A 288,358-nucleotide genomic window follows, 5' to 3' on the forward strand; every position below is an offset into this window, starting at 1 on the left:
TCCTGTTGCAGCACCCAAGATCGCTTCAGCTTGAGTTGACGAACAGATGGCCGGACATTCTCCTTCAGGATTTTTTGGTAGAGAGTAGAATTCATGGTTCCATCTATCACAGCAAGCCTTCCAGGTCCTGAAGCAGCAAAACAACCCCAGACCATTACACTACCACCACCATACTTTACTGTTGGTATGATGTTCTTTTTCTGAAATGCTGTGTTCCTTTTACGCCAGATGTAACGGGACATTTGCCTTCCAAAAAGTTCAACTTTTGTCTCATCAGTCCACAAGGTATTTTCCCAAAAGTCTTGGCAATCATTGAGATGTTTCTTAGCAAAATTGAGATGATCCCTAATGTTCTTTTTGCTTAATAGTGGTTTGCGTCTTGGAAATCTGCCATGCAGGCCGTTTTTGCCCAGTCTCTTTCTTATGGTGGAGTCGTGAACACTGACCTTAATTGAGGCAAGTGATGCCTGCAGTTCTTTAGACGTTGTCCTGGGGTCTTTTGTGATCTCTCGGATGAGTCGTCTCTGCGCTCTTGGGGTAATTTTGGTCGGCTGGCCACTCCTGGGAAGGTTCACCACTGTTCCGTGTTTTTGCCATTTGTGGATAATGGCTCTCACTGTGGTTCGCTGGAGTCCCAAAGCTTTAGAAATGGCTTTACAACCTTTACCAGACTGATAGATCTCAATTACTTCTGTTCTCATTTGTTCCTGAATTTCTTTGGATCTTGGCATGATGTCTAGCTTTTGAGGTGCTTTTGGTCTACTTCTCTGTGTCAGGCAGCTCCTATTTAAGTGATTTCTTGATTGAAACAGGTGTGGCAGTAATCAGGCCTGGGGGTGGCTACGGAAATTGAACTCAGGTGTGATACACCACAGTTAGGTTATTTTTTAACAAGGGGGCAATTACTTTTTCACACAGGGCCATGTAGGTTTGGATTTTTTTTCTCCCTAAATAATAAAAACCATCATTTAAAAACTGCATTTTGTGTTTACTTGTGTTATATTTGACTAATGGTTAAATGTGTTTGATAATCAGAAACATTTTGTGTGACAAACATGCAAAAGAATAAGAAATCAGGAAGGGGGCAAATAGTTTTTCACACCACTGTATTCATAGCCCATATTCCGATAGATGGCATTAGCTTCTTAATCAAGTGTAGATGACAAATAGCTGAAACTCTCTTTTGCTCAGCTGAACTACTGGTGAAACATCTATAACATCAATAAGCTAAAACTGACTGCTTCATGACTGTCTATAACAGGAATGGGCAAACTTTTTGGCTCAAGGGCCACATTGGGTTTTAGAATTTGACAGGTGGGCCAGTTCAGTAGCGAAGGAAGCAAAATAAATTACATATGATACTTATTACCTAAAACGTAAAGATTACCTGCCTACATTATTCAATTTCAATGAGAATAGTGTTGTTGATCACCCTTTCTTGCCAGTGTATAGAAGCTTGGTGTCTGTTTAGTTGTAGCAATTCTCAGGACAGATCTTAGGTGTTCGTCAGTTAACTGGAGTCTGTAGCGTGCTATGTTGATGTTCATCACACTGAACGTCTGGTCACACACGTAGGTAGAGCCAAACAATGGCAGCATCTTCTGTGCCATCTTCCGGATGTTTGTAAACTTTGCTTTGTTTAGTGGCGCATAAAACGTATCCAGTTTTTAGTGAATTAAACTTCTCCTTTAAGATTTAGTGAGTTAAACTTCTCCTTTAAGATGGAGTAAAACTGAATATCTATCAGTTCCAATTGCAACTCCTGTGGCGCTGTTTCAGTGTCCACTGACAGGGGACATGACACCAGCTGAAGTGACATCTCAGTTTTTTCAAAATCAGAGAATCAACGGAAGAATTCTCCGTGCAGATCGTCCAGTGATTTGCTATACTTCTTTGCATGTTGAGGGGCCTCTTTCATGTAGTGGAAATAAGTGAATGTGTTGTTTGAAATTTGTCTTGAGAATATAGTCAATCTGGCTTTGAACGCTTTCACATTTGTATACATTTCGTGCACAAATTGATCTTTCCCTTGTAGCTTTGTGTTCAGCACATTCATGTGTGTCAGTATGTCCACAGCGAATGCAAAATCACAAAGCCAGTCTGTGTTGCTCAGTTCAGGAAAATCAATGTCTTTTCCAAGATAGGGGAGCCTATCTCCCCTTTGAGCTCCCACACTCACTGACATACTTTCCTCAAACTTAACCAGTGGGCATTAGAGTGGTAAAGTAAGTCATGGTGATCAGCATCAGTTTCTTCAAGGAATTTTAAAAAACTGATGGTGGTTAAGTCCCTTCGCTCGTATGAAGTTAACAAGCTTTATGACTAACTTTATTACTTGATCAAGCTGAAACGCAGACTTGCACAGGGCATCCTGGTGGATTATGCTGTGTAGGAAAATTACATTCAACTCAGGGTTTTCCTCTTTCACCATATCCAACGTTATTTCCTGTCAAGTTTGGCGATCCTTCTGTGGTAACATTCACGAGTTCACACTATGGTAGCTTAAGCCTCTCGATGACACCAGACAACCTGTCATACAAGTAACACTCATCGTGTTATCCCATTTATGGACCCTATGTCCAAAAACTCCTCCAAGATCTCAAAATTGTCATTAATCCCTCCAATACAAATTAAGAGCTGCGTGGTGTCTTTTATGTCATTACTTTCGTCCAGTGCTAAGGAATAGAAATTAAATGACTCTGCTTTTTTGTTTAACTGGCTTGCCCAGTCTTCATCAATTAGTTGTATACGGTGAGTCACTGTTCTGCATGATAAACTAATTTGTTTTTGCTCTCTGGGCACAAGAGACTTGCTGTCTCTACCATGCATTCTTTCAAAAACTCCCCTTCAGAGAAAGGCTTGGTGACTTTTGCTAATTTGAATGTCAGCAAATATCTTGCCGTCTTGTTGGAAAAAAATATAACAACAACAACAACATTTATTTATATAGCACATTTTCATACAAATAATGTAGCTCAAAGTGCTTTACATGATGAAGAAAGAGAAAAAAAAGACAAAATAAGAATTAAAATAACATAGAATAAAAGTAAGGTCCAATGGCCAGGGAGGACAGAAAAAACAAAAAAAAACTCCAGACGGGTGGAGAAAAAAATAAAATCTGCATGAGTTCCAGGCCATGAGACCACCCAGCCCCCTCTAGGCATTCTACCTAACATAAATGACCTCAATCAGTCCTCATTGTATTCAGGGTTCTCATGGAAGAACGTGATGATGACGGTCACGTGGATTTCTGGTCTTTAATCCATCAATGGAGGGACATCACGGTGCTTTGATTAGGTGGTGGTGGCGCAGTTCGCCACCACAGAAACCGGAAAAAGAACAGAAGAGTTAGTAGGGGTTAGTACAGGTTTTGGAGCCACCATGAATAATAATGATAATTATTTGAATATACAGAACATCAGGAATTAACTAAGATAAAGCTATGAGAAAGCCGTGTTAAAGTAATGTGTTTTCAGCAGTTCTTTAAAGTGCTCCACTTTATTAGCCCAGCGAATTCTTATTGGAAAGCTATTCCAGATTTTAGGTGCATAACAGCAGAAGTTTAGCTGTTCTTTTAAGTTTAGCTCTTGGAATTCTAAGAAGATACTCATTTGAAGATCTAAGGTTACAATTTGGAGTGTAAGGTGTCAGACATTCCGAAATATGAGACGGAGTGAGATTATTTAAGGCTTTGTAAACCATAAGCAGTATTTTAAAGTCAATTCTAAATGACACAGGTAACCAATGTAGTGACATCAAAACTGGAGAAATGTGCACGAATTTTCTTTTCCTAGTTAAGATTCTAGCAGCTGCATTCTGCACTAGTTGCAATCGATTTATGTCTTTTTTGGGTAGTCCTGAGAGGAGTGCATTACAGTAATGGTGTAATATATTGGTGTGACTGTAAATTGGCTGCTAACCTCTGAAGAGTAGCCGTCCTTTCCTGTATTGACTGATTGCTGGCATATTAGCATGCTTGGTGGAAAAGTGGCGGCTGATATTGTATTCTTTGAAAACCGCAACGGGGCGCAGTGGTAGCGCTGCTGCCTCGCAGTTAGGAGACCCGGGTTTGCTTCCCGGGTCCTCCCTGCGTGGAGTTTGCATGTTCTCCCCGTGTCTGTGTGGGTTTCCTCCCATAGTCCAAAGACATGCAGGTTAGGTGGATTGGTGATTCTAAATTTGCCCTAGTGTGTGGTTTGTGTGTGTCCTGCAGTGGGTTGGCACCCTGCCCGGGATTGGTTCCTGCCTTGTGCCCTATGTTGGCTGGGATTGGCTCCAGCAGAACCCCGTGACCCTGTGTTTGGATTCAGCGGGTTGGAAAATGGATGGATGGATGGAAAACCACAACATTTTTTTGGCAAATAAGACATATGGCCTCTGATCAGACTTCAGTAAAAAAAACTCGACTTTTCTTTTCTTTTGTTCATTCATTGTTAAAGTTCTGTGTGAAGAGAGGATAGACTCACCTTTGACAAAGCAGTAGTGAACCATCTAGTGGAATCTGCCAGGTATTGCAGGAAAATGGTGAAATGAATGTGGTCTTTAGGGCAATTTTGTAAATATTCGGCGGGCCAGATGTGGCCCACGGGCCATAGTTTGCCCATCCCTGGCGTATAACCAGGTCATATAACTAATTAACCTGTTCATCTACCTTTATTTTTTTTTCTTTTCTGTATTCTCATTTCTTTATACATCTTAAAGACATTTGTGTTAGGTGAATTGGTGAGTGTAGTGTGGACGCTGAAGTTGATAACAACGGGAAACGGACACCAATATAAAATAAAATCAAGTTCTTTATTCTTGGTGAGAGGAGGCTACAGACCGTCAGCCTGCCAGCAGCCTGCAGCCTAAAGTGGGGCCTCCCTCTATATACAGTACCTTCTTCATGTATTAAACATAAAAATATATACAGTACATGGCAGTTCATTTTGAGGTTATACATAAATTATAATAGCTTACTACTTCCTGAATTGGAATGTGAACATTGCTTCTTTCAGATAATGAGGTTATCAGAGCACTTACACAGTTTTAAGAAATAGGCTCAAATAAGTTTAAGCAGGAATTCAGAAACTATCACCTTGATTTATAATATCACAGGGTGTTCTGTTAGTATCAAGAGGTCAGCATTTTCTTATAAAAGAATGCAAGCCAGTCTTATATTCTGTGCATAAACTTAATTCCTTTTCTACCTAAATGAATATAAAATCATATAGAAGTAAAAAATCATATAGCTCTCTGCAGCATGATTAATATAAAATACAGTCATTGGTATTTGTGAGTTAAATACTTATAATCAACTGCGGTGGGCTGGCACCCTTTCCAGGATTTGTTTCCTGCCTTGCGCCCTGTGTTGGCTGGGATTGGCGCCAGCAGACCCCCGTGACCCTGTAGTTAGGATATAGCAGGTTGGATAATGGATGGACAGATGAATACTTATAATTATTACAGTTAATAATGTTTTCTCTTCCTCAGTAGATTAACATGATGTAGCTTAGCATGTGAGTACGTAAGTGTGGCATAAAAAGGACTGGTGTCCCATCCAGGTTTGGTTCTTGACTTGTGCCTAGTGCTGCTGAGACAGATCTGGCTATCAAATGACTTAAACTTAGACAATGCTGATTTAGATAATATATAAATGAACAAGCCAGCCCTTGTTGAAAAGAATAATCAGCCTAGAATGTTAGATTGTTATAATTAGGGGATTGGAAACACGTTTTCCCCAGTGACCTCTTCCAGGCTCCCACTTTACTGTTTTGTTACAGCAGTACCTTTGCAAGGACACTCTTTTTTAGGCATAGTATTAATAGTACTTTACATTACTAGAAAGAATGTGAAGAATATTTACATGGAAATTTAAAATTACTGTGCTTTTTTGGGAAGGCAGTGAAAGGAAGTGTAATTGCACTTTAAAAACTACATACTTTGGGAGGGCTGAAATGTCTGGGAATCAGCCAAAGAGAAGTAGAATCAGGCAATTTCTTTCAAAATGTTATCACCCTTCTTCTTTTCTGAAGCGAGCAGTGAAAAAGTGAACCATTGGGCTACTAGCTAAATCTGTGCACCTTATGCTTGTCTCTCTTTTACTGATGTTCAAACTGCTTGTTATTAACAGAGAATGGTCTCATTCATTTTTTGTTCCATGTTTATGATTTACAGATTTCCGCAGGTGTTTGCTTCTTCTGATCTACTGCCAGACATTTGCAGTTCAGATTTTGTGACCTCATGCGTATAACTTTTTAATAAAGCTCTGAAGATGAATTCATTTTTGGTTTTCATTTGGTTACTTTCATTAAATATGTGCTTCCTTTTAACATTCAGTATCATGTCCTTTATTGTACTGATCATATTTTTCTATGATATACTCATTTTTAAAGCTGTATTAGAAACTAAATCTATGTATCAGTTCTGGTTTCATTTTAAATTATATAGCTTGTACAATATATGTGCATGAACCAGCCACTTTATTAGGTACACCTTGCTAGTACGGGGTTAGACCCCCTTTTGCCTTCAGAACTGCTGTAATTCTTCATAGCATAAATTCAACAAAGTGTTGGAAACATTTCTAAGGGATTTTGATCCATATTGACTAAGCTGCTGCAGATTTGTCATGATGCAAATCTCCCATTCCACCACATCCCAAAGGTGCTCTGTTGGATTGAGATCTGGTGACTGTGGAAGCCATTGGAGTATAGTGAACTCATTGTCATGTTCAAGAAACCATTTTGAAATGATCTGAGCTTTGTAACATGGTGCGTTACCCTGCTGGAGGCAGCCATCAAAAGATAGGTCCACTACGGTCATAAAGGAATGAACATGGTCAGTAACAATACTCAGGTAGACTGTGGCATTTAAATGATGCTCATTTGGAACTAAGGGGCACAAAGTGTTCCAAGAAAATATCCCCTACACCATTACAACACTATCAAAAGCCTGAACCGCTGATACAAGACAAAATTAATCCATGCTTTCATGTCATTGACACCAAATTCTGACACTACCACCCAAATGTAGCAGCAACAATCGAGACTCATCAGACCAAGCAACATTTTTCCAATATTCTTTTGTCCAATTTTGGTGAACTGTAGTCTCAGTTGCCTGCTGTTAGCTGACAGTGGCTGACAACGGAGTGGCCCCCGGTGTGTTCTCCTGTTGCTGTAGACCATCTGCTTCAAGGTTTAACTTGTTGTACATTCAGAGATGCTCTTCTGCATACCATGGCTGTAATGAGTGGTTATTTGAGTTACTGTTGCCTTTCTATTAGCTTAAACCAGTCTGGCTGTTCTCCTCTGACCTGTGGTATCAACAAGGTATTGTTGCCCAGAGAACTGCTGCTCACTGGATATTTTTCCTTTTCTAGTGGATCAGAAATTTCTGAAATACTGTCTGGCACAACCACACCACATTCAAGGAGACTTAAATGTCCTTTCTTCCTCATTCTGATTCTCGGTTTGAACTTCAGCAGGTCGTCTTGACAATGTCTGCATGCCTAAATGCATTGAGTTGCTGCCATGTGATTGGCTGATTAGGTTATTTGCTTTAACAAGCTGTTGAACAGGTGTACCAAATAAAGTGTATATATACCTGTATACACACTGTGAACCTCATACCCAGGCACAAACAGATGCGGAGGCCAAAAGTCCAAAACACACACAGTTTATTACACGACCCCTTTTCCATAACACAACACACAGTGCCCAAATCACCACTAAAGTTCTCTCTCTCGCTGCTTCTTCTTCTTCCGCCTCCACTCCTCACTCACAAGCTCCGACCTCTTCCACCCGACTCCGGCTTCCCAAGTGGAGTGAGGCGGCCTCTTTTATAAAGCACCCAGAAGTGCTCCAGGTGCTCCCCAATTAACATCCAGCAGCACTTCCGGGTGTGGCGGAAGCACTGCATATCCCAGTTCCGGAGCTGCCCAGGCGTCCCCTGGCAGTGGCCATGTCGCTCCACAGGGTTGGGCTTCCCAGGTCCATGGCCCCAATACAATCCAGGACAGCTGCCCTCTTATGTTCCAGGGAAGATACTGCCCTTCTCCTGGTCCTTCCCTTCTCGCAGCGTCCCAGTGGGGCAAAGTCCCAGGACGTCTGTCACAACACATATATATACTGTATACACATACACACGCACAGATATTCAAATGTATTTCAGAATGTCTACTTATTGTTTTTACAAAAAAGCATGTGTGTACAGGATTAAATACAAAGCAGAAAGCAACCCTGAAAGGAATGCCAAGATATCATATGGCACAAATATACACACACAGACCTACACTCATTCCATAATGGCTTAATTTAGAGCCTGTAATTTAGATGTCACCATGACATGTAAGTGTTTGATTGAAAGTAAGAAAATAGAATACTCAATTAAATCCTATGCACATGTAAAAAGAATGGGAAAATTCTGTACACACATTGGCAGCAGCAAGAATCAAACTCAGTTTTAAAGCAATGATGAATGTGAGACACAAAAATAATGGACTGGGTTTGGGGAATTTCTGGAAAACCGTCTGGAGGTCGGCAGGACATGAATCATAGAACTATATCCCCTCTTACACACACTGAAACCGCAGACTGGCTAGGTATATCTTGTGAATAGCCCAGTCAGTATTTGCGCAACAATCGCTACATGAGTTACTCGATAATATCGGGTGAAAAAACCGAACAGCTATCAACATCAAATTTTTTGTGAATATTCTCTTTTTCTATAAAGCAGTTTATGACCAACAAAAACATTCCTATCCTTGATCATCCTCCCTATTCGCCGATTTAGCTCCCTGTGATTTTTACTTGTTCCCAAAAATCAAAAGTGACCTGAAGGGAACACATTTTTCTTTAATGGATGAAGTGAAGACAAAAGCAGCAAGCCTATTGAAGCACCTCAAGCAAGAAGACTTCCAGCACTGTTTCAATCAATGGAAGATACGCATGGAGTGGTGTAGAGATCGGGAAGGGTAGTATATAGAAGGTGACAATGTTTAGAATGCTGTAATTCATCAACAAATATATATTTTTTTCCAATCCGGTTATTTTTGTGTCACACCTCATATTGTTATATAAACATTAAAAATAGGATTAGTTTGTGTTTTGGTTAAATTTAAGTTTTGTAGACATTGTGAAGAGAACTGAGACAGGACAAAATGAAGAGTTGGGGTCTCACAGAAGTTCCAGTTTAATAGCAATGATGCTAATTGAAGTAAAACAGAAAAAAGGAAGGAACCAAAATAGTTTGTGCCTGCAGTCTATATGGTTACGTCTGTTGGCTAGTGTGGTTCCAGCAGATGCAGGTCCGATAATGAACACCGACTTCTGATCGGGGGGGTGGGGCTGCGGTTAGTGCTCTCTTCTGTGGGCTCTTCCTTCACTCTAGGGCTGGAAGAGGAAGAGAGATTAGTAACTGCATTTCACCTTCCCATAATGCATGTGAATAACAACATATTATATGGTTGAAGTTATAGATGTGCCCGGATGCAAGTAAACTAAGACAAACACATTTTTAAAGGTATAAATGCTCTTTGAAACAGCTTGGTTTCTTGTATGGCATTACCAGAGCCAAAGTAAAGTAATAATATGCACATCACTAATAACATCTGAATATTAAATACACTGTCTAGGTGTTTTGGAATAATAATACTGAAATATCAATATTTAACTAGCCATTATTTTCAATTATCTATATTATATTTTGCAATATTTCAAGGTAAAATGTTCAGTCAGGTAAAAATTTTACAAGTTACTTAATGGAACTGTCGATTTTGGTGTCTGATTAAAAAAATGGAATTGTCACTCCAGACTTTGACTGTTGATAAAAATTCACGACAGGGTAACTGATCCATGTAAATGCATTTGCAAAAAAATCTAGAAATAAAATACATTTTTATTTTTTGCTTTTTAAATAGAAACAGACCATGCTGACACATATACATTTTATTTTCGTAGTTTATATTTTAAGCCAATGCTATATGTATTATCCATAGTATGTGTATTGTACATATGTGGCAATGTAATTGACTGAAATCCAAATGACAATTGAATAAATGTTGTAATTTAAGGAAACAAATTTGGAAATGCAGTGTAGTCATGAATTCTGTAATAAAAAAAATCTGAATGGTACAGTGCATCCGGAAAGTATTCACAGCGCATCACTTTTTCCACATTTTGTTATGTTACAGCCTTATTCCAAAATGGATTAAATTCATTTTTTTCCTCAGAATTCTACAACAACAACCCATAATGACAATGTGAAAAAAATTGACTTGAGATTTTTCCAAATTTATTAAAAATAAAAAAATTGAGAAAGCACATGTACATAAGTATTCACAGCCTTTGCCATGAAGCTCAAAATTGAGCTCAGGTGCATCCTGTTTCCCCTGATCATCCTTGAGATGTTTCTGCAGCTTAATTGGAGTCCACCTGTGGTAAATTCAGTTGATTGGACATGATTTGGAAAGGCACACACCTGTCTATATAAGGTCCCACAGTTGACAGTTCATGTCAGAGCACATACCAAGCATGAAGTCAAAGGAATTGTCTGTAGACCTCTGAGACAGGATTGTCTTGAGGCACAAATCTGGGGAAGGTTACAGAAAAATTTCTACTGCTTTGAAGGTCCCAATGAGCACAGTGGCCTCCATCATCCGTAAGTGGAAGAAGTTTGAAACCACCAGGACTCCTCCTAGAGCTGGCCAGCCATCTAAACTGAGCGATCAGGGGAGAAGGGCCTTAATCAGGGAGGTGACCAAGAACCCGATGGTCACTCTGTCAGAGCTCCAGAGGTCCTCTGTGGAGAGAGGAGAACCTTCCAGAAGGACAACCATCTCTGCAGCAATCCACCAATCAGGCCTGTATGGCAGAGTGGCCAGACAGAAGCCACTCCTTAGTAAAAGGCACATGGCAGTCCGCCTGAAGTTTGCCAAAAGGCATCTGAAGGACTCTCAGACCATGAGAAAGAAAATTCTCTGGTCTGATGAGACAAAGATTGAACTCTTTGGTGTGAATGCCAGGTGTCATGTTTGGAGGAAACCAGGCACCGTTCATCACCAGGCCAATACCATCCCTACAGTGAAGCATGGTGGTGGCAGCATCATGCTGTGGGGATGTTTTTCAGCGGCAGGAACTGGGAGACTAGTCAGGATAAAGGGAAAGATGACTGCAGCAATGTACAGAGACATCCTGGATGAAAATCTGCTCCAGAGCGCTGCTGACCTCAGACTGGGGCGACAGTTCATCTTTCAGCAGGACAACGACCCTAAGCACACAGCCAAGATATCAAAGGAGTGGCTTCAGGACAACTCTGTGAATGTCCTTGAGTGGCCCAGCCAGAGCCCAGACTTGAATCCGATTGAACATCTCTGGAGAGATCTTAAAATGGCTGTGCACTGACGCTTCCCATCCAACCTGATAGAACTTGAGAGGTGCTGCAAAGAGGAATGGGCGAAACTGGCCAAGAATAGGTGTGCCAAGCTTGTGGCATCATATTCTAAAAGACTTGAGGCTGTAATTGCTGCCAAAGGTGCATCGACAAAGTATTGAGCAAAGGCTGTGAATACTTATGTACATGTGATTTCTCAGTTTTTCTATTTTTAATAAATTTGCAAAAACCTCAAGTAAATTTTTTTCACGTCATTATGGGGTGTTGTGTGTAGAATTCTGAGGAAAAAAATGAATTTAATCCATTTTGGAATAAGGCTGTAACATAACACAATGTGGAAAAAGTGATGCGCTGTGAATACTTTCCGGATGCACTGTATAACATTTAAGAATAACAAATGAACAAAAACTATTTTTCACTCCAGAACATACTGTAGATTTAAATTGAACAGTTTTCAAGAGCTAAAGTAAACATGCTTAATTATTTTCATATGCTTTTCAGAGAAAGAATTTTCATTTATTTAAGGATAAAACAACTGTGATTTTTTAAGACCGGTGAACGCATAATCTGTATTTCATTACGTGGATAACCATAGTGACAACAATTTTGCTGCACTTCAGCTTGATGTTATCTAACACTGAGACAGCCTTTTCCGGACCTCATATAGATCTTTTCTTCGGCCATCCACCAATGCACTTTGATAACTGGGAAAAAAAATATTTTCCTCCCAAAACGGCTCTATAGATTTTGGAAATATTTTATCAATATCAGTTAAAAGAAATAATGGAAAAACCATAGGAACACAAATTTCTAAAGCTTCTCACTTCTTAAAAAGACAACAGAGTTAGAGAGCTGAATTTATCAATTGTGTTCAGGGAGTATTTATATGTTTTAAATGGTCACCCTACTGGCAAGAGGTTGCAAAAGGTGTGAACGACATCAGAGAGATATGGGCAAATACAACAGCCTGTAAGTGTCCATGTAGAGTGAGAAACAGAAACAAAGCATTGGCTGTCAGATAATGCATGTGTATGCACAATTGGGCAGTGAAATCTGTAGATGCTGTAGATTTATGGAATTCAATTTTTCATAAGTTAAATATTTTGCGTGGCTCTGGTCAAACACATTCAAGTGTCCAGTTTTATTTGGTATTCACCCTTTGCTGTTTGTGATACTGCATCCTTAACAGAGCTTCTAGCGGACATGGAATTAGCCATCACAATGTTGAAAAATTGTACAAGAGGGCTTTTCAAACATTACTATGCTGCAGGACCAGAGTGAATCAGGACACTGGCGATGTTATTATTCCCAGTGATAAGAAGCCAACACATATTGGAGGCACTGTGCACCAATATTGGGTATAGAGTCCCAGATATGATTACTTTTGGGACAACAATATAAAATTAAATTGCTATGGGGCAGTGGGAAGTATAAATGGAGTCTCCCATAACCATTAGGTGTCAGCAGAGGAACTTATCTGCTATAAGTCTTACCACTCCCATTTACGATGGTCAGCTGTTTGGCAGACTACTTGGCCCTTTAATGAAGGTTGCATTTCAGGAATGCAGAAGCATTTTGAGCCATTCATACAGGATGAACGCAAAGATTGCCTTAGTCAGTTCCAAACGCTGGAATTAATGGGTAGGCTTTCCCTAGAAGAAGCTCTATGAAGAAGCCCCCTCAACTCAGCTTAGAGCTTGTAAGTGATTGGTAAGAGTTTGCCTGGTAAGAAGTTCAGGAAGACAAAGAGAAAAGGCTAGACAAAAGCAGAAAAAGGATGGAGTAGATGTAAGAAAAACAGAAGATACTTCAAGTTAGAGACATGGATACAATATTATTGGTGATGTTAGTTGATTGGAGGAGATAATAAAGTTCTGCATAGTAAGAGTCAGATGACATGATGTATTAGATGAAGTGATGTAATAAGAAAAAAGTTTAAAAGCAGATTAATTGTTTAATTGTTTGCTCACTCCATGGACTGAGACATTTCTGCACAACTCTGTGCAAAAAAAGAATTGTTCAGGATTCTCATCAGGGTTCCATGACTGCCTTCATTGAAGATTAAGTAAAGGTTTTTCCGCAACACCATCATAAGCTTTGCAAGCAACAATTTTACCATTGACTTCAACAGAGATTTAAAATTACATTGGGTATTTCTTTCAAAAATGTTACTCTTCACTTACAAGGACCTGACAGAGTTTACAATGTCAATTTTAATCATCTTGCCTTGGATTCAAGAAATACTTGGGGGATGCTGCTTTGAATATCCCAAACAAGGATGCAAGGAAACATTTAATGTGCAGTCAGCTATGATTAAGTTATACTACTCCAAACAGGTATAAATACATTTATGTAGGTAGAGAGGTGTCATGAGTTTCATTTTGGTACATGGACTCTGCTCCATGGGATGTATTCTGAGAACCCTCTGTTGGATTAGATTAGTATATGGAGTACAGTTATTTCCCTTAAAATTGTATTCCAATCAAAACAGTCATCAAAAAAAGTAATGATAATCCATTGTTTCTGGAAGAAATTATAAAGTTACAAACAGCTAAAGACAAAGCTTACAAAGTTGAACATAAAGCTGTTTATAGTGAAGCTAAATATCAGCTGGACAAGGCATTTAAGGATACCAAGAGAAGATACAAGATCAAATGGGAATATAATTTTTGCACCAATGATTGGTCTTCTGTCTGCAATGCTTTATAAGTGATTACTGGTTACAAGTGCGTCTCACCTGAAACAGATTAATCTCTCTCTACCTGATCAGCTGAAAAGTTTCTATTGCAGGTTTGAAAAGCTCCCCTCTACCATGCAGTGCACTGAACCATCTCACTTATATCTTTTGTAGTTCATGCATGAAGACAGTTTGCTCTTTCATTGACAAAAATGTTGTAAAGCTTCTGGGATCTGACAATATCTGTAACCACTACGCTAAGACACTGTGTCGATCACTTAGCACATGAGTTTATAGACATTTTCAAACAGTCTTTAGCTCAGTACAAAGTCCTTCCTTGTTTCAAAGAATCCACAATGACCCCTGTACCCAAGAAGCGAAATATCAAGAAACTAATTCAAAGGGCAAGCTCAGTTATAGGACACACTGTCAATCCCCTGGAGCTCATAGCAAAGGAGAGAGTTAAAACAAAACTGAGCACCATTATGAACAATGCTGCACATCCTCTCTCTGACACACTAGCACTAAGGACTTTCAGCCAACAAATTTTTCAGCAGAAGTATGTCAAGAAATGCCACTGGGGCTCCTTTATATCAACAGAAATGTGCCTGCATAATGCATCACTGGGACAGCCAAGTTAGAACTTTTCCTTCTTTTTATTTTTCTTGTTTTATAGTCATTCTGGTGTGTGTTCAGACCAAAGTGTGTATGTATATTTATTTATTTATCTACCTACATGCTTACTTATCTATCTATCTATCTATCTATCTATCTATCTATCTATCTATCTATCTATCTATCTATCTATCTATCTATCTATCTATCTATCTATCTATCTATCTATCTATCTATCTATCTATCTATCTATCTATCTATCTATCTATCTATCTATCTATCTATCTATCTATCTCCTCTTTAAATGATTACAGGCCAATGGCGCAGACCTCTGAAATAATGAAGACATTTAAACGTCCGATTCTTCAGCATATCTAGTCTGTAGTCGAATATCTCCTTGACCCACTCCAGCTTGCAGCATTTAGAGACTCCAGATACTTATTCCGGGATCTTGTATAAGTTCTTCAGTGCTGCATTTCACACAATCACTCCAGAGCTTCTTCAAGGCAAACTTTTCAGCATGAACCTGGACTATGCCACTTGTCTCTTGATCATAGACGTCAGACAGTGAAGTTGGGAAAATATCATTCAAGCCCCTGTCCCTGAGCTCAGGGTTGTATTCTGTCTTCTCTCCTTTTCACCGTCTACACCAATGACTGCACCACCAGGGACTCATCTGTTGAATCATTAAAGTTTGCTGATGACACTACACTGATTGGCTCAATTAAAGCTGGCTAGTTGGTGCACTCTCAAAAATCTTAATTTTTATACTCAAAAAACAGTGGAAATTGTGATGGATTTTAGGAGCCACTCCTCACCTCCTGCTCCCCTAGTTATAAATGGTATCACTGTTGGCACCACTGTGACTCGCAGCTTGAACTGGGATGAAAACATATCCTCTGCTATAACTTGTTCTTATTAGAGCTTGTTCAGTTTTATTGAGCTGTCAGTTGAAATCATCCCCACTTTCTCCATAACTGTTTGGTGAGGCAATTCATCTGCCACCCCTAAAACATAAATTGCACCGTGTTACTCAAACAGCAGAAAAGATTGTAGGGCTGAAACTGGACCCTATTGAGGACCGGTATACATCATGGGTGTTGGGATATACAGTACATAAAGGTGTGTGGCTTCCAAAACTGAGCAGCAAAGCTGACCAGAATCATAACCAGCATGCCCAGATAATATTCACACTAAGGCAGTCTGAGCACTGAGTCTAATGGCTGGCTTCACCCTATACCGGGCCAAATGGATCTTTGGCTTCAAAAGTTCAAAAGTATTATTATTTACCTCCTTCCCCTCTGCAATATCTTTCGTAATTATAACATTAATTTCCACTGTTACACTGATGACACTCAGCTCTGTCTCACTAGCAAACTTACTTTTTCCTTTCCACCTTCCTCACTTATTGATTGCACAGCAGAAATCAAATCCTGGTTTTCTTCAAAGTGTCTTAAATTGAAGTGACAAAACTGAGGTTCTTCTCGTTGGTACCACATCAACATTATCCAAAACTGATCATTTTTCATTTGTTATTGATAAGTCCTCTATCTCCCCTTCCCCACAGGTTAAGAGTCTGGGTGTCATCCTTGACAGTACTTTATCTTTTCAGTCCCACATCAATAACATCTACCGGTCTGCATATTTCCACCTGCATAACATTAATCATATTCGCCCCTCCCTCACTCCCCACACCATTGCTATGCTTGTTCATAGCCTGGAAATTCCCTTTTCTGTGGTCTTTCTCACAAATCTCTTTATAAGCTTCAACTGGTCCAGAATTCAGCTGCCCACATCATTACTAGAACTCTCTATTCACCGTATTACTCCAGTCTTGCAGCAGCTTCACTGGCTTCCAGTTAAGTTTCGCAATCAATTCAAAATTGTTCTGTTAACTTTTAAGGCAACCTTGCCCCTCCATATTTGTCTGACCTCCTCCATGTTGTCATTCCCTCCTGCACCCTTAAATCCTCTTCTTCCATCCACTTAACTGTCTCCTTCGTCCGTCTTACCACTATGGGGAGCAGAGCATTCAGTTGCTCTGCTCCCCAGCTCTGGAACTCACTACCATCTGAGCTTAGAAATGTTGAATCATTTTCACTTTTCAAATCTAAACTTAAAACTCATTTGTTTAAGACTGCTTTTTCTCTTTGACTACAATTGCTCTGCCCAATTTGAATTTTTGTATTTTTTTAGTTTTGTTTATAATCTGTGTTTTATCTATTGCTTGGTGTCCTTGAGTGTTTAGAAAGGCACCTACGAATAAATAAAATGTATTATTATTATTATTATTGCTTTTTGGAATAAACTTATTTTGAGCCTGGATCAGAAGATCTCTGAGTGACACCAACTGTCATTTATTGTTGCTGACTTTTTGCTTTGCCATTTAGTGTTTTGTAAATACTTCCTCATCCCCATAAAGTCCACTTTCCTCAAGTTATAAGTCTTCGTTTTGGTGTACATTTGTGTGTTTTCAAAAATTGTCTCAAATTTTACCATGTTGTGATCACTGTCGTTTAAAGTATCTCTAGGTTAAAGGAAGCTAAAAGTTACTTTCACAAAAATATACAGCAGCATCAGGAACCTTTTGTCCATTTCTTTGACTATGTGTTTGAATTTCTATTTTGATTTTGTTTACTCAGCTCCTCTATTTCATCTGCTACTCTGACCTTTTTTCCTCTCCCTGAGTTTGCCTCTGCTTGATCCCTTCAAGTAGCCCATCCATCCATCCATCCATCCATCCATCCATCCATCCATCCATCCATCCACATTTCAGCATTTCAGCAATCTAGCTCCTGCTGCCTGCAGTTTCATTTCATGATATAGTCAATCACCATAGATGCAAAACCAAGGAAATGCACTAAGATGTTAATGTACTTAATCTTTAGCTCAATTGATTTTTTGGGTAAATCACTTTATCAATCAGAAGCTCAAAGCACTTGCACATACTTATAACAATAATGCAGTATCAGTAAAATATTAAAGCATTCATTTGTATACCTAAAACACACACAGATTGAAATTCAGTGTTTAACATAAACAAGTTATACTGAAATCCATTAATATTATAACTAAGATCTTGTCAAACTGCAATAAATGGTATGTTCTGGTTGAACCCACAATTCGGTTCAGATTATTTTTGTATTCTGTTTTTCACAATGTAAATATATTTTACTCCAGTGTGAATATTGCATACACTATATATAAACCATAATGAAATAAAAATGTTACTTACTTTTCCGAATCCATTGTTTTGCTTTAATTCAAGGCCTACCTCAAAAATTTTTTGAGTCAGAGACATGCTTTTAGAAATGAGGAAATGATTGAGTTTATGTGAGGTTCAGAAGCAAAACATTTGCTTCAAACTAGAAAATGAAAACTTACATCAAATGATGTCTGTGACAAGACAACTGATATAAAAGTTGTCAAGTTCGATTGGAATGCTATAAGTGGACAAAAGAGACGAGTTTCATTATGCATGTGTGCATGAAAAATGAATTTAGGCTGCCACCTTTTGAAATTTAAATCAATATATAATTTTATAAAAAGCCCTGCATTTTCCAAAAATGACTTCATATGTGCATGCTCATTGTGTTCTATTTATCAATCTGTAATGAAAGTCAGTCGGAATTTTAGCCTCATATTCCTAATGTTTAAAAGACACCTTGTGCCTTCATAAACCTCTTGTCTATTAAAGTTCCTTTCATTGCCACTAGATGTCCCAGTTTAGGTTAGAAACTGTCTTTACTGAGCATATACAAGCATACTTACTATGTGCAGACCATAACGTGCACACTGTAAATGGATTTATTATTTTTTGTAATGTCTCCATTTTATATTGTATCATAGAGTGAAAGAACACCATTAATGATAAGTGGATATTTGGCCACTAGTTAGGACAGCTTGCAGCTATATTTGTATCTGTTATTATTGTGCATGACACATCAGGCAGATGTTTTATTAGCAAAATATCATACAGAAAAGTAATAACATTAATTTCAATTTACTTTACACTCAACTGCTACAGGGTAAAGATTCACAGTCAGATCATTTGGTAAAATTGCAGATGTTTGTGTTTTTTTAATTAAAGTTGCTGCTTAAATGTTAAGGTTTTGGTTTTCATCATAACACAGCTAGACCTTATATATAGATAATATTTGTGTTCTTTAAAAGATAAATAAATCCAGGAAAATGTACGCTATTTAATTTTCTACATAAAAATAATCTTTACCGCTTTTTAATTGAGTTTTGGATAATGTCATTTCTAGAGATTTAAGGATAGACTTTTCAAATTACATCTACAGTTTATATGGTAAAGGATTAAAAATACAATTAGAGTTTAAATGAATTAAATGGCCATATTTTTAATTACACTTTCAGTCTGATTGATCAGATTTTCTCTTATAGAATTATTATGAAGTTCAGTTTTGTAATAAGCTTTTTAGATTACATTTGCAGTTTTAAATTATTTAAATGTTTAATAACAGCAAGAGATTAAAACATTTGTTTGTATATATTCTAATATACCAGAAGTTTTAATGAAGAGAGATTTATTTAAATACAGCATAATCATAGATTTATATTTTAGATGTTTAGACTTTAATATCATACATATGACTATTAGGGTATTCATAAAAGATGATTTAGAAAGAAAGAAAGAAAGAAAGAAAGAAAGAAAGAAAGAAAGAAAGAAAGTTTATTTTTACTTAATCACAGAATGTATAAAATGCATTAATGTGCCCTTCAATCTATTTTCCAGTATTTAATTAAATGTTTAATAAACCTTTTTGTGTTTTCGTATGTTTTCTGAGTGCTCAGATTTCCTGTTGCTCACAAATTGGCCATTTTTTGAACTTGTGTCCTGTGCTGAGTTCAGTTCCTGCAATGCTTTTCAGGTTAGGTCAGGTCAGGTCAGGTTGGGGAGCATGCACTGGTACAGTGCGTTGCCGCACCCACCACACAACAAAAAAGCGTGGGATCCTGGTTGGCAACCCCACAGGCAGACACACAGTCCAGTCCTACCCTCCGGAAATGACCTTCTATCTGCCGCAGCCAGGTGTTACGTGGGCGTCCCCTTGGCCTGGTTCAGCCACTCGGGTCCCCAAAAACGAGGATTCTGCAAGCTGGATCACCCTCAGGGAATCATGGCAAATGGCCGTAGTACTGTAACCGACACTCCCTCACAATGCAGGTAATGTGCCTCATTTGGGACTCCATGAGCAACTGCTCATTTGACACAAAGTCAAACCAATGGTACCCAAGGATTCTCCGAAAAGACACAGTACCAAAGGAGTCCAGTCCTCGTCTCAGGTCACTGGATAGCATTCATATCTCGCAACCATATTGGAAGACATGAAGCACCAGGGGCCTCATGTATAACGCCGTGCGTAGAACTCACACTATAACATGGCATAAGCACAAAAGCGGGATTGTGCGTACGCACAGAAAAATCCAGATGCAGGAATCTGTGCGCACGCAAAATTTCACGTTCTTCCACTACATAAATCCTGATCAGCGTGAAAAGTAACGCACGTGCACGTGCCTTCTGTCCCGCCCCAACTCCTCCCAGAATTACGCCTCTTTGAATATGCAGATCAATATAAATAGCCTTCTGTGAAAAGACAATGGGAAAAGCACGGGGGAAAATATAAGAATTTCAGCGAATACCAAGTGGAGGCAAAGGAAAAACGTACTATTTGTTGGTTTAAACAGTGGTATAATCAACAAAAGAAAGTTGATCGAGTGACAGAGTGTCGGAGAAACTCGAAAGATCAAATTCACAAAGTCGCACAGTGCCAGAAATAAAAAAGAAATCACATATCAAAGTCGCCGTGAAAAGGCAAGTCGTAGCCCACCGTCTGAGTGTCATATGAAAGCGTATTAGGGTACAAACAAAAAACATAGGCACACAGTGGGAAAAAAGCACGAAATGTCAACTTTAATCTCGAAATTTCCACTTTAATCACGTAGTTTATTTTGCCATTAAAGTAGAACATCATAAACTTCATCTTAAAATCGTTTATTTTACTAGTTTCTCAAGTAGCACGTTAAATGCTTTGTTCTGTGTTTGATATTCTATGTGCTCTATGTGTGTGAATCACTACGTGCTTCCATTCTTTCTCTTTCTCCGACAGGATACAGAATCCATTACATTCGAGATATTACAGCTCTCTGAATAATTAAAATACTGAGATGTATACGTGATATCATTTTCATGATGATAGGAATGAAAGCATGTTATTAAACATGGGAGCACGGTGGCGCAGTGATTGTTCATATCTCACACAAGAGGCTTGCGGCGCCATGTGCGACCTTCGATGAAATAATTTATCACAGCAGTACTGTCTCTTTCAAACGTACTAACCTCCAATTCCTGTCCATACTTTTCTTTCTCCAATCGCCACACAATCAGCTCTGTAATAGACGTTAAGCCATCTGTAAGCTTAGAACGCCGATTCTTCAAACTTTTAAGGAACATTGAAATATCTTCGTAGTACATGTTTAATTATTCTATTCGTCTATCCTTCCAGTGTCGCGTCAGCACCAGCAAAAATACAGTGCAAGGCAGGAGCTATCCTTGAACTAGCTATACGTTGCGGCACACTGTCCTCACATGTTTAATTATTAACAATACAGATTATTTAAATGAAGTTAAAGTTTTATCTGTATACTATAAGCAACATATTTTGCTGCATTTCATCTTAAAAATGATATTGTCATCATATGCGCTTTATAAAGTAGCGCAGTTTGTGCAATATTATAACTGTAGTGTAAGTTTACAGTGAGGTAATTGTACTTATAAGTACAAACAGTTCTACAAGGAGCACTTGATGGACTGATTGAGTGCGTTTATAGTTCTTGGGATGAAACTGTTTCTGAAACGCGAGGTCCGTACAGGAAAGGCTCTGACGCTTTTTGCCGTGGTTGAGGTAGTGTGTACTTGAAACTGTATACCGATAATTCTCTTTCCGATCAGCTACTTCTGTGATTCACACTCAGATACAGTGATATAAATACTCCGAGTGGTGCAGTGAGAGTAATATGGAAAAAGATGATCCGCAGTGGCAACCCTTAACGGGAGCAGCTGAAAGAAGAAGAAGATGCAGTGAGCGTAACAACGCTAAAGCAGTTATGGTATTTGGAATACTATGGCTATTCCCTGGACCATTATATTGCTGCAGGTTAATTACAATCAGATGCATTACACTAATAAACAATATGCAGTTAGTTTCAGTGTATTTATAAAGCCGCGTCAGGAATGTGGAGCTAAGAAAGAAAGGAGGAGCACACAGGAACAGTAGTTTGACCATTCTGTGGACCATTATATTGTTACAGGTTAATTACAATCAGATGCATTAAATTTATGAATGATATGCAGTTAATTTCAGTGTATTTGATAAAGCCGCTGCCGTGGATGTGAATCTAAGAAAGGGTGATCACACAGTAGCACTGCGTTGACGCTGGGTGCCGCCAGTCTGCAAAACCAAGCGGAGAAATTGCGTACGCCAAGGTATGAGTTACCGTGGAAATGTGCGTGGCTTTACGCCAAGTTTAGGTTTTATACATCGCGATTTGAGCGTGGAAAGGTTCGTACGCAACATTTCTGTGCGTACGCACCGTTTATACATGAGGCCCCAGGTCTCTAAAGACTTGGACCTTTGTCCTTTTTCAAAGATATCGGGAGTGCCACATACCCCTTTCCAGCAACCTTGTGACCCCCCATGCTCTCCCATTCCGTCTACGGACTTCAAAGGAAGAGTCAATAGAGACATTAGTGTCACTGCCAAGGTAAGTAAACCTCTCGACAAGGTCCACACACTGACACACTGCTGATGGCAGTGCCCAAGAGGTCATTAAAGGCCTGGACCTTGGTTTTTATCCAGGACACTCGCAAGCCCAGACACTCAGACAACTCGTTTAGTTTGTCAAAAGCCCCGATCAGAGCCTCCATTGACTCCGTGAAGATCACAGCATCATCTGGAGTCTGTCCGCCTGGACTCGTCTCTTCCCACCAGAGATACAATTGAAGTAAATGTAACTTCATTAATGTCACTCATTATGGAGTTATAGTTCTTTGTCTCTTAGCAAATATTTAGGTCGTGCCTCACAGGGCCATCTCTGAGATGTTGCTGGGTTCTTGATCATAGAGGCTGCATTCCTGTCATGGAAACTATGCCTTTGTAGCTGATATCGAGAGGCTGGGGTTGAGCCAAAGACCTGTGCTCCAGGCAGATCAGAATGGATAATGCCACTCTATCTTACATGGGTCCCCTCTCCTCTAAGTCCACCACTGCATGTACGTGTACCTGCTTACAACCACATGATGCCATAAATTTGGTCAGAGGGGATAAGTGATCTCTATTTTTCTGTGGCTCCAGAAAAAGTGAAGAGATGAAGAAAAATATTTATTTTCTTCACGCTAATGTCAGGAGCCTTGAGGTCTGGATTTAATAGAGAATGAACTTTAGAATTGGAATTCTGTGTTTTAGGTTAGGTTGGCTGCTTCACACTGAGTGGCAGCCATATTGTTTGGTCCATTTATTGTGTATTCATATACAGAGTTTTCAAAACTCTAACTTGTGATTTTTCACTTTCCAACATTAATGCCATCCATCCATCCATTATCCAACCCACTATATCCCAACCACAGGGTCACAGGGGTCCACTAGAGCCAATCCCAGCCAACACAGGGTGCAAGGCAGGAAACAAACCCCAGGCAGGGCACCAGCCCACCGCAGGGCATACTCACACACACCTACACACCAAGCACACACTAGGGATCACCAATGCACCTAACCTGCACGCCTTTGGACTGTGGGAGGAAACCCATGCAGACACGGGGAGAACATGCAAACTCCACGCAGGAGGACCCAGGAAGCGAACTCGGGTCTCCTTACTGCGAGGCAGCAGTGCTGTGCTGCCCCAATATTAATGCACTCATATGAATTTTTGATTGAACTTTTCTGAGAAATATGATCATTGTTGATTTGTTACTTGGTCTACAAAAAAACAACAGAAGATAAACTATATATATTTCTGAAAATAAATGGCATACTAAATATACAGTACAGTATTAAACAAGTATCACTTTGTTACAAATGCATTTCAACCACAAACACTGCATTTTGGATGACCAGGTTATATTTTCTATTTTCTACAGTTGTCTAAGGAGTTTGACAAGTAGGGGTGTTGCAGAACCCCCACACCCCAGACACAACCACCACAAAACAAGTCCGAGGTTTAAAATAAAAGGTTTACTTGCACAAATACCTTACAAAAGGTTTTGAAAGTAAGAAAAACACTTCTGTTCTTCTTCTCTTTTTCCATCATTTTCTACTCCTCCAGCTGAGCTATGTCCACACTCAGAACCTGATTCTAAACTCCACCCCTAAAAGAGGTAGTGTGGCACCTTTTATGTTAGACCCAGGAGTATTTCCAGTACTAGGGTCTAGCCCATTGGACGTCAAATGGACGTTCCACAAAATAGGGAACACATATCCCTGCAGCACTCCCTGGCAGCACACACAGGAACTGACAAGGTTGTCCTGTGGAACTACAGTTCCCAGCATGCCTTGCAGGGGTATACACAGGTAGTATCGACCAGGGAGGCTGCCACCTAGTATGTCGGAGGACTTGAAGCACTGCCAGGTTATCTCCCCCTCTCCTTCCATCCCACTGGCCTTCCCAGCCAGGAAAGGATGTTTGATCCATCCCTGCTGGAAGCCAATGTGCCCAACTGCATATTCGCATCCTTTATTGGTCTTCTGTGCCCACTCACTGCCATGGCCTCCTGGCCAGGTAAGAGACCTGAACAAATCCTGACAGGGACACCAGTGAATACGTTCTGTCCATAACAAGGGAATGGTTAGAGCTGCATTATAACTTGTAGAATTTGGGTAGCCTTGTTTTTTCTGAATCACCCAACTTGTACCTAGTGTTCATAAGCCTTCATTTTGAATTTCTGACATGGTAACTCATATTTACCAACATTAGCCATAATTCTTTAAGTGATTGTTGTTTGACTCCTGTTAGGTGTTTTTTAGTCCATCTGGAGTGGCCTAATCAGATTTATAGTGATTCTAAGTTTTTTTTCTCTAGTTATTAGCTATTTAAAATGATGCTTACTTTGTGCTGTGTATTGTCGAAGGAGTCTGCTGGTTATCTTTATATCAGCACACAACTTCTCATCATTTACCTTCTGTATTTTTTCTGCCCACCATTCCCTACAGATAGCAGCTCTGGTGCATGTGTGAATATTGTTTGTATATATTTATCAACCTATTTTATGTATTTATTTATTTATTTATTTATATTATTTACATATATTATGTATATATTTATTAGAAGAGCTTCTGTAAAAAAGCCAAATTTCTCCCTAGGGATAAATAAAGTTATGGTGACATGGTGTTTGTAGTCATTTCCTTTTAACTAATTAAAACTTGTCTAGACCAAAAGAGCTTCCTGAAAAGTGTGCAATACTTAATATCTCTCTCTGTGTTTATAAGGTATTTACTTACTATTCTGCCTGCATGAGCCCTACATACTGTAAATACTATTATCAGCATCTTGTTGCTCAGAGTCTTCAAAGTCTAGTGAGTTTTAGAAAAGCTATTTTAGGATCGAAAGCTACGTGCTTCTGGTTATGAAAAACCAACACATTTTTATGCTGCAGTGGATATTTCTAGAGATAAACCAAATAGTTAAAGGTCTGGAAGAAAAAAAACCATTGTCAACATTGGTGAAAAAGAAAGAAAAATTAAAACAAGGCTCACAGTTCTGGTCAATTCAAATTAAGTCTCCTGAGACCTATTGTTCAGACTTTTTTAAATAGGTGGAGTAAATAGAAAGCTTATGGAAGATATTGTTGGAGTGAGTGGTGATGGCATTGCAGACTTTGAAAATTTCACAGACTAAATTATAACTAAAGTACAAGTGATTTCTGAAAATTCAGTTTTGGGAATCAAAGGAAACTATAAATCATTGTAGCTGTTGTTCTGAAAAGCTGCTCAGCTCAAATTTTAAATACACTAGTGACCCAAGATCACAGATTTCTCAAATTGGTGTTAATTTGGTGCAACACATTGGGGTATTGAATAAGAACAGATTATCTGTGCAGTGTTTCTTCACTTTTCGGTCTGCCTTGCTCCTAAGCTTATTTTTCCACCCCACTTTTACCCAGTAAGGAGTTTGCTTCCTGAGTCCTCCCTGCGTGGAGTTTGCATGTTCTCCCCGTGTCTGCATGGGTTTCGTCCGGGTGCTCTTGTTTCCTCCCACAGTCCAAAGATATGCAGGTTAGGTGCATTGGCAATCCTAAATTGTCCCTAGTGTGTGTGTGTGTGTGTGTGTGAGACCTGTGGTGGGCTGGCGCACTGCCTAGGGATTTGTTCCTGCCTTGCACCCTGTGCTGGCTGGGATTGGCTCCAGCAGACCCCCGTGACCCTGTGTTAGGATATAGTGGGTCGGAGAATGGCTGACTGACTGACTGACTGAGTTTTACCCAGTGGATATCAGCCAGTTTAATAGTCTTTAATTCAAATGTTCCTTAATTATTTTAATTAACCTTTGATCCTTCATTTCATTGACACAAACATGCATGGGCAAACATAAGCATTACTCCACATTTACACTAATATACATAGCCTACTTATGAAACATTATTGTTTGATATACTATATATACTGGATATTTATCTACACATACATTTTATATAATATGTAATATATGTAGTAATACCTTCTTATATAATACGCTACTGTGGCTGTTTGTTTGTCTGTCCAGGATTTTAAATCACCTGTAGCTCGCAAACCGTTTGACCTATTGACCTGAAATTTGGTACACATATACTACGTGACATCTACTATCCGCTTTCAGGGTAATGATTGACCTCCAAGGTTATTCCTCTTTTTATTTTTATTTTATTTTATCGTAGAATCAACTCTCGCCAGTAGCCAGCAGGGCGGCCATGCAGCACATGCGTACAGGCGCCGTTCTCATCAATACCACCTTCGCTGTCACTTCCCCTACCTCTTCATATCTTAAATCATTCTTGAGGCAGATTGAAGTCTTAAGTGCCACCTTAAGTGAAAAATTAAGGAAAACGTACTAAGTAATTGCAACACAAACACTGACTTAATCAGTTTTAACACAAAAAGATGCTGATGAAAGAAGAGAAGAAGCGGACCGCAAGGGTGGAGAAAAGAAAAGCTGCTCAGGAAGCAGCAAGCACATCAACCTCTGAGCAAACGAATGCTAAACGTACAGAGAAAGAGTATGACAACTAGGAAGGCTCAAGTCAAATGTATTCACTGCATGTTATCGTGCAGTGCGCCGTTACTGGTTGAAAATAATCAGTGTCAAGTTGCTGTATTGTAGGTAAAATACCAATGACTCCAGTGTGTGTTAGATGGCATCTATTGAGGTCAAGGTAGTGGTAGAACCTCACTCTGATTTTGTGGCATTGCTGGCTGCTTTCCTAACAAGCTTCTGCAACTTCAGCCTGCAGCACCAGGTTGAAGAGGCTCAAAGCCTTGAATTCATTCAAAGGTAATTCTCATTATATTGATATTTAGGTATAAGAATTAAAATTTCAAGAAAGAATGTATTTCACTAAATAAATACAAAATAGTATGCTTCTGTGGAAACATGTAATTTGGGGGAAGTACTGTTCAGCCACAGAATAATTTTATTATTTAGTACAAATATTAGATATTTAGCTTAGGTTTCAGAACATAGTCTTTGGAATCTCACCTGGAATGGATAGTCTCTGACATAATATTATTACCTGAGAGAGTCTGTGTGGTGATGATTTTTGTATTCAGAACTGATCAAAACACATCACAGCAGTTTAACGAGTTGCTGTCTATTTCAGTCACCTGTCCAATTTCTGCCATCACACCTGTGTTTTGGAGTCCACACAGCTTCTGCACAGCTCTCCGTCCATACTATACTGTACTTCTATATTTCTATACTGTTATTCAATACACCAAATACTGTACAGCAGGCTGTGGGTTGCATCAAAAATACAAAGTGTCACTTTATCCAATTAACATTGAGCTTATGTTTTTCAGGTAGATAGATAGATAGATAGATAGATAGATAGATAGATAGATAGATAGATAGATAGATAGATAGATAGATAGATAGATAGATAGATAGATAGATAGATAGATAGATAGATAGATAGATACTTTATTAATCCCAATGGGAAATTCACATTCTTCAGCAGCAGCATACTGATACAATAAATAATATTAAATTAAAGAATGATAATAATACAGGTGAAAAAACAGACAATAACTATGTATAATGTTAAATATTAACGTTTACCCCCCCCTGGTGGAATTAAAGAGTCGCATAGTTTGGGGGACTGTGGTGGGTTGGCACCCTGCCCAGGATTGTTTCCTGCCTTGTGCCCTGTGTTGGCTGGGATTGGCTCCAGCAGACCCCCGTGACCCTGTGTTCGGATTCAGCGGGTTGGAAAATGGATGGATGGATAGTTTGGGGGAGGAACGATCTCCTCAATCTGTCTGTGGAGCAGGACAGTGACAGCAGTCTGTCACTGAAGCTGCTCTTCTGTCTGGAGATGACATTATTTAGTGGATGCAGTGGATTCTCCATAATTGATAGGAGCCTGCTGAGCGCCCTTCGCTCTGCCACAGATGTTAAACTGTCCAGCTCCATGCCAACAATAGAGCCTGCCTTCCTCACCAGTTTGTCCAGGCGTGAGGCGTCTTTCCTCTTAATGCTGCCTCCCCAGCACACCACTGCGTAGAAGAGGGCGCTCGCCACAACTGTTTGATAGAACATCTGCAGCATCTTATTGCAGATGTTGAAGGAAGCCAGCCTTCTAAGGAAGTATAACCGGCTTTGTCCTTTCTTGCACAGCGCATCAGTATTGGCAGTCCAGTCTAATTTATCATCCAGCTGCACTCCCAGATATTTATAGGTCTGCACCATCTGCACACAGTCACCTTTGATGATCACTGGGTCTATGAGGGGTCTGGGCCTCCTTAAATCCACCACCAGCTCCTTGGTTTTGCTGGTGTTCAGGTGTAGGTGGTTTGAGTCGGACCATTTAACAAAGTCTAAAAAAAAAAAAATAAAAAGTCTAAAGGTATTTCATTGACATTGATCCAGACAGTGGCTCAAAGATTGCTCTAGAAAGGCACTGAACAAGAAAGCAGAGAAGATTGTAGGCAAGCACATGAGCTCTGTCTATCAACATGCATAGATCCTTCTGGCAAAATGAATGGGTCTTGAGTGGCTGGCAAAGCAAAGTGTGTGACCCGTGTGTCACATGTGCGGTAAAGCCACAAATATAATGTTTCAAGCTTTTTTCAATGGCTATTAGAAGTGAATTTTTTTAAAATCTCTATACTTTATTATTCTCTCTATGTGTATAATTTTCTAAAGTTGCGGTTTTGAAAGAATTTGTGAATATTTACTGTTATTTTTGATTTATTTCTTGGAGAAAGTCAAACAATACAGGTTTGAGGTTAAAATGTCATGAGAAATACTGGCAGACAGTACACATACGTTAAGGTGGAGAATTAAGAAGAGGCTGGCGGTTTCAACATCCAGACAAGCTAAGCATTATAATACCTGTCGCAAGTACGTAACTCATTTTACCTGTTATTACTTTGTATGTATTTTTGGTATTATTGAGCTGTATGTTTCATTGTTTTCTACAGAGGATAGCAAAAAATAAATGTACAACATCTATAACACAAGTTACTGCAGAATGTTTTGTAAACATTTTCAGTAAAATCTTGAGTAAGAAAATGTGCACAGTTTCATTCTTTATATACATTAAAAAGTAGTAATTTTACTGTAATCTATTGGCAACTCAAATTGTGAGTACAGTCCTGTAAAATGAGATCATTTACACATTATTACAGTAAAGATTATTGCAGTAAGATATGGTACATTTACAATCATTAAGGTATTGATAGTTGTGTAAACTAACTGTACAGTACTGCATTTTTACAGCATTTATTGTTTTTGTTAGCTTTTAAAATATTACAGCATTTTACTGTAAATGCAGTTTTGCAGGTGTATCTTCTACTTTATATATTAGCTTAATGGCAACTTAATTGGCAGGAATTTAATGTAAAATCTACAGAACTTTTTTTACAGTAACATGCCCTGAGTGTGATGCAATAGAGATGATAATTATTATCTCCAAATCTGAGATCATAGTACTTTCCTGAGGGTTGTTCCATCCAGGCAAGTGTGAGCAGCTGTCTCAAGTGGAAGAACTCAAGTACTTTGAGAAGAGTGGCGACCTTGAGATTGGCCAACAAATCATTGTAAGTCTAGCAGCTTTACAGACAAGGTTAAAGTTAGTTAATGTGGTGGAGCAAGAGCTAAATCCTTAGCTGAATATTTTGATGGGACGATCAGTCTATATCCCCATCCTCACCAGTAGGAACCACTTCTGGATGGTATCTGAAAGAATGTGACTGTGAGCATAAACTATGAAAAACAATGTTCATGAGCAGGGTTACTTAGCTTAGTGGTGTAATGCAGGGTGAGGAGCTCAGCAATGCAGAAGGACAGTGAAACATGAACATCTATTGAGGATGTCCCCAGGTGTCTCCTTCTAGAGGTATCCCATATACTTTCCACTAGGTGAAAATTGACAAGTAGAATCCTGGTTTGCATTAGAGGCATTATATCGCGATTGGCCAGGAGTATCTGAGAATTCCTTAGGAGGAGCTGGAGAAAGTTAAAGAGGGTAAAGTGGGTTAATCAGTCTGGCTTGGCATTATAATTGTTGTACTATTATTATTCACTCAACTGATCTTTCAGTTGAGGTGACATACAAGATCCAGATTCATTTAAATTGTTTTCACATACTTTTTACAGCAGGCTAAGTTACTTGATCAGGGTCAGATAGTGAGGTAGAAGTGGAAACTGAAGTTGTTATACTGCCTACCTATTTGTAAATCTGCCTGAGCTTGTCTTGAGAGAAGAACGCCATATCAGGGAAAAGTGAAGGGAATAGAATTGAAAAAAAAAACATCCCTTACAATGTTGCAACATAAATGAAATGCACCAATCGAAGTATAAATGTAACTTTGATGACACAACACGAAAATGATCCAGGAAAAAAAAGTAGAAAAGGACCAGAAAATAAAAGGTTACCCAAAAAAAAGAAAGTAGTGGTCAAAACCAGACCTATCTTTCATGAATGCCAAAAAATGTAACAATCATTCAAAAGTCAAAAATTACATTGCAAGATCTTTTTTATTTAGAAAATCTACACTGAAAACAGTGCTGGCTTTTATATAAATTGTGCTTGTGATGTCACATAACATAACTTTTGGGCAAGACACACCACCTAGAGAGGGGATATTGCATTATGACAGTTCATCGAAACAGTGGTCCCTGCAGCATACGAAATGGCACTGCAATATAAATCATTGTTAAAATAAAATTTAAGGCTAAAACAAAAAAAAAATCTGTAAAAACTTAGAAAACTTCACAACAGTATATGTATTTTTTTTTAAATCATGGCAGCTATATTAAGTAATGATGACAATATTTTTCAATGGAGAATCTTGAAGTAGGAGTGCCATAGTGTATGCTTCAAACATACACTTGAAAATGAAAAATGAAAAGGTGATATGTAACTAGGTGAGGTGTCATAAATCAGAAGGCATATATATATATATATATATATATATATATATATATATATATATATATATATATATATATTGTGAAGGATTGCCGGCTTTCTACTCCGGCCCTCACCCCCAGGCCGCCAGGAGGAGCTCTCCCGACAGCATGAACGTGCCCCGAATTCCAGCAGGGCATCATGGACTCTGTAGTTTATATGCACAGCCCTGCTGGATACCATGGGGGCCTCCAGGAGTCGCTGTAGGGAGGTTGTCGGACTCTTATGTGCCCTATAACCCGGAGGTGCGTCATGATCACATGACAGGAAGAAACGACGTGCCTCCGGGGTAAAGAAGAGTTTTTATATGACCCGGAAGTGTTCCTAGTCACGTGGACAGAGAGGGCGAAACACTTCCGGATCAGGACTATAAAAGGACTATGGGAAATCCCAGATGGCGAGCTGAGCTGGGAGGAAGGGTGGCAAAGTGTCTGGGAGTGTGGAGGATTGATTATTGATTATTGTGGTTTGTTATTGAGTATTGTGGAGAGGAGGGTGCTTTGTGCACTTATTTATAATAATAAATATTATATTTGGACTTTTACCTGGTGTCTGACATCTAGTCTGAGGGTTCAAGGGGTCACGGAGACCTTAATCTGTCACTATATATATATATATATATATATATATATATATATATATATATATATACACATACATATATATATATATATATATATATATATATATATATATATATATATATATATATATATATATATCCTTATACACACACACACAAACAATTTGAAACCCAAAGAAAATCCATTCCAAAGACAAAAAAAAAAAGCAAAAATATTTAACAAGCAAGAAAACATTGAGAATTCCTTAATTGCTTTAAGGAAACAATATTTTTAATATAACAAAAACAAGCAAATGCTGGTAATCCTAATGATTGGAATCATTTAACAAGAAACTCAAAGCCAAGTATTAAAAAAACAAAAAAATAAAACACACAATTACAGAATCTTTCAAGTTGAAACAGTTGGCGTTTAACAAGTTAAAGGGAAAAACAAAATATCCACACAAAATAAAAAATATTTTTTTACATAATCCCCAAGGATCTACGTTAAGAGAGAAGTTGAATTCAATGCTACAGCAAAGAACTGTTATTTCCTTCAGAGGGCTACAGCTGTATGCTCTGTAGTAACTGAGAGCTATAAATCCATTGGAGGTTCTGCCCCATTAGGCTTCAGAGCAATTACGAATAATTAACAATGGAGAAAATCAACTGGAACACAAGAGAAATAAAAGGTTAGGCATCAGGGGAGAAGCTACAAACATGAATATGGCAAAGCAAATTAGTGTTTACAAGATTAATATCTATAGGAAAAACAAGATTGAGATGATAAGATCTTTAACAGGCCCAAACAGCAGACTGAATGGAAACACAGAAAACAATCAATTTTATGGCTGAGCCTGCTAAGGTTTGATTCACTCACCTGGCTTTAAATACGCAGACATGAATTGTATAATGGCCACAGTCTTGAATCCATCCAATAAATATTAGTAAGTTTAACTAACACAAAAAAGCTAAAAATAACTTACCTTAGTGTTAACAATGAGACTTAAGAATGGACAAAAGTACAAGTTTATGTTGTAGTCATTGTTATCAGACATAATGCTAAATTTTGTGAATTAATTTTTCTTTTCACATTCTCAGTGCAGAACACTTGTTTGGAGATATTAGAAATCTGTATACAGCTAATACTTAATATAAAGTGAAAAGAATTAAAGAAAAACAACCCACAGATCACAACTATAGTGTTAGCAGTCTCTGAGGTAATAAAAAAGTCACGTCATTCCCTCTTGTATACTTCCAGTTTTCTCAGCATTGAAAGGTAAATTACTTTTGACTTAGCAAATTATTTCATTATTCCAGTTAATCAAACATACAATAGGGTGAGCATTATTGAATTTTAGAGATAAATGTACAGTATTTACTGTTGTGGGCCTCAAACATTTAGCCAAGTGTAAAGTAATCCTTCTGCTTGAACCTGTTGTCTCAATTCCCTTTTTAGTTTTTATTTTCATCAGAAATTATTAGTTTACTGTGCTGGATGGTGGGAAAGATAGTTTTACAATTGTCCCTGGACACTCCAAAATATTATGTGGTACATACTGAAGTCCATTATGGTACCTTAATGATAGTCTGGAACCAAACTTCCCAAACACCCTCATGTCTTGTTCAGTGGCTAGGAGAAAAAAAAATTATATTAAAAAATAGCAGCGGCATTAGATACAACAGCAGAACACCACGAATTAAAAAGAATGGAAATGGGCCAGTAACAGTAAGTAATGATTGCCATCCCCTTTTTAAACAATGTACACACCTTTGGGCTCAACTTTAATGTGGGCCCAAACATTAGTGCCAAATAGAAAACTATGCCACCTAGTGGTGATTCTATGAGCACTACGACTCAATTTCTCTTTTTTTATTTAAACCAGGTTACTTCAGGTTCCACACAATGAAACTATGGATGTCTCATTCACAATCTTGTTATTTAAAACACACACACACACACACACACACACACACACACACACACACACACACACACACACACACACGCACGCACACAACATCCTGGCAGAACCATCCAGTTATTCTAGTTGCTTCAAAATTGGCACAGCACTGTCTATACCAAAGGAACCCTATACCACTATCCATGGTCAGTTTTCTACATTCAGACAGCTTTCACTCCAGTTCCCTCCACAACCTTCCTCCTTGCCGCAGAGTCCAGACTCCAAGCCTCTTGAGTCACTGATTCACAAGAGTCTACCCCTTGCAGTTCACTGTCACAGCCAAAGTCCCTTTCTCAATTATCAAGAAAAAAAAGAAACTTCAATTTAGGCCTCCAAGATTGTGCAGTTTTCAGATTAAACAAAATGATAAAATTTTAATGAGTAAAACATTAAAATAAAAACTAATGACAGTATTACAAAAGAGCTCAAAACACCCCAGCAGCACTTCCCTTTCTGTGTGCTTCCTCACTCCTACAACCATGTCTTCTGTTTCCCCCTTCTCTCCTGTCCACCTTCTTATCATTCTAATTTAACTTCACCCCGGACAAATCAAGAACCAACCCATTATCAATTAGCCAATTAAAAGAAGAGAAAATGCAATACATCAAGTAACTCATTGTGTATAAAAAAAATTATTAAAATAAATGACACAAACATGAGTAATCATAACAAAGTGAACAATTCAAATTATACTTGACAAACATTAATAATTCTAAATTTATTTTATACAAATACCAGTAACGGCGCACTGCAATCATGCAGTGAATCCACTTGACTTGAGCACTCTGTGGCACGCGGCTGGGGGTGGTGCCCAGCCGGGACGCCCAGGAGGAGGGCTCATGCCTCCTCCAGACCACGAGAGGGCGACCGCCCTGTTTCCTTTAGGGGCCACGGGTGCAGGGCTTGGAAGCCCAACCCTGTAGGGGCGCCCCTATGCCTGAAGGACCCGGAACCCCAACACTTCCGCCACACCAGGAAGTGTTGGGGGGAAGAAGATTGGGAGCACCTGGAGGGCTTCTGGGAATACAGCCGGCACCTCCGCCACACAGGGGAGTGTCTTAGGAGTGTCGGGAAGCACCTGGAGCCCATCCAGGCACTTATAAAAGGGGCCGCCTCCCTGCAAAGAAGGACTGGAGTCGGGTGAGGAGTGGACAAGGTTTTGGAGGCAGGAGAGAGGAGGCGGCCTGAGAGCAGGCAGAGAGAGTGAGAGCCTGGACTTTGGGGGAGATTGGTGCTGGAGGCACTGGGTTTGTGCACTTTATTGGACTTATTATGTATAATAAACGTGTGGTGGACTTTAATATGGTGTCCGTCTCTCTGTGTCCGGGCAGCTTATCACAACTCCTAGTTTTCATACTCTTTCTCTGTACATTTAGCATTCATTTTCTCAGAGGTCGATGCGTTTGCTCCTGAGCAGCTCTTCTTTTCTCTACCCTAGCGGCCCGCTTCTTCTCTTCATTCATCAGCATCTTTTCACGTTAAAACTGATTAAGTCAGTGTTTGTGTTGCAATTACTTAGTACTTTTTCTTTAATTTTTCACTTAAGCTGGCACTTATGTCTTCAATCTGCCTCAAGAATGATTTAGGATATGAAGAGGTAGGGGAAGTGATGGCGAAGGTGGTAGGGATGAGAGTGTAGCCCGTATGCAATGGCCGCTGGCCTGCTGGCCTCTGCTGAGAGTTGATTCTACAATAAAATAAGAATAAAAAGAGGAATAACCTTGGAGGTCAATCATCACCCTGAAAGCGGACAGTAGACGTCACATAGTGTATGTGTACTAAATTTCAAGTCAATAGGTCAAACGGTTTGCGAGCTACAGGTGATTTAAAATCCTGGACAGACAAGCAAACAGCCGTGGTAGTGTATTATATATAAAGATCAGAACATATTCAAACAAATGTACTAACTAAAGGGCCATTTGAATGGGAAGATCTAGGAGTGAAAGAGGCTTCAAGAAGGAATAATTATTCAGGGCTATGTGGTCGGCCCAGGAGGGAGCACAAGAAGGAGGTACTCACTGGAAACCTCAAAGTAAAGTGGCAGAACTCCAACCCTAAGAATATTAGACAGGAGCTACTGTATGCTAAGGTGCAAATAAGCAAAATAGGCTCATGTTTAGGGGATCCAAAAACCTATTAGCAGCTATTAAAATGCTATCAATTTTATTTTAGGGCCTATTAACATAACATTAACCTTTACCTATTTATCACAAAGTTTATACTAAGCTACAATATGTTTCAGTGGTGACTACAAATGGAAACAGAAAGGACATTGTAAATGCAGTTTTAGAATAGCTTTTAGTGCAGATAGAAATGTCCCTGCTTTACCTCTAAAACACTACTATTAATAGGGCTTTCGAAATTCTGGGGAGAGCATTCATGTGACTTTATACTAAGCGGATGTCATGTCAGTTCTGCTTAACTTTCTTGAAAGTCATTCCGTCTGGTGAAACACACATACACTAGCCACTTTGTAAAGCACTGATGATGTATTTAATCTGTTTACTGTTATTACACATGCACAGAGAAAAAGGAAAGAAATTGATAAAAATAAAAATTACAAATATCCACATGCTGTGTACTGTCTACCCAGTGAGATGTGACTATTTGTAACTCTTCCTTTGGCAGGAAACCTCATAAATTGCTTTATTCATCATATAGTGTATTTCTAAATTCAAGTAGTTTCAGTCATTATGATATCCATGTTTTCCAACTACAAAATTTATTTTGAATTCAGTTCAATTAATCTTTCCAAAGCACTTTTTTCAAGGATCAGCTAAAGGCCATGTGGCACTAGAAGATGTTTTCAGAGTTTTTCAGTCATAACCTTCATTTAAATAATCTTAGCGAGTCAGCGGTGCACTCCTGTGAAGGTCGGTCATCTAATCTGTCATACCCAGTAGCTCAGCACAATGAGTGCACAACTTGCTTGTCTTTAGTAGTAAAGGCAGGTTTTGTGTGCATGAGAGCTGATGGCCAATGACCACTCACCCAGACGTTCAATACATTTAATGCTTCAACAAGGAATAAAGAACATGAGTGTTTTGGACCCCACGTCTAGCAAAATTCAGTCATTTAAACTGACATGGGGCGGTGACGAGATCAACAACTTCAATTGGCAACTCTAACATATGACTATAAGTCGTGTAATGTGTGGCTTAAGAGCACTGCATAGTGTGCCTAAGTGTAAACTAACACTGAAATTATTAATGAACATGAAACTATAATTTATTCAAAGGAATACCACATTATCTTGCAATGGCACCTCAGATAACAAAAAAGAAAAGGGAAAAAAATGCACATTTCAGAGAAAATAAACCTCCAAAGTTGACAGTCCCATTTTTTTTTTTTTTAGAAGATGGTGGCGCCCGTGCAGGCTGCGGCTTACAGAGCTCCGGAGTCTGCAGTGTTTAGTGTTAATCTTTGTTCATCTTTGTCAACTAGTATAAGTAAAAAAGTAGATTTAAGTGATAGTAGTACGCAGACATACATTTACGAGCGGCAAATCCTGCTCGATTTCCGAAGAAACTCCAGTGAGGTGACAGAGACGCTCCGTAGCCTCTCCTTACTTCGGCAGCCTGAGAAGCTGAGCTGGCGAAAACGCAAGCGCAGCGATCGGAAGCAGAAACGAGGCAAACGCGGAGGTGTTAGCACAAGGCTAAAAACTAACCCAAAAAGACCTGCGATACCTTCTATTCTGCTTGCGAATGTCCGATCGCTGGACAACAAGCTGGATTATACAAAGCTGCAGCGGGCCAAGCAGTGGGAAATTAGAGACTGTTGCATCTTTATTTTCACTGAGACATGGCTCCAAGAAAACATTGCAGACTCAGCCATCCAGCTAGACGGACTGACCATCTTCCGAGTGGACAGAGACGCCTCTTTGTCCGGTAAGACCCGCGGGGGTGGGGGACTGTATGTTTATGTGAACAGAGAGTGGTGTACGAACGCTGCCTCAGTTGCACGACACTGCTCCCCGCTGATAGAGGTTTTATCAGTAAGGTATCGGACTTTCTACCTGCCGAGGGAATACAGTTGTGTGCTGGTGGTTGCTGTCTACCTCCCGCCTAGCGCAAATGCTAACCAGGCGCTAGCGGAACTCTATGAGATCATCAGCAAACTGCAAACAACGCACCCTGAGGCATTTTTCATCATTGCTGGAGACTTCAATCATACCAACTTGAAGTCATTTCTCCTAAAATTCTACAAGAATGTGAAGTTTGCTACTAGAGGGGAAAACTGTCTGGACAATGTTTACATGAGCGCTCCTGACGCCTACAATGCCCTACCCCACCCCCACCTCAGTTGTTCAGATCATATCAGCATTTTTATGGTCCCTGCATACAAGACCCTGCTGAAGCACACTAAACCAGCCCACAAGAGCATCAGAGTGTGGCAGGATGGTGCAGTTTCAGCTCTCCAAGACTGCTTCAAAATGACAGACTGGGACATTTTCAGAGAGGCTGCTATGAATGGTGACTCCAACAATCTGGAGGAGTACACAGACTCTGTGACTGGTGTGATGGATTGCCGGCTTTTTCTTCCGGCCCTCACCCCCAGGCCGCCAGGAGGAGCTCTCCCAGCAGCGTGGACGTGCCCCGAGTTCCAGCAGGGCCTCATGGACTATGTAGTTTTTATACACAACCCTGCTGAATACCTTGGGGGCCACCGGGAGTCGCTGTAGGGAGGCTCGTGGACTCTTATGTGCCCTATAACCCGGGAGTATGTCACGGTCACGTGACAGGAAGAAACGACGTGCTCCCGGGTTGAAGAAAAGGACTGTTTACCCTGACCCAGAAGGGAAAAGGAACTGTGGACTGATTGGGCAGGAACACCTCCGGGTCAGGGACTATAAAAGGACGATGAGAAATCACAGACGTTGAGCTGAGCTGGGTGGAAGGGTGGCAACGTGTCTGGGAGTGGAGGATTGGTTATTGTTTATTATGATTTATTATTGAGTATTGTGGAGAGGAGGGTGCTTTGTGCACTAATTTGTCCAAATAAATTCATATTGGACTTTTATCTGGTGTCTGACGTCTAGTCTGAGGGTTCAAGGGGTCACGGAGACCTTAATCTGTCACACTGACTATATCTCCAAATGCATAGAGGATGTTACTGTTACCAAGGATGTTACCACAAGAGCCAACCAAAAGCCCTGGATGACAAGAGAAGTGCACAAGCTGCTCAAGATCAGAAATGCAGCCTTCAGATCTGGAAACAATGCCATCCTCAGGATGACCAGAGCCAACCTGTCTCACGCTATAAGGAGAGCTAAGTGGGCATACGCACAGAGGATTAACAAACAATTCAACAGCACCAGATGCACACATCACATGTGGCAGGGTGTTCAGACAATTACAAACTACAAGCCCAAGCCACACGGCAGCGATGATGATGCCTCCCTTCCGGATGAGCTGAACAACTTCTTCGCACGGTTTGAGGTGCAGAACAAAGAGCCTGCGAGAAAAGCAACACCTCCCTCCACTGACCAGGCACTCTGTCTCTCCATAAATGACGTGAAGAGGACTCTATCCAGAGTCAATCCACGGAAGGCTGCAGGACCTGACAACATACCTGGTCGCGTGCTCAAAGAATGTGCCAGTCAACTGGCTGGTGTCCTCACAGACATCTTAAACACATCTCTGAGCCAGTCGTCAGTCCCAGCATGCTTCAAGTCGACCACGATCATACTAGTGCCGAAGAAGTCATCAGTGACATGCTTGAATGACTACCAACCAGTTGCACTCACGCCAATCATAATGAAGTGCTTCTGAAAGGTTAGTCATGTCACACATAAAGACTAATCTCCCTGCCTCCCTTGACCCTCTTCAGTTTGCATACTGCTCAGACAGGTCAACTGAGGATGCCATATGCTCTGCCCTTCACCTCTCCCTGACACATCTGGATAAAAAAGACTCATATATCAGGATGCTATTCATAGACTTTAGCTCTGCCTTCAGCACAATCATCCCTCAAAAGCTGGTTGTTAAAACTGAGCAGTTTAGGCCTGAACACCACCCTCTGCAATTGGATCCTGGACTTCTTGACAGAGAGGCCCCAGTCAGTTCGGATGGGCTGCAACACTTCCAGCATCATCACACTGAGCACTGGAGCACCGCAGGGCTGCATGCTTAGTCCACTGCTGTTCACCCTGCTGACTCATGACTGCACAGCCACGCACAACACCAACCACATCATCAAGTTTGCGGATGATACAACGGTGCTGGGACTGATAAGCAGGGATGATGAAACAGCATACAGAGATGAGGTGGAACGGCTGTCTGCATGGTGTGAAGACAACAATCTATCTCTCAATGTTGACAAGACAAAAGAGATAATCGTGGACTTCAGATAATCACATCCTGCCCACATCCCACTCAGCATCAACGGTTTAGATGTGGAGACTGTTAGGAGTACAAGTTCCTCAGTGTGCACATAACTGAGGAACTTACGTGGACACATAACACCTCATCACTGATCAAGAAAGCCCAGCAGAGACTACACTTCATGAGGCGGCTGAAGCGAGCAAGTCTTCCCTCTTCCATCCTCACCATGTTCTACAGAGGCACCATTGAGAGTGTTCTGACCAGCTGTATCACTGTCTGGTATGGCAACTGCAACATATCCGACTGCAAGTGCCTGCAAAGGATAGTGAAGACAGCAGAGAACATTATTGGGGTGCTTCTCCCTTCACTACAGGACATATTTTACAAACACAGTGTCGGCAAGGCCTGCAGCATTGTGCAGGACCCCTTACACACCTCACATGGACTTTTCACACTTCTGACATCCAAGAGATCTGCTAGGCTGCAGGACAGTTTTTACCCCCAAGCTCTTAGACTCCTTAACACCAGGCTGCCCCCTGGGACCTTCCACACGGCCTCAACCACCTCTAAAAACAGAACTTTTAAACATGTGAGCCATTGTCCTGCAAAGACGAGTGTGCAGGTAGAAAAGAACTGAAAATCTCCTACTGACCTTTAAGCATTTTGACACTCTTGTTATCCTTCTGCTGTGAAACATTCTGACCTGTCATTGTTTAAGCGTCTTAAACAACTATTATCATACACTGATAATTTCTGTATTATCTATATCTATTATTTATTATTTATTTATTATATTACATATCTTACACATCAATATTGCTGCTACTTCTTTGTCTTTGTCATGTCTTTGCGCAATGTCTTGTTTGTGTTTTAATTTAATTTAAATTTTAATTCTATTTTTTAAATTATTATTTGCACGTCATGTTGTTACACTGTGGACCCTGAGCTTCGCAATTTCGTTTATCTGTATACTTGTATATGGTTGAGATAACAATAAAATTCAATAAAATTTGACTTTGAAGTGATGTATACAGATAATTTGTTTTCTTATTGTGTTCTCAGTGTGTCTCTCTTAACAACTACAAAAGTAGAGAAACTTTCAGAGCCACCATCCATTCTTGTTTCGCTTACGCAACATCCGTCAAGGCCTGCATTCTTCACAATGCTCACAAACTATTGATCTGGAGAATACAGGCCAACCAATACCTTCTGCATACACGGAAAATGCACACAGACATAACAAAGTCATTTCGACGTTAATTTGGATGGTTACACATGTCTGGAGATATGTCCATGTACCTCCAAATTTTTGCATTGGCACACTATGCTGGAAAACACACACCCACTTCATATACCCACCAACATCAGACTTAAATCTGCCTTGTGGGTACATTTAGCATGTGTATACATCAAATAAACAGGAGTATGTGGGAACCCTTAGTTTAGGACACTTTGTCTGTTCCCCTTAACTATATTGACTTTCATGATTGCTGCAGAATTATCTTCATGGATCCGACATTCCCTTAAAATCTGAGAAATCCAATCCTTGTTGTTTGCCTACACTTCCTAATCCATGCTGGTTTCACTACGAACTTTCTTTCTTATCTGTTAATTAATATTTAGTTAGTTATAATTGTTATGAAATGAAACTGCACCACTTGACGTCATCATTTTCACCAAACCTCTGCCCCTCACATCTCATTTGACAGCATTTCTCCTCATGTTTAGAACTTTTTTCATTTCTTGAGTCTGTTTTCCACAAGTAGTCATCACTTCCTTAACTCTTTCTGAATGAAACTTCAAATTTGATCAAAAAGACAAGATGAGACAAGTAGCCTTGCACCATATGATTTAGAGGGAGTCTTAGCGCTCCAAACCTTACTTGAATCTGTCAGTGGCAGTATTTAGAGGCGTTTAAATTAAGTGTTTCTCAATTGTTGGGCAGTTTTAGGTGCTGAGTTACTTTAAAAGTGGTCATAGGCCAACAGTGTTAAGCTCTAAACCACAACATTTTTGATTTCATGTCACAATTAACTTCATTTTGTTATGCTGAGCAAATTGCTTTACCTGCTAAAGCTGTTAGTTAAAAAAAACAGAAATGTTACAGGTTTAGTTGACATATTTACTTTTTTTAATCCTCTAAACAATTCCTCTACTAATTTAATGAATACTATCAAAATCAAACTGAAGAACACTTGCCTACACATTCTTTATATCTTAGCCTTTCTGATTTATTTTGAAGAGCAATGAAACTGTAATACAAAACTAATCCAGTTTACCGGTGGAAGGATAAAAAATAACATTGCAGCTTTGCCTCAGACAGAACTGCCCAAAAGTAGCTGCCAGAGATCAAGAGTCATTGTGAATCAGCAGTTCCTTCATAGATAATCATACTGCGAAACATGTTTGCTCAAGCCTATCATTACAGACCTTTTAGAGCTTCAAAAATTAAATTGATTCCTAATGAAAGGGATGATGATGATGATGATGGGCACAGCAAGATTTTTCCATTTGCTCTTAAATCCCACTTCTCTAAATATGTGTCAATTGTGCCCATGCAATTTCAGTTTTAATATAACACAGTATTTTGTGTTATTTTGAAGCCTTTTACAAATATACAGAGAAATGTCACTTTTCTGTTGGTAGAAAGCAATTCATCCTTTGTAGCAGATTATATAAATGAGCCAGTGGAGCTAAACTTCAGCTCCATATTTAATTGAAGCTAGCTTAACCTTTAAAGGACACCAGGGTGACTAACAAATGGGATGCAGGTCCTTCTCAAATCCAGGTAGCTTTCCCCCTCAGTCCACAAACATTCACTTAGAAGCACTACTAACTTTTAATTTGGCACAAAGAGTGCAAGAGTGTGCCTGATAAAAGCATTAGCACTGGGGATGTGAGATCAGTAAACAGATGGATGGACATTGTCACTCTCCATGCTTTTCTGACTGAAGTTTTATCACTCTTTAATTTAATATTGTTTTTTGTATCAGTATGCTGCTGCTGGAGTATGTGAATTTCCCCTTGGGATTAATAAAGTATCTATCTATCTATCTATCTATCTATCTATCTATCTATCTATCTATCTATCTATCTATCTATCTATCTATCTATCTATCTATCTATCTATCTATCTATCTATCTATCTATCTATCTATCTATCTATATTTCAAAGTATGTTCCAGAGCAGTCTCAGCAATGTTACTGATCCTCAACTATCAGTTTCTTTTCTCAGTATCCTGCTGAGGTGTCACTGCAAGATGACATTCCTGCCCAATGGGAGGTCACACCAGAATTACTGAGAGCCTTGAGATTCAATAGGAGTTGGCTAAGGTCACCAAAATTATGACTTTGTCTGACTTTTAAGCTTCGGTCACATTAGATGACTTTTCCAGAGATTTTCAGTCAGTGGTGGCACGCTCCCATGAAATCGATCGCCTAATGTGACATGTCCAATGACTGATACCAATTAGTCCATGACTCGCTCTGATAAATTTCTCTTAAGCATAGGGGCAGGTTGTGTGTGCATGAGAGATAACAACATATGAATGCTCATGCAGAACTACAATGCATAGAATTAGTGACAAGGACGAAGTAACATGTTTTGGACCTCACAAACAGAACACAGGCTCATCTGTCTGATGTGTCATCATTCATGAACCATGGCAGAATGGAAAAAAGCAAAAAGGGCTGTGATTGCTGCTAAACTCACCACTGCTATTAAACCCTTTGTACAACACTGACTTCGTCAGCCAGCATGCTATTCGCTGTCAGAAAAAGGGGGAAGCATGACTTCATTGAAAGTAAAGTAGACATAGGCATCAATTTTGAGTTGCATAATGTGACATTGGCTTTAACAGTTACAACTGACTGTGGACACCATAGAGATTTAATTATCTTCACAACTTCTGTTGACTGCAGTTGTTTCCTGTCCTGCATTGTGAATTGACCATTTCTCACTTTAATGTTAATGAAATCCATCCATCCATCCATTATCCAACTCGCTATATCCTAACTACAGGGTCACGGGGTCTGCTGGAGCCAATCCCAGCCAACACAGGGCGCAAAGCAAGAAACAAACCCCAGGCAGGGCGCCAGCCCACCACAGGGCGCACACACACACAAAGCACACACTAGGGACAATTTTGAATCACCAATGCACCTAACTTGCATGTCTTTGGACTGTGGGAGGAAACCGGAGTACCCGGAGGAAACCCACGCAGACACGGGAAGAACATGCAAACTCCACGCAGGGAGGACCCGGGAAGCGAACCCACTGTGCCACCGTACCGCCTACTTAATGAAATTTATATTGTTATTACTTGTTTTGTTAACAACCTAATCTATTTTGCTATATGTTTAATGTAATTTGTGCATTCACATATGTAGTTATTGTGTGGTTTAGCAATTTGCAGTTAATGCTTTGCAGTTGTGGATTGTTGTATGTGTTCTGAACCTGTACTCAGTGGAGGGAGATACGCAAAACATAAATTGAATTGGTTGGGCTTCCAACTCATTTCTTGTAACTTTATGGTAACAGGACTAAGTACTGCATTAGCATATGTACAAACTAATAAACCAAAATGGTCAGAGTGAACTTTATCTATCTATCTATCTAATATACAAAAAAATAGCTTTATATGAAACTCCTCCCTGCGGTGGGCTGGCACTCTGCCCGGGGTTTGTTTACTGCCTTGCTCCCTGTGTTGGCTGGGATTGGCTCCAGCAGACCCCCATGACCCTGTAGTTAGGATATAGCGGATTGGATAATGGATGGATGGATGGATGAAACTCAAGGTAAAATGTAGTAAACAAATTAGAGATAAAAAATTTAATAATAAAAGATGATGAGAGAAAATATTTAAGACTTTTTTCTGAAGAGCCTCTTATTGTAATTATTAAGTAATTGTTTGGCTGACGATAAGCAATTAGACATTGTTAACATGATTTTGCATTGTAACTCAAGCAATGGTATATAGGCAAGAACACAATCATGTATGGAATGACAAATGTGTACCTGTGTATTATGTTACTTAAGTACATGGAAATAATGATGAATTATTATGCAAAAGAGGATTGAAGCCACTAGAAAAACCCTGGCTAAATGAACAAACCTTTTAATTATTTAATAAAAACAAACTTAAAAATTGATAAAAAAAGCATGCGTCACAAAATCCCAAATACACAAAATTCAAACTTGAAAATCAGTGACTACCGAAGTAACACAATTTTTTAAATAACGAATATTTTCTGTGGGCCCGGACAAACGTTCATAGAACATCATGTTAAACAAATCTCATTTTAGCAAAATGTAAATGTCAGTATAAAGAACATTTCTTCAACCAAAAATAGCCACTGAAGAAAATATATTCAATGCTGCTCCTACACTTTCTTCGTTGAATCTTGGGAACCCTAGAACAGGTTGTATCAAAGACAGAGACAGTCTGTTGCAAAATTTCCAGTCTCGGGCAGTCTCAGCAAGGTGTAGGTGCAACATCATTAACATAGCCAAATTCTGAGTCAGTGCTTCACTGAGTGTCCGTGTGGGTAGTTGTGTTGTGTGCCGATATTATACTGTTCAAGTTTCATAGTGTTTCTCAAAGATTTCTTTAAGATGAACAAAAAAATGTGAGAAATGGTGTCAGTTTACACTGAAAGAAAAATTAATAATTCCGGAAAAAGTTGTTTCCGGAATGGGATAAATGACAAAAGCATTTTGGATTCACACCTTCAACTTCATCTAATGATTTGTTTTCATTCTGTATTTTTATGCTTATATTAAAAAAAAAAAGCTACATTTAACGTCTCATTTTCATTTTGTATTTACATACCTGTATTTCTATTGAAGGAGTTTTGAACCGTTTTGAGACCCTTCCCAATGTGGCAACATATCAAAATGGTCGACACGCCGAAACACAATTGATATGTCTATTGAAGGTTACTTGTCCATTGCTGAGGCAACCACAGGTTCACAGCGCCAGACAGATTCGCAGCATCACAGAGGCAACTGTAATTTCACCACCTCTGCGCGCAATGCGTCTGTTGCCCAATGAGTGATGTCTGCGTGTAGTAGACTATTAGCTCCCGATGCTATAAATAACCTTGCTGTTCCTGTTTCAAGTTGAATAAAGCTGGTATTCCTGAAGTTCTTTGACTCAGCCTCGTCTTCTGGGTTCAAGGCAGCGACTCATGTGTCGCATGGTACCAGACATGGGGTCTTGCAACAATGCAACCCATTTTTTTGTATTCTTGTAACAAATGACAAAATGTAGGCATAAACTATATAATGTATGAAGCCTGAAGTCCAAATATCAAAGAAACACTTTCACAAAAGGTACAAAAAAAAAAAGCTGCCGCCAAAAAAAGCCACCTTAGTGTGCGACATTGACACTCATTTACTATGACTGCCGCCGTGGCGCAACAGTATCAGTTGCTGACTAACAATCAGAAGGTTACGAGTTCGATCCTGCATGACTCCCTTTTGTGAAGTGTTCTTATTTTTACTGTTTTAGAATAAAAAGATACATTTGATTTCAGTCTGTAACAGCCGGTGTAATTTATGATATTTGCAAAGGTTAGCTTTGTTTTTTTTTTTTTAATTCACTTTTCATTCTCTGTCGCATTCAGGATCCTTCCCTACCACCACCCCACCCCCAACTGACACTGCTGTTTTCACATAAAGACGCGCTATAGCTCTGCAGTGTATCACAATACATAGGACCACATGTTTTTTTTCCCACAATCTTGCCAGTCCCCACATGTTGTTGTATGCTGTTTCTTTTGTACTCCAGGACATGCAGAGGAAAGCATAGTAAAGAGTAGTAACTTCAGCACTATATGCAATCATCAGACACTCCCCATCTGACACTGCTGTTTTCACATAAAGACGCGCTATAACTCTGCAGTGTACTTGTGACTGCATTGTCGTACCAATGCTTGCGAACTGAAGTATCTGCATGCACTTTTCGTGGCATTACACGTGTATTTTTTGAGCATGCCCATGTAGCTCAAACACAGGAACATATGTTGATGTAAAAGTATAACAAAACAAGTGCACTTTTATTCAAGACTATAACCGAAGAAAAAAGAAAGCAAGTTACAGTAGGCGGTTGATATGACAGCTTGCGTGGTGCAATGATAAGAACTGCTGATTTCCATTCCGTGCTATATAACTGTTAACATTTGAATCTGATGATTGCATATAGCGCTGTCTTATTCAGTGTGCGCAAGAACATGCAGGTGGCCAGTTGCTGCGTGCTACAATGCACATTTTAAAAAAAGAAAGAGACAAATATATGTGACGTTTTGAAGAAATCATTTTATGATGCGAATAGTATCAATCAGAAAACATCGTCAAAGTAATGCAATATTATTTGAAAAAGAACAGCGTCAGGTTGGGTGTGAAGTTATACTGGCGTTGTTTGAGTCAGATCAGAAGCTGAATAAGCTGAACAAGCTCCTGTTCTGACTCTAAGTAAAAAGCAGGAATTAAGCAACAGAAATAACCGCGATCGACATTTTAAACTTAACGATTTACAGTGCATACCAATTTATAAATTTTATGTCCGTTTGAGGAAAAAAAAAACACTTTCTCCAAAGCTGGGAATTGAACTCGCATCTCTATAGCACGGCAGGGTTGCTGTGTTCCAAGTCAGCAAATCTCAGCATTACGCCACGGACGGTGTTGTTACAGCCTTGAACCTTTTGTAAAAGTGTTTATTTGATGTTTGGCCGTCAGGCCTCACACATTCTATAGTTTATGCCTACATTTTGTAACATTTATTACTAAAATATGAAAAAGTTTCTGTTTTAACAATGTGTTTACACAGATTACTGTAGAAACGGAACACACATGAACTGCATGTGTTCCAAATAACAATCTATTATTTCCACTCTAAAACTCCAGTTCAGTCACTCCCAGATAATCAAACAAGGCATGAGCTGGGAAAACTTAGTAAACGTTTTGCGATGGTGGGGGATGGAATAGCCGGCTTTTTGCTGCCCGTCTTAATCGGCACATTTAGAAGACAAAAGAGAGGTGAGAACGGTTTTAAGGTGGGCCGGATTTCCAAGTTTTTTCGTAGACTCTGGTAATTCTAGTGTTAAAACATATGAGACTACCTTACTCCCTCTGAAATTTGAAGGGAAGAACTTTAAGGTTTGGACTGTTATTATCAGACACTTCACCCTGTCCTCTTTTAATAGGGAAGAGGAATGCCCTTTTCCCATGGGCCCTGGCCACCTGAAGAGTGCCTCCCTCTGTAATAGATAAAGAGGGGTTTGCTGCAAACAACGTAAAACAGCCAGATTCGAAATTGAACCTGAGTTGTCCAGTCAGGTGGGAGACGAATCCTCAAGTAAGGGCAGGACAGTTGGCAGACTTTGCCCCCCTTTGTTGCTTGCTCTGGCAACCTCCCTAGACCGGACACTCGCTATGGACCCCGATGAAGTAGCATAGGGGGGAGAGTGCGATGAGAGCAATGCTGCATCAGGGACAGAAGAAGCAGAGACTGCTGCTCAGACAGTTTTCCTGCCTACTGTACCTGGTGTTACTGTAAATGTACTCCCATATCACATGTCAGAGACAACAAGGAAGATGATACACGAGGAGGTGCAACAAATGCTGAAATTGGGGGTTACCTGTGAAACAGTGGCGTAGCTAGGGGGGGGCAAGGGGGGACATCTGTCCCCAGGAGCAGCATCCAGGGGGCGGCAAATTTCCCTTCCCCATTGCATTTTGGCAAACAGGAGGGGGTGCAAAATCTTCAGTTGTCCCCGGGCACTGAAAAGCCTTGCTACGCCTCTGCTGTGAAAACAAAAGTGAGTGGCAGAGCCCAATTGTTCTTGTCTCAAAACCAGATGGCTGGGTCTGGTTTTGTATAGATTACCAGTGCTTAAACAAGATTTCCAAGTTTGATGCATACCTGATGCCATATATAGATGATTTGTTGGAGAAACTTGAGCAAGCCCTGTATATCTCTGCCCCGGATCTTATTAAAGGGAACTGGCAGGTGCCCCTGGGAGAATCCAGTTGTGAGAAAACCGCATTCATCCAGGTTTTCAAAGAAAATTCAGGTACTTTATTACTTTATAGAGAAGGCAGGTACAGCCTCAAGACTTCATTTAAAATAGGAGCTGTTAGGAGCCACAGCACAGGCGATTGTCCTGCTTTAACTTCTATCTTCAGAGTAGAAGAACACCACCGGCTTCGGAATCACAACTGTGGCTGACACGGTCCGGAGAAGACAGATCAGGAGAGTGTGAGGAAGAGCAGATCAAAGGCTGGTGTTAAATGTTAAACATTGTGCGACAAGCACGATACATGGTAACCCTGATCCTGTAGAAGACAACCAATTGCTTTGCCTTTGGTTTACTGTTTACCAGACGCAGCATAGCAGCTACAAAGCTGTCCTTTCGCCGCTGCCGTTAAACGTGGCGAATTGCTGGCGGCCCCAGTCGCAATACAATACGTATTTTCCCTACATTTGTTTTTGTCAATGTTAAATTAATGTTATAACAAAATATTTTTATGGTCCTGTGAGTTTTATTCTAATGGGATTCCACTTGTAAAAAGAAAGAAAGCAAAGAAATGAAAAAAATACACTAAAGTGAAACTGAAAACCTGGCAAAAGAAGCCTAAAATGTAACATTCAAAAACCTGTAATAAAAAAACAAAAGATCAAAATCCAAGGTCCTGAATCCTAAAATGGATGAAAGACAGTACCAATCTTACAAAAGTACAAAAGGGAACAAAAGAACAATATTACTACTAGAGTCTCCTTAGTACAAGGCAGCAGCGCTATCACTGCAACACCATGCCATCCTCAATGTAAAGTGTTTCTGAAAAATATCTATTGACAAAATGTGGCAATGGAAATGATGTGAGGTGACACGTGCATGCTTGAAAAATGTTTGAAAAAAAAAGATGTACTCAATAATGTTTAAATAATTAAATTAAGGTAAACCTTCCTTGGTAATGATTTCTCCACCAAATATATAAGCAGACATATAAATATATTTTCAATTAAGTTATACAGTAATCCCTCGCTATATCGCGCTTTGACTTTCGCGGCTTCACTCTATCGCGGATTTTATATGTAAGCATATTTAAATATATATTGCAGATTTTTTGCTGGTTCGCGGATTTCTGCGGCCAATGAGTCTTTTAATTTCTGGTACATGCTTCCTCAGTTGGTTTGCCCAGTTGATTTCATACAAGGGACGCTATTGGCAGATGGCTGAGAAGCTACCCAACCAGAGCGCGTATTACGTATTAAATAAAACTCCTCAAATATATTGTGAGCACGGGGGCTGTTCACACCCCTAGAGGATACGGCCACTCCTCAAAAAACGCTGAAAGATTACCTTCACACTGCTCTCTTCCTTGCTGGGCTTACATGTGGCTGCTTTGTCAAGCGATATGCGTCCCGCACGGTGCTTCGCATACTTAAAAGATCAAACAGCACCTATTGATTTTTGATTGTTTGCTTTTCTCTCTCTCTCTCTCTCTCTCTCTCTTGCTCTGACATTCTCTGCTTCTGACGGAGGGGGTGTGAGGAGGGGGTCTGTTCGCACCCCTAGAGGATACGGACGCTCGTCTAAAAATGCTGAAAGATTATCTTCACTTTGCTTCCTTCTGTGCAGCTGCTTTGTCAAGCAACATGCTTCTTGAATGGTGCTTCGCATACTTAAAAGCGCGAACGGCACGTATTGATTTTTGATTCTTTGTTTTTCTCTGTCTCTCTCACTCTCTCTGACATTCTCTGCTCCTGACAGAGGAGGTGTGAGCAGAGGGGCTGTTCGCACACTGGCCTAGAGGATACGGACGCTCCTCTAAAAAATGCTGAAAGACTACCATCACATTGCTGCCTTCCTTGCAGCTGCTTTGTCCTGCGGTGCTTCGCATACTTAAAAGCCAAACAGCCCTATTGATTTTTGATTGTTTGCTTTTCTCTCTCTCTCTCTCTCTCTGACATTCTCTGCTCCTGACGCGCACTCCTTTGAAGAGGAAGATATGTTTGGATTCTTTTAATTGTGAGACGGAACTGTCATCTCTGTCTTGTCATGGAGCACAGTTTAAAATTTGAAAAAGAGACAAATGTTTGTTTGCAGTGTTTGAATAAACTTCCTGTCTCTCTACAACCTCCTGTGTTTCTGTGCAAATCTGTGACCCAAGCATGACAATATAAAAATAACCATATAAACATATGGTTTCTACTTCGCGGATTTTCACCTTTCGTGGGGGGTTCTGGAGTGCAACCCCCGCGATCGAGGAGGGATTACTGTAAAGACCACATAAAAGTTGTGTTTCATCAGCATACACAAATAAACAGAAACCACAAATCCATGTAACTAAAAGGATAATTATTCTGTGAAATTTAGAGCACTTATTCACAAATATCCTAAAACCAACTACATATGTTAACTGTTGCAAGTGGTATTTAAGCTTGGCATATCTTGATTTGAACACTTTTGAATTAGTTTCTTTCATCAAAATGCACACAAATCAATTAACAACATTTTAACATACAAAGAAACCCTTTCATTGGTTTTGGAATGTCTACTAAATTAAATCCCTGAAGTTTTCCCCTCAGCAATTGTCCAAGATGGAAAAAGCAACCCACCAGCAGTATGCTGGGAAGATAGTATTGCATTTTGGCAAACATTGCAAATACCTTGCAGGAAATGCCAGGTGATACCTTGAATGTCAGTCCATTTGTCTCAGTGCACATTTTCCTTGCGTGGGTTTGTCACTAATCGCTTTTGTCCCATGTTTTACTCATTCCAGTGCTCTCTATTATCCACTAAAAAGGTAAGGTAAGAGGATTACTTACCATTCTTAGCATTCAAATGAAACAGGTGAATTTATTCTTTTGAAATCAATCACTTGTAAGGACCAAACTAAAATTGCATTATAAGGTCATTATAATATCTGTAAAAACATGGATCTATCTCTTCTACAGATTCTTGTAAAAATGGGAACTTGGCTTAAAATTAGTTACTTCTTATGTCATGGTTTTTTGGTTTGCTTGTTTTACAGTAAGTTACTGGATACAAAATGGCAAAAATGGGTGCAGGCTTCAAAATAGCAAAAATCAGACCAGTATTCACCAACATAATCCAAAAGCAGGCTTCACTCCAGGTAGCCAGACTCCAAACTCAACATGCAGGTTTCAGGGCCTGCAAAGGCCCAAAATGGGGCACATGCTTTTCAAGTTCAAAAATGTATTTAAATGTTCAAAAATACATAAATAATGCAACAAAAGGGAGAGAAAAAACAAACTTAAGTAAAATCTTTATTGAGTAAGACTTTATTTATATTAGTAAAAAAAAAAGTACAGAAACACAAGGCAAGGAAGAAGGGGGAAAAAATGGGCAAGCCTAAAAGGCAATCCAAGGCAAACAAGTCCCAAAACAAAAACAAAATGCACAAAAAGCAGAGAATAAGTTCATTGTAACTAGAAAATCCACAAACGCACATACAACTAACCAACGCTCAGTGAACCTCTCAGGGACTCATTTCCTCCACCTGAATATAAAAGTGGAGGGCAGTATCCAATAAAATAAAAATTTGCATGAACCAGGGAAAAAAATTCTGGCAAAACAGTGATCTGTTTCAATCACACTGTCAGGGAAATTACTATCTTATATAAAGAATAGTCAAGCTCACAGTTACAAACATCTTCAAGATTGATGTACTTTATTAAAATAAGCTTAAGGGAGAATGCCATGTGTCAGTTCAGCATGACAAACCTGAGAAATATAACAAAGCAACTATCTTAAATAATTTAGGTTAATTTACATAAAACAGTCAAGAGACACATCACTTTGCATCAATCGGCACAGAGATAAATGGTATGCTCTTTAGCACTCTTATATCTTCTGCATATCTGAAGGTCCCATAATAGCAAGTCTTTGGAAATATTTATACCTAAATAGGACTCCTATATGGAATACCACAATTAAAAGTTAAAATGTTATATGATCTGATCTCAATAGCAATGTCCTGAGAACAACTGATACAAAATGTCTTAATTAAAAAAATAGAACTTTACAAATTCATGCAGAAAGGTTTTTCCTAACACTCACTGACTCTGATCTAGAAAAAGTGATTGAACTAAACTCTGATTTGCAGTTTAATTCCTACAGTATGTATATCCAAAATACTTCTTATTTACATACAATGTTATTTTATTGTTCAGTAATAATACGTTCTAAAAAAACCCTTCAAGATGTTTTGGAATATAATTTCTAGGAACCATTATGCTTATTGAACAGCAAGAAATATAGAAAACTGCTGCACATACAAAAGTTAATTTAATAAGAAATGCTGAATGAATGGATCATTACTTTTTAGAAAGAATATAAGAAATCAAATAGAAGCAGATCTTGTGCTCAAGCAGGATATCTGTAATGTGACACAGGGGATGTATAGTAGGCATTATGGTGATAAGAAAATGTTGCTAGCTGGACTTTTATTCTTGAAAACAATCATTTAAGTATGACAAATAGAAAATGATGGCGGTGAGCCACATTTCAAGGTTTATAAGTTCATTATTGTCACTTGTGCAGAGCCCAGTGAAATTCTGACTTGCATGTGTTAATCAAAATGCAACACGTTGCCACTTTTTGGCACCATAGTTATTTGACTATAACTAGCTTACCTTGAAACCTGCATGAAAAATTTCAGAACACATTTGTTAGACAGCTTCTAAGGTATTAAACTTAAACTAATTAATAATAATAATAATCTTTAGGCTGAAATTGCTATTGTGCAGCAGTGAATGCTATTATATAAGTTAAAGCTGTTCATCCATCCATTACTCTAATCTGCTCTTCCAGCCCACAGTCATGGTAGGCTCATGGAAGGCTGAGTGATGTGGTGTTGAATTTAATTGGTGTTAAGATACTGAGGAATGTTTACTCCAGGAATCAGATGTTCTCTGCGTGTTGAAGACTATTTTATAGTGGATAGACTTTTATTCCACTAAGCAATATTGGTAACTGAAAGGGTAATTGTTTTTTCATACTATTGAATAATATTTAATAGTACCTATATGTGAACTTTAGTTGCCTGGGGAAGTTGTTTGTGAAACAAGAAAATTGTAATTTGACTTTAATAAGAATACATGCCAATATAATTTTTAGAAAATTTAAATAATTTACCTGTATAAAATTAATCTGAATTTTTAATATAATTCATATAAAAATAATAACATAAATGTGATATCTTAAATATAACAGACTCCAACCACCCATTGGCCAACTAATAAAATGCATCACTAGAAAGTACATTTAGATAGAGAAATAAAACTGATCCCCTTTCAGTAGTGCCTAAACTGATACATCTTATAAATTTAAACCTGCCCCTAAATACGATTACAATATGAAATGTTATTTACTAAAATCCACTCATTTGAAAATAAAACTTTTTGCTTGATGATATTATACTCATTTCTAATTTGTTAAAGGCAATTGGTTTGGCATCACTGACACCTTGCTCTTGTCTTAAGCTGCACTAGATGGTTTCACCTTCTCTCATGAGTTAGAACTTTGAATCATTGTCAGTATCAAACTATATATTGCTTCCAAAACTGTAAGACATTTTACGTCATTTGAGGTCTTTACATTAGATACAAGCTGAAATAGCCACAGTTGCCTGGGAGGAAAATAAAGTATTTTTTTTTTTAATTGTTTGAGAAAAATATAATTAAAAAAACACAATTTTAAAAATAAAAATAAATTAACAAACAATGAAGACTCAATAATGTGCTTGTATTGCTTACTGGTCTGCTTTATAAATTATATATATATATATATATATATATATATATATATATATATATATATATGGCTGTTTGAGTCACAAAGACAGGCTAACTCTATTTAATTTCAAAAGCAACAGGTGCGCGGTGGTGCTCAAACATAAAGAATGCTGGCAGTCACGTTCTGTTCGCCCTCTGGTTGTGGTTCCTAGTGTCAACTGAATGATAACTTGCATACAAGACCACAAGATCACCCCCCACACTAATCAGAAGGGGGGTGGGCTAGGGTTGATTTCACCATATAGAATTTTTAGTCGACCAATGAGGAACATGTGTACCAAGTTTCATGAGAATCGCTCCAGCCGTTTGGAAGTGATGCTGCAACATACATACAGTACATACACACACACATACATTGACTTTTATATATGTAGATTAAAACAGAACCAAGTTTTAATTTAAACTCCTGGACCAAACGTCTTCTTAATGACCTACCTTATCAACACTTAAACTGACCTAGCCACAAATTTTAATCATATAATGTTGATGGGGGGCAGGGGGGATTTGAACTCTTACACAGAACTGAAATCATACTTTATAGCAAATCTTTGAGTGTTTATTGAACTCAGTATGGTTTTTTTGCTAAACTGCAAAAGCTTTGGCCTTCACCAGAAATTTGGCTTGTGATTGTGGATTGTCAGCGCTTGTTAAAAGATTGATTGAAGATTGTCTTCTTGTTAAAGGCTTCTACGTGTCTGAAGTCTTTCCTGTGTAATAATTTAAAACAGAAGTTACCCTGCTGAGAACAGTGACTAATTTGACACACAGGAAATCTAAACTGCCACATCACATCACTCATAATACAAGTACTATAAGATTGACATTATATTTCAGATTTCAAAATAATCTCAAAAATTTCCTATTGTGATGTCAGACTTCAAATTTTCTTTTAACTTCTTAAAATGACCATGTGTCATTTACACCCTGCCCCAACACATTTGTCTCTTGTTTCAACATCCATTGTTTCAACATCCATTCTTAACATTATCAGTAAATACACAGGCACAATTTCTAATAAACTGAAATGGCTGCTGGCAGACCTTTTGTGACCATTTGATCTTCACCGTGCTATTGAAATGATCTATGCAGTGCTATTTTCTTATGCAAGAGGCAAAAATTATCATAAGGGGGACAGTAGGGAACAGTCAACATAATACAGTATCTGAGTTCAACGTGTGGGGGAGAACAAGGATAGATGTTATAACAAAATAGACATAGCAAAACTGGAAGAAAATCACTAGACTAGTGTGGGTTCAAAACCTTAATTTGACTTTTATTTAATTGTGAAATTAGATTTCTTTTCATTTGTCTATGGCTTGCCCTTAAGCATACTCTTAAAAATAATGGTTCTTAATGGTATTTTATTGGCTTGTGTAGTTCCTTGTAGACCCATTGCTTGACAAAGCACAATTTCATTTTGGAAAGCGTTCTCTGCATATGAAGTTGGTTCTTTGAGTTTTGGAAAAAGTCCTAATATGTATAAAAAAAATCTGAAACCTCTTATGTATGATAGGTTATCTATTAGGACACTAACAGATTAAGAAAACAAGGACTTAGCCTGTGTTATTGGTATTTCACAGTTATGTTACCATTTATTCATGGTTATTCACTGCAGGGAGCAGGTTACAGATCTAAATAAATAAAGATCCTTTTTGGAACCTTCATGTGTATGGGTCATTTGGGAACGAAAAATGGTTCCCTATGGCATTGCTCTGAAAAAACACTCTGGCAGGTTAGTTTTTAAGAGTGTAAGGTAGCTTCCATGTCGTCTTGTGCACTGCAGAAGGAAGCTGGTTACACTTGGAAAAAGAATAGCAGTCTTGTAACCTTCTTCCAGAATTTGTTATTAGTACCTGCAACTGCAAAGTATGGTGCTCTGTCAGCCTTAACTGACTCAGGGGCTGTAGATAATTTTATCTGTAACGCTTTATTACAAAACCGGAATATGCCATGAATTCCTTGAAATTTAAGCCATTAATCTTTACAATTGATGGGGAATCTACTGTATAAGTTCTTGGGTTGCTGAGCATATAACTAACTCCTCCTGTTTAATTACATAATTAATAATTAAAAGGATTTAGACATTATTGGGTATACAGTCCTCCATTCCTTAATTTATTTGGGTATACCCTTGCCTACATTTTGATCCTGTTATTTTTTGAGTTTCTATGAATAATAAGTCATGGAGTTTGTGTTGTAAAGACACATATTTCCTGAAGGTTAAATCTGCACCAATCAATAGCCAAGGAGCATCTGAGACCAGTCCCCATCCAGAATGAGGATGTGAAGTGGTGCAGAGCTACAAGTACCTGGGGGTTCAAATGAACGACAAACTGAACTGGTCTGAAAACACAGTGGCACTCTAGCAGAAGGGTCAGAGCAGACTGTACTTTCTAAAGAGACTCAGATCCTTTGAAATGTGCAGCAAACTGCTAGAAATGTTCTACCAGTCCATAGTAGCCAGTGTGGTGTTCTACGCTGCGGTCTCCTGAGGAAGGAACCTGAGCACAAAAGAAGCACAATGCCTGAACAAGCTTATCAAGAAAGCCTGCTCCTTTACAGGACAAATCCTCGACACACTGGAAGCTGATGTGGAAAAGAGGATGGTGGCAAAATTGAATGCCATCATGGAAAATTCCCTCCATCCCCTCCAGAAGGCGCTGTCTCTGAGCACTTTTAGCCAGAGGCTTATTCGCCACACTGTGCTAAGAAGTGCCTCTGCTGCTATTAGGCAATTTAATGCTTCCTGCCAATGTACTCTAAGTTCATTTTGAAATTCCTACACAATATACATTCATTTTCCATCTCATATTTATGATTGCACTATAGATTTGATATCCTGAGCACCCTTACCCAAAGGGAAATTGTATGTGTTGTCTAAACGTGAGACAGAAGCCATGAATACACATTCAGTAAAATTTACGGAATGGGTTTACTGCCCCATCCAGTAGTCTGCAGCTGCAAACCTTTTCTTAGTTTCTAAGTTATAACTTAGCAAAACAAAATAACAGTACAAAAATAGTTATCCCCTACCACTGATCTCTGCTATTTACAAAATTAGATTTTGCAGAGCACATACAACCTTGTAAGACCTAAAGATGATGACAAATGGAAAACCACTTTCAGCATTACCACAGGGACATTATGAGCACAAAGTAATGGCTATGGGTTTGCCACTTCCCTGGTGGTACCTCAGCCTTTTGCCCGTGACATTTTTCAAGATATCTTGAGAATTTATGTGTTGGTATGTATTGATGATAAAATAATTTTCTCAGAAATTTAAAAACACTTATAATACATGTCTGAGAGTTGTAATAGCTTCTAAGAAATGATCATCTATTGTATATGCTAAACTTGAAAAAATGAAATTTTATAAAAATATGGTATTATTTCTTGGTTGTGAAATTTCTAAGAAGGGGTCATCTGTGGACCAGTCTAAGCTTACTGCTATTCTCAATTGGAAATCCTGGAAAGTTTGAAACAAATTAAGTTATTACCAATATTTCATTAAAAGATGTTTATTTGGACCCATAAGGCTAAAAAAGCATTTGAAAAATTAAAATTGTTGTTATATGTTAGCGTGCATGCTTAGGCATTCTGACATTAACATTCCGTTTTTGTAGAAGTAGACACACTTAGCATTGGTGTAGGTCCAATTTTGCCCCGGAAATTCATGGATACTGATATTATCCATCTGTGTGCTATTTTTCCTCAGAAACTAGCACCTTGTGATTTTAGGAAAAAGAGTTATTGGTGATAAAATTTTAGGGGAATGATATTGGTGGCCATAGTTCATTACACAAGTAGCTTTTGCTCTTGCTTCAGCATGCCTGCCTACCACACCTCTGCCAATGTCCATGGTCAGTTGTAGAGCTACCATTCACTGATGTTTTTCCCCCTTGCCCAGTACATTTCCTGGTTGGGGGGGGGGGGGGGGCAATAACTCAATGCAATTTCCTTTAATGGATGTGTTGACCCTCGTCTCTATCCTTCCCCTGTCACCAGTAGCTTGCTCCATACCAGACTTTCGTAATTTTGACCCACCCATTCCAGTTGTGCAAAGAAGTTGATTGATTGCTGTGCTGACAAAAACCTTGCATCCAACTTCCATGGGGTGGATGGTTGCATTCCAACCAGCCTCTTGGCACTCTGCTTCCAGATCCGAGTACTTCAGCCTTTTCCAGCCATGCAGCACTGACATTCCTTCCTCATTGCTTATGGTTAGTTTCATGATGAGGTTCGCTTCACAATGTCTGGCCTGAGAGTGGTTGATATGATCCTGGTTGGAAAAATAGCCTGACTACCAAGGACTAGGCATATTTCAAATGCTTTTTCCAGGGGTGAGGATGGATGTTGTTTTAATGTATAATCTCTTGTACACCTGGCTTGACAAATTGTATGTATTTGGGTTGTTAATTGTCCCTGTCCTGCAGCTGTCCAGAAACTAGACCTGGTTCCGCTCTCTCCTGAAATGTCTCTGTGTTTGCATCCTGAAAGAATGTTTTGTACGTTTGCATTCATTTTATTACAGATTGGGCTGTTGTCTTTGTTTTCAACCCACTGGTGGAGGTTCTGGGGGCATAGTAGTGTATAATAGGTTTTCCTTATCATGACATTAAGCCACACTTGTGGGGTTTTCCGGATGTCTGCCTAGCTTACCCCTTTGCTTATGGTAGTATCCCACAATGTATGAATCCCACAGTTTTAATTTTTGTGTCATTTCTGATTGTGTTCCTCATTTTGTGTCTAGGTTTTGGCCTTTTTGTTTTGTGAAGAACACCCAGAAAGGTAATGGAGAAAGTTAACCATGACTTGGTGCCTATATTGATTATCTGGTCCATTGCCAGGGTTATGGCATTGAGAAATGGTCAAGGGTCCATTATAAGTATATATGGTAAATAAAATCCATATTCATCATCCTGGCAAATCTGATGGACGTGTCTGGAGTCTGCATGTTAAGAAGACATTAGCAATTACCAATTTTAATTTAATTTACTTCATTTTCCCTAAATCTTCTTTCATGTTTAGTTTAAACTTGTATGTAAGTGTCTGGGTATAAAACGCAAAGAATTCTCTTTTATTGCTTGTTTTTTGTTTTAAGTTATTTTTAACAAAGTGATCAATAAATCTTTATATCACAATGCTACTTTGCTTTTCATGGATGCTGCCATTTTGTGGACTTGCTATCTAGGGATGATTGGAAGTGCGTAGTACGTGACATCACCATTGTGATGATATAAAAGTTAGCATTGTGCACTTTATGGTTCTCCATGATTGTGGATATCTGAAAAATCTTTGCCCCACCCATTATGTGCTCATGTGATCTCCTTGGCTTTTTGAGTCTTTATTTTCTGATTTTGTACATTTCTTTGGATTGGATTTAAAATCATACCTAATGCCTTAACAGCAATATTCAGAGTAATACCAAATGAAATTAAAGTGTTCTATGAAAAAAATCAGCTGTGATATCATATACCACACTGCTTGCAAGAAGACGTATTTTCGTCAATTGGAAGAATTCCAGTCCCCCTCTAAAACTCATTGGGAAGTTCTATATTGTCTCAAATTGGAAAAAATCTCTTGAAGAGGATCTGTTAAGAATATTTTACGAATTTGGCACAGAACTAATGAACATAATTCTAAAGTAAACATGCCAGGCTGAACCATTATATTTTATTTGCTGTTTCTTTTAAGTAAATAACCATTATAAATGAAAGTCTCTAGATGTATAGCACACTTGTGTTCAGTGCAGACTTTCATGGATTTTACTTGCCTAGGTTATTTTCATTTGTTTGCCTACACAACAAGTGCAGCAGTTAAGCGTGAAGACACCTGAGGGTCCACTGGTACCTTGCATTAGCATAAAGGTGAAATATTATGTGTCAGGTGTGTGAATCAACTTTGCTTTTTATAGGGAAGGATTTTAAGGGTGTATAGGGGAAGGATACATAGGCAACACGGTTACTTACACATTTTCTTTCTTCATCACCAAAACAGAAGACCATTCCCAAGAAGAACAAGCCTGCCTCCACCTCTTCTGCTTGATCAACTTTTAAAACTACTTGCAGGAAGTTCTAGTCAGATGATGACCATCCTTCTAAGAAGTGATACAAGTCTGAATTTCATTTTAACACACACACTTCTTACAGCTGCTCACCTGGCTCATGGAATACTTCAATAAAGAAATCAACTATGGCCACTTATAACATATCTCATTGTTTTAGTTCATTCTGCTGCAAAATTTTTGAAAACACTTTTAAGTGTTTATTAATTGTTTGGTGTTTGCTAGAAAGTGTATTTTTAACTGCAGCACTCTTTACTTTTTTATGAGGTGGAGCAACTATAGCTGTTTTTGTCCTCTTCTTGCTCATCAGTCCAGAATGCAATCTGCTCTTTTCAAAGGTAACCATTAATAGCTCATGTATAAAAGGTTATTTGCCAAATAATACTGTTAGGGTGTTACGTATGTCTATGTATTTTATTGTTGTTTCTGAGTTGCTATGTGTTATCTTTATGCATTGTACGTTTAACATTATATACTGTCACTTTAAATGTAATTATGTTTCATGTTCTTTGTGGATGGGGCCCCAAGATGCAGGGCCACTTTGACATCACCATCACCCTCAGGCTGTTTAGATGAAACCCAAAGGAGAGCTCAGAAAAGGTGCAATAGTCTGTTTTTCAAAGTTTTTTTTTTTTGATGGTGTATTTTGTCATGAACTGGAGTCAGAACCATACAGGGAAGGAGTGTGAAGCCTCCAAAAGGCCTCCTTTGCCTGCCTGGAAAAAGCCTTAACCCAACAGGCGTAATTCAGCTCCACTGCTTTCTGGGCTTTGCAGGCCCAAAATGCATTTAGGCTCAAAACTGATCTTAAATGTTCTAAAATATAACAATGCCTAGCAAGGGAAAATAAACCATAAAAACCTTTGTCTTGCTGAGATTAATCCATATTTAACCCTTAAAAATAAAAAAAATATTTATTCATAAATTGAAAAATGAAACAAAAATGTTCAAAGATCTAAAAACAAGGCAATCTAATGGCTAACAGGTCTCAATATGCAAATCCAATAAAAAAATCTAGAAAACTCAAAAGCAGGTTTGCACCCTTAAAAACTTCAAGACATATAAATCCCAAATGGGAGAGAGGAACCATATTAACTGAATTTGTGAATTTCCCCTTGGGATTAATAAAGTATCTATCTATCTATCTATCTATCTATCTATCTATCTATCTATCTATCTATCTATCTATCTATCTATCTATCTATCTATCTATCTATCTATCTATCTAAAGAACCATGGCAAAAATATAAATAGACTAGTCCGAAGAAGCAAAATACGATTTTGCCTCCAGATTTGATACCCAAAAATCAAACAAAGCCAAAAAAAGCCAGATAATCAAACAGAGAAAAATCTTCAGAAAGAGGAGCCAAACAATACGACCAGAAGCTCATACCTCAGCATTAGGCAGATGCCTTCTCAGGTCTTTAACTAGGGATCAGCTCGCCACCACGGCTGTAACATTAAAGGGTCCTGTCCCCATCGGTTCAACAAGACAATTAACTAATATAAACATACTTAGTTATTACAAAGTAATTCAAACAATGACAGTAGCACGAAAGCTTTAAAAAGTTAAATGAATATATGCCAAATAGTTAAATAGTAAAGCTGAATCCATAATTGTAAGAACCCACCTGTCATGTTTCAGTCAGGGTTTGTCCCCTGGATAGGGTCCAAAGTCTTGTTTCATGTCTTTTTTGCTTATTTTTGTACTATTTATTTATGTTAATATTGACCTATTATTATTTGATCTTGACTTTGTCTGTAAGCTGCCTGTATTATGTTCCAAGTGTTTTGTGGGTGGACCATCAAGAGGCAGGACCACCTGCCAATCACCGCTAGGACCTGCCCTCCACCCTGGGTCTTCCACAGTTCCCGTTGGTTCATTTCGAACCTGCCTGAGAGTGTTGAGTTTACTTGTGCCTTTTTGTGTGTTATTTTTTGTGAAATACTGGATTTTTGATTTGTTTGTTCTGTTTTTGACTTGGTCTTAGATTTTTCTTTTAGGACTTGTTCACTTTGGATTGCTCTTGCGGGCAATTCTGTTTTGCTTAGTGTGCTCAGTGGAGCTTCATGTACTTTTTGTTTTGTGAAATAATCCTTTTTATTTTATAAAGATTTGGTGCTTGTCCTTATTACTAGCCAGGGCTTGATGGTGATATCCATCTTTGGAAGTGCTTTTGGAACGTACTGGGGCTAATGAGCTTTGGGACTCCAAATTCACAACACCACCACAGCCTTGAATTAAGTCTGTAGGTTCAAAACCCTAAATAGAGTTGGCAAGTAAAGAAATTGTATGAAAAACAAATCTTTATAAAAAACATACTGTATATACAGTAACATATTTTGTAATGCTCCAGTTTAGGTTTATTCACAGTTCTTCAAGAACAGGATAGCTTAAATGAGAAATGAAAAAGGAAGCTATTTTCTGTGACCAAACATTATTAAGAGCTAATAGAGATATCAATTGTAAGGAAGCAAAACTAATAACAGATAAATTTGCATTTTCACAAGTTAGCTGAATAGCCAGGTATTAAGTTGGTAAATTATGAAGAGAGGATGTTTAAGACTGTGCTTGCTATAAATAGCTGCGGTCATGAGATTAAAATGGGTAAGTCTTGTTACTCATGAACCTTGCACTGAGAAGAAGAAAAAAAAAACACTGCAGGCATTTCTGTCTGTGAAAAATGATGAAGGAAGTCGACTAAGGAACAGCTAACACGTCACAGCTTAAACCACAAAAGAACTTTGTGCCTGTTGTGCATTTGACAAGTATCTCAGTGTGAAGAAAAGTGCAAGAGAGAAAGGACTGAAACACACTGAAAAAGAGAGGCTCTGTGCTAACATGGAGGGAGCCATCAAGAAGCAAGGCATGCTGTACCTTCAACAGCAGCGATTTGGGAAGGTAAGATGCAAACATCTGGAAGGTGGGTCATGGTAGGGGTAACGGACCTTTATTGCTTTCTGGGTTAGAATACTGTTTGAGGAGACATGTGAACTACAAAACCTTGAAAGAAGACTAAAGTGGAAGGAGAGACAGATTTGAGCACAGATCTGAGGTGAGAACTGGGTTGTGCTCACTAGGCAAATGCTACATTAGTTTGAGTTGACTGATGGGAACTGATGAATTTGCAAGCTTCCTAAATTTCAGTCTTTTTCTACCAAGGTGATAAGTTGCTTAGACATTTTATACTTTTATAAACAATACATACAATTAGACTAAGGTATCTGTGAGTTTTTTGTCAATTGTAACCTTTCAGTTAAGACTGAAGACCCTTGTTTTTTCTCTTGTTTTCTAGAAGTCTTCTTCCTGTATTAGTTCTCTGAAATGGACTCTGCCTTATCTAGTATCTCTACTTAGAGGCACTTGTGCAGTTCCCTGTTATAATTGCTACGTTTTGTCTCCATTCTTCTTGTTTCTTTTTATCACTGTCTCATCTAGAGTTCAGGAAATATATATTTTTAAACGGTATATTTAAATCAAATGAACAGTAGGCTTGAAAATGACTGATTTTAAAATCATAGTTATTCACCTCACTGGTTAAGCACACTACTGTGCTTTCTAGCAATTCCCCTAGCCATTCAGTACATTTCATTTGGACAATTAATTAACAGCTTATCTTTTTTGTTATTGGCTAATACTGTTTGTTTTCATTGTAGTCCTTTAAATGTTATAATTATAGCACATCTACCCATCCATTGTTGGAATTTGCTTTTTACATTACAGTATTAGATAAAAAGATTTAACTTTACTGTGGTGGGCTGGCGCCCTGCCCGGGGTTTGTTTCCTGCCTTGTGCCCTGTGTTGGCTGGGATTGGCTCCAGCAGACCCCCGTGACTCTGTAGTTAGGATATAGCGGGTTGGATAATGGATAGATGGATGGATTTAACTTTATTTGTCCCCAGAGGAAATTGTTTTATTGCCGATTGTCAGAAAACATGCTATTTATCTACTTTACTAGTTTAGATGAACATCACAAAGTTAATAAAAAAATAAACTGATAGATATCAAACATTGTTGCATTTGAATTCAGAATAATCACGTAGTTAAGCTCGTTGATCGCTCTAGATGAACGTAGTAGACTTCATCCCCCAGCCATTACTACACCACTGAACACCTAATTGTCTCTCTAAAAGATCAAATATTACCACTCACACTTACCTATAAAATTATAAACAATTAATGTGTTCACATCTTAACAGTATGCGGTTGGTGGCAAACCTGAAATGCCAGGATTTTTGATGAGAAGATGACAGAAGTTCTCCCACTGTGTGCAGTGAAGTTTTTCAACTTTTCCTGTCATTCTGCAGTAGAGAGGCCAACATGATGTTTGTCAACAACTAGTTGCTTTAGTAGATATGCATCTTATGCTACTCAAGAAATAACTTAAGGACTTTTGGAGATCTAACCAAAAGAAATGATGCATGGAAAAGAAATGCTGCTAAACTTAATATACATATTTTTGTAGAATGGCTCATATAGTCATAAGTGTGGGCTACCAACTTGCTAAAGCTATCACACTTTTTACATCTGACAACATAGCCTGTTTCGGTTATTAAAAAAACTAATTTATCTTGAATGTTTTGCTGAGTATGATAATTCAAGACATTTACATTTACTTGCATAAAAGATCATTTTATCCAAAGTGACTTACAAAAGAGGTCAACATAATCAAGTAAAGACTGAAAACAAGTTTAACAGGACAAGATTACAAAATTGAACACAACAAGTGAAAAGCTCGGACCATTGTGCATCTTAATATCACTTAGACAGAAACAAGGCTGTTTTCAAACACTTCTTATACACATTCTCGGAGTCAGAATTTTGAATGAAGGGTAGGCAGCTCATATATGCGCTTGGAGCTACGTAAGAAATTAGTCTAGATTGAGATTTGATGCAGTGAAGAGGTGGCATCACCAGACATAGTTCATCAGCAGACAAGAGTAGGCGAGAAGAAACAGAGGACCTCGCAAGTGTCTCTACATAAACAGCTGCTTACTCATTCACTACTCTGTAGGCAATCAAGTGTCTGAACTTAATATATGCTGCTAAAGGGAACCAATGTGGTTATCTGAAAAGAGAAGTGACATGTGCCTGCCTCAGCTGTTTGAACACCAGACATACCACTGCATTTTGAATCCTTTGCAGCAGCTTGGTGAACATACCAGTACTCCTACCAGCAGGGAGCTGCAGTAGTCTAGACATGACAAGACCAAAGCCTGGACCAAGAAAATGTAATGCTAACATTAGGCTATGGCATTACGATCCTGCCAAATAACCATAGCAAATTTTATTCTGCATCAGGGGTGGGTAATATCAGTCCTGGAGGGCTTCAGTGGCTGAAGTTTTCGTTCCAACCCGATTGCTTAATTAGAAACTAGTCTTTGCCTGTCTCAGATCTTATTTAATGGCTTGTTAGTTATATTAATTTTTTTTCCTTTCAAAGGATATTTGAAGCATAAACTGGATAATTTTCAGTCTGTCACATTTTTCTCTTATATGTTTTATTAACCCAAATAGTGCACAATGAATCCTTCACAGGTGTAAATGGAAACAATTTAAACAGAGACCTGATGGCTCCTTTGTCATTTGCACCTTATTGCTAGTAAGCAGCTATTAAAAACAGTGAATGCAGCTGTTTAAAACTGAAATAAGCAATTAAGGGTGGGAAACCTTAACAAGTGAGACCACTAAAATGAAGCATCAAAATGTCACTTGAGCAATAAGTGCTTCATCAGCAATAATTGATTTCTCATAAAGAAACTGGGTTGGTACAAAATCCTGCAGCCACTGTGGCCCTACAATGCTGCCCACCCCTGTACTACATGTACTGCCATGCCTATATAATTTTTGCTGCAGTGGTCATACCCATGGCGTAGCCTTCTTTATCATCATGTGAATGATCTATTAGTGTACTTAACTTGAATTGCTCTGCTACAGAAGTTAATGTGAAATCTAGGGTTTCTTTATTATAACCGCACTTTGCATTACATGCTTTACATATAATGATAGGGCCATGGACAAAAGATCCTAGCAATAACACGAGGAGAACTAAGCCATAAAGTTAAGGAAACAGACCTCCCTTAAAATCGTAGTAGAGGAGTCACTAGACTTGACAGACAGGTACTGGGATGACGAGACATCAGTAGAAAAATCTGCTTCTGCATCGTTAGGATCAATCCACTTAACTCTCCAAGCAGAAGTCCACCTTCCAGAGATCTGACTAGATGTGGCAGGGCTATCCTACTAGATTCAAACAAGTTTTTATGTGAATGATATTCAGTAAAGGCACTGCATTAGCTACTAATAGCAGAATATTATGAGAATACAGCTAAATCCATGATAAAAAACATGAGGACACAGTTGGAAACTTGGTAAGGGTAAATTCCACATAATCATTAGGATGTTTTTTTCTCACACAAAGTCACAGATACATGGAATAAACTACCAAGTAATGTGGTAGACAGTAGGACTTTAGGGACTTGATGCTAAAAAAGAAATGTTATTTTGGAAGAATTAAATGGATAGGATTGGTGAGCTTGATTGGGCCATTTTGCTTGTTCTCATCTAAATCTTTGTAATGTTCTCAGAAAAAAAAATATATGAATAGAGAAATGTTGAACAGATGTGGGTAACAAATAATTAAGTGATCCTTACCTGATATAAATCTCACTTACCTTTAGGCCACAATCATAGGAAATTCCTGTAAACGTACAGAATAAAGTTAATACTGTCTATCAACCACTTCTAAAGCTTAGGGAGGTTAGTGTTAATATCTCTCAATTTCAGGAGCCTGGTTTTATAGCCAAGCCCAGTCACTTGCTATGTAGACCTTTTGTGCTTCCTCTGTATTAATGTGTGTTTTTTCCCAACATACCCTGTTTTTCCACCCAGATTCTGAATATGTTCACAACAGAGTATTATTATAGAGTAGTAGTATTAGTAGAGTAGAGTAGAGTAGTAGTAGTATTATAGACAGTATTATCTCTCAAATGTTTTAACTCACCTTGGATCAAGGCATCAGTCAAGTAATAATAAGAAAGTGTGAGAACACTACTTGGCTTGGATATTAAGTCTCATTTCTAGTGAAAGAAAATTAGGTGTTTATTTTTTCTATTATTTTTGTTATTCCAGCACTTTTACATTTTCCTTCCAAAAGGATGAGTCTCTTTATTAATATATGTAGCTGATGATTGTCCTTAATACTGTATACCACAAAATTATGGAATTCAAAGCTGTGTGCAAAACACCCCACTATAAATCAGGGGATCCTGTTACTGCTTAGTGTGGCTGAACACTGAAATCCTCTGTAGAATATACAATAAATGAACTACGTACTAAGTGATACCACACTTAGAATATGCATGTCTTAAGTAGACAAATCACATCTTACACAGTTATGCACTCAGCAAACAAAAGCCATATAACTTGTACTTCGGACTAGCATCAAGCAGAGGTCTTACTTTTCTGAACTCATGCATACTTAGACACTGAGTACGAAAGATTGCAGCACTCTAATCCTTCTCCTTCTGCTGAACAGTGACTCCCTTTAAATGGCGCGCCAATCTTCCCATCGACCCAATGCAAACTCGCTGACAGCAGGGAATTGAAGTCCTCTTGGTAACTTTGCCATCGCTTCACTGCAATAATGCACTTGTCCTCATATAGAGAGAATGTTGTCAAATAAACTTTGCCAATGTTGCCCATTAGATGCTTTATGAGAATATCTGGTTTATCCTGCCCCAACTGTTTACCATTTAGCAACTTCTTCTTAAACGGATTTTTGCAATTTATGCCATTTTCTATGGCTAAACACACTCGATTGGACAAGGCCATTCTCTTCTTTGCCTTAACCTGATACTTTTCTGTGCTGCTAACCAGACAATGAAAAGGGCACTGAGCCAAATCATAAGACATGGAACTATCACCACATGGCGCTATGACTACACTCTGAGAGCCGACAGACAACCTAGTACAGTTGCATTAGTAATTTATATATTTAGCTTCTTTTTTTCAAAAACATTTTAATATCTGACTAACACATTATAAAACTTAATTTTAAACAATCAAAATGTATTTATCTGATACAAAAGAAGTATTGACATTTTTGTTTGTAAAAACAGGTGTGATTGTGCCCAAGTGTTCATTTTGGATTAAACACCACTGGTAGAAACCAGAGTTCCAGGAAACCCCCTTTGGTCTAAGAAGCCTGAGAAGATTCTACTCAGACAGTGATTGGTTGAAAATTTAACTCAGGTCACAAAGCTGCGAGGCAGAAACTCAAATTCTTGTACCACAATTCTGCACATTTAAAACCTTGGGAGAATATTACTTATACACTTCTAAAGTTACAATGGGTACCTGTCCCTTTCAGCATTCAATATAAACTTCTCCTTTTAGTTTTTTTTTAGTTCATAGTCTAGCCCCACCTTGCCTGTCTTCTTTATTATGTGTATCTATTCCATCATGTTCACTTTGCTCCTTGGACTCCTTGCTGTTAACTATTCCACTACATAGATTGCGCACCATGGATGATAGGCCTTTTAGTGTGTCAGAACTACAGTTATGGAATGCCTTGCCTTTTGAGCTGCATACAGTAACCTTACTTTCTGTTTATAAATCTAAATTTAAAACCTATCTTTTTAATGTTGCTTTTTGTTGTTGTTGTCAATTATGTTTGTATATGGGACTGTTTCATGTTATGTATATTGTTGTACAATGTCCTTGGGTACCTTGAAAGGAGCTCTTAAGTAAAATATCTTATTATTATTGGACAATAAATAAATACACATGTACTAATTAATCCTTTCTTAAATTAAACATGTTTGTTTTAATAATGTTGCCGGTGCAGGGTCATCTCTTATTGTGACAGCAAAGAATCCTGCATTCTTGCAAAATGTCATGAGACATGCTGCTATTCACTCCATTGTAAGTTTGTATCTAGCAGCCAGCGCTCTCGTAGTGGGCTTTAAACACCTATGAACACCTAGCAGTATTGGTAAAATGAATGAAGGAATGATAATGGTGACAATTTCTACCTTGACTGCACATCTTTGAAAGTCAGCTGTCAATGTTTTACCATTTTGGATGGAAGCAAGCATTCGCAACTCATCTCAAAGAAATGGTCACTTAAGAAGGTCAGTCGACTGAAGACTGTTCTATTTGTACTGTTCATGTCAATACACTCAAAGAATATCACTTGTTACAGCTGAGCTTCCACAAACACACATACTAGTATTTTGAACTATAGGGGATTCGTTCTTGTGTGTATTTTAGATCAGTTGTTCTTGTGTTTATTTTTATTGTAAATGACTCTTGTGCTCTTGTCATATAGATGCTGAATTTCCTAGTTTGTATTTCAATCAGTACTATTAGTTCATGTTTGCTTTTATAGATTCTCGGTAGTGTTTGTTTCCTTCTGCTTTATAGTAGATTGAATTATCTCATGCTGTATTTACAGTATATCTTGCTGCTTTGCATTGGAGTTTGCATGCTTTATAAAGAACACTGTGAATGTGTACTCCGTGAAAGGTGCTACATTTGATGAAACCTCACTGAAAATAAAATCATTTAGTATTCAGACAAATATCTCATGAAGGAAATGTTTTTTGTTGTAACTAAGTCAGTTGCATTTAAACATCAAATACAAATATATAGTCGGGGACAGCCTGGAAGCCTACTTGATATATAGGATTTACTATGGTTCTGCCCTTATCCCTTCCCATTATAAACTGTTTGCCCTGATTGTTCCTCTCTATGTCTGTTGCTATGCTATGCTAATTACAGAACCACAAGAGGGAGTGCAGAGGACATAAACCAGGAGAATTCTTCAAGATTATTGTTCATAATTACCTTTTCAATACCCCATCTAGAGTTGCTGTGTATTTCGTGTTTTGCTGTGGTTTTTCTAGTGTGTTGTGTTTTTGGCTTTGGGTTTATCATGTTTTGCTTTTTATTATGTATTTTCAAAAATTTCCCATTTTTTAACTTTTTTTTATTTCTTCCTTTTTTGGATTTACCTACTGTTTTCTCTTTGACCTATAACCTGTTTTTTGGATTTCCATGTTTGGACTTCTATAAATAGATAAGAGTTGTTTCATCTGGATCTACAAAACTACTTTGGTACACACAGCTAACTGTACTTTATAGAGCTGCACACTATTCTGCAGGCCTTTGAGTCAATGTTTCTACCGGGAAAGCCTATGCCGAGGCTTTATGCAACACTCTCTTCCAATGAGTGGGTTATTCTGATCAATGTTTGCTTGACAGATACACCATAAGGATAACAGCAACTGTCATGCCTCAGCAACTCACAATCAGTCACACACAAATACACGAAGACTTTTTGATTAACACACTGCACACAGATAACCTCTCACCTGTTTTTTGGATTTCCATTTTTGGATTTTGGACTTGTATAATAAATAAGAGTTGTTACAGTTGTTCGAGATCTGCAAAACTACTTTGGTACACACAGCTAACTGTACTTTATAGAGTGGCACACTGCACTGCAGGCTATAAGGATAGTAGTAATTGTCATTCCACAGTGACCCACAATCAGTCACACACAACTCCATGAAGACATATTGATTAATACACAGCACTTAAGGTCAAGATTTTAATGTTGATGCCTCTCACGGACTGTGCATAAGTAATTTTATGAAATCTCATAGCTGTAGTGTTGATTGACTTGAGACAGAAGACGGGTGAAAAGATCTTGGTGGCTTGATGGCACTCTGCAAACGTTAAACGAAACTACAGTAGGAAGTAATGAATCACTGATTTAGTAAGTGGTACATGCCACTCTCTTTAGCTGCTTCCTGCCCTCATCAGAGAGATTACCATACCAAATAGTGACAGAGAAGGTCAAAACATATTCAATAATGTACTCGTGATAAATGGTCATAGCATCCTGCAACACTCCAAACGAATTTATGAATGTATCATGAAAAGGACTTTTCTATCGTAATTTGCTTTACTTAAAACTACAGTATATAACACATACATATGCATTGATTGGTACTGTATATGCTTAGCAAATTTCAATTGATTTTCTTCATATTACAATATATGGCAGAGACTACAGAGCACAAGTTGATGTTCATTTTGCAGAAAGAAAAATTTAAATTAATTAACATTCATCACTGGTTTTCTTAAAAAGGAAAAAGTTTTGGAGATGGTATAATGGTAAATGCTGTTGAGCAATCTGAGTTTAAGTCCATGTGTCCATGTGAAATTTAAATATTTTCCCTTTGTTTCAATGATTTTTTCCACCTGGTATTCTGGGTTTTCCCCTTCAAATCCCCTAAAAGCATGAGCATTAAATCGTCCCTGTATGAGTGAGTGACTGAGTGTGTGTTTATGAGTGTACTCCATACTGGAGCCCAGTCCCTTCCAGCACCTCCATGCCTGCTGGAATAGTGTTCAGTTGCACAGGACTGCAATACTTGAAATAAGCAGGCTTGAAAAATAAATGAATGAGTGGGTAAGTGATTGGATCTATTGTGCACTTAGAAAATGAAATATTTTGCATGACATTTTAAGCTTGTATTTATTTGTCTGTTATTTTTTTCTTCACAGAAATGGAAAAAAACCTGGTGTGTTGTGTACGGAGAAAGCATCTGTTCCATTGCCAGGATTGAAATCCTAGAATTTAAAGATGGGGTGAACATTTCAGAGAAATCTGAGAAAATGCTGAAAAAACAGGACAATAAAAAAGTCATCAAATTAAATGACTGTATTCGTGTAACAGACATCGAGATGGATGGCTGTCCAAAGGAGTCAATACCATTCCTGGTGGAAACAACTGAGAAGCTCTACGTGTTTGCTGCTGAGAGCTCAGAAATGGAAGACTGGGTCCAGACCCTCTGCGAGTTGGCTTTTCCAGTGTGTTCATACGGTTTGCACTTCTACCGCTTATTTGTTTCTCTAACGTAACCTGAATAGACTTAACTTTTATAAAAAATACAGTTTGAATTAAGCTATTTAAAAGTCAACACAAAGTTTAAAGACCTCATTTAGTGCTAATCCATGCTTTTAGTTCTATGGCTGCTTTGTCAATTATGTGATAATGGAGAGCCAGATCCCAGCACTTTAAAGTTCAAGGCAAGAAGAAATCTTGGATGGAATGCCAGTCCATCTTGAAATTACACTCCCAAACACACCATTCCGCAAGGGCAATTTAGAGAAAATTTATGCAGACACTGAAAAATGCAAGCAGACACAGAGAGATCTCACCAAAGTGACAATGACATTTTCCAGATGAGGAATTAAACTCGAGCCCTAGGCAGCAGTACTACTATGACACTTTGATAGTAAAATAATAAATAAATAAGATAAACTAATGCACCAGCACAGAACCTTAGTAGCTGGGCTGCTGACTCACATTTCTAGGGCTCAGTTTTCAATCTGATCTTTGATAGATTTGAGAGACATCAGAGATGTACAGGGTAGACCTCTTGACAGTTCTAAACCAGTATTGGTGTATGTAGATGTATTAGTGAGTTGGTTCATGTCTTGGTCTCAGTACTGCTGGGATAGGCAGGTTCATAAAATTGATAGATGGAATATAAAGTGATGAAGTTAGGAAGTATTGAGATTTTAAAGATGGCATAGGACTCAAAATATAAAAAAGCAAAAAGGACCTCAATTCCATGACTATCCATTCATTTTTTCTAGCCAATATAATACTATGACAGGATCTGACAGAGTTTGGGCCTCTTCGGACATCTTTCATTAAAAACAGGAAGGGAAGTTCTTATAGTGCCATCCACACCCAGAATGACACTAAATAGGGAACACTACACACAATGAAAAAAAAGAAAAAAAAAACAAAAGAAGGTTAAAATAAATAAAGGAAAAACAAAACCCAGCTATCACTTTGGGTTTGACCTACACTAGATTTAAACCCTTTAAGTCGAGTAGGGTGGCTCAGCCACTTTCTCACTTCAAAGTATGATAAAGCTGCCTCTTCAACACCCACCACCATCACTCAGACACTCTCTTTCTCTAGTCTTGGGTTTCACCCTTGACTCCTCTTCTTATATACAGTTTAAAACTGGCCCCTCCTACTTTTCTCAGTTGTTAAGCAACATTAAATGCATTGCAATTACATGAACAGAAGGACTAGTGATATAAAGCAGGAGATCTCCATGAGTGTCCTTTCTGTAACATTGAGTTTATTGTATATGGAAACGGCCAGGGTGCCATCATGGGTGGAGTTTGACATTTCTGTTTTGAGTGTTTGGGGGGAGGGGTGGCAGACAATTTTTAGTGTCATCTCCCACTGCTTATTTACATCACACGCCATGCTAAACATGGTAAACTGTGTGTAATCTAAATTCACCATAAAAACTAAATCTCACTTACATTAACTCATTTAAAGCATCACATTTATGAAACCATACACAAACCATACCGTTAACAATTTTATAGTATTCATTCATCCAAACATCTTCTGCTATTTCAGGGCAGGGTTGTGGGGCAGCTGGAATCTATCTCACCAAATAACAGATGCAGGCAGGAAGCATCCCTGGCCAGTCACGGGGTAAACACACACTCACACACACCAGAGACAGATTAGCATTGCCAACTCATCTAACCTGAGTCCACATGTCTTTGGACTGTGGTAGGAAACCCATGTGGACACACATACACACTACATGCAGGGTGTGCCCAGGATGATACCTCCACACTCCTTACTACGACACAGCAGTGCTATCACTGTGTCACTGTGCAACATATTCTTAACATATTTACATTAACTGTGGCTTTAAAAAAACAGAGGAAAAATAATAATACTTTATTTGACATTTATTTAATATCATAATGCATCCAATGGGGATCTTTGGGGGAGTTTGTCATGTCTCTGTTGTTTTTGTTTCTAGACTTGCACTCTCATGATTGCATGCTTTGCAAGACTATCCCAATGGAGTGATGCTCCACTATCCTGTCTCCTGGCATAACTTTCTTTCACTTCAGGAGCCAACATTGGTCTCTTGAGATGGGGTGCCAACTACCTCTGAAAGTGCATTCAGTCCACACACCACTGACACTTGGCCTTACTTGATACTGCCCGTGAGTCTTTTCCCCATCGCACTTCCCATCTCAAGACTAAAAACATTCACTACTTTGAGCAGGGTTCCTCACTCAAGGTCCTGGTGCCTCATACATAACGCCGTGTGTAGAATTCACACTAAAACATGGCGTACAGACAAAAGCGGAAATGTGCGTATGCAAAAAAAAAAATCCATGCATAAATCTGTGCGTTCGCCAACTTCCATATTCTTCTGCTCCATAAATCCCGGTCAGCGTGAAAAGTAACACACCTGCTGTCCCGCCCCGTCTCCTCCCAGAATTATGCCTTTTTGAATATACAAATCAATATAAATAGCCCTTAAGCTCAGCATTCTTTGAAAAGACAATGGCAAAAGCACTGGGGAAAGCAGAAGAATTTCAGTGAATACCAAGTGGAGGCAAGGAAAAACATACTATTTGTTGGTTTAAACAGTGGTAAAAACAACAAAAGGAAGTTGATCAAGTGACAGAGAGTGTCGGAGAAACTCGAAAGCTCAAGTTCACAAAGTCGCACAGTGCCCGAAATAAAAAAGAAGTTGTCAGATATCAAAGTCGCCATGAAAAGGCGAGTCATAGCCCACCGTCTGAGTGTCATATGAAAGCTTATTAGGGTACAGAGAAAAGAAAAAAAAAATAGGGACACAGTGAGAAAAAAGTTTGAAATGTCAACTTTAATCTCAAAATTTCCACTTTAATCACATAGTTTATTTTGTCGTTAAAGTAGAACATCATAAACTTCATCTTTAAATCATTTAATTTACTAGTTTCTCAAATACCATCGTAACTAAAGTAGCACATAAAATGCTTTGTTTTATATGTGCTCTGTGTGTGTGAATCACTGCGTGCTTCTTAAACTGGCTTTGTCTTCCTCCGACAGGACATAGGATCCATTACATTCGTGATATTACAGCTCTCTGAATAATTAAAATACTGAGATGTATACTTGATATCATTTTCATGATGATAGGAGTTAAAGCATGTTATTAAACATGGGGACATGGTGCCGCAGTGATAGTGACGAGCTGGCGCCCTGTCAAGAGATTGTTCCTGCCTCCCGCAAGATGCTTGCTGTGCTGTGCGCAACCTTCGATGAAATAATTTACTGCAGCAGTACTGTTTCTTTCAAACGTACTAACCCCCAATTCCTGTCCTTTCTTTTCTTTCTCCAAATACCCAATCGCCACACAATCAGCTCTGTAATAGATGTTAAGCCATCTGTAAGCTTAGAACGCCAATTCTTCAAAACGTTTAAGGAACATTGAAATATCTTCGTAGTACATGTTTAATTATTCTATCCATCTATCCTTCCAGTGTCACGCCAGCCCAGCAAGAAGATAGCACAAGGCAGGAACAATCCCTGAATGGGTGCCAGCTCGTCACTAGCGCTGAGACACTGTGTCCTCACATGTTTAATTATTAACAATATAGATTACTTAAATAATATTAACATTTAATCTGTATAATGTAATAAACATATTTTGCTTCATTTCATCTTAAAATTATATCGTCATCATATGTAAATAAGCACTTTATAAAGTGGCTCAGGTTGTGCAATATTATATCTGTATTGCAAGTTTACAGTGAGGTAATTGTACTTATAAATACAAACAATTCTACAAGGAGCACTTGATGGACTGATTGAGTGCGTTTATAGTTCTTGGAATGAAACTGTTTCTGAACCACAATGTCCCTACAGGAAGAGCTCTGAAGTGTTTGTCATATAAGTGCAGTTCAAATAGACTCTGTGCATGGCTGAGGCAGCATGTGCTTGATGCTGTATACCAATAATTTTCTTTCCGATCAGCTGCTGTAGAGCTGTAATTCCACACTCAGATACAGTGGGACAAATACTTGAGAATAACAACGCTAAAGCAGCTCTGGTATTTGGAATAGTTTGGCCATTCCGTGAACCATTATATTGTTACAGGTTAATTACAATCAGATGCCTTAAACTAATAAACAATATGCGGTTAATTTCAGTGTATTTGATAAAGCTGTGTCAGGGATGTGGATCTAAAAAAGAAAGGGAAACCACACTGGAACAAAAGCACTGCTTTGATGCTGGGTGCCGCCAGTTTGCAAAACCGAGGGGAGAACTTGTTTACACCAAGCATTTAGCTGGCGTGAAAATGTGCACGGCTTTACGCCAAGTGTAGGTTTTATACATCGCAACGTGAGCGTGGAAATGGGCTATGCAACATTTCATTTGGTGCTAAACCAATATGTTCTTTGGGCTTATTTTAGTTATCTCACTTGCTGTGATTGAACCCTTAATTGTCTAGTTTAGTTTTAAGTAGCTGCATTAGTTTGTAATGTTTTTGTTTTCATATCCAGCCACAGTTAATAACGATATGCAAACAACAATGAAACCACCAGTTCTTCAGATAACTTGGTTCCATTTATAATGTTGAATGTGTATTGTGAAGTATATGTGGTAATAAAATGTTTAGAAATAAATGAGAAAGAAAGGGGGAGGATGGTGAAGTGCAAAACATACGGATAACATTCTCAGAACAGTAAACTGTATGATGTAATTAAAAGTTCTCTTGGATAAATGAAAGTACTAACAAGCAAAAGAGTTAAATACCAAGTTTCATTATCAGCAATGATTATCTTCTGGCCCTCCAGGACTGTGAGTTAAGATCCCTGGCTTTGATGACATTTTAAAATTTATCCAAGTGTCATTCCCAGCTACACCTGATTTTTTTTTTGGCATACTTCATCCCTATACGCTGCAAATATATATTTTTTTAGAATAAAGACTCAAGATAAGAAATTTTGAAAAGATTTTAAGAAAAAGAAATTTGGTTGAAATGTTGCTGTCCCTTTACAATTGCATTAATCAGAAAGCATTAAAGTGCTGCTTTAAAAGTTACTTTTTGGCTACATTTATGAATTATCAATTAAAATTAGGAGAAATATAGTGTATAAACTTGTTTTTTTGTTTCTGTGGCATAATCTAAATTAAAGGAATTTGAGATATGCTAAAAAAAGTTCAGGTTTTTCAATATATCAGTTTTCTTCAACAGTGTCATAGAAAACTTCCTGTTGATGTGTAGTTACTTTGACAAGAACAGGAAGTTCTTTATTTTTCAAGATGTCACAGAATTTATTTAAAAAGTTTGAAAATACATTTTAGGACACTTGAAAATGAGACTGAATTCATTTTATTATATCTGCAAATGAATTTCAGATGGTCTTGTAGTGTTACAGGAGCATGCCAGAACATTTCTGTCACTCTGAGGCCCTAGGTGGGAAGATTTTAGTTGTGTTAATATGTTATACATAATTTTAAAATCACACTTAATCCTTCAATTAAGCCATATTAAGGCAACCGGTGCATTTGTCCTAGTAAAAATCCCACCTACCTCTAATTGATTTTAGCCTGTGTTGTGCCTGAGTTTTGCCATGCATCTAGCTTAATGACTTGTTGGAAAAATGTTCAGTGAAGAAAGGAAAATGGCATGTGTGTCTGTGGCTTAAATGCATATAGTGACAATTTTGGCTGTGATGAGCACCTAAGAATTTTGCTGAACTGCATTAATTAGCTGTAGCAAAGCAGAGATGAAAGAACATTAAGAGATTTGTCATTCTGGCCACAGACAGCAAGACTTTCCAGTAAATAAGTCTTTGTAGTCTTGGTCGAAGTCTTGGTTTTTACAACATTATTAGATGCTCTGTGAAAGAAAAAAACAACCAAAAAAAGAAAAAAGAAAACTAAAAAGAGAAAAGGTCCAAGGGGCAGAAAATTACTTGCTGAAGGGAGAAAATGACCAGAGTAGCCGGCGGGATATGGTTTGGTTTGAGGAAAACAAACAATGGTGTCTTTGTTAAGGGGCCAACCAATTCAAACTCAATAGTTAGTCAGGTAACTAAACTATTGCTTGGAGTAAAATTAAATTGCTCAAGATGCCTGTTTTCTCTCACACATGAAAAATGTGGCATCATATACTGTACATTCATGTCTTCTATAAGTGTACACCCCTGCAGGCTAATCCAACAGATCTTTAAATTTACCTTCTTAAACCTCCATTTAGATACTCGCACAAATACAAACTCACCTTGGTGATAAATCCCATGACACTAAATTGGATTAAGTGAGTTTGAGAATATTATAAAATGTTACGACACTGGGTTTGCTGTTTGAATACATTAGGACAAGTGTTGTGCTGTTTTGACCATGTGATACTGCACGCTACTTGTATTGAGGGAAATCATGTATGAGGAATAATTTTTCAGAAGAGGGTGAGCCTGACGTTTAGTTTTTGATTAATTTCCGTATTGGTCAGAAGGCTTCCGCATTGCCAGACAGTTCACCAGTAGAGTTAATTGGCAACATTCGTCAAAGCATTTTTTGTAGCAAATATGCTGTGTTTGTTGGTGGCCTTATTCACTGAATATTTTCTTGGAAATGTGGCTGGCTTAGATATACTTTTTTCGCAATACCCCATAATGCTTTGCATGGCTAACATGATATCATAGCACTGTACCAGGTAATGTTGGATGGGACAAATACCCCCACCCCCCACAGTAGTAGTGTGCTGAAAATTAGTGGAAAATGTGAGAATGCATTTAAGCACAAAATGTGCATGTAGAAAGAAACTGGAAATCTGCCAGTGTATTTGTGTCATAGAATCATTTTGTATGGACATGTATGTGTGTAATACTGAGCCTACACTAAATTTATTTATTTAGCCGACACCTTTATCCAAAGTGACTTAAAACATTTGAGATACAATTGGTTACATTTCTTTTCTTTTTCCAATTGGACCACAGGCAGGTGAAGTGACTTGCTCAGGATCACACAGTGTATTACCCAGAGTGCTGTGCAGTTGATGCAAACAGGATAGGGTGAAGAATCTACATGCTTTAGTTTTACACTTATTTGTTCTTAGCGAAAGTGAACGAAAAAAAGCATCAGGGGAAAAGAACAAATTGTACTTTTCAGTCCGAGGGAGGTGAACAATCTGTTGGGGTACAAGTATTAATGAATTCATTCCTTTATGCCTGAAAGAAATTTTTCTCTTCTGATATTTAATTCTACTAATTTTACCTCATGGAAGCACAGTGGTGCAGTGATCAGCACTGTTTTTTCACAGCACAAGTCACATTTTGGCCAATATAATCAGTGTAGCATAGTTGGCAGATGTTTCCCTAGCCACCAAGAACACTTAAAATACCTTTGCACCATTATAAACCACTCAAAACTAGTTCAGTTTCTCCTTAACAACTGATTTCAAAGTATTGTACTACATCCGGAGAAGTTCCCAAACATTTACACAATTTTTGCCACACTTGAGGCAAAACAAATTCAGTGGGGTTCACTAATCACTAGTCCCCAGTCATTCGCTGGTCTTTAGTTGACTTCACCCCTAACAGTATTCTAAAAGTGAATGTAACAGAATTAGTTATGGCAGGTACTAGAGTGATTAAAGCTAAATTCTCATGTTTTGAGTTTGGAAAATTACTGGGGGCTCCAGTAAATACAAAAATGATATCAAACCACTGGGTTTAAATTTATTTTAGAAGGGCAACCAAGAACATCCTGGAACTTGGGGCCTATCCTTCTCCGACAGGCTAGGGGAATTAAACATAATGAAGAAGGCTATAGAAAAAGATGATCTGCTGTGGCAACCCCTAATGGGAGCAGCCGAAAGAAGAAGAAGAAGTCTTGAGTGAAGAAGGTTATATGGGGACTTAAGAAAGGCCATCAAAATTCCTAAAATAATTGATTAAATTTAATCCTGCAGCATTTTATACAGTTAAAGAGTGAATCAAACACTTGAGAACACCAATGGAAATTAAGAGGAAGTGAATTTAAGACGAAAGCCAGGAAGATCTTATTCATACAACTGGTTCTGGGAATCTGGAACAGACTACCAAGTCATGTAAAGTAGCTGAAGCAGAAACCTTTTAAAAACTTTCTGAATGAGACATTGGGAAAACATAACTATTAGCTGATAACCAAAGGAGCCTGATGGATGAAAAGGGCTCCTCTTGCTTGTGTAGCTTATGTTCCTGTGTAGCTATATTAAAGTGAATTTTAGGATATGTGTATCAATTTGAAGGTAATGTGACTGAGACAGCGGCGGCTGTTCATTCCTGCCATTTGTCTCCAGCAGCTGCACACAGAGACTCCGTTTAACAGAATTTCAATGAGAAACAAACATACTTCTAAGAAGCCCTGTGCAGGATCAGCCATACTATATAACATGCTTGTCGCACGATGCTTAAAACATTTAAAGCCGAGCCTTTCCTTGTGTTTTTGCTTCTCTCCTGTCCTCTCTTCTTCAGACTGCATCTGACCCAACTGATGCTTTCCAGCCACAGAACCTGCTTGATGAGGAAGGCTTTGTGTTCTTTTAACCTAAAGAAGCGAACTAAAGGAGGACAACTGCCACGATGCTTTGCGTGTGCAGTGCCCTTGTACGCTAAAGAAAAACTCGCATTTTTGAATAAAGTTTGGAGACTCTTTCTGCCTTTTCAACACTATTTTATTTGGCTCGCCTTCCTGTCTCTGGTGCAACTCTGTGACCCAAGCTTGACAATATATTAAAAGTAACTAGGTGGGCAATGTCATAAGCAAAGGCTGATATGTAATTTTTCATTGTCAGATGAAGTGGAATGAAAGCCAAGGACCTGTGAAGAAGAACAGCATCCATCGGCCTGTCAAAGGTACTTCCACTGTCGCAATGGAGGAGAACTCATTATACAGTTCAAGAGCAACTGGTAAGTAAAGATTTTTGGATATGTCCATGAATGTTTGGGGAAGAGCAAAGTTTGCACTCTGATGTTCAACAACTTGTACAAATACAATATGTTTTAATAATGTTGACTGCAGATGGGATTTTTCTTAGTGTATGGATGTTGAGAAAAGGGATTTTTGATGGAAAGCAGAGTACAGGAATCATTCTAACAATTACACTGTGATTCTGCTGAGATGCTGAACATGTTTTTACAGATCTGTTCTTTTTTTGTGCTGCTTATCCCGGTCATAGGAGTGGGCAGTCAGTCTTGTGTAAAGAACCCTCACGTACTCACACTCACATTTACGCCTTGAGAATCATTAGGCACTAAATCAGCATGACTTTGGAAATCAGAGCTCCCAGAGAAAAACAGGGAATTTGTAGATAATGCAGATGTGAACCAAATTATTGTTAATTTGTGGCTTCTGAAACTTTAGTATTGTTTAGTATTTTTTTAATTATGTAAATTAGTTCAATAGAGAGCAGCTCACAATTTTAAGTAATGTTCTTGCTGTGCTCTATAAGTGTGATAAGTAACCATAAGCTAAGTATGCACTAAAAACAGAAAGTTAGATGTTAGGTCTGCAAGTTCACTAAGGTTGAAGTGCTGACATTGTTAAGCCCGGGCAAAAAAATTATTTCTCTATATATTTAAAAATAATCATTGTTTCTGTTTAATAGAAGGCACAGTGGTTAGCACTAAAAGAGTGCCAGGCTGAAATTCTTTACTGGTCATAGCATGTGGTGGTTTGCCCTGAAACAGATTGGTGTCCTCTTCAGGGCTGAATCCTGCCTCGTGGTCGTTACTGACTTGATGGGCTCCAGCTCTTCACTAACTGGCTTAAGTCTATCCATTGTGGTGATCGGCCGGCAGCTTATCCCAGCCAGGACACCCCTGAATTGGAAAGATGGGGGAAGGCAGATTTTTCAGGACACTGCCTCCCCAAAAACACTAGATGGCAGCTCCCCTGGAGTGTAGCAGTGCCCTGGATTCCCACAGGGCATCCTGGGACTTGGAATCTGGTTTCTCAGCCCTGTTGGGTGCCGTGGGTGCCACCAGGGGGAGCTATGAAAGGACCTGGGGATTCATGCTTCCCTTACAGCCCAGAAGTGCTTGGAAGTGATGAGGACGGAAGCCCCACAGTACTTCCGGGCTGATTAAAAACTTGGGATTCTCCATCCGACCCGGAAGTGCTGGAAAGTCACGTGGCAGGAAGAGCAGGAGCACTTTCTGGATCAAGAACTATATAAAGGACTGGTGGAGACCCAGCAAGTAAGCCGGAGTTGGGAGGGAGTGTGACAGAGCTGGCTAGGAGGTGTGGAGGAGAAAATTGTATTGATTTGTTATTTATGTATGGTAGCTGTGGTGCTTAAAAGGCACTTTGGAGGAAGAAGGATAATTAAAATATCTTCTTATTGCTTTTACCCAGTGTCTATGTCTGTCTGTTAGGTTTCACGTGGCAACACCACCCTCAAGTGTTCTTACACCATCCATCCATTCATTCCATGAACTGGAGTAAGCAAGTCAGGAAAAGAATAAATCGGCATTTATTGTAATGATTTGTCCAATAAAGTTGTGCTTTAATTAGAATTCGCTGTGAAAGAACAATGTAGTTTGTACTATTGTGCTGCATTTCTGAGGTGGCAATGACAGATTACTCATCTAACTCTGTGAAGAGGTTTAATTGTGTTGTTTTGTGTATTTATTCCATTTTTTGACCCCCACTGCAGCCCAATTTACATGGAAAGTTGCCTTTCCTAAGATTTCTTCCAGCTTTTCCCTAAAAGGGGAGTTTTTTCTTGTCTTCTTAGGGAATGAAAGTTGGAGAGGGCCTGTTAAAGCCGATTGAGGCATTCCTTGTGTGATTTCTGGGCTATACAGAGAATATGAAAGAAAGAAAAGTAGAGGAAATACTTGTGGGTAGACTCAGGGTCCACCACTCCTGGGCAAAGTTGAAGTTGGATGTGTAGAAGAAGATTTTGCGTTGTTTATAGGCCACATAAGCCTTTAATTAGTAAGTGGGATTTTTCAAGCAGGGGTGAGCCACAAATGGTTTCATTTCCTGAGTGTGATAGCAGTCTAATGAACAAAAAAGACCATCGTGAACTCTCCCGCTACCTCTGAGCTATTTATGATGCTGGTGAGGAGGGCACTCTCTGTCAAAATATTTAGCTCAACATATGGTTTTATCATCACAAGGCTACTAAAGTGCATGTGGTAATCTGACTGGGTGACACACACTCATCAGAATAAAGTGTTTAATGTCTTGCAGTTAAGCAAAACTTTATGGAACAGTTTTTAAAATGATTTTCTCCAGTCAATTACATGTATTTGTTTATTAGTAGAATAAACACTTTGATAACATGTTAAATATTTAATATGTACTTAGTGATATTTTAACGTTTTGGGAATTTATGTTGTCTGACTGTTTATTGCCATGTAAAGTATATTCAAAACATAATGACAGACTCAAAAAAGCAGTTTCACTTTGTAGGCTAAAAAGCATTACATTTAAAAATTAATTTGTGGAAAATTAGTTTTTAGTAATGAAATGAGCAACTGTTGACCTGAGAACCTGAGGCTACAGGGTTTTATTTTAGTGGATCTGACAGTCTTGGTCAACCGCTTTGTAATCAAAAGCCATATAAGCTAGAGGCAATTCAGAATGATGCTAGCAGAATATCACCTCTCGGTCGTATTTCCATTCCAATGTGGCTCTTTAACAAGAGAGCGTTGGTAATCTGTTACGTAATGAGGTGCGCTTACCATATCATTTAAAGGGGCATCTTGAAGACACTGCTATACTATACTGTAAATTTCAATAAATTAACTTCTTTGACACCAAAGGGATATGATGAAAGGAAGATGTGCTATTTTCCTCTTCTGTCTGCTGTTCCTGTTAAATAGTTCAAGAGTAGGAGGTGAACTGCCAGGTATAAGACGGCTGCTATGATGAAGTGTTATATTCTGATGTTCGTCTCTCATATCCAGCCATTTATGGCCTGGAGCAGATCCCACCCTAAGGCCATATTGGTTTAAAGTGAGCACACTGAGCAGAAGGGTCTGTGAAATGGAAAGACTCTGTCTAATAAGGGAGGGGGTGATGGGTGGCTGGGAGTCACTTAAACTATAAAGGTTTATAGTGTATAGGGAAGAGTTTTGCAGCATTACTCACGGCTGAACTTAATGTAAAGGAAAAATCAGCTTTTCTTTACTAATTCCAGTGTGATTTTTGCCCTATTTGGGATACAATATTATTTTAATATACCATGAACTACATCTTTTCAATCATACATATATGATCGCTGTTAAAACAGCTGATCCTCATTTTTGGCAGGCTTCAAGAAGGCTAAGGCTGCAAGATTTAATCTTGAATTATTTAGAAAGAACATTATAGGTTTCCTTTCTGAACAAACATTTACATCATGTGATGAACCTCTATAGCTGTGGATCTAAAACTTTTTAGTATTGTAAACTAGTTTTACCCATTTTTGTTCAGCAATGACCCTTTATTAGCAGTTATGTTAATGTAAACTAGTGAACATTTTACCCTGAAAGACACACATTAACAATAACAGTAAAGTTTGGAATTTAAATACAGTGTACATAATAGATGAAATAAGGACAGTACCCATCCAAAAATAACTCAACACATCAGTGTTTAGTAATGAATCAAATTTAAATGGCCATTATCTTTTTAAAAGAGCTTGTCAAAATCAGGGGTAAGTGAAGAGAGTGCTGAGAGGAATATGATTTATTTTGCATAGTCCTGCTTGGTTTAGGTATTCAGTGCACTTATCTATTGTAAAAGGCAAGGCGAGCTGTCCTGTAATTGTGTGCACTTTCTTATATTTGGCAAATCAACGTGCAACAAAATGGTGCCCTGCGTGCCTGTTGGCTTGTTGTACAAATGTGCTACAATGTTTTTTTGTGAAGTCTGAAGTTTTTCCATTTAAAAAAGTCGAATGATTTACCTCTGTAAGTAGCATGTTTTGTTTTGTCTTTATCATCAATCACTTTATTGGTAATAAATAAAAATAGCAAGTAAAAACATGAAGACTAGTGAATTATTGGGTATATCAAATGGAAAATAGGGCGGAGTGGTGGCTCTGAGGCTAGGGATTTGCACTGGCAATCGGAAGGTTACCGGTTCGAATCCCTTAAATGCCAAAAATGACTGTACTTCGTTGGGCCCTTGAGCAAGGCCGTTAACCTGCAGTTGCTCCATCTGGGGTATGAAGTTAATCGGCATCCAGCCCTGCATGTAGGCCCTCCAACCTGTTGGGAAAAACCTGGGGAGTGGTGGCAGAATTTCTTTAATTTGTTAAAAGTTTTGGGTCTTTTTTTGCCCCAACTTTTGTTTGATTATTTTCTTCTGGTCCATTCCATCTGAGCTAGTGTGGTGCTGAGGTGTCACCTGTTGTATGGCTGCACTCGGGTCCTAATCTGGGATTCTGAGTTGGTTTGTCATGTGGGTGCAGTAATGCACTGTATCGGCATGTGCTCCAAATGAAAACACAGCATTTCACTGACATTTTCATAAATATACTGACATTGTAAACACAAGAACAACAAGGTGTGGTCATCTAAGTCCCTGTTTACTGAAAAAGATAAAAAAGCAACATGATTATGCTCACGTGATACCTGAGCTGGATCAGATAACAAAGCAAGAATTTATGACCAGGCTGTGGAGATCCTCTCCTTAGGTCACTTGAACCAGAATGATGCCTTCTTCCGGGCGGTCTTGCATTTATGGCCCAGGGACTGGGAGGGGTGGAGTCAGCTAACCTCAATGAGTGGTTTCTCTGCATTGTGGAGGAAAAATAAGCCAAGGAAGGTTGGCGGCTGCACCCCCTCTTGGCTCGGGGTGGTAGTACATACTTGGGAAGAAATCGAAGGGTGACCCTCTGACGCACATGTGCCACAAAGGGCATCACAAAACATTTTTTTCAGTGTTCAGAAATTTCTGACTATACTTCCTTTCAAACAATTATAGTTTTATTATATAATTTTATTATTTTAGATATTTAATTTCACTTATTTATTATTTTATTTACTTATTTATTATATTATTTCATTATTACTTTTAGTGTGCTTTTACTAAGTCCTGAACCAACTCTAGCTTTAACCACTTTTGAAAAGCTAGCTTATACTTAATAAAGATGTTTGTGCAAAGCATTGGGATTGGTTTGATTTTTGCAGAACTCCCTCAGTGATTCTTTCTTTCACGTTTCTATCAACTAATTGCTGTGATTTTTGTAAAGGTTAAATACTTAATTTTTGAATTACTAGATAATTTAATTATTAAAACATCTAATTATTTTGGTAAAGTATAGAATACACAGAAGAAAATAATCAAACAAAAGTTAGGGCAAAGAAAGACCCAAAACTTTTAACAAATTAAAGAAAGAAGTATCTTCCAAGAAAACTGAACCACACTTAAAGTGAAATATTTTTAAAAAGAAAACAAGTAAACACTCCGAGAAGAAAAAAAAATCTAAAGTTTTCAAACACCTTTAGACTAAACAAATTTCAAAAACAGAATTTTAAAGAATCAAAAACTCAAAAGCAATTCTCAAAATTCTTGCGAAAAGGAAAATGCAGCAGAGCTATGCTTAAGAGATCTAAGAAATAAGAATTATGTGTGAAATACTAAACAAAAAAAGAATTATTCATTTATTCAGAACTAGCCGACCTGCTGCGTAGTATACACCGCATAATTATTTATTGATGGGTGAACACTTCCTGAAAGACACAGTTGTCCAAATGGGGTGGGTTTGAGGATATGACTGTGAATGAATGAAAAGATGGAACTCTGGTGACAGCAAAATACAATTGTCTGTGACTGAAAACTGTTTTTGGCAGATACAGGCATATCTTTTTGAAAGTTTGGCCCTGTGCCTTATTAATTGTCATTGCAAAGGCCAATCTAACAGGAAATTGTCTGCGTGTAAAAGTAAAAGGCAAATTTGAATCTGATGGGGTCAGGGATATCCGGGGAATAAGGACAGTTTGTGAGGTAGCAGCTGCGATAGTCTTACACTCCAGTACATTGCGGTGAATGCTGGTAACAGAAAGTCTAGTGCCATTACAGAGACTTCTTGCTGGCATGAGGTTTCTGAGAGGCATGACGACTGAACCAATTTTAATTTTGAGTTTATGCGGAGGCATGCCAGTGGGAGTAAGACTGCTAAGAAATTCTTCGGGGAATGAAGGACGTTCTCGGAAGTGAATGGTGATAGTAGCTGGAAGTATTTGGGACATCGCCACAATTTCTGCCTCACCACCATAAACTCTGGAAGTATTCATGTAGTCAGCATATTGTTGAGCAGACTGTATGACTATGCTTCCGTGACTAAGAACAACAGACAGCATGTCGCCGAAGTTATCCCAATGTTGGCAAACAAAGGTTACAGCCATGTTGCAAAGTTCGAGAGCAACAGTTTCGTCGATGACATTTTTCCAGAAATATCCGACTGATAGAAAGGAACAGTTACCTGATGCAGGAAATTGTATAACATTGAAAGAAGAGTTGTTTCCATGAAATACATGTGAAGCGGTGGCCATGTTAGGAAAATGAACAGTCAACGTGGCTCAGAGGTGCATGTGGACTGTAGCTCGGAGCAAAGCGACTCAGAATGTGTTTGGTGAGGAGTTGGGGGCGGGCACATGAGCAGGCAGTGTGCATGCCTCGAGAGGAGGAGGGTTACAGTTGGTGGGCGGGGCTCTGTCGTGCGTATCCCATGACGTGGGAGGAGGGTTAGAGTTGGCAGGCGGGACTCTGTCGTGCGTACACCATGCACATTGCCTACTCATGCCTCGAGAGCGAGGGTGGACACAGGAGGAGGGTTAGAGTTGGCCGGCGGGGCTCTGTCGTGCGTACCCCATGGTCGGGCGACTTGGTCGATTATATATACAGATAACATGGAAAGAAAAAGAGGAGCCACAGGCAGAGAGAACAACTCAAGTCATTAGAGTGGGACTCAGCGATAGCCCATCCATCCATCCATTATCCAACCTGCTATATCCTAACTACAGGGGCACGGGGGTCTGCTGGAGCCAATCCCAGCCAACACAGGGCACAAGGCAAGAAACAAACCCCGGGCAGGGCACCATCCCACTGCAGGGCGCACACACACACACTCACACACACACCAAGCACACAATAGGGACAATTTAGGATCGCCATTGCACCTTACCTGCATGTCTTTGGACTGTGGGAGGAAACTGGAGCACCCAGAGGAAACCCACACAGACATGGGGAGAACATGCAAACTCCACGCAGGGAGGACCTGGGAAGCGAACCCGAGTCTCCTAACTGCGAGGCAGCAGCGCTACCCACTGTGCCACCGTGCCACCTTAGCGATAGCTTAAAGAGAAAATTCTCATGTGGCTGCTGTAATGGCAACACACCTGCAAAATTAGAAGGGCCAGAAACCCCTGGGAAAATAAAACAATTAGACCACAAGAGGATATAACTATTACCTAAATTAAGCTCCAGAATCTTAAACACAAATTAATAGGTAAGTAACACGGAGATAAAGTCAGTTTATCTTCAAACATAACCTCATTTTTGTAATTGTTACATATATTTTCTCTTAACACTATTTGTTAGAAATGGGCCACAGCTTGATAACCCAGCTTATTATGGCTTGTAAAATTGGAATATGTCATGATACAATATGTTCTTAGCTATATACAGATCAAGATGCAGTTCACAGCGCAGCAATTCCTAATACTCTGTTTTGCATAACTGAGAATTATTACAATTACACTCAGCTGTATTTTACTGTTAGATTAATACCTGACTAGTTTTTACTTAATAACAAACCTAACATGCTAAATTTGAGGTGTGTGAAGAAACCAGACCACCCAGACAAAGCCCATGTAGAGCAGTCTGTGTCCACTACACACTGGCCCTGATTCAAATTCTGGCCTTGGGAGCTCTAAGATACCATCAGCAACTACTCTGCCATTGTATTTCTCAAGCAATGCACGCCAAAACTGCAATGAATACAAATGGTACTCCCAAGTGTAACACACTGTGGCAAATACTGTATACCAATATAAGACACATCATAAACAAACAAGTTAAAAGTAATATCTACTTTAGCTCACAAGCCATGCATTTCATTGTGATTCATTTGGATTTTTTCAGCTGTTGAAAACCTCATAAAATTCATGCACTATATCCTAAATGAGAAGAGAAGGATTAAATTAAAGCCTATCAGCTTCCTACAATAGATTGCAGCATTTCTAATGTGAATGTTAGACTGTAATGAATGCTGAAAACATCTGGCTTGGATTTCCATGATAAGAGTACTATTCTGGAGAATTCAAATGAGTACAAATTAGGAGAGAATTCATTCTGATGAGTTTATACTGCAGGCCTCTTCAAAACATCAGACACAAACCGGCAATACATTGCTTATTCTCGCTGCTACAGGTGATAAAGCTAGTTTTTGTGCCTTCATTACAATTTTAAATGTTATTTTAACTGTTTAAACTTTTATAGAATACTGTGTTTAGGCTAAATTCAGGATATAGCTCATCATGAATAAATTCATTAAATACGGGAATAACATGGGAAACCAGAACAATGCTAATTAGCAAGGAATAATAAAACTGCAGCATTAATAACAGAGGCAGTGATAAAGGCAGCCGCACCATTTAACAACCTAATCAAAAAGGACAGAAGAGCGAAAACAGCAATATAATTAGAAGATCGTCAGCCATATCAGGAACTAATGTTATTAGGAATTACTTTGTATTAATTAATAGCATTAGTGTTACCAGAGAGCTTTCACTCTGCTCACAGTGACAACCTATGTAGCAACTTAATTATCAGGAAGGTTTATGTTATAGTACTTAACAAATCCTCATTTTATGGAGACACAGTTGGCAAATACACTGAAATTAACCACATATTGTTTATAAATTTAAGGCACCTGATTATAATCGTCCTGTAACAATATAATGGTGCACAGAATGGTCCAGCTATTCCAAATACTAAAGCAGCTTTAGCGTTGTTACTCTCACTGCACCAAGAGTATTTTAACCCACTGTATTGGAGTATGGAATCACAGCTCTAAAGCAGCTGATCGGGAAGATCTACGGTGGGTTGTGCCAAGAGTGCAGAGGATTATCGGGACACAGCTGCCAGCCCCTGGAAGACATTTATAGCACACGCTGCCTAAGGAAAGCCAGCAGTATCTGTATGGATTCCACTCAGCCATGTGCACAGACTATTTGAAATTCTCCTATCTGGCAAATGCTTTAGAGCCTTTTCTACATGGACCTCGAGGCTCAGAAATAGCTTCATCTCAAAAGCTTTAAACAAACTCAATCCGTCCATTAAGTGCCCCCAAGTAAAACTGTTTGTACTGATAATTACAATTACCTCACTGTAAACTTGCACTACAACTGTAACATTGAATAACATGAGCCACTTTATGAAACATTTGCACTATGTGCACTGTATGTACATGTATATTGTACTTATGCTTTCATACTGTATATTTTTAATTGTTTTTTATTGTATTATTATTATTATTATTTTGTCATTTCATAGGAAAATAAGTTTATTGAGGGTTTGCATATTGAATTGCATTATACCATACAATGACAATAAAGGAATTCAGTTCAATTCAGTAGAACAGAGCATGTATTTACAGATGATGATGACTGGTTTCCAAGTCGATTTAGATTTCCAAGAGCTATTGTCTTGTAGCTGTGTGCTGTTAGAATGCTAGGATGTATACTTGATATCATTTTTATGATGAAATCCATTAAAGTATGCATGTTACATTTTACAGATAAATCATTAACTTCATTTAAATAATGTATACTGTTAATAATTAAACATGTGGGGGCACAGTGGTACTGTGGTTGATGCCTGCTTAGACTGGCGCAATCCTGGATGGATAGATGGACAGAATAGTTAAACACATATTATGAAAATTTTTCAATGTTCCTTAAAAGTTTTGGAAAATCTGCATTCTAAGCTTATAGCTGGTCATAGAGTTTATACTGTGCTGATTGGTTACGTGGAGAAAGAAAATGGAAAGACAGGAATTGGGGATTGGTACATTTGACAGAGACAGTACTGCTGCAATAGATTATTTCATTGAAAGTCACGCATGTCCCAGTAAGCATCTCGTGGGAGGCAGGAACAAAAACTCATCGCTACCACTGCGCTACCGTGCCCCCATGTTTAATACATGTTTTAATACATTTCACCATGAAGAGTATTCTAAAATGTTCAGAAAGCTGTAATATCATGAATGTAATGTATTCTGTGTGGAGATCAGTGCCTGCACGCTCCTGTCTGTGAAAGAGAAAGCTTGTTTAAGAAGCACTTAGTGATTCACACACATAGAACAGATAGAATACGAAGCATTTAATGTGCTACTTTAGTTACGATGGGATATGAAGAACACTAGTAAATTAAATGTTGATTTTAAAATGAGGGGGACCACCCTCTTTAAGAAGGGGGATCGGAGGGTGTGTTCCAACTACAGAGGGATCACACTCCTCAGCCTCCCTGGAAAAGTCTATTCAGGGGTCCTGGAGAGGAGGGTCCGTCGGATAGTCAAGCCTCGGATTCAGGAGGAACAGTGTGGTTTTCGTCCTGGTCGCGGAACAGTGGACCAGCTCTATACCCTTAGCAGGGTCCTGGAGGGTGCATGGGAGTTTGCCCAACCAGTCTACATGTGTTTTGTGGACTTAGAAAAGGCATTCGACCGTGTCCCTCGGGGAATCCTGTGGGGGGTACTCCGAGAGTATGGGGTACCGGCCCCCCTGATAAGGGCTGTTCAGTCCCTGTACGATCAGTGCCAGAGCTTGGTCCGCATTGCCGGCAGTAAGTCGAACCCGTTTCCAGTGAGAGTTGGACTCCGCCAGGGCTGCCCTTTGTCACCGATTCTGTTCATAACTTTTATGGACAGAATTTCTAGGCGCAGCCAGGGTGTTGAGGGGGTCCAGTTTGGTGGGCTCAGGATTGGGTCACTGCTTTTTGCAGATGATGTTGTCCTGTTTGCTTCATCAGGCCGTGATCTTCAGCTCTCTCTGGATCGGTTTGCAGCCGAGTGTGAAGCGGCTGGGATGAGAATCAGCACCTCCAAATCCGAGACCATGGTCCTCAACCGGAAAAGGGTGGAGTGCCCTCTCAGGGTTGGTAGCGAGATCCTGCCCCAAGTGGAGGAGTTCAAGTATCTCGGGGTCTTGTTCACGAGTGAGGGAAGAATGGAGCGTGAGATCGACAGGCGGATCGGTGCGGCATCCGCAGTAATGCGGGCGTTGCATCGGTCTGTCGTGGTGAAAAAGGAGCTGAGCCGCAAGGCTCAGCTCTCAATTTACCAGTCGATCTATGTTCCTACCCTCACCTATGGTCATGAGCTATGGGTAGTGACCGAAAGAACGAGATCGCGAATACAAGCGGCTGAAATGAGTTTCCTCCGCTGGGTGTCTGGGCTTTCCCTTAAAGATAGGGTGAGAAGCTCAGTCATCCGGGAGGGGCTCAGAGTAGAGCCGCTGCTCCTCCGCATCGAGAGGAGTCAGATGAGGTGGCTCGGGCATCTGATCAGGATGCCTCCTGGACGCCTCCCTGGTGAGGTGTTCCAGGCACGTCCAACCGGGAGGAGGCCCCGGGGAAGACCCAGGACACGCTGGAGGGACTATGTCTCTCGACTGGCCTGGGAACGCCTTGGGATTCTCCCGGAAGAGCTAGAAGAAGTGGCCGGGGAGAGGGAAGTCTGGGCATCTCTGCTCAAGCTGCTGCCCCCGCGACCCGACCTCGGATAAGCGGGAGACAATGGATGGATGGATGGATGGATGGATTTTAAAATGAACTTTATGATGTTCTACTTTAATGACAAAATAAACTATGAGATTAAAGTGGAAATTTCGAGATTAAAGTCGACATTTTGACCTTTTTTTCTTCACTGTGTCCCTATTTTTTTTCTTTTCTCTGTACCCTAATACGCTTCCTTATGACACTCAGACGCTGGGCTACGACTTGCCTTCACAGTGACTTTGATATCTGACCACTTCTTTTTTATTTCAGGTACAGTGCGACTTTCTGAACTTGAACTTTTGAGTGTCTCCACCACTCTGTATAACTCAGTCAGCTCCCTTTTGTTGTTAATACCAGTACTTAAGCCAAGAAATAGTACATTTTTCCTTGACTCCACTTCACATTCGCTGAAATTATTGTTTTTCCCCCATGCTTTTGCCATTGTCTTTTCACAAAACGCTGAACTTAAGAGGCTATTTATTTTGATTTGCATATTCAAAGGGATGTAATTCTGGGAGGAGTATGGGTGGGGAGGCAGATGTGCGCACGTGCGTTACATTTCACGCTGACTGCGATTTATGGATCGGAAGTGCGTGGAAGTTGGCTTATCCACAGATTTATGCATCTGAATTTTTATGGGCTTACCCACATTTCCACTTTTGTCCATACACCATGTTTTATTGTGAATTCTATGCACACCGTTATACATGTTGCCCCTGGTGTTTCTGGTATCTCTTGGATGATTTTTTTTGCTTTCTCTGCATAATAATAGCATGTTCATCACTGTTATATTTGCTTGCTCGGGTCACGGGTTCAAAGAACTGGCTGTCATGAATGCATTATTACTTCATGTAAAACTTATTTATTTTAATTTTTTGCTTAGATTTTTTATCATTATTCATATATTTTGTTTATGTGTTTGCATGAGTACCACTATTTTGTGTGTTTGGTCTCTTTGACCATAGTTTCTATGCAGTGGATGTACATTCTGTGTGACCCATGACACTATGGTAGCCATGATATACTGTATAAGATGGCCATCCACATTAAGCAATGTTGCAACTTTAACTCATGACAAGAAGAGACCTTGCAAGAGACTAGTACTCAAGAAATCATCAAAACTTTTAGGGAAAGGTACTAGTTTACATTTTGTTTTTGTGTTTTTTTCCTTAAAAAGTTTAGTAAACGATTTAATGAATCCATGAAATCAATTTATGTGTGACTCAATGTGAAGGGGCTTCCTGTTTGTTGACTACTTTCATTTTCCGGAGTTATTTATTTAATAATATTTTAGCAACAAAAGTATTCATTTTGCATGCTGTGAGCTATGTGAGATTTTTTTCATAGATATTTTTGATATTGTTTGCTGTTGTCTAGCATCAGTTGCCATTGGGTCCCATTCTATCAGTAACTTTGCTATGTACTTTCTCCACCAAAACATGAGATTAATAAATCTTTCTCAAACATCACTACAAACTATACGAGGTAAGTAAATATAATTTTTGGGCAAAGTATTTCTTTAAAAAAAATAAATGAACAAATCTTCCTTTTTTGAAAAGTCACTGCATAATTGGTGTTAAATTATAAGGTAAACCTCCTAAGGTTTGGAACAAATTTATTGACTTCTGAAAGTAAAATTTTGCTGCACATTCCTGTACATTCTTAATTTACTGTCTTAATCTTCTTTTTTATTTATCTGGTTTGTACAGTGCAATATACTGTATACCCTGCCATTCTATCTTAAACTCTGTGAAGTGCCTTGAGCATGGGAAAGGCACTATATAAATAAATGTATTGGTGTAGTCTCTTGTCATATCACTTCATATGCCTTAATATCAGGACTTATAATCATTGTTATGTAGTGAATTATTTTGCATTTTATAATTTAATTGGTATTGTGCTCCCATTTACTTTACAACCTTCAATACCTGTGCTTAAAAATCAAAGTAATCATTGTAGACCTCAGCATTAACGATTGCATACAACACATATGTCTCTGTTATATGTAATTTAGTATGAGATTCGTAAAAGCAGTGTTAATGTTTGTGATGCGCCACCTGTTCAAATGATTGACATATACAGTAGCAACTGGACAGACACACAGGCACTTTTTTATTAAGTGGATTGTTGTGGTGAAAGGCACAATTTACAAGATGGATGTAACATTTTAATATTGTGTCTACCTACAGTGGGTGCATCTAATAATCAGTAATTACAACTTAACTAATTCTTTTCTTGACCTTTTTAGGATTTACAAAGCATCACAGGAAGACGTTAGAATGGGAGCTACATGTAGGATATTTATTGTCACATTATTATGCAAAATAACACATTAATAATTTGCTTTGTTTATGCTATATAGCAATAAGTGACTAATAGATGCACCATAGCTAGTCTCTAAAGCCCATATTTTAAGGTGTTACTAGTACTGGCCATGGTCCTACAATTAACTGATAGACAGATATTGCTGTTATTCATTTATGTTAATTAGCTTCTACTTTGTTTTTGATGTATTTGAATAATTCTGTATCCTTATATGTGATAGTTATGTATTTAGTGAGTGGTATAATCTAGTCTTGCATCTTGAGAGTTCTTGCATTGCTCTACGTCTACACTCACCAAGTAGTTTGTACAATCATATCATATTTCTGAGGTGGCAATGACAGATTGGCCATCTAGCTCTCTGAAGAGGATTACTGTACTTGTGTTCTGTTTTGTGTGTTGTGTTTGTCCCATTTTTTGACACCCATTGCACACCCAACCTACCTGAAAGGGGGTGTCTCTATGAGTTGCCTCTCTCAAGATTCTTTCCATTTTTTTGTCCTGTAAGTGTTTTTTGGGGAGCTTCCTCTTATCTTCTTAGGTAGTCAAGACTGAGGGGGGCTGTCAAAAACAGGGCTTGTTAAAGCCCATTGAGGCATTCCTTATGTGATTTTGGGCTGTACAAGAAATAAATTGTTATTGTCCTGATTGATAGAAGGGTGGCTAGTACCTCAAAGCACCTGAGACCCACATTTAATCGCTGGCCTGCCCTCTGTCTGTGTTGAATTTGCATGTTCAACTCTTATCCATGTGGACGTCTCAACATCTACAGTATGTGCGTTGCTTGTTAGGTTAACTGACAACTGTAAATTGGCCCAGCGAGGTTGCAAGAATGAGCGTGTGGTGTAACCCTGAATTACAGTAGGTCAGTTCAGAAAATGCATTCCTATGATGTGTTTATATACACCCTGGGTTTTTGTAGCCATACCATAAAAAAGCAACTCAAAATACTGTTTTGTTGTGCCTCAGGATGTTTGTTTAAGTAAGGATGAAAACAACACACAAACATATTCAGTTAAAAAAAAAAATCAGCCAAAAATATGCATTCATCTGCCCTCAAATATCAAATCAATGCAAGTAAAATATCGTTTTAACATTCATTTTCATTCTTTTATTTTATTTTTTTTTCTTTTGGGAAATTAACAAAAAAAGAAAACCTTTGCTGTCCATCACAAGAATTTAAAACAGAGCCGCTGGGCAAGTGTGTGTGTGTGAGAATTGCACGCCCCCTTCTCTACTGAGGCTATACATGATGTGATGGCAGATATGGCTCTTTATTGTATTTATAAATTAAAGTGAGCTCATTTCCTTTGCTCCTGGGCTATCCTCAGCTCTCATGGGTTATGTGGCTTGCTGCTGGCCCTATGGCAGTTCTCTTCTAATTAATCTTTTTCAGACGGAGCGCCAGGTGACAGGGTGTTGTCTTCCAGGTGGCCTTGTTCTTATTAAAGATTATGGACCCCCGCCCCCTCCTCCCACCCTGCACATTCTGCTTTTGCTCGCTTCTGTCTATCACTCTTAGAGAGGCAAGTGAAGCCTCCTTGGAAGAAAAATCAAATGAATGTTAATTTAAAAAGTGATGCACAGAGCTATTTGTAGCAGCTAGGGTTTTATTTTTCATGCTTTATATCTCCTTCTTCATCGGGACTAAATTACATTAAATATTTTATGAAGGAAGAAAGGTAATGTAAAAGCAGTTCATCTTATTAAATGATCCATTATGAACTGATAATCCTTTACCCAGAAAGGACCCCTTGTCATCATATTCCTTTTTTAATCTATTGATTAATCAGGCAGTGTTTGTTTCATGGAGCAGTGTTCATGTTGACCAGTATCACAAAATGAATTATGGAGCACAATAAAGAATGGGATGAAGCAATATGTGTCAGGAAAATTAATGTTATAACTAAAATTAGAGTTGGCAGACCAGTTGCTGGAAAAGGACACACTAAGTGTACCGTTTTTTATTGCTTTTCAGAAACAGAACTCATTTTGAAATCATTTCATTTGGGCAGCAGAGTGGTCAGCACTGCTGCTTCCCATGTGTGGAGCTCTCCCTGAGATTTTCACAGAGAAGTATGGGATAAAATGTTAGATCCAACCCTAAATAGGGTGCCAGACTATTTTTGGGCACACTGAGTCACTTATCAACTTCACTTGCAGGTATTCATGCTATAGTAGAAAACACAGTGAAACCAGTTAACTCAAGACTGTGGAGCACTGAGCCATCATGCCAGCACTACACTACATTTCATTGTCGAACTTGTTTAATCAAATTCACGGGGGCAGATGGCCAGAAAGAATATCCAGGAATCATTGCATGCAAGACAGAAAACACCATTGGAGTCCTTTGCCAGTTTCTAATTTGCCAATCAACCTAACATGCACATCTCTGGGGATGTGCACAGAAAACCTATGCTGACATGAGGAGGGCATTAAGACAGGTGGGGGCGCCATTCAAACCCAAGAAGCTGGATCTGTGATGGTGGGTGCTGCTCCTAAAATATACACATTCATATATAAAAATATGTGTGTATAAATAAATAATTCATTCATTCAATAAAAAATTAAAATATCAGAAAACAGAACTGGCCAGATTTTAAATTAACAATGTTTATTATGTGTAAATTTACATATATGTAATACATATATATATATATATGTAATATATATATATATATATATATACACATACACTTTTCTCCACAAACATCTACGTGGAACAATGCCTGATCAGGTTGCCTTTAAATCTGCCTTAATGCAAAGTTTAAGTTACAGCAAAACAAAGGCCACTCTGAAGCAGTTTTCTCTGCATTCCATAATGACTAAAATGGCGCAGAAGCAAAAGAGAGGGCCACTGACACACTTCAAGCATATTATGTCACATGCCATCATTTCCAGACACTACAGACCAAGCCAGTTTACTGTGCCCTCGCTGTGAACAAGGTTTCAGCAGGCAGACAGGACACAAATCTGGTTGCCCTCACATAAGCACACCAGACCAGGGCTGACACATTAGAATAGTCCATCTGAAAGATTGTTTCATTATCACAATGTCCAAACCACTAACAGAACAGTGATGAACAGGCTTCACACTGCTTGCCTTAGAACATGGTGACCTGTCAGGGACCCTCCACTTAGTCCTCATAGACATTTGACCCTAAAGTCACACAATGCCATTGCACAAACAACTGTTGTGGTTACAACTGTACTGAAAAATGAATGCTGCTGTACGGTTGCTACCCTGGCCTGCCTTCGCTCCAGAGCTTAACCACATAAGGCACAATGTCTGGAGATATCACTCTTTTCCTGCTAATGGCCAGGAATTTTATCAGGCCATTCTGCAGAAATGGGATAAAATGCAAAAACTGCACATTCACAGACCCAATGGATCTGAGAACCAGGGGCATAAAGCAGTGATGGCTACTGTTAACTGTGGTATCATGTTTCTGTTGTTTTGTTATTATACTGTTTTGTTTTCATTTTGTTCTCCTTTTTTATTCTTTTCAGTCCAACAGTCTCCCTTTCACAGTAGAAACTAAGTTGTGCTTTTTTCAACCACTGTTAAGCTGTTATTCAAGCTGTTGTGCTGTGAGGCACCGAGCGCTCAAGCTTGTGATCCTCAGAAACTTGTCTTCTGATTGGGTTGTGACTTTGGGCCTATCAGATCTCTTCCTTTCAGAGTCTCTTCCAGTTTTCAATTGCTTTTGGATTAAGTAGGACACTGTACTCATTGACACTTTGATTTTTTTTTGCAATTTCTCTAAATGAAAGGCCTACACTTCTAAGGTTAATAATGCCCTGTCTCATTTTATTTGTGAATTGCCATTTTCTTGCCATTAACACTGGAATTTACACCTTTCTACAGTGTAATATTGTTCAAGTAATACTTCAGAGGGTGTAGTAACACAGTCTGTTCCAACTCTGCTTTAAGACAGAGAGAGGATTTTGAAGTAATCAATAGAAGTTTGGACACCTTTGCAAATTGTTTGCTTCAAGTTTCAAGGCTTAATTTCCTATAATTGCTGCAGAAGATCTGTAGGTTGTAACCTATTAATTGTTCCCTGAAGAAGTTCCATTTGTAATATTCTGATATTTTCTTTTAAGTTAAACCTCTGGCAGTTTACTGCTTACCTTTTTACCATTTTAGATCATTCATTGCATCTGAACTGATTAAATATGAAGAAAAATTGGAACAACTTGGGTATTTTAAAACTTTCAATTGTTTTTACACACACACACACTCATATATATATATATATATATATAAATATATATATATATATATATATTTATATATTTATATAATGCACACAATAATACACAATTTAGGCAGAAGAAAGTCATGAAAACCAGATTGCTAATCAGTTGAATGCAAAGTTTAAACACTGATTAGTACCTAACAACTTTAGGGAATAAATAGAAAATAAATAAGAAGTTATAAGTCTCTGAGTATTCAGCTAAGAAAGCAGAACATGGAACATGACAAATGCTAAAAAGATTACTAATGATAAAAAAATGCTAAACTTTATCACTGTAAAACTGTATAAGTGGCTTTGTAGCTTTCATACTGAAGTTGTTCAATGTTATCTGAACCATCATGCCAGTTGGATTGTGTAATGTTTATTTATGCTACTGCAAACAATTTTTTTTATAGTGTATGGTGTACATCATTAGGAGAAACAGAATAGAGAATGGGTGGATGGATATATTGAAACAATAAATACTTAAAGAATATGCAGTGGCCCCAAAATACTGTTACATAAGTGTATGTTACACGAATATCACCAACTATGCCAGAAAACCTACAAAAGTGAATCAGGAGATCAAAGTTAGCCTCTGTGCCTTTTATCCATCCATTTTCCAACCCGCTGAATCCGAACACAGGGTCATGGGGGTCTGCTGGAGCCAATCCCAGCCAACACAGGGCACAAGGCAGGAACCAATCCCAGGCAGGGTGCCAACCCACCGCAGGACACACACACAAACACACCAAGCACACACTAGGGCCAATTTAGAATCGCCAATCCACCTAACCTGCATGTCTTTGGACTGTGGGAGGAAACCGGAGCGCCCGGAGGAAACCCACACAGACACGGGGAGAACATGCAAACTCCACGCAGGGAGGACCCGGGAAGTGAACCCAGGACCCCAGGTCTCCAAACTGCGAGGCAGCAGCGCTACCCACTGCGCCACCGTGCCGCCCTCTGTGCCTTTTATGCAAAAGTTATATATTGTAAAGAGTAGTGGCAAGTATAAGTGCCAATAATAATGATTACAATAATTATGATTACAAGGTGTAATTGGAAGCAAAAAGCCTTTACTTTACATAGCATTCTGTAATGAAAACTATCCCATGGTTACCATCACATTAATTAGATTATAATTATTTATATGTTTTCTTTGAAACTAGAGCAGAGACAGATTAGGTGAGTTGCTTAATGTCTCAAAGTCACTGATCACTGACCATGGGACCACAGTGTATTGTTAATTGTAGACGGAGTTAGAGCACAGTGCAATGACAGCTTTAAAGCCAGATTTGATCAGATCACATATCTAGTGGTGCGAGCAATTTGCAAGAACTTAGATGGTTGCATTATTCAGATGTCACAATATCAAAGCTTATTTTGACAGTTAATGCTGATCTTAGATAATTAGAAGTGTCTCTTGTTTTGGCTTTAAGCTTAACAGTGGGGCAAAAGCCAGTAGTGTGCCCTGCTGGTATCCTTGACCTATTCCTAGGATTGTTACAAAACAGACACAGGTGAGCCTGAAGAAATCAGAAATATATTTTTTAAATTACGAAGTGAGGCTGTTATTAAAGATCCTTTTGATTAACTTGAAATTACACTGCTTGACATATACAGGATGCAAAATATGGATAAATTTGTGAGTCTTTTTAAGATTTACGTCACTATCATATCTTAACATAGTGGGAAATCCACAAGACCAGTTAGATGCCCAGCAGAGTTTTTATTAAAAAAATCCAGTCAATTGATCATGGTTGATTTATTACATTCGTTTGGAAGATAAGAACCATAAAAAATCCTTCCAAACTCAGAAACAACACTTATAGGCAACAATGATACTCAACAATTTAAAATTAAGTAATAGAATAAGTGACTAAATTAAATACCAGAAAAAATACTTCCCAGAGAACTAAGATGCATGCAAAAATCATTTAAACACTATACATATCCCATTTCATAGAAGACTAAATACAGAAGACCAAGATCCAAAACTGATTTTCTACAAGTGAATAAAGACAATACCTAAAACCAAAGATCTTTAACATAACTCTGTTAAGAAACACCCTTAAAAAATATTACTAAATAAATCAAAAAGCATCAAAGACATTTAATGTTTTACCCAAAAAATGGCACAATCGACCGTAAGCAAGCTAATATCACAGCGATAGCAAGAAGTGGTTCTTACATAATTCTCTCAGGTGAATGCAATTCCATTTACCACAGCACCTAAGAGGAATTTACAATAAAAATGTGTACTTGAAAACAAAAGGCATGAATAAAGCGATCCGTGATAAATAAAAAACACAAAGTGAATAGTAAACCAAATGCAAGCAAAGGGGCACAATAAATAATAAAAACAAAGAAATGAAAATAACAAAAAGATAAAACTGAAGTTCTGATAGTTCATGCTGGCCTTGTTGGAAAAAGTGAGCTTCTGCCTGCAACATTATGGCAGGTGCCAAGTGCAGTCTTAAATTCAAAATAAACACCCATTAAAGTACATGCCCTACCAGCCAATGTCATTGCTGAACACTGAACAACAATGTTATGATTTTAGTGATAACAATAAGAACAGAAAAAAAAATTCTATCCATAACTTCACAAGATCAGATTGGATTTGTTTTAAGGAGACAAATGCTGTGAAGCCTTTGACAATTGTTCACTGTAATATATTCTTCTGAGCCCCCCATGGCTGTGCTGTCTAGTGTTGCAGAAAAAGCTTCTGATAGATCCAAACTGGGAATTTCTATTTACTGTGCTACATTAATTCAGGAAATATCAAAAATCTGGAAATAATGTGATCATTGTTTGGCTGCCTTCATTCCCCATAAATGATCACAAAATACCCCAATCTAGTTTTCTTGAACTGAGACTGTCCTCACTAAAGCTAAATGAATGCTATTGAGCTGAATTTTGCTGACAAGTAACTTACGCTACTGAAGAAGCAGACACAAAAAAGCTGTGCTCTATGCTTCCAGTTCTCTAATCGGATGTGAAGTGTACCTGACTGTTTCTGTCTACAAATAATAATGCTATAAGCATCAACATTTTCTCTGTTTAATACCCTAACTCATCCAGTCCATATAGGTCAACAGCTGCTATAAGGTTTGAAAACAGTAGAAAATGCATTTAGAGAGAAAACATGGAATAATAATTAATAAATCAGCTGTCCTAGTATCCAACAGACACTTCTAACGTTCTACTTGCAAATTTATTAATAATATTATCAAGTCCATATTATTAGACACCTCGCTCTCTATGGCTATTAGAGAGAGCGACATCAAACGTCTTTGTTATACTTGACCGCAGTCCATTTTTGACCCTTCAGAGGAGTCCAGCATCCTTATCACCACACAAAGGTTCAGTTACTGAGACTTAGGTGGTTTTATCTTATCGAGGGCCCCTAGGCCTGGGCCTAACACCCCTAGGCCTGGGCCTAACAGGCCCATTCAGAGATCCACATACAGACTGTTTTGCAAATAAAAAAGAGTTTGCCTAACTGTCAAACATTATTGGACTGCTATTACTATCAGTTCATTTAAAGCAGTGTGTTTCAGTATTAAATTGCATAATATTGTGTAGTAGAACATCTTTTGTGATATCTTACAGTCATCTTTATATTGAATCTGAAACAACACAGTATTTTAATGAGAAAGGAGCAGATTGTGAGCCATAGTCTTTGCATTAAAGTTTGTAAACGAGAGGTCAGTCCAATTTAACATAACAATCCAAAGCAAAGACCTAAAGTCAAAGCTTGTAGTTAAATTTCTTAAATCAGAGAATAAATATTCAAAGTCGCATGCAAAGTGTTTTGGTTCTATCTGAAATCTCAGACGAGGGAGTAATAGCTGTGTTGGTAATGTTACAATTGCACGTCTTTAACAGTCCCAGCATAGCAATGCTGTAGTTTCAAGGTGGCCACTCCCAAAACAAAACAACATGACATTACAGTAAAATAGAGAAATATTTTAACTACTTCAAATATTTTTTTATTGCCAAAATGAATGTGCAATTCTATATGTTTCAAAACCTATAGTTGAAAAGAAACTATTAAATAAAGCATTAACAGTCATCAGTCAGTCATTTTCCAACCCGCTATATCCCAATACAGGGTCACAGGGTCTGCCGGAGCCAATCCCAGCAAACACAGGGCACAAGGCATCAACAAACTCTGGGCAGGGTGCCAGCCCACCGCAGAACACACACACACACACACCAAGGACATTTTAGGATCACTAATGTACCTAACCTGCATGTCTTTGGAATGTGGGAGGAAACCCACGCAGAAACGGGGAGAACATGCAAACTCCACGCGGGGAGGAGCCGGGAAGCGAACCCAGGTCTCCTAACTGCGAGGCAGCAGCACTACCTCTGCGCCACCGTGCTGCCCCTAAAGCATTAACATCCATGAAAAAAATTAAAATGGTACGAGAGCATAAGAATCTTACTCAGTTGAAAAAAAAAACAGTTCACCTAGTACAACATGACCATAAAAATATATCCTATTCTATTTAAAATCAGGGTAAATAAATCTAATTTTCTTTTGGGACAACTGTACAAAGCTTTGAAAGTGGCAGGAAGTTATAGTATTTCATTTGCTTTTAAGTAACTATACTGGCCCACTGCTAATTATATGGATGTTTCATTTATTTGAGTGACAGTTCAATGGGTTATCTGCTTTCATTTCCTACCTCTCCTGATGGGTTGAGGATGGTGTTGGAATTTTAATTTAATATGAAATGTTGTATTACTTATCATATGCTTAATTGTTCTGTTCTATATATGTTGTGATTTATTTTTATGAAAATAAAAACAGGAAAAAAAGAAAGACTACAGACATGTTTTTTCTATATATTAAAAGAAAATTAACACCCCAAATCAGATCAAATTTTATTCACATACAAATGATTTATGCAGTACAATATTTAGTGAAATACTTAGTTGCTCAGCTCCAATGAGTTTGTCTTTAAGAAAAAATATTAAGGGACAATAATAATAATAATAATACATGATTTGGTAAATGTGAAAAAACATTATTATAATTTTAAACGTGATAAGTAATAAATAAAAACTAAATAAATAACTTATTAACTTAATGTAAGAGAATTAACAATAGGGCATCATGTAGCTCTAGACATTTTATATCTCCTCTGTCTCTCTGAATTGGACTTTGGACACCAGTAGCATCTACCTGTCCACAGCACAGAATAGAGGCTGCTGTTGGAATGGCTGCTATCATAGATCATTTTATTTGCCCTGGTCCAACATCACTTAGTGCAGATGTCCATAAAGTTGCAGAGTGCACACTCAGTGATGTGTCTGGTTAACCAGATCACTCTATGTACAGCCTTGCGGCCCTGCTGCATGCTGTTCCCAAAACAGGCAGTAATACTTCTTATCAAGCGCGCACTGATAGTAATTTATTAAAATCTGCAGAGAATTTTGAACTTTTAATTACTTTGCCAGAAGACTGCAAGTTTATTGAAATGCCAAACAATACAGTATACAGTGATCCCCCGCCTATCGCGGAGGTTACGTTCCAGACCCATCAGCGATAGATGAAAATCTGCGATATAGAAAGACCATATAAATAAACATTTTTTTTTATAGTTTCAGCCTTAAAATACCTCTCCCACACGCTTTAAACACATGGAAACTTATTAAAACACACTTTGTAAACACATGATATGTGGATGTCGGGCTAAGGATATGAGTAACATCTCTATTATAAACATCACGCAAGACAAGGCAGTGAGACAGTGAGACTGAACAGTGAGAACAGCTGCTGTGCAGGCTTTTAAATGATTCACAACGCGAGGTGGCAGGAGCGTAGCGCGCCTCAGCGAAGCAATCGAGACCAGATCATTTTGGACAGACACTTTGACGACACACCCTGTTTACAAACAATTTAAAACAAGTTCACTGACATCTAACCTAGTAGTTGTTGGAATGCTTTTGGCAGACAAACTTCAGGTGCTCCCAGCTCTTAAAACAACGACAAGCAGAACATGCAGCTTGCCAGCAGCAGCTGTGGAAGCCCAGCAGATGATCCGAGCACCTCTCCTTAGCGTGCATCTTGGCAGAAGCAGCACAAAGTCCACTTTTGCTTAGCGGGCGTTCAGTTCCCCCCCTTCACAAAGCGAGCGGCAGAGACTCAAAGTGGCAAAAGGACAGCTGCTGTACAGGCTTTTAAGTGATTGACGCAAAGTGCAACAAGCACAACACCTAGCTGGCCAGTGGCAGCAGCAAGACAGCAGCTGAACCGATCGCATCTCTTTAGCGTGCATTCAGACCCCCCCTTCACAACGCGAGCAGTGTTATAAATGCCGCAGGAAAGAGATTTAACCACGCCTGGGGCAGGAAATAAAGGACAAATATTGTTTTTACAAAAGTTTTAAAGTAAAAATGAAAATAATGCATATGTAACAATTCCCATGAAAATAACAATCTCTTTAAATTGTTTATATGGTAGACCAAACCCAGGGGTGGGCGAGAGAAGCGAGCTGGGGGCGGAGCCCCCTAGTAATAATAATAGTATTAATAAATCCACGATGTAGCGAGGCTGTGATAGCTGAACCGCGATATAGCGGGGTATCACTGTACTCCAAACTCCAGGACGGTCTAATTACAATAGCCAAGTAAATCAGTTTCAAAGAGTACCAGTCGCAGAAACTAAATAACTTCTAGATGCTGGGCCAAAACTAAAAACATGTCTGCATTTTTGTTCTAATTTTCTCTAGACCTGTTTTTCCAGAATCAGCTCTTTAAAATGGACTCTGCCATGTTTATCATGCTACATCTTCCCTAGGCTGATTCAGTTCTTCTGTTTACACTATGAATTATTCTTTATTCTTGATGATGGGTGCCTTTCCAAAGTCATTGCGGTGTCTGTCAATAATCTATTCTTGTTTTGATATATTAACTGAGACTTAACGTTTAATAATGCTTTAAGTGATATATGCCCTGTGAAGCACTTTTGATCCTTATATTTAATACGCTACCATGGCTGTTCGTTTGTCTGTCTAGGATATTAAATCACCGGTTACTTGCAAACCGTTTGACCTATTGACCTGAAATTTGGTACACATATACTACGTGACGTCTACTATCCACTTTCGGGGTAATGATTGACCTCCATGGTTATTCCTCTTTTTATTTTTATTTTATTTTATCATAGAATCAACTCTCGGCAGTGGCCAGCAGGTTGGCTATGCGCCGCATGCTTATGGGTGCCATTCTCATGCCTACCACTTTCGCCGTCACTTCCCCTACCTCTTCATATCTTAAATCATTCTTGGGCAGATTGAAGACTTAAGTGCCAGCTTAAGTGAAAAATGAAAGAAAACGTACTAAGCAATTGCAACACAAACACTGACTTAATCAGTTGTAACGCGAAAAGATGCCAACGAAAAGAAGAAAAGAAGCGGGCTGCTAGGTTGGAGAAAAGAAGAGCTGCTCAGGAAGCAACCTCTGAGCAAATGAATACTAAACGTGCAGAGAATGAGTATGAAAACTATGAATGCTCAAGTCAAGTGTATTCACTGCACATTATTGTGCAGTGCACTGTTACTGGCAATGTATATTCCGAATGGTGATATTCAGAATAAAGACAGACTGACTGATTCGTAGGTAGATAAAATTCTGAAATGTTGGTGGAAAAGAAATGCTTCCAAATGTCTGACTTTCTTTGACTTTATTAAACTATAATTTACACTAAACTAGCACAAGGATATTTTACTGATTAAATTTTAATTTTAGAGTGTCATGGTGGTGAAGTGGTTAGAAGTTCTACCTCACAACTCTCAAGTCCTGGGTTTGATATCTTGTTTAGGCAGAGTTTACTGGTCGGTGGAGTTTATACATTCTTTCTGTGTCTGCTTATGTTGCTTCCACATCATGAAGAAGTTTGTATTAAGTTAAATTATCACCTCCAAACCAGCTTGATATGAATGTGTGTATGTAAACATGCTCTATGATAGATTGAGACCTCACCCAGATTTGGTTAATACCTGGTGGCTAATGCTGCTGATTAGGCTCCATGATACTCTGTTAGATTAACAGGAATGATGTGAATTGGATGGATGTTATAGATTTACTTAGCAAAGTGACAGCAGCAATTTAGGCTAAACTGTTAATTTCAAGCATTAGTTCCTATTAAATTAACTAGGCCTAAAGAATTAATAACAAACAGAAAGAGAAGAGTTCCATTTCTAGGCTAAAGAAGACAGTATGTTTGATTGTTCTGCTGTACAGAATCAGGTGGAAATCAAGAGTTGGTTATTGAGGGCAATGTGAAGTGGTGGTGGCTAGTTTGGAAAACAGGACATGTTTTTAACAGGTGGTACAATGGCATAGTGAATAACTTTGTTATTGAACAGAGATTGGATTCTGAATGGGGCTGAATGGAATCAGTGGATGAAGTTGGCATGTTTTCTACCTATAAGTGTGAACTTTTTCAGTATGGCTTTTCTCCCACCATCCAAAAAAGACTAATAATATTGTTGGTCATTGGTAAATTGTCTCAGTGTGCATGGGTGTAGATGTTTTTGTGGAATTGTGGCTTTTTATAACTTGTCTTCATTTACAGATCAGTTCTTATTTCCATCTCTTTACTGGGCTAGCTTTTTGCTCGGTAAACCAGGTACCTAACATCAATGGATATCTATTTTTATTTTTATCAATAAATATAATTTGTGACATTTTCTGTTTATGTTGAAAGACCCCAAAACCCGGAACTGGATTAAGTCGGTGTGATAATGAATCGATGTACAAAGTTGAAGGAGCTCCACATTGGTGCAATAGTTTAGTTGTTACTAAGACACACAGCTCCAGAAAGCTGAGTTTAAATTCTGGCCTGCTCATTATCTTTGTCAGATTTCTACATATTTGATATTTGTAATCCTGTGAAGTTTGTACCTGTATCTGTATTACTTTTGGTTATCCCACTTTCCTTCAACATTACAAAGATGTGCCAAACCTAAATGGACCTGATAGGAGAGGGTGGATGAGTGAGTCAGTCTGCCCTGGAATAGACTGGCACCCAGCATAGGACTGATGTCTGCCATTCGACTTACATTGTCAGAATAGACACTGGTTCCCTGTCACTGTGTAATGGAGAAAGTTGGTTCAGACAATGAATGAATGATTTAAAAATGAAAGCCACTGTTATGAGATTCTTGCAGCAAGGCAAGTTGTCTTAATTACAGTATATGATTTAATTTTACAATTTCACAATTGCATTATGTTGGTTAAGTAATTGTATTCACTAATGAAACTAGTTTTGGACTAATTTGCAAAACAAATCCTCATTTTTCTAATAAAATGATACATTATTATATATTTTGTTCTCTGGTTTATTATAAAGAATGGAGCAAGGGGGCCTGTGTAACAAGAGCACATTGCTAGCACAACTGGTGGGATGGGAGCAACATACAGAAGTTAGATAGATGTCATGGATTTCTTTTAAATAAATGTTCTGAAGTCACTCTGAAAAAGGTTTGGCAAATAATTGTGTCTATCTATCTATCTATCTATCTATCTATCTATCTATCTATCTATCTATCTATCTATCTATCTATCTATCTATCTATCTATCTATCTATCTATCTATCTATCTATCTATCTATCTATCTATCTATCTATCTATCTATCTATCTATCTATCTATCTATCTCTCTGTATGTATGTACAGTAATCCCTCCTCCATCGCGGGGGTTGCGTTCCAGAGCCACCCGCGAAATAAGAAAATCCGCGAAGTAGAAACCATATGTTTATATGGTTATTTTTATATTGTCATGCTTGGGTCACAGATTTGCGCAGAAACACAGGAGGTTGTAGAGAGACAGGAACGTTAGTCAAACACTGCAAACAAACATTTGTGTCTTTTTCAAAAGTTTAAACTGTGCTCCATGACAAGACAGAGATGACAGTTCAGTCTCACAATTAAAAGAATGCAAACATATCTTCCTCTTCAAAGGAGCAAACGAATCAATAGGGCTGTTTGCTTTTAAGTATGCGAAGCACCGCGGCACAAAGCTGTTGAAGGCAGCAGCTCACACCCCCTCCGTCAGGAGCAGAGAGAGAGAGAGAGTTAGAGAGAGATAGAGAGAGAGACAGATAAAAAAATCAGTACGTGCCCTTTGAGCTTTTAAGTATGCGAAGCACCGTGCAGCATACTTAAAAGCTGCACACAGAAGGTAGCAACGTGAAGATAATCTTTCAGCATTTTTAGACGAGCGTCCGTATCGTCTAGGTGTGCGAACAGCCCCCCTGCTCACACCCCCTACGTAAGGATCGGACAGAGAGAGAGAGAGAAAGAAAAGTAAGCTGGGTAGCTTCTCAGCCATCTGCCAATAGCGTCCCTTGTATGAAATCAACTGGGCAAACCAACTGAGGAAGCATGTACCAGAAATTAAAAGACCCATTGTCCGCAGAAACCCGCGAAGCAGCGAAAAATCCGCGATATATATTTAAATATGCTTACATATAAAATCCGCGATGGAGTGAAGCCGCGAAAGGCGAAGCGCGATATAGCGAGGGATTACTGTATATATATATATATATATATATATATATATATATATATATATATATATATATATATATATTAATTTAGTAGATCGATTGGAAAGCAGCAAGTGAACTTTCTTTCTTTTCTTGAGCCACTAATTAGAGAAAGACATTCCTAAGCTTATGTAGACCTAGATAAGAAACAACAGCTAAAGAGTAATTACTCATTCGATAGACTATGAAAAAGTAAGAAATTTAAGGACATGATCAAATGGTCCACATGTTTTAGATGAGGCTTACAGTGTTCCTTTGTTCTGTCCTAGCTATATATATATATATATATATATATATATATATATATATAAAAATATATATATATATATATATATATATATATATATATATATATATGCTTGCCATTCCCCGTGGCTCCACTCGCATAGTAGTGAATCAGGACAAACTTAAAAAATCAATAAACAAAAACGTATCGCTAGCTAAGTGGAGGCAAGGTACACTCCAAAATGTAGAGGTAGACCGACTCCCTACTCCTGATGTCATGCATCCCCCTCCCATCGGCCCGCAGCCTCTTTCTCAGATTAGTATGAATATATCCCTCGTGCAAGCGAACTATAATTCTTAGCGCAATGAGAGAAGTCGCAAAATAAACCAGAATGTTCAAGGAAATTCTAGAAAAAAACCTGATCTAAATCCATTAAGTAGTTCTCTCGTTTGCTAGCTAAGCTGATGTAAGATACGCCCCGAGGCTGGAGCGTGAGTGAGGAAAGCCCCGCCCCCCTACCCTCGGCCCGCTACATCTCTCTCAGATTCAGCCAAATAAATTGGTACCGCAAGCTAACTATGATACTTAGTGAGATGAGAGAGGTCGCAAAATCAACTGGAATGTTCAAGCAAATTATAAAAAAAAAAACGATCTAAATCCGTTAAGTAGACAGACAGACAGATAGACAGACAGACATTGGATTTTATACACTCCTGCAAATGTCAGACTCATTAGGTTTAACTCTCACACCAACATAGTCAGTGACAAATTTAACAATATATTATCATATCAACATAATCAGTGTTGAATCTAACAACATATTTTTGAACTGTCATGTTAAAAGAGCAAAAATCCACTTGACTACTGCGACGAATGCACACACATACAATAGAAGGCACTTCAAGTGAGACTTAAACCCAAGTCTGAGCATTGAGAGGAAACTTCCTGTTGCACCACTTCTCTAAATATTACATGCTTGCAATTCTTGAAATGCATGCTATAAAAATGCACCAATTATATTTTCTAATTGGCTAAAACGTGATGTGCTACATACAATTTTGGATGTTATTGACATCCTTCATTACAGAATAGAGTTTGCATTTAATGTGATCTTTTCATTAATTCTGATCTTGTGCTAGCCAAGCAGTCAGAGAAGTGCTTAGAATAGGCTTTATTTACCCCTTCGACGCAATGGAAAATATAAACAGCTTTTTTTTTTTCCTTTGTGTTCCTCTTTTGACTTTGCAGTCTTTTTATTACTTACTATAGCTGACCAAAGGGGTAGTGCAAATTATCACTCCACCCAGTTGTTTTACATGCTTCCTGTGTGGCTTGTCACTTTATCAAGAAGTTTTCCTTTACGCTCATGCCTAACTCTGTTTATGCATCATAACAACAATCATTTGGCCCAATTCAGTTCCTTAAACTGGACCAATGGATTAAACAGGTGATCTGCTGCATTCAATTCACATTGTAATTACAAAGCTCCATTGCTGATGGTGGCACAATGAAAGTGTTTCATTTTACAAGCAGTGAATAAGTTATTTGCTCTCCAAAATGTTACAACATGCATTGAGTGAATAGAGTACTAAATACTTCATTGCTATAACAACATCAACTATATGAAATTTGAGTTACTGAAGCTCTTACAAACCTACAGTATAAGGACAAGAGGAGTCATCCCTCACCAGCAGACCCAAATCAAACAATTTAACTAAAAAACAGAGGCTTATTCATCAAATTATTGTATATGACTTTCATTGGCCAAGATTTGTTAAATTCATATCTCTCACAGTTTATGGTTGAGCACTTCTATGAAAACTGGTAGTCCCCATCTTGTCTGAGCTAAGCCAAATACTGTATGAAAGGACAGTGAATGAAGAGTAAGCAGGAAATAATGGGTCAGCAAAAATCTTACGCTGTACACTGTAGGAAGGCAGCTAGCAATGATTCTTGAAGTCAAACCCATCACTTTACTGCTTCTGCTTCCTGTTCTCGGCAGATATACACCCATACCAAACCGTGACAGACAAAGTCAAAAAAATACTTCAATAAGTGACTGGTAGAAAATGGCCACAGCTTCCTGTGACACTACAGACTTATTTAACAGCCCCTGCTAAGTTTTGTTGTTTTGAATGGTTGGGTTGACCTCCCAGGGCAGAGTGCTGGATTCTCCACTGCCTGGCATTTTATATGTAAAGCTGAGGGTGATCTTCTGCTACTGTAAAGTCCAAAACCAATTATTTAGTTTTCTTGATATCTATATTCAGATTAGCTACACTAACTAGCTAACTCGTGTGGGTACAGGAATTTACTACATGTTTATCAATTGTACCCTTCTGCACTTCACCTGTGGGCTTACATGGACAATTCTGTGCAGATTTTAGGTAGCAAAGCTAAATAGAGACAGATATAGGTCTGAATTTATTTGGAAATTTGTGGCCAAAGATGTTACTCTGATTAACTCTGGGCAATCGATCAAGTCTGAATCTGTAGTGCTAGCATTCATGTAATTTGTAACTCACCACTAGGTACAATTTATTTCTGTTTGATGCATTCACAAGCTACTCTGGGTTATTATTGTGAGTAATTACCAGAATGTAGGAGTATATGGTGAACAGCAAAAAAATGACTGTGGGACAAAGTAAAATGAACAATTCAAGCAAAGCCAATGGAAAGTTTGGAACAAAAAAGTTGGTAGTTGAATAATAGCTAAAACTAAAGTATCTTGAGAAATTCCACATGGACATACAGAGAAATTAACAGAGACAGTGACCCAGCTGTACCCAGGTCTTTGAAGCTGTTAGTGCAGCTTACGAACAAAAGTTTATGCTGTTTTATAGTATAGTGGCTACTGCTGGAGATACTGTACATAGATATAGAAACCAAAGAAGAAATAGTCCTGTGGAATTTGCAATTGGAATGATGAATTGGGTGTTTATCACACATATTAAATCTATTTGTTAAGTACTAAGCAAATGAAAAAACAGGAATGCAGAATTCTTTAAGCCCACTCATTTATCTAGCTTCTTTAATAAAATTTTATGAAAAACAATACCCAAGACTGTACTTGGGTCCGTGAGTGTAATAACAGGAGCATGCTGTGCATCACAAGAAAATTGCAGCCATATAGAATCACTGCTTTTTCAAAGGCAGCTTTTGTATCCTGACACAGCAAAATCCGTACTGATTATGATGACTGCAAGATAATTATATGAGTGAGTCCAAAAAGTGCTATGTGGTGGTAGTGGTGGTGAGATGGTGATACAAACAATGCCCCACTACTGCCCATTTTCTAGTCAACAAGGACACTTTCAAAGTAATAGTGTGGTATAGCAGGTCTGCTGTTCAGCAATAGGTGGCTAATTTTAAATAAATAATCGTGCCCCACGATCCCCATGTTTGCTGATGACATTGTGATCTGCAGCGATAGTAGGGATTAGGTTGAGGAGACCCTGGAGATGTGGAAATATGCTCTAGAGAGTAGAGGAATGAAGGTCAGTAGGAACAAGACAGAATACATGTGTGTAAATGAGAGGGAGGTCAGTGGAATGGTGAGGATGCAGGGAGTAGAGTTGGCGAAGGTGGATGAGTTTAAATATTTGGAACCAACAGTACAGAGTAATGGGGATTGTGGAAGAGAGGTAAAAAAGAGAGTGCAGGCAGGGTGGAATGGGTGGAAAAGAGTGTCAGGAGTAATTTGTGACTGACAGGTATCAGCAAGAGTGAAAGGGAAGGTCTACAGGATAGTAGTGAGACCAGCTGTTATATGGGTTAGAGGTGGTGGCACTGACCAGAAAGCAGGAGACAGAGTTGGAGGTGGCAGAGTTAAAGATGTTAAGATTTGCACTGGGTGTGACAAGGATGGATAGGATTAGAAATGAGTACATTAGAGGGTCAGCTCAGGTTGGACGGTTGGGAGACAAAGTCAGAGAGGCGAGATTGTGTTGGTTTGGACATGTGCAGAGGAGAGATGCTGAGTATATTGGGAGAAGGATGCTAAGGATAGGGCTGCCAGGGAAGAGGAAAAGAGGAAGGCCTAAGAGAAGGTTTATGGATGTGGTGAGAGAGGACATGCAGGTGATGGGTGTAACAGAGCAAGATGCAGAGGACAGAAAGATATGGAAGAAGATGATCCGCTGTGGCAACACTTAACAGAAGCAGCCAAAAGAAGAAGAAGAAGAATCATGTCCCATGAAAATGCAGGCATCAATCAGTCATGGATGTGAGGTGCCTCATTAATTCAGCTGAGGGAATGTCGCAGTCACACCTGTGCCCCATTAGGATTGTCACTATAAGAGAAGCCTGCACAGGAATGGAAGAACAGAGGGAGAAATTAAAGTAAAGGAAAAGATGGACAGAGGTAAAGAAAAGGATGGAGAGAAAGGCAGGAATGGGAGAGAGCTGGTGCATTAGTAAGAAAGAAAGAGAGAAAGCAGATAGCCGGGAGGAGAGCCCCTTTAGGGGAGCATGCAGATGATGCTCAGGGACCGGAGAAGGCTACTCCAGCTGAGCGATCATAGAGCTGGAGTAACCCGTTGATGCAACATACCACATGAGACTGGGGAAGGCAGTGGGAGTCGGCGAAGCTTGGATGGGGAACCCTACTGGAGCCACAGATGACTGCAGTGACCTGAGACTTTGTAGAAAGAGGTTTGGATTGAGAGCCCTGCTGGGAGTCATGGGATAACAGAGATCCCAACCTGTGTGTCTGTGACTGTCAGTTGAGAGTCTTCTCCTTTTGCAAGGTCTGTATAGGATAAGGGGAGGACATGCCCAGATCAATAGGTTTCATCAGGGTTTTAAAGGATAATTTCTTGCCTGGGAGTTTTAACCTCATTTTTTAAAGGAATACTTATTGACTTGTTTTTAACCTCCACAGAACATCTGATTTTATTGGATTATTTATTTATTGAACTTGTACCACTACACTATTTATTTTGGCACTGTTTGATTGTTGGATTTTAAATCGAGAAGCACTGTTTACCTTGCAAGATAGGCGCTATATTGCACCCAATCCGGCACAGACTTGACACGGGAGGTACGTATAAAATAAAAAACTTTTATTTTTCTTCAGCTGGAGGGCACGTCTTCCCCATAATCTCTCCAGCCACAACACAGTCCCAAGCACTGAAACTACACCACAAAAACACTCTCTTCTTCCACCACCACCGCTCCTCCACAGCTTTGTCCTCCTTGCACCCGACTCTAACCGATGAGTGGTGGTCGCTGGCTCCCTTTTATTAAGGAAGTGCTCCAGGCGCTTGATTGGCGACATCTGCCTGCACTTAAGGGTAAGGCGAAATCAATGCCCAAAAGGGGCCAGCAGCTCCTGCTGCAGCACCCTCTGGCGGAACCCCACAGAGCTGCACAGAACTCCAACCCCCATGAAGCCCTGGGGGAGTCCGAGGCACCGCTGCAACCCAAGGAGGCTGCCATCTAGCATCCAGGGGGAGATACTGGGCTTCTCAGCCTTGTCCCCCTGGCAGATGTGGTGAAGGGGCATCCCGGCCAGGCATGGGCCCCGGCCATCCGTCACAACCTTTTTGTACCTAACCCTTGCTATACATATGTGTCCATATTTGCCTGGTTCATCCCTTGGTTATGTTACAGGTGATGTGGATTTAAGTGGCTCCCAAAAAGTCACGTGGGAGCATGGAGTCGACCCGTAGCATCACAAATAGCATAACACTATTTCATTCTGCCCTCACTAACCCATCTTTCTCTGTCCATTTCTATCAGAGTTTGAACTTCTACAGTTCTTTGGGCCTCTCATTAACCCTCTCCTGTAAGCCTGAGTCCTTTAGGGAGGTGTCCTGCATCCTCACACAAATTCATTCATCGACATCTTATCCTGGGCACTAACAATGACATTTAGGATAGCTCACCCTGACCATTCTGAATGAAGTAAGATATGTCATTACAAAGAAAATAAAGCAGGCTGTGAAAGTGTAGAGCAGATCTAAAAAAAAGCAATTTCTTGAATAATGTTCTGTAATCTGAGATACTTTTTTTGTAAGAAATGTTCATTTAATTACCTTTGTAAGAGATATTCTTTTACAATTCTTATAGATTATTTTATTCTACAGCATTTTCTGCTCATGGCTATTTACATCTGTATTAATCCTCTCTACAGTTCAATACAGAAGACAGCGAAAGGCTCTTTATCTCGATTCTGAGAAACAGCAATGACTTACGCCTCTTCCTTTCTTTCCTCAGTACTGACCTGTAATAGGAGCCTGCAGATCAGTGCAGCCTGGAGGCACAGTTGAGCCTGATCTGCTGCTGAGCTAACACGATCGGCGGACTCATCTGACAGGTCAACAGCCCCTAAAGCATGGTCTGGACAGCAACAGCTAGTAGCATTCGATTATGAAATATTAACAGTGACAGACTGCTCCGTAGTAAACATAAAATGCTCAGTTTAGCTGTTTTTGCAAAACCAAAATCAGGAAGCAAGTCTCACTTTTCTGTTTTTGATATTGTTGTCCCCGCAAAGGACAGAAAGAGAAAAGACAATACTGATTATTATGAGTGACTTTGAGCTTTTTCTGCAGTCTGAAATCACTTAACCAGGACTGATTTGTACATTTGTTTACTTTCACATGAAAACCTTTAAAAAGCAAATCTGTACCATTTTGTGATAATGCCGTTGATGCATTTGTTTGATAGTCAATGCAGACCTCGCATAACTGAGCTGAAAATGATGCCTACAGAAAAAAATGACAAAATTAGACAGTTCTTAGCCTATTTCATTTTTTAATTTGTTTATAGAAAATAAAAATACCAAAAATCGAATATTTAAGTTATAAAAGAGCCCTAGAAATTTCCCTTCTTTGGTGGGCTCATACATTATTTGGAGGGCTGAGGTCCCCATGGCTCCATAGACCAGGGGTAGGCAACGTCGGTCCTGGAGTGCCACAGTATGTGCAGGTTTTTGTTCCAACCCAGTTCCTTAACGAGAACTCAATTATTGCTGATGAAGCACATATTGCTTAAGTGACATTTTAATGCTTCATTTTAGTGGTCTCGCTTGTTAAGGTTCTCCGACCTTAATTGCTTATTTCAATCTTAAACTGCTGCATTCAGTGTTTTAATTGCTCCTTATTAGCAATAAGATGTAAAACAGGGGTAGGCAATGTCGGTCCTGGTGAGCCGCAGTGGCTACAGGTTTTCATTCAACCCAATTGCTTAATTAGAAACCAATCATTGCCAATCTCAGACCTTATTTAATTTTATGGCTTGTTAGTCTGTTCAATGTAAGGCTTTTATATCGTAGATTTTTTTCCTTTCCAAGGATATCATCCAAATGATTTGAAGCCTAAAACAGACCATTTTCAGTCTGTCACATTTTTCTATTAAGTGTTTTATTAAATCAAACCGTGCATGATGAACACACACAGATGTAATTGGAAAAAAGCTAGCTGGAGAACTGCTGGCTGCTTTGTCTTTTACATCTGATTGCTAATAAGGAGCAATTAAAACACTGAATGCAGCAGTTTAAGATTGAAATAAGCAATTAAGGTTGGAGAACCTTAACAAGCGAGACCACTAAAATGAAGCATTAAAATGTCACTTAAGCAATATGTGCTTCATCAGCAATAATTGAGTTCTCGTTAAGGAACTGGGTTGGAACAAAAACCTGCACATACTGTGGCACTCCAGGACCGACGTTGCCTACCCCTGCCATAGACCATAGTCTTACCACTGTTTGACCTCCCTCTTACAAAAACTCTGATATGTTTTGTGCAACTATCGAGTAAGATTCAGTTTTAAGAGACGGAGTGCATTTTAATGCATCTAGCTCCAAATCGGAATGGATTTTCAAATTGAAATCCTAAATATAAGAACAACGCTAAAAAAAAAAACATGAGTAATTATTATAGAATATGATTGAACTTTATCATTTTTCGAAGAATGGGTTTTCTAAATAAAAGTATAATTTCCTGTTCAAAAAAGGATGTTTGATGTTTGGTCACGATAAAGCTGAAATGTCAGCTGCATGTGCAACCTATAGCATATTATTATATTTTAATAATGTGTTTAATCAGTGCCTCCCTTCATCCTGTAATTAATGTAACAGAATATCCTCCATTTATTTTCAGCAGAGCTCTGTATGTGTGTAAGATGATGATAGAGTACAGGATTATAACATTTAGAAAAAGAAGGATTATAGAGCACTATTTGAAACTGTGCTAAAGAAAGGAGTGCATATATATCTGTCACTTCATTTTAAACACAATTAGCGTAATAGACGGAATGACAAAACTAGAGTTTTCATTGACAGACCTACCTGTGGCTTTGCAATAAATGTCACACATATACCTGCTTTCATTTGGCATGCCAGTACTGCAAAATAATCCCATTTTTTGCAGACTTTATTTGGTCTACTTGAAAGTCTGCCTTCTGTCTAATTTAATTGAGTGTCTAATGTCGCTAAACATAACATTCTCAAAGCTGCCATTCAGCATTGTGTGGGCCTGAGAGACTATCCTGGCATCATTTGGCGCTGCACTCTTATAAATCCTGGTTCTTTAATGGCACTTTATGGTTTTTTACTGATTTGTGTGGTTCCTTATAGAACTACCGCTTGGGAAAGGTTCTTTGCAAATTAAGATGATTTTTTGTGCTTTGAAAAAATTTCTAATGTGTAGAAAAAAGGAAAATGAAATTTTTAATGTTTGCTAGGCTAACAGATTAAGACAACCTTAGCCTGTCTTATTGTATCAGCAACAGTCCTTTCAAAATCAGGAATCCATTCAAACTTCACAAATCTGTTGTAGGTTAGTGAGACCAAGGCAAATGGAGTCCCGGTATGCTTTCAGACTACTGCTAGACCCTTAAGAGGGATATTCCTGAGGTCACGTAGAGCAGAAAATTGTACTCTTCCACCTTTGAGGTGAGACACAAATACAGGTGCTGGTCATAAAATTAGAATATCATGACAAAGTTGATTTATTTCAGTAATTCCATTCAAAAAGTGAAACTTGTATATTAGATTCATTCATTACACACAGACTGATGTATTTCAAATGTTTATTTCTTTTAATGTTGATGATTATAACTGACAAATAATGAAAGTCCCAAATTCAGTATCTCGGAAAATTAGAATATCAATTAAGACCAATACATAAAAAGGATTTTTAGAAATGTTGCCAACTGAAGGGTATGAACATGAAAAGTATGAGCATGTACAGCATTCAATATTTAGTTGGGGTTCCTTTGGCCTGGATTACTGCAGCAATGCGGCGTGGCATGGAGTCGATCAGTCTGTGGCACTGCTCAGGTGTTATGAGAGCCCATGTTGCTCTGATAGTGGCCTTCAGCTCTTCTGAATTGTTGGGTCTGGCGTATTGCATCTTCCTCTTCACAATACCCCATAGATTTTCTATGGGGTTAAGGTCAGGCGAGTTTGCTGGCCAATCAAGAACAGGGATACCATGATCCTTAAACCAGGTACTGGTAGCTTTGGCACTGTGTGCAGGTGCCAGGTCCTGTTGGAAAATGAAATCTGTATGTCCATAAAGTTTGTCAGCAGCAGGAAGCATGAAGTGCTCTAAAACTTCCTGGTAGACGACTGCGTTGACCTTGGACCTCAGAAAACAAAATGGACCAACACCAGCAGATGACATGGCACCCCAAACCATCACTGACTGTGGAAACTTTACACTGGACATCACGCAACGTGGATTCTGTGCCTCTCCTCTTTTCCTCCAGACTCTGGGACCTTGATTTCCAAAGGAAATGCAAAATTTACTTTCATCAGAGAACATAACTTTGGACCACTCAGCAGCAGTCCAAAGGCGAGACGCTTCTGACGCTGTCTCTTGTTGAAGAGTGGCTTGACACAAGGAATGCGACAGCTGAAACCCATGTCTTGCATACGTCTGTGCGTGGTGGTTCTTGAAGCACTGACTCCAGCTGCAGTCCACTCTTTGTGAATCTCCCCCACATTTTTGAATGGGTTTTGTTTCACAATCCTCTCCAGGGTGCGGTTATCCCTATTGCTTGTACACTTTTTTCTATCTTGTCCTTCCCTTCGCCTCTCTATTAATGTGCTTGGACACAGAGCTCTGTGAACAGCCAGCCTCTTTAGCAATGACCTTTTGTGTCTTGCCCTCCTTGTGCAAGGTGTCAATGGTCATCTTTTGGAAAACTGTCAAGTCAGCAGTCTTCTCCATGATTGTGTAGCCTACAGAACTAGACTGAGAGACCATTTAAAGGCTTTTGCAGGTGTTTTGAGTTAATTAGCTGATTAGAGCGTGGCACCAGGTGTCTTCAATATTGAACCTTTTCACAATATTCTAATTTTCAGAGATACTGAATTTGGGACTTTCATTAGTTGTCAGTTATAATCATCAACATTAAAAGAAATAAACATTTGATTAAACATCAGTCTGTATGTAATGAATGAATCTAATATGCAAGTTTCACTTTTTGAATGGAATTACTGAAATAAATCAACTTTGTCATGATATTCTAATTTTATGACCAGCACCTGTATATATTTATTGCAAATTTTAATCAAGTGTTAATTAAAATCATGTCATGATAGAGAAAGGTCTGATTAGATATTTGAGCTCAACACAATAAGATTCACCTGTATTCATTTATATTACAAAGTAAAAGTAAAATTTCATCACCCGGTTAATAACGTTTTAAATAATTACAATAATAAACATCACATGTTGGAATGAAAGACATAAGATTTAATTTTAGATATTTAAGGAACAATTGTTAATATGATTTTTACTATTAGCTTTTACTCTTAGCACTCTCAGAAGTCATTTTAATTAAAGCCTTTTGATCTGTGACCCAGTCCTTCAGTTGTGCTGAGCTGCGCTAATATACATAAGGTTAAGTACAGAAAAGAGCTCTTCCAAGCAGATATAGGAGACAGTCTGATTCCAAGAGTCTGTTTATCAGTAACATGAAGGACATGAGAAATGCCCGTTAATCAAATACTCCTGTACTTAACTGTGTATTGAAGAAGTGTAATCAGCAGTTGGAAGTCAGTCACTGCCTTCGCTGTGCTGCAGGACTCCACCCGTGGAAATAAAGGTATTCTCCCCCATCCTCAAACTGGCTTTGGAACTTTATGTTTGATAGAGTACATTTTGAACAAATGTTAGATGTCATCAAGTAAAAAGAGTTCAAAGAGGCAGTATGAAACAAAACTGAACAGATATTTGAGAAGATTTGGGGTCACACCATGGAAATCCCTGTTTAGTGCTGATGCAGAAGAAAAAATGAAGAAAATAGAAGGAGCAATCCTTCTAGTAAGCTTTTGAAGTTTGATATGTGCTTTGAGGAAGGAAAAGCTGTGTTTCATTAAACATGAAAAGGAGAACTGATGCCAAACGTCCTGTTTGGGAACGGGAAGTACTGGAGTCTCGTTTGATCACTATACATTGGGTGGGACTTCCTCATATCTGGGAACAGGTGCTGAAATGCTAGAACACAGTTGGTTTAACCATCCTTGTGGAATTTTATGGCATTCACCATGCTCACATGTTTCTAGAGCATCATATTATTATTTGCTATTATTTATGTGAAGGCAAAACCAATTGGTTCATTGGTGTGCTTATATCAAAACTTTCTTTTATATTCTTATATTGTTATTTTTTATATTTTGAAAGATGTTTCAAATGCAAGTTGTGATTGAGTAAACTGTTATGTAAAAAGGACACCATTAGCTTTCTCTCAAGCTGGACATACCTTTCTCCTAGCATTATAATGAGCAGTCCAATGTTATTATCAGTGATGAAAACTGCAACTAACCTGAATAGAGAAGAATTGTGTCAATTGAAATGAAAATGAAACCTATAGCTGCGTGGAAAACAAAAACCAAACAGAAATCAAAAATTGCATACTTGAAAACTAAAGGAAATAAAGTTAAAATGGTGAAAATTAAAATCTGCTGTATCTATTTTAAATACAAAACCAATTGCTGGAATCCTACTATTGGCAAATGTTCCCTCTGAGGTCCATGAGTATTCAGATGTAATATTAAATATCAGTGTACAATGAAATGAGTCAGAGCTGACTGGATTGATTTCATCATTAATGGTTTTGGCTAAGGTTTTACAGCCAAATATCTTTCCTTACACTAGCCCTCTCTGTTTATCCAGGCTTGGGACCAACAACAAGTTGGGCTGGTTGTACATGAATATGTATGAGCGAGTGAGGGCCAGAGTTACAAGTAGTGTTGGGGTAACAGAAAAGATCCCAGTTAGCATAGGTCTATATCAGGGATCTTCTTTAAGTCCATTTCTCTTTGATCTGGTTTTGAATGTCTTGAGTCATGGGATAAAAGATCAATTCCCCTTGTGCTTTTTGCTGATGACATTATGTTGGTTACCTCCAGAAAAGAGGTAATGCAGAGAAAATTAGAAGGATGGAGAAGAGCTTTGGAAGACAGAGGATCAAAGATAAATAGTGAGAAGACAGAATATATGAGGTTTAATGATGATCAGGATTCAGAAGTTATCCTGCAGTTATCCTATTGAAAAGATTGCATACATTTAAATATCTAGGATCAGTGGTAGCCCAAAATGGAGAAGCAGATGCAGAAATAATCTGCAGTGTGTAGCGGAGATGGAACATTTGGAAGAAGGTAACAGGAATATTGTGCGATCAGAGATTAAGGCAAATTGTAAATTAGAGGGTCAGCTCAAGTTGGACGGTTGGGAGACAAAGTCAGAGAGGTGAGATTGCGTTGGTTTGGACATGTGCAGAGGAGAGATGCTGAGTATATTGGGAGAAGGATGCAAAGGATAGAGCTGCCAAGCAAGAAAAAAAGATGGAGGCCTAAGAAAAGGTTTATGGATGTGGTGAGAGAGGACATACAGGTGATGGGTGTAACAGAACAAGATACAGAGGTCAGAAAGTTATGGAAGAAGATGATCCGCTGTGGTGACCCCTAACGGGAGCAGCCAAAAGAAGAAGAAGAAGTAAAGGTAAGATTTTTAAGACATTGGTAAGACGCAGTGATATATGGAGCCAAAATATGGACAATAAAGGCAGCACAGGAGAAGAAGTTGGATATGGCAGTATGTTGAGATGGATGTGTGGAGTTACAACAAAGCACAGAATAAGAAATTAGGCATTCACACAACAACAGTAGATTATAGTATGGAGATTAATACAGCTGAATTGTGTGCTACTGTGTAGTTTATTCCCTTAGATTAAATAAAGTTAAAAAAGAAAAATATATACTCACTGGCCATTTTATTAGGTACACCTTGTTAGTACAGGGTTGGACCCCCTTTTTCCTTCCAAACTGCCATAATTCTTTATGCTATAGATTCAACAAGGTGCTGGAAACATTCCTCAGAGATTTTGGTTCATATTAACATGACAGCATCATACAGTTGCTGCAGATTTGTCAGATGCAAAACCATGATGCGAATCTCCCGTTCCACCACATCCCCAAGATGCAGTATTGTATTGAGATCTGGTGACTGTGGATGCCATTTGAGTACAGTGAACTCATTGTCTTGTTCAAGAAACATGTTTGAGATGATCTGAGCTTTGTGACATGGTGCGTTATCCTGCTGGAAGTAGCCATCATAAGATGGGTACAATGTGGTCATAAAGGGATGGATATGGTCAGCAACAATACTCAGTCTGTGTCATTTAAACAATGCTCAGTTGGTACTAAGGAGCCCAAAGTGTGCCAAGAAAATATCCCAAACACCATTACACCACCACCATAAATCATTGATTCAAGGCAGGACAGATCCTAGCGTTCGTATTGTAGATGACAAATTCTGACCCTACCATCTGAATGCCACAGGAGAAACCGAGACTTATCAACCAGGCAACATTCTTCCAATCTTCTACTGTCCTATTTTGGTGAGCCCATTCAAATTGTGGCCTCAATTGCCTCTTCTTAGCTGACAGGTGTGTTCTCCTGCTGCTGTAGCCCATCTACTTCAAGCTTTGATGTGTTGTGCATTCAGCGATGCTCTTCTGCATACCTCAGTTGTAACGAGTGGTTATTTGAGTTACTGTTGCCCTTCTATCAGCTCAAACAAGTCTGGTCATTCTCCTCTGACCTCTGGTATCAACAAGGCATTTTCCTCAAGAGAACTGCTACTCACTGGATATTTTCACTTTTTGGGATCATTCTCTGTAAACCCTACAGATATAGTTGTGTATTGAAAATCTCAGTAGATCTGCAGTTTCTGAAATACTCAGATCTGCCCATCTGCACTAACAACCATGCCACGTTCAAAGTCATTTAAATCACCAATCTTCCCCATCTTTGAACTTCAGCAGATCATCTTGACAATGTCTACATCAGTGGTGGCTCGTAGCTAAAATTAGTGGGGGTGCTGCTCCAGAAAATTTTTAGCCTTTGTTTTAAAATTGTGTAAAAGGAAACAAACATGTATAAAAAGAAAATTTATTCAGAAACTTGATAAAATCCTAAAAGAACAAAATCAAACATTTCTTACTTACTATATCCTAAATTGTTACAGTTCAAGCTTGATCTATTCATTTAAAAATGAAATCCATTGTTCTTGTTTTAATTTGTGCGAAAAGATCAATAATTTTCTCCTTGATCTCTGGATGACAACTGAGGAAATTTTTCTCCATTGAAAGCAGGGGTCGGCACTGCGGGAGCTCTCTCTCCCTCGCAGCCTCGCATACTGCTTCCTATGTGCGCATGCGCACAACAGCCAAACACCACGCCGCTGGTACTGTGAAGCGCACAGTTCCATACAAAGATTTTTATATCTTTTTCATAAACTGGGGGATGGCTGCTGACATTAAGCTTAAGGATTATATATTGTACAAGTATAAAGAAAGAATTAAAGAAAAAAAGGACTCATTATATTAAATGTTATCGATAATATCAAGTGGAAATAGGGTGTGCTACAGTTCCACAGTGCCTATACGCGAGCCGCCACTGGTCTACATGCCTAAATGCATTGAGTTGCTGCCATGTGATTGACTAATTAGATATTTACGTTAACAAGCAGTTGAACATGTCTACCTAATAAAGTGTACAATGAGTGTAAAAGACCTATGTTAAAAATAATTAGTTATACTTTATGTACCGTAAAACTGCTTTACCCTTATTTATAATATGCACATGCCAATGATTTTTAAGCACAACAGTGCCATACAGAAGCCAAGTTGATAACTCACTGAAAGTATGAGGATAAATAAAAAAATAAAGACAATTTGAAAATTATGCAATGGATGGAAGCTGACACAATTCAACATGTTTGCAATGGCTTGTGGGTATTTGAAACATGCACAGTGTAGCGCTCTGCCATTGGTCTGCCAATGGTGCTTCCATATTAGGAACTCGAAGAACAAAAAGTGGCATCAGGGGTCAGAAGCTAAATATAAATGATTGCTTTTGCTAAGTGCTAACAAGGGTCTAGATCACCTATTTGACATATTGCATTTATAGAGAGTGGTTCATTAGATGATCATTATAGTAAAAAAAATGAAAATTAATACACAATCTGCAGTTAAATAGAGAAATAAAATATAAGAAGGAAGCATGAAATAAAGTCAGATCACACACATTTATTAGTGCAGAGGGTTGTGGCTCTGTCCACAAAAATGAGGAAGGAGCACGATAAAAGTACAAGATTATACAAAATTCGCACAGAGACTCACCCAAAAGCAAAATGTGGCTTGTGAGACTGTGTAATATTTACAACTACAGCTGTGTATGAATTAAACTGTTATCAAAAAATACCTTTTTTGTGCATAATTAAATTGGACTAAGATGTGTTTTCTAGTTATTCATGGTGAAATCCGCAGGTTATGAAGCTTTACAAATTACTTTTAAATCAGATGTTGGGAAGATAAGAGTAGAAGGATTATGTTAAGATAGTGTTTGCAGTTTTTTAGTCTTTTTCAGTTTTTGTCTTTTCATAACTTTCTTCCACTTACCTCAATCTTCGTCTTAGCTTTCTGGGATTCTTATCATTTTTCTCCAGTTGCTGAGGCCTCAAGGATATGATATGAGTTCACTACTTAAAACACCTGTTTTTGTAGCTAAGCACTGTGGGATCAACTATCTTGTCAGGAAGGGTTCTTTGGTACCTCTTTTATGTAGTCCCTTATAAGTTTGTTGATCTTTGGACAATTTTCATTTTATTAGCCTAGTTTTTTGAGTTTGGTTTAATTTAATTTTGGGTTAATTTACTTATTTAAAAATGTTATTATTATGGCTAAAAAATAAATACACTTGGCCATTCTATATATGATATGGGCACTGCCATTTTTATGCATTCTCTTTGGTCTGGTTGGCAAGCAACCAAAAGTGTACTGCGCCTAACTTCATCAAGTCAATGTTCAATGTCATGCAGTTCCTGTTTTTCAGAGTCTGTGGATACAACAAAGACTAGCGTTCTCATCAGTGCTTCGAGCTAAATTTTGGCAATGAATTCTTTTGTTAACTGAATAAGACTTTTGCCTTTGGCTCTGGTCTGTGAAATTATTTTGGTTTCTGACTCCTCTGATACAATTTTTGTAGTACATTTTTGGATTCACATCACAGGCTTGGTGTATTTCCCAATATTAACTCTTGCTTGTTAATAAGGCCACAATCCATTGATTCCACTTCTATTTATATATTGCTGCAACCAAGCGGATTATTGTTGAGTTTATTGGAATTGGCTTTGTTTTCAAAATGGATTGCCTTTTTCTTTTGTATTTCTTTTATATACGTTTTTAGTGTTTCCTTTAGTATTTTGTATTTTTTCCTTTAGATTTTTGAGTTCTTTGGAGTTTAGGAAAAGCTTTATCTAATTATTAAATTAAAATTTATAATTAAATATTACTAGGGGGCTTCACCCCCTGCTGACTTTGCTCGTCAACCCCTCCCCCGCATCTGCACATCACTCCATTGTGAAGAGGGGGGCTGAACACACCACAAGGAGACGCGTCCGCTCCTCCAAAACCACGCATAGACGGTGAAACAATGGGAAACAAATATATTTTTCTTAACTCCTCTTTGCTCGATCAGCTGTTGGCTTGTTGCTGCTGTTTTGCCATGTGATCTGCACTTCGCTTGCCTACTCCTTCACTCCCCCCACCAGTGCTACGTGCCATTGTGAAGAGGGGGGCTGAACGCACTCCAAGGAGATGCAGCCACTCCTCCAAAACCCCCGTTAAATGCTGATACAATGGGAAACAAATACATTTATTTTAACTCCTCTTTGCTCGATCAGATGCTGGATTGCTGCTGCTGCCATGCCGTGTGATCTGAACTTCGCTTGCATACCCCTTCCCCCCCTCCCGCCAGCACAATGCGACGTTGTGAAGAGTGTGGCTGAGTGCACACCAAGGTGACACGCTCGCTCCTCTGAAACCCCTCCTAGGTGGTGATACATTGGGAAACAAGTAACAGTTGTTTTTTTGACCTCCTCTTTGCTCGATCAGCTGTTGGCATGCTGCTAGCTTGCTATGTGCCACGTGATTGGCATTGCGGGCGGCACTTTGAACATTTAAAAGCCTGTACAGCACCTGTCCTTTTGTCCTCAAACACTATGCAATCTCTTTTCGCTTTTCCATTGTTTCACCGAGTAATATTTTCCGTTTGTTTGTGCTAATGAGATCTTTTCACTCATTTTTATGAGACTTTCGAATTTTCCTACTTCCATTATCTCAAACCTGCTCTGCATATGTATCACGGGACATGGTTACAAAGGTTGTAAGTATGATGTGACGTGCCTGTCTTGAGATGTGAAAGTGTCTCTGTCTCTCGTTGCCGGAAAAAAGTCTCGTCTCGTCCCAAGATTTTTTTTATATAATACAGAGACAAGTAGTAATATAATAATGATTAAATTATAATTATTAAATTAAAAAATAATAGTTTTGTGTTTAGGTGTTTGAGTGATTTTGGGCTATAATCATAATACTGTATAAGAATAGTAGTAAATAAATGCTGGGCTCTAGTCAATGACAGTGACGTTAAGTCATGTCTTTTGCTAGGCTTCAGATCTTTCGAAGAGAAAAAAGAAACATTAGACAAACATTAAACAATATCAAGAAAAGTAATCTTTGAATTAAGAATAGTATAAGGAAGGCTATGGTTTATTTTAATGGTACTAATACAAGCTGGGTGAGATAAGCAAAAACTAAATCAACCAAAAAATTAATAAGTGTTTGGTTTCATTAAAATTACACTGGCATTCAAAGGCCTTTGAAAATGTCAATAAAAAAGTATCAAAACTGAGAGTGGAATGTGGAAAATGTACACATTTTCAATGTTGGTATACTGAAAGCAGGTTCAACGTTTTCTAATTTGTTAAATAAATACAACATGGAATTTTCAGCTAAAATGTTACTTAAGAGTAACATAACATTATATGAATAAAGCACTAGACAGTAGTTATAAACTGCTCTGCCCAGATAACTATGATATGTACTGTAGCTTATGACTGAGTATGATTTTATGGACAGCAGAGCAGATGATCATGAATGAGAGTTTTACTTTGTGCATAAAAAGCCATTACTAGATCAGTAGTTGTGTAGCAGTTCATTATATCAGTAGTTAACATACTCAGTAAGACTGTTACCTATTTGGCACCATCAATAGTTTGCATTTTTACATTTTGAGGGTCTCAGGCACATATAGTTATTGTAATTCTAAAACCCTCAGTTGAACAAAGCCTGGTCCTAGATTTTATTAGCAACAAACACCACAAAACTGTTAAGAATTTGGGGTTTAAAGGTAGATTTAGTAAGTTTGCCTGCAGTTTTTGGTGATGATCTAACCTAAGAAGGTCAGAACTGCCTGCCTAGCTTTGTTTTTTATTTCCAGAAATACAATTTCACAACTTTAGTACTAAGCTAATTCCATTATAGAACACTGAAAACACCAAAGGTTTGTACTAGTATTTACCAAAATGTAAAGAAAAAAAAATGAAAAGTTTAAAAACAGAACCTTCTCCTAAAAAATGGCTTATTTGCTTCAGCAGTAGACTCCCATGAGGGTGTTTCCTAAAGACAGCAAAGTTTGGACACCATGTGATGATGGAGGCCATTGTATACATTATGGCTGCCATTTTGTCACAGGTCATTTGGCAAGCATGCAATATCCCAGAAATGAATCTCACAAAATGGTAGCCTAAAGGGTCATAACCAGTATTCTGCAATTCTTAACTTTTAAACAAGGCCTATGCTTAGTGGGGGAACAGTCGTCACTGGCATGCTTGGAAGAACATTATTCAATTCCTCCAAGGCTGCAATTCTTTTGTGAGATTGTTGAATCCTGTCCCTATTTCATGCCAAAATGTCTTGGTTGGCAATCTATCAAAAAGTGACGATAAATAATACATAACTAATGTTATTTATGCAAGCATGTGTGTTCCTTTTTATCTAATCTGACTGCCATGATGTTATGTGGATTGTAATAGTGTTGTGTCAGCTGCATTAGTCTGTGTGCCTACAGCATACCTTTTGTACTCTACATTGTGTTATACTATCTACTTCTCCTTTACTATTTACTTAATGGGAATTTACAGAAATACATTTAGCAAACCATTAAATCTATTAACTGTAATTTAAATCTCTGTTGTTGTGATGCAAGTATTTGAAGCCAAAGAACTTGGCATACCAGTTTCCATAATCAAGCAGTGCACGATGTTTTTCGCTCCGCTGTCACCCCTCTTTGTAACATCGACCTTTGTGTTCATTCTCACATCAGACTGTGGCCCTATCCCCATCCTTTAGCCATCAGAACTTAATTCTGTTTTGTAATTTACTGCTAAGTGCTTTACTCTCTGTGCTTAAATTGCTTGCTTTTCTGCAATTATCTTAAACATTTAAATTTATTTTTAATGCATTTTCCAAAGAGGGCTTGATTCCAAGAGATGTTATTTTCACTTGTATTCATTTTCCTGCCAGTGTATAATTGTTCCACACATTACTACCAAGCTCCATCATTGTAGAGCACATTTCTAAAATACTTCTTAATTTTTTTTTATTTTTTTTACTGTTAATATTTCAAAATAAAGTAACTGCAGTATTGACACATATGCAGAGATGTGAGATCTGACAGATATCCAGAAGTGAAATTTAAAGACAGAAACTTTGAGGGTTTTATTGATGATTTCTTTAAACATTGAATGCTGTTTGAAGATAACATGCCAGGCACTTTTGTCAGAACTATTTTCATATTTAAGTTATCCACTCATATTTTTTTTTTATTAAAGAGGATTTTCCATTACAAATTTGCTGGTTGTGGATCTCCAATATTGTGTTATGAACAACTGAACAACCCATATTAGGGTGTAATTATTATCATTGCAATAGAAAACATTGTTCTTGTTTTGTTTTTTTTTAAATATAAAAGCTCAATGAAGTAAAAGTAACACTAAAATATGATTTTTTTCATTCAGTCATACCGTTGCTTTATTGACAACATACTGAACTACTGGTCAACAGGGATTTGAGCATTTATGCTGGTCAGCTGGGCCTCCCCTTGTGATAATAGGTATTGGCCTCTTGCTATGTTAGAAAACCAGCTCTGTGGATTCAGAGTGAAAGAAGCGACATTGACGTTGTCGTAACACATTTTATGGTTACATTGGAATGAATGATCTGCAAAGCAGAGTAGAAGAACCATGGGAGAAACAAAGTTAAGGGCTAGAACATTAGTTGAAATAAAATGAGAACTTAATTGTCATATATGGAACATCCTGAAATAAATAAATAAATGCAGAAAATAGTTATAAAGCAAAAAAAAAAACAAAACACGGAAAACACTCAAATAAGAAACAATTTCTAAAATCCATAAAAATTCAAAACAGTGCAAAAACAAGATAGATCAGAGCATAAAATGTTTTCACTTAGGCTGCATTCACACTGTAGCTGAAAGTGGCTCAATTACAATTTTTGGCTCATGTTCGATTTTTTTTTGTTTCATTGTTCAAAATATCCATACAGTATTGGAGTTTGTACAGAAATCCATCCTGAATTTGTCCAGCATATGCAAAATTAATGAAAAAAAGGCTCTACTATAAGGAATAACGGCATTCTGTTTGCTGTGATACTGAAAGTTGTTTTTGATGCAGGAAGTCTACAAGTTTATTGACTTAAGTAGGAAATGAAGAGAAATAAAAAATGAAAAATTGCATCTGTTGCTTTAAGTGAAATTATCACTGCTGTATCTGTATGCTGTAAAGAGGAGACAAGACTACGTGAAAAGGTTGGGGAACCACCCTAATGACTCTGTATAATTAGAGTAGATGAAAGCACAAAATAAACACAAGTTACGGATGTGTCTTTTCAGGTGAAATCTAAAATAATGGCCAGACTTCCGTTAATATGGGTTCCAGGCAGGAAGAGATAGGTCCAGCAGGGTGGACAACGCAAGTGAGGGAGGAAGGCGGAAGGGATTAGAACACAGCACCAACCCAGATATGGAATTGTTTAATACAAAACAGTGTTTTGACAATTTGGGAAAGTCAAGGGGGTATTTGTTTACTTCATGACACCATTTTTCAACTCTCTTGTTGAAAAAAATGTGCACATTGAGCTACACCATTTTTGTCAGAAAACACATACCATTTGGCCCGTACTGGTTTGAAACAGATGCCCCAATGGCTTATTAAGTCCACCTCCTTGCTTTCCTTCCATTGGCATGCTGAGTATCCATCTTGATTTTTAATATAGCGATGTGAAGAAAGTTGGGAAATGTAAGTTCACACAGAATTTTGATTTAGGCAGAATAAGATGGTGGTCTAAAGCTGCATTCACATCCTCTCAGACTATTCTGAGCTCTGAGTTGTGATATTTCACCCTCCCACTTCAGTACATTCATTTGGTTTTCCGGTCGAACTATTCGGAAGAATAAAAGATCATTACTGATTTGTTACTTGGCCTCCCAAAAACACAGGCAGCATTTTTTGTGGCAATAAAGAGCAAAATAAATATGAGCCACTTTGCTCCAAATGCATTTTGACCATAAAATGGCATTTTGGGCCCACAAGGTTATGTTTTGTTTTAAACAATTGGCTAAGGTGAAGGGACAGCATTATGTCAAAACACAGATAATGTGGGTAACTTTGTTTTGCCCAAATTTTACAAGTTGTAATCCCAAGTCTGTCAAGTGTTCACGTGGTATTTCCACTCAACAACTCGAATTTACCGTCTGTGCAACAGCATGTGAGCACAGCGTAATTCCAATCCAACAATGTGCTTTTTTGCTATTCACATCCCTCAAAAAGGCTGAATCTGGTTCATATAAGTAAAAAAAAAATAACAACTGAACTGCAGCCTGAACATATCCAAAAACCCCAGTCAGCTGTGACTGAGAGAAATATTTTTAATTTATAACCCTAATCCTCAGTCCCATGACTGCTGTGTAGATAGATAGATAGATAGATAGATAGATAGATAGATAGATAGATAGATAGATAGATAGATAGATAGATAGATAGATAGATAGATAGATAGATACTTTATTAATCCCGATGGGAAATTCACATTCTTCAGCAGCAGCATACTGATACAATAAATAATATTAAATTAAAGAATGATAATAATACAGGTGAAAAAAACAGACAATAACTATGTATAATGTTAAATATTAACGTTTACCCCCCCTGGTGGAATTAAAGAGTCGCATAGTTTGGGGGAGGAACGATCTCCTCAATCTGTCTGTGGAGCAGGACAGTGACAGCAGTCTGTCGCTGAAGCTGCTCTTCTGTCTGGAGATGACATTATTTAGTGGATGCAGTGGATTCTCCATAATTGATAGGAGCCTGCTGAGCGCCCTTCGCTCTGCCACAGATGTTAAACTGTCCAGCTCCATGCCAACAATAGAGCCTGCCTTCCTCACCAGTTTGTCCAGGCGTGAGGCGTCTTTCCTCTTAATGCTGCCTCCCCAGCACACCACTGTGTAGAAGAGGGCGCTCGCCACAACTGTTTGATAGAACATCTGCAGCATCTTATTGCAGATGTTGAAGGAAGCCAGCCTTCTAAGGAAGTATAACCGGCTTTGTCCTTTCTTGCACAGCGCATCAGTATTGGCAGTCCAGTCTAATTTATCATCCAGCTGCACTCCCAGATATTTATAGGTCTGCACCATCTGCACACAGTCACCTTTGATGATCACTGGGTCTATGAGGGGTCTGGGCCTCCTAAAATCCACCACCAGCTCCTTGGTTTTGCTGGTGTTCAGGTGTAGGTGGTTTGAGTCGGACCATTTAACAAAGTCATTGATTAGGTCCCTATACTCCTCCTCCAGCCCATTCCTGATACAGCCCACGATAGCAGTGTCATCAGCGAACTTTTGCACATGGCAGGACTCCGAGTTGTATTGGAAGTCCGATGTATATAGGCTGAACAGGACCGGAGAAAGTACAGTCCCTTGTGGCGCTCCTGTGTTGCTGACCACAATGTCAGACGTGCAGTTCCCAAGACGCACATACTGAGGTCTGTCTTTAAGATAGTCCACGATCCATGCCACTAGGTATGAATCTAATCCCATCTCTGTCAGCTTGTCCCTAAGGAGCAGAGGTTGGATTGTGTTGAAGGCGCTAGAGAAGTCTAGAAACATAATTCTTACAGCACCACTGCCTCTATCCAAGTGAGAGAGGGATCGGTGTAGCATATAGATGATGGCATCTTCCGCTCCCACCTTCTCCTGATATGCAAACTGCAGAGGGTCAAGGGCGTGTTGAACCTGTGGCCTAAGGTGGTGAAGCAGCAGCCTCTCCATGGTCTTCATCACATGTGATGTCAGAGCAACAGGCCGAAAGTCATTCAGCTCACTAGGACGTGATACCTTTGGGACTGGGGTGATACAAGATGTTTTCCAAAGCCTCGGGACTCTCCCCTGTTCCAGGCTCAGGTTGAAGATGCGCTGTAGAGGACCCCCCAGCTCCGATGCACAGACCTTCAGCAGTCGTGGCGATACTCCATCTGGACCCGCTGCTTTGCTGGCACGAAGTCTCCTCAGCTCTCTGCTCACTTGCGCTGTTGTTATTATGGGTGGGGATGTTTTTCCTATGCTGGTATCAGCAGAAGGATGTGTGGAGGGTGCAGTACTCCGAGGTGAGAGTGAGAGTGGGTTAGGGTGGTCAAACCTGTTAAAAAGTTGTTCATTTGGTTTGCTCTCTTCACGTCTCTCTCAATGGTGGTACCCCGCTTCGAGCTACAGCCAGTGATGATCTTCATCCCATCCCACACTTCCTTCATGCTGTTATTCTGCAACTTCTGCTCCAGCTTTCTCCTGTACTGCTCCTTCGCCGCCCTGAGTTGGACTCGGAGTTCCTTCTGCACACGCTTGAGCTCATGCTGATCACCGTCTTTAAAAGCCCTTTTCTTCTGATTCAAAAGGCCCTTGATGTCACTTGTAATCCATGGCTTGTTGTTAGCATAGCAGCGTACTGTTCTTACTGGAACTACAATGTCCATACAGAAGTTGATGTAGTCAGTAGTGCAGTCAACAACTTCCTCAATGTTCTCATTATGAGATCCCTGCAGGATATCCCAGTCTGTAGTTCCAAAAAGTTCTCTCAGAGTATTCTCAGCCTCCAGGGTCCACTTCCTGAATGATCGTGTGGTTGTAGGTAGGACTCTAACTTTTGGTTTATAGTGAGGCTGAAGCTGAACCAGGTTATGATCTCCTTTCCCAAGCGCAGGCAGCGGGGTGGCGCTGTATGCGTCTTTAACGTTTGCATACAGTAAATCAATAGTCTTATTTCCCCGGGTGTTACAGTCCACATACTGGGAGAATGCAGGCAATGTTTTGTCCAGCGTCACATGGTTAAAGTCTCCAGCGATTAGCACAAGCGCCTCAGGGTGCTGCGTTTGTAACTTAGCAACAGTGGAATGGATGATGTCACTCGCTGACTCCACGTCTGCCCGAGGAGGAATGTATACAATAACAACAATGACATGTCCAAACTCTCTGGGCAAATAGTAGGGACGTAAACTTACGGCCAACAGTTCGATATCCCTGCAGCAAGTGGAGATTTTGACGTTAACATGTCCAGAGTGACACCACCGTGTATTAACATAGAGAGCGAGTCCTCCTCCTTTGTGCTTACCACAGGTACTTGCATCTCTGTCCGCTCTAACTGTGCTAAACCCGTAATAATAACCTGTAATAACAGCTAGTAAGAAAAATCAGTTAGATGGGCAGACAAAAATCAACAGAGTGTGGTTAGGGGCAGGTGGCAAAAAGGAAGAGGACTGAGGTGGTGTTATGGTGTATAAAATCTGTACATTTTGGTTTCCATTATATTTTGTTCGAGACAAGACAACAGATGAACTAAGACAGATCAAAGCAGGTTTTCTTATACCTCACTTTTAAAACAGCTGTTTCCAACATTGAAAGGAAGACATTTCTGGTGGTTCAATTACTTTATAACCTGGGAAAGGATGCTGTGCTGACACCCCAGGCTATTGATTACTCTATGGATGGACATCTGGGTGAACATTTGGGGTTTATGGCCTGGAAAGGGAAATTGAGGCAATATCAAAGAACTTTATTATCTGGGAAAGAGTTTGTGCAAAATTCATCAATCACATTGACAGCCAGCCAATCAGGTGCATGTGTTGTGAAACCAATGTATGACATTTCATAATAAATATGCCTTGGTTTGAAAGAGGAAAGACAGAAGAGGAGGAGGAAGGAGAAGAAGCAAAGAGAAGGAGGAGAAGAAGAGGAACAGACGAAGATGGCATTGGTCGTCAGAAAGGCATCATGAACATCCATTGCTAAATCAAACGCCTCCCTGGGACATTCATCCTTGTCATTTCAACTTTTTCGTAAGCTTTTCCTAAAGACTATATATATTCAGACTTTTCTATCAGTACCTATTTTCTATTATTCTTTGTTCCAGTGGTATTATTATTATTCTTGTAATAAATACCATGCTGCTTTTAACTTTCTATGCTTTCTCTTAATGTCTAGAGTGATTGAATTAATAAGTTAGATTTCTTTGAGCACCTGGTGTAGCCAGATTTTTGCCATTATTTCTGTGCTGTGAGGTTTATAAGGCTGAGAGTGAGGGTGCCGCTCGAAAGAAGGGACAGTACGATAAAAAGAAGGCATTCTTGGCTGATAAATGGCCTATAGTCAAGAGTGCTGAGTCTTTTTATGTTTAAATGTATTCTTGTAGACCAAAAGTAATATTTAGGTCTGAGATATCACTAAAACATCGTATGTTGTTCGTGCCGATAATAAGTAAGTCTCTTGAAGTGCTGAGTGACAGGCTGATGTGTGGTTTAAAGTGCTAAGAGTTAATCAGTGTGTGTGTCATTCATGGGGCACTGTTGTGGTTAGGGTCTGTGTGTGTGTGTTTATCTATGTGTGTGTGTGTTCATTTTAAAGTGCAACAGTAGACCAACCCAATAACGAACCTGACGAGAACATTTACCCTTGAGAGAACAGGTAAAGGGTAAGTAGAGGGAAATACTACGATAATACAGGTGGAGTCTTTTTTTCTTATAATAAGGCAGGCAAAAATGAGCTGTAAGCTGGAATTTGCCACACCATTTTGGTTTATGTGAAAGACATTCACTAAAAAATGATGTGACAAATTCCTAGTCTGAAAAACTGAGCCATGTTATAACCTAATCATGACTGTAATCAAAAGTCATCATCAGACTATGGTGGTATTTGTTTTGTTTTTTTTTCTTTGCACTACTTCAGCCCAAAATTATCACGAGTCATACCCTTATTGATCCAAAGTGTGAAGCACCATATTTTATAGCTGTAGTGTGCTGACATCATGCTTCTCATCCCTGCCAGCTCTCCTGACTAGATAAGGCACCATTGATATCAATAGCATGGAGACACCAATGTAGAATAAAGGCAAAAATCAAAAACAAATAACACAGTTAAAATTCAAAGAATGAACTAAAATCAATGAGGACATTAAAAAAAAGCAGTAAAAATGTAAAAAACCTCAAATCAGAACACCCCACGCTGAAATGCCTAAAACTGTAATCTGCCTATGGCTCATGTGGTAAAAATATGTGCAACATATGCTGATCTCAAAGGGGTCTACTATATGCAGCAAATACCACTATATTCTTATTTAATAATAAAAAATGCATTACTTTTCTGAGAAGGTATGTATGGCCCCTAACAATCAGAACAACTTTATTGCTAATTTCGAGCATGGCGTTAGATCCAACATGAATTAGAAACTGCTTTTCTGTCCCATGGACCAGGAGAACTTGACATCGCGGAGGAAACTATGAATTTAGAGTTAACAAAAATGTCTTCAAGAGAACATCAGGCCCTCTGCCTTTGAATTGAGTTGAAAATGGTCCTCCAGCATCACAATAGCCTTAAACATTCCTAATTTAGTAGATCAAGTTGCATTTTAGAATTACCAACTCAATGCTTAGATCTCAACCTAACAGAAATTAAATTGACTGTTATTAATACTAGAAACTGATTCTGGAAAAGGTAAAGCAGTTTTGAACAGAAGAATGAACAAAAATGTATTTGTCAGAAATTCCATCCAGTTCAACTTATTTTTGTATGCGGCAGGCACAGAGTCCACTAACAAGTTCACTGATAAATGCACTTACAAACGTTAAAAAGAACTAATTACATAACAAGTATACATGAATACAGTTTTGCTTAAATAGACAGAAAACTAAAGTTGTTTAAAGCTGAATATCATAAATGGAACCTAACAGTACTTATCCATTAAATGACTGTTGAACTATGTGTTTCCAGGGAGACCTAAAATGAAACGTTTGATTTCTTTCATAACTGGTAAACGAGCGCAACCACATACTTTATTATCATCATTAAATATTGTAGTTCATATTAATGATTTTTCTAATAACACTGGTTTGCAAAAATAAATAAATTCACACCTGCCAAATTGTAGGCACATTTTTCTGGCAACAGATTTGCTCTACTACATCCAGTTATTGAGAAATGAAGGATTAAAATGAAATAACACTATTTTAGAGGAAAAAGGTAATATATTTTCAAATTAATTATATTAACTGAAAATATACATTACATATATAATTGTTCTAAATATAATTACTACTTCTAAAAAGTATTTTTTTTCTTATAATTCTCAGAAGGTAGAAGAATTCTGTTTTCATTCCATCTTCCATTATCAAAAATTTGTAAAAGAGGTAACTGTTGTTGTCTCAATAAAGGAAGGTGTGAATTCCTTAACTATTTGCTTACCTGTTACCTGGTCAAGACAACCTGACCATACATTGTTTCTGTTATCACCATTTACACAACAACTTCTTTTGTTTTGGACAATAAAAAGGCTTCTTTCCAACTTTCCAAATATAAATTCCTAGCTACGAGTATTTTAAAGAAAAAAGAAGAGAGAAAAAAAATACTGATTGAGAACAAAAAATGTGTAGTAAAAAATTGATTTTGGATTGCTTCCACCTTAACTAAAGTTAAAAAACACAGCTTTTTCAGTTCAGAATATACTTCAAATATTATTCTAAGCAAAGGTAATTTATTTTTCAAAAATCAACAATTTAAAAAAAGGCATTTTTCACTAAATTCAAAATTTTGTTTAAAACAGTTTTTGTACTGAAATTCCCATTTAAGGAATGGGTTCAAAACACCTCAGTCTATAAAGTACAATGATCTGTTTGCGCAGGAGGATTCTGGTACAGACCAGTTTGGAAAAAATGAACTTTTCATAAACGTAAGCAGTAACCTCTTATAGGTCTTAACCTGTTTCTGAAGGTTTCCAAAATTTCAGCTGTTAGTGCTTATTTACTTAAAAACTCATTATTGTTAGCTTTTCTCTGTCTTTCTTTCTTACTCTTTTTTCCATCTCTTTTCAAATTTTACTTACCCAGGATTGTAGTTTTTCAGTAGATTCTTCCCCTGTGGGCTGGATCTATTCAATAGATTAGTCAACCAGCACAGGGCACCAAGAAAAGCAATAAAAATACAAAAATATGAAAAAATATGGAATGTCCCATGTTAATGATTTTCTAAATTGTCAAAATGTCAGTATGAGGAAGCAGTCCAGCAGCTGAAACAAGAACTCTGTTCTCTTCAGCCTCAATTAAAGCACGCTGAGATAAGGTATCACCTACTGTATATTGGCAGGCAGAACATTTCAGATTGTAGACACTTACACAATGGGGCATGGAGAAATGTCAATATGGAAGGATTCTTGTGTAAAAGTGTGTCATTGACATATAAATCTGTGGGCTCCATCAAACTTTTCTGCATTGCTACTTTAGATCTTCTCCAGCTGGCCTTCTTTCTGTTCCAAAACCCACTTTCAATATTCCAGGCAAATGCTCATTCAGGTTTGTGGTGCCTACTCACTAGAACCTTTGTTTGAAGTCTGTTAGTAAAGGCTCCATCTCTCTCAGAGTTCAGATATACAGTGAAGAGCCATCTCTTCAGCTGACATTTTTAATTGCCATCTCCTCATCCCTTCACTGGTGTTGCTGGGTGCGGTGATGGGGGTGTGGTAGCCCCGAGTGTCAAATATCATAATACTTCTGCAAACTTTCCTCACAATTGCTATTAGTGTTGCTAGCTGTGAGACAAATTTCTCCAAACTGAAACTTGTAAAAAAGTATTCAAGCTCTTCAATGAGTATTTTGCGTTTAAGAAACTTTACTCCATAGAGCAACAACTGACAAACGAAATTGACTTTGATAATGTCAGCGACAATTTTGCCAACATAAAAGTAGGAAAAGTAGCATTGTAGATTTATTGTTTGAATAGCTGTAGATTATAGATTTTAGGTTGTAACTAAATTGTAATTGTAATTAATTATTAAAAATGTAGTTAAAATTTTCTTGCAGTGGGCTGGCGCCCTGCCTGGGGTTTGTTTCCTGCCTTGTGCCCTGTGTTGGCTGGGATTGGCTCCAGCAGACCCCCGTGACCCTGTATTTAGGATATAGCGGGTTGGATAATGGATGGATGGATGTGTAGTTAAAATTTTCATTTTCATTTTTTGTATGATATGTATTATGTTTTATTTTGTAACTGAGGGAGGGTGCAGGAAACTCAAAGATCACCCTGGGCGACAAAAACTCTACCTATGCCACTGTGCCCCTATAGTAAAGACAGCACCTTAGTGTACACTTATCTATAGTGTACACCAAATGCAAATAATAACTCTATCTACAATAGGCCACTTGTTGCCTTGGTTTTGTCGTGCACCCTTTTTTGTAGCTTTATAATATAACCATATTTAACTTCTAGTACCTATTTGGAGAGGACTGGCATACGTTTGTACTAATTTTTTATTGTATTGGTTAGTTGTTTATTTGATACCTTATCATAATCCTGCCTGCTCTCAAAATCACTTTGTGTTGGTTCTTGCTGTCAATATAATTGATTGATAAATATAAATATTACACTACTTTGAGTTGAGAGCATATCACACTTCACGACTGCAGTTGAGGATGTGAAATTGCCTGACTAGAAATTTGAGGGGATGACAGATTACATGACTTCCTTACGACTTCTCAGCACAGTGTCAGTTTTCTTGTTGTTATAAGGTTAATGCCTTTTGGCAGCCATTCAACATGGAGCATTTATTCTTTAATGAAAAGATGTGGCTCAAATAGACATCTTGGTTCAAAAAATTACCCAAGTCTCTACTACTGTTTTTGCATAGTCCACAACATCCATTTTCCTTCATTTCTTCATTCTGACATTGCTCTTCGCTGTTCTTCTACTCTTTTTTAGTGTAGATTTTATTGGGCTCTTCTGTGTTTGTAGGCATTGTATGCATTGTACTTTCAACTGAGTGCTCATTGGTTATAAACTTTTGTACACACAGAAGCCCATCCACACATCTTGGACCTGATCATATTGTGGCAAGTCACTATCTTAGAGTCACTGTTGATGTTGGACAACACGAGTGGTGGTCACAGGTATGCTGTGCTGTCCACAACTTGCCAAGAATACATAAATGAAGACTGCGACTGAAAATCGCTGTAAAAGTCATGCAGTGTAATAAGGCTTTACATAAATTAATTGCTCTGTTTTCCTAAGAATATCTTCATTAGTTTTTTTTTGTTAATCTTTCTTTGTCGCTTCTCTCCTTGTGATACAATTTTAGTATATTCTCAAATATATCTTATATTCCAGTGCAATTAAGAATTCAGTATTATATAGAGTCCTATCTTCAGTACAAAAGGGTGAGCCTGTGTGAAGGGGTTTCCTCTTTGTGGACTACTTTAATTATTCAAAGTTATTTATTTAATATTTAAGCAAAAAATACATTTGTTTTACACATTGTAAGCATATGACTGTATGACTTAAAGTGTGGATTATGTAGCGCAAGTAACATAACATTTTTTCAAGTACATTTTTTATACTGTTTGTTGTTGGCTGGCATCGGTCACCATTGTGTTCTGTCCTATCAAAAACATTTGTTCTCCAAGAAAACATGACATTAAATGTTTTTCAGCCATCACTACAAACTACATGGGATATGTAACACATTTAAAATATATATAATTTTTGTGTGGTGTATTCCTTTAAGTATTGTAAGCTAAAGGAGGTATTGAACATGTTTAATGAAGACAAACTTATGCCTAAAAGTTCAGAATGGCATATACTGTACATACTGAACAGGTAATGTTGCAACAGTTCTTAGATGATGCACTGTTTACTAAATATATTCTTCCACCACTTACTATCTAAAGCTTCCCTAGTGTGTGGGTGTGTAAGACTAAAATTATTTCAAGTGCATCTTTTTTCCTTTTCTAATCTAGCAAACATCTTCTCTGAGCATGTGTGTGACACTTCACATTCTCCCACGTCTTCTGCCGCATTGAATGAGAGGGATCCCCAAAGCACTCAGGTTTCATTTCACTGTGTCACACAAATTCGCATAATTATTCAAATCTTTAAAAATCAAGCAAATTTGTACTTTGAACATTAGAGAGCATTAAGTAGATTGTTTCTCACTCAACCTTCTCTAATTGTGTGTGCCTTTCGCAAGTACACCAAAAATCTAAAGGTTCACAATTCATTCAGTACAGACAGCATTTAAAACTAAATCATGCATTTCACTCTTCATTAAAGTATTCACCATTAAGTCTATGACTCAAACTTGGATCCATAATCCTTAGGGGTTTATATACAGAGAATACTTTCATGGCATTCGACCACCTATTTTGAAAAATTAAATACACCATAGCTCACCACAGGAAATAGTTTTCATTGCTTATAAGTTAGAAATCACCACAGTTTCTAACACTTCTTTCTTTTGTCTGCTTTAACTACTTTACTGTTATTCAATCTTACAGTTAAAGGAGAGCTTTATGAATTTTATTACTGCATACAAAATATCTCACTCTTAGAGCCCTTGTACCACAGTTGGGAATAAGGCCTTTCACTTACAGTCGCAGACGTCGAAAGCCATGGCCCAAAGAATATGTTCCTAGGTTATTGTAATCTAAATTATATATTTTGAACACTTTTCTAAATGACTTTCTAAAAATTCACTCAGGATTAGATTCAGCTTGTGAAAAATGCTACCATGCTCCCTTCTCTGCTGGCCACATTTTAAGTTTATTTTTAACTCAGGCTCTGCAGTATATCTGTTTTCCCAATACAGTGAGACGTCTTATACAATCTGATAGCCCGACAACCTCTCATTGATCTCCCGCATGTTAGAATCCTCCTGAATATTTATTCTTATGTAGTTACCGTTGTTGCATTAGTAACTTGCCTCCTAATCCCAATTATTTGGAACAACTTTACAGCTTCTTCCTTGCAATGACATAGGCTTGCTGAATTTGAATAAATATAGAGACCATCTCTAGCAACTTTATAAAATATGGCAGCCTGTCCTAGATATACTGTACATATTCTATTTTAACCACAAGAGCAATCTTAGATCTTTGTGTCTTATTGTGTTATATGTGGGAAACAGAGGTATGGAAATAATTGGAAATATGAAACCGGGGATAGATAAGCATAGTGTTGAATGCTATGTAAATTATGTAATGAATGTTATTACTTTTTAAAACAATAAAACAATTATAATAAAGAAAAGAGATGGAACTTTGCTTAGCATTGGAATGCTTTTTATTAATAGAAAACAATTAAACTGCCATTCAAATGAATCAAGAAAAGTATGCCCCTAAAAGAAAAGAGCTACAAGGAGTCTTTTACATTCTGTTCTATTTCTATTTTTGTCTCTTGAAATAAAAATGACAATTGAAAATCTGCGCATTGAATATATTCAGTGGTGAAGATATCTGTGCAGAGTAGTAGAATTGACTGTAAAATTACATGTTACAGTGGAAAAAACAGGTTTTACATTTTAATTCTGGTCCACGGTGGTAACAGCTTTAATTGTTTTGTATGATAGTATCAAGTGTATCAGCACAACTTTTGTTGCCTACAGTTTATTATGTGCCAAAACAGCAAAGTCTGTTCCCCCTGGGCGTATTTAATTTGCTGAATGTATAAAACTCAGCACAACCTTTTTCTTATTGAGTGTGGAAGCCGGCCCGGACACAGACAGGCGGACACGTTCATGTCACCCAACACACGTTTATTATATATATTATTTACAAAAGTGCACCTCAAAAATCCCCAAAATTCCCCAAAGTCCTGGCCAACTGAAATGCCTTTCTCTCCTTCAGGCCGCCTCTTCTCCTCTCCACCTGAGCTCTGTCCTTCTCCTCACCCGACTCTCACTCTCGAATGGAGGAAGGCGGCCCCTTTTATCACCACCCGGATGTGCTCCAGGTGCTTCCCAGCAATCTTCCACCGGCACTCCCCAGTGTGGCGGAAGTGCCGGCTGTGCACCCGGAAGCACTCCAGGTGTCCCCACTTCTCTTCCCCCCAGCACTTCTGGGTGCTGGGAAGTACTGAGGTCCAGGGCTCCAAAGGCATTGGGGCGCCCCCTGGCGGTGACCACGGGCCCCTACAGGGTTGAGCTTCAAAGCTCTGTACCCATGGTCCCCATAGCAACCAGAGCAGTCGCCCCCACGTGGTCTGGGGCAGGCGTAAGCCCTCTTCTGGTTTTCCAGGGCATCCTGGCCCGGTCATCCCCCAAGCCACCTGCAACATGAGTCATTTCATTGTGACATCAGCTTTTATCTTTGCTACTTTCAACACTCTTAAGTAAACACTAGGGTTTTGAACATTAGAATAATTTTGATGAGAACATGCCTTTCAGTTCAAGAAGCTAGACAATGTTATTCTTGTAACTTCTCCAAAATAACAGTGAGTCAAGATTTGAAGGTTCCCAAAGTCCTACGGTCTACCACACTACTGTGGAATTTATTCCATGTGACTATGGCTGTCTGTGTGAAGAAAAGCTTTCTAATGTTTGTGTGAAGTTTGCTCTTAACAAATTTTCATATGTGTTCCTGCGTTCTTTTTGAAGAATTCATTTTAAAGTAGCAGCTGATATCCACTGTAATAATTGCATATCACTGCTTCCACGTCTATTTGCTTTAAATAAAAAGGTTTGGCTCCTTCAGTCTTTTCTCATTAGCCTTGTTGCTCTCCTCTGTGTCTTTTACTTTGTCTTTTTTGCAACATAGACAACAAAACTTCACTTAGCACTCCAGGGGAGACCAAGCTAGTGTATTCTATACCTTAACTAGAACTTCCCTTCTCTTGTATTTTACATGTTAGGCTATATAATTTTATTATATAGTAATATCTTATTAGCCTTCTTGATCACTTCTGTATACCTTCTGGATGGAGATAATAACAAGTCCACCATGACTTCTAGATCCTTCTAATAAGTGGTACTTTCAAGTTTTAACTCTCCCATTGTGTATTCAAATATAACATTTTTACTTCCTGTTTCCCACCCAAATCCCTCTGTAGTGATTTTAAGTTATCTGCCATTTCAACTATTATACTGTATACTCAGAAAACTTAAATAGCTTGTTATTTGTATTGTACTCAAGACAGAGTATATATACACTGACTATGCTACTCGTCTAAGACCAGTTGAAATCTAAGTAATCAACGCAGACCTCAGCGTTAATGTTTGCAGTACTATACACCATGCAATGCATATGTCTCTGTTATACACTATTTGGTTTGGGATTCGTAAAAGCAGTGTTTCTGTTTGTAATATGCCATCTGTTGGAAAGACAAATGCAATACATTTTATTACTACAAATGTTTATGATGCACCATCTGTTGGAATGGCAGACATGGCAACCTGACAGAGACACAGACAGGCACTTATCCTTTTATTAAAGTGGATATGTAATGTTTAGAAATAATATTAGAAAGAGCAGCAGTCCCAGCATTGATCCCTAAGGGACACCATTTCCAACATTGTCTAATTCTGAACAAGTTCCTCTCATCATATAACTATTGACTGTTTAAGACAGTTTTATACCAATCAGCATGGTATGCCTTAAATTCAAACTTCTTTTAGTTTGATAAGTAGTCTCTCATGTGGGACCTAATCCTTAGATAAATAATCTCATCTGGATATTTGCTTTTGTTGCTTTCTCTTTGTCTTCCAGAATATTCATGAAACAGAATCTGCCTTATTCTAACTGTTCACCAATACAACTGTTCTTGACATGTGATGCTCAATTTTTTCATTAAAATTTTCTTTTATTAGTTTTTCTCTCTCATTCCAAGTTGCAAGTAAGTATATGAATGTCATAAATATTCCAACTGCCATTAATAGCTATGACTCTATAGTTATTATTTTTATTCTTTATTAGAAGAAATTGGATCTGAGGTACTTTAGAGCAACAGATCATTATAAAATATGAGAGACTGGAAATTCCAAAATTAACAAGAAATATAGAACAAAATTTAAAAGAGAAAGCTAAAATAGTAGTACTACAGTTTATCCCAATCTAGAGGAAAAGGTAGTACTCAGAGGAGACAAATTTGCATGACAGATGATTGGGTTAGAAGACCTGTAGATATCCAAGAAGAGAGCAGAAGGGTAGAAAACCTCAGGCATCCCAAGATACTGTGCACAGAGGTGCATCTTCAAGACGTGCCTGAACACCAGTAGAATGGGAACAGCCAGTAATCACACAAAATCCTCAGCTAGTATGCTGGACCTGTGCCCCATATTAGTATTTCTGGTGAGAGGAAGAGAAAGCAAATAGAACTGTGACAGCTTGTAGAGTTAGAGAGGTTGGACAGCGGTTGCTGGCATCCATTCTAGTTAGAATTATTATATTCAATAGCCACCTCAACCCTTGATCCAATTAAGTGAGTTCAAAATAGCTTGATGAATTGTTCATTATTCAGGGATTATATTAATTTTGCCATTTATCTATTGACTTCACTGTTGTTTTTTGATCCATTTTCAATGATCTATGTCCTTCAGGCATTTCATATCATGTTTTAGTTTGTATTAGTCCTTTTGGACCTGCTTCACACTTAATGTATGTTTTATTCTAAGTACAATTATTTATACATTTTTTGGCTTATTTTCCATGTTGCATGGAAAATCTTCTTGTGTTCATGTACTTTTGCTTAAAATATTAGCATACATTTTCAGTTTAAAAAAGGTTGTAAAGTTGGAGTGATGCTTGGCATAAAACGACTTCAGTATTTGATCACACAAAGTAAAATTACACATTTCAACTTGCTGCCTACATTAAATATAAAAGTAGAATGTAATATTTTTCTGTATGAATAATTTTTAAAAATCACAGTGATATATGTACAATATATAATATGTATACAAAAATGCATGTGGCATGATGGACTCAATACAAAAAGGTTCACATCACTAGTCTGCATTCATTTTTAGTGTCTGTTAGCAGATCCAACACCCCCAAATGGTCTCATTTCATTCACTTTTGTTTTGTTGTATGTACATCCTCTCACTTGACACTATTTTTGCACTTTATAGGTATCCACCTTCTTGACCATCTCTTATGTTGCCTTTCAAAGGGATGGTGGGTGGCAGCTCACAATCTCATTTTTTTACAGTACCATTATGGAGCAGTCTTGTGTTTTTTGCAAGTACCTTGCAGTATTTGCCATGGAAAGTGATGTGAAAATATTGTCAGCAGTGAAATTTCTCCAATTGCCTGTGAAAGGCTCAACAAATTGCATCACCAGAGTCATAGGCTGTCTTTCAATAGTAACTAAGTGCGATCTTAGTATACATTTGTAATTTACTTCAGCAACAAACCAAACTTTAATGCCAGACGTGTCAGTTTTACTTAACTTGCACTGAGTGGAAGGCAGTCAACATTTCATTGGGAATAACTGGTGATCAACAGATATATTCTGCCCTGGTAAGGATTTCAGTATGCTATGAGGTGCCTTTTAGGTAAAAAAAAACCATATGATTTGAATATGGATCTGCCATCAAACCACTGTGTGAATGTGGTTAATTTTGTGTGACAGCTTTTCAATATAGCCATACATACTGTAAATCATGATATTTTTTATTTTTGCTAAACAGCACCTCATTTACAGCTAAGTCCCATGTTCCATCAGCCCTTTAGGGTTAAGCTGAAGTGCAATCTCAAATCTTTGTCTGTGTTAACATGTAGTATAAGCAAAGAAAGCTTTATTTCTGCCATTTATTTCGCCATGTCTGTGAAAAAATTGCGAGTGAGCCATCTCCCAGTTCTGGGCTTTTCACTCCTGGTTTGCTTTGTCAACAATGTGCCAACTCACATGTTTTCCTTTCCTCAGGCAAATTGTGAATTAACTGTAATATAAAAACTCCTAGGAACGTTTTGAATTGAAGACAGGACTCCTGACCAATGAATGGGGAATGGGGAAAGGAGGGACTTCAGGTCAAAAGGTCAATGCAGTGAGGTTTAAGTTAGCTGTTTAGGATATAAATTGATTATTCTAGAAGTATATATTTAAATTATTTTAGTGAAAAAGCATGCATTTTGAATGAGTTGAGCATGGATAACTGACACGTGCATTATGCAAAATTAATAATTTGATAATGTCCAGCAACACAGTTGATAATGTTACATCTCAACTCCAGAGTCCTGATCTGGGCAGCACCAACACAATCACTTGGTGTCAGTGTGACTTGCTTTTTTTCTCTCAGAGTTTCCAAAGCATGTATGTTAGGTTAATCAGTAACTCTGCTGGTTGATTAAGATGTTTGTTCCCATTCTGCATCAGATACTGCAAGTATAGGTTACCACTCTTTATTGGAATTGGAATGTTTAAGGAGTTAATAAACAAAAACACATCAACTATTCTAAGACATCACATTGTATTACCTGCTCCATGTTACTCAGTGCCATTAAATGATTTCATGCTCCAAAAGGTGAAGAAGAAAACAAGAAACAATGGAGCTAAAGTCTCCTCTGGGTTAAGTACCCAAACTGCAAAAGTAACTTACAGAATTATATAAAAGCCAGTAAAGGAAATGAAGCAAATATCCTAGGTTATGGTTTCCTTCCTTTTCTTTCTTTTCAATTCACACCTGTTAACTCAAACTCACTAGCAGGAAGAAAAGCCACATGCAAAAGCCCAATGATCTATTTTTTGCATAGTAAACTTTTCAATTAGGGTCTTGATGCTGCTTGGTTTTGTTTGAGAGGAAGTGCATAAGGTTTTATTGATGTTAACAGATACTTTCTAAAGACAACTTAAACTAAGAAATATGATAAAGACCCACTTTTTGTGATATAGGTGTGTGGTTTCCTGTACTACAATTTAAAAAAAAAAGTTTTCCTCTTTGAGCTTCACACAGGTGCTGCACACACACATTTCAAGGGCTGGGGGTGCTACACCTTCTCGTTCAGCGATTGTGGAGTGGGTTTGGTGTTTGTTTTGTTCAAACTGAATTGAGTACAAACAAGAAGGAAACAAAATATGCCTGTCTGAAATATGAACCGCTGCAAAGGAGCAGTATTCGGCTCTATTCAGAACTTGGAATAAAATGTCAACAGACCACAAAATGCTAACAGGGGTTACCAATAAAGAGGGAAACCACACAAAACCACATTTAAAAAGAAATACAAACACCTACAGAATTTGGTAAGTTACTACTTAGTGCAAATCAGGAGTCTGACTTCAACTTTGGGACTGAGCTCTCTCTGTTGGAGTTTCTATAATATTTTTCTCAGTGTATTAAAGTTTCTGTTGTAAGAATTTGATAATTAGGATAAACCGTGACTCTAGATTTCACAAAAGTGGCAAATGTTCCCCTGTGATAGAATAACATCCCATCCACAGTAGCTTCCTTTCTCCCTCATCCTACCAACTGTATCTGAATAGACTCTGGCTTCCTGGGACCCTGTAAGCAGACCAAGAAAAAAAAAGTGTGGGGATGCAATTAACATCTACCTTCTCTAAAAAAAGCAGAATACCGTTTCAGTCGCTCTGCCTCATTCTCTTGTCAGTCACCTTAATCCCTCCAGCACACTTCATTCAGGTGATAGCTATTTACTTCATGTGGGGTGCCATATAATTACATACCCTCCCAGCTGCAGCTTAGAAGTGACAACAACAACTTTTATTTATAGAGCACATTTTCATACACACAATGTAGCTCAAAGTGCTTTACAAGAAATAGTTACAGGAAAAGAAAAAACAAGTTACATTAGGTAAGAATAATAATGAATAAGTAATAAAAAAATCAATATGAGTTTACATAACATCAATATATACTTAGTGGAAAAGTAAAGTCTGATTTATACTATCATTTTCTAAGTCTCAGAAGATGTAAGCTGACTTGTTTCATTTGGGGAGAAGGAAGTTCCTTTTAGTTGCAGTGGATGATTGCCACTTCTAACTTAGAGGTCCCTTTTCTCAGCCATGCTGTTTATGTAAAGACGTGAAATGGACAGGATTATAATCCTGAGTGATTCCTTGCAGGTGACATTTGCGATTCTCTGCTGGGATCACTTGTTGAAGGAGCAGCAAGGGAGGGCCTACAGCTCTGTAACACAATACACTTGCAGTTGTAGTTAGAAAGTTAGCGGCTGGCTTGCTCACTTGAGTGGAAGAAGTTCTGCTATTGCTCATCTAGATAAGCTGTGGCCTACTGACTCAGAAGCCCTGGGTATGCAGCTAGCCTGTCAGTATGAGGTATAGACTCTTCACTAGGGACACATTCAAGGAATAAAGGTTAACACAAAGTGCACTAGGGTCACAAGCGTACAAAGGCACATAATCATCTCTAGATTATCTCCACCCATGCTTAGTTAGTTTCCAGACTACGTGTCCTTCTGTAAAGCAAGTTCCTAGTGTTTCTATTCTGGACCTCTATGACGCTATTAAGCTGGAACAAACAGCTTACCCTTGCTAGTGAATTACCAGTTGTGCAGTGCAACTGATTATGTGACTCATATCTTTTTAGGAGTTGTCTAGATTAGAACTCTTACCTGCAAATATTGTCATGGAGAGAAAAGCGGTCTCTTGAAAGAAGGGATTTTCCAATGAAAGTGCAGAAAAATCTTTATTATACAGCAATGTAACAAAAACACTTGACCATTGTGCAAGTGCCTAAACCAGGATGGGTATCGGTTTATATTAAATCTCCTACCATCTATGCAAAACGCTCTCCATCTTCCAGTTCTTCCCACTATTACTTAATGTTCATCACTTGGTCGAAACTGGCCATCATTACTTCATAGCCTGTGCTGGTGCGCCCCCCATTTTTACTGAAACATAGGATGTTATTTGATGTAAGCACCTCTCAAAGTTGAAATCTTAAAGCAGCTGCCTGCTTGGTTTTTTCACTGTACATACCATCCTTGATTTATATTACATCATACTGGTGATTAAACATGTAAGTGAAAAAGGAGGGCCTGGTTGCTGTATGCAAAAGCAAGTTCAGATTTAAGCTGTCTATTTGTTATGCTTAATAATAGGAGCTGTATTTTTACTAATTACTGTGTAAAAGTCATTTTATATTATTTAAAAGTACCATGACATATGCTCCTCTCTGATGGATATTCTATTGGAACAGTTACTGTTTGTCATTGACTCTTACTTCCTTTTTTGTAAGCCTTTTTTCCTAAAGGATGAAGACATTCTTAATACTATAAAGCTTTACAGCTATATAGGGTCACTACTGTTACATGTATAGAGTACAATGAAATTATTACTTGCTTCTGGTAATTAACATTCAAATAATCCCACCCTCCAGTGCTATGGTTAGCAAACATAACATTTTTCTTTGAAATATCCATCTGCCTTGCCTGAAAGATCTCATATCATAATTATTATACCACTTTAAACGGAATTACAGCTTCAGGAGATTCAGATTGTATGCGTATACTCTGTATGGTCTCACATCGTCTTCAGTGTGTTTTCTGTGGGTGCTCCAGATATGCTTTTCACATATTAAAAAGACATAAGGAGATTGTGGGTTCACTATCTTGGGTCCTCCCTGTGTGGAAAGCGCTTTGAGTTGTGAGAAAAGCGCTATATAAATGTAAAGAATTATTATTATTATTATACATACTAGGGCTACTGGTGACCCCAAGCTGGCCTGAAGTCAATGCCCCTCAGTGTGATGTTTTCAGCTTTCTGTCCAATCCTCATGCTTCTTGAAGTCCTTTTGAGTATGTTATTACTTAATTTTGTCTTTAATCTTTCCTGTTGGATTTAGATTTACATATACATATGATGTCTTTTACTTTTGTAATGTGTTGCATGCTGGTCGGAAATGCAACTAAGAACTTCACTGTGCTCTGTACACGATTCTACATCTACTAGCACTACTACTATTATATTGTTAGCAGTTACCCACACTTTCTTTTATGTAGCTTTCAAGAATGATAACTTGATGAGGTGGTGAAACAAGGTAAATAAAGTAACGATTTCCTTTTTTTAGGCACAGAATTCAAGGTGGTGATCAGGAAAACAGATGCCTCTGAGAGGTGCAACACACGTGGAACATATTTGTTGGTAGCTGAAGAGGACAGCTTGATTCTCAAGGACCTTAAATCCAGAGAGAATGTCTTTTTGTGGCCCTACAAATTTCTAAGAAGGTTTGGACGCGATAAGGTAAACCTAACTTCTTCCCATAACCATCTCTTTGTGAGAACACAAAACATAAGTTTTTATTTATTTTCTTAGCATTTGCCATTGACTTCTGTACTACAGCTTTTTGTGTGTCCTTTGTAAACCTGAAGTCTTCTCTGTTTTCTAAAAATCCATATAAAGTTAACTGGTGACTATAAAGTATGTGCCTGCGTGAATGTACCATGTGATGGATACAGCCCTATTCAAGGCTGATTTCTGTTTTGTGTGTAATGATTAAATATTAGAATAATTAAAACTGCTAGATTTTTGTATGAGAACAAAGTCATTCATCTTTGATTCTATTCAAACACTTGGACATGCAACAATTGTAATTTATTAAAAAATCAATTATAATGAGTTTTTTATTTTAAATCTTGTCTTGCAAAGTAGTTCTCTAACAGTTTGCAACATTGTAAACCATAATCTAATGGTTTGGAACCCTGATTCTGTTTACGTTGTTATCAGTGTGTTAGGTAATAACCAGTTGTTAATATAGTTGCATATGTAGCAGTTTGTACCAATGAGGAACAAAGCAGTGATATGCAGTTTTTTAGCAGAGGGTGTCAAAGGAGTCAGTAATCACATTCACTTTTGTACTCATTGTGGGGAAAATGATTTACCTTACCAGAATGGGTTAAAGTATAGAGACATTCAAAAATAATGAGGCAAGTGTAACAGTCTTATGTCATTGTACAGGAGATACTTTTCAGGAGGCAGCTTTCCAATGATTGCCCTTTAGCTTGTAAGTCTTGTCAAACTGAATAGTTCAGTGTGTTCTGAGACAGCTGAAAGGCAAGCCAGGTTCATAGTAAATTGTTTAATTAAAAAGTGCAGTTTTTGTGATAATGACTCAGTAACATTTTGTGTGTTTTGAGAAAGTGTAAAATGTCGGTACTTTGCTAACGGAGATGTAAACAAGAAAGGCCGGTGTTTCCTGTGTGTGAGAAGGAAGGGGAGAGCAGCTGCATTTTAGTAAAACTTTTTGTAAAAAACCCCACTCTCTAAGTTGCTGTCTAAAAATGGAATTTTGAGTTCAGCTGTTGCTTTCCTGACACTTCTGTAAAGAGCTCAGCTCAATTGCGGTTATAGACATTTTCCTGGAGCTTTTCTTTATCACTGCAGCTATGTACACATTGTAAAGACTTCTCTCTCCAGCAAGAACTTTTCATTTTTTCGATTGAAGATATATAATTTGTAACTAGGTAACTGGACCATTTGGGAAAGTGGCATCTGCGTCCTTGCTGTTTGTAGCTGGATTGCATGAAGACTGCATGACCCCACCCAAGGCTATAGGATCAATTATATCACTTAAATTTACTACTGTTTGTTTTGCTGCAAATAAGCATAATTTTTAAGTGAAACCTTAAAAGGCAGTGTCTCTCAATCTGACTGCTACTTTTGTTGCTAAGAAGTTAGATTGCTCATTCCTTGTGTAACTGAAGTCCTTTAAGTACACAAGAGGATACCTTTGTGAAGTCCTCTGTCGATGGTAAACTGGTTTGAAGTAAAACAGTGAAAGTAAAGTTAGCAAACAGCCTGTCATAGAGGTTCCTAGGTTTTAATGTGCAGAGTATATAATGACAATGAGGTTACAGGTAATAGTTGTACAGCTGGTTTTGATATTTCTTCCTATTCCCCCACTTAGGAAAAGGACATGTGGTTAGTTGGTACCTTCTGTGTTAGGTGAATGTCACAAAAGATCACAAAATGGTATGAATACCTGCAATGTAGATGACTACTGCCCATCTGCTCTCCCAAATCAACTTCCAATCATCTTCTGCAAACTATTTATGAAGCTAGCCAGAAGATAAACATTTACTTCACAAAGAAAATGAAGGCTTAACTGCAATCATAGTAAGAATAGAATTGCAATAGAATGGTTCTCCAGGAAAATCCAATTAAATTGCCAGAGCCAAAAAACTAAGACAAAAACTGAGTTGTGACAAAAAAAGCGAGAGTCAAAATAAACATACTGAATACTAAGCTTTCTTTCAAACACTGTATCACTGGTTGAATCCAGATGACACTGGAATGTATCAGTTTGTATCAGCAGGCCAGTCCCTAGAAGCCAGGCAAGGTCCAATAGCAACTCACTTTAATCATTATCTGCTTGTGGCTTTCAGTGTGAGGATGTGGCACAGTTAAGTAAAACAAAAAAGAACTAAAAACTCTTTAAAAGATCAATGAAATTCAAAGTAATACATGGAGTTAAAGTTTCAAAAACAAAAATCATCCAAAATATAAAACTCCTGTAAACTAAAAAATTTACAAACGGGAAGAAAAAATGTAAACAGAGAAGACAGGTTTTGGAATTCTCAACTTTCGATCACAACTTGCCTATTGGAGCCTCCCTATCTTGATTGATGGTCTGAGAGATCATCAATTTGCAGATGATGACAAAGCAAAATAAGCAGTAAATAACTGACTTTGCTCTCAACCAGAAAAACTTTTTTTTTTCTGATGGCATTAAAAAGCTTATAGATTGTTTGTGTGCTGAGAAGTATGGATACAATATTGATCAGATATACCTGTAACATAGATAAGAAAGATCCAGGCCCTTTAAATGTCACAAGCTGTGTACTAGAGAAGATGGCTTGCTAGTAGTTTGCCACTGACCAGGACCGAAGGTGTAACAAGAGAGGCACAAGAGAGGCAGATGTACAAAAAAAAGTATATTTTCATTCCAAAAAAGGTTTTTTTAAAGAAACTCATATTTCTTGGTGTAAATATTTACAGGGAAACGTGTATTATATACGGAAACAACAAAAAAAGTAGTCCAAAATTGAAACAATTCTTATTGAGAGAATGAAAACAATAACAAAAGAGAAATAAAGAATGAAAAAAAAGGTCTCTTACCCTGATATTCATTCAGTCCATAAAAGGGTATTAGCAAACTTAAAAAAAACCAAGAACAACAAAAACTGGACTCTGCTTCAGCCCATTCCATAAATGCAACTCCTCAAAAAAAGAATATCTCAAGAGCTGCTCCTTAACAACAACCAACTGCTCAGCCACAAGCAACCTCTATGTCGGGTGCACCTTGCACACACTAATACTGTCTATCACGTCTCCATGCTTGATCAAAAAATGTACCCGTCTCGTGGCCACAACCGTATTTATAAAGATGACTCAGTTCTCCCGTACAACATGCCTACACACAGGGAGGCACCACTTCAATCCTTCAGGGTGAACTGCATACCTCCAGCAAAAATCAAAACATCAACAAATAAAATAAACACGATCAGTCACTAACTAACATAACAAAACATAATTCCATCTAATCTTCAGGTTACTAAGAAAAAAAAGAAAAACGCTATGGGGGTGCTAAACAAAATGGACTCCCATGTGGCCGTCTTTCTGAATGCCCAGACATCCGTCAACTTTAAAACACTGTCTGATAAACATTCAATACAATGCGCGAGGTCCGTAGCTGAAATGAATGGCAGAACATCCAAAAAATACAGAAACAACCTGCAGGTAAGTCTAAAACCTTGTTAATTTTTTTTTCCACTGTAAATCCTGAGACTGTTATTTATTGCTATTTGGACTAATGCTTATGGAGCGTCTTGTTGGTCTATGTGCAGTTGTACTGTGCTGCACTGGCAGCCTGGTGAGGTTGTAGCGTCACATTAAATACATCCATCCATCCATCCATTTTCTAACCCGCTGAATCAGGGTCACGGGGGTCTGCTGTAGCCAAACCCAGCCAATACAGGGCACAAGGCAGGAAACAATCCTGGGCAGGGTGCCAACCCACCGCAGCACATTAAATACAATCAAAAATAATTATGCCTTCTAAAAATCCTTCACTGACAGACCTCCATTGTCACACACAAGCAGGATAAATGGAGCTTAGTCCACGCTATCACATATTACATATATGAGATATGAAACATTTTTCCATCCACAATAGCATTTGTCATCCATTCTGAAACTATGCAAATGCATAAATCTTTCCTATTTGGCATGCATGGTTTACCTCTTGTTTGTTCACGTAGTAAACCCAAAGTAAATTGAAATATCTAAAGAAGAAACAACAAAAAACAAAATGGACTACTTTGTGTGGACAAATGATAAAGTACAACTGCTTTTAAATGTTATAAATGAATATAAGGTCACCAAAGCCTTAAAACATTAGAGCAATTGTGACGAAGAACAGGCCAATCAGTCCAATATGCTCGTCCAACCTATTCAACCTAGATTTTCTAAAAAAAATACCAAGTTGAGATTTAAATTTCCCTAAAGATCTGCTCTCAACCTCACTATATAGGAATTTATTTCATATGTCTGTGGTTCTAACATTTGTACAAAGTCTTTCCTAAACAAGTTTTCAACTGTGTCCCTGTGTTTTTGTTGAAGAATGTATTTAAAGTAATAGCTGTGATCCACGGCATTCACTCCTTTCATAATTTTAAACATGTCAACACATTGAACTTACCATGTGGTACCTTATCAAACGTCTGCTAAAAATCAAGATAAATTATATCATATACACCTTTCTTATCATATGCTTTTGTTGCTTCTTCATACATGACCTTCCCCATCTGAACACATGTTGACCATTTATTAATATACTGTACTTGCTCTAGACATGTAGTATCTGGTCTTTTCGTTAATAATCCCTTCCATGAATTTACCTGTGATGCACATTAAACTTACTGGTCTCGTTACTTGGATCAACCCGATTGCCCGTTTTATACAACAGGATAAAATTTTCTAACCTCCAGTCTTTAGGAATTTCCCCAGTTTGAAAGAATTTTTGAAAAATAGCAAATACACATACAGTAAGTTTCATAAGCACTTAAGGGAAACATTTATTTGGTCCTGTTGATTTGTCAGATTTCAGCCAGTTTAATCTGAACAGTACTTCTCCTTCTACAATTTCCAAATCACTTAGTACCTCCTTAGTAGTCCCTGTTACTGCTTGAGGTCTGCTTCTTCAGATACATAAATCTTAATGAAATTCAAGTTCAAAGCATTAACTAATTCATTGTCTGTATGTTCTGCCTCATCTTTACTGTTTCTAATACTTTTCACCCTTTTCTTGAGCATTCTTTTACTACTAAAATATTGGTTAATTGGTTAAATTACATTGACACTCCGACTAAAATAAGCATAACATAATATCTGTATACTTCAAGGCAAAACACCCATTGGTTGATGCACACTGATGAGATAACAGGGGACAACACTGAAGTCAGTGCCTGATCTCATATGATGACAATTTGACAGAATTAAAATAAAAAATACTCAGTTTACTCATCCATACTGCTGCAAGACACTTAGACTTCTCAAATTTATAAACTTTGGACAGCATTTCCAAAAAGTCATTTGTGTTGGTTAAAAATGTCATTTCATCTTGAATAGAAGGCTAAAATGAATACAAATATATATGCAAAGATTTTTAAGTGACACAATTTCATTCAAAGATGGACTAAAAAGTAAAAAATATTGTTTTTCTTGTACTAATATTTTGTTGGTCATATGTGACTAAAAATAAAAATGTGGGGCGCCCATAAAAGAATAAATTTAATTCGATTAAAAAGCACAGATTCGTTAAAGTGAAATTTCTAACTAGCTTAACTATGGAAACAAAATGAGACATCATATAAAATTTTATTAAAGTATGTAGGATAATGGTTATAATTGGAGACATTTTCAAATTGTAACAGTTATTTTTTTTAATCATTTAAGGAATAGCACGTAGAGGAGGTGCTTTCCATGGTGTTTGTTTTGTTGCTTACCTCTATGACGTGACTCCTAGTCTGTATTTTCATCCGCTTTGCTCACCTTATGCTTATCCATTACTCTCATCTGCAATTCCGCCCCATTGTCAGTCCAAACAAAACAATTTGTTTTTTTGTGTTTTCCATTGCTGTTCTTCTCATGTAAACACAAGCTGCACATAAATGTGTAGCGTAGAAGACACTACCTCTTCCTGCTTCTGGCGATGTGCGGACACACCCACTGTAGGTGGGTGCATACATCATATGCATTTTGTGGGCAGGGCTGCTTTCATAAATGATGTGGACTGAGCTCTTTTTTGTTTAAAAACACAGTTTTTAAATTAAAACACATTATTGTGGACGTGGCCAAAGAGAAAGTTAAGAGGAGAACGTTCTATATGGGACGAGGTTGTCATTTCCCTCCTTGAACCGTTACCTTTACTAATTTATATTAATGACACTGATTTTGTTATTGTTAATAAACTTGAGAAATATGTAGATGAATGCCCCCCAAAACTCGTGGGGCCATCCTCTTTACTTCTACCCACCTCAGGTTTTTTTTGTCAATCTTTTTTAACCTTAAAGGGCCATGCAACACCCAGGTAGTCTTTGCAGCGGAACATCATAACACATAACAGGGAACCGAACAGTACACAGGACTACATTGCTCCAACATATATAAACTGTCTTCCTACAATGCAGCCTTTCGTCCTAGCAACTAGTCTCCGACATGGTGGTGTCCATAGGAAAAGCAATGCAGTGCTTTGGAATAAATTAATTCATTTTTAACAATAAAGAGAAAGATGAATGCAACCACTAGACTCCTTGTCCCCAGAAACCCCAAAACCCATACTCAAGTGTAATGGGAGTGTTTTAAAGAAAATGACATTTCTGTGTGTTGCTTAGAGTAATGGGCTATAAATCAGTGTTTTAAAGAAAATGCAAATTTCCTGGGAAATTTCTGTTATAGGTTATTGTTGATTGCTATCTACAGGACATATATATGTGCTTGTCTTGCAAAAGAGTCACCTGCTTTGAATAATCAGACTGTTTTGATTGGTATCTCATTTACATACAATATGGTGATACAGAACTGCCTGCTTCCTTTGAAAATTAACCAGTTCTAGGGACATTGGTTTCTAGCTGACAACAATACTATTGTTGAACCAAAGTAAATGTGTTTACATTATTGTTCCGCAGAGAAAATTGTCATGTACCATTGTTTAACTGATCATCATGTTGATCTATAGAGAGATTGAAGCATTTATATATTTCTGTGTATATGAGATAAAGAAGAACAGAGAAGTATGGTCTGAGACTTGTGATTGCTGCATGCTTCTTTTATGCTTTTGACAGTGTATCATTGTGGCTGTACTTTGTAGCAGCAGTGGCTTGTACCTGGCACAGTTTCCTGTAGGCTTGAGGCCGGTAACACAAGGAACAGTTTGAAAACAAAAATAAATGATCTACTGTCCTCTGACTCTAGTGCTATTTTGTCACTTTTATTGGCACAAAATTGTGCACTATTCTTTTCAGGGTTCCTCTTTGTTGAAAGAACATTGTAAGGTCCATATTCTGATTCAGCCACAAGGCCACTGACAGCCTGCAATTTAGAGAAACAGTTGCTTACAATAATTCAAATTCAGCCTGAAGAGAGGGATATATTTGGTTAAATGCTTTGACTTTTTAATCTCTCTTGTAGCAACACATTACCATTTCTTTGTCTGACTAGCCAGAGAGGTGCAGTAAATATTGAATTACTCCAACTTCTAAACCTAGAGGTCTGCACACATTTAAAATAAACACAATTTATCTAAGTGTGAGGCTACTAAGAGCAAGAGGAAATGGAAACTGCTTTGATCAAACATGGAAAATAAAAACTGAAACAAAAATCCGGTAAGCATTGCAAACCACAGTGATGAAAGATGGGTCAAGCACAGCAAACAATCTATTTACAGACTATTTTTCATTCTGGGTTAATTTCTGCACCCAATCTGAATTTTTGCATAGCGTTTGTTTACAAAACTACATTGAATTAGACATTCAGGAGAAACAAGACATCCAACCAGTCAGCTAATCTGATTGTGCATTTATGATGTGATTCTTTTTACTGTACCTTCTGATACAATGCAATTCTGTCAAATTTCAAGAAAATTAAAATATGGTTATGATTGTCGGTCTTATTCTTTTGTCTTTTGTTTTGTCCTGTTTTGTGTTGTGGTTTTAAAACTACTGTTCAGTAAAGAAATGCGTATATTTTGCTTGGCACATTCTGATGCACTATCCTGTGATGCAGGCTGGTCCATTGGAAAGTGCAACTAAGTTGGCTGCCCTGGGCTCTGCCCTTGATGGGGTGCTCAGGGGGTGGCACCTTTTCTTGGTGTTCGAACATCCTTAGCATTCAATTGCAAAAGTTCTGTCTTTAACAATTCCCAAGGGATACGCTGTAGAGTTTCTCCTCCCAGAGTAACAGAACATCTCAGTGGGTAGGTTTGCATGTTAGTGTGCCGATTCCCCTGTGGTTTCCTCTCTGTAATTGTGCAGTTAGACTGGTGATTGAATCCTTAACCTTGTGGGAATTAAATCTATTTAAAGCAGACATGTTTGCTTTGCATTTCGTGCTACTAGGACTGTGGCTGTGTGGTCATTAAGAAAACATGGATCAGGTCAGTTAAATTTGGTAGAAATTCAAATCAAGCCAACAGTGGTACACATTTTTTGACAAAGAGAAACTTGTTTATGAAGTTTGTTGCACATGGACAGACTTTTAATCCCCAATACTGCATTGAACTGCACAGATGGCTATGAGAAACCATTAAAAAAAAAAACGCCCGGACAAGTGGCACACCCAAAATTGGATTCTTCACAATAACAACACTCCTGCACACACTACATTATTAGCCGAAGCATTTCTGACCATAAACAATGTGGTTGTTGGTTCTCACCTGTCGTATTTGCCATATTTCACTACCTGCTCTTTTTGTGTTCTTATAACTGAAGAGAAGAAGATTTGCTACTATGGAAGAAATCCAGCAAAAAAAAAAAAAAAAACACAGGAGGCTGCAGACATGGTAACACCAAATGAGTACAGAAAAAGTTTCCGGGAACAAGAGATGTACTGGGACAAGTGCACTGCATCCCAAGGAGAGTATTTTGAAGGGGGATGAAAGAGAATTGCTATAAATTTTATAATAAAATTATTTTAAATAATTCTGGGAATTTTTGGGTCCCTCCTCCTCAACATATATATACAGTGATCAGTATGGGGTGACCCAGAGCCCCAGCCTCCAGACACAAGTGCACAAACACAGTCACAGATTCAAAAAGGTGTGTTTTTATACACAATAATACATTTTTCAGGTTTATCTTCACAAGCAGAAATGATCTTATCCACAAATTCAATAATCTCCCTACATACTTCTCCAGGCAAGCGTTGTCCACTACCTCCCAATTTCAAATTTCTGATACAGGAGAAACTACTGCTTTTATGCAGGGCCCAGATGTACTTCCAGTGCCAGGGCATAGCTCGTAGGAAGCACTTCTGGGTCAGGCAAACTAGGGAGGACTTCTCTCGACAGCAGCCTCTGGCGGCTCCCATGGACCCAGAAAGGGTTGTCCTTCTATACTACAGGTCCCATGATATGCAAGACCCAGGAGTATTGCCAGTGTTGGGACATAGCCTTTAGGTTTAAGCTGAAGTTCCGCCAAAACAGGGAGGAATTTTCTCTGGCGGCCTCAGGGATCCTGATAAGACTGCCATTCGAGACTACAGGTCTTGATATCCTGCAGGTTTCAATAGGAGATCCAGTCCAGACTAGCATTGCCACCTTTAGAGGTAAACTGTCCCAGTCTATCCACTTTAGCTGGAATGCCATGACTGGGATAGGAAATGCTAACCATTCCGGCCAGATTACTTCTCCCACTGCATTTTACATTTATTATGACTTTCTGGCCGGGTAAGACATCACTCTCAGACATAGTAAGGACACTGGTCTTTTCGTGTCAGCATATATCAACTATTTATAATACATAATTTCTAGGGATGGCTCTGATATGATGCATATGGTGTGAGATCAGAAGCAGACACAAAAAAAGTTTGGGGCACATCTGTGACCCTGTATAATGAAAAAATAAAATCTGACACAAACATGACTGACCTTCTGGACATATGGGATCCAGGCAGGAAGGGGGTCCAATGAAGTCAGTGGTGGAATGACTTGTCAATCTTACATTCTGAAGAGGAAAGAAGAGAGAAAGCATTAGTACACAGCGCCAACCCCTGGTGCTACCTTATTACCATTACCAGAGCCCTTACTCTAGATATAGAGTAGAGGTAATGCCCACTGATTGAGACAAGGTGCTTTGTCTGTTATAAAAGAGGCAATAGTCATAGCCTGAGAAGAGATCCCAACTGTAAGGTCTCTCTTATTGGACTCTGCATCTGCTGGCAACAATGTGGCTATTTTTAAGGTTGTCAAAGATTGTACAAGATATGATCTATGATGTGATGTGGAAATACATACAGATTTCAATCTCTCACTTACTCCCTGGTTTAGGCTTTGGACTTCAAACCCTGAGGTTGTGGGTTCAAATACCACTCCTGACATTGTGTGACCATGAGCAAGTCACTTGACCTGACTGTGCTCCAATTGGAAAACCAAAAGAAATGTAACAAATTATTTCATGAATTTTGTAAGTTGCCTTGGATAATTGTGGCGGAGTGGTGGCTCTGAGGCTAGGGATCTGCACTGGCTATCAGAAGGTTGCCGGTTCGAATCCCGTAATATGCCAAAAGGGACTCTGCTCTGTTGGGCCCTTGAGCAAGGCCCTTAACCTGCAATTGCTAAGTGCTTTGAGTAGTGAGAAAAGCGCTATATAAATGCAAAGAATTATTATTATTATTAAGGTGTCTGCCAAATAAGTAAATGTTAAAAAGCTAATGGCAAGAGTTCTTAGATGATGGCAGTCTGACTGACTACTCTGCGCTGCTTAGAAGATGGAGATGTCTATTTAGACCTCTCACATTGACTCACATGAAGACAACTGCATACCACAGCTTAAGAGAATCACACTTCTGCTCATCTTTATTTATAGTCTTTTATTTACAATCCCCTCTACATTATGAAGTATCGTATACTGGATTTACATAATGTTCACTGTTGCCAGGTGAAACCAAACAACTTCTACAATTGGTACTACATGTAATTAATTAATCTGCAAATGATTTAAATAGAAGATAAAAAGGTTTGTGATAGAACGTGGCCCTTATGGCAGATCTTCAGATTAAAATTACAGAGGTCAAAAAGTGAGAAAAAGTGTTATCTTAAAAACCAAATAAACAGAAGTGGAAGTTAATATAAGGAGAAAGTAAACACAAAAAGCAGGGTAAGCCAACAACCCTTCCAATTTGGTGGTCCTGCCTTTAACTAGTAGTAGTAACATCACATCTTGCCTGAAGAAGGGGCCTGAGTTGCCTCAAAAGCTTGCATATTGCAATCTTTTTAGTTAGCCAACAGAAGGTGTCATTTTACTTGACTTTTCACTACATTCATAATGGCTAACATGGTACAACACCCTAGTACTACTAGTAGTAGTAATAATAACAATGGTATTGTTGTGTGTACAAAGTACAGGGAAATTCTTATTTGCATGTCTGACCAAGAAGCATGTTGCCATCCTCCAGTGCCTTAATATATCAAGCATAAAGTATAAGGCTGTTCTACTACATCTATGAAGTAGGACATCCTGTCCAGCTTCCTATTGCTCCAGCACCAAAAAGCAATATTCTTCTCAAGTTATAACACTTTCTTTCTTGCCGATTCTATCCCTTTGACTCCAGACACAGTATTGCACCTCGATTGAAGTGGCTTGTCACCCTCTCCCTAACTGACTTCTAGCAAATCTAGAATCAATTATAGGGTTTGGGTGGTCCTGCATTTCCTACAGGGGACTCAACCTACTGTAGATATCCCTTGGATGACTGAAAGTTTGTCTGAATTCCTAAACTTCCAATTACAATTACATACAATTACGGGTCTTCTGGTAGTTCTTCCAGGAATCACCCTAAATATGGGCGATGTGGCCTCAGCTACAATGTATGTGCTACCATCTGATGGCTAGTAGGACTTGCTAGCCCTTCCTTGGCTTCACTCTTGCTTTATAGTGAGGATCAGGCAGGTGAGTTATCTGCATTCTGTACTTTTCTCTTCTGTACTTGGGACCTCTGCTGGGTCTGTTGTGGCCCTGTGTTCTCAAACTGTCATGTACACTGTCTTCCAGGCATCACACAGGCGGCAGCCTTTTACGGAAGTACGCTCTCTTCTTTCTGGTTTTTGATCAACTTTTTGTAAACTGTTATTCATTTTAAGATAAGACGTTATCTGGTATGCGGTGGGCGCCCTGCCCATGATTGGTTCTTGCCTTGCGCCCTGTGTTGGCTGGGATTGACTCCAGCAGACCCTGTGACCCTGTGTTCGGATTCAGTGGGTTGGAAAAAGGATGGATGGATGGATGTTATCTGGTATCTTGCTTATCACTATAATTTTTAAATGAAATTTTAAATTGAAGACTTATTGCTTGCCTCAACCAACATTCAGACAAGCTGCAGATCTGCGAAATATCCCTCGGTGGGCATAGAGGAGATGAAGGCTACCTTACATTTTCAACATTTGAGAATGTGAGAGACTCTGAGGAAAATAAAATGAAATAAAAATTCCCATACTCAGCTGGTAGCACTGAAGTCAGTACCACTTAAGGAGCACTGTTACATATTATCAGAGGAGCAGCTTATCCAAGGATGGAAGGGATGAAGATGGAGAGTGAGGATAAAAGTAAGTTGAAAAGGATTCAGATATGGCCTGCCACCATATGATGAGAAATGTTTGATCAGTTTTTAAAACGTTAGATGAACTACCACATCTCATAGTGAGTCACAGCAAATTCAGGTATCATTCTGGGTACTGAGGAGAACTGGCTTAAACTTCTTATTCCAGATGCTATTTTAGTTCTGGAAGGGCTCATTTAAAAACAAGCACATTACAAGTAGAACTGAAATGTTTAATCCAGACTTTGAAATACTGAATGAATTGATCCACGTTACTGCCTAAGGAGACAACTTACATCATCTTTGTTAATGTTTATTAGCTTACCAATAGAAATGATTCACTCTGTTACCAAGACTGTAATGATGAATCATCCTGACCATAGATTGCTAGTAATTTCAACCAAGGGAATCTTGGAAGGATCAAACTTCTATCAGCATGTTACATTTGTACACACAACAAGCTGGTCCTGGTCTATTCAAATGCTAATGTTTTTAAAACCTGTGGCACAACTGGGCAGATCTGACTACATCTTAATCCTACCTACAAGCCTGTTATCAGTCAGCATCAGCCCTTATTATCAAACCCAGAAGTTCTTGTATATGTTTGGGGGGTTGTAGTTTGTTATAATATTTATATTTTTCTTGAGCTTCTGTAAAAGTTTAATTTCCCCTTGGGGACAAATAAAGTATCTATCTATCTATCTATCTATCTATCTATCTATCTATCTATCTATCTATCTATCTATCTATCTATCTATCTATCTATCTATCTATCTATCTATCTATCTATCATTAATTATTCATGTTATTAACTTGCACGTTCTAATATAACATCACTAATCCTAGCCCAGCAGCATCAGATGTAAGGTAGGTGCCTGTGCATCACACACACACTCACTCATACATTCACTAAATTTGAGTTAACAATCAGTGTAAACTACACACTTTTATACTGTGGCAGGAAACTGGAGTAGATGGAGAAAACATGCGAAATTCTCACAGACAGGTACGATTCAAACCCAGGACTGAAGAGCTATAAAGCAGCAGCACTGTCCAATATGTCAGTCTGCCTACAATGAAACATTTTGCGAGACTTGAGTTATTCATATTAGGGATATGAGTAAACAACGTTTAACTGATTAGAGGTAGAAAACCAGTTAGGAGAATAAAAAAACTGTTTGTATGTAAGCGCTTTTCTCTCATACCATTATCCCACAGCACTTTGTGAAGAAAACAAAGTTTCAACAAAGCCTACTTGTCAAACTTCAGGCTGATTCTATAAATCAGATTTGCACAACTGAATCAAATCAAGTGTAACAACAAAGCAAACTTTCACAGACCTTGGTAAAACGGGTTTTGAAACCCTCTTTATGTCTTGCACATGCCACTGTTCTATAGCTTCTTTCCGTTATATCTTACAAGAATGTTTTTCTAGGTTTTGTTTCAGAAGGAAGCTTCCATTTGATTTTCCTTTACCAGGAATGAAATGAAACTAAAATATTACCTGATCCCTGACACTGTCTTAGGTAGCTTCATTGACTTGTAACAAAGAAAACTAAAAGAAAATGTGATGCCAGCAGTGAAGGTCAGACTGAAAATCTCCTATGGTGAGAGAAAAAAGTGCATAATTCAATGACTTAATTCCATCCACGAGTTACAGTTGGAATTAGTATTAAAATTTCTGACTTCCAACAGCAGTTAGGTCATTATGAGCAACAGGAATAATGAGATGGAGATTGGCAGGAGAGCCTGAAGCGAAATCCTCTATTTTAAGGGATATTACTTAAATGAACTCTAAATCTCATGGTCAAGTTGTTTCCAGAATGCACTACAGCAGGAACATTTTGAGTAACATTGACCACTTCATTTTTATCATCTTTTATGTACTTATGTGCCAGAAAGTCCAGCAGTTTACAATTCAATTAGTCTATTTAAATTTGTATTTATCCATGCAGACATTTTTTGCAATGCCTACTGTATTTTGTCCTATTTAGCTTCATTGATAGCAATGCATTGCAGAGCAGTTTGGACTGTTTCCTAAATTTCTGCAGAAATTGACTATCCTCCAATTTTCTGTGTCTGCTTAACTGACTTGAGGTCTAGGAGCATGGCATTTTGATTCGGTTTAAAACTTTCAGTAATCAAATGTGCACACCTTTAGGAAGAATGCAACTCTCTGTGCTAGCATGCCATTCATGCTAGCTTTCATGAATCATGTAAAATGTACTAAATACTGACAGCTGGAAAACTCATATTTATTCTGTTGAGAAAGGGGGGTTACCACTACTGCCTCATGGTCCATAAGCTTGACTCCTGAACTTTGTTCACTATTCATATGAATGTAGATTGCACTTGCTTTAAGTGACTATCTGGGTCTGTATCTCAAATTTAGACCTGAATGAGTGTGGCTTATTGTACAAACAGGCATTATGATGATGGGTGGGCTCCTGGCTTGTGTCTGATGCTGCCAGGAAAGTATTTGCTTGGCCCATGAAGACGACTGAACATTTTTGAGAATGTTAGACTATGCTATGATGCTGAGTAAGAAATTACATTTAATCCCTAGTAAAAGCTCATATGAATTAGGGATGTTAAAATCCAAGAAATCTGGGAAAGGTTTTATCTAAAGAACTGGAAGCATGTAAATTTTGACACAGAATGCATAAACGTCAACTCAAAATAGGCAGATTTAATGATCACCTTATTCTAAGTACTGGAAGGTCATATGAACCACACCGTGCCTCTAGAATGGCTGCTAGCATGACACAAAGTCTCTGCATTGTATTCCATGGCTGGTGAATAAATGTTGGGAGCTGGGGTTTAAGACATGCAGCATCCATTCTCCTATTGGTATTACAGTCTGTTTTTTTTCGTTTTTTCCCACTTGCTGTGGCTGCCCTCCCTCTCTCGCTAGCCCTCTCAGTGCCAGGGTGGACACAAAGTAGCTGACAAAGTAGCTTGATTCGGCCTGATTCTGTTTGTTTGAAGCCATTTCAAATCACAGTATGAATTGAATAAAGTAAAAAGGAATTTGAACAGTAGGTGGGGTGAACTTTATTCAGCTAGAGAAAACCTATTTCCACATACTCTTTCTCGCTTACTCCATACTGGGCAGACACTGAAGTAGCTCATAAAGGAGATTGATTCTGCCTTCTTCTTTTTGTTTTTAAGCCATTTTAATTCAGCAAGGATTCAGCAAGCAAAAGGAATTTGAATGGTGGACAAGGTAAACTTTATTCAACTAGATATAACCTATTTGCCCATTTGTTATGCGACAGAGAGTAAGACAGTTCTTAGTTTACATGCGCAGCGTTTACCCCCAATACAGCAAATACCAAGAAGTAACTGATCGTCTTACGAATATTGATCACTCCTTTGCTGAGGGGTTCTACCTACGCTGAAATGGAGGTACTAAAACTACACAAAAAGATGCATCAACTGTCCAGTAGGGCCTAAGAAGAAAAAAAACTATTAGAGCACAAACTCTTTGGTTTCAAATACATCTTAAAAACTCACATCACTTTCTTTTTACGAAAATTAAATTGTTGAACAATATAACACTCTGGGTGCCACCCACCTACTGAGGTGCCTGTCAAAAGAATAAGCAGTTGCAAGTAACACCATCAATGCTTAAAATGGTTAAGGCAGCTTATGCTCACTGACAACTGTTATAAATGATGATAAATGATGTGTCCTGAGTCAGAGAAAGTTCTGACACTTTTTTCTTAGTCTGAACACCCATTTCTTATACACACCAGTGTCTCAGTCTCACTACGGCAGGCTTTCTCTCTGTTTTCCTAGCTTGCTGCCTGTCTATAACCTCATTGTTAGTTCCTTGCATTTGTTATAAAAGGTGCAACTGCCAGTGAGGGAGAATTTATTAGATTAATTAGCTCTGGTTGTGTGTGGCAGTAGAGTGCACAAAATGGGGAGGATGAGTGAAGACGGGTTTCAAAACCTGCTTTACCAGGGTCTGTGAGAAGTCGCTTTGTTGTTACACTTGATTTGATTCAATTGTGCAAATCTGACTTATAGAATCGGCCTGCAGTTTGACAAGTAGGCTTTGTTGAAACTTTGTTTTCTTCGCAAAGTGCACTGTGCTGTGGGGTAATGGTATGAGAGAAAAGCGCTCACATACAAACAGTTTATTTATTCTCCTAACTGGTTTTCTACTTTTTATCAGTTAAACTTTGTTTACTCACATCCCTAATATGAATAAATCAAGTCTCGCAAAATTTTTAATCGTAAGCAGACTGACATATTAGACACTGCTGCTTCTTTATAGCTCTTCAGTCCTGGGTTTGAATCATACCTGTCTGTGAAAATTTCACATGTTTTCTCCATCTACTCAAATTTCCTGCCACAGTACAAAAGTGTGTAGTTTACACTGATTGTTAACTCAAATTTAGTGAATGTGTGAGAGTGTGCGTGTGATGCACAGGCACCTACCTTACATCTGATGCTGCTGGGCTAGGATTAGTGATGTTATATGAGAAACACACAAGTTAATACATGAATAATTAACATTAGATAGATAGATAGATAGATAGATAGATAGATAGATAGATAGATAGATAGATAGATAGATAGATAGATAGATAGATAGATAGATAGATAGATAGATAGATAGATAGATAGATAGATAGAACTTTATTCACAGCTCAGTTATTCATTACTTTTTTTGGTTCTTATATTAGTAATTCAGTTATTTCCAACTCACAGTGACCGTGTGAGCATTATATTGGTAGGCTATCTGGTCAGTGATAATAGGCTGCCATTTAAACTTGTATCAGCATTTGATGGTGTTGGACCAGCACATTATGAGTTGTAGTGTGTTGTGTGTAGAAATGATATAGTTTCAGCTATTTTACCAATTTTCGCACATTTTGTGCTGCTTGCATAACTTACTGACAGTCATCTTGGTGACCATTTTCTATTTAAACAAAAGTGCAGGGTGAGTTTCTTTGTCTGATTTCTATTTACAAATTACTTTTGGTAAGTGATGTTCATACCATACATTTGCATTCTCCATGACAAGATGTCCTTTTCTGTGGTATGCCATTATATCTTCCCCAACAGAGACAAGATACAGCACTATAAGATATTGAGTAGGATTTTTACTCAGACAGGCGATATTCCAATTTATTATAATTTAAGAAAGCTCATAGCAAGTGGCTGGACAGTACTGGCTGCAATGGCTTTTGAATTTTATTGCCCTTGACTATTCATGGAAGTGGAAGGTCTTGTTACAGACACAGTAGATACAGGTCCATGTGCTCTAAGGCTATTGGTGGGTGCGCTCTGAAGGAATGGTCATTGTATTAATTAGTTTCAGCGTTTGATTATTTTGTTTGTTTGTTTATGTGTGCGTGAGTCTAATTGTCTGATTGCATCTCAGTGAAAAGGAGCAAATCTTACAATGCCTGGAGCAGGAATTATGACTGGAAAGGACCAATAGGAAATCCATCCATCCATCCATTTTCCAACCCGCTGAATCCGAACACAGGGTCACGGGGGTCTGCTGGAGCCAATCCCAGCCAACACAGGGCACAAGGCAGGAAACAATCCCGGGCAGGGTGCCAACCCACCGCAGGACACACACAAACACACCCACACACCAAGCACACACTAGGGACAATTTAGAATCGCCAATCCACCTAACCAGCATGTCTTTGGAATATGGGAGGAAACCGGAGTGCCCGGAGGAAACCCACGCAGACACAGCGAGAACATGCAAACTCCACGCAGGGAGGACCCGGGAATCGAACCCAGGTCCCCAGATCACCCAACTGCGAGGCAGCAGCGTTACCCACTGCGCCACCATGCTGCCACCAATAGGAAATACGCATCGAAAGTTAATGGGAGGAGTCTAGCAGGGTAGGAGCATAAGTGTTAAATATAGGGTCGAAAAGAAAGGAAAATTTGCATTTTATGGAAAAGCAGAGTTACAACAAAAAAAACATATTGCCCACCTTATTCCAGCTAAAATACAGTCCATCCATCTGCACTGACTTCTGTACTATTCACCACACGGTCACTTTTCTGTGAAGTTGTTGAACTTTTTGGCAATTATTTTTCTTCATTTCACTAAAGATTGCTTGTTTTTGATTGTGTATTGTACTTTTGTGTTCTTTCTATATGTGTTAAGTGAGCAGTGAGCAGTTGTTCACTGCACAGCACCACCTAGAATAACACTGGGAGAGCACTGCATTATGGTATTTGTTATGCTGTGTGTTATTAATTTTTTTATTGTATCAGCTTAAGTATACAGATTCAACTCTTTGGTTGCTTACAGTATGTGTGGTATGGTCTGTATTGGTGTGAGGTCAGAGGAAGCAATGTTGGTCATCCATTCTTATGACCATATCATTCAGGGAATTGGTACAACTTTAAGGCTGCAGAGAGTTTTACTTGCTAGGTATGAGTTAATCTGTTTTAAACAAAAGAAAAAAGATAAAGGGAGACTATCTGAATGAAAAGACCGTGAGCAGTTGTTGGATATACTCACCCCATTTAGAGTGCCTGTTCTTAAAGAGGAATGTATGTAGGGTAGCGTCAAATTGTTCTCTTCTTGTGTTTGTTGCTTTAGCAGGCGTTTCCTGAGGCCCATAATAACTAACTAAAATGTAACAGTAACTGTGTTATTTGTATTGCAATAAATATGTACAGTGAGGTGCTAACTTTATTTACAGTGTGTGTATTTCTCACTTCTAGCATCTTTGGGCTCATTACAATATAAACTGAATACTGGCACAGTCATTAAGTGCTGCTGCAGCTTTCACAGTTGGTTTCACCAAAATCAAAGTGGAAACTTCACTGCAGAGCACCACCCTGAACAACCCTGGTCAGCTCAGTACAAATTAATGAACACATCACAAAGAGGATGATAATCCAAAATGTATTTAAAGAAATTATACAGTATATGTTGTATTTTGAAACAGAGCTGTTTACATGTTTAGACTTCATTTGTGTTTTTAATATATTAAGAAATAAACTTCAGCCAGAAATAATAATTGAAATCTTACTTAGCAATGTAGCTAATCAATATTTGCTACTCACATATAACATTATTTCATTCTAACAGTTGTTTCCTTTCATGGTTCATTAATTAACCCACAATAGCTTGATCTTCTGTAAGTTTTGTGTCTGTCTTTTATCTTTAACTTTTTTCTTTTCAAGATTTCTTTTCTCATGGCATGAGCAAAATATTTTAACTTCCACAGGCTAAATTGAGAGTGTCATCTATAGTACATCAAAGCACCTCCTGTAAAAGTCAAGCCAGGGAGACAGAATTTCAAAATAATTTTTTAACATTTATTTTATGGTCCTATGTTCACTTTCTGATCCAAACTTTTGTTTTTTCCTTGATTGATTTTTTGATGTTCTTCATTGCAAACTAGTCTTGGTTAGAGAACAGACAACCTCAGGGAGCATCTGATACCATTTTAATTTTTTCTTCATACTCTAAAGGGCATAAAGGAAATGCTACAGTTGTTAACTTTAAATTATTGCTGCATTTCTTTAAACTGCGAAACCTGACAGCGCTTATGTATAAAAATATCAAAATGAGTAATTTGTGTCAAGCGTTTCTGAAAGCATTTGCTTCCCATCAATCAACATGAGGCTGGTTATATGCAATTATTTCATGAAATAATTGCAGTACAGAAGATGCCTAATAATTGTCTCAACCTCTAGGTCACCAGGAGGTCAATTTAGTGTTTTGTTCAACCCTGAAACTAATGTTGACTTAAAGAAAGAAGAAATGTCAGTATTTATAAAGGAAAAGCAAAGTTTTAAGGCATTAATGAAGCAAATTATCATTATGTGAAATTTAATTGGTATCACTTTCCAGTTAATTAAATGGTTTGATAGATAATGAGTTGTTAATATATGGACAATTGCAATGTATGCATGGACCTGTAATAATTTTTAATAATACATTACATTTTACATAATAGAATTCCAGATTGATTCTGTAACATTCATTTATTCATTCAGCCCCTGATTCTGCTTAATCCAGTTTAGGGTTGTGAGGTGAATCTATAATAAATAGGTATAATAATAGGCAAAGTCATATCATTAAAAAGTTTTTTTTTTCCTTTCCAGTTTAAACAGCTTGTGAGATTGTTTCCCATTACCAATTTAATGAGGAAAAGAGAATTAAATATTACAAATACACAAAACAGTATTCAAAATCCTTTCAGTCTATTAAAGAGCTTTTTGGAGTGAGAGCCTGCTCTGCCACAGACACCCACAGCCATACCAGACACGTTTAGGAGCAAGTGTGGGAGCACTCAGATTAACTTGTCAGACATCTCAACACTGCATCATACAATGAAATCCATCCATTTGCTGAACCTGCTCTCTTCAGGGGCAGTATAGCAGAATCTGTAACTTGATTTATAAAATACACAACACTAAAGTCATGGGCGGCATGGTGGTGCAGTGGTAGCACTGCTGCCTCGCAGTATGGAGACCTGGGTTTGCTTCCCGGGTCCTCCCTGTGTGGACTTTGCATGTTCTCCCCGTGCCTGCGTGGGTTTCCTCCCACAGTCCAAAGACATGCAGGTTAGTGGCATTGGCGATCCTAAATTATCCCTAGTGTGTGCGTGTGTGTGGGTGTGTGTGTGTGTGTGCGTGCCCTGTGGTGGGCTGGCGCCCTGCCCGGGGTTTGTTCCTGCCTTGTGCCCTGTGCTGGCTGGGATTGGCTCCAGCAGACCCTGTGACCCTGTAGTTAGGATATAGCGGGCTGGACAATGACTGGCTGACAACACTAAAGTCAGAAATAGGATCTGTAACTCCTCTCGGCTTGTTCAGTTATGACAACTACTGTCACGTAATGCACAAGGAATATAACAAATATCATTAGTAACCCTTATGAATTGAAATGTCATAAAATATTTGAATCACTGAGGATATGGACAGGCCTTTTCTGCTGCCCTACAGTATCCATAAGTGCAAGCAGAATGCCTAATTCACAGTTATGACACACTTTCCTTTAGGGCTGAAGAGTTGATTACTTTCTTTCATTTTTATTTTTAATCTTTTCTTTCTCACCCATCCATCTATCCATTGTCTGAATTTGTTTGTACCACTGCCCAATACAATTTTGTTTATCTTATATACTTTTGTCTTAGTTTAACATGTTCAGTTTTTAAACCAATCAACCTTTTGTTTTTGTAGCTTGTTTTCTGAAATGCTGGGGTCACAGCCTACAGAAGCATTGTGTTCCCTGGAGGAACCAGGCATGAACAGAGCACTCACATTCTCTTACACTGTACACTTTACATGTTCAGGATGTGAGTAAGCATTGAAAAATACCCGAAAATTTGGTGATAATGTACAAACTCCACATTAGCTATTACCTAGGCTCTAAATTTGAACCTAAAATATTGGATCCATAAAGCAGCAGGTAATGTGCCACCATAACACACAGAAGTCACTCTTCCATACGGAGCACACTTTATGCACAATCATCTATCAATCTAACCATTTCAAAGCCTACATAGTCCATTTCAGGGCTATTGTGAGCTGCAACCTGCCAAGTAGTGTCAGGTATAAGGTAGGATTTAACTCAGGGTGAGATTCCAGTCCATTGTTGGGTATTTTGTTCATTCATTTAAAACAGAACAGAACTGAGTGCATGTCCAACATACACAATGCCAACTCACATACACAATGGCAATTTAAAAATCGCCAGTCAACCCACTGTAATAAGTACATCGTTGTGAGGTAGGAGAGAAACAAGAATACCCAAGAAACACCTGGACAGATAATATTAAGAAATGGAGCCATTAGAATTTTTTTTTGCTTTAGATATTTTTTTTCTTGTTCATGAGTATTTTAATATTTGGGATGATGAATTTTCAAGCTTTATTTTCATGAGTGTGTTTGAACTTTATTTTCTTGCTTAAAAAAAAAAAAAATTTTTTTTCATTTAATTTTTAAGTATGTCCCACCACCATTTTAGGATCTCTGTGGATCGATAACGAAATTGTTAAAAGACCTTGCCTTGTTGCTAATGACTGCGTCCCATGAGGCACCATGATTCACATCCATAAAATCCAGCACAACACCAGCAACTATTTTATTCAAGATTACGGATTTGATCTGTGAACAAGTGTGGTTTAGTGATTTAGTTTTCTATCATTCTGGAATACAATTCATAGGTTTTTTTCTCTCAACTTGATTCTCTGTCTTAGCATTTTGGTGCCAGTTGAATTATAATGTTTTAGGCATATCTAACTATGATAACAGTTTAGCCCTCTGGTTTTCATAGCAAATAAAAGGCTCTTGAGAAACCAGTTTTGTTTTGGGATTCTTCATTGAAAGACACACACATGTTCTGGTCTCCATGGTCTGCTGCTAATGAAATCTTAGATAGATAGATCTTAGCACTTGCTCTTACTTTCTTTTTGTCAGCAGTCTACTGGAAGGGGTCGGCATGCAGTTATATACAATCTGGGCTTCAGCTTAGGTGAGCTGGTGTAGGTTTTCGCAACTGTCGTAACAGACTTGGGTCGCATGTGCAGACTACAAACAGACAACAACCAGGGTGTGAAATTTGAAACCTGGTAACTGATGTGCCACTGTGCTGCTCTTCACACAGTTTGCAGTATTGTTAATTATGGTGTGACCCTGTGTTGATCGACCCTGCATTAATTAAATATATCAAAACATTCCTCTATTGTTACTTTCCATTATTTTTTTTCAAGTCAAAAGGTAAATACATAAATTTAGTTTTTAGGAGTACAATAAGGTTAATTTTTTTATCTTTTTGGAGAAGTGTTACTGATCAGTTCCCTACAAATGCATCTTCCACATTCAGCTTGTGCAATAAGTTAAAAGCCTTCCAGGGTCTAGTCTGTCAGTGAAGCACATGCTGCACAAGTTTTCAACTTTGTGTTTTGTTCCTCATTATTTCAAAAAATGCTTCAGGTGATGTTGTCTCCAAGGGTGCAGTGAAAATTTCAGAAACTATCATGCAGGTGTTTACATCTTAAACTGTAAAAACAAGTTGTCAGATGACGCAGAGGTGAATATTTCACACTGAAGTCACATGAGTACAGAGATGTATTATACTGTATTATCTCTCTTTTATTTACTGATTTTATTTGAAGAAAATAACATTACATACAGTCATGTTAAACTTAACAACCAGAATTCAACCCCCACCCAAGAGAAAGAGAAGAAAGCCAAAAAAATTTTGAACAGAACCTCAAAGTGAGAATTTATTTCTTTCAATTTCAAATTATGTATAACTTCAGATACCCACTGACTTATGACAAGGGGGCTGGGGTTCTTCCAGCTAGTAGTGTGGTAAAGGAAATTACAATCAATTTGTCCTTCTCCACTTTAGAGAGAGAGAACACCAGGGAGCTCCAAACAGAGGTGTTAGGAGTGATTGTGGCACCAAGGCTCTATGAGAGGCATTCAAAGGTTTTTGTCCAGAATTATGTTGATCTGTTGCATACGAACATTTTCACGCTCAGATCGTGATGTATAAAACCTAAACTTGGCATAAAGCCACGCACATTTCCATGGTACCTCATACCCTGGCGTACGCAATTTCTCCGCTTGGTTTTGCAGACTGGCGGCACCCAGCGTCAAAGCAGTGCTACTGCTCCTGTGTGGTTACCCTTTCTTTCTTAAACCTACATTCCTGACGCAGCTTTATAGATACACTGAAACTAACTGCATATTGTTTATTAGTGCAATGCATCTGATTGTAATTAACCTGTAGCAATATAATGGTCCAGGGAATAGCCATAGTATTCCAAATACTGTAACTGCTTTAGCGTTGTTACTCTCACTGCATCTTCTTCTTCTTTCAGCTGCTCCCGTTAAGGGTTGCCACAGCGGATCATCTTTTTCCATATTACTCTCATTGCACCACTCGGAGTATTTATATCACTGTATCTGAGTGGGGAATCACAGCAGCAGCTGATCGGAAAGAGAATTATCGGTATACAGCATCAAGCACACGCTGCCTCAGCCACAGCAAAACGCTTCAAAGCCTTTCCTGTATGGACCTCGCGGTTCAGAAACAGTTTCATCCCAAGTACTATAAACTCACTCAATCAAGTGCTCCTTGTAGAACTGTTTGTACTTATAAGTACAATTACCTCACTGTAAACTTGCACTACAGTTATAATATTTCACAACCTGCGCCACTTTATAAAGCGCGTATGATGACAATATCATTTTTAAGATGAAATGCAGCAACATATGTTGATTATATTATACAGATAAAACTTTAACTTCATTTAAATAATCTGTATTGTTAATAATTAAACATGTGAGGACACGGTGCCACAGCGCTAGCTAGTTCACGGATTGCTTCTGCCTTGCACTGTATTCTTGTTTGTGCTGACTCGACACTGGAAGGATAGACGGATAGAATAATAAACATGTACTATGAAGATATTTCAATGTTCCTTAAAAGTTTTGAAGAATCGGCGTTGTAAGCTTACAGATGGCTTAACGTCTATTACAGAGCTGATTGTGTGGCGATTGGGTATTTGGAGAAAGAAAAGTAAGGACAGGAATTGGAGGTTAGTACGTTTGAAAGAGATAGTACTTCTGTAATAAATTATTTTATTGAAGGTCGCTCATGGCGCAGCAAGCCTCTTGCGAGAGACATGAACAATCACTGCGCCACCGTGTTCCCATGTTTAATAACATGCTTTCATTCCTATCATCATGAAAAAGATATCATGTATACATCTCAGTATTTTAATTATTCAGAGAGCTGTAATATCACGAATGTAATGGATTCTGTGTCCTGTCGGAGAAAGAGAAAGAACGGAAGCACGTAGTGATTCACACACATAGAGCACATAGAAGATCAAATACAGAACAAAGCATTTAACGTGCTACTTTAGTTACGATGGGATTTGAGAAACTAGTAAAATAAACAATTTTAAGAAGAAGTTTATGATGTTCTACTTTAAAGACAAAATAAACTACGTGATTAAAGTGGAAATTTCGAGATTAAAGTTGACATTTCATGCTTTTTTCCCACTGTGTGCCTATTTTTTTTCTCTGTACCCTAATAAGCTTTCATATGACACTCAGACGGTGGGCTACGACTCGCCTTTTCACTGCGACTTTGATATGTGACTTCTTTTTTATTTCGGGCACTGTGCGACTTTGTGAACTTGAGCTTTCGAGTTTCTATGACACTATGTCATTCGATCAACTTCCTTTTGTTGATTATACCACTGTTTAAACCAACAAATAGTATGTTTTTCCTTTGCCTCCACTTGGTATTCGCTGAAATTCTTATATTTTCCCCCGTGCTTTTCCCATTGTCTTTTAACAGAAGGCTATTTATATTGATTTGCATATTCAAAGAGGCATAATTCTGGGAGGAGTTGGGGCAGGACAGAAGGCACTTGCACGTGCGTTACTTTTCACGCTGATTGGGATTTATGTAGTGAAAGAACGTGGAAGCTTGCATATGTACAGATTCTTGCATCTGGATTTTTCTGTGCGTACGCACATTCCCGCTTTTGTGCTTACGCCATGTTATAGTGTGAGTTCTACACACGGCGTTATACATGAGGCCCCAGGTCTTTATGGGTCTTCTCCTCCAGGTACTTCGATTTCTTCACACATCCTAAAGACATGTACGTTCAGTTAACTGGGAACACTATATTTGTGCACTGGGAGTGAGAGTAGGAGTACTAGGGGCCTTTTGTTGAACTGGCTTCCTGTCCAGGGCTAGTTTTTGCCTTGAACCTGTTCCTGCCAGCATTTGCTACACCTGCTTATGACATCAAAGTTGATGAAGTGAATGGATTAGTGTATTATTTCAGATTTTTTTTTGTCAAAAGGATTATCACAGTTTTTAGATCAATGAGTAAAATATTTTGTATATTACTGAAAAAAAAATGTTGGTTAAACATTTCATTTCACAGAGGGAAATGAAAGTCTGTTACCATTCCCTCTATATAGGTCTCTATTTATCTTTAATTTTATCTCTGGTAGAAAACTGGACACAACATTTGGAATGATTGTGTGGTATTGAATTTTGAAGAAGAATGAGGAACGTAATTTTCCTAGAAATGCTCTGTCATTGTTGGCTGTTAGGCACTGTTTCTCTTACCAAGCCGGTAGCCATGTGACAGGAAAGAAACTAATATGGTGTTAAGACATATAAATCCACTTAATAATGTTTCCGCATTTAAATAGTTTCAGACTACCAGATTCACATTAACTAGCACTTTATTGATGATTTAATTGTGGCATTGCATTTGAAGTTGCCATGATAGATTCTGGGCCAGTTAGGTAAGGTTGAAATAAGCAAAATTATGTACAGTATCATGATATTTACAACATTCCATCCATCCATCCATTATTCACCACTTATCCGAGGTTGGATCATGGGGACAGCAATCTAAGCAGGGAAGCCCAGGCCTTCCTCTCCCCGGCCACCTCCTCCAGCTCCTCTGTGAGGACCCCAAGACGTTCCAAGGCCAGCCGGGAGATATAATCCCTCCAGCGTGTCCTGGGTCTGCCCCGTGGCCTTCTCCCAGTGGGGCATGCCCGGAACACCCCCCCAGGGAGGTGTCCACAGGGCATCCTAACCAGATGTCCGAACCACCTCAACTGACTCCTCTCAATGCGGAGGAGCAGTGACTCTACTCTGAGCCCCTCGGATGACTGAGCTTCTCACCCTATCTTTAAGGGAAAGCCCAGACACCCTGCGGAGGAAACTCATTTCAGCCGCTTGTATTCGCGATCTCGTTCTTTCGGTCACTACCCATAGCTCATGACCATAGGTGAGGGTAGGAACATAGATCGACTGGTAAATTGAGAGCTTCACCTTGCGGCTCAGCTCCTATTTCACCACAACAGACCGATGCAGAGCCCGCATTACTGTGGATGCCGCACCGATCCGCCTGTCGATTTCACGCTCCATTCTTCCCTCACTCATGAACAAGATCCTGAGATACTTGAACTCCTCCACTTGGGGCAGGATCTCGCTACCAACCCTGAGAGGGCACTCCACCCTTTTCCGGCTGAGGATGATGGTCTCGGATTTGGATGTGCTGATTCCTATCCCAGCTGCTTCACACTCAACTGCGAACCGATCCAGAGAGAGCTGAAGATCACGGCCTGATGAAGCAAACAGGACAACATCATCTGCAAAAAGCAGTGATCCAATCCTGAGTCCACCAAACCGGACCCCCTCAACGCCCTGGCTGTGCCTAGAAATTCTGTCCATAAAAGTTATGAACAGAATCGGTGACAAAGGGCAGCCCTGGTGGAGTCCAACTCTCACTGGAAACGGGTTCGACTTACTGCCACCAATGCGGACCAAGCTCTGGCACCGATCGTACAGGGACCGAACAGCCCTTATCAGGGAGTCCGGTACCCCATACTCTCGGAGTAACCCCCACAGGATTCCCCGAGGGACACGGTCAAATGCCTTTTCCAAGTCCACAAAACACATGTAGACTGGTTGCGCGAACTCCCATGCACCCTCCAGGACTCTGCTAAGGGTGTAGAGCTGGTCCACTGTTCTGCGACCAGGACGAAAACCACACTGTTCCTCCTGAATCCGAGGCTCGACTATCCGACGGACCCTCCTTTCCAGAACCCCCGAATAGACTTTTCCAGGGAGGCTGAGGAGTGTGATCCCTCTGTAGTTGGAACACACCGTCCGGTACCCTTTCTTAAAGAGGGGGACCACCACCCCAGTCTGCCAATCCAGAGGCACTGTCCCTGATGTCCATGCGATGTTGCAGAGACGTGTCAACCAAGACAGCCCTACAACATCCAGAGCCTTGAGGAACTCCGGGCGAAACAGAAACAGTCCACCCAAAAATATGTTTTAAATGTTAACTAACCCATGTAGCTTGAATTGGTTGCCAAGGAAAATTTTGTTTTTGTGGAGAAATTAAATATTGAATATTCAAACTCAGTGGCATCGATTGAGGATCAGTGCTGGACAGTGCCAAATAAAGTGAAAAACATCCATGGTAAAAAGAAATAAATTCTCAAATAACTTGTTATATAAATCTACATAACTGACATACATTTGTATGGTTAAAACATGCAAGATTTGTGCAGTGTTTACTAAAATTAAATGTTGACAAGGAGGATATAATTCCTATAATGCTTCTCCCCCTCATTCACTGGTGAAGAAAGTTGTCTTTCATTATAATGCACAGCATTGTGGGAATGATGTCTTCCATGTTGACATCAAATGCAGAGCTTTCAGGAAATAACCATTAATAATATTTTAGCAAAACATGTACATACTGTATTTTGCACATTTTGAACATACAAATGGATGTCAGATATGTGGATTATGAAACATGAATTCCATGAGAATTATTTTTCTTTTAACCATGGGTGTTTTTCACATTATTTGAATACTCAATATTTAATTTCTCCACGGACACGAGATTAAAAAAATTTCTCGGCCACCACTACAAACTACATTGGGTAAGTAATATTTAAAAAAATTATCATTTTTGTGTGGAGTATTCCTTTAAACAATGTAAGAATAAACAATGGCACATTCCCACATTTGCATGCATTGTCGGCTCTACAGAAGTATTGCGAGTGAGCCACCTCTATGTTTTTACATGCAGCTCGCTCTGTTCATAATGTGCCACCTCACTTGTTCTCCTTTCCCACTTCAAATTGACGCTGAATGCAAAAACACTGTAAAGCAATTTCATGTGGGTTTACAGTTTATATATATTTTTTAGCTAACTGAAACAGCTCTAGCACTGATAGTTTTCGGATTAGCATATGATCTTTTTTATTACATTTACTGAAACAATGTGACTGATAAGTTACATTTTTCTGTAATTATTTAATAGTTGTCTGGATAAGAGGGAAACAGCAGTTCAAATTTGGGTAGCAAGTATGTATATGTGATTAAGTACATATGTCAGCATTTCATTATAGCTATACCTAAATCATATTTTCTTTTTCATTCATGGCCAAGTACCATGATCCTTCCATGTTCACAAAGAAAGACAATTGTTCATTCTTCATGTTCTTTTTCCATCTCTACTGTTATACCACCACATGTTATGTTGTGTCAGAACGTAACAAAATGGCCTCACCCCAGCATTACGCGTCTCTTTTGCGAACTCTTGATGTATTAAACAGTGGTGAAGATGATATATAAAAATTTCTCCCTGATGGCAAATTTCTGCAGTTATTTCATTTCTACTGGAGTACCATGCAACAGTGATCTTGTATTAGAATGTTAAAGTAAGTAGGTCTAAAAAGTGGATGTTTGCCTAAATAAGGAGGATTCCTAAACTAGATGGAGTTGCACACATATAGATCATTTTTCAAAAGAATAAATTAAACTTACATCAAACTAAGCATGTCTTTAATTATCTTTTTTATTTATTTTCTGCAGACAACATTTTCATTTGAAGCAGGAAGGAGGTGTACCTCAGGAGAAGGAAACTTTGAATTTGAAACGAAACATGGTGGTCTAATTTTCCAAGCCATAGAATCAGCAATCCAAGTTAAGAAATCGGTTGTTCCGGAGCAAAAGATGCCCCCTCCCTCATCAGAGGGTGATGTTCAAGTGCCTCCTAGATCCTTACCCTCTGTTAAGGAAGGTTTTTACAGCACCATTAATGAATGGCCCTCAGATAATCTCAACCAAACGTTAGGCAGAATACAGACAGAGATATCTGGTGAACAAGTTGTACCAGGAATGAGGAATTTAACTCTTGATCCCAATTTGCTATCAAAAAAGCCACAAATGAAAAGTAATCCAAACTATTCAGCATCTTCTTCAAGAGCAAATGTCGAGGCCTATGCAGAAATATCCTTATTTCCCCAAAAGATGCCAGCTTCTTTAAAAGAAAAGAAAGTTCAGAAGGGTCCATTGGTATCAGCTAATCAAGAATCAGAATATGCTGTCCCATTTGATAATGTAATGAAGAATTTGATGGCAACATCCTTTTCCAACTTCCCATTACCACAGCAAGAGCAAATACTAACAGAGGAAGACACTATGTTTTCATTTCCAATCCAACCTCAGATGGCTGATCCATTGTATGACTCTATTGATGACCAAGTGGTTGTGTCAAAAATGCAGAGAAGCAGAGAATCCTTGTCCAAGGATGATCACATCTATGATGAACCTGAAGGTTGTGCCTTTGCAGCACCCACAAAGGGAACAACACCTGGACTCTATGATAATCCTGAAGAAGTTAGAGGATCTGCCTGGAAACTTAAGGGAACCCTAGCGGATCCTACAGGCCATGAGTTTCCCTATAATCCACAGGTAGATGACTATGCGGTCCCAAAAATGACCAAAAAAGCTGTTTGTTCTGATCAGCCTTATGGACAACAAACAACAACAGAGAACAAGAAAGAATCTCAAGATGATACATATGACAATGTATTAATAAAGATTACTGCCAGATAAGCCAGAATAATGTAAACTGAAAGGTTGCTCCTTAGCAAAAACTTCCACCACAACTATCTAAGAATGCTGATCTGCTCTTTTTGTCTCTAGACATCTAGTTTTCATGATTTTGTAGTTTGTGAAAGTACATCAGAGAAATGCCGATATATTCTTTAGCTGTATATCTGGTATGGTGTTAAGTGTTTCTGTTTAGAAGAGAAGTGAGCAAATCAACTGGACAATCTGGTTGTCCACTGATGATATTTTATGGACAAGGCCATCATTTGGATTATATGGTGCATAAGGGCTAACAGAAGAAAGTAACCAGGACACAAGCCTTTATGGAACACTGCTGGCTTACAACATTTAACCTTTTGTAGTCAGTGGTAAAGTTCTTAAATCCATCCCAGAAGCTGGAATGGAATGGAATGAATCCACACACATTTACTCATGCAAAACCTCTCTGCTTTCAATGATCCTACAAATGTTTTAGAAAGTTGGATGCAATTGATATGATCAGTTTTACAATGCTAATCACATAGTACATTTATTAAATTAAAAAATGTACAGCATATTTATAAAGTATACATTTTATCAGTATTAATTTAGAGGTGAGAAGATTACATGTGCCATGTGGGTAGTATTTGTCTGCTGCATATCTCGTGTCATCAGAGTTACAGTTTTTGTAAGTGTCAAATCATCCTTTCTAATTCCACCTCTGCAAGGATATTTTTAATTTATAAATATTTTATTTCATTTACTTGGTGCATATACAGCCTATGTTCTGCATATGTTGTTTTTTTTTTCCTTTTTTCTTTTCTTTGGTGTGAATACATTGAGTTTTTAACAGTTTCGGTGGTACGCTAATCTCAGCTGTTTACAGGCAAAGCAAAAGTCATTTTTGTTAAATGATATTAATCTGCTGTCTTTCCTTTTTGTGGTAAAATATGTTCAAAGTATAAATAGTGATAACCTACTGATTATAATAAAAATGTTTTGTTACACATATAATTATCTGGTGTCACTGATTGGTCAGATATATCTACAATGCTTCTTTGATGCACCACATAGCATCACAAGGTTATTAATAAGAAGGTTGTATGATTGTATTTGGTGAAGGGTCCAAAGCAGATCCACAGAATTGCAGTCTTTCAACAGATATTCTAAAATGCAAAAATGATATCCTCAGCACATCTTCTCCTTCATGTCTCCATGATATAAATTTCCCAAAGATCGAAATATTTTACTACTTCTTACATATCAAACTTTTGGATCACCTTCACATATATGGTTGACAGATATCTTCTTATATAATACGTTACTATGGCTGTTCGTTTGTCTGTCCAAGATTTTAAATCACCTGTAGCTCACAAACCATTTGACTATTGACCTGAAATTTGGTACACATATACTATGTGACCTCTACTGCCACTTTTGGGGTGATGATTGACCTCCAAGGTTATTCCTGTTTTTATTTTTATTTTATTGTAGAATCAACTCTTGGCAGTGCGCAGCAGGGCGGTGCATACATTTGTCGTCACTTCCCCTACCCCTTCATATTTTAAGTCATTCTTGAGGCAGATTGAAGACTTAGTACATTTTCTTTAATTTTTCAATTAAGTAATTGCAACACAAACACTGACTTAATCAGTTTTAACGTGAAATGATTCCAACAAATGAAGAGAAGAAGCGGGCCGCTAGGGTGGAGAAAAGAAGAGCTGCTCAGGAAGCAGCAAGTGCATCAACCTCTGAGCAAACGAATGGTAAACTTATAGAGAAAGAGCAGGAAAACTAGGAATGCTCAAGTCAAGTGTATTCCGTGTACATTATCATGAAGTGTGCCGTTACTGGTATAGTAAACTGTGCTGTATGTTGTTTTCTGAATTAAAGAATCACTCCACTTGCAAAGCATGTGCAAACCTGAAATGGATTTTCTTTTATAATCAACATATCACAATACCTACAAAGCTGCACAGTGGTGCACCAGAGAGCATTGTGGACTAATAAAGCTGAGTTGGGTTGCTATGTATGTGGACAATGCAAGAATTCCTTTGTATTTTCTCTGATTGCTCAAATTTCTCCTGATAGTCCAGAAAACATTCTGTCAATGTGGCTGTGCACATGACTGCCCTGTCCCTCTTATGGCTCTTTTCGGCTTCTGTTTATGCCAGGTTAAACACTAGTAACCTGTCTTTGTCTATGATTTATTTGTGCATATAAATGAACAGCCTCGCTCATCTTAGAAGTGTAGACAGTCAATTAAAGAAAAAACAACCCATTTATCAAGTAAATTCAAATTCTTGTTTGATGATTCTTCTTCCTTTTTACAAAAGTTTTAATTGGAAGCACCCCTTGCTACTCACCTGGGATTCTTTCTGCATAGAAACAAATTTAACTGATCATCTGACAACTTCTGATAACTTGTCTATAACTAACAACTATGACACTGTTATAAATTAGGCAAATAAGAAAAACAATCATATCAAAGAGAAATTAATAATAATGAAATCACTATTATAACCCTTCTTCATATAATTCATTAAGTCTTTGTAGGTTATCATGTGACATCTTTACCTACAACAATTCCTGCAGCACTTCGTTCACAAATAAATCAAAAATGAGATTACAGCAATCAAAAGTGGCTGTCATTTGGAAATCTCTCGTATGTTCTGCTGCTTCGGTGTCTTTTGTTACCTGTTCAGTATATTCTTAATGCTTAAAGTGTTAACTCCCTTTTATAAAATACATTTTGAAAGAAATCATCTACATGGATAAAAATGTTAACTCTTTTCAAAACTTTCAACAAACATTGTATAATGCTTAATAGATCATTAGTTTTTGTAAATTCAACTAGTTATGCATGCCATTAAATGATCATTTATTGGTAACGCTAAAAAACTCATTATTAAGTCATTAAGAAACATTAGTTCATGTATATTTGAACAGTTCATGCCATTAAATAGTAATTCATGTATTGATAAAACTTTATAATAACTTTCATTAGTAAGCCATTAACAAATATTATTTAATGCTTTTTACATCTTTATGGATCACTCATGTATTGCTTGTACACCTTTTTTCAGTGCTTACTCTAAAGTTGAAATTATTCATCCATTTTAAAGGTTTATTAAAGAAAGCGATGAAAGTGTTAACTATCTGCTCTTAAAAAAGGTGAATTACTTTACAGGTTGGAGAAGAAATGTGAAAACTCCTATGGAAATTGAAAATCAAAGCTGAATATATTTTTATAGATATAACTGTATTTGAGAGATGTTATTTATTCTAAAATGAAACTTCTGTTTTTGTTTTAAAAACAATCATTTTCCATTAAATTAAATTGACCAGGTGCCACACTGAATACTAAGGGATTCTTATTGTCCTAACTATAAAAATGCAATGGAAATATAGTCAATATCCCATGTCACACACGTGCGAGTAGGAGGCAGCTAAAGGGTCTGAGTAAGTGTAATAAAACATCCGACCAGGGGGTGGCGGAGTGCGCTGACTGTCTTTCTCAGTTTCCTACAGACCTTTCTCGGGAAGTCCTGAAAGGTTTCGGTGCCTCAGAAGACATCACTTCCGGAGCCGGACCCTTTACTGACGTCACTTCCGAAGTCGGCCCCTTTGCTGACATCACTCCCGAAGCCCGCCCCTTTGCTGACGTCACTTCTGGTTCCGGTCATTTTGATGACATCAGTTCCTCTACAGGCCTTTAAAGCCTCCATCTTGGGCTACTATAGTCAGTTCTGTTTTAGACTCTGTGATATGCACATCATGCTACTTATTTCAAACCCTTTTGCAGCTGGGAAAAACAATATACATGTGGCTGCTCCAAACCTTTATGATGTCTTGGACTCTTGATTGTCACACCCAGTACTACTCAAAATTGCTACTATTGGCACAGTAACACAGCTGTTAGTGCTGCTTCTTCAGAAATCTACTGATCTGACTTTGATTCCTGGGCCTTTTTCTGCCTATGCATTTTACGCTAATTCTCTGTTTTCTCCAGGATATGTCGATTTTCTCCCACACTGACATCACATACCATACAAATCAGACTATGAGATGTCAACTAAAAGCTGACTGTCTACTGGTGTGTTTAAGTATGGACCATTAATGACCCAGCATTCCACTGAGAGTTTGGTCACTACATAGTACTCAGTGCTTTGAAGATTGATATGTGTGACCCTGTATGGAATGAAGCGGATTTGGGAAAAGCAAAAAATAGATTATCAAGAAAGTAATGTGATTAGTTTTTGAATGACAGACCTACCACAAGTCAATCACTTTTCAAGTTTCAGGCTACTTCTCTCAACTTTGCAGCCCTCCTCATTTCAGGTGCTAGGCAAGAAAGCACAAACTGAGTTAAAGGAAGGTTGTTTTATCCTAGATGGCTTCTAGTGTAATGGTTCTCAAGTTTGGTAATGGTTGACCCTTGTGGCTGCAGGCTTTCATTTAAAATATTTTTGCTTTCTACTAGACTTCTCTCTTATTTAAGTTTCTAGCTGTGCTGTTTCAATGCAGAAACTCATAACAGGAGTTGTTCCAAGTTTTACTTGAATGTACAGTAACCAATATTTCTGTTTTTATACACAGAGATCAGAGCCGGCACATGAGGAGAGGTACATTTTTGTTGCTTTCTGGAATGTTGTTAAAGTTTCAATTACAGATAAAATGTCGGTTAAATATCTCTTAAGTATGCACCGCACATAATTAATTAACAAAGGCAGGTGTCTTTTTCTTGCAGGACAGAATTTTGAAAATGTTAAGTGTTTACAGAAGTGTGCAGGATAAAAGATAAGTGAAATGACCAAGGTTCATTTTACGTTTGGTTTTACAATCACAAAAATAAATTAAAATATATATTTGGGTTAAGCAGAAGTTATGAGGAATTTATACGTTTTTATTGTTTTTAATCCCTGTGCAGTTTATTTTATTGATTTTTTTTCCAAAAGTACTATTATTTATTTGTTATTTTGTCCATTGTTCAGAGGATGTCCTACATTGTGTATTGCATTATGACGCATGTGTCATACTACATATTATATTTGGATCAAGTGTATCAACTCATGCTTAGTGAGGACTAGCAAAATACCCGCGCTTCGCAGCGGAGAAGTAGTGTGTTAAAGAGGTTATGTAAACATATATATACATAAACATATATACTTATATATACATATCTACATATACACATATCTACATATATACATATATATATATACATATACACATCCACATATATATACATATATCAACATATATATACACATACATATACACACATACATACACACATATAATATATATATATATATATATATATATATATATATATATATATATATATATATATATACACATACAGAGACATATATATATACATATACATATTTACATATCTACATATATATAATAATAATAATAATAATACATTTTATTTATATAGCGCCTTTCCCATGCTCAAGGCACTTACAGAATATAATAAAGAACGGCAGAATATACAGTATATAGCATTGTACAAACCAGATAAATAAATAAAGAAGATTAAGACAGTAAATTCTGAAAAAAACAGACAACATAATTGATGGTCTAGCACACACATACAGGTTACATTGGCATCTTGACAGAGAAGTAAACTGAGAGAAAGGTAATAAAGTCAAGTAGAGCTAAAAGCCTTCCTGAACAGATGAGTTTTGAGTTGTTTTTTAAAAGAATTCATGGAGTCAGCTGACCTGATTAATTTTGGTAGGTCATTCCAGAGTCTGGGCGCTATACAGCTGAAGGCCCTGTCACCCATGGAGTGTAGATTAGTGAGGGGCACAACAAGATTACCAGAATCAGAGGACCTTAGTGGGCGGGCAGGCACATAGTGATGGAGGAGGTCACTGATGTAGTTTGGTGCGAGGTTATTTAAAGCTTTGTAGGTTATTAGTAGGATTTTATATTCGATTCTGTAGGACACAGGGAGCCAGTGAAGAAGGAGCAGGATGGGTGTGATGTGCTCGCTGCTGCTGGTTTGAGTAAGGACTCTTGCAGCTGAGTTTTGAATAAGCTGGAGCTGTGATATAAGATTAGAAGGGGCACCTGCCAGTAGGGAATTACAATAATCGATGCGGGATGTGATAAAAGCATGGACAAGTTTCTCAGCATTAGAGAAGGAGAGGAAGGAGCGAACACGGGATATGTTACGGAGGTGAAAGTAAGAAAGTTTCTTAATGTGATTTATGTGGGTGGAATAAGTGAGGGAGGAATCAAAAATGACACCAAGATTTTTTACAGTAGAGGCAGGTCAGATGAGATCACTGCCAAGATGGACTGGGAAGGAGCTCATTTTATTAAGTTGCATTTTAGTCCCAATTTGCAGGAGTTCAGTTTTATTGCAATTTAATTTTAAAGAGTTCTGCATACACATATATACATATCTACATACATACACATATATATATATATATATATATATATATATATATATATATATATATATATATATATATCGCTATCTATCTATTTATCTATCTATCTCTAATGTAATGAATTATTATTATTATTATTATATATATATGTATATAGCTATATATATATATATATCTATATCTATATATATCTATATCTATATATATATATCTCTATCTATCTATATATATATCTCTCTAACTATCTATATATATATATATATATATATATATATATATATCACTCTTGAGAATGCAACGTATAGTTGTACAGGAGAAAAGCAATCTTGCCTGAAATCAATGGCAACCTTTTGTAGGTCCATGAACTTAATTTAAACTTTAGGTTTACACGGTGCTTTCTTTCCAAAGTACCTGCACTCATGAATATGTGTATATGCGTCAGTCGCTCAAATCCCTGCGGTTCGCACCGGCGAAGCTCTGCTTTTAAATTTTTATTAAGAAGAAAAGAAAACCTTTTAAAATTGAGGGAAAATATACCAATAACAGTTTGTTAAGGATCTGTTTTTTTTGTGAAGCTGCCTTCACTTGAGTGATCACTTCGAGCTTTAAGCCTGAGAAATCACCCCGTAAATGCACACGTTTAATTGCACATCTATTAATATGTATGCTTACAAAGTATTAAAAGACACTCAACAATTACACAGTATTAAAAGACACTCAACAATTAACGTCATTTACCTTCGTTCCCGCGTTTGACTTCTGCTGTAAATCTCTTCCTTGTTTTCACTTCACGTGATTACATAGGAGGCGTAATATGTGATGACGCGATACGTGACTCCGCCTCCTCCATTAGAGTATATGGACAAAAAACAGGTTCCAGTTATGACCATTACGCATAGAATTTCGAAATGAAACCTGCCTAACTTTTGTAAGTAAGCTGTAAGGAATGAGCCTGCCAAATTTCAGTCTTCTACCTACACGGGAAGTTGGAGAATTAGTGATGAGTGAGTCAGTCAGTCAGTCAGTGAGTCAGTGAGGGCTTTGCCTTTTATTAGTATAGATATATATGGGAGGAACTTTTGGGAGGAGGTGGCAAAAATATGCCTTGCTTCATGTTGTATTGTTTAGCACACCGGCCCTTGCAGAGATGAATTAGTTTTGTTGATTTAGTCTATTCCAAACACTTGATTCTCATATTTATTTTGAAATGTGCTAGCACAGCCGTACCTTGGTATGCCCAGTTTATTGATAGCTTCGGCATTGTGGGTGACATCCAGCCCTGGGCATTATCTGCATGGAGGTTTGATGTTCTTATTAGGTTTCTCCTCAGGTTTTTCCTCCAGGGACCTTCAAAAATGTTGGTGTTATGACAAATGTTGATTCTAAATTGGTCTGGCATGAGTGAGTGTGAGGGTATAAGTGACTGTACAGTGTTGGTTTATTACTTGTCCTCAATGCTGACCAAGTTAAATGTGTTTGATAATAGATACATGGATTTATTTGCTGTGAACTCACATGCAAGCATGAAGGTAACTTATCTATTCTTCTTTATTGTTTATTGACTTTTGCACCTATTTTTGCTCCACTTTTTGTTAACTGTCAATATATAGGTACAATTAAAGGACTGAACTCTATTGAAACTCTTAAATTATAAAAATAAATAATCTGTCACAAAAGTCTAAAATGGTTCCCACAGAGTAAATCACACAGGGCAATGTCAACTAAACTCTAAAATAAGTGCAGGAAAGTTTGGTTAATTCATCATTTAAATTAGGTAAATGCAGAGTTGACATCCTGGCAATGAAATACACTAGAATAAAAAGGTACAGCTACTTTGGGCCACTGCAATTCATCTTGGAAATCACTGTACTCATGTGAGGCATCTGCTGAGCTCTGCGACACATGTTGTTATGTTAACCCGCTCTTGTGCCTTTAGGTTTAACATTTATGAAGAGAACAATGACATTTTATTTTTCTCATTTTCAAGCAAGAAGGCAAGATGGAAATCAGAAATCACTTCTCATTATTCACAGTAGGCTAATTGTGTAATTAATGTTCATTCACATTAGTTGCTTTTAATAATGAAACGTAATGGTATGTTCTAACCTAATTAACCCGTGAAACATTTTCAATTACTGCATAAATTTATTATATTGCTTGATTTTTTTAATGTAAGCAGTTTTAAAGATTATTGCTTTATTTTATCCAATGGCATACCTTTTATAATGTAACTTTAATGATTAATTAAATGGTAAATTCAGTCAAGAGACTACCCAGGAGAGTGTATGGTAATCATAATTTAAGAACATTGCTTTTTTGTGTAATTTCTAGCAGTTTTCTGTTTAAAAATAAAACCTATGCCCTGAAAACCTCTTCTGTTCTCCTGTTGTATTGGTAGTAGCAGAGGAAAAAGCTTATGACCACGCAAATATAGTGAAGAAGTTTTGGGTTTGTTCAACTAAACATTAGAACAACAACATGTATGATCTCAGCAATTTTGACCGTGATTGCTGGTGCCAAATTTGTCTGCCTGGGATTTACAGAAAATGATATGATAAGCAAAAAATGTCATGTGAGTGGCTATTATGAGGACAATAACACTTTATTAATGAGAGAGGATGGAGGAGAGTGACCAGACTTTGAGCTAACAGAAAAGCCACAAACACTCAGATGAGTCTGAATAACGGTTTTGTACCAAAGGCCATCTATAAATGTATAATGTGTTGGACTTTGAAGCAGATGGGCAAAGTAGAAGACTGCGTTCGGTTGCACTCCTGTCCTTTAAGAATAGAAAGTTGAAGCTACAGTGGACACTTGATCAGTAAACTCAGATGACTGAATGTTGAGAAAATGTCATCTTGTCTGACAAATCTTAATTTCTGTAGCATGGTATTGTCAGAATTTGGTATATACAGCATGAATACACTGACTCAGTACAACTTGTGTCACTAGTACAGGCTTATGGTAGTAATGCTATGCTGTTAGGAAAGTTTTCTTGGCTCACTTTTGGCTTCTTATTGTGCTTCATCTGAATGCTACAGTGTGCCCATTTAGTGCTGATGACCAGATGTATGCTTTCATAGCTGCAGTCTACCCCTTTTTGAACTGGGTACTTTCAGCAACATAATACGACACATCACAAAATACACCTTCATCTCGAATTCCACAAACATGGCAGTGACTTTAATGTACTGAAATTGCCTGCACAGCACCCTGGCTGGTTTCAAACCAGTACTGAACCTTTTGGGATGAGGTGGAGCACAAATGTGAGACAGTAAAATCGTCTAGAACAGCATGCTGCTGTCAGGTTAACATGGTTCAAAATTCCCAAAGAATGCTTCCAGGACCTTTCTTAATCCATTCGGCCTGTTTTGGAGGCAAAAGGGTGTCCTACTCAGCAGTAGATAGCTGTACCTAATAAAGTGGCCATTGCTTTTATTTAATCATCATTATATAAGGTAGGGTTTACGCAGTCATGGTCCTGAAGTGCCACAGTGGCTGTGGATTTTCATTTCTGGTAATTCTTAAATTAGTAGAAAATTTTTACTGCTAAGGCAAAATGCTTTTTAGGGCTTATTTTTTTTATATATTTTCTTGTTTAACTCTTAAACAGTTGCATTCACGGTTTGAAATTGCCTTTTGTTTACTTATCCAGAAATAACCTACTAATAAGAAGGAAGTCAACAGCTCGCCACCTAACTTTGCTTCCTTTGTAACAGTGAGGTATCTGTTTCAATAAAACCTTTGTAATGAAATAAAAACAAAAATGTGATAAACTGACAAATATTAATCTGATTTTGTACACAACACAGTTATATATATACGTATGCAACATTTGAAATGTTTGAAAGGACTAACAATTCACAAAATGAACTGCAAAAATTTGGAAACTACACAAATCGATGCTTTTTCTGAGGATATTGTAGTTTAAAGATACCTGTATTCATCGTATCAGTTTAACAATGCCAACTACATACCACTTTAAAAGGTTTTTTTTTTTTTGTTTTTTTTAAATTTTTGCAGTCAGAGCATAAGGGCTCTACATTGTAAGCCCACCACATAACAACTGTGTTCCTAAACAAAAGGTCAGCTGGTTACATACCCAAGCAGAAGCTTGGGCACTGTTGTGACTCAAACAGTACTTTAGGTCACAGATGTTAAAATCCCGACAGGAACTTTCCCAGTCCATGATAAACAAGACAAGTAGATGAAATAAGCAGTGAAAGTGAAAAGAGAGTAATATGCAAAGGTAAGTCAATAGCTATGCGCTCCTCTGTGGTAATTTTGTTTTAATTGACTTTAAATATTTCCCTGCACACATGCGGGCGGACACAAGAAGTAACTGTTGTCACAGTGGTAAAGTTTGATCTGTACGCTTCTCTTATTGATTTCTAGGAGTAAACATGACCAGTCTGCTGAGTACTGATAGGAAGAGTACCGAGCAGTGATCTACTTTTTATGGGCTGAAGATGAAGCAGGGGCTAAAATCCTCATTCGTTCATCATAATAGATAGATAGATAGATCTTTATTGTCATTGTCACTTTTACAAAGGAACAACGAAATGGTATGCATATGCTCAGTGTTGTTGTTGGTAGTGGACGTGGATGGGCGTTCTCAATCTTTCATGATTAGCACTTGTCTGACCATTTTTAAAGTTTTCAATCCATTCAGTCAGCCATGGTAAAATATATTATGCAGAAAGCCCTCTATTGTCCTTGTATATTATTAAATAGGTACGTACAAACATGGCCCTTTCCTACCTCCTCACCCTAAATATACATATTGTAAGGTTTCTAAACTCTTTTGGGGCTCCCCCCAGTGGGACGACATGCCGAAGAGAATCCCAAAGTGCAATCGCTGAGGCAACTGCGGGCTCCAACTGATGTGGCAACTCACCGCAAAAAGAAATCCGTAAAGATTGTGGTCACGTTATGAGCATCTGCCATCGATGGGTGATGCAAGGAACATTGTAATTGCAGGGAACAGTATTATTTGGCCACTAATCTGACCACGACCCTGCCTGATAGCTGTGTCTGTGTATAGGACAGTGCCACATCCCGCTACAATAAATAACCGTGCTGTTCCTGTTTCAAGCTGAATACAGTTGGTTTTGCTAAAGTACTGAGACTCAGCCTCATGTTTTGGGGTCCAAGACAGGGACTTACACATCACAATATGTACAGTACCCATAACGAGAAAAAGTTATCCATGTCATAGCTGTATATATTCACACCATATTATTATAAAACTATTGTTAGAGCAATTGTTGGAGCCTGAAGATTTTTGTGAGTGAACTCAAAAACTGGGAGATGACAAAAACATAGAGAATGCTGAAAGCTTTAAAGGGAGCAGGCATGCGTGGGTCGCAAATGAAGCAAAGGTCAAAACTGGAATGAAACCAAACAATAATATTCTGTTGATATCTTTGGCTAAACATTGCCTTTTTATTTGATAGTTTTATCCATCCGAAGAATACTGAACTTGCCAATCACCGCCCTATGTATACTGGAATGTATTCTGAAAGTATCAGTGATCTCAGAAATCGCATTCATGACCCAAAATACTGGCATTTAAAATTATGTAGTGGTAAAATAAAATGCTGTAACTAAGTTGAAATGTTATAAACTTAAAAAGAACTTAAACACAAGTAAAATAAATCCTGAAGGGAAAGAAAAAAAAAACTATATGCACAAAAAATAAATAAAAAACACACAACAGTGTGTCACACACAGTGTCTTATATTAAATACAAATAATGTAATAGATGTAAAAAAATGTAAATGAAAACAGATCGACTGGTTCAAACAGAGCTATTCCAAAGGGGGTTTAAAACAGTCATGGCAGCAGGGCGTGCATTCAGGAATCTCTAAATTCCTTACTACCACATGCAAACTGGATGAGAAGCATTGAAAAGTTGTTCATTTTTGCCTGACGATTGCAACATTTGAGTGTCAAAGACATGTGATGAAGTCTTTTTAGTGATACTGTTCTCCTTGACTGAAATGAGTAATCTGTTTATTACGTAACCCGTAACTGGATGGTATGACTAACATGAAATCTTAATTCTAAAATGAGTAAATGCTGCGCTTGTTGACATCTTTGTAAATACTGACGAAATAGCTTTCCCAAGCTTTTTTGTACACATAAAAACACAGTACTTAAATAAGAGAATAAACATACTTAACATTTCACTACATAGTTAAGAACATGATTGAAGCAAAAGGCTATAGCTACTGTGGCTATCCATGACTAAAACTTTCACGTTCAGTCCTGCAGGAACATAGTGGCCAGAAGTACAGTATTTCTTGTTGTCCAGTTTTACAATTTGAAGTTAATTATGCTGAATGGAGATAGTCAGTTAAAAGATTTTTAATGAGAAAACACCAGGAGAAAAGACGTAGTACAAGAAACGACGTGTAAGACAAAACCAGAAAAGTCACAACCCTAAACACAAATCAGAAATAAGATTTACAAAGTAAAATGCAAGTAGTCAAGTACCAAAAGAAACAGGAAGATCACATGCAAAAAAATAGTTATTTTTATCCAATCTCACCACATCCCAATGCATTAAGGGATTGTTTTCATAGGAACAGGTGATGCAAACACCCCAAAACAGTGACGCAAAATGGCATCGAGACTCATGGTAAAAAAAATCATAAAATTTTCAATAATGTTTCTAATTGAGAAACTAACAACAGAAATGGATCATTTATAACATAATTTACAAACAAACAGAGAATTGAGACAAATTGTCAGTCATGACACTAATATAGTAATATTGAAGCAGGTATAGCTCAAGCAACATTTTTATGCTTTATTTTAGTTACTTGTAAACATTCTTGACCTTTAATTGCTCCTTAAATTTTTAAAATTCTGCTTCTAACTGTAGGGTTGCATGATGGTGTAGTTTTAGTACTACTGCCTTGCAGTAACGAGGCCAGGGTTTACATCCTGGGTCCTCCCAGGTATTGAATTTGGCATTCTCCCCGTGTCTGTGTGGGTATCCTCTGTGTGTGTGGATACCAGTGCTCCAGTTTCCTCCCACTATTCAAAGACATGCAGGTCAGATGAACTGCCGTAGTGAGCATATGTGTGTTTGCCCTGCGATGGACTGCTGGCCATCTATTTTGTGCCTTGTACCCTATGCTAGCTGGGCTAAACTCCAGCAACTCACAACCTTGACAGGACTAAACAGTTTAGAAAATGACATGATGTATTTTTAATTGTTTCTTGTTTGTTAACTAGCTGCTGATTAACAATGAGGTGCAAATAAAAAAATTAAATAGCAGCTCACCATCTAATTTGGTTCCATATACACCTATGTATGTGTTCATCATAATGTATTTGTTTAATTAAATTATTTGAAAAGAAATAGAAGAAAAAAGTGAAGGGCTGATAATTATTAATCCTCATAAATAAAACATCTACAGTATAAGAAAGACCTGATGCAGGAGAATGAAAACTGAACTTTATGATGAAGCAGCCAGCGAGTATTTAGAGAGTGCAGACCGGAGAAAAGAAAAAGTCAGTAAAACAAAGTGTAGGTCAAAGACGGAGAGCTAAATAGATTATCAAAATACAAGGGCAAACACGAAAGAAACACGGGAGGATCAGAAACCAAAATAAATAGAGAGTAAGTTGTAAACTATCCTGGATAGATTCATACAGTCTAGGTGAACTTTAAACAGCTGTGATGATGACCTCAACATCACACTGTCCCAATGCATCCTGGGATACAATGTCATGGAAATGTCCAATGTGAAGCTCACAGCTTAGCTGTGCCTATAAGATAAAACAAAATGACATTGCAAAAGATGTGAAGTAAAAGTAAACTTTTTAACAGAGGCTCTAATCCAGAAAATAATAAAAACAATTAGATTCCCTGGGTATAAAAACCCCAAAAACATTTTTATACCTCAGGCAAAACAAAGGAACAATTAATAAAAAGCTCACAGAATATCATAACAGAAAACACTAACAAGCCATGATATTAGATAAATTTCTGTTCTCAGTATTTTTACTCTAAACACATTTTTATTAAAATACCAAACAAACATTATTAATGGGAACAGAAGCCATTCTGACGGAAAATACAATAAAAATAAAACCCCATTCTTGGCACCCACTCCTCACCCTACCACCCCATAACACAAAAACCCTTTTACCTTATAATATTTAATAGCGGAAACAAAATATGATTTAACTTCAAATTACGCATTTATGCTGCAACAAATACGAACCAGTAGCCACTGTAGTCCCCCTGGTTAATACTCCATACGTAAAGGTGTAAACAGAGCTTAGTTAACTGCTGAGTTGTTGGTTAGCTTCTTATTTTATTTCTCATTTTTGGTTAAGAAAACAAGAATAAATTAAACTGTAAATGTAGCCACTTAAAAGTTAAAGAATCACATAAGGAAAAAAATAAGGCAAAAAAGTATGTTGCATTTTCAGAGATAATTATCTTGTAGCTACAAGAATGGCTAGAATGAAAACCTATAGTCAATGTGGAGGACTGAGAGTATGGACTCCTGGTTTATGACACTAAGTGACAAGTTCATACTGTAAAGATTAAAATAATGACCCAATTTTTAAATTTAATAGTCTAAGGGGTTCAAATAGCATATGGGGAACAATGAGAGACTCTAGGGAATAGTTACCTGGATTCATTATTGTATTAATATTAATGTTAAAGAGCTAATGTGTATATAACTTGTTTTAACTAGTTTCACTTCAAAAGCGTGGTTGCAGAGCTCAACATATGGTAGAATATTGGGTGTGAAAAATGAAGTTTATATATACACTGTGTGATTGTGTAATGCAAGACATGTGAGAAGCTGGCAAAAACTGTTCATAAATATGAATGTTTTGTGTACAGGTTTGCTAGCAAGCCTCTGAATTAGATGCAAAACCAAACCAAATTCTAACATCTGGACAATTTTTATAAACGATGATCTAAGGGTAGTTGTTGTTGGTTCCTCTTGATCATAGTTTTAAATGCAACCAACCTGTTATTTAAGTTTTAATGTAGTGCTTTTTAGTTCATTTGACATCTAGTTTTAGTTTTTTGTGGTCAGCATATGGGCTCTGAGTAAATATGTACTGTGAAAGTAGAAAGCATTAGTACTGTGAGTAGACTCTCTGCAAGCTCATTACTTACAAGTCTGTTTGTTTGTTTTGCCAACGCTTTCTCAATTATTCAGAGCATGTTATTTTAATAAACTGAATCTCCTATATTCCAAACATGCAGTTTAGGCTGTTTGGAGTGCTCAAACTGGACATATCCCGGGTGACAATGGGTGTTTGACATGTGTGTTTGGAAAATTGATGACACTAAATTGGCCCAGTATAAGTGAATGTGCATTAGTATGATCTGTAATGGACTGTTACTCTGCCCAGCATTGGTTCCTGCCTTATACTCCTGGGATCGATTCCTACCGTCTCTCAAACTGTAGATGGAGTAAGCAGGTTTGGAAAATAGATTGACAGTGAAATTCCTTCCGTGGTGTCTATGACTGAGGATGACTTGTGTGCACACTCAAAACTTTATGGCAATGATTTGATGCATGTGCATATATGTTATGCTTCATCCAGGGTGGTTGCCATGGTTTAAGTTTTTTTTTTGTTTATTCAATCTTTGTTGTTTTTTAAATATAATATTCTATGTTGTTCTGTTTTGTTTTTACTTTGTCTTATTTATAATATTATGATTTCCTTAATGTTTACTTTGTCTTCTTGTATGATATTTTTCATGTATAAAATTCTGTCAGCGGTCTGCCCTGTCTCCTTTGTGTAGAGCCATCTAAATCTTGCAGCTGGGGTACTGACTCCAACTAGTATTTAAAGGGAGCTTTAGCATTACACTCTTATTTTTAATTTCTGTTTTGTTTTTTCTGTGCTTTATTAAATTCTCTAATTCTGACCTCTGGCTCTTTGATTAAAGTACTGTTTATTGGATTGTATTTTTGGATTTGATTGCAGTAGGTTTTTCTTGAGGCAAAGCCTATATTTTTGCTCATTTTTCTTTCCATGCCTTTTTTGCGTTTCCTTTACTTAAATTCTTTAATTATTATATATTTTTTTTTTCTCTGGTATCACAAATATGTAGTTTCCCTCTCATCCTTTCGGAACATTTTGAACTTTTGATATTTAAAAATCGTCTGACCTATTTTGGGCCTGTGTAGACTTGAAGCCTGCCTTTTGAGTTTGGGACTAGGTGTCATGAATTGGAGTTTCCACCCAGGCAAAATAGGTGAGTCCTTTAAAAATAAGGTAGGTGGTTGCCAGAATTTCACTTGATCTGCCCAGTAGGGGCTTACTAGACTTCAGCCAGGCTTCTAAAACACCTGCTAGCTTTTAGCTCGAGCAGGTCAACCTTTGACTTGTATTTGAAGGGCAAACAAAGAATCTTTATCAAGTAATGATTTATTCTCAAAAATATCAAAACACAAAGAAAAGTTTAAAAAAAGTAAACAGTGGCACAAAATAAGTTGTCTTAAAGGAAATACAAAGCAAAGTGCGCAATACATAGTCCAGTAATCACAATCCTTGAAATATAACTATATTTTTAGTAGTATATTTTATATATTTAGTAGTATATTTTAGTAGTATATTTTTAGTAGTAGTTTTTTTTTTTCAAAAGAAAACCCCCAGAAAATCCAAACTTAAAAAGTGACTCTTACAAATAACTAACAAACAACAATGACCACCTACTCCTGAGCTGCCTCACTCAGTATAAATACTTTGAGGGAAGACTCTGGAGTGTTATTTGATTGGGTGGCCTGCCTCCTGGGGCTCCACCCACAAGGAACAAGTAACACAACTACATTTAAAGAGACAGTACACTATATTTCACATACAAAATCAATCAAAATAACAACAACGTGAAATAATTATTTAAAGCACTCATTATTTGAGATGTGGGCGGCACAGTGGCGCAGTGGTAGCGCTGCTGCCTCGCAGTTAGGAGATCCGTGTTCGCTTCCCGGGTCCTCCCTGCGTGGAGTTTGCATGTTCTCCCCGTGTCTGCGTGGGTTTCCTTCGGGCGCTCCGGTTTCCTCCCACAGTCCAAAGACATGCAGGTTAGGTGGATTGGCGATTCTAAATTGGCCCTAGTGTGTGCTTGGTGTGTGGGTGTGTTTGTGTGTGTCCTGCGGTGGGTTGGCACCCTTCCCGGGATTGGTTCCTGCCTTGTGCCCTGTGTTGGCTGGGATTGGCTCCAGCAGACCCCCGTGACCCTGTGTTCGGATTCAGCGGGTTAGAAAATGGATGGATTATTTGGGATGCGTTCCACTCTGGGAAGCACCTGCACCTGCTTAAGGAACAATGAGTACTTGAGTACCTGTACCTGAGTAGAACAGAGTGGAAAATCGAATGAGAAGAAGAACAAGGGAGGAGAAACAAGACAGAGAAACCAGAGGTAAAATGGAAATAAAGAAAGAGCAAAAACAGGATAAAGGCAGAGCCAGTGCTGTTATGAGGAGGAGGCAGGTGGTCCGGAATGGAGTCCTAAGATGAGAGTGTGCGTATGCCAACCCAACCCAACATCACAGCCCAGGCATGAAATAAGGGATGGTCTGGCTTTTACTGTGTCCTCCCCTTTTTGTGCTTCACGTAGTCTGGAAACACAATATTATACTGCATATTGACAGTCTTTACACACATCATATGTAAAGCCTGATACACACTTCTTCTAATGAGGCAGGTATTGTAGAAGGTCCATCCTTTGATTTATTCTCTTAATCCTCTCTAAAGGCTCAGTGGAAGCCAAAGTCCATTCAACATTGGACATAAGGAAGGAAGCAACCTCGGACACTCATGCAGGGATAAATTACACATACCAATTAAAACTACATGGCTGTATTTTGGATGTAGGAGGAAAACAAAACCTCTGGGAAAAATTCCACAAATTGAAGGAGTATAATGTATGTGCAAGCTCCACACAGTCAGTAAAGTGTGAGGTAGCAGTGCTAACCACTCTGCAAATATGCTGCCTTATGTTGGGTAACCTTCACTCATTTTCAGCATTCACTTTATTCTATGATTACATTTAGAAATGCTCATGTTTTATATTTAAGATCCTAATGGCTAGACATATTAGAAAAAGTATTGCCTTTTAATTAATATTTAAATAAAAAAAAACATTTTATTATGGGTAAGCAGGTGCTCTTGTTAGATTCAGTGGATATGATAGTAGATGAATGGATCAGATGCTATTTGAATATTGTACAGATAAAAATGAAAAGTATTCATAAAGGGTCTATCAGGATATTACATTAGTTTAGTAGCTGACATAGCATTTTTAATTTTAGGGGTAACAATCTTTTTGAAATGACTGAGCCATATTCTTTCATGTGTTTCTAAATTTTTAAATTAAATTTTTAAAGAATCATCTGTTGTCTCATACAGTTCCTTTTATTGTATGCCACAGACCTTTCTCACAGGGGCTCTGAGAATATGTGCATTGAATTGATCTTTGATAATTTTAGCACTGTTAAATTTGAAAGCAAGAGATTAAACACTGTGGGGACATATCTACCTCTCGTTTGATTGCGCAGATAGAACACATGGTTGTATAGTTATTTTGATCAATATAACCAAAATATTTCTTTTTGACCTTATGCCATACAATAAAATAAGAGAAACAAAAACATGAATTTCAGGTTCTATGCATCAGTTCTGCTAGAACAGTGTCTTTACAAATTCATTTTTATTACATGGCCATATTTGTATTTATCAGTGCTGTCATTTATATACTGTGCAGAGAAGAAGAATAGTGGACTAAGTATTTAACATCACACTAGCATATTATTCACAATGGTTTATCATCTGCTTTTTAAGCCAGGCATGTTTCTACTTCTTTGAGGTGTCTGTTTTCTTACCGGACTTATTATTATTCAACACTTATACCTTATTACCAGACAAAGCATAATTCTTCCCACTTTTACTACAGCTACAAGCTTTTGTGGTGTATACCACATACCTGTATATTCATTTTGTACATTGTCTTCAGGAGTAAGCGCGGGACAATCCTGGCATTTACAGGCATAAGGCAAATACTTGCTCTTGCCAATACCTTGATTCCGTCATTTCAGCAAACTGTCAAAACTGAAACAACAGCCACTTATTGAAAAAAATATAGCCATGCCACCTTTGAGGTGAATAGAGGACAGTTGCACAAGTAAGCTTGTGCTGGTTGCAAACTTTAAGATTCTTTTTTTTGGCATAATCAGTGAAGGATTTAAGGGTCACAGAAGCCATTGACAATCCTCTCTTTGCAATTTAGAAACATATTGGAAATACATGTAGACAATAATGGAAGCTTTTTGTACTTTGTACCATTTGACACAAGAGTTAGGGTGGGAAATGGAAGGGAGAAGCTTGTACGCTTTCTGAAGCGAAGGAAATAACCTTTCAATAAATAGTAAATGAAAAGAAAGAGCCATATTAGCAGATCTACCTAGCTGGTGGCAGTGCTCCCACTGTTCGCGGCCTCGCCTGTCGATACATGTTTACTGTGAGCCTCTGAGAGAAATCAAAGATCCATCATCCAGTGAAAGAATGAAATATCAAGATAGCCATTTCTTGAATAAATAAACACAGGAACCATGCAGGCCTGCAAATTACTAGCTCTGGATGACTCAATTTTAAAATCAGAGCTTCTCTTAAAAGAGATTTGCCACACAAGCTGCTTAATGACTAAAATGGCCATCATATATGCCGAATGATTATTATAATAGTTTGAATTTTTGTTTTACTCAATAATATTTTAATAGCAATCCATCCATCTATTATCAAACCTACATAATGCAAATTAAGGTCATAAAGGCTAAAGCCTGTAAGGGAAGCATCAAACTTAAAGGATAAATTCAGTATTTTTAAAGTCAAAGTTATTTTTTTCACATTCATGGTATATATTAATTTGCCACTTAAAATTGTGTGAAGCATTTTTTTTTTACTAATTTTTAAAATTCCTTGTCTGTTCTTGTAGCTTACAATAGGGTTATTGGGCACAGGGCTCCATAGATGCATGAAAAAGCCTTAAAACATGCCAAATAACTCTATTTTTCAAGCTAAAAATGCTTTTGGGTACTGATCCATGTCTTGAGGCGAATTGTGCACTGTAAGTTGTGTAAAACAACTCAAAAATACAGGTAGTCATTGACTTACAATCACATTCGGTTTCAATGGTTGTAAGTCGATCTAGACATAAAATGGTATGCATATTCAAGCTTGACCATATGTATAGCACTTTACAGTAAGTCCCTTAGGTCATATTGTTTGTTTTATATCCTTTTTTATCATCATTCTTAACACATTGTGTAGATTTTCCATCTTTTGTGTAAATTATGTGTTTATTTTATCATTTTGTTTCATTATTACTGTTGCCCGCATGAGTGCCGAACCTTTAACATAACTTCACAAATTCTTGTCTGTGTTATGTTACTTCATCAGTGTGAGCCTCTCCCAATGTTCATTGTGTTAACTCTGAGAGGAGGAATTGTACTGACAGAGTTTGAGCACAACTGTTTTTTCTGTTTCAACATTTCAGCCTGTTAATAATAAACATTAGCAGATAAAGGAGTTCGATGTGGTTGCGTTACCCCATTGTGGCAGTTCACACAAAGCGGCACATCCTGAGTCACAATGCAGAAGCTTCAGAGGTTAACCGGATTCAAAGCCAGAGCGCAGTAGTACAGTGTGTGCAGTAAACATCAGTTACAATGGGATAAGTTAAAGTCACATGCTATCGCATTTGCTTTCTTTCCTACCTCATACTGCTTGATCACCATCAATTTTGTGTTGTAATAAATTGCCTTCTTTCTTGTAATTGTAAGACAAATGTGTGGTGAAAAGCATCATTTGCCTGTGAAACACAGAAGCAGTCATAAGTCGAATGGTCGTAAGATGCATAGGTCGTAAGTCGACGACTAAGTGTATATGATGAGAGCACACATCTGTCTATTAATACAAGCCATGGCAGAACATAACTGTTGGAAAAATAGAATTACAGAAGCAAATGTAAGGCTACATGGAGATAATAGCTTGGCACTGGGGGCTTGTTAGGTTGTCATAACGCCACCCATTATGGCAGCTGTGTACAGTTCCACAAATCCATGAAAAAGTTTTTATTTCTAGTTTACTTTTGTTATCACAAGGATGCCTCAGAAATGCAGAAGGCATATTTTCTTAAATTGAAACGTTTGCAGCTTCAAAATGGATATATTTAGTAAGTTTTAAGGCTTTTTAATTCACCTATGGATCCATTTATCCTTTTGCAACATTCTAAGCTGAAAGAACAGACAAGGATTTTTTTTATATTTATAAAAAAATGCTTTACTTTAGTATATAATATTTTGTGGCCAATTGATATACACAATGATTATGAAGAAATACCTTTGACTTGAAAAATCACAACTTATCCTTAAAAGGCAGGAAAGAAAAAAGAAATCTTTTCACATTAAACATTAGGAGTAAGTCAAATTGGGGGGGGGGGGGGGGGGGGGGGTAAGTTATTGTCTGTTTTTACCTGCATTTTTATTACTCTTTAATTTAATATATTGTTTTTTTTGTATCAGTATGCTGCTGCTGGAGTATGTGAATTTCCCCTTGGGATTAATAAAGTATCTATCTATCTATCTATCTATCTATCTATCTGTCTTAGTTTGGTATGCTTATTTTTGCTTGTCCACACATTGATACATCTTAATATGTTGAACACTTCTGCCATGTTACAGCCAGGGTTTGTTCTGTAGCTTACAGTATGTTTATTTTCTGTTTATTGTTATTTTTGAATAATTATTTGTTTTTTGTTTTTATGTGATTTGTGCTAATATTGCTATGTTTAATTATTATTTAGGTATTGTGTGTTTAAGTTGTTTAAATACCTTTCCTGTGTTCTGGAGTTGGACCCCAAGAGGCAGGTCCATTCTGATGACACTTCTAAGGATCAACCCTCTGTGTTCAAATTGAGTTGGACAGAGCATCATCAATTGTTGTGGAGACAAAGCTTATTGTAAAAATACTTGGATTTTGTGGATTTTGATTATTTTTGCTTTGTCTTTAAATGTACTTATTGGATTATGATTTGGACTTCTTAGTCTTTTATTGCCTTTTTAGGCATACCCTTTTTACCTAATTTTTGTTTTGTTTTGCCTTGTCCTTTTTTAATTTTTGCTTTGCTCTCTCCCCCACCATAACCTATCATCTATGGGGAGGAGTGAAAGCTTTAGATTTGTCAAAAATTTCAGTCTCTGGTTTTCAACAGATCTTAGTATTTAGGGTCCCCTGATAACAAAAACATTGCTATCTTGATGATGGGTGCGTGTCTGTGTGTGTGTTGTGTGTCACAGTTTTTTGAGAATGTTCTAGAGCTAAAACGGCTGGGTTAAAAAATACCAAATTCGAAACTTAAGCCTGTTATGAGATAACGATGTGCTGATTAGTTTTTGAGCCAAATCTTGCAAGGGAAAGAGGCACTCTAGAGCAGGGGTTCTCAAAGTCGGTCCTGGGGCCCACTGTGGCTTCAGGTTTTTGTTCCAACCAGATTTATAATCAGTGACAACCTGATAACACTGATCTCATTTAATTAGCTGTTTCTTTTATATTCTCTTATTCTACATTTAGAAAAGCACAGCAGCATAATTTTTACATTTATAAGAAACGTAGAAATAGTTCTGTTTTTGCAGTGGATTTAAATGCTTACCTCTGTTTTCATTATATTTTGCCCTTTTTCTATGTAGTTTGCTCCCTTCATTGTATCTTAATAACGACAATTAAAAACGAGCAGAGCAGACACCCAGGAAAACAACACTGAATCATGAAAGGTTGCAACTACTTTAGAGTCAGACCCACAAATGAGTAAATAATGGATTCATTAAACAATTAGAATGCTTAAAAAAGTAGAATGAAAATCAAGATGAAAATATCGTTAAAAAGAAAAAAAATACATCATTCCCATATAACTGCTTAGTACATTTTAATATTTTTGACTTAGTTTTCTAATTTCTATATTGTTCCCAAAACAGGGAATCTGGGAAATAATAGTTCACTTAATTAGCCCAGGAGTACAATTAAAAACAAAGGCTGGTTGGAACAAAAACCTGCAGCCACAGGGGTTTCCCCAGGACAGAGTTTGACACCCCTGCTCTAGAGGAACCCTCAATACCGTAATTCTGCAATTATTTATTCATTCTTCTTGTCAATTGCTATTGTAATGACCTATTTTATGATCAGAATGGTCAGCATCAGAGAGGTAATTACTGAAATGTTATAGAATAGTTTGGGTAACTTGATTCCTAGGGAGCAAAGCCTACTTATGCTCACATCTGATTTTTTTTAAATGTCTTAATAGATTCTGTATATTTGAGGAACTGCTTTGTCTTCTCAAACAACAAGTTTTATGGTTTCCTCTCCCTTGGCTTTTTTGTGTCCTTTTAAGTATTTTGAGTATTTTTGCACTTTTAAAGATAATGCCCCATTCTGAGCAAGTGCAGGCCTGATTGCCTGCCTCTTGAGTTTGTTGTCTTACTGCCTGGAGTGAGGCCTATTACCAAGAGAGGAAGTGAATTTCTTGTCAGATTTTTATTTATTCTGAGACTTGTTCACCCTTTAAGCCACTTTTTGGAAATGGAAAAAACTCAATAGCATGAAAGAGAAAGTGTGGTATACATTTTGTTATGATAGGGACTCTTTAAGTGGAACCAAAAAGTCAATATGAATACAATAAATTCATACAAGAAGAGAGAAACTATGAAGTTTTGTTTGTTTTTGGAATTTATGAGAATTATTAGTGCTACAGTATGACATGTTTCAAATACAGATCTGCTAGTGTTTTTTAATTGCATTTTAATTGCTAATATCTATAGGCAAGACTTGGGTGGTCAGCGGAGTCCCTGCGGTGGGAAGAGACTCATAGAAAGTCTGACCTGATCTAGGAATATCTTTGAAACATTACAGGAACATCAGAAGGATCAGTTGGGAATAGGTATGTAACTTTTCTAGTGGCAAGGCCTACCTATTTTGATATGCTGAAGGAACTGACTATTATAAAGGTGTAATGTTTAGTACAATTTGCCCATATTGCATGGAAAGTAACAACAGTACTCAAAGACTGCCAAACTTTTTTTTTATTAAGGAGACATGAAAGCATGTTCCAGTTGCCAAAGAATCACCCTATTATGATGGGGCGCTGGCATAGAGATTCCAGGTGATAACAGACCCTGCCCCAGGAGAAGCAATGCATATTCCATTCTGGATCAGGTCTAACACAAATCTATGAAGTGGCAAACACTGCTACTATGTATTCCATTGTGCCGTGTGGGAGGTTCTGCAAAAGAATTTGGTTTGATGCCACTAGTGGTTGAAATCCCTTTTCTGTACAGTCAGGTCCATAAGTATTTGGACCGTGATGCAATTTTTATAATTTTGGCTCTGTACACCACCACAATGGATCTGAAATAAAGCAATCATTATGTGATTGAAGTGTAGAGTTTCAGCTTTAATTTAAGGGATTTGCCAAAAATATCGTATAAGCCGTTGAAGAATGATGGTCATTTTTATACATGGTCACCCTATTTTCAGTGGCTCTGAAGTATTTGGACAAAGTAAAATAATCAAAAATATAATAATCATTTTCAATATTTGGTTGAAAATCCTTTACAGTCAATGATTGCCTGAAGACTAGGACCCATGGCCATCTCCAAGTGCTGGGTTTCCACTCTAGTGCAACTTTCCAGGCCTTTACTGCAGCTGTCTTCAGTTGCTGCCTGCTCATTGGAGTTTTTCCATCTGTTTTGGCTTCAGCAAGGAAAATGCATGACCATTTTGGTTGAGGTCAGTTGATTGACTTGGCCTTTGAAGAATACTCTGCTACTTTGCACTGAAAAGCATTTGATTTCCTTTTGCAGTATGCTTTGGCTCATTGTCCATCTGCACGAGTGACCGACTTCCATTGGCAGTCAGGCAATGCCATAACACTGCCTCCATCATGTTTCACAGATGATGCTGTATGCATCAGCTCATGAACACTTCCTTTTCTTCTCCATACTCTTTTTTTTCATCATTGTGGTACATATTGATCTTCATTTCCTTTATCCAAAGAAAATTGTTCCAGAACTGGACATAATCTGCCCTTCCTATGCTTGAGGTTTACCAGTAGTTTGCCCCTTGTGGCAAACCCCTTGTCTTTACTTTCATGAAGTCTTCTCTTGATTGTAGACTTTGGCAATGACAGATCTAAATACCAGAGAGTGTTCTTGGCTTGGCTAAATGATGTGAAGGGGGTTTTCTTTACCAAGGAAAGAATCCTGCAATCATCTAACACAGTTGTCTTCCGGGATTGTCCAGGTCTTCTGGAGTTACTGAACTCATTAGGGCAATTTTTCTTTTTAAGATTGCACCAGATGGTTTATTTGACCACTCCTTGTGTTTTTCCTCTCTCTAAAGGGTTTGTTTTATTTTCACAGCCTGTTTTAACTTGCATGGACAGCTCTTTGGACCTCATATTTACAGATCACAGTGACAGCTTCCAAATTTAAATTCTCTACTTGGGATCAATTCCAGACCTTTCACCTGCTTTATAGTTAATTAAATAATGAGGAGAATGCTCCCATCTGGCAATGGAATGGTTTGTCAGTCAAATGTCCATATATTTGGGGGGTTATGAAGAAAAATGGCTGTCATTCCTAAATGGCTCATACAATATTTTTGGTAAACCCCTTAAGTTAAAGCTGAAAGTCTATACTTAAATCACATATTGATTGCTTATTTTAAATCCTTTGTGGTTGCGTACAGAGCCAAAATTAGGAAAATTGTGTCACTGTCCAAATACTTTGGACCTGACTAAATGTGTGAAGCAGAAATATCCTTTGAATTAAATTGTTTCCAAATAAACAAGGCATAGTACTCTGTCGCGGTACTTCTTCTCTCCTCTCTTGTTTGGCAGTTTTCATTAGGAGGATGTTAACATGCAGTTGAGGCTGCTTGGGGACCTGAGAGCTGGCATTGTGCAAATTATACTGTAAGATCTCCAGTATGCACTGGAGCATTATGAGATTAAAATTCACATCAGCATCTTCAAATCTGAGGTCATGTCATTCTCTTGGAAAAGAATGGTTTACTTTCTGCTAACATAAAGGGAGGAATGCCCCCCAGTGAAACAGTTTACATAAGTGTTTTCCATGAGTGACGTTGACTAACAGATTGTTAGAAACTCTTGATTTATCCATCACCTCACTTACGCTTACCCGCTTACCGAAGGAAAGAAACTGAAGTCAATGAATGGAGCTGTACATTTAAATGTTGTTCTGCATAAACATTGTTATCAGAGTATGGTTAGTGAGGTGGTGATGGTGAAGTAGAAGTTAAGTCCCTTAACACCAGTTAATCTAAGTCATTATCCTTATCTGTGGTCACAGACTTTGGGTAGTAAATGAAGGGTGTAGACTGTGAGTACCTATAGCTAAAATGAGATTTGTGTTTAAAAGTTCTTAGACTACCTGTCTCTGTTAGACAGTGACAAGTGGTGGAGGATCTTGCAGTAGAACCACTGATCCTGTGAATTGAGAAAATCCAGTTAAGGTTGAAAAGAAAGACTAGCTGCTTCAGAAACCTTTTTTTTAGCATTCTCTTTGCAGGCCAAATTCCAAAAGAAGCATTTTTTTATTTGGCAACAATCCCTCTAACCCCTACTTCAATAGGTCTCACATTGGCCTGCCACCCACCTTACTGTGCCACAGCAGCCACATCTGTATAGTTCAGCTTCTTCCTCTCTACACCTCCTCTATTGCATCTTCAAAAGGGAATATTAACTCAGTAAAATTAACTATCTGCCCTACCTCTGAATATAATACCACATGAGGACGCAGCAAATAAAACAAAATAGGAAATTTGTAAATATGTTTTGTAGACCACATCATTCACTGTGTTTTCTAATTTTTCATATTTCATATTAGCTAGTCAAAAAGTGTATTTTTCTGACAACTGTAAGACAAACTTTTATGTTGGGAAACCGAAGATGACTGAGCATGTGACTTGCACCATAGTCAGTATGAATAGCTTACAAGGAAGGTAGTAATGCATGTCTAAAAGTTGATCATTAAAATACTATTTTGAGTAGTGATTGCTGTTCATTAAAGCTGAGGTACAGTACACATCACATCACAGCTCTCTTTTTAGTTGTTTACATACTTCATCAAAGGAAATGAGTAATGTAGTGGTTACTGCTGCCGCCACACAGCTACACAGTCATTGGTTTCAGCCTTAGTCCTGTCATTGCATAAATGGATTTTGCATGTTTTTATGCTGTCTGTGTAGGTAAGTGTTTTAGGGTGTGGAAAGAAAACCAGAGTATACAAAGAAAGGCCCTTGTAGGCACAAGATCAACATGCTAACTCCATACAAGTAGTACCTTGTCTGGAATTCTTATCTTGTCTCCTGGAGGTGTTAGGCTGTAGCACTGGACAATTGGCCACCATGCCACTGAAAGGATGCATATCCAAAATATACATTTTATTATATTTTTAGATGACACAGCTGTTGAAAGTGCAGAGTTTGAGTGCTGGTCCACATCGACTGTTTTCATACTATCTGGCGGTGGAATTCTACTCAGATTAGCTTGCTCAATCTTGAGCCACAAAAGCTTGACTGGAGGAAATCTTTTGAATAAGATGACCACTACATTAGCTGAATTTACTGTAATCTTCCCAGAACCGTTCCTAGTTTATAGCATCAAGCATTATACTGCTGAAAAAACACACATGGAACCCACCATTGCTGATATCTGAATGGTATTTGAGAAATCTTGTGGCATTCAGATTTTGCTCTATACGTACAGTATCAATGTGCACAATAAACTGTCAAGCACACGAGTATGGTGAGTATCTTTCAGGGGCCAATTTAAGGGTGCACAGGGGGAATGTCTCAATATCTTCCTCTGCCCCTAGAGTGGATGATGACACCCCAGAACATTAGAACATTAGAATAATCTAGATGAGAACAGGCCATTCAGCCCATCAGAGCGTTTCAGTCCTATCAACTTAATTCTTCTGAAAGTAACTCAAGTCTAGATTTGCAAGTCCCTAAAGTCTTACTGTCTACCATGCTACTTGGTAGCTTATTCCAAGTGTCTATGGTTCTCAATGTAAAGACAAACTTCCCAATGTTTGTGCGAAATTTACACTTAAGAAGTTTCCAACAGTGTCCCTGTGCTCTTGTTGAACTCATTTTAAAATAACATTGTCGATCCACTGTAGTAATCCCCTTCATAATTTTAAACACTTTAATCATGTCTCCTCTTAGTATTCTTTTGCTTAAACTGAAAAGGCTCAGCTCTTTTAATCTTTTCTCATAACTCATCCCCTGTAGCTCTTGAATCAGCCTAGTCTCAGACTTGTTCTAGTACAGCTATGTTTTTTTGTAGCCTGGAGACCAAAACTGTACACAGTACTCCAGGTGAGGTCTAACCAGTGCCTTTTAAAGCTTAAGGACAACCTTCCTGGACTTGTACTTTACACATTGTGTAAAATCCTGACATTCTGATAACTTCTTTATGGCTTCTGAGCACTGTCTGGTAGTTGATAGTGATGAATCCACCACAACTTCTAAATCCTTCCCATGAGGTGTATTTTCACATTTTCAGACCTCCCTTTGTATATTCAAACCTTTTACTTCCTACATTTAATACTTTACATTAACTTACATTAAAAAAAAAAGAAAAGACAACTGCATCACTTCCTGTCCACTTCCAAGTCTGCTTCTTCCAGAAATGGACTATAAAAACAGATCTCAACTAGAAATATTTGTCATCTGGTGAATCAGTACTCTGAAGAGCACAGCCATGTACTCGACAGAAGTTTGTTTTTACATCTGTAGCAATGAAATGGAGTTCTACCATTACATTTTCATTTCTACACCTCTCACCACTACCAGGACAACTAACAGCATCAGCAGCAAATGGGATACATCTGTCTGCCAGTGCCCATTGTTTTCACCCACAATCCTGTAGCAACTTCAAAGTTTTTGTTTCTTTTTGTGCTACAAGAGGGAAACTCAGGTCACCCCGATTGCTGATATAGCCAATTAATGACAAGTTGTGAAGAGTTTTGTTTTCCAAACCTGTGCTTTTTGCATCATTGGAATCATCAGTCTTAACGGTGAGTTGCTCTGCCCAAGCAAATTTCTGTTTCTGACCTCAGGAACACAGTTGAATAAATATTTTGGACATAATATTGCTGTGACACTGTACTACTATTCCCGAAGCACTCATGCAGGATGTGCCTGTCATTTAGATTCAATGGCACTTAAATATTTGGCCTTATGTATGCCCCCTATAAAATGAATACACACAAGCATGATCTGTTTGTACTCGTATAGCTGCTTTAAATAACATTGTCTCCATGTATGGCATTGCCAAAGTTTGAACAGGCAATTCCAATGGAAGGTCAAGTATATTTTAAAAAGGGTGAATGCATACACATGTGTTATTAAAGGTCATAGTCTAAGGGAAATTTGTTTTTATTTATAAATTCATAGAAGGACTTATCTTTTTAACAGAACTGCAAAAGACTTAACTAAGATAATTAAAGAAAAGAACTGCAGCACAGATCTCATGGAAACCACATATAAGAATACAATTAGAAGAAATACACAAGCCAGTTACTCAATTATATAAAAAAAAAGATTTAAAAAAAAGAAAAATGCACTAAATTACTCAATCACGCATTTTATTCAGCTAGATGGCAGACTCAAGTCAGGCAATTATGGCAGTGAACTCTTCCTAACTGACTAAAATAGGATATGCTCCACAATTTCTCTGGCTCCCAAAGCGGATGAGTGTCAAGCCCTCTTTATTTAAAAGCTGAGAGGTTTATGTTCTAGTGCCCAAAGGAGTTATGATGTCTCAGATATATGCCTGTTACACATGGCAATTTTCACAGAGGACTGCACAGATCAAGCTGACATAAAGAAATGGTCCAGTTTCAAAATTTAAAAGAAATCTAGGATCTGACCTGCCAACTCATAACGAATCTGATTGTATTTAAGATTTCATTACACATATGAGAATGTTATTGTGTCTGGAATAAACTGTTGTAATCATGTAGGTATAAACTAAAGATGTTGTCTTTCTTACTTGTGGACTTGAAAGCATTCAGCAGACCAACAATACAATTTGTATCATTTATCAATGTATTGTGAGGGTGAATGTGCTTTTGTAACATAATTAAATTGGAAGGTAAATTTCTCTCCTTCCATATGGCATACATTAAGTCAAACCTAATTTAGCAAAGTATTTTGACATAGTGTGGAGATGGGACATATAAATAGAAGTAGGGGAGTTCAGAATTTGTGAGCAGTGAAGTAATGGATGAATTTTAAGCCAATTTAATTACAGGCTAATTTAAGATCATTTTTTTCTTTCACCTACACAATGAAGTAGAGTGCTAAGCTGTGAAAAATGCTCCTTTTTGCTTTGCACCTTCTCCCACCATAACCTATCATCTGTGGGGGAGGAGGAAAAGCATTAGATTCGTCAAAAATTTTGATCTCTGTTTTGTGATGGATCTCGACATTTTAGGGTCCCCTGATACTATAAACATCTGTGTCTGTGTGTCACAGTTTCTTGAGGACAGTCTACAGCTAAAACAGCTGGATGGAAAAATACCAAATCTGAAACTTAAGCCTGTTATGAGATGATGATGTGCTGATTAGTTTTTGAGCCAAATCATGCAAGAGAAATGGGCATTCTAGAGGAACCCTCAGATACTGTAATTCTGGCAATTGATTATGAATTCTACTCGTCAATTGCTATCATAATGTCATATTTTATAATCAGAAAGATCAGCATCAGAGCAGTAAATAATTACTGAAATTTTATAGAATAGTTCGGGTAACTTGGTTCCTAGGGCACAAAGTCTACTGACGCTCACATTTGAATTTTTACTTTCCATCTCTCTCGTTTTCTATGTAGGTCTCTGTGTGTGGCATCACACCCAAAAGAAAATTAGTTGGATGACAAGCATAAGCAACAAAGATACTGATGGACAGGTAGATGAGGGGCCTCTATACATTATATAGTCAATTGTCTAGGGCGGTTTTTCTCAACCTGTGGGTCACAACCCAAATGCGGCTTCCTGGAAGCACTAGGATAGGTCATTAGCTTAAGTTAAAAAAAGCCATCAGTTTAATGTTTTAGGGGGCTAATGATTATAAACTTCAGTTCTGCATGTAATCAAATGGTCATTTTGCTCTAGCACACATGGTAATTGAAACAACTGACATAAGTCCAGTTATGTGCAGGTGCCAACCTGTTATCTACCTCATGCTTCATTAAGAATGTTAACAAACATGGACAAGTTCCTCAGATGCCCAATAGCATTACCTATCCAGAACTCTTCCAATTCCATTTCATATTCACCAGATTCCTCCAAAGGTGCTGAACAAACCCAAAATGTTAAAAGAAAATACAACCCAGATTTTTTGAGGCATAGATTAACTGTTAAGCATAGCATGCAATGACCATTATGTGTTATCTGCGGTGTGGTCAACAAAAATCATGAAGGCTTCAGGTAGAAAAATCAATTAAGCTACTAACACAAGTTAACTGTTCAAATTTTATAATGAAAAAAATAAAATCTTTAGGCTTTACAAAAAAAAAAAACATTCTAGCATGTTTGTACAACAAGCCAGTTGGCATTCAGGGCATTATCTCATTGCGCAGCAAATTGATACATTTAAGGAAGTGCACACAATTACAGAACAGCTCGTCTCACCTCAAGCAATAGATGTGTGTGCACCAAAATTCTAGAGAAGTCAGCCTCCTGAAAACTAAAACTCCTTTCTTTCTGTAGTCTCTTCAGTTACCCCTGGTTTCAACAAACTTGTGTAAATCAGAAAAACTCCTAAGTGTTTAGAAGACAAGTTCAGTATTAAACACCAGAGGGTTGAGTTATTTTTGGATGTATACCATGCATAATTTTATGTACACTGTATTTAATTGTTAAATATGTATTTACCGTATTTGTTAATGTGTGCCATTCAGGGGAAAATGTTGGCTAGTGCTAACAAAGGGTCATCACTGGACAAAAATAGATAAAACGGAGTCCAAAATCCATAAAGGTGGAGTTCCACTGGTGTAGGGCATATGTTTGTGGTGGGAACACATAACCTGGAACCAGCTGGTGACACTTGAGATTTTAGTAGTTGCTATATGGAAGATATGTGCAGATAGCATAGGGGATAGAGCAAGTCCTGACCATTTAGATATTGATATGATGAAAGTGTTGCCCAAAGCCAAAACTATTCTACTTTATTTACCTCTGCTCAGTAGAATCATAGAACTGCACATATGCAAGTCATACTTGATAATGGAAAATAAGAAAAGATTTGCTATCACTTGTCAATTTTTGATATAGTTATTAAAAGATGCAAAGTGTCCTGCTATTTTCAAAAAATAAAGCAGGGGAAAGAACACACATAGGCAGTGACTGGTCTGGTCCTTGCATTTTAGGAGTGACGCAACAGTGTTAACTGCTGAACCACTGCCCCACCTGGACATTTTTAAAAAAGTCTGAAGTCACATTGCTTGTGATTCGGAATATTCATCAGTCTGTTCATTTTCCAAACTTGTCTTGTGTAGTTCAAAGATGAATGGTAATTCAAAACAGCTAAAATAAAAAACAAACATTAAAGTATAGAGGATGCACTTGGATTAGAGTGATTCTGGATAAGTTATATTAAAAACAAAAGTTTGCATGTCATGTTTGTGAAGTAACTTGTTGAGATTTTGCAACATTATAACAGCTGTCACCCTTGAGGGCCATGTGTTAACTGCTACCTAGTAGGAAACTTGGCTCAGAAATGGACCTTTCAGATTAAAAAAGTATAATGGAGGATGCTTTGTGCAATTCTAGTGGGGAGAAGGTGTTGAGAGAGATGAAATTCACATCTGTTTATGCACTCAGCATGTGGACAATGCTTAACCTTGATAGAGTATATAAAGTTGGTCAGACAAGTGTAACAAATGCAGACTGTTCATGGTGGCCATCACTATCAAAGTGGGCAACATGAGAAGGAACGAGGATAATCATTCTCACTAAAAGAAGAGTAACGATAGAGGAAATGGCTTTACAAGTAATAGAGATTGTCAGTTTGCAGGTTATGATGTGTTGAATGAAGTTGTAGATACATTCCCTATAGAAAGTTTTTGCCTCTTGGAAGCTTCCACATTTTATTGTTATACAACACTGAATCACAGAGGATTTCATTTGGCTTTATTGACCCTGGTCAGCAGATATAAAATACAAAATGTTTGATTCCATAAGTATTTACTCCCCTCAATTCAGTATTTACTAAATGCACTTTTGATAGACATGACAGCCTTGAGGTCTTTACCAACTTTGCAAATCTGGACACTGACGTTTTTCCACTATTCATTTTTGTAGATCTTCTTGAGTGCTATGTGAACGCATGGGGATTGCAAGTGAACAGTCTTTCTCAGGGCTTGACAGAAATTCTCAATTGGATTGAGATCTGGACTCTCCAGGAGATTAACATTGCTATTTTTAAGTCATCCCTGTATTGCTTGGGGTCGTTGTCTTGCTGAGAAACAAATCTTCCCCCAAGGTGCAGACTTCATTATGTTTTCCTTCAGGATTTTCCTGTATTTTCCTGCATTCATTTTACCCTCTCTATTCACAAGCCTTCCAGGGCCTACTGCAAAGAAGCATCCCCATAGCATTATGCTATCGCCATCATGCTTCAGGTGTGTTTTTGATAATGTGCAGTAATAGTGTTTAGTCAGATGGCTAAAAACTTCAATTTTGGTTTCATCAGACAACTGAACCTTTTTCCAGCTATTTCATAGTCTTCCGTGTGCCTTCTGGCAAACTCTAGTTGGAATGTTATGTGCAATATTTTTTAACAGTGCTTTTCTCTGTCACTTTTCCATAAAAGTGTGACTGGCGAAGCATCGGGGCAACAGTTTCTCCAGGTTTTTTGTAACTACTTCAGAAGTTCTCAAAGGCAATGTTCCTTTTATTTATTTATTAATTTTTTTGCTAATGAGTGGAATATGTGAATAACATATGAGCTGGTACTTACCATTTAGTGGGGCAAAACACTAGGGTAGGCAGGGGATGGCATGGGTTCCCCAATGGAGTACTGAGTATCACAATTCACCAACACACAAATGATAAATGCGGTGGGATGACCCTCATGAAGTATCAAGGATCGTGAATCACCAGCACACACAGATGATGAGACTGTGGTGGTGGGGTTGTCTGCTGCACTGGAGGGTGAGTGAGTGGCAGTTCAACAGTGCTGTGCGGCACCTGGAATAAAAGGTACATAGCTCATAGGTCTCTTGGTGGCCTCCCACTTTTTCTTGTATAATCCCTCAATTTATATGCATAGCCTACTCTATAGCTGCTTACATCTGTGCTATACTCTTTCTATACTCCTTCCATTTGTTAATGACTGATTTAAGTGGACTCCAAGGGATATTCTATGACTTAGATATTTTCTTGTCACCGTCCCCTGAATTGTGCTTTTCCTTCACCTTTTCACGGTGCATTTTGTCTTCATTGCGCAGAATTTGGCCACCATACTGACTCACCACAAGTTAGATCTTTCAGGTTCAGGTACATTTATACCACAATCAATTGAAACTCCATGGATACAGAAAGATGATCTTCATTTAACTAATTATATGACTTCTAAAACCAGTTGGCTGCAATACTGATGATTTAGATGTGTCATATTAAATGGGTTGAGTACTAACACAATTCATTATTTTGTGTTTTATATTTGTAATTAATTTAAACCACTTTACAGAGATCTGTTTTCACTTTGAAATTAAATAGTCTTTTTTCTTTTATCAGCATCAAAAAAAGCCAAATTAAATTAACCAGTTAAATTTTGTGTAACAATAAAACGCGAACACTTCCAAGGGGTGAATACTTTTTTTTTTTCATTTTTTATTGATTTTATTGAAATCACACAACATTCTATACAAATAGATCAATTTTACAAGAATAGAACTGAAAACAAATCAACCCCCACCCCTGAGAAAGAGAGCATTGGAAGCAGACTAAATCTTAGAATTTTAAATTTTATTTTTTCCAATTTCAAATAATATATAACATCAGTTACCCATTGACTTAAAAGGGGATAGTTAGGATTCTTCCAGTTGAGCAAGAAAAGTCTACGTGCCAATAGTGTAGTGAAGGCAATCACAGTTTGTTTGTCCCTCTCCACTTTAAGCCCATCTGGAAGTACACCAAACACAGCTGTTAGTGGATTAGGAGGGATTGTGACACCAAGGCTGTCTGAAAGGCATTTGAAAATTTTGGTCCAAAATGATGTTAATTTGGCGCAGGCCCAAAACATGTGACCCAGTGAGGCTAGAACTTGATTGCAGCATTCGTAGGTTGGATCTTGCCCTGGAAACATTTTGGACAGTTTTAAGCGAGACAGATGTGCTCCATATATAATTTTGAGTTGAATAATTGTATGCTTTGCACATATGGAGCTCGAGTGAATTCTCTGCATTGCTACCTTCCACTCCTTTTCTGATATGTTGAGTGAGAGATCCTTTTCCCATTGTCCTCTTGGGTCTTTGAAAGGGAGGGACTGTAAAATGGCTTTATATATTGCAGAGATGCTGTCTAAGTCCTTGAAACTGAGCAATATATTTTCCAGCATAGAGGGAGGTGGGAGGTGAGGAAAATTGGGCAGGTTCTGTTTAACAAAGTTTCTAATTTGAAGATAGTGAAAGAAATGTGTTGCTGGAAAGTTAAATTTAGAATGTAATTGTTCGTAGGATGCAAAGACGTTGTCTATGTACAGATCTCTAAGTGATTTAATCCCAAATGTTTTCCAGACATTAAAAACTACATATGTTTGCGAGGGTTGAAAAAGGTGGTTCTCGTGCAGAGGTGCCACCAATAAAAGATTCTCTATGTTAAAATGCTTCCTACATTGGTTCCATATTCTGAGTGAGTGAAGCACTATTGGGTTATTAATATATTGGTGATAATTTGCATTTATTGGGGCGCAAAGCAAGGAATATAAAGAGGAACTGCAGGATTTTATTTCTATTGCAGACCAAGCCTGCATATGTTCATCTATTTGCGTCAATGTCCAGGTTTTTATAGTTTGTATGTTTGCTGCCCAGTAGTAAAATAGAAAGTTAGGTAGAGCCATGCCACCTTCTGCCTTTGGCCTTTGTAGGGTCGCTGTTTGGATACGTGGATGTTTTGAATTCCAAATAAATGTGGTTATGGTTGAATCTAATTTCTTAAAGAACAATTTATTGATGTATATTGTAATATTTTGAAATAAAAGGAGAAGATTAGGGAGGATATTCATCTTAACAATGTTAATTCTTCCAGCTAAAGTGAGGTGAAGGGTTGACCATCTATGCAAGTCTTGCTTGATTTTTTCCATACAGACAGGGAAATTTTGTTGATAAAGAGCTTTATGTTTACTTGTGATGTTCACCCCTAGATATTTGAACTGATATGCGATGATAAAAGGGAAGGTGTCCAATCTAATATTGTGTGATTGAGAATTCACTGGAAAGAGCACACTTTTAGTCAAATTATTTCTGAGACCAGAAATCTTTTGAAATTCTGTTAGTGCTGTTAGGACTGCAGGCACAGTATTTTGTGGGTCTGATATATACAGTACCATATCATCTGCATATAGAGAAATTTTCTGTTCAAGTCCTTCTCTGAAAATCCCCTTTATCTCATAAGCATTTCGACAATGAACTGCCAGTGGTTCAATGGCGATTGCAAAAAGTAGTGGTGACAAGGGGCATCCTTGTCTGGTACAACTTCTAGTTTAAAGTAGTCTGAATTAGTGTTGTTAATACAAACTGAAGCTTCTGGATTGGTATACAGTAGTTTGATCCATGCACAAATGTTCGGGCCAAACCCAAATTTCTCCAATGTAGTGAAAAGGTAGTTCCATTCAATCTTATCAAATACTTTTTCTGCATCTAATGATAATAAAATCTCTGGGATATTTGACTTTGCAGGTGCGTATATTACATTAAACAGGTGTTGAAGATTGGACGCTAAATGTCGGCCTTTAATAAATCCAGTTTGATCTTGTGATATTAGTGAAGGCAGCACTTTCTCCATCCTTCTAGCTAGGACTTTGGAGAGTATCTTAACATCATTATTCAGAAGTGAAATTGGTCTGTATGATGCACATTGTAATACGTCCTTATTTTGTTTAGGAAAGACGGTGATTAATGCTTGACGAAAAGTTTGAGGTAGAATTTTATTGTCTCTATCTTCTGTGAATGTTACTAATAGGAGGGGAGCTAGCTGAGTGGAGAACGTCTTATAAAATTCAACAGGGTAGCCATCGGGGCCTGCTGCTTTCCCACTCTGAAGTGACTTTATAGCATCTAATAATTCTGATAGTGCCAATGGTTTATCCAGTTCCTCTGCACTAAGAGTATCTATTTGTGGTATCTCTAATGCATCTAGAAATGCATTAGATTGTGTCTTGACTTCTTTAAACTCAGTAGAATATAAGGATTTATAGCAGTCTCTAAATGTGTGCATTATATTTTTATGGTCAATGATTTTGTCTCTGTTTGTGTTGGTGATTGCTAGGATTGCATTGCGAACTTCTTGCTTTTGGATTTGTTAAGCTAACAGCTTATTAGCTTTCTCTCCATGTTCATAGTAATGATGTCTTGATTTAAAAATGAGTTGTTCAGTTTCTGTAGTTGTCAAGAGGTTGAGTTCTGAATGCAGAGACTGCCTTTTCCTATGAAGAGCCTTACTTGGACACCTGGCATGTTCTTGGTCTATTCTAGTAATTTTGCTGGTTAGCTCTGATACCTTCTTAGTTTCCAATTTATTTCTGTGGAAGATATGAGATAATCTGTCCTCTTAAGAATGCCTTCAGGGTTTCCCAGTGTATTCCTGCAGAGACCTCTGAGGATATATTTGTCTCTAGAAAAAAAATGATTTGTTTTGATGTAAATTCTGTAAAGTTCTCGTCTGCTAATAAAAGTGGGTTAAGACGCCATCTGAGAGATGAGTATGTGGGGCATAATGATTTTATCTCCAAGATCAGAGGGGCATGGTCGGAAAAAACAATAGCATAATACTTGCAGGATTTAATCGTAGGCAAGAAATGGTTATCTACACAAAAATAATCAATTCTTGAGTAGCAATGATGCACTGGTGAGTAGAAGCAATATGATCTTGAATTTGGGTTTAGAAATCTCCAGGGGTTTGATAAGTTGTGGTCAGTTACAAACTGTGTAATTGTCTTTGCAGTGTCAGATGTCATCGCCCCTGTGAAAGGAGACCTATCTAGGTCTGGATTAAAAACACAATTAAAATCCCCAGCCATTATAATTTTATGAGTGTTCACATTGGGAATGGATGCAAATACATTTTGGATGAATTCCATATCATCCACATTGGGTACATAAACATTTATCAAAATCACTTTACAATGAAATAAATTACCCATAACAATCATGTATCTCCCTTCAGGATCAGATACAACATCTGATACTATAAAATGAGACTGTTCTATGTATAAGAATTCCCACACCTGTAGTTTTTTTTTTGTAAAGCTGGTATGGAACATTTGGCCAGTCCAGTCTTTTTGCAGCCAGAACTGATCCTTGCTTAATAATGGGTCTCCTGTAAAAACACTATTTTAGCATTTAGACCTGTTAGGTGAGAGAATACTTTCTTTTTAATTTGTGATTCAGGCCTTTAAAATTACAGCTCACGAAGTTAACTGTCCCGTCTTGGAGACATTGATTCTGAATTTTTGATGTCATTTTGTAGTCTTAACCAAAAGTGAGACAGCTTTGACCTTAATTTCCAATTTTCCCAGGAGTTATTGCCATGCAGTCTATAGTTACTGTACGTTGGTAATTAGAATTATAAGGATTAAAAGGATAGATTAGATATAGCTTGCTCTCTTTCTCCCCCTCCCTAGTCCCCCCCCCCACTTTGCCTCCCCATGTGAGGCTGAACCCCACTTCACAAAGTCCCAGTCTTCTGACATACCTAGAGACAGAGCACATCCAAAACAAAACAAGCCCCCAGCAGCGGTGTATGTGAATTAAAATAGAGATATCTATTGCCAATACAGTCTAAATACTACAAGCATAACAAAAAAAAAAGTAAAAAAGAAAATCTTCAACATTCTGGAAATGTTAAGATAGTAAACCCAGGGAATGGTGTTAAACAGTCTTTTTTAGAACAGTAAAAAAAAAACAAAAAAAAAAGGGTTACTAATTTAATTTCTTCCACACATACATACATAAACGTGTATAATTGTAATTAAAATAAAAACAGATAGTGACAGAGAAGGGAAAAGGATGTATAATTACGGTACCAGTGTCATTGCAAGTGGATCAGACAGCTGGTGATATCTTCTTTACGATACCATGACAGGATGCGACTCACGGTCTTATTTCAGAAAAGTGTCGGGATCAGCTTTCTTAACTCTTTATCTGCTTCCTCTGTACTGGTAAATATGTAATGTTTGCCTTGAATCTCCACTTTCAGTTTGGCAGGATACAAGAGGCTGTATCTGATATCGCCTTTTCGTAAGCGCTGTTTAATATTATAAAAAGAGGCACGCTTAGCAGCTGTTGAGGGTGGGAAGTCAGGAAAAATACGAATGAGGTTATTTTCAAATATAATCTCTTGTTTCTGTCTGAGAAGTGACATTACATTTAATTTAGATTGTAACTTGTTGAAGCGCACAATAAAAGGCCCAAGCTTTAGAGTTGTTCGATCCGTGTATGCGATAAGCTGCAGCTATCTCCGTGTCTGATTTAAAAGTCCTCTCCATTTATTTTGGAGAATATTTCAGCTATGAATTTCACTGGGTTTGGACTTTCGCTATTCTCAGGTAGACCTTCAAATCTAATATTATTCTTTCTGCATCCATCTTCCAGAGCAACAAGTCTCTGAGTTTTTTGCATTCAGAATTTGCCGCTGTTGCTTTTCCATCAGCGGTGAATGCTAGATTTTCAGCTGTTTCAATTTGTGTCGTGAATGTCTACTTAACATCCTCCAGCTGATTGGCAAATGTGCTCAGTTTAGACGCATTTTCCTGAATGTGCTCCTCAATTTTTTCCAGCATACATTTAAAGGCCACCTCAAAGCGATTATATACACATTTCTCCGAGTCTTTATTATCCTGCCGCAGCTCTTACAGCTCCCACCGCAGCTTCTCACTTGTCTTCTCGCTTATCCTCTCATTTGTCTTGAGCATACTATTTATTTATTTCTTTATATCATTCTTTATCTTTTGCTTGAGCTCAGTGATCATCACCTTCAGTTCAGACAAATCACTTCTGCTTTCGTGCACCATAGGTGAAGCGGTGGGCTCTATTACTGTTGATGTTCCTGGCTCATGGGGAGTAGGTGAAAGCACGGACTGCAAGGCCTTTTCCATTTTCAACTGATCTTCTCCAATCGGCGAGCTATTGTGACCTGCATCACTTGCACATTCGCTCCTATTTTCTCTCTCAACTGGAGACGATGCAGCGAACCGTGGTCCAGAGGAGTCTGGGCTTTCGCCTGTCTGTTCCAGGTCAGTCTCTGATAGGCTGTACCTTGAACTTGAACTTGTACTAGCCTGCCTAGGCTTGGTTGTAGCTTTAGGTTTCTTTTCTGTTTCTTTCTGAGCCCCTTTCTTGCCGACCATGTTCACATATGCTTGCATATACTGTAATAGAACCCTCGGGTTGGATAAATACAGGATACCTCAGGATGATAAGAAATAATTAAGAAATAATAACAACGCAGCTAACGGAGTTCTGCTTCAGACATCCATCTCCCGCAACGGACGAGACCAAAAACCAAGGGGTGAATACTTCTATATAAGCCTTTACAGTAAGTATCTTTGCTGACCCTGCCACAGAGGATGCACAAAAGAGTGTGTTTCTTCGTGCCGGTCCCAAGCTCGGATGAATGGTGAGGGTTATGTCAGGAAGGGCATCCGGTGTAATATTTTGCCAAATCAATATGCAGACAGATGATCTGCTGTGGCAACCCCCAATGGGAGCAGCCAAAAGAAGAAGACAATAAGTATCTTTGCTGTCAGACAAACATATATTTCTGTATGGAGTTGTAGGCTTGAAGAATGGTATATGTTTTCCTTATAAGTAAGGAGATTATATTGAGAAATTATAATGTTGAAATGTTACTGACATACTTTTCGAAAAACACTCATATTTCATATTTACCTGTTTATCTATTTCTCTCTCTTAACACTGGTGGAAATCTGACATTATCTACTGAATGTTTTTAACAGGAAGAAGGTATTCTCTAAAATAATTTAGTAAGCCAAAATGAAAAAGTACTTAAATCAAAATACTTTTTCCCTGACCACCCTTTACACCAGCCAGCTGGGGCCCAAATGTGTCATAGTTAGTTCAAAATTGAGTTGTTGATGAAGTGTTCTGTATATTAGTAAAAGACAGAAATGTGGTGTTGACTGTATTTAAGAGGCACAGTTGAAAATGCTGATGAATATTTTTGGCTCATTGTTTCCCCTTTTTGTATCATTGATGGGCCTGGAGATGATCTTTTTGTTGCTACTGCCCTATCATATGGTAAATAATTTCTTCACAAACACTCAAGACAGTTTTTATTTAAATTGTGTGCTGTGCAGTATTTAAGTGGAAAGTCAGCAAGATTTTGAGAGTGTTGGGACCCATGGAGCGCCTAGAGGGTGTCAGAGTGCTTGCTTTAAATTTACAGCCAGGCTGCGACTGCAATATTCATTCCCTGAAGCCTTATGATAAACGTCATCAAGTACCCACATGATAAACAGAACAAATCCTAATTTGTTAACAGAATCTCTGGCAGTATTGGCCCAGCTTTTGATTTTGACAGGTGGTGATTTCGAAGTCAGTGTATGTACTCTGGAATTTGTTGTAATGTCTTTTCAGAATTTCCCTGAAGGCAGAGTTATTTGTGAATCTTGAATGTAAAGAACAAACTGCTTCTTCTTCCCAAAAAGTATAACTTTCTACATAGAATTTAATGTAGGATGTTATAGCTGGGTTAAACTCCAGGGCATCTCCAGACGTGAGGGTTGTAGTGGGCCCTTTCATATTTTTGGAACTATAAGCATGGTGTTATTCCAAAAATGGGAGACAGGTACAGTGCAGTAAGTCAGAAAAAAACAAATACAAGGTCAGATTGGTAAAGAAACAACAATAAAAACAACCTAAGAATTTGCCAGAAGCTAATATCATTAAAAAGGAGGGAGTAATTCTGAGAAGACTTAGATAAACAAAAAACATGGATGAAGCATAAGTCAGACAAAGAAACCAAATAACTACCAGAATCTAGTAAAGACCATGTCTAATAGCCAATGAGCCTCTGGTGTATGGAATCAATGATGTATACCAAGTGGGACCGTTATCAGGAAAATAACTTGATTGACCCCTTATGTGCCCTCAATATGCGTTTTAAGGCTTTGACTCAATAGGCTTATGATAACACAGAGGATATATTGCTAACTGCAGAGACGGGGGAAAAAAATCGCACCGCGCTGTCAAGAGTGATAAGGCAATCATTTCTTTCCTCATGTGCTCATGACCCAGCAACATCAGCAACAGTCTTACAGTAAGCAAGCATGAAAGTTTTATGCATGGCTACTACAGCTCTGTGATGTCACGCTGGCCTTGCAAAACATCATGAGGCACTTGGAAAAAAAATGTTTCTCTAAGCCTGGCACATGGTGAATTTCTAGGAAAATAATCAGCGAACAAGGTCACCAGCGAGCACAGCCTATTCGCTGTGAAAAATGCTTTGGCAAATTCCAACACTAGTCATGCAACAACCATGTAATAAGATAAAAAATAAATAAAATAATCATACTGTTAACCCTATACAAGCATCAAAATAACATTGTATGTAATAAAAAAACACATGGAAGTGTGTGTGTCTGTCTGGCCCGGACATGAGAGGTGGAGTCGGGGTAAGGGCTCCACCTCCGAGGATACACAAGTGAGGCCAGCACATCAGCAAAATGAAACCTCCGAAGAAAGTCACTAGCTTAGCCACTAATACAGCAGCGAGGCAAGCACATCAGCAAAATGGTATCCCTTTTACTTTTCCTCCTGCCACTAAAACAGAAGCGAGACAAGCATGTCGGCAAAACGAAACCTCTGAAGAAAGACAGTCGCTTAGCCACTAATGCACAAGCGATGCGAGCACTTTGGCAAAACGAAACGTCCTAGGAGAGAGATGCCCAAAGTAGTTCCTTTCAATTACCTGACATCTCTACATTTCAATTTTTTTCATACAATTTCAATAGTTTCTAGGCTTTTTACAGCACGGGCTTACACAGTTAGTATGTAATAAACATGTACCAAGACCATTAATTCAAGTGAGGTATACAATAAACATATTACATACAAACTTCTCACACATACACCTTGCACTATTTATACAGTCCCAAAAAAAGTTATTTTAGAAGTTGTGAAATAAAACTGTTAACATTAAAAATTGTTCTTGACTGTAGAGTAGAGTGTGAATGACTATTGAATGGCTTATCCAAAAAGAAGTAACAGTTTATTTCTAACAGGTTTTGTGTGATATAGCAGTAAATGGACAATACAACCACAAAACCAATAGCTGCTGCTATATTTGCCTCCTTTGTTGTGCCATTGTTCTTAGGATACATATGACACCTAAGAAGCCCAGAACTTTATTACGCAGCACAGAAAATGGAAGGAAGTGACATATTGGCTTTTATCTCATTGTCACAATGTGGTGTAGCGGGTCCACAGCTCATGTCAAAAATGGCACTTTTTAAATAAATAATCGCCATCTTCGCGGCTTATAGAGAGGGCGTGGTAGTGTGGCGGATCGGTTCCCAGGGAAGTTCATGATGCGGGCGGTCCTCGCTTAAGTGCATAGGTGAGGAATCATCCGCATCTGTAATTGTTGCCGGGAGCTGCTGATTGCCACACCTGATCCATATCCTCGTGATAAATAGAAGCTCAAGGCGGCTAGGAAGGGGGAGAAATAAAAGAAAAGAAAGAAACGGAGGTTGCAGGAGAAGAAGGCAGCAGGGAGAGGAAAGCCGGTGCAAGAGAGAGAGAAGAATGAGCGAGCGCAGACTCGCGGGCAGCTGAGCAGTGAGCCTGGGTATTTGGCTGTCACCCGAGGAGCTGTCGAGCATTTTGTGAAGAGCGGGAGTGATCAGAAAGAGGATGGCTCACTGCGTAAGGCCAAGAAGGCAGCGAGAGTCGGGACTTGGGATGTGAAAGCCCCAGCGTGAGCGCCCTGGTCGCTGGAGAGCCCAAGTCACAGTCTGGTTAAGCCTGCTGGAGCCAGGGATTGGCGAGGCAAATAGACCAGCAGGAGAATGCAGAGAGAAGGTCAGCTGCAGGTAAGGTGGCTCCTCTGGTGCATATCCAGCCATTGATTTTAACCTTGTTGTTTTTTAAAGGCTTTTTTTTTCTATTGGATTTTAACAGCCACAATTTCACCTTGTTTTTATTGGATTATTTATATGAAGGTTTTGATGCACTGCACTATTTATTTGAACACTGTTTTGTTTTGCTGATTTTTAAATAAAAGCACTTTGCACTTTTTTGCATCATCCCCTTACTTCATTGTTGTGCCTCACTGCCTAGCTCATCTGTGACATTACCGACGGTGTTGAGTTCAAGGGCTCCCAGAAGGAAGATGGGAGCATGGAGTGGAACCCGCATCGTCACACATAATTCTAGCTGTGAATTACAAATTTTTGGGATGATTAACGTGAAAAACTTTAATGAGAAGAGGCCTTTTAGTCCAGCAATCTCATCAAACCTATTCACAGAATTTCTCTGAAATCATATTGTGCTCTGAAGACTCCAAAAGTACTACTATCTACCCCACTACTCGATAACTTATTCATTGTGTTTATGGTTTTCAAACTTTCTAAAATTTGTGTGAAATCTACCCTTAACAAGTTTCCTTCTGTGTTCCAAAGTCCTTGTTGATGAATTTATTTTAAAGTAATAGTTGAAGGCCATCAAACTAATGCTTCATTAATTTAAAACACTTTGAGCATGTCACGTCTTAATCTCTGTTTGCTTAAAGTAAAACGTTCAACTTCTCCAGTCTCTCCTCATAACTCATACCACACAGTCCTGAATCAACCTTGTCGCCCTTCTTGTGACTTTCTCATAACCGCCCTTAACTTGTCATCTTGTCCTCCACACATCAGGCTATACAACCTAACATTCTATTAGCCTTCTTAATTGCATCTGTATACTGGTTAGATGTTAATGGTGATGAGTCTACTATAACTTCTGGGTGAAACTCATAAAGGAGTACTTTCAAGTTTCAGACCTCACATTGTGTATTCAGATCTAGCATGTCTACTTCCTACACTGAATACATTATATTTACTTATATTAAATTTAATCAAATCACAAGTCTGCCCAAAGCTACAGTATGTTAATTTCAGGTCCTTCTGTAATAATTAGGCTGATTCTACTTTATCTGCTATTCCACCTATTTAGTATTATCTACAAATTTAGCCAGCTTCTTATTTATATTTTTATCAAAATTATTTTGGTACATTAAAACAGAGAAGTGGCCCCAGCAATCAAGTCGGAGGTCCTTTACAAAGGTTAAATTCTTTTTTATTTAGCCCAACAAAGCTTTTCAGTTCTATCTACTTAATTCTTTCAAATTAACATTGTCTAGTTTTGAAAGTCCATAAAGTCCTGCTATCTACCATACTACTTGGTAGCTTATTCCATGTATCCATGGTTCTGTGTTTGCATAAAAACTTCCTAATGTTTGTGCAAAATTTACCCTTAACAGGTTTCCAACTGTGTCCCCATGTTCTTGATTAACTCTTTTTAAAATAACAGACTCGATCTACTGTACTAGTTCCCTTCATAATTTTGAACATTTCACTCATATCCCCTCTTAATCTTCTTTTGCTTAAACTGAAAAGGCTCAGCTCTTTTAATCTTTCTTCACAATTCATCATCTGCAGCTCTAGAATCAGCCTAGTCGCTCTTCTCTGGACTTTTTCATGTACTGTTATGTCCTTTTTGTAGCCCGGAGACCAAAATTGTACACAGTACTCCAGGTGAACCCTCAAGAGTGCATTGTAAAGCTTGAGCATAACCTCCTTGGATTTGTACTTTTCACATTGTGCTACATAATCTAACATTCTCTTAGCCTTCTTAATGGCATCTGAACACAGTCTGGCAGTTGACAGCATAGAGTCCACTCCGACTCCTTAATCCTTCTCATAAGGTGTACAGTAATCCCTCCTCCATCGCGGGGGTTGCGTTCCAGAGCCACCCGCGAAATAAGAAAATCCGCGAAGTAGAAACCATATGTTTATATGGTTATTTTTATATTGTCATGATTGGGTCACAGATTTGCGCAGAAACACAGGAGGTTGTAGAGAGACAGGAACGTTATTCAAACACTGCAAACAAACATTTGTCTCTTTTTCAAAAGTTTAAACTGTGCTCCATGACAAGACAGAGATGACAGTTCTGTCTCACAATTAAAAGAATGCAAACATATCTTCTTCTTCAAAGGAGCAAACAAATCAATAGGGCTGTTTGCTTTTAAGTATGCGAAGCACCACGGCACAAAGCTGTTGAAGGCGGCAGCTCACACTCCATCCGTCAGGAGCAGAGAGAGAGAGATAGAGATAGAGAGAGATAGAAAGAGACAGATAAAAAAATCAATACGTGCCCTTCGTGCTTTTAAGTATGCGAAGCACCGTTCAGCATGTCGTTTCAGGAAGCAGCTGCACAAAAGATAGCAACGTGAAGATAATCTTTCAGCATTTTTAGACAAGCGTCCGTATCGTCGTCTAGGTGTGCGAACAGCCCCCCTGCTCAATCCCCTTACGTCAGGATCAGAGAAAGTCAGCGCAAGAGAGAGAGAAAAGTAAGCAATCTAGCTTCTCAGCCATCTGCCAATAGCGTCCCTTGTATGAAATCAACTGGGCAAACCAACTGAGGAAGCATGTACCAGAAATTAAAAGACCCATTGTCCTCAGAAACCCGCGAAGCAGCGAAAAATCCGCGATATATATTTAAATATGCTTACATATAAAATCCGCGATGGAGTGAAGCCGCGAAAGGCGAAGCGCGATATAGTGAGGGATTACTGTACTTTCAATTTTCAGACCACCCATTGTGTATTCAAACCTAACATTTTTACTTCCTACATGTAATACTTTACATTTACTTAAATTAAATTTCATCTGCAGTTTTCAGTAAAACTATTCTTGCCATGTGTTGCTCAATCTTTTCCTTAATAGTTCCTTCCATTAATTTTCCTGTGATGCATAGTTAAGCTTACTGGCCTATAGTTGCTTGGATCTGCCCAGTCACTCTTTTTATATAACGGGATAATATTTGCCATTTTCCAGTCCTTCTGAATCTCCCCAGTGCACAGTGACTTTCTAAAAATATGTGTCATGGATTTATATATGTACTTAATAATCTCCTTTAGAACTCAAGGGTAAATATTATCTGGTCCTGGTGATTTGTTTGATTTCAGCGTATTTAATCTAAGCAGTACTTCTCCCTCTACAGATTCTTCTAAGCTTGTTTATTGTAAGCTGAATTAAATGGGGACTATCATTGCTCCTTTACAATATTTTCATTTATTTCTTTCTTTCGTACTGTATGTGAAAAATTGTCAAATTTGAACAAGTTCTGATGTGGGTCTTTGAAGCTGGTTGGGTTTTAACATCCCCACTTTCTCTATGGTTTTGCCTTATTTGACAGAATAGTTTTCTTTCCAGTATGTGTACATTACAACAACTGACAATTTTGATACTTTTCTGACATTGTAAAGATGCATGTGTCAGCATGTTGAAAAACAACTTTATTTTAAAATATTGCTTATGAATTGTACATCTTCTGATTTAAAGAATAAATGAGTGAGGTAATATTTGCCTTTTTTCTGTCATTTCTTTCAACGTTACTAACATACTGTATAAGTTAATTGAACTATTAGCCTTCTTGTGATTATGGTAATATGTGAGCAGTTCAGCCTGATTATTACCAGGAACCAGAAAAACATTTTTAGAAGTTTATCCCTAATATAGTTGTAACTGATTATTCATTTTTTAATAAAAAAAATGTGGCAGTGCTTTCCTAAGCACAGCATATTTTCAAAGTCAGATAAAGAATATCAAAGAGATGTGTATTTAAATAATTTTTATCAGACTGCCTGATCCATATTTTAAGTACATATCCATGTACTTTCTGGGCTATATGAATTCACTGAGGCCTAACACTACAATTTAGGATTGCTACAACATGTCACTTCAGTTACTTATTAGTAAAATGAGCTTCAAAAGGAAAGACAACCACTACATGACCTAAATTCCTTCCTCCTACTATAAATACAGTATGTATTGCAGTCTTGTTCTGCATTCTAAATCTTTCCTGAAGATTGTATATATAGCACATTTGCCAGTCGTCATCACAATATTAAATTAAGCTGGAAAGAGACTATTTTAAACTTCAGCAAAGATAAAATTTAGAATTTTTACAAGTTCAGAGTCTTACACTCTGTTTAATTTATGAAGGCAATAACCCTTGTTCTGCTTCAGTTTTTAAAAAATCGCCTAATTTGCTGCCTTGGAGGACTTCTACCCTTCTGCATTTATTTCCTTTGATTTGGTGAAGTAAAAGTTCACAACACACTGTAACTCAGCCTGTTGTATGTAGATGGAAAACATTCTTTCTAAACATTTTTAAAACTCAGTAACAATACATCTTGAAATTTCTTTTAGACATTTGTGACCTTGTGATCATCGCTCTGAATATATTGCTCCAAATGTAGGATATGTAACCTGGAGTAAATTACAGCAATTTGTAATGTAAAAATAAACGAACATTTATTAAGTGGGGTACACGCATATGTTAACACCGCCATTACTCAATACTGCATTGGCTGGGCACAACTTCCACATCCACTTCCTCACCTTATTAAATAAATAAGTAGGCCAGACGAGATCTGACTTGGAAATTATTTTAACCTGACAGTTCATGAAAGTGGTGTCAATTGAGTATTAATTTCTAATGAACGTGACCAGAAAGAAAGGCCATTTTCATTCTTGGCTCTGGCATTATTTTAAGCACAATATTCACTCAATTCTTTAATTGTAATTACCTATACATTATACTGTATTTATGACCAATAATTTCCATAATATATATAAAAACATAATATGGCTTCTTCTTCAACCTGTCACTCACTCTATTGCTCTGTCCCAGTGTGTGCATATATTGAAATAGCATGCTAGGTGACAGGGGGCACTAAAAAGAAACAGATGTGCTCTACATGGTTGAAAAAATGAAAGGACATCTAACTGGAATAAAATATACAATAAAATGGAAGGACTGCTGCCAGTGAGTGGTAAATAATACACTTGCAGGGAGTAACTACTTGAGAATTATTCCAGAGATACCTAGGGCCAGTACAGGATGTTCTAGAAGTGGAACAAGGTTTTCTAGAAGGTGTGTCTGATACAAGTATTGACAAACATGTATGACCCTGTATATTGTCCCTGGCTGGATCTTTTTAGCAAGATCATCGGTAAACTTTGAGTTGTGACGTGAATAGAAGCAACAGTTTGACCAGTGAGAGGAACAGATGTGAGCCGTCAGAGAAGAAGTACAGGAGGTGAAGGGGCAGTGGATTCGGAGCTGGCTATCCCATGGGTATTTAGAGGAGAAATCTGTGTAGTTATGCTGAGCGGTTCTATTAGAGTTTATTTTCCTCTATAATTTCTACTCTGTCCTACTCCTGTGTTTATCTTAATAATGAAACACTTTTTAAAAATGCTTGCCTCCTTGACAGTCTGAGTGTGAGGATGGCTCAAGGGACATACTGTTGTAGGCCGTCCTGTCTCTACTCTAAAATGCAACAAATTTCCAGATCCTCCAACACTACCGCATAATGTCAGGAGATTTCCTAATTCTGCAAAGCATGTCATTGTAACTCCATGGGCTAATTAAACTGATAAACTGGGAAAGATGCAATTCCTAGTGACTCACTCCAACTACTCTGTGACTTGTTCCAATTACATCAAACAAGTTTTGTCATATGGATGGGTGCTGCATGAATGAATCATCCGGAAGTGCAATGCATGTAATGTAGCAATGAGGAATAACGAATGTGGGTGTTTTGGACCTCACAAACAGAAGAGAAGCTCGTCTGTCTGACATGTTGTGTTTTATGTACCACGAGAGAATGGAAAAGGTATAAAAAATGGGTGGAGACTGTAGCTGAACTTGCCATATCTGTTAATCCTTTGCACAGCATCCGCTCAGTCAGGTAGCATGATAGGGGTGACCAAGAATGCCCTGGAAGGTCAGCACTCGGTCATTAAAGTACCCATGCCCAGTGATTTTCATTTAAACTGACATTGTATGGCAAGTCTGATGTAAAGTGACATCTGCTGTAGGGTTGATCCCTTATCTTCATCCATCCGGTCTCAAATTCTGGCCCATCTGCTGTGTGTCTGTAGTGTGCACATTCTCCCACTGTCTTCATTAGTGTTCTTCACTCCAATAAATGAGCTCAGTGCCGTATCCCATAGAGATGCAGAACAGTTGGGAAATGGTGTCTGCACAAGATGGGTCTGTGCTTGGATTTGTTCTGGCCTTGTGTCTGAAGCTATCAGAATAGTCTCTAGCCCTCCATGCCCAAGTAGTGCAATAAATACATTTGGAAAAAACAAATCAATAAATGAAAGACAACATTTGTTTTTTAAATCAATTAGTCGTTTTTCAATTCAAAGTGTGACCACTGGCCAGGAAGCAGGTGGGACAATGCAAAAATTTGTGATACCGCCCCGGTAACCCTGTTTACTTTTAAACTCAAAAAGAAAAAATGGTCACAGAAATGAATAGGCTTTACAAAGTTGAAACAATCTTAAAGTAAATAGCTAATGTAGCTGGTATTCGACAGAGCTCCTCTCTCCTCTGAGATCCTCTCAAGACAACGCTATCTTCCTGGATTTTCTGTTTTTTATGGCTTTCATCTGACTTTACTGTTGGGCTTGAGTGCCTTTACTTGCCGTGTTTTCTGGGCTGTGAAAAAAAGGACAGGAGGCCATAAGCGACAGCCCCCTTCTCATTCGGGAGTGCTTACCTGGGCTAAGCTGATCGAGGAGCCCTCTGGTGAGCATGTGTGACAAAAGCACTTTACCAATATATGAATAAAAAAGTAGCAAATGCATGTAATATATTAAAGCTAACAGGTAGTCACCCTATAGAGTTAATGGAAAAATAATGTAAAGCACATAGTAATTGTTCTTATTTATTTACACTTTCTCCTCCCAGGTTTCACATACTGACCATTTGTTTTTTGGCATTTTGCAGGTTGACTGAAATATTTGAAATTGCAAAAATTATTCAGAAAAAAAAACAAATGTATTTTAGGCTTTACAGATAACGACTGCTAAATAGTGCTTGCTATGTTGCAGCACATTGTCTTCATGGGCAGGCTAGTGACGATGCCATGCCACCAAGTAGGCTTATCCATATTAAGCCTTCTGCCAACATTATAACTGAGAGTTACCATCACAAGGAGTGCAGAAATGGTAAGAACTGGCAGCAATTGTTAAGTGCACTTTGGCTGCTCAACCATGGCTCTCAGCTGCTAAGATGCCAATCAGTGATGTCTGTTGGCTGTCAAAACAAAGTCAACAAGTCCAGAGCAGAACAATCAGTGACATAACTGGCTGCTTCTTTTGCCATATTGTCCCCATTTACTACTTCAAATCACTTCTGTAGCAATCTGGCACATGTGGGAAGCAGGAAGCAGCACTATCCCCCATATGCCAGGTATTATTGTTAGACAAATTCTCTCAGACCTGTGCTTTTTCAGGTATCATCTCTGCTATAAGTACTCAAATGTAAAAGAATGTGCAGGATTGATCCAGAATTCCTGCTGCCCCAGGTTATATTTTTGTCTCTTTATAGGGGCAAAATCTTTGTGGAAACGTTCAAAAGAACTATCCAAGGAGGCAGCTTGGGGAGGGTATGTGTCTTTGAAACACTCAATGCAGCCTAAAACAGCTCCATGGCAACACCTGCATTCAAACATAAGTAAAGCCAATGAGTCAGCCACAATGACGGGTTGCTGGCATGGATCAGAGAACCTCAGAAGCACAAAATGCATCAGTCTTGGGGTAAAGTAGTTTAACATCATACACAGATTCCTATAAGGGGTATAATTTCTCACTTTTTAAGATTATTAGTTATTTTTTCGAATAGGAAAAAGGTAAATGTGACAAGGGATGTAAAATTCTAAGCCTAAATATAGCAAAGGTAGAATGAGTGTTTATGTGAAGCAATCAAGAAGCCAGGCAAACTTCTCCACACTCTTCAGCAAAGAGCACGGAGACCTAATGAATCCAGGACGCTGTAAGCACTTCTCAACATTGGAAACAGTGGCGTAGCTAGTGGCGGCACATTTTTGGGGGCGGCATTATTGGCCAAAAGGCTCAGCACAATTCGTGTGTAAGCAGCAGGGTTCGGAAAAATATCCCCCATGAATGAAAAAAGTAAAATTTTCAGATTTTTATCCACAAATGCTTCAAAAATAATTTTCAGACTGTCCTTCTGTGATGGCATCAGTCACAGCAGTCGAAATTTATGAGGCAATAACAAACATAAACATTACACCGATAATAATTTCTAGGACGATAAACAGATAATTTACAATTTATAATTTTGTTTCGTTATCAATCTGAATGCGTTCTTGCTCTGCGCAGAAAACATCCCCACCTATCACTTGTACACTACACTGGTTCTGGTTTTCGCAGCGTAATTATATTAAACTAATAATTAGAACACGGCTTATCAGTGCATCTATACTATATTCTTGTCTAGTTGATGTTTATAAATAATTATATGTGAAAAATTATTTCTGTTTGGATATAAATAAATCTGTGCAAAATTTATCTTAATTTTTCTCTATACGTCATTTTAATTTTCTTTTTAAATAGGTTAAGATATTCAGATATATTGGAGGGCAGCAAATTAAAGCACCGTCCCGCCCCAAGCGGCACGAACTCGAGCTATGCCTCTGATTGGAAGTGACACCAGGGACTATCCAAATATAAACCATGGGTTCTGATGAGAAGAGTCTACCTGTTGGATAATTATTGAGGGTGGTACAGGGGGGCGAGTTTTGGTGAAAGTTTAGTGGAAGACAACCCAGGGTGGATTTTTACAAGAGAATGAACATATAAGGTGAAACAGAAAGATTGGATGTGAGAAGGGACCAGCTAATCTGTCGGAATAACAAACCAAAAACCTCTGCTGGTAGGCCCAGTGGAGTGCTCCTTTTATTCATTCAATTCCATGATTTATATCATTAATTTTTTGATAGTTTTACTCTCTCAAGGCACAATACTCTAGATATTATTGTATTATTAGTAAAACTGTCTTTAACTGTCAAGGCCAGTCGCATCTGGGCCTATGACACTGTAGGAGAAATGGGACAAGATACTGTGAAGTGTTGGGATCCCTGTCTATTAGCGACAAGTCCAGTAATGAAAGGAAATAATAAAGCAAAAAACAAAAGCAAATGTAAAAGCTGGCAGTGCAGTACAGAGATGAGATTTGATATCACCTTTGCACAAAGCATACAGCAGTACAATATGCAATACTTCTGCTAGCTATTCTGGCTCTGACAGTCACAGGACCTAAAATGAATGCTGACTCCTGGTTGATGCGGTGTTTATATAAGCCCGACGCCAGAAGGAGCAGGATGTCCGGAGGTGACGTCATGGGTCTTCGTAGGACTCCTTCTCTACTCTTGAGCAGAAGGAGGAAGAGTGATTACTATAGGCACATTTACATAACCTGCCCTTGCTGTGTCGTCTTGCACTGAGCCCCCAACACACTCTTTCAGCATGCAACATGAGCATGACAACACCTATACTTTAGAGGAAAGGGTCAACAGCAGGGGTTTCCTGTCCCTGGAATTTTTCTGAAAACAGAAATACCTCTTCTTTTGTTTCCCATATTACAATGTTTTCCCATTAATTACAGCAGATTGCACTTGCCACCACTTCTAGCTATACTTGTAGATATTGAATTACATTGCATTTTAATGGTTAATCTAAGACTGCTAGAAAAATCTGCCAAAGAGTATGAATTTATTGAAGCCATGTATTGAATAATGGCAAATCCTGTCATGCAACTTTTATAACCAATCACAACAAAAACATCATAGTCTTTAAATCAGCCATGTTTGTTTTGGTTAATAGCTTTTAGAACCCATTACCCATGCGAGTACAAGTTGACTATCTGAAATGCCTGGGACCAAAAGTATTTCGGATTTTGAATATTATAGTAAAGGAATATTTGCATAAACATAATGAGATATCTTGAGGAAGGGCAGAGTGATGGCTATGTGGCTAAGAATCTGCCCTGTTATCTAGAAAGGTGCCGGTTCAAATCCCATTACTGCCAGAAGGGATCAAACTCCATTGGGCCCTTGAGCAAGGCCCTTAACATGACAATTGCTCCCGGGACATTGTTCAAGAGCTGACCCAGTGCTCTGACTGCCAAAATTAATGCAAAAAGACATATTTCCCCTCAGGTATTAACAAAGTATATCAAATCAAAATGCAACCAAGTTAGCTGAATGATGACTCACATGTTTCACCGAGCCATTATTAGAATGTGCATTGACATTATAGATTAAAACTCAAAAATTATGAATATGATGTACAGACTGTATTTTGGTTCCCTTTTAAGAGGGTCAATGCTACATATTTGCACTGAAGAACTTTTTTGGTTATCCATCATTCTCAGGGAATTGGCCGACAAGTCAGGAATATCTTGTCCAAGTTTCCGCTGTGCTGAAAGCCATTAAACAATCAACAAGTCACTACCTCCAGTTTTCATAGGGTGTGGGTTCACATAAATAAAACATTATGTTTTTTCCAACATAAAAAGACAATCTGCAGCAGTGTCCAATTTTCTTCACATGATCAGATCACTTTACTGCACTTACATTGCAGTAAGGGCACCAAGCAAGAATAAAGTTACTTTTGTTAACTGTAAGCAGTGACATTTCATTAACATCCACAGCCATCTGTAATTTTAACAGTGCTGGGCAGCATTTTTAAATGCAGGAGCTATCATGTAACTCCACTGGGGACAAAGTTGTGTTTTGTTGCTTAGCAGTGATCAATGATTCATGAGGTATCCCCCAATCCCTCACCTGCATTGTCAATTGTGCGTCATTTCCTTGCATCGTGGGAACTCCCCCTCCTCGCTTCCTGGATTATCAAGCATGTGTATTTGCTTTGTAATGCTCTAAGCTTTACAGGGAACTCCAACCCCAAAACTCAACTGAAAGAATAAATCAGCCTTGAATCTGCACTTATGTTGCTGACATCCACTTTTTGCTGTAAGCAAGTTTTCATACTCAAATCCAAGTAAAGTTTTATACAAGAGAATCCAGGTATGGGATTTTCAACTTGTGGCATCATGTTAGTGCTCAAAACATTTTGGATTTTAGACCTGTAATAGTATATTATGTCATAATAGTGGTTGTTAGACATTCTGCAATATACCTGCTAGCCAGTGGCATAGTTGGTATCAATTTGATTACATTGCTGTGCCTACTTTGCATGCTTGTTAGAATCTCACACTAGCCATGACACTACTGCTAATACTACCATAGTGAGTTCCTCCTAAGCCACTGAGTCTAATATCATACAACTTTAGTTATATGATGACTGTGTTGGGTAGACTTAATACTGGCAGGGACACCATTTCAGAAGAATGTTTATTTACCTTTAAATTTTAGGAAGACCTGCATTTTGTAATCACAGTATAAGGTTTGGATTGTATACATTAATATGTTCTATAAGGTAAAAGTTACAACTTTCTATGTCAAATTGATTATATTTAAATTGCCTCTAAATTTAAACAGAAGAGTACACATTATGAGTGCACAGTATTTTGATATACAGTGGAACCTCGGTTCACGAACGCCTCGGTACACGTACAACTCGGTTTACGACCAAAAAGTTCGCCAAACTTTTGCCTCGGTTCACGACCACACACTCGGTATACGAACAGGCCAGTTTCCCATTCGGTTTGTGCGCACTGATGATTTCCGCACGTGTTGCATTGTTCTCGGTCAGACGTGAACTGCTGAACTGCTGCAATATAAGAGAGAGAGAGAGAGAGAGCAGGCAGGCTCGTGTGTTGAAGAGAGAGAGAGAGAGAGAGGGCAGGCAGGCTCACGTGCTAGAGAGAGAGGGAGAGAGAGCACGTGCAGCTGAGAGTGAGCCTGTACGTGCAGCTGAGAAGGGAGCCTGGGTGTTTGTCAGTGTTATTCAATGTTTTTTCATTAGTTTACTATTACACTGTGCATTCTCTGTGGTGGGTTGGCACCCTGCCTGGGATTGGTTCCTGCCTTGTGCCCTGTGTTGGCTGGGATTGGCTCCAGCAGACCCCCGTGACCCTGTGTTCGGATTCAGCGGGTTGGAAAATGGATGGATGGACTGTGCATTCTATGGTGTAATTAACTATATTTGTGCTTAAAAATATGTAAAAAAATATATTTACATACAGTTCGTACGGTCTGGAACAGATTAATTGTATTTACATACAATCCTATGGGGGAAATTGCTTCGGTTCACGACCAATTTGGTTTACGACCAGAGGTTTGGAACGAATTATGGTCGTGAACCAAGGTTCCACTGTATATCAGTCACTGAACATTTTGTTTAGCCTTAAAGTAAAGCATTGCATTGCAATAGTAATTTCTACTTTTTTCAAATACATTCATTAGGTTTGCTATACGTCTTGTATAGGCAGCATGGTGATGCAGTGAATTGTGCTGCCGCCTCACTGATCTAGCAATCTATTATGCCTGAAGGTGGAAGGCAGGTATGTCCTAAAAAAACAGTTTTGAAAAAAAGATAATCAGGAGATGAAAAGGACAAAACAAAAGAAGGGTGAAAAAATAAAGTTATGGTCTGAACCAAAAATTCAAAAAATTGAGAACCAGAACCAAAAATGAAGACACAGAAATCTTAGTCAAGAACAAAGCAAAGAAATTCAAAAAGTCAAAGTATAAAAAGAAGTACAAGCAATGCAAGTTCTTCACTTATCCCAATAGTAGGTTGAAGACTGTGCCACCATCTTTTATAAGTAGAAGAAGATGATGCAATACATCACGTGGCTCACAGGTCACGTGATTAGCAATGGTAAAACAATATGAATGAACTTATGCAAAAAATTCACAAAAGGTTGCAGAATGGGAAAAATTCAGTACAGGGTCAAGAAAACACATAACAAAAAGTTGCTCAAAGTACTGACAGATCCTGGGCGAAAATATAAGACAATATCCAAGCCGTGATGTTGTCCGTGTAGAGTTTGCACGCAGGTTTTCCTCCCCCTGCTGGTTAGGTGATTTGGCAATTCAAAACTGGCACTAATGTGATTGAGTTTGGGTAGGCCCTGCGATGAAGTGGCACTTGTCCAAGTCTGCTTCCTGCTTTGTTCCCAGTGCTACCAGGATAGGATTTATGCTCTTATAAACTTGAACTAAAATTGTAAATTGTCAGTTTTTCATTTTATTTCTATTCCCTTTTTTAATATCTTTGTCGTATGTGTATATGCCTTAATAATTTCCAGGGACAGCCTAAAGATATGGATGACCTGCTAGCCCTGAATCTTAACTGCTTATCATGTGAAATGAGGGGAAAGATATGAAAATAAACCTTAGCTTTTATTAGTTTAGTTTGCAGACTGATGGAGAAATATATCACTTATCTATTTTAAAATGTTCATTTTGTTGTTCTGATAAAAAGCTTCACATTCTCACTGCTTAGGCAGATACCTTTATTGACATGAAGACAGACTTTAGCCGACTCTTTTGAGATAATGACTCTCTCCACTTGTTTTGTTCCTTTTTCATGTTTGCTTTTGCAAAATAGACACCTAAACAAAAAATCACTGTCTTAATACTTGATCCAACATTCATAGTCGCTATAGATATGGAAATTGAGATACCTTAATGGATCTGGGCTTACATTTCAGCAATTTTCTGGAGATGCCCTTTTCTAGCTTGAGAAGAGAAATTAAAATGAATGATGGATATGGATGTAAAGTAAGCACAAAATACAAAGCAGCAGAACATTTACCAAATATTGAGATGGTGTTTTGAATAGTTTTGCCGTTGATAATCACTAAAAGGTAGTAACAGCCCTTACTTGCAACTAAAACGGTCAATGCTGTGAACTAAGATCACAAGAGGGGATTCTATATTCTAAATTCTATATGGGCAATGCTTAAGCCCTGCATGTGAACCCAGAAGCTGTGAGGCAGCAGCCTTGACCACTGCCGCTGCTCTATAACTAGCATTATTTTTATTATTCTTCCTATTGTCATTATGTTATTGTTTACATTTTACAAATGTGTTTTAATATTGGACAAATCTGTTAAACCAAACTAAAAGACTATTTTTATGAGTTCATGAATTTGTTTAGGGGTATCTAGTTACACACTTAGCCTCTTATTAGCCTTAGAGCTCCTCATAGCAAGTGATGAACTCCTGGTCACTGGCACTACTAAATATTTATTAATGCAGACGTACATGTGACATTGGTGAGAGTTGTTTAGAAAACATTATTACATTTATTTTTCTGTGGAATGTTGTACTGCTCAGTAGGATTTAACTGAATAACAAAGATACCTAATTGAAGGTTTACAAAAGGGTAATTGAATGTCAGTTTCATGTGGATTTGAATTTTATTACTGATACTCAAAAGAGAATGTTGCGTCTTTTTTCTTTCACTGAGAAATTAAAAAAGTTTTTAGGATGAAAAAAAACAATTAAAAATAATGACTTAAGGAAAAAAATGCAAACCATCATCAGCATGCTCTTGTGCAAATCCTTTTAAATATGCCTCCCTTACTTCAGTGGTGTAACTCTTTCTAACCCTAAACAGGCTTAAAATAAGCTGTTATGGTTTTTATTATATAAGACAGATAGACTTGACTTTTGATGCAATGATGAAGATTCGATTAATATAATGATACATAATCTATTTAATTTTTTTGGGCACAGTATCATCTGCTCTATGTGTCAGCTGTGCAGTATATGCAAATATTTAGAGGGGCCTCATGGGATTAGAAGAAAAAAAAAGAATAAATTACAGATATTAGTGACATTCAACAGAATAACTAAGAACTAAAACAAAATATCTAATCTCTTTAATTATGGTACTCTTAATAAATTATGCAAATTATTTATTGCAATTGAGGCCATCTGCAGACACAGGGACACCAGCAGGCTGGCTCTTAATAGTCATGCAGTCCATGTCACAGAATTACTTCCGGATTATACAGAGAGAGAGAGAAAAACACACTGGTAGCAGGAGATCATTTCTTTATTTCTTCCATCCATCCCGCTATATCCTAACACAGGGCCAAGGGGGTCTGCTGGAGCCAATCCCAACCAACACAGGACGCAAGGCAGGAGCAAATCCCGGGCAGGGTGCCAGCCTACCACAGGGCACACACACAAACACAAGGCACAATTTAGGATCACCAATGCACCTAACCTGCATGTCTTTGGACTGTGGGAGGAAACCGGCGTACCCGGAGGAAACCCACGCAGACACGGGGAGAACATGCAAACTCCATGCAGGGAGTACCCGGGAAGCGAACCCAGGTCTCCCTACTTTGAGGCAGCAGCGCTACCACTGTGCTACTGTGCTGCCCTCTTTATTTCTTTCTAGAGGTCATTAGGAATTAATATGTCCAATAGGTTTGCTGGAAGCCTCAGGTGAGAAGTAGGCAGGAGCACTGATGAAGTTGTGACCTTGATGGATGGATGGATGGATGGATGGATGGATGGATGGATGGATGGATGGATGGATGGATGGATTGTCCCGCTCATTTAAAGTGAGGCCAGCCAGGGCCTATGGAAGGCCACAGACCACAAACTTTCCAGGCTTACAGGGAGTAACCACTGGGATGGCTGGAGCAGGCTACACTTTAAACTGAGTGCTGCCAGATGTCCTGTACTCTTTCATCCGTTTACTAAAGAGTGCACAGCTCTAGGTGGGAATATACTGGATTGTGCCATTTATCTGAATCAATAGGCAGCTCAGAGGCTATTTGTTTGACCAGCTCTTTAAGAGTTAGAATTGTATTTAGGTCTGGATTGAAAGTGACTCTTAGTACTGGTTGTAAGCTCTCTTGAGTCTAGAGTTGGGAAGAGAGTTTGAGGCCAAGGTTCAGCTGGCAGGTGGATGAGAAGACAATGATTATCAAAGAGAGAGAAAAAGAAAGAAGAGCATGATGGAAGGTGAGATCAAAAGACATAAAAATGTGTTAAGTTAATATTCTTTTTCAGAAAGAATACTCATATATGGAAACTAACTATTGCTCTACTGTTGCCGGGACAACTATGCAAGTTGTGATCTTAGTAGTTAGGTGCCATCATGAGTGGCAGCCTTTCCAGCAGCTCCGCGTAGGACTTTATCTTATTTATCTTTCTACCTTTTTCTCTATCTCTCTGATCACTCCTGCTACTTTTTTTATGTGGACTCATTTCCTGGACACTTTTTACTACTTGGACATGGACTTTAACACGCCGAGACTCGTCTATTCAGGTAGTCAACCTCTAGCACTGAGAACAAAGGCCTGTGCCAGTGTGGTTCACTATTTACCCGACGAGGTAAGAAGGTCATATCATGGCAGCAGAGCCGGCGCTAAGCTAAAGGCTAAGCAGCTAGCGAGGAAGTGGCGATACAAGCCTTTGGTGCCTTCTGTGATCCTGGGAAATGTGAACTCACTACCAAATAAGATGAATGAACTGGCTGCGCTGGTGAAAAATGTCAGGACCTACAGAGAATGCAGTTTGTTGTGTTTTTGCGAAACGTGGCTAACAACTAGTATCCCAGATGCTAACGTGGAGCTACCCGGGTTTAGCACAGTTAGAGCAGACAGAGACGCAAATACCTGCACGAAGCAGAAAGGAGGAGGACTCACTTTCTATGTGAACACAAGGTGGTGCAACCCTGGACATGTAAACGTCAAAATCTCCACTTGCTGGAGGGACATCGAACTGTTGGCCGTAAGTCTGCGTCCCTATTACTTGCCAAGAGAGTTTGGACACGTCATTGTTGTTATTGTTTACATTCCTCCTTGCACAGACATGGAGATAGCAGGTGACATCATCCACTCCGCTGTTGGTAAACTACAAACGCAGCACCCCGAGGCGCTTGTGCTAATCTCTGGAGATTTTAACCATGTGACGCTGGACAAAACATTACCTGCCTTCTCCCAGTATGTGGATTGTAACACCCGGGGAGATAGGACTATTGACCTACTGTATGCAAACGTTAAAGACGCATACAGCGCCACCCCGCTGCCTGCGCTTGGGAAAGCAGATCATAACCTGGTTCTGCTTCAGCCTCACTACAAACCAAGGGTAAGGGAGCTACCTACAACCACACGCTCATTCAGGAAGTGGTCCCCTGAGGCAGAGCAGGCTCTGAGAGACTGCTTTGGAACTACGGACTGGGATATCCGTCAGGGGTCACATAGTGAGAACATTGAGGAGGTTGTTGACTGCACTACTGACTACATCAACTTCTGTATGGACATTGTAGTTCCAGTAAGAACAGTACGCTGCTATGCTAACAACAAGCCATGGATTACAAGTGACATCAAGGGCCTATTGAACCAGAAGAAAAGGGCTTTTAAAGGCAGTGATCAGCATGAAATCAAGCATGTGCAGAAGGAACTCCAAGTCCAGCTCAGGGCAGCGAAGGAGCAGTACAGGAGAAAGCTGGAGCAAAAGTTGCAGAATCACAGCATGAAGGAAGTGTGGGATGGGATGAAGATCATCACTGGCTGCAGCTCGAAGCGGGGTGCCTCCATCGAAAAAGACAGGGAGAAAGCAAACCTGATGTACAACTTTTTTAGCAGGTTTGACCACCCTAACCTACTCTCACTCTCACCTCAGAGTACTGCATCCTCCACCCATCCTTCTGCTGATACCAGCATAGGAGAGATTTATCCTCCACCAACAATTACAGCAGCCCAGGTAAGCAAAGAGCTGATGAGACTTCGTGCCAGCAAAGCAGTGGGTCCAGATGGAGTATCGCCACGACTGTTGAAGACCTGTGCGTTGGAGCTGGGGAGTCCTCTGCAGCGTATCTTCAACCTGAGCCTAGAACAGGGGAGAGTCCCGAGGCTTTGGAAAACATCTTGCATCACCCCAGTCCCAAAGGTATCACGTCCTGGTGAGCTGAATGACTTCAGGCCTGTTGCCCTGACGTCACATGTGATGAACACCATGGGGCGGCTGCTGCTTCACCACCTGAGGCCACAGGTTCGCCACGCCCTCGACACTCTGCAGTTTGCATACCAGGACAAGGTGGGAGCAGAAGATACCATCATCTACATGCTACACCGATCCCTCTCCCACTTGGACAGAGGCAGTGGTGCAGTAAGAATTATGTTTCTGGACTTCTCTAGCACCTTCAACACGAACCAAACTTTGCTTCTTAGAGACAAGCTGACAGAGATGGGATTAGATTCATACCTGGTAGCATGGATTGTGGACTATCTTACAGACAGACCTCAGAATGTGCGTCGTTGGAACTGCAGGTCTGACATTGTGGTCAGCAGCACAGGAGTGCCGCAGGGGACTGTGCTTCCTCCGGTCCTGTTCAGCCTATATACATTGGACTTCCAATACAACTCGGAGTCCTGCCACGTGCAAAAGTTTTCTGATGACACTGCTATGGTGGGCTGCATTAGGAGTGGGCAGGAGGAGGAGTATAGGAATCTAATCAAGGACTTTGTTAAATGGTGTGACTCAAACCACCTACAACTGAACACCAGCAAAACCAAAGAGCTGGTGGTGGATTTTAGGAGGCCCAGGCCTCTCATGGACCCTGTGATTATCAGAGGTGACTGTGTGCAAAGGGTACAGACCTATAAATATCTGGGAGTGCAACTGGATGATAAACTGGACTAGACTGCCAATACTGATGCTCTGTGCAAGAGAGGACAGAGCCGACTATACTTCCTTAGAAGGCTGGCGTCTTTCAACATCTGCAAAAAGATGCTGCAGATGTTCTATCAGACCGTTGTGGCGGTCTTCAAAACTTTTAAGGAACATTGAAATATCTTCGAAGTACATGTTTAATTATTCTATCCATCTATCCTTCCAGTGTCGCGCCAGCCCCAGCAAGAGTACAGAGCAAGGCAGGAATAATCCCTGAACTAGCTAGCTTTGCAACACCGTGTCCTCACATGTTTAATTATTAACAAAATAGATTATTTAAATGATGTTAACATTTGATCTGTATAATGTAATAAACATATTTTGCTGCATTTCATCTTAAAAATGATAGCGTCATCATATGTAAATATGCGCTTTATAAAGTGGCTCAGGTTGTGCAATATCCATATTACTAACCGAGAATGCTAAACCGGATGGACGCAGGGACATCCGGCCATGGGCCGTAGCCACAAAAAGACGTACTGCGCAGGCGCACCAAGAAATGAGGCACCGCGAGAGGCGAACAAGACCACAGAAAAAAGGAGTGAGCACAGAAAAAAGGAGTCAAACGCAGGCGACGCACACAGCGCCGCACGAGCAAAACACCCCCCCCCCCCCCCCACACACACACACAAGCAACGGACGGGACACACACAAAGAGGAGGATTTAATCCCATTGCACACGAAACGGGACACACACAAAGAGGAGGATTCAACAAGCCACAAGCACACAAAAAAAAAGAAGCCGCGAGCACCACACAAAGCCCATTGGACACGAAACGGGACAGACTACGGACATAGCAAACGAAACGTACACAAAAACGACGATTCAGACCCACGACCACAGTAACATAAATAACAAATGACACACAAAGCCCCATTTCTAAATGAACCGTCCGTATTAAACATACGTCATCTCAACACGTTCACAATATGCAGCATAGGTAGATCTCATTACAATGAGGCACTATTAACCGTTCAACCGCAGAAAAAGCTCCATATTAACAGTGAGTGCGATCCTCCTTATTACTTATCCATATTTCTCACGCTCAAAAACAAACAAGTCATGAATTCACGATCACAGGTACAAAACGATACCGCTCGGATAACGGGACCAAACACAATTCACACTATGCAGCATAGGTGGATCTCATTAAAATAAGGCACTATTAACCGTTCAATCGCAGAAAAGGCTCCATATTAACAGTGAGTGCAATACTCCTTATTACTTATCCATAATTCTAGAAGAAAAAATGTCTCGGCTCCAAAAACGCAAAGCTCAACTAAAGCTTCTAACTGACGATGTACCTAAAAGTAAAAACTTTATGAACTGCATTAGATCCTACAATAGTTCATTTGCTTTTGCATCTACCGGAGTAAATATCAGGCCAACAAAAGGCAATGGCCCATACTGCTTTCGCATATGTGCACAAATACTGCATCGCATTGGAACAGTGCACCCTGAAACAAATCAACAACGCAAATATGCACAAATCTACATCCTAGATCCACATGACGCAATCTATTAATCAAAGTGCTGCATCGCAACAGGCACGGATTCAAAACGAAACACCTCCTGTCTCAGACATACGTTAACGGCAAGGAAGGCTACAACGGGCTTCTCACACAGCACAGGCAAATCGAATACAGCTCCAAAACAACACGTCCCAAATACTACACATGCAACAACGCGCCTCTCAAACAGCCCAAGCAAAACATACACCAGGAAAATTCATTCGGATTAATGAATGTCATTTGCAATCATTGTCATTCAGTTCACTTCCATGAAGAAACAACTGGCAATACAAGTAATACATTTACACGTTGTTGTCAAAAGGGTCAAATTAGACTGCCTCCTTTACATTCATATCCTGAATATCTACAGAAGCTTCTAACTAACGATGTACCTGAAAGTGAAATCTTTATCAACTGCATTAGATCCTACAAATCGGTATCCACTATGAACATTAACGGTGGCACTGCACGTGACATCCATCTTGCAAAAATGTTAATTATTGATGAATGTACAATGGCATCCAGTCACTCAACACCATTCATAAACTTCTACAAATGTTTATGAATAATAATATTCGCTTTGGAGTAAAGGTACTTTTATTAGGAGGAGATTTTAGACAGTGCTTAGCTATTCTTCCACATGCCGTGCGCTCAGCTATTGTTCAGTGCACCTTAAAATACGCAGACAATTGGCATTGCTTTCAAAAGATACAGTTAGTAAAAAAGATACGATGTCCAGAACCAGATCATAACAATTGCTTATTACAACTGGGAGATGGTACACTCACCAATACAGATGGACTTCACCCACATATTATTACAATTCCTCAAGCCTTTATCTGCGACGACTTAGTTACAGACAGATTTGGAACAGCAATCTCATTAGACCAAATGCCCCTTTTAACAAAACGCACTATATTATGTCCAAAAAATATTAATGTGGAAAACATAAATACCGAAGTCATTCCATTTCTTCCTGGAGAGACACAACTCTTTCTAAGCTCTGACAAACTTGACTCTGATCACAACAATAACCATCTTCATTGACATTACAAGTTCTGACCTGGAATTACCTTTTACACTTAAACGGCGTGTACAAAGAAATTTTCCAATAAACCTTTACGCTGTGCCACACACTTTATTGTTTGCTTTCTATTTGCATCATCTACACCTTCACACTATTCTATATCTCATTCATACATCACGCTCTTTGTCATTCCCAACACCAGGGGTTGGCGAGCGAAGCGAGCAGGGGGCGGAGCCCCCTAGTTATAACTGTATCGCAAGTTTACAGTGAGGTAATTGTACTAATAAGTACAAACAGTTCTACAAGGAGCACTTGATGGACTGATTGAGTGCGTTTATAGCTCTTGGGATGAAACCGCGATGTCCCTACAGGAAAGGCTCTGGAGCATTTGCTGTATGGAAGAGGTTAAATAGACTGTGCGCATGGCGGAGGCAGCGTGTGCTTAATGCTGTATCCCAATAATTCTCTTTCCGATCAGCTGCTGTAGAGCTGTGATTCCACACTCAGATACAGTGGGATAAATAGTCTGAGTGGTGCATTGAGAGGAACAACGCTAAAGCAGCTATGGTATTTGGAATAGTTTGGACATTCTGTGTACCATTATATTGTTACAGGTTAATTACAATCAGATGACTTAAACTAATAAACAATATGTGGTTAATTTCAGTGTATTTATAAAGCAGTGTCAGGGATAATAAATAAATAATAAATAAATCATTACATTTATATAGCGCTTTTCTCAGTACTCAAAGCGCTATCCACACAGGGAGGAACCGGGAAGCGAACCCACAATCTTCCACAGTCTCCTTACTGCAAAGCAGTAGCACTACCACTGCGCCACCTGTGAGGACGATGTGCATCTAAAAAAGAAAGGGACATCACACAGGGAAAGCACTGCTTTGATGCTGGGTGCCGCCAGTTTGCAAAACCAAGCGGAGAACTTGTGTACGCCAAGCATTTAGCTGGTGTGAAAATGTGCATGGCTTTATGCCAAGTTTAGGTTTTATACATCGCAATTTTAGCGTGGAAATGAGAGTACGCAACATTTTTGTGCATACGCACCATTTATGCATGAGGCCCCTGGTCTTCAGTCTGTTCCCATCTTGTCCATGCATCTTGCTGCCGCATTACCACAAACTGATTCATATGCAGTTCTTTAACTCTTGCCCTCATCTCCTTTTAAACAATTTTGTACCTGTCATTGCTTTATCATAGCAGGGTGCTGACATGCTTTTCAGCCAGGCTGCTTCTGCCTGGTCCACTACATCCTGTGACCCTAATTTCTTCCCAGTTCTAACTTTTATGTCATCCTGAAAGACTTCAGGGTCACTGGGACCTGTGTACTTTAGCACCTCTCTCATCAGTTTTATCTCACACAATGATGAACTATTGTTCACACACAGTGAGCACAAGTTCAGGGAGGGAAGATCCTGTTAACCAAAATTGCAGAGTTGTATGAGGAAGTAAGATAACGAATTAGCAGAAGCGGACAGTATGAGATTATCTACTTTGACTTTGACAAAAACGTTTTGAGATGGTTCTCAGCAAGGGACTAGCAACTTGCAAAAAGTGATATGAGCTGTTTGTGGTGTTTGGATGGGAACGGATTTGTCTTTAAAAGAGAAAATAATGGTTTTAGGTTTGAGACTGTTTTTTCTGAATTAAGTGAATTTGAAAGTGGAGTCCTGTATGGGTCACTGTTAAGGTCACTGCTTTTAATAAAACATTGCCATAATTCCAGTTTGGACAGATATGTGGCAAATTAACCTCATAGAAAATAAAATACTGATTTTATATAGATTTATTTGACAAACATTAATCTATACCAGATCGTGATGTTATTTTCTAGCCTGTTAACAATAAGTCTCCCTATTTAATGGTATCTTGTTCTCTCAGTGATACTTTTGTTCTCCAAATCGAAGAGTTAATGAACGCTCTTTCTGTTTGCCAGACGTTTTCTTACTCTTCTCCAGGAAAATGTGACCAAATAGTCAGTCCTCTTGCTCCATCTTTGACCTATGGAGGCTGAGCAGGTAACCTGGTATTTCTAGTTGTCCTTTAGGGCTGAGGTGTCACCCATTGCACGGCTGCATTTGGATCTCAATCTGGGTGGTTCGCCGTGTGGTGGGTGCGGCAGCATACTGTAATCAGTGCATGCTCCCAACCTCTCTCTCTCTTTAGGGCAGAATCTGAAATGGCAGTAGAAGAGACTCTATGAGATCCTGCAATACACAGTGCATCCGGAAAGTATTCACAGCACATCACTTTTTTCACATTTTGTTATGTTACAGCCTTATTCCATTATTTTATTATTTTTTATTAAAAATAAAAAAAATTGAGAAAGCACATGTACATAAGTATTCACAGCCTTTGCCATGAAGCTCAAAATTGAGCTCAGGTGCATCCTGTTTCCTCTGATCATCCTTGAGATGTTTCTGCAGCTTAATTGGAGTCCACCTGTGGTAAATTCAGTTGATTGGACATGATTTGGAAAGGCACACACCTGTCTATATAAGGTCCCACAGTTGATAGTTCATGTCAGAGCACAAACCAAGCATGAAGTCAAAGGAATTGTCTGTAGACCTCCGAGACAGGATTGTCTCAAGGCACAAATCTGGGGAAGGTTACAGAAAAATTTCTGCTGCTTTGAAGGTCCCAATAAGCACAGTGGCCTCCATCATCCGTAAGTGGAAGAAGTTCGAAACCACCAGGACTCTTCTTAGAGCTGGCCGGCCATCTAAACTGAGCGATCGGGGGAGAAGGGCCTTAGTCAGGGAGGTGACCAAGAACCTGATGGTCACTCTGTCAGAGCTCCAGAGGTCCTCTGTGGAGAGAAGGACAACCATCTCTGCAGCAATCCACCAATCAGGCCTGTATGGTAGAGTGGCCAGACGGAAGCCACTCCTTAGTAAAAGGCACATGGCAGCCTGCCTGGAGTTTGCTAAAAGGCACCTGAAGGACTCTCAGACCATGAGAAAGAAAATTCTCTGGACTGATGAGACAAAGATTGAACTCTTTGGTGTGAATGCCAGGCATCACGTTTGGAGGAAACCAGGCACCGCTCATCACCAGGCCAATACCATCCCTACAGTGAAGCATGGTGGTGGCAGCATCATGCTGTGGGGATGTTTTTCAGTGGCGGGGACTGGGAGACTAGTCAGGAGAAAGGGAAAGATGACTGCAGCAATGTACAGAGACATCCTGGATGAAAACCTGCTCCAGAGCTCTCTTGACCTCAGACTGGGGCGACGGTTCATCTTTCAGCAGGACAACGACCCTAAGCACACAGCCAAGATATCAAAGGAGTGGCTTCAGGACAACACTGTGAATGTCCTTGAGTGGCCCAGCCAGAGCCCAGACTTGAATCTGATTGAACATCTCTGGAGAGATCTTAAAATGGCTGCGCACCGACGCTTCTCATCCAACCTGATGGAGCTTGAGAGGTGCTGCAAAGAGGAATGGGCGAAACTGGCCAAGGATAGGTGTGCCAAGCTTGTGGCATCATATTCAAAAAGACTTGAGGCTGTAATTGCTGCCAAAGGTGCATCGACAAAGTATTGAGCAAAGGCTGTGAATACTTATGTACACGTGATTTCTCCATTTTTTTATTTTTAATAAATTTGCAAAAATCTCAAGTAAACTTTTTCACGTTGTCATTATGGGGTGTTGTGTGTAGAATTCTGAGGAAAAAAATTAATTTAATCCATTTTGGAATAAGGCTGCAACATAACAAAATGTGGAAAAAGTGATGCACTGTGAATACTTTCCGGATGTACTGTATTTCCCCTTGTAATGGTTCTCCTGATACTCTGAGTGTGTTGACAATATAGCTAGTGAAAATATTAAGAATAATTACATAAAGGGGGCAGCACGGTGGCGCAGTGGGTAGCACTGCTGCCTCGCAGTTAGGAGACCCGGGTTCACTTCCTGGGTCCTCCCTGCGTGGAGTTTGCATGTTCTCCCTGTGTCTGCGTGGGTTTCCTCCCACAGTCCAAAGACATGCAGGTTAGGTGCATTGGCAATCCTAAATTGTCCCTAGTGTGTGCTTGGTGTGTGTGTGTGTGCGCCCTGCGGTGGGCTGGCGCCCTGCCCGGGGTTTGTTACCTGCCTTGTGCCCTATGCTGGCTGGGATTGGCTCCAGCAAACCCCTGTGACCCTTTAGTTAGGATATAGAGGGTTGGATAATGGATGGATGGATTACATAAAGGGACATTTAGAGCTGGGATATGTGTATTATCAGAAAGTGTTTAGGATTTAGTGGACATTTTTTGTTAGGGTTATATAGCATGATGTATAGAGTACAAGTACAAGGAGGTTATCCTCAAGCTCTATAACTCACTTGTATGGCCTCATCTGGAGTACTGTGTACAGTTTTAGTCTCCAGGCTACAAAAAGGACATAGTAACACTGGGAAAACTCCAGAGAAGAGCGACTAGGCTGATACCATGGGATGGGGAATGAATTATGAGGAAAGATTAAAAGAGCTGAGCCTTTTCAGTTTAAGCAAAATAAGATTAAGAGGAGGCATGATTAATGTGTTTAATATTAAGAAGGGAATTAGTACAGTGGCTCAAGACTGTTATTCTAAAATGAGTTAATCAAGAACACAGGGGAACAGCTGGAAACTTCTTAAAGATAAATTTCGCAAAAAACATTATTAAGTTTTCCTTTACATAGAGAACCATAGACACATGGAATAAGCTACTAAGTACTAAAGTTGCCAGTAGGACTTTAGGCATTTAAAAATTAGACTTGATGTTGTTTTAGAAGAATAAAGTAGATAGGACTGGCGAGCTTTGTTGGGCTGAATGGCCTGTTCTCGTCTAGATTGTTCGAACAGACATCTCTGTACTCAACCATACAATGATTTTATTTTATTATATTTGCATTCCATGAGGTGTTTTGTGGAAATATATGCATGTAGTTTGGGTTTTTTTTTTATCCAAGGAATTTTCAATTTGATATTTGTTTTTTCCAGAAATGGTTTTGAAAAAGTTGAATCGTCATGGCGTTAATTCCACACTGCCATGTTCTTTAGTTTATATGTGCTGCCATTTTAGAGCAATAACATTAGCAATTGCTGTGGAGATCTTACACGGCCCTCCCTGCGTGGAGTTTGCATGTTCTCCCCGTGTCTGCGTGGGTTTCCTCCGGGCGCTCCGTTTTCCTCCCACATTCCAAAGACATGCAGGTTAGGTGGGTTGACGATTCTAAATTGGCCTTAGTGTGTGCTTGGTGTGTGGGTGTGTTTGTGTGTGTCCTGCGGTGGGTTGGCACCCTGCCCAGGATTGGTTCCCTGCCTTGTGCCCTGTGTTGGCTGGGATTGGCTCCGGCAGACCCCCGTGACCCTGTGTTCGGATTCAGCGGGTTGGAAAATGGATGGATGGATGGATGGATCTTACACGGAATCACGTAGCGTGTGACATCATCAGAACAACTGTTTAAAAGTCAGCGTGTGCATTTCCAGATCATCCAAGATTAAGGATAACTTTAGTGTTGGTGTACAGATCTTTAGTATGAAAATTTTCTGCCATTATAACTAAGCTTTGTGTGTCTTTGGTTAGCATTTTTTTAACTTAACAACAGATTGTTTTGACTTTTTTGATAACCTTGCTTAGATTTTGACTGCTTCTCACCTCCTTATCCTTTCCATTAAAATCTTTACTGTCTTGCTCTGAGATAGTACATATATTGAGTTATGTAAGACACCATTTAGAGAATAAGTCAATAAAGTTTAAATTAAACTCTGTAACATACTTATGAGACCACATCTGGATAACAGTGTGCAGTTTTGATCATCCATTAAAAATTCCAGAGATGTGTCGATGGACTAATTCCAGGACTATAAAGAATGAGAGATGAAAAAAGACTGAAGGAATTAAATATCTGCAACATAAGAAAACAGAAATTATAAGGAGATATGAAAACAATTTCTCAATTATAACAGGAACTGTATAGAGGTGGGTCAGATTATCCTCCAAAACAAGTTCTTCGACAAGAACATCAGGAATGCAAGAAATCTGGCTAACACACTGAACCAAAGATACATAGTTTTGATCATGTTAGATGAACAGAAACTGATGATCTGTGAAAGTTATGCTGTGAAAATGTTCTGAAGAGTGATGCTGTTAAACATACAAAAAGTCTTGACAAATGGCTGTGAAAACATGAAGCTAACTACAGACATTCTACTATGCCACATATTCTTTCCACCTGTACTGTAATATGAATTTCTAATATCTGAATTGCTAAGTGATGGTCTTAAAATAAACGACTTCCTGTTTACGCTACCAGGTAATATTTTTGTTATCCATTATTTCCAGTTGCAATCATGCTAAAACTACTTATAAGTACTACTAATAAGTAAAGTACAACTCTTTTTTAGAACATAGTAAGATGCCTCTCATTTCTCATTTCTCCCATTCTGTTTTGGTAGGATGTCTGGCTCAATAAGGTCAGGTTGCTTTCCACCAAAGGCCCTAAGACTAGCATATCTTGTCCAGTAACGTTGTGCTACAGAAATCTGAGAGACATCAACAAGTTATAGTTTTGTTTTGAATATCAGCTAATATGGTCACCCTATGAACTCAATGGTTAGAAACCAAGTTGTCTGTTTAAATATCAAGAGAAGAAGGCTCTATGAATGCATCAACAATAAAGAAAATGTGAACAGATGTAATCTCTTGTAATTAATAATCTGTTATTGTGAAAGGAAAGCTTATAAGAAATAGATGCACACTTAGTTACAACTTTACTTTAAACTTTATGAGTAGGCTGGAACACATTCTAATTAGGCCGATTATTATTAGGTGTTGCAAAGAGCCTTCCGGAGAAGAATGAAAGCATCTTGCAAAAGAAGCATTATGGATTTCAACAAGGTGAACAGACCATCTGTACAGGTCTAACTTAACCCAAATTAATTATTGCAAATCACACAGCCAAGTGGGGCATTCATTTATAATGTTCTCAAATACTGCTTCCTTGTTGTAAACCTAATTAAACTGAGCCCCTTGCATTCTACAGGGGGTCTCAGGTAATATTCATCTGTTTAGTTCTTGTACAATTTTTATGACCTTAATAAACCCCCCTCCAAATACGTTCCACAGTCTTCAATTTATAATTCCATATTTTCCTTGTCTTAGACCTATAAACCTATTTTTGCTTCTCAGTATTTATTGCACTAAATGTATTTTTAAAAGGCTGCCATTAGAGGGAGATGTCTGGCTTTGCTTGCAGAGCAGGACTTGGCTTTGTATTATTGACCAAAAGATACTGTTAAAAAATACTGCATTGGCTAATTTGAGAAAGTCTGATCAAATCAGATTTTAAAACAATTAGACTTTAAATTATAGTAATTATAGGATACATTTAAAAAGTCAAATAAAAACATGAGAAGTACATTATTCTGAACTGATAATTTGTTTTACATTTCCAATGAAATGAAAAGGGCTTTTACTTTAAATGCATACCTAATGAATGTTATGTTTGGATGGCTGAAGAAGAGGCACGTACTGTATACACATATTGTCGCAGATGATGAAAAATCATCGCAATAAAAGTAAATGGGAAGTTTGCTTTTTATAAATTACCTCTTAGTTGTCTGTGCACAAATTGCATAGCTGGGCACATCAATGTGAGAAGTGTGGTGGGGAAGGGTACACCGGTTCAAGGCAATAATCATCTGAAAGGTATGATTTGGGCTCATAAAAGCTCTGTCTGTGTGTAATTTACTCACTGGCACTCCACCATAATTATTCCAGCATAAAGCGCAAAGGGAGAAAAAGCATTCTAGATGTACACAATTTTATATGATCATATTACAGAGCATACCATCACTGGGTTTTGTTCAGCCGACAATGGTGCATATTTGTGAAGACATTATAATTAACTAAATCAGTCTTGCAAAAGAAAGCTTTTCATTCACCTGACAGCCTTTTGCAGGATGACCATTTGTTTTGTCCTTCTGTATATACTATATACGTCTGGCTTATGGGCCTAGCAAATGACATTATTAATGATTACTAATATTATTATTATTATTATTACTAATGGTCTACCTTTGATTTCATACTTTTATATGATACTTTCCACATAATGCACCCACATTCCATCTATAATGTGCCACTGTAATAATCATTATGTAATAACAGTGAGATCAATAATATAGTTGCAAAGGCAAAAATATAATAAACTGATCTTAATGGATTTTCATTCCTGAATTAGTATCATCAGTACTAAAATGAGTCCCTGATGAGCTTAGAGAAGTAACATACTGTATAATATGTACACTGATAAAAAAAAAAGAAAATAGCATCATTGATAACATTGATAATTGGAAACTGCAGCCTATCCTAGTGGCCCAGCTCACAAAGCAGGATAAACAGTATATAGTCTACATCAACCCCTCTCTGGATGAAATCAGAGTCAGTAATTACCCAGACATGCAAATCTCCAGAATACAGAGTACCCAGCAGACACCACTGTTAACAAGGGGCAAAAGTGCACATTGCATGGAGCCAGGCCACGAGTTCGATTCAGTTACCTGGAATTGCTGAGCAGCAGTGCTACATAGCGAGATAATACGGTAAAATGTTCTAGTTTGTTCAGTTCAATGCAGTGTGCTTCCCATTTACAAACAGATTGCTGTATACAGTATATTGTAACAAAATGCAGTCTTAGCTTGCAATGACTAAATAAACTCTTGCTCTATTTTGTTTTTTTTTTTTACATATTTTTGTTATCCTTGACACACTGCTTTTTTGGTAACAGTGTGGCTTTGGTGTCTTTGCCTTTTTATAGGCCCCTCCTGCATATGGGACTGAACTTTCTCAGTTGAGTAATGCTACGTCAACTCCACCCAAAATGCTGCTAGAGACATCCCAATTTTTTTGGATATGGACTTGTAAAATTTACTCTCCCTCACTGTTGACCAGACTAGACAGTTCTACTATAGTGGAAAAAATTTAAATCCCTATGTACAGGGTAGGAACAAACCGTTGTCACATATTTTTCTTCTTTGCAGTTAAACAGGGTCTTCTGGCTAGAGCTTCAGCTCTTTTCTGATGTACTTATCTATCCTTTTCTCCAGGTAGTCTGCTGTAAAAGAAGGCCTGATCAAATTCAATGTAACTATACATAATTATAGAGAAAAGCCAAGCAAAATGACACCTTTTATTGGCTAAGTAGATTACAATATGCAAGCTTTCGAGGCAACTCAGGCACCTTCTTCAGACTGATTACATCTTGCCTGAAGAAGGGGCCTGAGTTGCCTCAACAACAACAACAACATTTATTTATATAGCACATTTTCATACAAAAAGTAGCTCAAAGTGCTTTACATAATGAAGAAAAGAAAAATAAAAGACAAAATAAGAAATTAAAATAAGACAACATTAATTAACATAGAAAAGAGTAAGGTCCGATGGCCAGGGGGGACAGAAAAAACAAAAAAAAAATTCCAGACAGTTGGAGAAAAAAATAAAATCTGCAGGGGTTCCAGGCTTTCCTCGAAAGCTTGCATATTGTAATCTTTTTAGTTAGCCAATAAAAGGTGTCATTTTGCTTGGCTTTTCTCTACATTCATAATGGCTAACACGGTACAGCACCCTAGTACTACACATAATTATAGAAAAGTGGATAACGGACATAGTCATTTGAAGTAACTATGATTCTGTTCTTCTCCCAGTGAACTGTTCTTATGATGATACATGCTCTTCCTTGTTGGAATATTGAGAACAGCAATGGCACAAGACAGCTGTCACCTTACAGGGAACACATACAGTATGTACAATGTAGTAATGCAGAGGTGACAACTGACTTAACAGTATGAATAGGTGAGCAGAGAGAGAAAACATGAAAATAACATCATTGAAAACAACTCTTGAAGTGGATTTAACCAGGTCAGAAAGCTCTGAGGCAGCATAATGTCCAGATATGTAAACTTGCTGATATTTTGAGTTTTAAATCATTAAATGAGTTTCCATGCTTAACATTACATAAAGAGGGATGGTGGCACAGTGGTAGTGCTGCTGCCTTGCAGTAAGGACACCTGGGATTGTGTCCCAGGTCCTCCTTGTCTGGAGTTTACTTGTTCTCCCTGTGTATGTGTGGGCTTCCTCCAGGTGCTCTGGTTTCCTCCCACTGTACAAAGACATGTTGGTTAGAAGAATTGGCAATGCTAAATTGGCCCTAGTATGTGTTTGTTGTGTGTGTGTGTGTGTGTGGGTGGGTGTGTGTGCAATCTAGTGGTGCCTTCTCCAGGATTTGTTCCTGAATTGCACCCTATGTTAGCTGGGATAGGCTCTAGTAACCCCGTGACCCTGGTCTGGATTAAGTGGGTTACACAATGACATGACATTACCTAAAGTAGTGAAATTATCAGCCTCCATAGAAAATTCCTTTGCTGGCTACCTCTTCATTTGCCAGTAAAAGTCCCATAAAGTGACCGTCTCCAGAACCAGAAATCTGGTTGTCTGCTACTGTTTATATTTGTACAGTTTTGGAAGTAGATCAGAAAAATCTTATAAACAAAAAGGGAATCCCAATGTAAACTGTCCAAGGTAGGGACTGGGCTACCATTAATCACCAGAATAGAAACATTTAACAGAAGCACTTGACTAATGTTCCATTTAAGGCATGCCCAACTTTTGTGTCCTTCAGCGCACAATATTTCCAAGCAGCACACAAAGAAACAAGTCAAGAGATCCTCACCCTGCCACCTGCACTACAGCAATGCTGGAAATCATTAGTTAAAATGTGCAAATTCTTTAAAGTCCATAGGCATATCCTTTGAAAACTGACATTAAATTGACCCGATTATTTCATCTTATGCAACTACTCCCGAATTTTATTCATGAAATTTAGCGATTGCATTGAAGCTGGGTGGCCATACTAACCAAAAATAATGTTGGAATGCTGATTTTAAAAATAGGTATATATTTGAATATATTAGAACATGGGTTAAATGTCCATCCATTTTCCAACCCGCTGAATCCGAACACAGGGTCACGGGGGTCTGCTGGAGCCAATCCCAGCCAACACAGGGCACAAGGCAGGGAACCAATCCCGGGCAGGGTGCCAACCCACCGCAGGACACACACAAACACACCCACACACCAAGCACACACTAGGGCCAATTGAGAATCGCCAATCCACCTAACCTGCATGTCTTTGGACTGTGGGAGGAAACCGGAGCGCCCGGAGGAAACCCACGCAGACACGGGGAGAACATGCAAACTCCACGCAGGGAGGACCCGGGAAGTGAACCCGGGTCCCCAGATCTCCCAACTGCGAGGCAGCAGCGCTACCCACTGCGCCACCGTGCCGCCCATGGGTTAAATGTGTGCTACATATATGTCTGTACCGTATGTGCTTTGTTATGTTTTTTATTTTTATTGATAATTTTAGTTTTCTGCTCACGGTGAATCTTTAAAGCATGAAATAAAAAGGAGCATAAAAGAAGCAAGCTAAATCTGCAATCACCAAATGAAAATGACAGTTGAAATCCAAGCCTTGCATGAAAAGAGGATTCAGTGGTCAAAGAGAAAGTAGACTGGGGTACTGCCTCCCTGTAATGGACTTAAAAAACCCAGATAAACATGCCTGAAAATGCTCAAACAGGTTAAGCAAGTCATTCATTAATTCTTTTGCAAAAATGAAACACAAGTGACCTGAATATTTTACATTTTATATATTGTTTGTCAAGTCAGCAGCCACCTAAAGACACAGACTGCTGCTTAAAACAGCGTGTAAAGTGTGTCTTAGATAACTAAAAGGTACATTGCTAAGAATGAAAAGGCTCTTTGAAATTGTGATTTTAAAGCCGTTATAATAGCAAAAGGAAAATCAGAAATATTGTCACTAATGACAAAGAAATCCAGCTTTTACTTGCTGTGATGGATGCATAACATTTCTATCACAAAGCAGCAGTAAGTCAGAGGTTGAAAAAGAAGAATTGTGTCCATTTTCTTAATGACAAGACAAGCTAACACGCTTTTCATTAGTGGGGCAGTGTTCTAATTTCTCATATTTTTGTATTATTTTTGTCTTTCTTAATTTTTTTGTATGGAGACTGTATTGAACATTTTTTGTATAGGAACTTGATTTCTGCTGTGAGGCTGATGCTGCACAGGTATGCTCTTCTGGACTTGGTGAACAAATGAATGAATAAATAAATGAAAAACATTATGTGTTAAAAAGTGAAATACACTTCTGGTTGTTTACATTATTGCAAGACATAGAATGTGATGAGGCAGGCAACTCTTCTTTTAGCCATTGTTGTGATTTGTAGCAATATTAAATCAACAAATCAACTTGTTTTTTGTTATTTATCTACTTGCAAGTAAAGCGCTATTTAAAAAAGTACAATCCCAAGTGGCCTGTGCAAATTTTTTAACTTCATGAATAAATTATGTGTTCTTGAATAGTGTCCCAGCATAAAATGTACTACATATGAAGAGATCATGAAATAGTGCATACAAGGCAATTTAACTGAACGTTTTTGCTCACGAAGCATCATTTTTGCTCACACCAACCCAGTTCTTAGAGGAAACATTGGTGGTGACACTGTTCTTCTTTGGGAAGCTCTATTGCTTGGTGTTTTTGATGATTTTAATGGTGTCTCAGATGTACTCCAGAATCTTTTATAAGTGCTCACCTGGGTTGAAATCTGACATATTGCACTGTTGTTATGATCTTCAAGCCATTCATTAGCCACTTGCCTTAAACATGGTGCTATTGATTTAGTGATTTAGGATGAGTTCGACCTCTCAGAATTGCAGTGTATTTACCTTGCTCTCTAAGGAAACAGATGGAGCTCAGCTATGGACCTGCACACTAGCAGAGCCCCCAGTGCCCCTCACTTATGAAAACCCGCATTCTAGCATGTAGACTTCTTTCAGTCTGCACCATACAATAACATTAACCACATGCATTTTTGTGTTCCATACACACTTTTGCATTTTTAGGCGTAATAATGAGTTTAGGCACTGCTATCATAGTAGGCCTCACTATAAAGTTTTTAATGAACTTTATCAAATAAAATGCCTCTTTCAATCTTAAATCGGCATATGCAGTCATTATGATTCAGGTTTGCTTTTCAAATATCAAAGCAATAGAGTCTTAGCTTTCATTCATAGGTACCGATATTGGACAGAAAGTTCCAGGTTCAAGGCCAACATCACCTAAACCACTTCTGAAATACGAGGATCTTGAGCAGTGTTTGTCACAAAGACTCCTAGCAAACAATCCCTGCCTACTTGTCCTCTCTCAAAGTCACCACGATTTCTTGTTAAACCATGGTAGACAACACAATGCGGGATTGAGTCTACCATCAATTTCCATACATTAGCTTTAGTGGTAATGACAAAAACTTACAGGCTTAAAGATTACAATGACCCCACTTTTGTAGAAGCAGCTCCTACTTTTAGTATCATTTTTTTGTTTTATTTATGTTGTAGAGTTCTAGTCACTGACAGAAAAAGGACAACAGACGACCTCATCTACACTGCAAAGGGAAAAGAAATTTTCCTATTACATAATCAGTAAGTTATGCCTGAATTTCTCTATATCTATCTTATGCAAAAAAAAAAATAAACAGTATTCTTGTAATAAAAAATCCCTAGTACTACAGTAAAGGTAGATTTTACCACTGATGCAGCCCTTCTTCCAATACTAGCAATAAAATAACAATGAGAAAGAAAAAAAAAACAACTTTTTATTTCTAATCCACCAGATGGCGCCTTTTAACCCCTAAAGAAGTAAACAACCTTTTTTTTCCCATAAATGTCTATGACTGAAAGAAGTACCCTCACAATAACAAATCATCCAGAAAAACAGTAGCAGAATGAAATCTTTTATATGTACATTTGAAAATTTCAACTAACATTTTGCTTGGGTTGATTAAAACAATTCTCTAACTAACAATTCTAACACTGCAGAGCGTTATTTAATTCCTCAGTTGCTACTGCTGAATAAATGTCGATGCAAGCAATGCACTGAAATAATTTATAATAATCTATCCATCCAAGTTCAAACACACTTATCACACTTAATGGAATAGAGAAGACTGAAACTTATCCCAGAAGCTTTCAGCAGAAGGTAACAGCTTACTGAAGGTGCCATTCTACAATCCCACAACAGGCCATACTGTAGATACATTTTAGGGTAATATGAGATAAAAGCAGAGTACCTGAAAAAAAAACACTCATCCATGAACAGAACGTGCCAGCTCCACACAGACAGTGCCTAGGCCAGACCACAGAACCTCCCCAAAAGTCCGAAGAAAATGATGCATTAAATGTTGCTGTGTGTTACATATCTTCTTATATAATACGCTACCGTGGCTGTCCATTTGTCTGTCCAGGATTTTAAATCACCTGTAGCTCGCAAACCGTTTGACCTATTGACCTGAAATTTGGTACACATATACTACGTGACCTCTACTGCCCGCTTTCGGGGTGATGGTGATGATTGACCTCCAATGTCAAAGATCAATCCAGGAAGGTCAAAAATCAAATAACCTGTAGCCTGAAATTTGGTACACATACAGTATACTACACTGAAACACTGCACTACAGCTTTATAATAAAAGCGAAGAGTTTTGGAATTATTACTCTTTTTATTTTTATTTTATTTTATTGTAGAATCAACTCTTGGCAGCAGGCAGCAGAGTATGGTCAAGTCAAATGTATTCACTGCACGTTATCGTGCAGTATGCCGTTACTGGTTTAAAATATTCTGTATGCAGAATATTTTCATTATTACAGTTAAATGGTACAGATTAACCTCTAAAGTATGTGATAGCATAATTAGTAAATTTATTTTTCCCAAAAAAGGATTTAGGTTAAAGATTATATGATTTGGACAAAGTAAATAAAGTATGTGCAGAGGAAAGATGCTGGGTATATTGGGAAAAGGATGTTAGTGTGAGCTTGGTGTGTGGGTGTGTTTGTGTGTGTCCTGCAGTGGGTTGGCACCCTGCCCAGGATTGGTTCCTGCCTTGTGCCTTGTGTTGGCTGGGATTGGCTCCAGCAGACCCCTGTGACCCTGTGTTAGGATATAGCGGGTTGGATAATGGATGGATGGATGTTAAGGATAGAGCTGCCAGGGAAGAGGAAAAGAAGAAGGCCTAAGCGAAGGTTTATGGATGTGGTGAGAGAGGACATGCAGGTGATGGGAGTAACAGAACAAAATGTGGCAACCCATAACAGGAGCAGCCAGAAGAAGAAGAAGAAGAAGAAGATATAAAGGATATAAAGTATATGTCCCTAGGCATATGTTGTGGGATTTTGGGATAGCAGGGCCACTCATACGTGCTATTCATTCCCTATATGAATGCAGTGAGAGCTCTGTCCAAATACTTGCCGTTAAGTTGAATTTGTTCTCTTTGGGTTTTAAATTCCTATTTGTGGTTTTCATGGACAGGATATCAAGGTGCAGCCGAGGATGTGAGGGCGTCCAGTTGGGGAGGCTAGAAGTAGCATTGTTGCTTTATGCAGATGATGTTGTTCCCTTTGCCTTCAGTAGGCACTTGAGTGATTTGCTGCCAAATATAAAGTGCCTGGTGATGAAGTTCAGCGCCTCCAAATGTAAGGTTATGGTTCTCTGTCAGAAAAGTGTAGAGTGCTCTCTCCGGGCGAGAGGGGAACAACTTGTGGACTTTAAGTATCTTTAAATCTTGTTCAAAAGTGACGGACAAAGAAAAAGTGAGAATGACAAGGATACTGGAGTGGTGGTAGCTATTCTGTAGCCCATGGTGGTGAAGCTGGAACTGAGTCTAAAGAGAAAACTTTTGTTTTTGCAGTCGATCTACATCCCTCTGGTCTTGAGCTATGGGAAATGAGTGAAAGAATGAGATAGCGAGTGCAAGTGGCAAATATAAGGTTTCATCACAGGGTGGCTGGACTCATACTCTGTGATAGCGTGAGAAGATCAGCACTTCAGGAGAGAATCATAATGGAGCCCCTGCTTCTCAAGATCAAAAAGAGGTTGTTGAGGTGGTTTGGTCATGTTGTAAGGATGGTCCCCAAACCTGGGGTGGCTCTCCCTAGAGCTGCTTCAGGCACATCCCACTGGGAGGAGATCTTGTAGCAGACCCAGAAGATGCTAGAGGGATTATAAAGTGTCTATCAGTTGGCTTCGTAATGTTTGGGAAATCTCCTGAAAGAGCTGGAATTTGCATTCAGGACAGGGAAGTTTGGGCTGACCTTTTGGACTGCTGCCACAACGACCCTAACCAGGAAAAGCAGTTTCAGAAAATAAAATGAGATGAGATGAGAAAGCTATCAATAGTTAAGGCATTAACCTGAAGATAGAATAAAAAAATTTCTACAATGATATTTAAAAAAAAAACAAAACTGAGAAATGAACTATTCTAACTAAGCGAGAGGGTTTGACTTTGAATTTCTGTATTTTGCTGACATTTTGTATATAAAGCATTAAGTGGTTAATTTAGGCATTGAATTGGAAACCTAAAGGAATTTGCTTTCCTTTTTTATTCTGCAACTAAGAGGCTGAGGTCATTTCTTCTGTAAGCTTATTTCACCGCGGGACTGTCAAGGAAGCATATGTTTTTCTATTGATCAGGTCAAAAAGTCAAAGAATTTTTGTGACACTAATGTAATTGTTAGTCATAAATCAAATTGCAGTAGATGTGCTTAAAAGCAAAGCAGTTCCAGCATATTGCAGGAATGCACTCTCTATTGATAGAATGCATTGTTCGTGTTATCGATTCCTGGTATTGTTGGCTACTCCTTCACAAAGAGTGTAGAAATGCTCAATTTTGAACATGATTAGATTAACAATAGGTTAGATGTGCTCTTTTACACTCTGTCATCTAAGAGCTATCAAACGTCCAAGATAAGCAGTTTGCAGTTAAACTTGCACTAATTTAACTCGTATTTCAGTGAATGGTTTCTAAGCTTTTAATGCACATCACTGACTTTTCCAAGAAAGTATTCTGTGGCATCTTAATTCCAGTAAAAAATACTAATATTTTTCCTTCTTGCTTCTGCTCCAATCATAATGTAGTACCGTATTTAAACAGGAATCATTTGTATTATTTAAATCATATTCTGGCTCACTTAAAAGACAGGCCCAGTTATTTAGAGATGCAATTTTTGATTCCACAAAGCCCTGAAATGCACACTGAGAAAATTATCTCACACAAATGAGAGAACAAAAATCCTTCAGAAGCCAATCAAGGGAGTAAAGAGTTGCCAGTTGATGCAGCACCCTCTTTATGTGTATTTCAGACCAAAGAAAAAAAATGAGATTTTTGGGAACCTGGCCCGGCATCTGGTTTGTGGTATCGTCTTTGTGGATAAATGAAAGCCTGGGAAGGTAACAGAGAGCCCTGCTGGCAACATAACAGGGCTGATACTTTGAATGGAAATATGACATCAGGAGAGCTGAGGTTGCTTTATTTTATCTAAATCATTTATGCCTTGGTAGACCACCAGTGTACTGTATAAGATTCAAATATTTGGTAGTGCTTTCCATTTTCAGCACATATTTTTCTTATGACTGTTAATGTTTTCACCAAATAACTTCTAATCAGTCTTTCTTGTAAATTCATAATTCCAAAAATAAGCAATAAATTAACCAAAGGCAGTAGTGCCTTTAGTTATTTTTTATGGCTCATAAAGGATAGAAATGATTTGCCAGCTATTGTGAGTAATGCCCCATTATTCTGAGCATTTAAATATAAGTAAAAAACATTTTTTTTTTTCATTTTAGGTTAATTCAAATGTAAGTCTTCTTTTGCTGCCCATACTAAATTATTATATGGCAACCTGCTACCTGTTATGATTCAGTGTTCTGTTTATTAAATGTTTTCCTAGGATTTAGAGATTGTGCATTGAGAACAGGTTTTTTTTTTATTGGGGTTTTAAATTATAAGAAATTTGGTTTCATTTTCACTTTCCACGTTAAATTTGATTAAAGACTGTCAATTTTATTTTTGTTAGGTTTTGAAACATCGTGACACCATGTTAAGTGTAAGCCGCTATTATTCGGCAATCTGTTGCTAGAAGACACAGTAGTGGAAGTCTGTGTGTCTTCATTGATGCAGCGGTACTTATGCCAGCACTGTATATCCTTCTTTGACTAAGTTTCTGGATATTATTTACTAAAAAAATTTTGAACTCTCAGTTGTTGAAAATTCTTGCTATGAAATTTGACTTTGGTATTTGTCTTTCATCATTGGCTTTAATACACACTCATTTACTTTTTCAAGTGACGGCCTCAATCTTTCTGATTTGTTCATCTTCTGTTTTACTCTGCTCACCTCTGCCTGATAATTCCATCTTGTGGCATTATGTGCCATACAATGTATATCCTCACCTTTCTGCTTTTCCACATCTACTTTATAAGTTGACCCATCGCCATAGTCCCTTTCTGCCAAACAACTTTTCAATGGTCTCCTGGATAATATAACATTTTAAAACAAAATAATGGTGTTACGTCTGTGTGACCTAAACTGAGAGAGAGAGAGAGAGAAAGAGTCTTCTCAGGTGTGCTCCGGTTCTCAGCAGGGACAGAGTTATGTCAAGTAGACAGCTATAAATCTTTCCTGATCAGGCACTTACTGAGTAGCACTTACAAGACCCTCTCTTCAGATAAATCCATTGGTTTGGATACATTGCCACCTGTGCGTTTCTGAAAAGATCCTCTCTTGGATCAGCTCACATAGTTTGGGAAAGTCAGGACAGATATTGCTGTCTCTAATAGCAAAAGATTGATGTGAGGTGGAGATGGTGGTGTAAATATGTATGCAGTAGACGACGCAGTTGAGAGTATGACATGAGTTACAAGACTGGAACCACACTGAAGGAGCTGTGGAAGATCAGACTGGTGGTAGCATAGTTGGAGACTTTTGTTTTGGCTGCTGAATGACTAACAGCCCTTTTAAAGCACACCTACTGCCAGCATGGTCTGAAGTGCTAGTCCATTCCTCTGTGTCTCATTCCCTTTACCAATGCAGTTAAAATACTATTATAGTACCAATATTCAATACCACAACCAATAAAGGAAGTTGCATAAATGGCCCTTCTTCTTCATTGGATCTCAAAGCACTAATTAATCAAGCAGCACACACACATATCTCTTTATACAGCAGCCTAATGGATCACAATATGTCACGCACAAAGAATATTTCCCAATAATATCGGTCTTACAAACTGTAACGTATTACATCAAGGATCTGATGTAATTTAAGCACCATTTTGCACTATTTAGGCCATTTGCAGTTATTACTGTAAAACTACTCAGTTTTGATAATTTTATTGATTTGTTTACATTTTACAATGACATTTAATGAGAGACACATTTTCACGATATAATGTGCTATGACAAAAGGTGCTATACCAGCGCCAGACCCGGCACAGACAGACACGGGAGGCACACTTAAAATAAATAAATGTTTCATTTTTCTTTCTTCGCCTGTGGTCAATGCCTTCCCCATTCCCACAGGCACAACACAGTCCCATAGGCACAGTAGTATACAATATTTTCTCTTCTTCTCTCTTATTCTTTCTCCTCTACTCCTCTCCGGCAAGCATTTCCGGCTGCAATTCTGGGTGTGGTTGAAGAACTGCCCACATGGGCTCAGGAACCACTGCAGTACCACCTGGCAGCACCTCCGGATCCCAACAGGAATGTAGAGAACTCCATCTCCCATGGAGCCCTGCTGGAATCCGAGGCACGACTGCTATGCATGGGGGCTGCCCTCTAGCGTCCTGGGGGAGGTACTGTTCTGTCCATACTAATTCCCCAGGGCCATACAAAGAAGAGGCGTCCAGGCCGGGCTGTGCATTGTCAATATCTACATGACTTCATGATGGCTATTTTATGTAAGCATGTCTGGAATGACATTTTATATAAAAAGGGAAAGCAAAAACTCAGTGATTCAGTAAGTAATTGTAACAAATATAATTTATCAAGTAAATTTGGTATATATTTATCATATTCATCACTCTGCAACAAAGGTTGTATGTAGTATCTGGGAAGTGATTTTATTTTAATGTAATGAAGGAACCACACTAAGAATATGCAGAGTATGGCCTTTCCTTTCTCTAAGGATTTCATAAGCGGGAGTGCCACATTGGTATAAAAGATGGTCTAATTGCTGTGTAATGAGACCATCATTTCTACTTTAATTCCACAACATCACAGCTCATGGTATTACAATCTACATTCTTCATCTGTCCATTTGTTTGCAAACATGACATTATAGGAAAGTCATATTATCCAGCAATGTTGAGATAACAAATCAAAAGTTGATATTATGGGAGGAAACACAGATTTATAAAGATTTGAAGCTCCTGGATGATTATCACTCTAAGGTTATTCCCAAAATAATGATAATGATAAAAAGCGCTTTTCCAAATTTATAATACATTGTTGAAGGCTGCACTCTTTCATACTAAGTGCAAAATTACATTAAATGTCTAATTAGTGAAGTAAATCTTGGGCTGTAAAGTAGGACAAGTGTGGCAAGCAGGAAAAACATTAGAGAGGAGAAATTGAATTGTTATGTAGCTAGTTCAAGGAAATAAGGTGCTATAATCGGGATGAAATATATATTAATGGAAGAACAAATGAAAAATAAAAAGTAGAGGCAAAACAAAACCTGGGCGGCACGGTGGTGCAGTGGTAGCATTGCTGCCTCGCAGTTAGGAGACCAGGGTTTGTTTCCCAGGTCCTCCCTGCGTGGAGTTTGCATGTTCTCCCCGTGTCTCCATTTGTTTCCTCCTCACAGTCCAAAGACATGCAGGTTACGTGCATTGGTGATCCTAAATTGTCCCTAGTGTGTGCTGGTGTGTGTGTGTGTGTGTGTGTGTGTGCCCTGCGGTGGGCTGGCGCCCTGCCCGGGATTTGTTCCTGCCTTGTGCCCTGCGTTTGACTGGGATTGGCTCCAGCAGACCCCCGTGGCCCTGTAGTTAGGATATAGCGGGTTGGATAATGGATGGATGGAAAACAAAACCTGGAGCCAACAAATGAAAGCTGGAAGTCACAAATATTAATGGTCTAAAGTAAAAGAAACACCAGAAACAGAATAAGAAAATACATAAAAATCCAATTCAGGTCAATTATTTCAACAGTCAGTTGTAGGAGCACAAGAAGGGCAGCAACTAAAAAAATGTGACAAGAGAAGGAAATAGTGGAAAGGAGCATAACTAATGCGAAATAAGAAAACAGTATATTAGAACAGTTAATCAGCGGAAATAAAGGGAAATGGGCATACCTGTAAAGTCACAAAAGTAACTTTCATTGTATCAATATATACATATTAATTTTGCTGCCTCACAGTTTCATAATCCAAGTTCAGTCATTTTTTTCTGTGATTTCCACATTGTCTGAGTCCACATGAGTTTTAAATTCTAAACTCCAAAAATATGAAACTCCAATTCATATCATATAATACCATATCAATTCACATCTCCAAGTCTTGCAAATCTAAAGGTTTCTTTGAAGAAGCTGTGCCCCATCACGCATGAGTTGCTGCCTGTGCTGTATTGGAATGAGCAGAGTTGGAGTATGAATGGATGCAAGTATTGGTTTGTGCTATCCTTTGTGGAATACAGATTGAGACAAAAATCTGCAGTACGAGCAAAGTACAAAATTGTTATGATTTTATCAATCAATGCAGTAATACGAGTAAGATATAAGGATTGAGGGATAGAGATTATTTTGAATAAATATTAGTAATTATTTTATTTTTTGATAAAATACTGAAATGGCCAGGTGCGTAGAACAAACTGAATTAGCAGATATGAAAAAAAACTTTGCTAATGTGACAACCCATTGTACTGTCATCACTTGAGCTGAATTGGCTCTGCTCTTTTCATGAAAGAACAGCAATACTGACTGACTTTAAAGTGTTTTAGATAGTAAACAACTGGCAGTTATTTGCCTTTGGAAAGAGTGGAAGACTGAAAAGGCATACAGGCTTTGTGAGAAGACTGATATTTGAGGATGACAGTGGATTTCAATCAACAACACTTAAATTGTTGGCTCTGGCACAACTTCAGAAACATCCTTTGTTATTGAAATTGTTTCATTATAAATTATTTTCAGCTAAACAGTTCATAAAAGAATACAGCTGGGAGTCATAGCCAGTTAGTAAAATTAAAAGTTAAAATCAACTTTATTCAAGAGTAGGCAATAACCCATCTACTTTTTTTCCAATTTATTTCAAATGAAATTCCAAGGAGCAACAGTGATTTAGTGGAGAAATGTCAAAATATCTTGCTTTGTATACATATTTGGTAAAATTACCATATCAAGTTGGATTAAATGATAAAGAGGGTGCAATAAGAAAGGTGTTAAAATTACTGTCTCTACAGTTGAATATTCAGGTCAATATTGATGATTTATTAAATCCAAAATTAAATCCTTTATGAATTTTTTAATTAATTTATATGAATATTGCTTGGAATATATAATGAATACTAACTTCTTCAGAACAATAATCCATGGATTTCATGGATACTGTCTGCTGTTTGCTATATAAGCTATTGCTGGTTACAAGATGAACGAGTGGAAATCTATTAATTATAAAAGGATTATGTAGCACCATAACAGGAAAACACCCACCTTTACAAATGCATCCTGGTATTACTTTAGTTTCTTTTATACTAAAGTATCATTTTGCTCAATTTGAGATAAAATATCAGCTTCAATTCATATACAACAAAGTAGTCATGCAATGATTATCTGATTTCTAATAGGAACAGTAGACTGCTTTATACAATGCTCTTTATCAATCATACTACAATTATTTAAATCCTCTATGCTTACAGTAAGATGCAATAGCGTCCAACCTGAGCCCATAGGCTTTCATCAAATTGGACTGTTCCCTTTGTTTTGCTTGTAATTAAAAAACTGATTCTTGTTATTTAGATATAATAGCGTTGACAGGGTATTTGCAGGATGGAGATACTGTATACTTATTTGTTAAATATTGAAGGTGATTTGCAGGACAGTTTAATGGTTTCAACTGACCTAATCAGATGATGTATGTGACTTTAATTGGTCAATACTGTACATAAAACCTTTGACAGAATGAGACATTCTATTGCTTAAGAAGCTTAATGATGATTTTTAGGTTATGCTTTATCTATTATGTAAGTGCCCCAGATGATTTTCGTTATAAGGGATTTGTTAAAAATGTCAGTTTATTTTTAAGTTGTGTAAAAGGAGACAATGTGAAAGGGTTGGGGAACCACCCTGCAGATCCTGTGTAGTTGAAAGTTTGCACAAAACAAGAAAAATACAACAACTTGCAGAAACATCTTTTCATACATGAGTTCCCATCAGAACTAACTCCAAGAAGGTCTTATGGCTTCCTGGCAGGAAGGGGCAGGTCCAGGAGGTCAGACAGCAGAAGTGATATCAGAAGTGGAATGGCTGTCAGTATTCCATTCTTCAGAGGGAGGAAGCAAGAAGGCATTAGCAAACAGTGCCAGCCCCTGTTGTGTTGGGTAACTACCATCACCAGAGCCCTTAAGATGTCTCTGAAGCACATGCGTGTGACAAGAGATTTGAACACCAGGTCCTGAAGACAGAAAATCTGTATTTGCTCAAGTGATTGAATATTTATAAATTATTTTCAGCTAAACAGTTCATAAAAGAATACAGCTGGGAGTCATAGCCAGTTAGTAAAATTAAAAGTTAAAATCAACTTTATTCAAGAGTAGGCAATAACCCATCTACTTTTTTTCCAATTTATTTCAAATGAAATTCCAAGGAGCAACAGTGATTTAGTGGAGAAATGTCAAAATATCTTGCTTTGTATACATATTTGGTAAAATTACCATATCAAGTTGGATTAAATGATAAATGTTCCCTTTGTTTTGCTTGTAATTAAAAAAACTGATTCTTGTTATTTAGATATAATAGCGTTGACAGGGCATTTGCAGGATGGAGATACTGTATACTTATTTGTTAAATATTGAAGGTGATTTGCAGGACAGTTTAATGGTTTCAACTGACCTAATCAGATGATGTATGTGACTTTAATTGGTCAATACTGTACATAAAACCTTTGACAGAATGAGGACATTCTATTGCTTAAGAAGCTTAATGATGATTTTTAGGTTATGCTTTATCTATTATGTAAGTGCCCCCAGATGATTTTCGTTATAAGGGATTTGTTAAAATGTCAGTTTATTTTTAAGTTGTGTAAAAGGAGACAATGTGAAAGGGTTGGGGAACCACCCTGCAGATCTGTGTAGTTGAAAGTTTGCACAAAACAAGAAAAAATACAACAACTTGCAGAAACATCTTTTCATACATGAGTTCCCATCAGAACTAACTCCAAGAAGGTCTTATGGCTTCCTGGCAGAAGGGGCAGGTCCAGGAGGTCAGACAGCAGAAGTGATATCAGCAAGAAGGCATTAGCAAACAGTGCCAGCCCCTGTTGTGTTGGGTAACTACCATCACCAGAGCCTTAAGATGTCTCTGAAGCACATGCGTGTGACAAGAGATTTGAAACACCAGGTCCTGAAGACAGAAAATCCTGTATTTGCTCAAGTGATTGAATATTTCTGAGCTGTACACTTCTAACTTTGTTCCCTGTATACTGCTTGATTTTTGTGCTTTGTGTCCATGTATCCACAATATAATGAGAACCCTGTGGACTCAGGTTAGAAGCTATTGCAGCTCTGTGACACTCTGTCTTCTCTGCATACCTGGCAATGGTTCAACATGAGGCATCAAGTAGTCGTACCGAGTATAATCTGGAGTGAGTGAGCAAGACACTACAAAGATGTTACAAAAATAGACAGTTCCTTGTTTTAAAAACCAAGTGATTTAAAAAAACAAAGTGTGTCTGACTTTTTTACAAAGTGAGAAACGTTCAATCATTCCAAAATTATTTGTTGAGTGATAAAAAAAAATATAAAAAAAAAACAACCAAAAAATACCAGAACCTCCCTTCTTACTTTTCAAATAATGCAGAAGTGACTACCCAGAAATTTTGAAGTCCTTAAAAACAAAATGTGCCAGAAGTCCCAGATTTTCTCCACCTTTACTTTTTGTCAGGTTGTTCCAGGGACCTTCAAGGACTTCCTCCACACAGACACAACTCAAAATAAAACAAACATACAGTACATCCTTGCTCCATGTTTACCCTCAATCCTTCAGCAGCTCTAGGGGATAAAACCAAGAGTACGTGCCCCTCCTCATCACCTCGTTCAGGCACCTTAGGAGTTTCTGCTGTACACCCCTCCACTCATTCAACTCTACTTCATTCACGAAGAAAAGCTCATCTCCCCTCTGTGGACATCCATTCTCTCATTTTGTACACCCCATGGGATTTCTTCTACCAATCATATTATACATCTCCTCAAGTTCCTTCCATTCACCCTGCAAACTGTTAAATAGCTTAATCCATGTGTCATAGCCCAGAAGAAAGCCTTCAAAGTCCGTGACCATGTTTGCACACATGTTTTACCACAGGACTTGCAGTGAACTTGTACCATGTGCAGACTAGATTCTTACTTGTCTTCCAGAATAGGCTCCATCCCTTCAAACCTTACATGAAAAATGTTTTTTAGAATGTTACAGTTCTGTGGTTTGTGTTAGTTTAACTGTATTAAAGAGAGTGGGGGTTTCAGATTACCCTACGTTTGTTTTTTTGCCTTTTGCCCAATGCCACTGAGTTCATGAATAATAATAATAATAATAATAATAATAATAATTCTTTACATTTATGTAGCGCTTTTCTCAATACTCAAAGTGCTTCAGTGAGTGGGGAGCCACTTCAGCCACCACTAATGTGTAGCATCCACCTGGGTGAAGCAACGGCAGCCATTTTTGCACCAGTATGCTCACCACACATTAGCTGTTATTTGGTGAAAATGAGAGCATTAGGCAATTACAGGCAGAGGCTTAGGGGGACAAAATGACTAGGCTGTAGTTGACAATTTAGCCTAGACATCGGGATACACCCTACACTTTACGAAGGTTGCCTAGGAGTCTTTAATGACCACAGAGAGTCAGGACCTCAGTTTTATATCTCACCCAAAGGACAGCACCCTATTTACAGCACAGTATCCCCAACACTGCACAGGGGCATTGGGATCCACATTGATACCAAAGGCTAAATGCCCCCTGCTGGCCTCACCCGCACCTCTTCCAGCAGCTACCCAAGATTTTTCTGGATGGTCTCCCATCCAAGTATTGTTCAGGCCCAAATATAATTAGCTGCAGGTGGATGACCTGTTCTGAAGTGAACGTAGTATGGTTGCTGACTGCACCTATCTTGTGTCTATGTACAGTACTTTTATCAGACTATTACAATTATGAAGTATTTGAATAATGTTTCAGTATTCAGCTTACATGATGGCAGGCATGATTAAAATTGGTAATGCTTTTAAAAATCGAAATCATTTAGAGCTGTTTAAAATTATAGCCAATTTTTTTTTTTCTAAAACATGATGGGGAAGGAATGTTATCTTGACTAGATACACATACATTTCAACAACACAACCAACCTTGGCAGCAAAGTCCTTAAAAAGAGAGGTCTCATCACTTACTGGTCCTTTAAAACTGTTCATTGGTCGGAAATGTAGTTCATATATATTTTCTTAAATTATAGATATTGTTGTCCATTCATCCATTTTCAAAACATTTCAATTCACTGCAGAATAGTTGTTCATTATAGTACATGGGGCAGCACGCTTGTTTTAGGGGTGTGATGTTTCAAAACTGTCCTTATCTCCTGAGACAGCTGACACATACTGTACACCTACAATGCAGTTGACATGTTTTAGTAAATGGATTGTTGCTCCATAGTAGGTTGGTGACATGTCCACACTTTTTTTCCCTGCTCTGTCTGAGTCTGAGGCTGCTGATGTAGTGAAAGGTTTATAGCCATGTAAAAATGTAAATCTCTTGAGCTTAGTGCATATTTCATGGAGCGTTGATTTTTACATTACAGTACATCTGTATAACCTCTTGATCCAAGTTGGAGAAAGCAGGTACTGCAGATAGATGCATTGATATTACACATACAGTGTATTTGTGTGTATATTCATAATTGACGCAGAATAACATGTTACAGTAATCTCTCGCTATATCGCGCTTCGCCTTTCGCGGCTTCACTCCATCGCGGATTTTATATGTAAGCATATTTAAATATATATCGCGGATTTTTTGCTGGTTCGCGGATTTCTGCGGACAATGGGTCTTTTAATTTCTGGTACATGATTCCTAAGTTGGTTTGCCCAGTTGATTTCATACAAGGGACGCTATTGGCAGATGGCTGAGAAGCTACCCGGCTTACTTTTCTGTCTCTCTTGCGCTGACTTTCTCTGATCCTGACGTAGGGGGATTGAGCAGGGGGGCTGTTCGCACACCTAGACGATAAGGACGCTCGTCTAAAAATGCTGAAAGATTATCTTCACGTTGCTATCTTTTGTGCAGCTGCTTCCTGAAATGACATGCTGCACAGTGCTTCGCATACTTAAAAGCTCGAAGGGCACGTATTGATTTTTGATTGAAAAACAAACTCTGTCTCTCTCTATCTCTCTCTTTGTCTGCTCCTGGCGGAGGGGGTGTGAGCTGCCGCCTTCAACAGCTTTGTGCCGCGGTGCTTCGCATACTTAAAAGCCAAACAGCCCTATTTATTTGTTTGCTTTCCTCTGTCTTTCTGACAGACTCTGCTCCTGACGCGCACTCCTTTGAAGAGGAAAATATGTTTGCACTCTTTTAATTGTGAGACAGAACTGTCATCTCTGTCTTGTCATGGAGCACAGTTTAAACTTTTGAAAAAGAGACAAATGTTTGTTTGCAGTGTTTGAATAACGTTCCTGTCTCTCTACAACCTCCTGTGTTTCTGCGCAAATCTGTGACCCAAGCATGACAATATAAAAATAACCATATAAACATATGGTTTCTACTTCGCGGATTTTCTTATTTCGCGGGTGGCTCTGGAACGCAACCCCCGCGATGGAGGAGGGATTACTGTATACTGTATATTTATTAAAATGTGTTGTTACGTCACAAGTCTACTTTCTGCTGGCAGCACTTCATGCGCCGGTGATTAGATTTAGCTTTTTTATCAGTGTTCTTCTTCAGGATGAAGCATATCTCTGTATGTATGTATTTCCATGTAAGAGTGCACACTGGCACTAGAAGATATGCACAGCGTATTTCTGCAGCAAGTAGCTCAGGACAGGAATCAAACCTGGAAGGTGTGCCACTATAACACTAGGTGCAGTCACACATGCTCACTCACAGTAATCAAGCCGAGGCAAACACAAACATGGTGAAAAAAACTGAAATTTAATCTGGCCCTGTATCAACATATTATCTATTAAACTAAACAGATACTTTCTTTATAGTTTTTCATTTTTGTATTGACCACAACATCATTTCTACTTGTATGTAGAACAGAAAAACATGCTAGTTGTTAAGTAATAAAACATTTGAAAAATAGTGCAATACATTTGTAAATAGTGCAACCATATTTATGAAAAAATGCAATACAAATTATGGAAGAACAAGCTTCCATACTATAAATGAAAAAATACAATGGTAGGATTCCTTACAGTAAATCAAGATACGGTACTGGATTTTTTATAAGAAGAAATGATCCATTTAGCTGTAGTATTTAAAACTATGACCAACATAAAAAATGACTATTAGTAAATAAACTGCAAAAAATGAAATCTAAGCAAGTGAAAAATATTTATATCCTGACATTAAATCTTGTTTTCCTTACTGTAAGAAGTATTGACTTATCAAAAAAATTGTACTTATGATTTACTTTAAGGAATCTTATCAAATAAATTTTGCTTACCCTACTGGCATATATTTTTGCTAAATGAAAGCAAAACAGCTCTTATTTGAAGTTTTTTTTTTTTTGTCTAGTTTTGTGTGTATCCAGTTTTTGCAGTGTAAGGCTGCAGGGATTTACAGGAGAGTTGTATGATAATGAAGCAAAATATGACAATGTGTAGTATTAACATGCTATGGGCCCCACTGTAGGCACACAACAGGAATAAGGAATTGACAGCTAATGTTTAATCTGAAATATGTGCAGTCACATCAGTCACAATTTTACATTTCCTGAGCGATCGAAAAAGTTGTCTCACTCAAGGAGGTTTCTCCAACAATTTTAAGAAAACATTCATTTTTTTCTGTTCAGAGTATCTTAGCTATTTATGCATTGTTTACTTTTTATTAAAAACAATTGGCTTCTCTCAGTCAAATCTTACAGTTACAACACAATTTACATTTCCGGCCTTGTCCCACTTCTCCTGAAAATAATTTAACTTGCAGATGGAAACTCATTAGAAGTAATAGATAAAGATTTTGTTAAATTTATATCCACACTCATTAATATTTTAGTTAAAATTAACATATTTTTCAAAGTATCTGGTGAAACTCTGAGGAGTATACTTAAAGAATATCTACAGGGCCCAACAATCTGTTATAATTTCACACAAAAATCAATTACAAACTAGAATGGATACAGAATTAATACATGACATCAGCCTAGAATTGCAGGCATCCTCTCATCTCAGACTGCCCAGAATATACTTAGGTGAAGACATTTTCAGACACCTGCTCTCTGGGCCACATGTTCAGAGAATGTCCCATGCTCAGAATGCATCAGAATAATATCTTTTTATTCTTAAACTGAAGATCTTGGGTTCACAACAATTGGTAATCCTCTAACAGGACTATACTTGATGACACATACTGTTTAATAAACAATGTGTTGTGTTTAACTGTCCATCACCAAATCTTGCTCAACTGGTTGAATCCCAAACAATTTGCCATAATACAAGGGAAAAGAATGTCTTATTGTACATGACACTAAACAAGAAATCAAATTTACTTTACATGGAATTGTCCTAAAGTTGCTTAGAATTTAAAAGGCTTTTATTAATGTTGTCATCTGGTAATAATGAATTTGGAGTGCCTGCAAAACTTATGGGTGCCTCCTTATTTTTAAGTGATTAAAACTGTAAATGGGTAGGAAAGCGTGAGTCTGATCTGGTAGGATTAAGATGTACTGCGCATTTTCACTGACTTTTTTCTTTTTCACTATAATGAATGCAATGTTTAAATTCAATAAAATAAAATTAACAGATACTGATTTTATTACTTTTTTTCTCCTGCCTAGATCTTGACACTGTCACTACACTAGTTAGGATTCAAAGTCATCAGTTATTTTAAACATATTATTTTCAAGATTTGACAGCTCAAGTCAGGCAGCAAAAAGTTGTGGGTGAATCACATTCCTGACTTCACCTTCGCATTCTGCCATTGGTGCTTTTTTAACTCCTAATTCCTAAATCATGGCCTTTATGATTATAAAATGGAAACATCTTCGATGTTTTATAGCCAGCTACTACTGAAGATCTAGATTTACATAATCAGCTTGAAACACAATCGACCTAATCAACATAATTGAACTGCCTAAATAGTTAACACTAGAGTCCTTGAAGCCTGCGAAAAAAGTCGTAATCCCGGGCCACCTTAAATTCCTTTGCACCTCCTCATCAGTGTCTTTGTTTGGCAAATGTGTCGATCAGCACTGGCAGCAAGCAGCCTGCTATCCCATTCCCCCCACCCCACCGACTCAGCTAAAGTTCTCCCAGCTCATACCTGTTTATCTGCACCTTTTGAATTTGTTTTAGCTTGTGGACATAATTCTGCTATAGTTAAGCACTCTGGAGTTTCCATGAGTAAAGAAATCATAGGGCATTATTTTGGTGGCCAACCATTACTATGGACACTGGTATTTATTTAGTGACGTTTATAGTAGGGATAACTGCTCATAGAGCTGTCCTGTGAGATGTCTTCAGCTTATACCTCTACTATAAGACCAAGGAGAAACAGTGGCAATGGACTGTTTACTGATTTACCCCCTTATGAGGGGTTTATGACAATTTTGCCTATTGTAGACTGTTTCTCTAAGCCACATCTTTTATCCTGCTTAAATAATATTAACCACCATCTTCATCAAAGAGTACTTTCATTTACATGGGTTGCCAAAAACACTTAGAAGTCTACAATTAAGTTTCCTATTCTTGAAATATGTTTGTGCCAAAATGGAAATTGATTTCAGTTAAACATCAGCTTATCATCTGTAAGGTGAAAGGCAAATGGAACAAGTTAACCAATACTGTAAAATATTTATAGTACACTGTTAATGTCTTCCAATCTAACTGGAGGGAAATGCTTCCTTTTGCTAAATTTTCACAAAACTACATCCATGGGCAAGTCTAACTTTGGGAACCAGTTATAAACCATGGTTACTATAAGTTAGTTCTACCACCTTCCCAACCTTGCTGATTAATAAGAGAACTTAATGAAAACCTGGAAAATAGTTCAGGAAATTCTTTTGATGATGGAGAACTGCCAAGGTGTTCGCTGGTGAAAGACAAAAGTTGGGCCATGAATTTAATATTGCTCAGAGGTTTTGGGCCTTCTACTTGAGAAATCTGACTTAGGGTTCAGTTCCACAAACTTACTTCAGGACAGAGTATGCAGGACCATATACCGTCATTAAACAAGTAAATCCAATTTATTATAAGTCAGTTATTCCTTATCATCCCACATGTCATGTGTTTTAAATAAGAGCAGTCCATACAAGTCCTTTTTCTTGAGTCTCTTACTTATATAGTTTTACATGGTAGAGGTGAAGGGGTTACCAAGTATAAATCTGAGAAGGCATGTAGATGTGGGTCAGCTGTTCATTATCTGTTCACTAGAAAGGTTATGCATCTGAAGAGCATTCTTGGGTAATAATAATAATAATTCATTACATTTATATAGCGCTACTTGCTAAGGATATCCCCTGTCCCCTGACTATTTATGAAGTGCCATTATCTCCATCATGCCAGAGTTTTAGGAGCCTGCACCTAAAGAGGGTGTCTCTGCTATAATCATCATTTAAATATTTTATCGCTATTGTAGCTATTTTGTTTCTTGTCGAGGTACAGTTGGCACCATTTTATGATGATGATTGCATGGCTGTGTTTATGGTTTCTATACCTGTTGACATGTATGTCAAATGTGTGAGTTTTACATAATAGTTCAGAATGCAGCTACTAGAAAGGTTTGAGCAATTAGTATGACTCATGTACAAAAAAATTTCACAGTTCAAATGTCTTCAGTTTATACAAAAAATAAAAAAGAAAGTTGATAATACACACAAAAAAGAAAAATGAAATCTTGTCTATGATGTTTCTTTTAAGGCTTAAGTGTCTTAGTTACATTTCTTAAAGTTTTATGTATTATTGCATACACTAAGATCAGATTTGACATACAGTACGTACATGATAGTCACATAACGTGGAATTTATATGGCATATTACAGTATGTCATTTCATCCCCCACATAAGATGTTAGTGCACATCAATTTGTTTGCCAACCAAATATTAGTTTCATTGTAAAATTTAAGCAACTTCATTCACAAACAGCTATAAATAATTAAAGTAAACTGGTATCTGGGTCTTTTGCACTCGTTTTTGAACAATAGGATAATTGGTTTTACAAATGCAGAACTCTACATTTTTAACCACAAGACAAGTGGTCCAGTTTATTCCAGCTTACTCAGATGGCTCCAGGAACTAAACTGGGAAGTACAGGGATAATGTTTGACACTATGTAGGGTCACAGCTGGTGTTGCCATATACCAAGGGGTCCTCGACTCCAGTCATCGAGGGCCGCAGTGGCTGCAGGTTTTCATTCTAACCCTTTTCTTAATTAGTGACCTGTATTTGTTGCTAATTAACCTCTTTTGAATGAATTTTAATTGACTTGTTTTTTTAAGATTTGTTCCCCTGAATTTCTTCATCGTTCCTCTGAATTGCTTCATTCTTTCCCTAAACGGCACCCTAAGAGAAATGAAATGAGAAGTGAGGGAGCCAACAGAAGACCAACTAAGTCAGGGCCTCAAACTCCAACCAATTACACTCCAACCAGTTGCTTAATTAGGTGCCAAGTCTTGTCATTAATTAAACCTGTTCTTTAATTCCATGGCCTGTTGCTGCTCTCATTGTGCAACATCAGACATTTCCGAAATTGTTGATTTTTCTTTTTTCTAAGAGCAACGTTAAAATGTTTTGGGGACCTGAGGAGATCAGCATTCCTGAGACCTTCATCTTTCTTTATTTTCAGATATTGTATGATGGACACAGTTTGCTGGTCACATGTTGGCTCATTTTGTATCTCATTATTGTTTGGCAGCTCATTAAGGAAAAAGAAACAATTAAGGGGTCTGAGTCTTCAAGAGCAAGTCAATTAAAATTCATTCAAAAGAGGTTAATCATCAACAAAAACAGGTCATTAATTTAGAAAAAAAAGTTAGAATGAAAACCTGTACCCACTGCAGCCCTCTAGGACTGGAGTTGAGGACCCCTGGTATATGGCGACACCAGCTGTGACCCTACAGAGTGCCACAAAATTGCAAGACTACAATAATAACCATTAGGAAGAATGCAGTAAAATGTATGAATACTATAAAAATTAATGAAAATATGTAGATGTAAGTGGAATGAGACAATTATACAAACTTAACTGCAGATATAGAAACAATCCATACAAAGGCCGAAATCAGTGCTATGGAGATAAGGTTCATCCAGTGCTCCACTTCTTTTTTTATATCTGAGCAAAGACAGACTTCAATCAGTCCTCCTTCTGTACCTTCCAGTATTCAGTGGTACTGTTACACTCATGTCTGATTGTATTAATTTTCTTTTATGTAAATAGCAAGTACATGGCAGCCATTTTAGTCTGGCAGTCTGGGGTGCCTTGAGCAGCCTGTCAGGCTGAGTTTAATCTTCCTTGACAATGTCTAGTAACCTGTCCTTTTGTGAGTCTTTGCTCCTTTCAAATCCCATTAAGGATGTATAACAAGAAGGACAGTTTCTATTGCTTCCTTTCTGACCATCCTGGGTGATGCTGGAACACCTAAGATTCTGGTCTCACTTCGAGGGGCTGTTTTAGGTGACACATTTTCATTTATTCCTACAAAGAGAGCAGAACTAACTTTGATTACTCCACCCATATTTTAAAACCTAACCTCATACTTAGTGAATGAGTGGCATAGGGTGACAGACATAACATTACCATATATATAAATGTTGACAAATTTGTTGATACTCTAAAAGTGCTTATATGGCTCCTGAATTGTGATTAAATGAAAAGCAACCATCCCATGTATACCTGAATGCCTTTATGTCATCAAGTAAATTGTGAAAAGAGATAAAGTATTGCTTTTTCTAAAAATATTTTCTAAAATGGCCAGGACAGATTTGTTGGTACCCCTAGAAAAGATTATAAATGATTGAATTAGAATGATTTTTCAAACTAGCTGTTTTCTTTACTTAGTATCACACATGTCTCCAATCATGCAGTCAGTCGTTCTGCTTATTTAAATGGAGAAAAGTAGTCACTCAGCTGTTTGGTATCATTGTGTGTCCCACACTGAACATGGACCAGAGAAAGCAATAGAGAGGGCTGTCTGAGGAGATCAGAAAGAAAATGATAGACAAGCATGTTAAAGACAAAAACTATAAGACCAGCACCAAGCAGCTTGATATTTTTGTAACAACAGTTGCAAAAATTATTAAGAATGTCAATGGGACATTAGCTAACCTCCCTGGACATGATCTCAAAAGGAAAATCAACCACTGAATAGACAGAAGAATGCTGAGAATGGTAGATAATGGTAAAATGGTAGACAAAAAGCCAAGGGCAACTTTGAAAGAGATACAAGATGAACTCCAAAGTCCAGGTCCATCAATGTCTAATAACACAATCCATTATTTTTGAGTGACAGTGGGCTCAATGGAAGAAGACCCAGGAGGACTCCACTGTTGAAAGAAAAACACATAAAAAAGCCAGACTGGAATTTGCTAAAATGCATATGGACACGCCACAATGCTTCTGGGAGAATGTTCTTTGGATAGAAAAGACAAAACTGGAGCTTTTTGACAAGACACATCAGCTCTATGTCAAAGGATAAAAATATTAATCTGTCAAAAAAAAAAGCCCCATACCTACTATGAAGCATGGAGGAGGCTTGCTTATGTTTTGGGGCTGCTTTGCTCCATCTGGCACAGGGTACCTTGAGTCTGTGCAGGGAAGAATGAAATCTTAATACTATTTTGACATTCTGGAGCTAAACATACTGCCCAGTGTCAGAAAGCTCTGTCACAGGTTATGGATCATCTAACAGAATAATGACACAAAATGCACAGCTAAAGGCAACCAACAATGCCTAGGAACAAAACACTGGACTATTCTGAAATGGTCTTCTATGGGTCCTGATTTGAATCGTATCAATCATCTCTGAAAAGAACTTACACATGCAATCTAGAGAAGGCATCCTTCAAACCCGAAAAAGCTGGAGCAGTTTGATCAAGAAGAGTGGACCAAAACACCTATTGACAGTTGCAGACGTCTCATTGAGAGCTATAGAAATCACTTGTTTGCAGTGATTGCCTCAAATGGTTGTACAAAATATTAGATTGTGGGAACAATCATTTTTATCTCTGCCATTTTCATTTGCGCTATTTTTTGAAATAGTCTGTTGAATGAAGTCTCTGAAGCAAAGTCTGATTTTTTGTTAAATACAGAATAAACAATGAGGGTGTCAATTACTTTTGTCAAATAGACATCAATCAGTCAGTCTTTGTCCAACCCGCTATATCCTAACACAGGGTCACAGGGATCTGCTGGAGCCAATCCCAGCCACCACAGGGCGCAAGGCAGGAACAAATCCCGGGCAGGGCGCCAACCCACTGCACTTTTGTCAATTATTTTAGAGTCAATTGTGGTTTCTTTGTTTTTTGTGGAGGGGTACCAACTAATTTGTCAATATTTGTAACGATCCAATTAAATACAGAAACTGCACAGAATGAGTAAGATGTAGAGGTTGTAGCGTACATGCATATAGTGTATGGAAGGAACTGAAAAGTCAAACAAGATACAGCATAAGCGTTCTTAGGAATATTTATAAAAATAATTAACCTTTGTCATTGTAAAATAACATTTTTAAACTTGCTTAATTCAATATGGGGTAAGAGGCACACTGTAGCAAACATACTGTATAAAGCAAAATGCTGTATTTATTTGGCAGGTAAACAGTATAAGTAACAAATAAATAGACTCATTCTGCTCAGTTTGAAAACTAACACTCAGTGGGAATAAATGTTGAAAAAAAGTATCTTTACAGTAGAATTTCAGCAAATTTTAAATGGATTACAAAAAAATTGTTTTAGATTGATAGTCAATAACTCTTACCATTATTTAATTGCATGGAGCACAGTAGCATAATGCATAATTTGGTAAATTTAACACACATTTTCTTTCCTTATAATACTGCATAAATCTATATACCTCAAAATTTTTAACTTCTGTTTCTCATAGACGGTGAGTTTACATTTGAGCTCCTTCTTCTCATCTTCATTGCAGTTGAATCTTCCGTGTGACAGCATCTGCTTAATTCAGCAGCTTACTCCTATGAACTGTACTTGCATAATTCAACAGGGTGCCTGTCAAATTCAGTAGCTCTCGCTCTTGGACAACACCCCCATCATAGACAGTTTTCACAGTACCAAGATGCCGAGATCAAGATCATCTTCATATTCACTGCACCTATATAGCCAAAACCTTTTTTAATGATGTTCATTTAATTATATAATAATTAATTATATAAATATATTTATGGACAATATGGGTCAGAATGTATCCCTTTTCCTAATAATATCTTTGGAAAAACAAAAAATTGGTTTTAAAATATAAGCTAAATAAATTCGTTTATGTGAACCATTCATAATTAATTTCAAGTTTACAGGAAGAAAAGTATTTTTTAGTTAATTTAACTTATTACAACACTGAACCCATCCGAAAAAACACTGACAGCATGCTGGAATGTCTTCACATTGTTGCAAATTCAGACACACATAGTAACTAATTAAAAGTTTTATTGAATTTCTTTTCCCTGCTGTAGATTTTTAAATTATCAGATAATGGCTTGTGAATAGATTCCCACCTGGGCCATCCACCTAATCATTTCATAGTGAAAGTTGAGCAAAGCCATCTAATGATATCAATCAATTAGAGGATAAGGGTCAGTTCTCTCAGGGGCTGCTTACAGATCTGATTAAACTGTTTGATTTCCTCATCAGTCACAGTTTTTGATCAACTTTTGCAATATGAATGTGATAATGAATTGGTGTGAGTACATTGGCACATAATCGAAAACTCGTTACTGCTTCTCAGGGTTGAGGTATATGCTAAATCATTTTTTAATTTACAAATTAAGAGGCTTTCGTGTAAAATGATTCCAAATAGAAGACTTCTCACATTTAAAGTTTAATGCTAGAGCATACTGTTTAACAATATTCAGAATACCTTTTTCTCTTTGACCTCCATATGAGGGTATTTGTAGTCATATGAACTCAAGCAGCTTTTTACTGTGATTTTTTTTTACCAGAAAATCTTAATAAAAAAAAATCAATCAACTTATTGAAGAAATGCATCTGTGATGATGCTGGTCCTGCTCCATGCTCCCACTTCTAGCTTCAGGAGCCCTTGAACCCAACACCTTCGGTATTGTAACCGGATGAGCTGGTCTAATGGAGACAAATCAAACTGGGCAAGGGGATGGTGCAAAAGGTGCAAGTGCTTTTATTAAAAATACTTAAACAAACAAAACAGTGTCCAAAGTGCAGTGCTTCAAAAATAAATAATCCATAAAAACAGGGTGAATAATAGTGGAGGTTAAAATAATCCCAATAAATAAATCCATTAAAATGAGGTTAAAAACAATGGCTGGAAGCAGTTCCCTTTAAAACCCGGTGCCTTCTTTTAGCTGGCGGCTCCCCTGCTTCTCCCATACAGGCCCTGCAACAGGGGAGTCATCCTACCTGCAGGTGCAGCTGCCTTCTACACTGGTCCAGTAGCCTTCTGACCCCTGGCTCCGTACAGCTCCCACCAGACTGAGACTCAGGTTTCCCAATGGCCAGGGCGCTCACACTGGGGCTTCAACCTCCCAAGCCTCTGACTCCAGCCACCTTCCGTGGCCTTATGCGGTAAGCTGTCCTTACTCCCGGTCACTCCTGCTCCTCTTAAGCACTCAGCAGGAGCGACCTCTTCTTTCTACCCTGAGTGTTGGCCAAACGCTCCTTCCGGGCTCTCCTATCAACTGCCTGCATCCACCAGTGTACCTGCTCTCGCTTGCAGCAGCTGTCAGCTTCCTGCTTCTCTCCTTTTTAACTTACATCTGTCTTTTCTTTCTTTTTCTCCCCTTCCACACTCGCGCTTCTCCTATTTATAATGGGGACGTAGCACAGATGTGGCAATTAGCAGCTCCCGACATCAATTACGGACACGGGAGATCACACACCTGTGCACTTCAGTGCAGAAACGCCCATGCCCA

At 38.3% G+C, this 288,358-nt stretch overlaps 1 protein-coding gene across 1 annotated transcript; it reads left to right on the forward strand.

The window, feature by feature from the left end:
- The first annotated feature begins 63,792 nt into the window (after positions 1-63,792).
- Positions 63,793-184,909, forward strand: LOC114655070 (docking protein 2). The gene is made up of 5 exons (XM_028805970.2): positions 63,793-63,983; positions 72,660-72,965; positions 81,770-81,884; positions 152,771-152,943; positions 182,906-184,909. The coding sequence occupies exons 1-5, from the start codon at positions 63,924-63,926 to the stop codon at positions 183,929-183,931; spliced, it is 1,680 nt and encodes a 559-aa protein (XP_028661803.2). The 5' UTR covers positions 63,793-63,923; the 3' UTR covers positions 183,932-184,909.
- The last annotated feature ends 103,449 nt before the right edge of the window (positions 184,910-288,358 follow it).

This window comes from Erpetoichthys calabaricus, chromosome 1 (assembly GCF_900747795.2).
Source record: "Erpetoichthys calabaricus chromosome 1, fErpCal1.3, whole genome shotgun sequence".
NCBI classification, from domain to species: Eukaryota; Metazoa; Chordata; class Cladistia; order Polypteriformes; family Polypteridae; genus Erpetoichthys; species Erpetoichthys calabaricus.

Coding starts and splice junctions, on each gene's coding strand:
- LOC114655070 (XM_028805970.2), top strand. CDS start 63,924: ATGGAGGGAGCCATCAAGAAGCAAGGCATGCTGTACCTTCAACAGCAG. Junction 63,984..72,659: donor AACAGCAGCGATTTGGGAAG/GTAAGATGCAAA, acceptor TTTTCTTCACAG/AAATGGAAAAAAACCTGGTG. Junction 72,966..81,769: donor TCTGCGAGTTGGCTTTTCCA/GTGTGTTCATAC, acceptor TTTCATTGTCAG/ATGAAGTGGAATGAAAGCCA.